This window comes from Amphiura filiformis, chromosome 1 (assembly GCF_039555335.1).
Source record: "Amphiura filiformis chromosome 1, Afil_fr2py, whole genome shotgun sequence".
Lineage (NCBI taxonomy): Eukaryota > Metazoa > Echinodermata > Ophiuroidea > Amphilepidida > Amphiuridae > Amphiura > Amphiura filiformis.
In genome coordinates, this window is record NC_092628.1 from 38,020,259 (window position 1) to 38,305,509 (window position 285,251).

General features: G+C 36.3%; 7 protein-coding genes, 4 non-coding genes and 1 pseudogene across 11 annotated transcripts; 6 read left to right on the plus strand and 6 right to left on the minus strand.

Moving 5' to 3' along the window:
• Positions 1 to 14,780: 14,780 nt before the first annotated feature.
• On the plus strand, positions 14,781 to 21,805 carry LOC140166141 (uncharacterized). Its single transcript, XM_072189534.1, has 4 exons — positions 14,781 to 15,011; positions 18,233 to 18,562; positions 18,733 to 18,891; positions 21,002 to 21,805. Exons 1-4 carry the CDS (start codon positions 14,997 to 14,999, stop codon positions 21,110 to 21,112), a joined length of 615 nt encoding a protein of 204 aa, XP_072045635.1. The 5' UTR covers positions 14,781 to 14,996; the 3' UTR covers positions 21,113 to 21,805.
• Positions 21,806 to 29,521: 7,716 nt separating this feature from the next.
• Positions 29,522 to 43,735, plus strand: LOC140158864 (uncharacterized). The gene is made up of 11 exons (XM_072182123.1): positions 29,522 to 30,013; positions 31,602 to 31,671; positions 32,090 to 32,257; positions 34,747 to 34,919; positions 35,296 to 35,473; positions 36,230 to 36,277; positions 37,183 to 37,370; positions 38,333 to 38,398; positions 41,526 to 41,619; positions 42,144 to 42,260; positions 43,557 to 43,735. Exons 1-11 carry the CDS (start codon positions 29,882 to 29,884, stop codon positions 43,733 to 43,735), a joined length of 1,413 nt encoding a protein of 470 aa, XP_072038224.1. The 5' UTR covers positions 29,522 to 29,881.
• Positions 43,736 to 44,624: 889 nt separating this feature from the next.
• On the plus strand, positions 44,625 to 51,082 carry LOC140146664 (uncharacterized). The gene is made up of 4 exons (XM_072168537.1): positions 44,625 to 44,752; positions 45,062 to 45,214; positions 45,578 to 45,742; positions 47,376 to 51,082. The coding sequence occupies exons 3-4, from the start codon at positions 45,589 to 45,591 to the stop codon at positions 47,837 to 47,839; spliced, it is 618 nt and encodes a 205-aa protein (XP_072024638.1). The 5' UTR covers positions 44,625 to 44,752; positions 45,062 to 45,214; positions 45,578 to 45,588; the 3' UTR covers positions 47,840 to 51,082.
• A 14-nt stretch (positions 51,083 to 51,096) lies between these two features.
• LOC140146676 (tubulin beta-4B chain-like) lies at positions 51,097 to 55,034 on the minus strand (annotated as a pseudogene).
• A 13,780-nt stretch (positions 55,035 to 68,814) lies between these two features.
• Positions 68,815 to 197,697, plus strand: LOC140146684 (synaptotagmin-17-like). The gene is made up of 5 exons (XM_072168559.1): positions 68,815 to 69,880; positions 136,799 to 137,698; positions 144,298 to 144,418; positions 195,336 to 195,560; positions 196,180 to 197,697. The coding sequence occupies exons 1-5, from the start codon at positions 69,860 to 69,862 to the stop codon at positions 196,308 to 196,310; spliced, it is 1,398 nt and encodes a 465-aa protein (XP_072024660.1). The 5' UTR covers positions 68,815 to 69,859; the 3' UTR covers positions 196,311 to 197,697.
• Positions 197,698 to 222,022: 24,325 nt separating this feature from the next.
• LOC140158890 (beta-1,3-galactosyltransferase 1-like) lies at positions 222,023 to 223,060 on the minus strand. The gene has a single exon (XM_072182161.1). It carries the CDS (start codon positions 223,058 to 223,060, stop codon positions 222,023 to 222,025), a length of 1,038 nt encoding a protein of 345 aa, XP_072038262.1.
• Positions 223,061 to 224,773: 1,713 nt separating this feature from the next.
• On the minus strand, positions 224,774 to 226,326 carry LOC140166151 (beta-1,3-galactosyltransferase 1-like). Its single transcript, XM_072189545.1, has one exon. It carries the CDS (start codon positions 226,316 to 226,318, stop codon positions 225,008 to 225,010), a length of 1,311 nt encoding a protein of 436 aa, XP_072045646.1. The 5' UTR covers positions 226,319 to 226,326; the 3' UTR covers positions 224,774 to 225,007.
• Positions 226,327 to 237,400: 11,074 nt separating this feature from the next.
• Positions 237,401 to 239,246, minus strand: LOC140158900 (beta-1,3-galactosyltransferase 1-like). The gene has a single exon (XM_072182172.1). The coding sequence runs from the start codon at positions 239,244 to 239,246 to the stop codon at positions 237,771 to 237,773; it is 1,476 nt and encodes a 491-aa protein (XP_072038273.1). The 3' UTR covers positions 237,401 to 237,770.
• Positions 239,247 to 241,372: 2,126 nt separating this feature from the next.
• Trnai-aau (transfer RNA isoleucine (anticodon AAU)) lies at positions 241,373 to 241,446 on the plus strand. The gene has a single exon. It is a non-coding gene; the product is annotated as a tRNA-Ile (tRNA).
• A 707-nt stretch (positions 241,447 to 242,153) lies between these two features.
• On the minus strand, positions 242,154 to 242,225 carry Trnad-guc (transfer RNA aspartic acid (anticodon GUC)). Its single transcript has one exon. It is a non-coding gene; the product is annotated as a tRNA-Asp (tRNA).
• A 2,473-nt stretch (positions 242,226 to 244,698) lies between these two features.
• Positions 244,699 to 244,772, plus strand: Trnai-aau (transfer RNA isoleucine (anticodon AAU)). Its single transcript has one exon. It is a non-coding gene; the product is annotated as a tRNA-Ile (tRNA).
• A 710-nt stretch (positions 244,773 to 245,482) lies between these two features.
• On the minus strand, positions 245,483 to 245,554 carry Trnad-guc (transfer RNA aspartic acid (anticodon GUC)). The gene has a single exon. It is a non-coding gene; the product is annotated as a tRNA-Asp (tRNA).
• Between the last annotated feature and the right edge of the window lie 39,697 nt (positions 245,555 to 285,251).

Below are 285,251 nucleotides of genomic sequence, written 5' to 3' on the forward strand. Positions count from 1 at the left end.
AAGTGCCCCCAATCGATTTGAAAATTTAGAAATTTCACAGGAAAAAAAATCATGTGACAAAATCGGGGAAAAAAAGAAAAAAAAAAGAAGAAAAAAAAAAAAGAAAAGAAAAGAAATTCAACCACACAGGGACTCGAACCCGTGTTTTCTCAAAAAGATTCATAGTACAGCGCCCTGACCGTTCTGCCGCGCAACAACTTCTAAAATAACTTGATCTCAAAGCGACTATATAATTAGATACAATAAGGTGATTACAATCACATCCGCATATTAGGCTTTTAGAATAAACAACCTTGTTGGCGGCCTAGAATTTAGGACGTAGGGCGTATCGATTTTTTGTGGGATAGCGAGTGGCAGAAAGTTGAGAAATAATTTAGTTAGATGTCTAAAATTTTTAAAGTTTGTGTCATGCAAGATTCGCCACAATACAAAAAAGGAAAAGACAATTACTTGTCGTGTTGTTATAGGAGATACATATTGAAACAAACTTCTTCCTTTTGAACCGTTTTTGACAAACCTAGGCTAAATATTGAATTGATATAAAAGGTTAATTTTTGATGGATCACAAATTGGTGTTTTATGTACTTTCATTGTAAATTATACGTCAGTCATTCATTACACTGCAGTTATTACGTTTTTGAGTTTTTAATACTTTTTTATTATGATGAATTAAATCCTCATGGCCCTCTATACTGTACGCAAAAACAATAAGTACCCTTAATACGTAATTTGTTCCGAATTTTGATGAGAATATTAAAAACACAATAAAAGCAACACCAAATACACAGCAAACCACGAGGTCACTGCCTTATCTCGTGCTTACTGTTTTCTATCTCATATCCGGTTAAATGCATCAACCTGCTCAAATGTATTGGTATAATATGTTTTTCTATACATTTAATACATTTTGGAAAAAAAAAGACATCTAACGCTTAACCGCAGCGTTTAGAAAAACTAAAAATCATTGGTGGCAATGAACTCCGGGTATAATGAAGTGTGCATAGTGAGGCGCGTGTGCTTCTACAAGGTTAACGGCTGTGATTATACTGAGTTATATTGTATGTGTGTTTTGTATGTAGGGGTGGGGGTGCGGGTGGGGGAGGAGTGAGTATGATAGGTGTAGTGTTGGGGTGGGTGAGTGTTGAAAATTTAGCCGTATGTGGTACTATGTTCTTACCAGATATAGCCCTACACGTTAATTTGGCATCCAAATAATTACTTTTTATTATTGCATTTGAAGAATTAAAGAAACCGGTAATGCAAATATAAATTGATGTTTTCGTTTAAGCATGTATTGGAAAGTTTTGGAAAATACCAGCACAATCAAAATTAATATCAAGTTTAGATTCATTGACAGAGTACATTACGTTTGGGTTTTGGAAAGAACCTTCTGTTAAATCATGCATGACTCAATTACAAATCTCTACATCCCTTTCTTCTTGTCTATTGATATTTTGAATAGTGTTTATCTTTCCTAATAGATAGCGCCCTGGTCGATTCTTCCTGCATATCAATATGCTTCATTTACATTACAGTACAGAGATCGGACACTAATCTCTGCAATAACAAACCATAAACAATGATCACCTATATTACAGGTGATATAACAGGTCTATCAATTAGTAGGTTTTTAGCGGGTTCGCCGTCGGACAAGTTTAGAACTGTCAAGCTTTCGTCAGGAGTAGCTCTGACTTCTTCAGGACAAAGTACCTAAGAATGAGACATGTAGACCGCCCTTGTCTACTGATGACTCTGAAAAGAGCCGTTTGCTGAAGACTGCCCCTTGTCAACAGAAACCTATATTTTCTTTAGAGCAGGGACAAATATTTCCCCTTTTATCCAATTTGACCGCTAAATAAGAATCTATATACTTCTTTTATTACTAATTTAATTCCGCGATTTGTTCCAATAAGCAATATCAAAGATTAATGTCAAGCATCTCACAACAGATATTTAGTTGGCTTAGTGGTTTTGCACAGTGCTTTTTTAACCGGGAGGTACCGAGATCGATTCCCACCTCTGCCTGCAATTTTTTTAAAGACTGGGAAATTTCGTACTGCAGAAGCGGAGTTATAACTTTTTAAAATTTGCTCCTTCCGTAAAAGGGTACATTATTTTGGCACTTTTTCTTTTTTTTTCCACATTGCTGGTATTAAATATCAAATGGTCATAATTGGCGGTCACTTCAAATCATCCCCAACTGAACGAGGTTCAGGAAAGTCCTCTCATTGTCAATTGTTGGTTAGCCCACCACTTGAACAGGATTTAGCCAAAGCAAACAAAGACTTAAGCTTTTTACTAATGCTATACATAAGTATAAACTTATTTTCCTCTTCAACAATAGGATTAAAGATTGGTGCTTGACTGGAATTACGTGCTAGTGTCATTGGTTATTGTTAAAAGGCAATAAGGTGTGTAATTGCAATATTTCCTCTGAATAGGAAAGACTCTCTTCATCGAACCATGGATGCTGAAGGTTCGCAATACTGTTATTAGCTGTTATTTAGGGGAAGGTATCTTCCAACCCCAATTTCAAATGAATATAGTTTTACCTGTGCCTTGGTTACCTTACAGAATAAACGAGCAGAATTTCAATTTGTTAATAATTGCGCTAAATGAATACCTTTGGACACATGATTTGTATTGGGGTGGAGTGTGTGTGGGAGGGGTGTCGTGAAGTATCAATATGTATCAATACATTACTTATTTTACAAAACTAGCATAAGTATACATTATACTTATTTTTATTTATTTATTTATTTATTTATTTATTTATTTATTTATTTATTTATTTATTTATTTATTTATTTATTTATTTGTTTATTTATTTATTTATTTATTAATTTATTGATTTATTTATTTATTTATATATTTATTTATTTATTTATTTATTTATTTAAAGAATGACTTCTTGATGCAGTGTACATAAGGATTCAACAACTCCATGCCGGTTTGTTTTTGCATAAGCGATTTCATTTAATCACTTCAAAACAAACCTGCTATTGTTGATTCCTTATATTAATTAACTAATTAATTAATTAATAGATTAATTATGGGTGCATTTATTTGCTTATTTATTCATTGATACATTTCAATTTTTAATTAATATTGATTAATTAATTGATTTTTATTTTGAAGCATTTTATGAATGTATGGGTATATTTATTTGCTTATTTATTCACTGACACACACCCCTAAATAAAGCACAATGTTCGCAATTTGATATTTCATCATAAGCATTTATAATTTCTGCGCGTTTATAACTATAAGTAAACAGGAAAAACTACAATACCATGGCAAAGAATCTATTTTGTGCTGGCTTTTACTAATAATTATATGCTTCTTGTGTTTAATGCCATCTTTTACAAGACACATACTCCTGCCACCCTTATAACAACATAGGACAGTTATATGCTAAATTACTGAAATATTGAAGTCGAGAGTACTCCAATGATACTGTGATCATACAGAAAACGTTTTCTTAAAATAAAATGCCGAAAGCAGTACCTGATTATTTTTGGTATTTGAGGCGAAACATCATTAAATTGACGCGCTCCTATTTAGCGCTAAAACTGACATGAAAGAGCCTCGGTTCACACTCATTAAGTGAGTGATGATATTAAGGTTTTGTTATTTTAAGAAATTATTTTCAGGCTGTTTTAAGATGATGGATGGATTGAAGATCAGTTTTTGAAACTAAATGGAGAAGCCGAGCAAATCCCAATTATCGCTTTGTTGAGTCGTTGAGCTGAGTGGAGCTCCTGCATACTGCAGGTATAGTATAGGTATGACAAAGGAATGCATGCTATACTGATCAACTTCATTGCTTTATTTAGAATCGTCAATCAAGTTCGACTTACATTGAGACACAAGACTAAAGTTAGAGCAAAAGCCAAAGTTAGACTATGCCTACGTGTTTAGACACATGTATTTGAGTTTTAAGTTAAAATACTTTCTCGCTTATTAGAAACAGTAATTTCAAGAGAAAGTTGATGACTTTTAAAGGATATCGGCACACTAGAATTAAAAAAACCGTCAAAACCGAATCATACCTAAAATTGGCTTGTTTCTACTGGAGCTAGCAGTGGAAGATACTTCTGGGAAGACTATAACAGGTGCAACTATAGAGAGGAGGAGAGGGACACAGCGTCAACGCCAGGTAAATAGTGATTTTAGTACAGGCTAGCTCAGGCGGGAAATTAACCAATAGAAATACGCCCTGTATCGAATCACGTGTATCTGCTATCACACCACTAATCGCCAGTTACAAAATAGAATAGCCCTTCCAATTCGCTCCTAATCAACAATAACTGATAATGTTAGTAACGATCAAACATAATAATGATGAGGGGGACAATAAAATAATAAGCAGTGTCTCACTGTCTCTATAGAATTACTGAACGATTAGACCACATGAATGCAATGAGTATGATGAGATGATTTGAAGTGACTGCTCGCGCTCTTGTCCTTTCCAGGTGGGCTAGAGCAATTGGGCTAGTTGAGTTGTTTTGATAGCCGAGCTATTTGATATTCGATGACAGATATTTGAATACAGGTGTAGAAAATGATGAATATCTCCCGTTATTTTTGGTTTCTATAAAAACCAATTGTAAGGCTTCCACTTGAATATATGTGTTGAAAGAACATGATAATCTTCAATATGCGTATTGAAAACCAAGCCTGCGTATTGAAATCAAAAACTGACAAAATTCGGATTTTATTTGCGCAGAACAAAAAACGACTCCTTCAAGCAGTGGAGAAGAAACGTAACAGGCTCATTGGCCTCTACAGAGGTTAGTGACTAGGCTGTTGTCAATAGCCTTAGTCGGAGTGTCCTCGGCCCATAGTCGCAAAACTATTAAATAGGTCGGAACAAAATGGTCATGCGTGGCTGTGGAAGAACTCGTTCGACCTACCATCATGGGGATTTCTGCCAAGAATTTATCGGGGCGATGACACTGTGAGGGAGGGCATTGGAAGTGAGAGGGCATGGGAGGTGCAGTGGCGGTAGCCAAGGGAGAGGGACAGCTCTCCAATGGGACATCTTGTCCTCTTGCTTGACCCTCTCCATGTGGGATGCTGGCTGTCAGTAGCGTAGCGACGGGGTGGGGGAGGGCACGTAGTTTTGTTAGAATATCTGTTTTGATCTCACCATTTTTCATTTGCAACTGCCAAAATGTCCAACTCAGTACTTCATTTCGAGTACATCCAGCAGAAACAGTCGATATTTCTATTGTTGCATGCCAATCATCCATCCATGGGTATATTCACGTGTTGAATTAAAAAAAAACCGGAAATTCTGTCAAAACCATGATATATATAGCCCGGTATGATGTGCTTTAAAAAGTTGGGGGAAATCTTTCATCATGTTCATAAGCGTACTATATTACTTTGAAAAGCTAAAAAGTTGACACAAACAAAAAGCTCACAGACGCGGTTAAGGGCTGGGGTATGAACGTTTGGACGGTATTTATTTTGGGACATTAGAGCACATCAGACATATCGAATTGCATTCTGAATACGAAGAATGTCATTCTGATATCAAATAATTTTGATTTTTGAAATTCGCAATTTAATACACATTTTATGGCAAATCATTAAAATTGATATTTTTGATATTTAACAGTACCTGAAGTGAGCTTTATAAATCTGATGATTTATACTTAAAGTGTATGTAGGTGGGATGAAAAGCCGACGATCAATTGAAAATTTTGACCTTTCGTATTGAAGATATGGATTTTTTCCCCAAAAACACCAAAAAAAATTAGGTCTTTTTGGGAAAAAATCCATATCTTCAACATGAAAGGTCAAAATTTTCAATTGACCGTCGGCTTTTTTTTTTTTTTACATACACTTTAAGAATATATCATTAGATTTATATAATTCACTTCGAGGACTGTTATATATCAAAATTTGAAGAATATCAAATTTTATAATTTGTCATAAAATTTGTATTAAATTGTGATTTTCAAAAAATGAAAATTATTTGATATCAGAAAGACATGCTTCGTATTCAGAATGCAATTCGATGGGTCTGAGGTGCTCTCATGTCGCACAAAAAATACTGACGAAACGCAATAAACGCTCATTTTAGATCCCTTAAGGCCTGTCAAAATCGAAAATATCACACTAGAAGGCTAAATTGCACGTCTAAGTTTATTGACTTAATTGACTTAACTGCACAGGACGTTGTGTCCCTTTGCTTCCTGCCGAGTAAGCCTCCTCCATTCAGTTCTGTCTGGTGCTTGTGTCTTAACTTCATGTGGGATCATTCCCAAGTCCCTCTGAATTTGGTCCTTCCATCTGGTTGGTGGACGACCTGGTGATCTTTTCTTGCTGAAGTCATTAATGTATAGTTGGCTTTTGCTATGAAAAAGGAGATTAATCCAGGTCCAATTAGTGATAATTACCCCCTTTGGTCAATTTCACTCCAGGCTGGACAAGCCCACCCCAATGATAAACCACAGCAGACAATCGAAAAGATAGAAAATTGTTATGTAATAATGTTATTATGAAAGCTGTGGCACACTTTTTGATAGTTCTATAATGGGAAATCAGCAGGAGCTAATTGGAGGGATTAGTGGTTTTAAAGAACCGTCGGAATAAAGAACCGTCGGACTATAGAGCTTCCACCTTTTTTTCGCGCTACGCGCGCACATCACCCCAATAACGCCCTTTTCGGGAAGCTCGAAGACATACAGTCTCTATGTATTGTATGATGCAACTGCAATTTTTTTCGTCTGTGCCCCCAAAATTTTATTTTGCCCCCCCTGTCCAAGAAAGCTGGCTACGCGCCTGCTCCTAATACCAACTGATTCTTCAGTAATTTTGTTTGTGGTGTCTCTGAACTTAGCCCACAGGTGTTCTACATCAGTATCCTCCAGTTGAAGCAGGGGTTCAAAAGTACCACCAATCTTGGCTCTGGACTCTTCTGCAATCAGGGGCTTGGTAAAAGCCTACTGACGTCATAGCTTTTTGGAGTTTGGTTCTGACTGGTGCTGACACCACTTTAGCGATCACTAGATTGTGATCTGAGCCCACATCAGCTGAGCAGTATGATCGGCAATTCTGGATGGTACTTAGGTTCTCCTGTTGAGTTATGACGAAGTCAATCATATTTTGTATTTCCCACAAGGTGAAGGAGTCAGGAGCCTTTCTTTTGGATCAATCTAGGCAAGAACCCATTCATTGTGGTGAAGTACAAACTCAAAGTGTGGAGATGTGTTCAATTCGATTGATATCAATATTCTATTATTGACGCAGATAAAGAAAGTGGCATAGTGTCTTGATATGTGCATTGTATTATAGACTTGTGATTTAATATTCTATACAGCACCTGGATCTGTGCTGAATGGGCTATGCGTGTTCCTTTAGCTTTCTTTTATATGATTACAATTCTCAAACAGTTAAATATATCACATTTTTAACGTACGATTTAAAAATCGTTATGGATAAAATGCAGTAAAATATATCCACAGCAAACAGCAATCGCCGCTAATTAGTGTATTGAATTTCCAGTTAGTGTATTGAAAACAAAACCTGGGTTTTACCTGACAACAAATCTAATTTTCTTGTAATGGCAATATCATATGGGGTACTGAGCATGCGCAAATCGTAAAAACGTGTAGAATAGAAATCTGTGGTATCTCATATCGTGTAAATGGTATGCTTAGCCTGAGTCGCTCGTCCTATCTCGAACAAAATCGCCATGCGTAGCTGTTGAAAAACGAGAGGATTCGCCGTACTATCACGGCAATTTTTGACACGAAGATATAGGGATGATGACACTGTGCCCCCTAAGATTTTTTATCCTTCATAAAAAACGCAGGCGTTTACGCCCAAACAACCTAAGCTAATCGTAGATACATTCTTTGCGCTCATTTTGGTGATAATATTTTTACCCCAGCACCTTACCCCAGACTTGTAGTGTGAGTACTTTTTCTGAGTACGAGTACGAGTACGAGTACTTGGCCATGAGTACGAGTACGAGTACAGCGAAATTATAACGCATGAGTACGAGTACGAGTACTTAGGCATGAGTACAAGTACGAGTACGAGTATTGATGCATGAGTACGAGTACGAGTATGAGTACTAAGGTATGAGTAGGAGCACGAGTACAAGCGGAATTATAAGACCAAGTAAAAATAGGCGCATATATAAATGTTTTTTGTCCAGGCCTTTACCCGGGGTAGGACCGGCTATCAAAGATGACTATAGAGGGGGTGAGGCTCCAATGATTTTCATTTTGCTCTTGTGAAATTATTTTAAGAGCTACTGACTTTTTACTCGCTAGTTAGGTGAAAATAGCCATTTCCCTTTTTTCCTTTTATCCTTTAGCAAAAAAATCGATGAAACTCGCATTTTTGTAGAATTTTCAGTATTTTGCCTATACCTTTGTACATAACCAGAATTTCCCACATTTCCATGGGCGCCCATAGCGACATTATGTGTGGAATGTTTGTACTTGTTATGGTATCACTGGATAGAGGAGACCCATAGCTATAAATTAGCACAATGTTAGCATAATGTTTATAACTGAAAATTAAGGGGCGTCGCAACAACCTCCTTCTTCGTAGTTCGTGTTACAAAATATGGCGCAGTAGTTCTAGGGTTAAATACCATAATAACATTTTCAAAAAGTTTTAAAACACATGACATCAACATTTTTTGAAATAATGCAATCAAAATGTTATTAACAATATTTTTAGTAAACATTTACACTTAGATAACATTATGTCTCACTGCAGCAAGATTTAAAAGAATATCTTTGAATGTTATCAAAACTAAAAAGGAAAAGCGTAAGGTACACCAACTTGACGTGGGGAAACAAGTAAAATATAGACTAGACGGTACACAGAGGGGGACAAAAAAAATGTAGGCATAGAAGTAGGTAAAGTTCGATAGACAAAAAATACCAATTCGAAAACCCACAGAAGCGTTAAACCTGCAAAATCAAAACGTTTTGTACCCTTAATGTGTCCTTTTTGTAACCCGACATTTAAACGTTCTGCATTTGAGGGGAACTTGAAGTGTAAGATATTTTCTCGTTGATAGCATATTTTCTCATCGATAGGATAGCATGAAACGCCCTCTGAAGTAAATAGCAGTGTTTTTCTTGGATGTCTTTCAAAAAGAAGGTGGCGTTGAACAGTTTTGGAAGTTTCGTTTTTAAACAAATATTGTGTTTGTATGTGTGTGGTGGGTGAATGTGTAGCGTATGTGTAAATATTTTGAATTCCTCCTCGCTGCCGAAAAGTGGTTTCAGAACTCGTTAGTAAATGATCTAAGTTTCGGTTATTCCTTCATGTAATTTTACACGAAATTAGGGTTAGGGTTAGGGTTAAGGTTAGGGTTAGTTTAGGGTTAGGATTAGGGTTAGGATTAGGGTTAGGATTAGGGTTAGGGTTAGGGTTATGATTATGATTAGGATTAGGATTAGGCTTAGGGTTAGGGTTAGGATTAGGGTTAGAGTTAGGATTAGATTACACGAAATAATTACATGAAAGATCGACCTAAGTTTCTGGCCCCTTGGCCCACTTTAGTATGAACAATAAATGTCTTTAAAAAAGGTGTAGTAGTAGGTTGTTTATCTATCCAACTGCTGTAGCTCAATTAACCCACCAGTCTGTGAATCCCAGCCTTGAATTCATGCATGCAGTTGAATAGAGCTCACGACAAAGCTTATAGATCACCGACATTTCAATCAAGCTTAGATCTAAAGACAATTTCATCTAACACATATTGCTAGAGAATTATTACCCCTAATATCTTCCTTCCAAAGTGGTTATATTTTATACTGTTTTACAGTTGAGTAGCAACCCAAGAGGGTGACATAAAGTTTAAAAAAAATGTACAGTTATTTTGGTTGCAAATTTTGCTCCCCTTGAAAACTTCCCGCATTGCTATCTGTCTGGTCAGCTCGGGGACTGCTCTATAATCCGAAGGTTCTATAATCCGAAAGTCCTTTAGTCCGAAGGTTCGCTAGTCCGAACACGTGTTCATAGCATTCGCTATTCCGAATTTTAAAAGAGGTTCTCTAGTCCGAAAAAAAATTGAAAAGAGGTTCTTTATTCCGACGATTCTTTATTTCGAAGGTTCTATAGTCCGAATTTTAAAAACGGTTCTCTAGTCCGAATATGAAAAAGTCGGAAATCGACCAGAATAATAGATATATATCATGATATAAAAGTGTAAAGGCCAATTTATTTGAAGGGAATTATAACAAAGTGCTGAAAACTTGAGAAAGTGTCGTTTTGGAAAAAGCAGATTGCAATTTGTGAACGCATAGGAAACAGTAGTAAGAGAAAAGGTGTTGAAAACTTCAAAAAGTGTGAATTTGAAAAAGCCAATATAATTAATTATTATAATTAATAAAAGTATCAAGGAAAGCGATTTATTGGTTTTCCTCTTTTTTGTAAGTGAATTTGATGTTACCGGTTTTGTCTATCTCGTTTATTTGAGATATGAGCTGTTGAACTATTTCTAACACATCGCCCACATATATTTTCCAAAATCTAGGTTGACAGATGACAGACCCGTGGTAATGGCTTCATTTTCGGGCCATTCGATGTAAAGATTAGCAACTATTGGGCTATAACCGAGGAGCCCATCGAGGTACCATTTTAGTTGGTACACCAAGCTGCGAAAGGAAAAGTATGAGATGGTGAGAGCGAAAGCGAGAACTATAGAGCGAACAAATCACCCGCACATCTATGACCAGCTCATTAAGGGATCTAAAATGAGCGTTTATTGCGTTTCGACAGTATTTTTTGTAGACATGAGAGCACCTCAGACCTATCGAATTGCATTCTGAATACGAAGCATGTCTTTCTGATATCAAATAATTTTCATTTTTGAAAATCAAAATATAATACAAATTTTATGACAAATTATAAAAATTTGATATTTTTCAAATTTTTGATATATAACAGTCCTCGAAGTAAATTATATAAATCTAATGATATATTCTTAAAGTGTATGTAGCAGGGAGGAAAAGCCGACGATCAATTGAAAATTTTGACCTTTCATATTGAAGATATGGATTTTTTCCCAAAAGACCTATTTTTTTTTTGGTGTTTTGAATAAAAAAATCCATATCTTCAATACGTAATGTCAAAATTTTCAATTGATCTTCGGCTTTTCATCCCACCTACATACACTTTAAGTATAAATCATCAGATTTATAAAGTTTACTTCAAGTACTGTTAAATATCAAAAATATCAATTTTAATGATTTGCCATAAAATGTGTATTAAATTGCGAATTTCAAAAATCAAAATTATTTGATATCAGAATGACATTCTTCGTATTCAGAATGCAATTCGATATGTCTGATGTGCTCTGATGTCCCAAAATAAATACTGTCCAAACGTTCATACCCCAGCCCTTAAGCCAAAACAGCACCACCGACGACATAATAAGGGAAGGGATGTCCGAGGGAAGATGTGCTCCCTCATCCCTAAAAGAAATCGAAAATGAAAGTGCAAATATATAGACATTTGGTGCATCATTTCGAGCATGATCAATATTATGGATTTCTAACCATAGATTAATTCCTGGATTCGGCAGCTTTAATTAGCATGAGGCCGCATAATCCCGCATTGATATGTAAATAGCGTATTGTTATTTAAATTTGTGCCCAGACGTATTGAGGGCGACAGTCATGTTATCCAGACGGAGAATGGTTGCATATGCCGGGCATGCCAAATTGCTGAGTGAAGGCTGATAAGCACCTTTCTGTATAGGTTATAAGCTAGTATATTTCGTGTAGCAGTTGGTTATAACAAAAAATTAGTATCATATTAGATATATTAAGTGTATAAACTTTGAAATTTACATGAATTTGAAGAGCAGAGCTTCGAAATCTAGCCAAGTCAGTTGGTGTGAAATTCTGCTGCGTGACCCCCTCTGCGTGGTAGAATTATATTCATAAAACATTGAATTTAACAGATATCATGGGCAGCCAACCACGATTTATCAGCATTCAAAATATATGTTAATTAACAAAGATAAATAATAAAGAGTACAAATGGCAATTAACTAGTAAACAAGCCTGAAATCTTAAAATGTTGCCACGTGATTTCCCGAACACATGATATGTCAATATGTGACCACTATTCAGATTTACCGTAAATATTTGGAGTATTGTTGCACGGCTTGCATAGTCGTATAGTCAACTATGCATTTCTTTACCTCCGTATAAAATCAATAATTCATGCTGGGAGCCAAGTAACATTTTGTCTGCTTAGTGCAGATTGGTATTTTATTTTACTTGAGAGCATAATAGAAATACATAAGTCGAATAAGGCGCCATGATGGAAGGTCAGGTCGGGTATCAAAGGTTATTGTAATTCAAATACTACTTGTATTTCACATCTTGCCTCTGTCACATATTTCCTTCATATTATTGACAGCAAGTCAAGTTATTTGCCAAAATCAATTAACATGATCCAAGGGTCGAAAATGAATTATACATAACGGATCGATAACTGGCCTCACTTTCTTGCTAGTAAACCAGCGGAATTTTTCATAGGTTTTGCGTTACTAATAGAACAACCGTGAATTTAGTGTCCCCCCCTTGTTTCTAACTAACATGCCCGACTACAAGAATTTTTCCACCCCCCCATGTCAAAAAGAAATCTATGCCACTGCCCTCAATTTGAACCCGAATATATCCAATTTACTTAAATAAATCGACTACAAGCGTATAAATTTCCTATTCAGAATGTCATGGCAGGTGTATTCAATATCTGCATGCAAAACAGATTCATCAAGCTATCCCGATGCCATAGTTTAGGGGAAAATGAGTCGTGCCGCATGTCACGCCACCCACGAGCTGCTCATTTATTCCCTGTATGATGATGCCACTGTTCTTAAAAAGAATCTGAGGGTGTCTGACAGGAGCGTACCTAAAAAGGTTGTTAAGCTAAAGAAAAAAAAGACACAAGTTTGTTTCTAGTACCCCTGCGCGTATTGTATTCTGGAGGCGTATTTTGCGCATTGCATTTTTTGTGCTCAAAAGTCATTATATTCAGAAAAAAGAAAGAAAGAAAAGAGACAAGCCAGAAATGGGGGCTTAATATAATTACATCACGATCAGCGAAGGCAACCAGGAAGCAATGGAAATGTTTATATTTAAAATTAAAATTAAAAACAACGCACTGCGCGTTGCTCTTTCAGACCTTCTACTAGAAACAAACGTTTATTTTTGGCCTTATAATTGTGTCCAGTGACGTAGCTAAAGGGGTGCATGGGCGTTCGGATATGTGCTAAACATAGCGAAATATGAAATGAAAATTTCCAACCGGATTATTACTTTGCTATTTTGGATAAATACTACAGACTTGACATTTAGTATGGAATATTTTTTCGCAGAATGCGAAGACTGGTCTGGAATGGGTCTGCATAAACCGCACGGGGTAAATATTAATTGGGATGTGTCGGGAGATGGTGTAAAGTAATAATTTGACAGAAAATGGGCTTTCCATTAGTTTACATTATGGCGCTCATAATGTAGTGAATTAGCCTAAAATGGCGGATTTAAGGAGACTGAATTTGATTTTTGTGGGGGTAAAACTTCTGAATTTGAGCAACATTATTCTGATATTATCAAAATTATTGAGGTTGAGGTGATTTTGCTGAACCTAAATACCAATAAGTGTTCGTCAGAACTGAAATGCACTTGAAATCTACCAGTTTTGAAAGTGGGAGGAGCTTTACAAAATATGGCTCTGAAAAGGGGTACGCACTCAGAGAGTTTGAATGGCCCCCTGGGGCCAAATGTTATAAACTTACTGTACACAAAGAAACAGCATGAGTTCATTGGACAACCAAGAATCCGCGCAGTTGCTTTGTACCGTAAGTTTATAACATTTGACATCAGGTGGACCATTAAAACTTTTTGAGTACGTACCACTTTTAAAAGCCATATTTTAAGCTCCTCCCATGTTCAAAATATTGATACATTGCAAGTGTATTTCAGATGTGATGAATGCCAATTGCTAACGACGTTTAGGAAATGTCACCTCAAACCCCTATAAATTTGATAATAACAGAATAATGTTGCATAAAGTCATAAATTGTGTCCCCCATATAGCTCAAATTCAGCCTCCCTTAATTCGCCATTTTAGGCAAATTCGTTAAATTGTGAGCACCATAATGTGAACTCATGAAAAGCACATTTTCTATCAAACAATTATTTTACATCATCACCCGACACACCCCAATTAATATTTAGCCCGTGCGGTTTATGCAGACCCCTTTCAGACCAATCTTGGAATTTTGCGAAAAAATATTCCATACTAAATGTCAAGTCTGTATTTGCAAAAACAATACGGCCGATAAACAATTACCGTATAAACCTGAACATCAACAAAATATTATCTGACCTACAAATGAGACGATTAATACCATTATTAGCTAAATTTATTATTATCAGAATGATGATAACAATAATGTCTCAAACGTTAAATTTAGATAGCTACCAAGCGGGGGATATATTTGTAAGAATGACTAAATGCTTGAAATGAACGTGGTTAAAATTGCAAAATGGAAAAATAAAAATGTACCTGTGTCAAGATAAATACTGCTGTCATGAATGATGTACTTCAATAGATAGAATCCACGATGTACAACAATTATACTAAATGGAACAGTATAGGGCCATATGACCTTAATTGAGCCATTTAGATGATATTTTAAGCATGATGGGGAAAACCCTCAAACACTTGTCGTTGAATTTAGATAGCCACCAAGCAAGTGGATATATTTGTAAGAATGACTAAACAATGCTTTAAATGCACGTGGTCAAAATTGCGAAATGGAAAACAATAACAAAATGTACCTGAATCAAGATGATGCTGCTGAATAAATTCTTTATTTATTAAAGAGAAGGGAGTGTCAGTCAGCAGAGGTAGAACACATCGGGAGAAAAATTGGTATTGAGAAGAATATTAAAATTTTGTTTAGCAAGTGGCAGAGAAAACAGGTGTATCCTATGGAATTATTTCAGGTGAGAAGTTTGCTTCTTCGTGTAACATTTAGAGCTTCATTGGTTATATAATTAATTCAAATGCAAATGAGGACGTTTGTACTTACTTACAGACTGCGATGGCAATTATCAATTTATTTTATTATTTGGAAAACCCATTCATAAGATTTAATAAATGCAATAATCCTGGGCAATAATGCAATTTTGATAGACTGAAAGTGGACATATATATATAGAGAAGGAATTGTATAATTATGGATAATGTTTGTTAATTACGTGTGTATAATAAATTATGTACAACTTGATTACACTCCGTTCTGGCAGCTACTTGACTTAAATGAAATTCATTTAAAACAGTTTTAACATGTTTTAAACAGTTTTGTGCAAGTCTCGAGATTCGTGAGGCCAGGCCCAATGAGGTTAATGCATATTGACACGTATTTCAAGCGGCTCAAGACCTCAGGTTCGGATAAAAGTACAAAATTTAAATTTCCTTTAAAATCTGGCAAATCTGTTCTGAAATTGTGATGTGTTTTTCTTATGTAGTTTAATGTTTTTACTTCATATTTTTGCCTTTGTCTCATTTCAAATTTGGCCCCATGGACCAGAACAGACATTTCTCACAAAACTGGAATTTAGAATTATGCATTTAATATGGTAACAGGAACTTATACACTTAAATGATATATGAATATACACAAACAACTTCCACCACCAATATGAAAAAGTTACTTCCGCTATGGCCGTGTAGTGGACAGTCGCACCTAATAATACTTTGATGAATTTTATTCATTTTATTCATTTTTAACCATGTAACAGGAACAACAAGGAACTTACCACTGAACCTCCCTCACATCGTCGGCTAGTTTATTAATACTATGATAATAATCGCTCTAATAGATGTTGTGAATTTAAGAGCGAGCAAGATATCAGAATTTCATGTTTTTTTAAATATTAAGTACAAATGTAAATATGTCTGTGTCCTTTGATGCACCAGTGAGAGCTGATATATTTTAATGGCATTGAGAAAGCATTTGATACAATTGAACAGGATAATATCTCAGTAGTCCCTGTTATACACTTCATGTGGGGTTTCATTTAAAGGAAGGGTCAAGTCTTGCTATTCATTCATGATTCAAGGGTACAAAGATTCACCCCCTTTATAATGATAAATAAATCATAAAAGTATAGAAATTGTTTGAAAATTTTTGAGGACTTTCATCTTACTTCACCCTACCGTTATAGATGAGTTCGTCTAGCAAACAATGCGGGATAGTGACCCGTGACCGACGTAATTTTAAAGTGGATTTCCCCGATTGCTTCCCCTATCGATTGTGATTTACAAAAAGTATTTTAAATTGGCGTAAATAAATGGCGCTACTCATTCATTTAAAGCCATAATGTATGATCTTATAATATGAAATTGGTTAATTTTTTTCAATCCTGGTTTTTTGGCATATTTGTAATGCTTGCACCGCGGAATCAGCCAAATTGGCCAGTTGTGTTTGTAAGTCAACAGAGCAAAGTTCGACATAAAGTCCTCCTATAAAAACGGCATGTTAAACGTCCAAAATAACCAGTAGGGTTTCTTTCCCTTTACCTTGTTATTTCAGCTCAAAATAGACAGAAACCCTTCCCGACAATTATTACTAGTATTATTTCAGCATTTTGAATATAGAATAATAAATTTAAAATTTGAAGGAAATTGTACATTATGGCTTTAATGTCATGTTCAGTGCAAATATATACAGCTACCTACGCTGTATATACAATCTCGATCATTGAGGAAGTGAAACCGTTATTATTCCAGTCTTATTATTGCAAATCCAACAAATCAGAACAATGTACATAATAAGGGCATATTTTTCGAGCCGTAGATCTATTCGATATTTTGCGGCGGAAATTACTCTTTAGTTTCAAATGGATTATTTAAAATTCAAATACTATAACGGTGTCTTGTGATTGGTAGTCTGATTCTCATGTACGGCATTCCCACTTATTGCAATACACCTGCACTCATAGAAATTGTTCGTTGGCATTACCCAGTAAGTTGATGTAAGTCGTTGCGTCAACTTTCCGAGTAATGCCAACGCGTACAATTTTGAGTAACGCTGACTCGATATCATTATGTTGGTCGCACTCATTTGCACTCAGTTACTTTATTGAGTTGTTACAACTCAGAAAATCAAACTAGGTTAGCATAATTTTCTAGAGGTGTGCTATAGTATACAAAATTCTGCACTGATTACAAAAATAAATATTTGAATACTGCTGTGCAGAAAATGATCCAATTACGTTAATTAAGTAACAAAGTACCAAATTGGAATAACTCAAAACAATAAGTACCAGTAACTTAATATGAACGAGTTACATCAACTTACATGTTGAGTTACAATAACTCAACTAATTGGTTCTTTGAACCTTGTTTATTTTTCTAAGTTCCCTGAACTTGAATTCAGAAGTTAGCATTACTTAAAAGTTGACGCAACGACTTACATCAACTTTTAAGTAATGCCAACAAAGTTGATTAGTTGACGGAACTTTTTGAGCTTTTTCAGCATTTCGGATAACTAAAATGAATTTTGTTTTGGCAACCTTTACACTATTTTTGAGTTGTCCAAACTTACTCATTTTGAATTGCGCCAACAAGGCGAACAAGTCATTTCTATGAGTGTGCTCACAAATAGAAATTTTTGAGCCAAAATTATATTTTGGTTATTATGCAAACAAGCAGTAAACTATTTGATATGTTAAGTATACCGTATCAACTTTTAAAACTTTTAAAAAAGCTGTATCAAAATGATTGGTAACCATCCGTTTTCATGTTTATTGACAAGCCAAATGCAGGGTTGGATCATAGTAAAATGGCCATAATTTGTAGTTTATAAACGTCCTCTATAGTAGTTCTATGGTGGTGTAGCGTCATAAGAACGGTTCTCCTATTTGTTTTAGAGTAAAATCAAATAACGCTAATTTAATGCATAGGTATAGGCTGAGGAAACCCGATCACCTTTTTGAAATAGCCGAGTGGGAAGGTTTCTAATGAAATAATTTTATGTGTAAAAATTCGAAACATCATATGTCTAAAAGATATAAGGCAGAGTATTTATTGAAATTTTATTATGCGCCATTTAAAAAAAACGATAGTGAAAATGAAGACTGAAACGTTCGGTAAATATATATTTAGAAATTCTTGAACGAATGTTATATTTTAAATGAAACAAAACGTGTTTTTTTTTTAGCTCTTTCGTACTACTTGTGTACCTCTACTGATTTGCATGAAGATCATGTACTGTTTGGCGTCGCCAATAACAACTTATGAACCCGCGACCACACCAATAACAACTCCTGAACCCGCAACCACACCAATAACAACTTCTGAACCCGCAACCACACCAATAACAACTTCTGAACCCGCAACCACACCAATAACAACTTCTGAACCCGCAACCGATGACATTTGTCAACCACATGACGATGTATTTGATGGTGCAGACCTTTATACACAGGGTACATTCGCTTTGTATCCATTCAACACCAGACGCGATCATTATGAAGAGCCTGGCAAAATGGTATGTATTTTATACAACTGGCTGTGAAATAGTATGAGATACTGGAAAAATAACAGGGCCTGAACATTATACATTTACTGATATTGAAAAGTAGTTGCTTATAACACATCTATCAGTCTATTTTTGGAATTCTAAAATATTTATGTTCTTTATTATAACATATTATGCAGTCATGCACTGAAGCTCACAAGCAGCCCAGCAATGTTGTAGCCAGTTGTCCGTGGGACTCCGTGTATGACTACAACGAGAATCGCATTCCTGCTTATATCAAGAAAGCACGGTGTCTCTGCGAAAATTGCATGGATCGTGAGGACAGAGGATGCCAAGAGGTATGCATGCAATATTGTATTAAGAGTAGATGTTTACGTCATGGGTTGATATGATATGAATGAGATGGGGATATAGCTATCAAATAGATCTATCTTGTTACTTGGATAGTGTGCTCAGAACGCACCCACATTACATGCCTAGTATACACACTCTCACCATGACCCACAGACACACCCATCCCACACACACCCTCAGAACCCAAGAATGCAAAACAAAATGAAGATTCAAAACACACAAATAGGTATACAATAACCTACAGGTAAGTCTTAGTGAAACTATAGTAGATCGAAGGGTGACGAAGTGAGAATTTGGGTAATTTTTACTTTGGACCGAATATTTTCCGGTTTTTACTTCAAAAAGTCCATGTCTCACCACAAAATGAATGAGTGATATGTGACCGTACACGACGAATGAGCCGTAAATTCCGCCCTCCGTCAATTTTGTTTTATTTCGTGTTTAGAAAATATATATCATAAGCTTTAAAATGGTGTATCATTTGACTTCAAACGATATCCAGAAGCGTGGTTATGGTTGGTTGAAGTTTGCTTCTTCAGCAAAATGGTATACCTTTTTCGATTCTACATGTGTCTCTTTTCCCACATTGCTGGTAATAAATATCAAACAGTCATAATTGGCGGTCATTTCAAATCCTCCCTAAGTCAACGAGGTTTAGGAATGTCCTCTCATTGTTAATTGTTGGTTATACATACCTAAACAAAATACAATGCTTTGAACAGGATTTAGCCAAAGCAAACAAAGACTAGAGATATTTAAGAATTCTATAGAGATAGGTAGAAGCTTATTATCCTCTTCAACAGTAGGATTATTGATTGCTTTAAAAGGTGTTTGACTAGCGCTGTCAAATTGAGATACATGTATAGCACTAACTTGAGGTACCTATAACACGACCTTCATGCACATTTTACACTGTAACTCAGAATACAATTTAGGACATTTACGGCTCTCATTCGTGGTGTATGGTCACATATGTTAGCGGGATGTTGCCCCTAACTTGTTTACATAATTGGTAAAAGTTGGATACTGTAAATGTAGTTTGCCATAGTTTTAGTCGCTACAAGTACCAGTTGTTATTCTAAAGACTCACTCGCTACATGTACACATCATGTATAAATGCATGTCATTGCATGTCATGTCTTATCAAGCTTTGTGTTAACATGAATTACCAGATGCATAGGTTCGAGCCCCTAGGAAACATCTCGGTTCATCTTTTTATTTATTTTAGATCCTTGTTTCTTGTTCCATGGGGAATGTGGTTATTTTGTTTTCGTTTGAATTTTTAGGTTTTTTTCCCCAAAAGAAAGTGTCCCTATAAATAATGTGCTAATATTGTATGTGATATTGTCTATACCCGCATTTAGATTCTACTAGTGGAAAGTTTTTTGTTTTCTTCGAAAACGTCAATTTCTTCAAACATCCGGATCTCACTTAAGAAAATGTGCATGTATATAGGTGGGCAAAATCTTCTCAAACATATATGTGACCGTACACCACGAATGAGCCGTAAATGTCCTCAATTGTATTCTGAGTTACAGTGTAAAATAGGCATGAAGGTCATATTCATAGGTATTTCAATTGGGTGCTACGTGTATCTCATTAAATGAGGTACACGTAGCACCAAATTGAGGTACCTATGAATACGACCTTCATGCCCATTTTACTGTAACTCAGAATACAATTGAGGACATTTACGGCTCATTCGTGGTGTACGGTCACATATTATGTTGTGCTGGAAAAGTTTAATATTGCTGTAAACGTACCTTTACTTGACTTGTGGCTGCAACATTTTAATATCATTTTGACCAATTTCAAATTAAAAACAGGAAAGAGCGTGCTTTTGTTCTACTCGTCTGAATTTTTTAAGTGTGTAAGTTAATTCTAAGATGAGAAAACAAGTATTTTGTAAAAAAAATTGATAATGCATCTTGTGTTGATCCTTCGCAAATTGAACGATGATCATTAATTGAAAGGTGTTCTGCTATATTGAATGGCGAGGTCGTGTCCATCGGCTCCGTTCTGCCTGTAAAAGACACTCTATTACCCTCGTAATTAATTATACATTTTGTCTGTCTTTTATTTTGACCAACACAGATCAAACATCCCATTAAAGTATGGACAAAGGATAATTGCACCGATGGTTACCAAATGTACCGAATGGAAACCATACAAGTACCAGTCGCTTGTATTTGTGTCAAGTTGTAAATTCCTACTGAGGAGGCGATGGCAGTGCATGAAGGCAGGAGAATGATACACCTTATCTATTTATATGGCGCTTAATTGGGCTATTCCTGAAAATAGATACACACCCCCTAGAGGAGTTTGGATTTCCGGACTTTTTGTCCAGTCGTGACTGTATGAAATCCAGACTTATAAAGCGTCCAAAGGCAAAAAATCCGGCAGAAAAATAGTTCAAAATCAGAAATCCTCAATTTGAGATTATATTTTGGACATTTTCGTGATTTTTCATTCATTTAAATGCATTTCCAAGCTTTTTCAAGTGACATTGGCAACTGGAATTCCAGTAGTTTTCAGAAAGCAGACAAATCTGGACATTTCTTTGATTTTAAAGTTACTCCTCTATCATGTCTAGGAGGTAGGCACTTATTTTCTGGAATAGCCCATTATGCCGCATTCTTTTTATTTATATTCACCGGAAATGTTGCAATTTTAAAATTCTATTCCAAAGAAAACAATAGTATTTTAATACATTACTCAGGTATATTATACGTGTAAGACTACGTAAAAGAATTGATAAAAAGATTCTATAATAATTACTTCAATTTAGGGAAATCTATCAACAATTAATTTCGTAATTTGTTGAAGCATTGTGGTTTCAATTGCAAAAACAAATTATTTAAGCGTGAAATTCATTGTTTAATATTATGAATATGTATGGTTTAGGGAAAATTTGAATTAAAAATACAAATATATCTACCCGCATGAATCATCTGTAATTTATAAGCATGATAAGAGGCTATTATATTTGTTTTTAAATTAAGGAAAATTTATCCTTACATAGGTTTATGACAACTGACTCGATATCATTATGTTGGTCGCACTCATTTGCACTTACTTTATTGAGTTGTTACAACTCAGAAAATAAAACTAGGTTAGCATAATTTTCTAGAGGTGTGCTATAGTATACAAAAATTTGCACTGATTACAAAAATAAATATTTGAATACTGCTAATTGTGCAGAAAAAGATCCAATTACGTGAATTAAGTAACAAAGTACCAAATTGGAATAACTCAAAACAATAAGTACCAGTAACTTAATATGAACGAGTTACATCAACTTACATGTTGAGTTACAATAACTCAACTAATTGGTTCTTTGAACCTTGTTTATTTTTCTAAGTTCCCTGAACTTGAATTCAGAAGTTGGCATTACTTAAAAAGTTGACGCAACGACTTACATCAACTTTTTAAGTAATGCCAACAAAGTTGACTAGTTGACGGAACTTTTTGAGCTTTTTCAGCATTTTTTAAGTTCGGCTAACTAAAATGAATTTTGTTTTGGCAACTTTTACACTATTTTTGAGTTGTCCAAACTTACTCCTTTTGAATTGCGCCAACAAGGCGAACAAGTCATTTCTATGAGTGTACAGTAGCTTGTAATGTTAGCAAAATAATGTTTTATATCTTATTATAACCATAATAGATGTTATGTATTTGTAAGAAAAGACCGTGACCATGGTTACGGTTTCAATTGAAGATCGAAATTGCAATTGGTGTCAGTATTTTAAGCAGTGTGTCACAATGGTATTCAACCAACGTTAATAGTTAATTTGGTTTTTTTTCATCGAAAGTTTTGAATACAAAAGTCTTTGCATTACGATCCCCGCGTTTGGTTTCGGTCGTTAATTTCAAACTTTTTGTTATTTTAGACCTCATTTCGGCAAGCAATTTAACTAGTTTCAGTAGGTCATATGATAATATAAATAATCGATTGTTTGCGCTCAAACGCCTTTTTGACAGTTAAATTTAAAACGTGGACAAAATACCGGGAAATATTAATATTGCCTGTATTTCGAAATCTTAAAATAACAAAGCATTGAACAGAATACCATTTTGACAGATAGCCTAAATTAATGACTCTTTTCTAGCTTCGATGCTTCGATATTAAATTTATATCGATATTTTGCACTCAATGAGCGCAGTAAAATATTTTAAAAACCCGTATATCCACATTTTAGTGGATTTTTTTCTAGTCAGTTTCGTTCTAGAAACGCCAATTTATATCGTTATTTTGCACTCAATGAGCGCACTACAGACAACATAATTATTTAATAACACCATACCCACATATTTGGTGGAATTTTAGTCAGTTTCATTCTAGAAACGTTTCGGTTCAATGTTACTTGTTAGGTGAAGCCGGGATATAATGAAGTCACGGAGTTGAAATATCCTACCGTAAAACTTTGTCTACAAGCAAATAGAGTGCTATTGCTGGAAAGATAAATTAATCCAGGGGCCATCCATCGACACAATGATAACATTATGGAGTTTGAGCAAATAAGTTACCAATACAAGCATTATACAAACAAGTACTATTGTAAGACCAATATAATTGTATTGGCATATTTACGGCTGCTTCGTATTAATTAAGCTTGCATCAAAACACTCTATATGCTTGTAGACGAGGTTTTACGGTATATTAAACAAATCTATCAAACAGTGCTAACCATTTAGATTTAGAAAAGATCATTTATTATATGGCTTGGTTAGCTTTGCTTACAAAAAATGCAAAATTTACTTACAAGAATTTGCTTAAATTGAACCATTAGGATATGCAATGCATATTATGCATATTGTGGTATTAACAATATATATAATATTATATATTTGTAAATTTCATATTAGGTGCAGGGATACCATGTAAATTTTAAAATATGAATGGGTCATTCTTAATTTTCTAAGATTGGATCTGTTTATCATAATGCACTTATACATATTGTAATAAAAACGAAATCGGGGCCTAAGATTGGAATTCCAGTTTCCTTTCTCACGAAGTAAGGGCTAAGAGTAAAATTGTACAATTGTGTTTGGGAATTCTCTCTCTGTTCTCTTTTTCCTAGCTATTTTCTTCCATTTCTTGCTTTGTTTATCAAAGCTATCTAGGCCAGCATGCATATATTAGCCTACACTGGCTATCCAGGCTTGTGCATTTGTATGAGCTTGGAACGGTCCATGGTTTTCCATGGATTAGCATGTGTTCCTCACGGACCAACCTGGGTAAACAAACAAACAAAGGTTAAGGTTATTTTTATATTGTAAAGGATGTTTTTCTTTCTTTATTTTACTGGATTAATTATATATTTTGAAAATTTATATTCTGAATGAACATGAAAGCATGAAAGCAATGTCTTAAATTAACAACAATTAGTCTCAACCAATGCTTAATTCCTATTTTACATCTTGACTTCTAAGGTTTGTTTTTATATATTGCCTATTAGTAATGATCACCACCCAGGTGCAATGGGAAGCTGTTAGGTGTTGTCACAGTCGTTGTACTGATGAACCCTGCGCCAATTGTAGGCTGCAAACGTGGTTCCGACATATTCTAATGACGGCGGAATAAATGTAAAGCGCTTTGAGGCTGTTTACGGCATAAAGCGCTATATAAATGTCTACATTTATTATTTTTTTATTATTGTTTTGAATAAAACTGTTCGGATATTACAGAGCAGGCTTTACGAACCACTTTATCTTTACAAAATGAGTCGTTTTGAAATACACCCCACCCACATCCCGTGTGCATGAAATAGTTGACGTTGAGTGACCATGAGCCATGTCCAAAAAGTAAGGTTAGACTTTGCATAACCTGGCAATAACTCAGCTATACTTTGATCGGCTGGTAATGTAATCAGCGGGACTAATTATTAAGCCCGAATCAGACTCCACAACGCGATGCGATGCTGCGATACTTTTAAAACATTGCAACATCGCGCGATGAAATTAAAATGTGCATTTCAATTACATCGCACGAAATGCATGTGGGGTCTGCATCTTCTTTTATGGTCATTCTGTCAACCTTGATTTTCCTGCAGCCAATCACAAGCGTGCACGGCTGCGATATCGCAGCGCGATGCGAAAAAGTTGAACAAAATCCAACTCCATCGCGGACCGAAATTTCCACCGCGCGATGAGAATTCGTAAAAACCTGGCTGAGATTTCAGTTTTAAAAGCCTCGCAGCCTCGCATCGCGCTGCGATGTGGAGTCTGAAAAACGGTCAAAGGTCAAATGTTGACATCTACAGGGGTCAACAACGTAAAAATACTCCGACTTTGACGAAATTTTGATAGAACAAATAAAATAAAGAATATGGTCGACCTTAAAATAAAGAATAGTTTGCCATATGTAGGATATTTCGTTACCTAGGTAACGCAGCAAAATAGATCAACATATTTTGTACTGGTAATTTGGTAAGGAAAGCATGTTGACATATTAACGATTTATCCTAGTGCAAATTATTCTTAATTGTTCTATCAAAACGAACATTTTGACACCTCTTGCGTCAAAATCGGAGTATTTTTACGTTGTTGACCCCTGTAGCGGACAACATTTGACCTTTAATCTTTTGGTAATAAACGGCGCACCCTAGATATGTCAAACTATACATTTTCTGAATCCTTGTGACTAAAGGAATACATTGGTATATTTTTAACATGATTAAAGTAAGTTTGTAGTTTGACCCCTGTACAAAGTTCATTGACCTTTAGGAGAGCTATTGCTTGGTTACGCAAAGTCTAACCGCACTTTTTGGTAAGGTCTCATTGTCTACTCAACAACTGTAAAGAGTAACTTAGTGGACATTTCATGCACACGGGGTCAGCACTGCAGGCTTTAATACATTCTGATGTGTAATCGATCAGCAAGAGCATTCAATTTATTTAGATGAAGCACCTGAAGTCAGGTGGGTGATAAAGAAACGTACATCGACAGCTAAAACTTACTTTATAGGTTGGAGACCCGCACAAACAAACCTTAGGGATACCTGAGAACAATGGTACCACTAATGACAAAACCAGTGTTTGCGCTTACGCATGACTTTCTATTCATCACTTATTGATAGTCACCTGTCAGGTAAAGTGTTAATATGCTGTCGAATCAGTTTCCAATTTAAACACTTTTGTTCGAAATAATATTGTGGTACCTGTCGGCAAATCAGTTTGGCCAAAAGGAACAGTGCGTTACGTAATCTATTTCAATCCAAGTTTATGTTTATTATATTGAACTCCTTGGGCAAACCTATTCTAAAAGGTGGTTTATGGACTTGTCATGGCACTTAGTAGGCCTATTTCAGACACATCAAATTGCATAAGTCTGAAAACGAGGAAAGTCCTTCTGATATCAAATAATTTTGCTTCTTTGAAATTCAGGATATATTACAAATTTAAAAGCAAATTATTAAAAATAGAGATCTCTTTATATTTTTCATATTTTTAAAACAGTCCTCGAAGTAAACTGTATAAATCTAATGACATGTAGCTGGGAGGAAAAGCCGCCCATCATTTGTAAAAATTAACCATTCGTATTGAAGATATGCACATTTTCCCCAAAAGACGTAACTTGAACATTTTAGGTCTTCTGGGGAAAAAGGAATATCTTCGATACGAAAGGTCCAAATTTTAAAATGATGGATAGCCTTTCCTCCCAGCTACATACATTTTAATTGCGTATCATTAGATTGATAAAGTTTACTTCGAGGACTGTTAAATTAAATGTCAAAAACATTAATTTCTAATAATTTGTCATAAAATTTGTATTATATCGCGAATTTAATCAAAATCAAAATTATTGGATATTAGAAGGACATTCCTCGTATTCAGCATGCAATTTGATTTGTCTGATGTGCTCTCATGTCCCACAACAAATATGTGCAAACGTTGCTATGCGATCCCTTAAAGGTATAATACTAAAATATGCCTGTCAAAAACAGAAACGATGTCGACAAAAACTGCAATATTCCCAGCAAACACAAAACGTTTTCGACATCATTCGCAAAAGGTTATAAAAGGTTGTCAGAAAACGTTTAAATGTCGGGTTATACACTCTCAGAACATTGGATAAAAAATGAATGGGCAGAAAACAGTTGGTTAAAAAATGCCCAACAGTGGTTAAGATTCTTGAAGTTGGGCAAAATACAGTTTAATACATGGTTGGTCAAACCTGTCAATATGGTATTTACACAATGTTGGTTAAAAGTTAACCAACCTTGGTAAAAAACATCCCTTTCCCGCCAATAAAGTTGGGCAAAGTATGGTTTTGCCCAACCATGGTCACATGGTGTTCCTTTGCGAACTGTGATTGGTCATTGTGTTGGGCAAAAATGCATTTCAGAAAACAAGATGGCCGATATGAGTGGCTTGCTGCAAAGCGGTGGATCGGGGTCTTCAAGATCGGTTGGAGACATTTGAAGGTATGAAATTATATTATAAAGTATATCGTTTTATCGGGTATAACACTTAGTTTAAGTGTGTGCGAGGCCGAGACTGTGAGCAAGACTTACGATGCTTTATCGACGACAACTACCACCACAACCGGTAAAGCTTAAGCTTAAGCTTACCGGTTGTGGTGGTGGTAGCTGTCGTCGATAAAGCATCGTAAGTCATGCTCACAGTCTGGCCTCGCACACACTTAAACAAGTGTTATACCCGATAAAATGTTTATAATATAATTTCCTGCCTTCAAATGTCTCCAATTGGTTAAAATATGAACAATGAAATGAACTTCCCATTCATAGTGTTTAACCAACTATTGGTTATATTTTGCCCAACATGCTTTTCCCAACTGGTTGGTTACCGTAATGTTAACCAGTAGTTGGTTAATGTTTTTAACCAACATGTGGTTATATTGTTAACCAACCCAGGTTGGTTAACAATATAACCAACTGTTGGGCTGTTCACCTGTAAATACATGGTTGGTTAAAATTTTAACCAAGTTGGTTAAAATTTTTAACCAATGTTCTGAGAGTGTATAAAGGGTATATTAAGAGCATAAAACGTTTTCATAACTTTAAAAAACATTTTTTTGATAATCTACTGCTCAGCAAACAAAATGTTTTACAGAAAACGTTTAAATGTCGGGTTATATAAAGGGTATAAAACGTTTTAATAACACTCCAAAACATTCTTGAAAACTTGATACAAAACATTCTAAACAGAATGTTATTTTGGGTTGAAAAATATTTTGCGAAAAATGTTTGCCCAAAATATTTTCAATAACGTTTTAAAAACGTTTTCATGACCTTTATATAACCCTACATTTAAATGTTATTAAAAGGTTTTGAAAAAAACATTTTAAGAACATTTCTGTGTTTGCTGGGTTCAAATATTTTAACATAATGTTATTAAAGTATTGACACAATATTTAACAAAAATGTTTGCAAAAATAGCTTACAATAACATTTTTTGAAAACATTTAAAAATATTGTTGTAGTGTGTTTTCATACAAAATGTTTTAAAACGTTATCATGACCTTTATATAACCCGACATTTTAATGTTATTAAAACGTTTTTACCAAAACCAAAAGCCAAAATATAACTTATTTAAAACGTTTTTAAAACGTTTTTGTGTTTGCTGGGTTGCTGGCAGCTTGAATTCCCGCAATTGTTTGGATTTTTACGGACCACTGTTTGAAAAACCTCTTTTATTTATTCCCCGTCCCGTTTTTAAAACAGCATATTCTGTGAAAAAAACCAGAACATTATGTAAGGGAGGAAATCAATATTCAACCGCCGGGTCCGTCCGGTTTCCATTGTTTAGAACAATAGAAAATGGACGGAACCGGCGGTCAACCGCCGGTCGAGTTTTGTTTTCATCCCGAAGGGAACAGAAAAGTTCTTGATATTTGGTAGATTTTCTTTTATGAAAACATCACACAATGTGATTAGGAAACTCATACAGGATGTATCAAAGTAATTGATGCCCATCCATTTCCAGCGATTATGTATAAAAAAGGATATTTTAAAACGCTATGTAGGAGCTTGTAGGCTATAGCAGGTATGCAGGTATACTTTTTCTAAATCCTCGAGATGAGAGAAATACTTTGGTGTGGGTTTTAAAACACAATTTGAGCAAGTTTGAAATTTGACCCCTGTGTTGACTTTTGATTGATCCTTGCGCACTCTTTGATCACTTTTTGGGAGCATGTCAGTCAAATCTGACACCCTTATAACAATATTAGAGGGGGTACCTTCCGACAACTATTCCGACCAGCGAGGTTTACCGTTACACACTACAAGTTAAATTCATTTCTATATGCACGTGTAGTTCACAATAATATTGATTGATTATTAAATTGTATATTTACGTTTTCACTGCAAAGGTTCTGAACAATATAAATATCGTATCCCGATCGTGATGAATTACTTTCACAATTACAATCATTTGACATATTATATGCCGGTTTTGTTCGATATTCACTTACTTTGTTCAGTTTGTCGGCCTGAGTGCGCAACAAGTTAATGCTAACAAACTTGACTGGAATCGTTTACAAACCGCATGACTGTACAATTTTAGAGCTAAATGAAAACTGAATATTTTTTATTATTACTTTTAATACTTCCTCGTACATATCACAAATTGTGATTTTGGACTTTTCTGAGAAGAAGAAGCCATATTTATTCCAAACATAGGATATTTTTGAGCGTTACATTTCCAAAGAAATATATATATATCTTCTTTCTTTATTTGTTTGCAAAATAAGTCGTGCAGGAATTTCGTTGGCAAGCAGGTGATGGCAGTCGGGTAATTTATATATATACAAACCAAAACCATTTACACATTATTTCTACACTGAGAGGTCGAAGGGGAAAACCCGGATAGGATTTGGTAATGATTGGTAAATGCAACGATATGGCGCGGCGATATGCGTGTACTTCTATTGAACTGGGTTAAGGCTTCACCATTTTGAAAAACAAAAAATTGAACAAAACAAGATACCTATAATAACGTTGCATTCAGCCATGGAGAAGCTTAATAGGGTATCGTTACAGTTGTTGCTGTGTATTGCTGTTTGTGGACCGATTGAAATATCTACAAGTGCAAACCTGGTGCTTCCATTCATTGATGATAATTCAACGGATTGTTCCTGGATGGTAAGACATTTTACATTGTTTTAAGTTTGTTTACATGTTAAGAAGCTTCTTGCATGCATGACCCATGGTTATTCGAATATCATTTTTTGGTAAATAGTCCAATGTCAGAGGCTGATCACGTATGCATATTAAAGGTCCCCTACAGACTACAAGTCAGGTACATCACCATGAGAAATGAAGCCAGAGTGGACTTTCGGTGTCGGGGTGGGGGTTGTAAAATATTTGTATGTGAATGTTGACTTTTTCTAAAGGTACTTTTTGCTGTTTTTGCAACCCATCAGTAAAATATGAAAGTAGGCGGAAATTAAAAACAAAAGAAAAAGAAAGTATGCACCTACTTGTGTGGTATACAATATATATCAACACAATCATTTCTCAATGGTAAAATGTAATGCATAATATAGGGTCCACAACTTATTAGTTTCCCCTAAGTATGTTTTAAAATAAATCGAAAAACATTTGACGAAATGCAAACTTGTAAAATGGTATGAGTAGCCTTATTTGTTTAACACATATGGAACAAATTATGTAAAGCAAGAGACCGTTTTAAACAGTGTTAAAAGAATAAAAGTTGCATCTGAGTCCATTGGAGTCAACTCTCAAGCAATATAGTAGGCCATGTCCATGCATGTGTTTGTTAAAGAAACCCTGCCTGCTATGGATCCAGGTGCAACTTTTAAAACGGCCTCTTTTCTTACACAATTAATCATTGTGACTGAACGCAATGATGTGTAACGGTATAAATTGGTCCACATGTGTAAAACTAATACCATTTTACATTTCGTAAAATATTTTTCGACCTACTTTAAAAAATATTAGGGGGAACTTTTAACTTGTGGACTCCATATTTCGAGGCATAACACGCGCGCCAGGAGACGTCTCTGAATGGTCATGGGTTTATAAACCGCATTATGTGTGGGCCTTTAAAGCTGTAACACCCTTGTAATAATGCAGGGAAAGACCACTTACTGGTGAGGAAAGTGTCATGACTGTTGAAGATTATGGAAGGACCGCGGTCTCCGAGCCTGTATAAAAGGAGGTCTCCGGCAATCAAAACATTAGACCTATGCCTTATATGTTAGAAAAATAATTATGAAGTACGAATCACGTGGTTTTATTTAAAACACACTCATATTGACCTTGAGAACAAATAAAAACAGGCGTCTCTCACCACGTGATATTTAAATTTCCCGGGCACCGAAATTGCCTGTGGCAATGACGTCCCAGTAATACAATGAAGGCTGAAGACAATTTAACACAAATAACCATGACGTCATTGCCCTAGACAATTTCGGCGCGGGAATTTTGAATATCGCGTGTTGAGTGCCGGCTGTTTTATTCGTTTTTTATGGTCAATATGAGTTTGTTTTAAATAAATTTGATTCGCGCTTTATTGTTTTTCTCACATATAAGGCATAATGTTGTGATCGCCGGATTGTTCCTTTAACAGCCTTCAATAGACGCGGGTCAGCAGTCCACTGCTCATCGTGTGCGTGAGGCAGGTGTGCTAAATTGAAACATATGTGGAAACACGACGTTTCGGGTTTACACCCTTTAACAATATTATGTATGTATATAATTTTTGCAGTTTTACGATGGATCGGAACAAAAGAAACAACCCTGCCATGTGTTGCCTTACGATGAAATCGGTTTTGTCGGTATGTAGGCTAGAAATTCATGCTAATGAAATATGCAGCAGCATTATTATTATTATTATTAGTAGTAGTAGTAGTATTATCGTCGTCGTTATTATTGTTATTGTTGTTTCTTCTTCTTCTTCTTCTTCTTCTTCTTCTTCTTCTTCTTCTTCTTCTTCTTCTTCTTCTTCTTCTTCTTCTTCTTCTTCTTCTTCTTCTTCTTCTTCTTCTTCTTCTTCTTCTTCTTCTTCTTCTTCTTCTTCTTCTTCTTCTTCTTCTTCTTATTATTATTATTATTATTATTATTATTATTATTATTATTATTATTATTATTATTATTATTATTATTATTATTATTATTATTATTATTATTATTATTATTATTATTATTATTATTATTATTATTATTATTATTATTATTATTATTATATTTATTTAGCTATATGTCCAAACCCGATACCCTACCCGAGTGCAGAAGAATACAGAGCAGTTGCAGTAAGCGATTTAAAGATAACAGAAATCACCAAATCACTCCAATATCCGACTGAGCCTCATCGCACCGGCAATTATACCTGTATACAAATCTCGTATATCATCAGAAGAGATAGTGAGTATGAATACATCTGTTAATGGTAACGGTGGAGAAAGAAAATGCATATCACATTCCATTGAATCTTGCACTGAAATCGACATGCTTCATAACTCGAATAAACCACCAACTGGCTTAAACTGGTTGTGAGACCACTTTTTTGCTTCTAGTGAAGCAAAATACCAACCCCTTACATCTTTACCCCATCAAACCTCAAAGATGAGAAAGGGTTGGTGGTGAAGCCCTTGGCTCTGTTCTCCAATATAAATATCTCAGGGTTATGGAGTGGAGTGCAAACATGATATTTTTTCGAAAATGTTCTTTTACATTTGGCAAATTGCGACGTACAAGTGGTGCTAGTTTTGGAATCACTGAATAGAGGAGACCGAGAACAACTCATTGGTAGACAACAAAATATCACAGAATGGAAAATCAATACTGCAACGTTCCTTCCTTAATACATGTGTTTCAAAAATTCCTTAGATAAAAATAAAAAAACCGACAATATATGTAATTATGGCGACTATTTGTTTGTTGGGGAGGGAGCTAAGTATGAAAAGTTTAACCCTTACGCCATTTTTCTTCCTAATTTGACCATCTTGGATACGTTTTTATAGCTCCCCCGTTTGCCTGGTAAAATCTTCCAATCCTTTTCTAGCGTTTCATAATTTATGATATAGATATTATTTAAAATACATGCCCAGGATTTTCACAGAAATATCTTATATATGGACTAGTCCAGGCGCGTAAGCAGCATCGGCTTTCCTAGGGGGCAAAAGACCGGTCACTTAGAATGTTATACGCTCAATTTGGGTGTACTGTCACATAGGGAGATATGGGAGCTCAGACAGAAACAGCCATATTTCCTAAGGTTGGCAGAAATCACGACAAAATCTGTTGAAACAGGCCGCTGAATTCTGCAAAATGGTGATAAATGAGCAGAAATGCTACTAAATATGTGTGATTTACCATTTTCCCCCATGTGAAAAATTGAAATCCTTCAAATTCTACATAAGAAGAACAGTTGGGCTATTCCATTTGAATTCCATACTCCCCACCCAGCAAGACATCTTCCACACAGGGAGTGTGAATATCAATGGGTGACTACATTTGATATCTACACTCCTGTGTGCAAGATTGGCATCTAGAGGGTGTAAGGATTTAAACTGGAACAGCCAATTGCATTTCACACATCGGCCAATATAATACAGGCTGCTAATTTACATTGTAAGCACATTGTGCACTGTGTAGCAATTTCGATTTAATTTCCCGCTTTTTTTTTAAATCTCGAAGTGCGAAAGTAATATGCGCGTTCTCGTTTTGAAACTTTAGTCCGGAATCAATTTAGAATTCCAGAAAAATGCATGTGAAGTTTTAATTTTACATTGAACCCTATGCAAAAGATACAAGTTGGAGCCCAAATTGAGCTATATTCTACACATTGACTGCCTTGAGATTCCAAAGGTTGAAAATGTGGGCGATTTCAAGCGTTTCGATTTTTCAATCCCCCCTCCGGATTTTCTTTTAAAGCGAGTGATTTCAAATGTAAAATCATGATCTGGAACAGGTCCTATGTCACATGGGGGGGGAAATGGGAGCTCACACAAAAACAGCCAGATTTCCTAAGGTCCGTAGAAATCACGAAACAATCTGTTGCAGGTTGACGTATTCTGCAAAATGGTGATAAATGAGCAGAAATGCTGCTAAATATGTGTGATTTACCATCCCCCATGTGGCATGGGGCCTACTGTAGCTTGGAGCAAGTATCATGAGTATCTACCATTCAAAGTTTGCCCACATTGGTGTCAGTAGCTTAATAAATGTAAAGATCATTTTTTACTATAAATAGGTTTTTTATGTCCCATGTTCGAAACAAATCATTTGAATTGCAATTATTTCAAGACCACAAACCCAAACTTGATGCTATGGTGGCTATTTTTAGAAAAAGATATGAGGTTGTTCAATATTCTGCTTGAATATCTCAGGCAGATATGATATGTTCTGTATATGTTTTTTTGTTTATAGATGAAATTGGCTGTAATCAAAGAAATTTGGCAAATGACTCAATTTCAGTCCAGATTGACATCTGACACATTCAAATTGGTTACATTTGACGACATTAGGATTTTTCTTTTGGATTGGCCCATTTTTCTTCTTATCAACAAAATAGCAATGAAATCATCCCACATGGTCAAAGTTCCATAACTATTAGTCCATACATCCATTGCTGCCAGGTGTTCAAGGGATGTACATACAACTGGAGAACGGCACAGCATGGGTGATGTTTGCTGTGAGAAGGGGTCCAATGTTGAAGGTCTGTGTATACAATGCTTCATATGGACCATGTGGGAAATCAAAAAGATCAAAGTTCTGCATGTTCTGTAAGGTTTTTTTTTCTGCTACTGTAAGTTCGACACGCCTGCACTTTGGAGCTTTTGTTCTTTAACAATCTGGCATGTAAACACTGAATAGTTCACTCAATCAAATCAATGTATTTTATCCGTCAGATGCCAGACTTACACACGCAGTCCAATTTTCTATACGAAGTATAGATGTTTACGTTGACGGCGACGATCATTTTTGTCAAGTTCATAAATACAGCGATGTCATGAGTGACCAAAGCAGTGGTCTTCATTACTGGTCGGTTATTAGTGATTATGATAACTGCGGGATTACAGAAGTAAGTTTCAATCTCAAGTATACATTGTAAGAATATAATTGCTTTTTATAACGAAGGAGCACAATCCAGCTTGTGACCGCCGGGTGTGACCGAGACTAGCAATATGTACGTACGTTTTAAACGCCGTATAGACGCACAGTCCACGTATGGAACATCGCAATCTCTCTGTTATCTAATTGAATACGGTACTTTATGTTATGGTATCAACATAAATAAAGGTCGCCGAAAATATCCAAACTTCTTTATGCCCCCTGAATAGGCATATTTTCTGGAAGCGCCCAATATGTAAGATTTAGTTTATCTTACTTAGGCTTATATGCTTTTTTTCTACCTCTGAAGCCAATATTATTGTTTTTATTATTAACCGTGTTTTCAGGAGCACTGTATTGATGCCAGAAAGGTTTTCATTCACGATAACTTTTGTGGTATTGTTCCTGGGGCGCAGTATGACGTGAGTGTAAGAGCGCTTCCAGTGGATTACAGTGATGATAACAAAGGTTACGATACCAAACAAACAAAGCGGTATCCCACCGATACTGAGAATGCCAGTACGAGTAAGTCATTACATTTTTAAAGATGGTTTCAAAAATATAGTTGTACACCCAAAATTATTTGCTAAAATCGGTTAAAGCCTCATCATAGCCCGGGGCATCATAGTATCACGAAACTAGACGTTATAGGCAATACTTCTTTTCACCGCTAAAAATCCTACCAGTATTCGGAATTTCTTGGAATTTTGCTTACTATTGGAAATGATTAGTTTTGTTGTTTTTTATCAAAAAGGGTAATTATTACTTATTCATTACATACTTGTACTGGATGGCTCACCACCCTGCAGCCTCAGACCGAATAGTATAGAGTATTATCTTAACATTTCAATTTTGTTTTTGTTAAAGTGACTACAAAGGGTGGTCCAACAATTTCACATAAGTTCTTCGTCGTTTCGTTTTAGCACAAGGTATAAAGGCAAACCCATCAATGGTAACCCCTTGAGTAAAATGAGTGTTGTTGGTTTAAGGGTAGTTTGATAATTACATAATAAGTTCAGGATATATCATGTTAATTTGAGTGTATAAGTGGTGGTTACTGCGTCAAATGGAGCATAATGTAAAGTTTCTTAAGCAATTCATTCATTACGTCATTCATTAAGTTTTGATTTGATCTTTATTGAGAAATTGACAAATAAAAACTCACCGCTTACATATTTTAGCACATTTTGGACTGCGAATTGAAGTCCTTTTGTTTTCATTAACATTGCTATTTTAATCTGCTACTGTAAATGTGTCATATTTGAATGCTATTTTGTCTAGGCTGTGATGACAAACCTGAAGACGTAAGATGCCGAAAAAGCAAACAAGGTAATAAGCAGATTTTACTTATTCCAATCCTAGACGACAAGCCGTGGTCCCTAAAACCCTACAAGAAGCAAATATTGGACTCTCAATATTAAATTTGCATATGCCATTAATGACTCATTTTTTTTTAAAAATAAGTAGAGCAATGTTAATAATGACGTTTGGCTCAATTGCTCATAGTCCTTCCTGTACGCTGAACATCGATTGTCATTGAATAAATTTTTTCGTTATTGTCAAATTGGAGAACATCTTGGACGCCATCTTAGTGTTGGAAGTGACAGAAGTAAAGCAAAACTTGACGGACCATATGTAACCAAATGTTTGTATGGTTGATAATTCGATGCAATTACATCCCATCTCCGCTCATTTTCCAAACGTATCTGGCATCTTGTGTTTCCTACCACAAACGGGATGATGAATAATATAATAACATATCCTCGCCAACAAAAATTCCGAGCATTTCCTTACCGCATGTAAAATACACTGTTACGAGAATACCACAATATTTTCTTTTGCTATGAAACTAAACAAGAAAATTTTTTTCCTGCAGATAGAGTTTAATAGTATGTTATCAAACATCATACTCACAGCGGCCAAAACTATTGTCCAGAATCTTTTAATTTAAAGCCTTTTTATTTTGTTGCGTGCATAAAGTGTAGGTTGCGTGCATAATTATACTTAATTTCGCGCCTTGAGCGCCATTGATTTGGTGGAGATGAGCGCATTAGAAATTCACATTTTTACATTATTATATTAAAAAAAGAATAGAAACCATTATATTTATATGCCTAAAATAACAATAAAAACCGCATCTTGCATACTGATGTTAGATATACTCCTTCATGAATCAACCATGTTATTTTTATTGTTATTTTTATATATACTTTTTCGTGTACATCTCATTTCAGCAAGTTGGACCACTAAATATATAAACGTACAGCAAGATAACTCAAGAAGGTCGAATGTTAAGGTTAATCTCACAATAACGTTTGACATAGCCCCTGCAGATTACGGATTCAACCAGTATAATGCGATATTATATAAGAATTGGGATGAGAATGTCGAGGATTATTATATAGGGAACGCCTTTAAATTAGTAAGTATCATTAACTACCCCCTTTGGGCACACACTTTTTTAAAGTGTAGGCTATACTAGTATAGCCTATACACACCATATACAAACTTTTTTGGCTTTGTGTGTGAACAACCCAGTCTCTCTATTAAAATAATCATATTAATCATTCTACAACTGGTCTTAAAATGATCATATCAATCATTTTAGTGGAGTGATAGCGTCATCTTTTGTTATTAAATTTCATGCCATATATTTCTTCAATGAGGTATGGGGAAGGTTGAAGCCGTAAAACACAAAAGCGTTCAAAAACAATATTGTTCAAGGTTGCCCCGAAGGGTTACAAAGAAACAATATTGCTCCAAACAATAGCGATCAAGCTTAAAATACATATTAGCCCCCGATAGAGGCCAGGGACTAAAGAATTACTGAAAATACTGTTTTACTGCGCATTCGCGTGTAACATCATTATATTGATATTTAAACACACACTGACACATTACGTTCCTGTGTTGTATTCGTATATATTACGCGGGCTTTGGATGTCGACATTTTCCCATTATGCACTGCGCATTTTGACCTCTCCCCCAACAAACGTTGGAGGTGCATCGTATTGTAAATCGACCGAATTACAATGGACAATCTGCAAATACATGTATAGGCCTATACTACGGCCAGTCGATCCCCAATTCAAATATTCTATACGTACCACTGTCAGTGTACGAACCTACGCCCATTCGGCTTCATATGTTTAGATTATTATGTAAATGAGCCAATGCATTGACTTTGTATTGTTTTCATTAGTGGTTGAGACAAACACAAAAAATATTTACTTCATAATCTCGGTACGTGATTGGATGGCTAATTAAAAATAGTCTCGTCTAAAGCGTGATAAATATACAGTGCTCAAAATAAATAAGGTCCCAGTTACTTTACAAGACTTTATTAGCATATTATAGACTAAACACCACTGTTTTCTTTTTCAGACACCAGGATTGCAAAATTTAACTTGGAAAGTCGAAGTGCATGTTTTTCATTGCTACAGAGTTAGAGTAGGTTATACAAGATTAACGTTTAATGTTTGCTTTGTTTCTTATTCATTTGTTTGTCTGTTCGCCTGTCTGCGTGTTGTTAATTGATTGATTACATGCCGCAAATATATATCTACCAAAAAAACGTTGACAACGTAAAGAAATCAAAAAAAAAAAAAAAACCCACCTCGGCTCACTTTTTGAAACTTGGTCCCATTTGTAAAAGGTACTGATTTAAACTTTATCATATTTACATCAATTTAAAACATTTCCAGAAGTGTTATGTATCTTTAATGTGCAGATGCGATATTAATTTGTAAGCTTTCTGGAACGACCTGAACGGTTATTATCTTGTTCTTGCATGATAAGCCAATATCTTTTTGTGTTTTGTTTTATAATATCATGATTAATGATTGAATTAAACGAATAACAAGTAGGCTTGTTTGTAATCTTGTTGGAAACGCTGTATTCTGTTGAAATAAAATAAAAACACTGATTTGCTGTTGGTGTTCAAATGGGACCAAGTTTCAAAAAGTGAGCCGAGGTGGGTTTTTTAAACTTGCTGATTTCTTTACGTTGTCAACGTTTTCTTGGTAGATTTCTTTTCTTTTTATGAATGTAGCCAAGCAGCTCCAAGCTTGGAAAGTCAGGTTATGAAGTGCACCATAAAACGAATAAAACGAAAAATGGATGTTAGAAGTTGCCATTCTTGATTCATGACAATAAATAATTAAACAAAACTTTATCAGTCGTTTATTTTTAAAACTTGCTCGACGCGCGTGACTGTAATGTTCAGAGGCGTACACAATGATCAATAAACATTTTAATATACTTAAATTATTCAAGGCTACGTAAATATGTAAATAAAATGTAAATATGAACAACACACACCCAATGTTGACAATGCCAGAGAGACACACATAGAGTAAATCCGATTTAGGCCTACTTCATGTCGGAACTGGTAAATGCGCATATATTTAAGCCTATACTACGGAAGCGTCTAAATGCCCCAGATAATCGTGTTTAATGTTGGTGGTTCTTTGTAGCCCTGTGGGGCAATCTACTTGGCTATCCGAATTTCGCGGTTTGTGGTTCTTTGTAGCCCTTCGGGGCAACCTAGTTGAATATTCCTATTAAGCGGCGGTTGTCGGCGATCTTTCGTGGTTTGTGGTTTTCATCAAGCCCTGCACTCTATCGGGAGCTAATTTATAGTTTAAGCTTGTTGAATATCCATATTTCGTGGTTTGTGGATCTTTGTAGCCCTGTGGGGCAATCTAGTTGCATATCCAAATTTCGCGGTTTGCGGTTCTTTATAGCCCTGCGGGGCCATCTAGTTGGTATCAATATTAAGCGGCAGTTGTTGTTGATCTTTCGCGGTTTGTGGTTCTTTATAATCGAATAATCGATAGGCCTGCGGGCAATCTAATTGGATATCCCAATTTCGGGGTTTGTGGCTCTTTGTAGCCCAGCGGGGCAATATAGTTGAATATCGTGGTTTGTGGTTTTAATTTCCCTCATCAAGCCCTGCCCTCTATCGGGAGCTAGTTTATAGTCTAAGCTGGTTGGATATCCGTATTTCGTGGTTTGTGATTCTTTATAATGGCGATCTTTCGCGGTTTGTGGTCTTAATTTGTTGGATATCCATATAATCGACATGCCTACGGGCAATCTGGTTGGATATCCAAATTTCGCGGTTTGTAGTTCTTTGTAGCCCTGCGTGGCAATCTAGTTGGATACCCCTATTAAGCGGCGGTTGTCGGCGATCTTTCGCGGTTTGTGATTTTAATTCCCCTAATTAAGTCCTGCCCTTTAGCCCTGTGGGGAAATCTAGTTGGATATCAATATTCAGCGGCAGTTGTTGGCGATCTTTCGCGGTTTGTGATTTTCTTTTGTTAATATTTATATCAAATATAATTTCAGTCTGAGCTGTGAACAGAGCCACTGATAAATAAATAATATTAAAAATAATAAATAAATTTCGGTGTTTTAAATGACGAAGATGCCATGATAGTCAGGCATGGTGATAGCATCTGGATGGTGAAAGTAGGCCCAAGGCCTAGGCCTAAATGTGAATAAAAAATAAAACAATGAAAAAAATAATAATATCACAATAGCAATGGATGTTCGAAATGGTGTTATTCTTGATTTACGACAATAAATTGATTAATAAAACATTTAAAAAAAGTGGTGGGAAGTTTCGAACTTGAGCAAAAATTCATAAATGGATTAGAAGTCCATGGCCTTAACCACTTCGCCACGAGGACGTCCCGTTATTACGATGTGTGAAAGTGGAGTATTTATTAACATGAATATATGCTGTGGTCCGGAAAGAATAAAAGAATTGTGAAAAACTTGATTGTTTGGCGAATGGGGTCCAGAATTTGTATATAGGGTATCCAGGAAAATGCCTGGGTATATTTGAAAGTGAATCTGAAACATTAGTGCGACAGTGACAGCCATGTATGGCTGTAGCAGTGTCGAAAGATTGTGGATATCAGTATGATTAGCTATGATTTGCCACTAATTTTGGCTATGAAATACCGCGTGAAATAAAGCAAGAATGTTTGTTTATTATCAAACAATCGGATTGACTGTAAGATTCGTGTAACTTTTTGAAATAAAGAGTTATTAAAATATGACACTTTGGACAGTAAATACGATTTAGCATGGTTTTAGATATATTTTGTACCCAGCGAAAAATATCATAGAACAATAGCGTTTTGTTCCGTGTAAATATAGTCTCACGGTGCATCTGTTTATTCTTCTTTATCAGTCGTTTTTTTTAAAACTTGCTGGTCAAGCTACCGCGTGACTCTAATATGTGAGACACCTATATCAACAAAAGTATTAAGTTGTGCTACCATCTAGGAAGGCCAACAAACACATTTTTCTGAGTTCACTTACGGAATGATCTGGAATGAGCGTTTGAGCGTTTCGACAGTATTTTTTGTGGGACATGAGAGCACATCAGACATATAGAAAAATATATTTTCCCGGAAGGCATAATGCAAGGATCGGGTGCTCACCTTATTCCGTACAGTTTCCGATGATTGTTTGCCAAGAACAGATAATTTTATGTATGGATCGGAAACAACTGCTCATTTTAACTATTTCTTCAACTTTTAACATAAATATTTTTCCTTCGCAGATAATACCACGTCCTGGGTCAGTGTGTACAATTGGACTTGACGAAAGAGATATAAACTGCAACTACATCTTAGGAGAAAGTTTTTGTCCAAAAGGTAATATAAAACAAAAATCCAACCGTATTTTAGTTGTTTCAAAGGTAATGTAAGTGAGTGTTATAAATAGCCAAATATTTGTAAAAACAAAATGTGTGTTAGTATCCACAAAAGACGAAATAGCTTGAAATGTCTAACATAGAGAATGTGCCTCTGATTTTACGGTATAATAAAAATGCACTATCCGACGCGCGTGAAAGCCACGACAATGTAATTTGACTACATATCTTAATTCCCGTTTTATCACTCGGAGAATATGCCAAGTCCTACCTTTTCGGATCGAAAAAAACGCTTACGAAAGGGAGTACGAACTTTTGTCTCTAAGGATGACAATGTCATGATAGGTTAAGATAACATGAAAAGGGTAAGATATGTCATACTGGGGATAGGTCAATACTTGTGTCAAGTTGCGACTGACCAATGAATAATTTTTATTAGTATCTCTCATGAATATGTATGAGGTGTAATAATAACTTTTATCATGTAATTCCATTATCATCGTTCCTTTCCTTTTATGTATTCAGTACATCCATGCACAAAGCATCCGTGTGGTAACCACGCAGAATGTCTAAGTCCAAATGGAGAGAATTACACATGCATTTGTGATTCTGGTTATGTACGCTACAACAACACGTGTTTGAGTGAGTAATAATGTGTTATCTTCAAGGTATATCAAAAGAGGAAGATAATGTTTGTTTAATTTGTGCAATTGTATTTCTAATCAGTATGTAATGAAAGTTGACCTTTGACCTCGTATATTAAATATTTTGATGGGATTTCTTTGTGATCACATACAGACTGAACCTAATCTTTCAAACTATAAATGATACCACATACTTGATTACGTAACAGCATTGTCATACAATCAATACACTGCCAAATCACGCAAAAAGATGGACCTTTAAATTGTAGAGAAGGCACGTGCATAACGTTAGAGAAAAGTGCTGGTGAATATGTCTAGTTTTGGGCAGGAATAAATATTAGTTCCCGGGTCTGCCTTTGGTAAAATATGAGAATTGCCATTAAACATGGGTTGAAATGGAACGTCCTCTTCAACAACTTAAGCACTTGAAGGGAAGCAACAGTATTCTGATGGTCTGGTCAAGTGTAAGAGTTGGTACTCAGTACGATGATAATTATTGATGCAACTCAATCTGCGCATGTGTAGGTGGGATGACCGACATGCTGGAAATGTACGACAATTGCGCAATTTCATGTAAATAGGGCTAAAAATATTACACAATGCTATGTAAATAGAAATTTAAGTGAGTTTTTATTGATGATCTCAACCTCTGAGTCAAATGAACGAAAAAAAATTGAATATAGATTTTTCATTCAAACGATGTCCTTTCTCTTTGTACCACTATAACAATAGTAGAATAACGGTTTTATTTCAATCACGGTTTAAGATATTTTTTAGGGAAACTTCCTTTTAAATCTTTGGGTTAGTCAATATCAAAATGTTTATTAGAACCGCCTTGTGTTTGCCAAAAATTACACGTATCTGACAACACACTATAAATAAACTAAATCCTTTCCATCTCGACAAATGTGGTTTCATGAGCTGGAAGTTTGTGTTCTATTACTGTTCCAAAAAGCAGCACTCTCCATACTTAATTCACGAGAAAATCTAAAATATATAACAATACCTCATTTCCCTTCATCAAACGCCTCATTTTCATCCAGTGACTGTAGACCATTGCTTTTATGCTAATTATGCTGTTATGTAATAATCAAGTGTGTGGTATCATTAGCACATGTATTGTTTGAAAGACAAAGGTATATAAAATGTTCATGTGATCATAGAGAAATGCCATGAAAATAATCGAAATATTGGGTCTCACGTCAACTTTCATTATAATTTATGCTGACCGACCCTCGTACAAATGACCATGGTATATCATTGCTCACAATTATTAATCCCGTTTATATATTAGGAAATCCTTGTTTGAATGACACTGGTGATGACATTGGTTTGTGTGGTCCATTCGGTACCTGCAAGTTTGAAATCTCACCAAATGGGGGTATCCAATCAAACTGTAGTTGCAAACAAGGCTATCAACTTCAGTCTGTTGGAATATGCGTAGGTAAGTATTATGATTATAGTGGTTGGTAACACTAACAGTTTTTTAAAGTATTTTTAATATTCATCCATCCATTAGTCTACCCATTTATCCCCCCGGGATTTATCCATTGCATTCCATTGCATCTCTTTAAAATTTAAAAGAGTCTACAGCATTGTATTATGGGGAACTCTTTTTTGACACAACGAATGAACTCTCTTTTTATGTTGATGATATTTGGCGTTCTTTAAAAAAATCATAACAGATAATGGATTTCGACATGTAATGTTGTTGTGTATGGGTCGCACAACAAGTTTGTGTACCTTTCCAAATAGGCTGATATCCATTTTACACTTGGGTGGAGAGGAGCAAATTATGGTTTAGTAACCTATTAAAAGACACAACACGTAATGTTGCGCTGAGGCTCGAACCCACAATTTGTTGTCCTTTTCTCTATCGCTAGACCACACTCACTATGCATATTTCAGACTAAGTACATTTTGTTGTGTGACAACACGCGGTGTTTAAGCGAAAAGAAGCTTTTCTTGTACTCTGTGGAAAATGTGTTTTATGTCTAAAGATTATTTATTTCAAGTTTTTTGCAGCCTTTGCTATTAATGGCATGTCAAAGGGTCGTTTTACTTTTTTGAAGTGCATAAAATACTTGCAGCTTCAGTTTCCAGATCTTCTATTGTTATTTACCATGTTTACCATATACCTTCTTTTGTGGACATCAGCCTAGGCGTATTCGTTTCTGTGTACTGAAGGCAATCTTTCTTTTGATTGGTTTGATGTGATGTCATCGACCACAGAACCCAAAATCAATATAGTATACAATTGAGATGCTCGGAGGGACATAGGATGGGAAAGATACAAAAATAAAGATAAACGGCACATTGCATAGTCAGTCATATAATATACTTCATTTTGATTGATTTTCTTTCTGTATTCAGTAAATCCATGCACAACACATCTATGTGGTAGCCATGGAAGCTGTCTGAGTCCAAATGGAGAGAAATACACATGCATTTGTGATTCTGGTTATATATTTCACAACAACACGTGTTTGAGTGAGTAATAATGTGCTATTCTCAAAGGTGTATCAAAAGTAAAGATCATGTATGTTAAAGTTGTGCATTTGCATTTTCTAGTCAAATTGGAACGGTTAGGTTGACCGATAATATTAATGTTAAGACAATCAAGCAAGACACATAAGGGTGTGACTGACTTGTCAAGTAAACTCCTCAACAAAAGTTTGGACATTTTAAAATAGGGAGCACGAGAATTGCCTTGCTAATGGGACGCTATTCAGACTTATAACCTACAAATGACGATGCTATTCCATTGTTCACAATTATTAATCCCGTTTATATTATTAGAAAATCCTTGTTTGAATGACACTGGTGATGACATTGGTTTGTGTGGACCATTCGGCTCCTGCAAGTTTGAAATCTCACCAAATGGCGGTATCCAATCGAACTATATTTGTAGTTGCAAACAAGGCTATCAACTGTCTGCTAGAATATGCGTCGGTAAGATATATGATTATAGTGGTTGGTAAAGGTATTTTTTGATATCAATCCATACATTAGTCCACCCATCTATCCATTCCAATCCATTACATTACATAACAGTTACAGAATGAATCTTTTGAGCACAATTAAAAAGTTCGGATTTGGCCACTAAAGAAATCAAAAATGTAAAAGAGTGGACAAGTTCGAGTGAGTCAGCTGTTTAATTGCACATCAATTACTATCACATTTTCTTTTACAATCTTTCTACTCGCAACTCACACCCACTTTACTATAAGACTACTGTCGAATTTCAAAAGATTCACGATATAAACGATGTTCAACAGATTCAATGAGTATGTACTTCTCTTTCTTCTCCTGCAGATCAAATTACGATGATACAAGGGTCAGTAGATATCAATACAAAATATAGTTATATTGCTGCTCTCGTCGGATCCATTGGCGCCATCTTCTTATTACTTACTTTAGTTGTAATTTCATATCGTTACAAACCGGTACGAAAGTGCTACAATTCTACAAAACCCAAAGGTATGTATTTGCTTGTCAATATCAATATGAGAATATTGAGGCTACTTTTAAATGAGTTGTGAATTTATTTTGGGAGCTATACATAGAGTAAAATAGTTTACTTTTCCCCTTATAAAGTTTTGTTACTGATTGCTGATGCCTTTCTTCTGGTAAAACGAGTACTTCTTATATGTTTTAACCAATTTGGGTCCGATTTAATTTGAACACAGATCCCAGGCGACTTAAGCACGAATTAAGGTATAAAAAGGGCGAAATATGATGCCTTCAGACATGCTGGAAGTATCTAACTGAGGCCATGCCCTATAAGCTCACACAATGAATCAGTCACTAGCGAGGAGAGCCATTTTGTGATCAAGATCAAATATATTGAATTATTTTTCCATAGAGTATTAAATAGTTCATTCCCAGCAAACACAAAACGTTTTCGACATCATTCGCAAAAGGTTATAAAAGGTTGTCAGAAAACGTTTAAATGTCGGGTTATATAAAGGGTATATTAAGAGTATAAAACGTTTTCATAACCTTAAAAACATTTTTGATAATCTACTGCTCAGCAAACAAAAATGTTTTACAGAAAACGTTTAAATGTCGGGTTATATAAAGGGTATAAAAACGTTTTAATAACATTCCAAAAACATTCTTGAAAACTTGATACAAAACATTCTAAACAGAATGTTATTTTGGGGTTGAAAAAATATTTTGCTAAAAATGTTTGCCCAAAATATTTGCAATAACGTTTTAAAAACGTTTTCATGACCTTTTATAACCCGACATTTAATGTTATTAAAATGTTTTGAAAAAACATTTTAAGAACATTTCTGTGTTTGCTGGGTTCAAATATTTTAACATAATGTTATTTAAGTATTGACACAATATTTGGCAAAATGTTTGCAAAAATAGTTTACAATAACATTTTTTGAAAACATTTAAAAATATTGTTGTAGTGTGTTTTCATACAAAACGTTTTAAAACGTTATCATGACCTTTATATAACCCGACATTTTAATGTTATTAAAATGTTTTTACCTAAACCAAAAGCCAAAATATACCTTATTTAAAACGTTTTTAAAACGTTTTTGTGTTTGCTGGGTTGGTTCTACTTCAAGGTTTGTCAAAAGCGACATAATTTCATCCTGAATCAAATTGGTCGCACAATGAACAAATAATAAGTAGCAAGGTTTTAACGGGTACAGTCGGATTGAAAGCATTTCGTCAGGTGTGACTTTGACTTCATGAGAAACGTTGTAGGACATGTAGGACCGTGGACTAGGAAGCATTTATGTATACTCTAGTTGCCATGCACTGTCGTCTTGTGATTGGCTCCTGAATCTGTGTTCTGGTTATAATTAAGTTACACCCTGGCTACCAGTGTCTCTATTCAGAGCCACCAAGCCTTCTATAGCTACCTGTTTTAAATGTTATTTCCACTAGCGGTTCTAGCGGAATCTGCAGCATACAAAGCTTCGTATTAGTCAATTGGGTCTCGGTAGCATTCGTTTTTCGAAAAGTTCTGGCGAAAAGATTTACCAAAGTAAGATCAAGATAAAATGTCGTATACAAGGAGAGAAGTGCATGCTATCCTTATAACTTGTTTACCCTCAATTTGTTTATTTTACAAAAATGACGTCAACAGACAAGCCCAGGGTGCCAGACTCGTTTTTCGATGGTAAAGATGGTGACGGTGATACCGTAAGTACGGGGAGCAGCTATTCACAAAACTTCGACGATCTCCAAACATCAGGATGTAGTGGCGAATTCAATCATTACGGTGTGGAACCATATGGAGCCATTTCATCTTCCATACAAACATCAACAGCCACTGGTGACTCATCGATGGCATTCATGGCTGAATGCAAAGGTTTATATAATGATTTAAATAGCATTATACCAACGACTCATCAAGGACATAATATGGCGAATATACCCACGCCCAATCATGTCAGACATGTTCCTGACGAACCTGTTACAATGCTTCATTCTCAGGATATGCATATCCATTCTACATGCTCTAACACTACGGGAAATGTGCTACTCACAGAGTTACCTAGCGACGTGCAGATCAACTATCAGAACATGCAGAATGTTAGTGAAGTGTGATTTGTACCAAAAACTAATCTGAACATGCTGAATCCCAGAGGAATATTATCATTCAAAAATCAAAACTCTCTGCTGTTGATGATTTGGAAATGTAATTCACTGGGAGAGTATGAATATCAAATGAAGAGAACACATTAGGCAGCTTCATTTGATTTTCGTACACGCTCTTCAAATTGAATCTACATAGGGTGTGAGTTTCAAATAAAGTTGGTTAATAATTATTATACTAATTCCATTTTAAATCCATACTCGCACTGTGGAAGACATTTCCTAAAAGGGACTCGGGGTTTGTAAATGGATTAGTCAATCTGGGCATTGCATTTTGTAAGACTTCTCATGTTGGTCACTTAGTCATAAAGGGTTAAAATATACCCCTTTAAAATTACAAAACATTTGCATATCAGTGGATAGCTTCTTTATTCCCCTTTACAATGACATCACATTTGACACAATCAGCCTTTTCACGCCTGTGTACATGCCTTGTGAATGTAGTAAGGTCCCAAACAGAATGTGCCAAATTGAGCATTCTATGCAGCAAGCTGCAATTCCATATCTTCACAATCTGGGACCTAATACAATCCTCTAAGATGACAACGCTTGCCCCACAGATCCAAGGTTGTCAACGACTACCTGCAGAATATGGGAGTATAGAGAATGGAATGGCCTGTCATCAGCCCAGGCCTCAAACCGATTGAACACTTGTGAGGCCATCTTGGTCGTGCTGTGTATGCCAGAGTAACCAATGCAACCACATTGAATGACCTGCGATGAATCCTGGTTGAAGAATAGCTAAGAATGGAATGCCATCCCACAGCAACGTGTGACCAAGGCTGGTGATATGGTGAGCAGCATGAGAAGGAGGTGTCTGGCTGTTGTGGCTGCGTATGTTTTTTTTCCACCCGCTATTGAAGTTAGTGTTGTTTGATTAATGGTTTGGTTAATTTGGCATATTATGTCTGAGACCTCATTACATTCACAAAACGTGTACTCAGCCGTGAAAAGGTGATTGATTCAAATGCGGTGTCATTGTAAAGGGGAATAAAGTAGCTATTCACTGATATCCAACACGATATGAACATGTCATGAATAATCTGAGATATAGATGCTTGAAAAAGATTTCAAAATTTTTGTTCAGGAATTTAAGTTATAGGCCAGCACAGATGGGGGTCAAAGGTCGTATAAGGGTTATGGGGGTAATTTTGTGAAAATCTTAAAAATGCTACTCCTCCTTTAAATAGCATGCTATGACCACCAGCTTTAGTCAGACGAACCGCTGGCTCAAGCTTAATATGAATTGTACCTCAGCTTGGCAGTCAACCCGAGGTCAAAGGTCAAAAGCGGTCACATGGTAACTTTGCCAGATTGGGCTTAAACTTGGTGCAAAGCATCCTTAATATGAGGGGAACATGAATGTCAACCTGAGATCAAAGGTCAAATGAGGTCACATATTAAAATTTGCCCCGGGCTTAAACTTGGTGCAAAGAATCCGGGGAACATGAAAAAGTCAACATGAGCTTAAAGGTCAAAATAATGAGGTCAGAAGTCACCACCATCGCTCTTGAGCCACATTAGCTCTAGTTTGCATTGTGCTACAAACCGATCAGAGAAATAATGTCGCCATTTATCAGAATATTTTGGCGAATTTTACATAACAATAAACCTGTTATTATCGATATCTTGATTGTGGAACGTTATTTTGAACATCCAACTATCAATACTATTTCTCAACTTTCAATTGCACTCCAAAATTGAAGATACTTGGCCCATTTCTTTCTTTCTTTCTTTTTTTCTTTCTTTCTTTCTTTCTTTCTTTCTTTCTTTCTTTCTTTCTTTCTTTCTTTCTTTCTTTCTTTCTTTCTTTCTTTCTTTCTTTCTTTCTTTCTTTCTTTCTTTCTTTCTTTCTTTCTTTCTTTCATTTTTGGAAACTGTGATGTTTTAAAACAACAAAACATCATTTTGAAAAGTGACAACTTTGGGTGGATAGCCAAATGTTTTACCATTTAACAGGTTTTTGAATTTGTCAATTTGTATGATTTTGGGGTATTTTTGTTTATCCTGTATAATTATTGACAGTAATATATTGACAGTAACGTATTTTTTTATTGTATGATGTCACGAACCGTGTCAATCATTTTGATACAGCATGTAGTAATGGTTGTTTCAACAAAATAGTCAGGAAATCGAGTAATAGAAACATGATAGGCCTGCAGATATAAAAAAACGTTGACATTTGTATCAGATAACATTCTGATAAAAAGTTAATTTAGTGTTGACAAAATATTTGAAATGTTTACCCAGAGATGTAGCAATCAGACCTACTTGTTTATTATCAAGTTAATACAATCAAGAATTAAAGGGGCTTTATCAACCGAATTAAATTAAAGATGGTAGGCCTATAATAGGCCCTATAAATGTTGTGTGTTATTTTATGATATTCTTACATAGTACCGGTATGTGCCGGTAACAAAATATCAAAGTATCAGCACAAAATGGACAACATTACTCTAGTCTATATAGGTGAACTCGCGACGTCAGGTATAAATGACCTATATCAGGCCCCATGTCACATGGGGGAAATTGGGAGCTCACACAAAAAACAGCCAGATTTCCTAAAATAACGACAAAATCTGTTGAAACAGGCTGCTGAATTCTGCAAAATTGTGATAAATGAGGAGAAGTGCTGCTAAATATGTGTGATTTACCATTATTTTCCCCCCATGTGACATGGGGCCTAAAATTGAAATCCTACAAAAAAAGAACTGTTGGGCTATTCCATTTGAATTCCATAGTCCCCACCCGGCAAGACATCTTCCACACAGGGAGTGTGAATATCAAATGGAGTTGCCTGATGATGGGTGATTACATTTGATATCTACACTCCTGTGTGCAAGATTGACATCATGACCTCCATCTAGAGGGTGTAAGGATTTAAACTGGAACAGCCCATTGCATTTCACACATCGGCCAATATACAGGTAGGCTGCTAATTTACATTGTAACCACATTGTGCACTCTGTAGCTGTGGAGCATTCCAGGTACTTACTGGTACTAAGGCTCGGGACCAGACTCAGTATACAGCCCGTTTATACAGACACAAATGTATATTGGATCTTGCAAATCGTTTGAAACAACCGATTCTTTGATTGGCGCCAAATTTGAACTATACATTGATACATACCTAAGTACTACATTTCCACGTGACGTCACTATGACGTCATCATTTGTGTGAAAAGATATACAGGAGTTATTATTATACAAAATTGTATCTCCATTATATTAAAATATTAATAGTTTCCTAAAAAGTGGGAAAAGTTGCATGGGCTTTATCAACCCCCACCATTACAAGATCAGATTGTTTACAGATGATATCATGGATGGATAAATGGATAAATTCAAATTGCATGCATTTCTAATTACGAGATCAGGCTTTTTCGGCTAAACAATTACACCTAAAAAGTGGTACATCCATGGGGTGGAGATGGTGCAATCCCATGTTATTATTGTTTAATGAGTCAAGTTTATTTTTGACTTTTGAAAGGAAACGCATTTTAAAATGTATACTTAATTTTAACTTAAAATCCAGTTTTTACTCTCGCTGCTTGGGAAATTTAAAGGAGTATATTTCGTGATCATATAGCATCCTCATGTTTCAGCTTAATTGGAGATATCCAGGACTAAACCATCTTTCCAAAATGTCAGTTGATTCACATTTTGCGATTCAAACATTACGTATAGCCAGATGTTTCCGGTGCATAAAATTTTTTTTAAAGTGGAGGATGAGGCTGTGATCATGAAATACCCCTTTAAGTGCTACAAATGTAAAATGGGTTATTACGAATCCTTCCATTTAGAGGTTGATCGATTACAATCAACCTTCCTCGATTTCTTCACCTTCTTCCTCGTCGAATTCACCCTCCTCTTCCGCTGTAGCATCCTGGTACTGTTGGTACTCCGATACTAAGTCATTCATGTTGCTCTCAGCCTCAGTGAACTCCATCTCATCCATACCTTCACCCGTGTACCAATGCAAGAAAGCCTTACGACGGAACATAGCGGTGAACTGTTCAGAGATGCGTTTAAACAGCTCTTGGATAGCTGTGCTGTTACCGATGAAGGTCGAAGACATCTTAAGCCCCGTGGTGGAATGTCGCAAACAGCCGTCTTCACGTTGTTGGGGATCCATTCCACAAAGTAGCTGCTGTTCTTATTCTGGACATTCAACATCTGCTCGTCGACTTCTTTCATAGACATTCTTCCACGGAAGATCGCTGCTACTGTCAAATAGCGCCCGTGACGTGGATCGCATGCAGCCATCATGTTCTTCGCATCGAACATCTGCTGAGTCAACTCTGGAACGGTGAGGGCGCGATATTGCTGGCTACCACGGCTCGTCAGAGGCGCAAATCCAGGCATGAAGAAATGAAGCCGGGGAAATGGGACCATATTGACTGCAAGCTTCCTTAAATCGGCGTTCAGTTGACCCGGAAATCTCAAGCAGGTGGTAACCCCACTGATACATGCTGATACCAGATGGTTCAGATCTCCATAGGTTGGTGTCGTCAGCTTCAACGTACGGAAGCAGATGTCATAGAGAGCTTCGTTATCAATGCAGAATGTCTCATCCGTGTTCTCCACTAACTGATGGACAGACAATGTAGCGTTGTAGGGTTCTACCACCGTGTCGGAGACTTTGGGTGATGGGACGACGCTGAAGGTATTCATGATGCGGTCGGGATATTCTTCACGGATCTTGCTGATGAGAAGGGTGCCCATTCCTGACCCGGTACCACCGCCTAGGGAATGCGTCAATTGGAACCCCTGTATAAACAACACGAAGAAAAGTTTGTCAACTTGTTAATGAAATTTTAACACCTTTGTTTTAAATTTTCCTTGTTATATTCCATAGCTTGCTCCTATAGAAATTTGCTACACATGTTTAGATACATATTGTATATGTGTATGGGAATGCAAAAATAACTGTGTCCAAAATCTCATGTCCTTTGTATGGTCACCGGCTTATGTAAAAGGTCGTAATGAAGAAAAATGTTAAAGTTGCTTCAATCATGCAGTAAGATAACTCAAACCCTTTCTCTCATCATAAGGAATAACAAAGTCAATTTTCATATTTTTGTAGGATGCATATAGTTCAGGGATTTTGACGTCAAATTGATCAAAGGTCAATGACCTTTTACATATTATTCTAATTTTGAAAAAAATAGATTTGCCACAACATTTGTACATCGTGAATTTCAAAAAATCAAAATTATTTGATATCAGAAGGATTTTCCTCGTATTCAGAATGCAATTTGATGTGTCTGGTGTGCTCTCATGTCCAACAAAAAAAATCCCTGAGCAAACGTTGCTATCCGATTCCTTAAGGGATCTGGAATGGGCGTTTTGAGCGTTTCGACAGTATTTTTTGTGACATATGAGAGCACATCAGACATATCGATTGCATTCTGAATACGAAGAATGTCTTTCTGATATCAAATAATTTTCATTTTTGAAATTCACGATATAGGCCCCTAATACAAATTTTATGACAAATTATTCAAATTTGATATTTTTCACATTTTTGATATATAACAGTCCTTGAATTAAATTTTATTAATTTAATGACATATTCTTAAAGTGTATGTAGTTGGGAGGAAAAGCCGACGATCAATTGAAAATTTTGACCTTTCAGATTGAAGATAGATATGGATTTTTTCCCCAAAAGACCTAATTTTCCATATCTTCAATATGAAAGGTCAAAATTTTCAATTGATCGTCGGCTTTTCATCCCACCTACATACACTTTAAGTATAAATCATCAGATTTATAAAGTTTACTTGGAGTAGGGCCTACTGTTAAATATCAAAAATGTCAATTTTAATCATTTGCCATAAAATGTGTATTACATTGCGAATTTCAAAAATCAAAATTATTTGATATCAGAAGGACATTCTTCGTATTCAGAATGCAATTCGATATGTCTGATGTGCTCTAATGTCCCATACCCCCTCCCTTAAATAATAATATGAAATTTATTTTTGTCCATCCCCGATATCCTACCTGTAAACAATCACAGCTCTCAGCTTCTTTCCTCACAACGTCCAGCACCGAATCGATCAACTCAGCACCTTCTGTGTAATGCCCTTTCGCCCAGTTATTTCCAGCCCCGCTTTGTCCAAAGACGAAGTTATCCGGCCGGAAAATTTGGCCAAATGGACCGGATCGGACAGAGTCCATGGTGCCTGGCTCGAGATCCAACAGCACAGACCGAGGGACGTACTTGCCTCCAGTTGCTTCATTGTAGTAGACGTTGATTCGTTCAAGTTGTAGGTCCGAATCCCCGTGGTAGGTTCCAGTCGGGTCGATGCCATGTTCATCAGAGATGACTTCCCAAAACTATCATGAAAAGTAAGATAAGTACAAAGTTATACTATGATTTATATTGTTACAATGAAAATAAACTGGTTTATAGCGTTTTTAAAACTATGTCATGTAGGTTTGTTCACTTGTATCGTTTTCCTAGTCTTGAGCGCATTTTGTTGTTGTTAAAAAAAATGGAAACACTCTTGGTCAGGCTCAAACAAAATGCATATGCTAAATTTCCAGCTAAATGCCTATAAAATTATAGCTGAAAGGACTAGAAGCCGGGTAAAGCCCAATAGTGCTCAGAGGCTACTAAAATAAAGGGATGCTTATCGAATATGATGGGACAAGGATATGGGAAGATGTCCGATTATAAAAAGAGAACTGAAGATAAAGGAAATGCTAGAAAAAATATCACTTACACCAATCAAGTCAACACTTTTACTGTCAGCCTTTTGGGTCAAGCGAAAAGGAAGCCGTGATCAAATTTAATGTTTCTGAGATATCCTAATCAAGCTCTATAAAAATTGAAACTTGGTGACCTGATGTATAAAAACAACAAGTACCCTCAAGGTCTTCACAAAACACAAAATTAACACAACATTCTACCAACCGACTACTTTCACCCTCATTGTTTCGGAATAAATAATAAACAAAATAAAGAAAATTTTAAAAAGTGCAGGCTTACCTTGGCCCCAATCTGATTCCCGCATTGTCCAGCTTGGATATGTACTATTTCACGCATCTTGAAATATTTCTTTTATTCCCAGCTAGAAAAGGAAAACACAAAATGGAGCTTTTGCTTGTACGACTTTCAGGTTGATAATGAGGATGAAATTGTCCTTGGTAACGAGTCATCAGACGGGGAGGAAACCCTCCATGGCAACGAGTCATTAGATACAAGATTTGTTTGGGAGAGCAGGTGGTATTATGTTTTGTGCTCCATGGCGACTATTGTGTGGCAAGAAGATGACCATTAATATTCATTCTTTGAGATACACATGATGCAGTTCAATTAGTCCAGTTAAAAAACACTCAACTAAAAGAAAAGAAAAAAAACCTATTAATAAACCATCATATTAGACGTTGGCACGAATAAACCACCTGGTATTAGTAATAATTATAATCAATGCTTACTTATAAAACTGCCTTTGCTGGATGCTTTTCTTTTGTTTATCGCTTGTATTTATATCTTTTCTCTCTTCTGTTTTGCTACAGAAACACAACTATTGCTTTTATATTTGAATCATTTTTTGCCAGAAGTCATATATTTATTTTGGTTTATGATGCTATAATTATTTGTATTGAGTTGTGATTTGGTGCGTATTCTCTGACTTTTTGCCTGTCCATATCTACATGTATTATTGATATTTATCTGCTATCAGTAGTAGACGCGGGCATTGATAAACTACGCGCTAACAGCAGCAGATAGGCATTGATCAGCGGTAGATATGTGGGTATTGATAAACTACCTGCTATCAGCAGTAAATCGAATCAGTAGTATTAACAGCAAATGTGTATTGATAAGTAATGATAACTATTTACTATCAAGAGTAGTTGTACAGAAAATGACAGTTAAAATGTTACATGTTTTTAGTAGTAACTGGCAGTTTCATGCTGCACACGTCCATATAGGATGGCAACAATCATCAGACTGATAAAACAAGTTCAAAAAAAAAAAAAAAACATTATTGATCAAGAGAATACATAAGAATACATAAAATCAATTATTGATTACAACAAATCAGTTCTGTGCTGGAGGTGTTGCCAGGTGAAAAGTTGCTAGGTGATGCTAAATTGTTCCAGTTTGTGCTTGTTTCTGTGCCTGCAATTGGAGATGAGTTCGGAGCGCTTGTTAAGAGTTAAGTTTCTTGGTGCTGTCATGATGTGGAATTTCTCTGCAAGACATAAGTTGCATTTCTTGGTGGACGGGTTGTATGGTGCTGCTTTTTGGATTATAGACCAGGTTATTTCATATGTGATTTTCTTTTCTTTCAGTTGCCAGATATACTTAGATAGCTCGGTGGCATTTGATTTTGATTCATTTTTTATTGCCTGTTTATGGTTGCTTAGTCTTTCTTTGAATGTTGTTGAGGTTAACCCGATGTAGTTCTTGGTTGGTTCATTTGTGGCGGAAACGCTTGCCTTGTAGATTATGTTTCTGCTGAGGCATTGACCTTGTAGTGGGCAGGTTGCTTTGGCCTTTCTTGGGCAACTGCATGGTCTGTCGGTACCTTCATTATGCGGGTTTAAGATTTTCTTGTTGTGTGAGTTAATGATGCTGGCAATGTTCTGCGTGCATGAGTAACTTAGTTTGACCGTGTTTTTGTTGAAGATTTTGCTGAGCGGTGAGTTTCTGGGAAAAATGAACTTGTTGTAAAATGAACTTGTTTTTATCAGTCTGATGATTGTTGCCATCCTATATGGACGTGTGCAGCATGAAACTGCCAGTTACTACTAAAAACATGTAACATTTTAACTGTCATTTTCTGTACAACTACTAGAACGCTCTTCAATAAAGAATTGAGCACTTTCTCCTGGCAGTTTTTCACTTACGCTGAATATATCGCTCCCAATCTTTTGCGGTTGAGCACTTTAAACTACTAAACCGGGAACAAAATGCAGCAAGTACAGTTCGACTACAGCACCAAGAACATTCCAATTCCACCGAGATCAGACTACATGAAGAAAATGATTGAAAAAACAGAGAGTTTCATCCACAGAATGCGCTGGAAGGCATTCTTTTTCTTAAACCCGGATAGCAAACCAATACAGAAGGATACTTTTGGATTTAAAACCAGCAAACCTACGCCATACATCGCCGAACTGCGACCATTTGAGGATGGATTATATGATATGATTTCAGAAATTAAAACAAAAACGGTACAGTCAGATTTCCAAACCAAACTTCAGGATGACATAAGCAAGATAAAGCAATCCAAAGAAATATTTGTGCCTGCGGACAAAACAAGGAACTACTACAAGGTAAATAAAGAACAGTACAGTAAACTGATTAACACAGCAACCACTAAATCATACAAGAAAGCACCGAAAAGCACATACGACAACATAAACAAGGAGGCCAAAGAAATAGCCACAGAACTGGGCCTTGATGATAGAATTGAATCTATGGCAGAGAGAAAGGCATTTATATCACTGAAAGACCATAAGGAAAACTTTGCCAACAACCCTGCCTGTAGGTTGATTAACCCTGCTAAATCAGAAATTGGACAAATTAGCAAACAGAAACTAGAAAACATTGTTACCAGTGTAAGGAGAGCAACACAGGTAAATCAGTGGAGATCCACCGGTGACGTCATAGACTGGTACAAAGCAATTGATAACAAGCGGAATTGCAGTTTCATGCAATTTGATATAGTTGACTACTATCCCTCAATAAGCGCAGAACTCCTAACAAAAGCAATCAACTTCGCCAGAAATTTCACTGCAATATCAGAACAAGATGAATCCATTATCATGCATTCCCGCAAGTCACTACTCTTTGCAGAGGAAAAGGTATGGATAAAAAGAAAAACCACTGGTAAGAACCCTTTGACGTCCCAATGGGGAGCTATGATGGCGCGGAAGTGTGTGAAATCGTAGGCTTGTACATCCTGAACAAAATATCTGATACCCTTGGAAAAGACAACATAGGACTTTACCGTGACGATGGTTTAGCAGTCATCCACGGCAAAAATCCAGCTGAAAAGGAAAGAATCAAAAAACGTCTTTGTGCAATGTTTTCCAAAGAATTCCAGCTGAAAATCACCGCTGATGCAAACCTCCATGTTGTAAATTTCCTGGACATCACATTGGATTTGCAGCAAAATGCAATTAAGCCATACAGAAAACCCGGGGACACACCCATCTACATCAACACGGAATCCAACCACCCTCCCCCTATTATCAAGGAAGTGCCAAAATCAATCAATAAACGCATCTCTTCCTTATCAGACTCTAAAGAAACATTCCAGCAAGCCATACCACCATACCAGAAAGCAATATCTGATGCAGGATTCTCATACACATGCCACTACCAAGAACGCCCTCGCGCCCCCCAGAATCCACACTCCGACAAGAAAAGACAGCAAAGAAAACGCAAAATCCTTTGGTACAACCCCCCGTACTCAAAAAATGTAACAACCGATGTGGGAAAAAGTTTCTTCAAACTTCTGGATCACCATTTTCCCAGAAACTCACCGCTCAGCAAAATCTTCAACAAAAACACGGTCAAACTAAGTTACTCATGCACGCAGAACATTGCCTACAATAGAAATATCGATTATTTCTACTGGTTGCTTTCGAAATACAAGTACTGGGTTGGACATTTCAGCAGTCTGAAGTGAAAAACGGTGAAATCAAAACAAAAATTCTGAAAAACTATAGACCCATACGATATGCTGTATAGATGTGGGGAAATTTTTTCTTTAGCAAACTATATTAGTTTAAAACTCGAAAATTAAAAAAAAAAAAAAAAAAACTTAAACAAAAAGACACAATTTCGTGCCATGCTTTAAAACCAGGATTTTGTTTAAATGTATATCAACTAGCACTATGGTTTTATCTGACATTAATACCGAAAAAATACAATAATTGTGTTTGTTTATTTTATTTTACCGCGAAAATTAAGTTTTAAAATAAAAAGGTGTATCTCATAATGTGCTAATTTCAAGATGTATCGGTCGACTTCCAGCACGACTATGTAAAGAGGGTGGTCAGACGCGTTCTGACTGTATAAATAAAGGACCTGCAGTTTTTCCAGAACCGGAAGAAAATTTGACTAACATTCAATTATCCGTATCGAGGGCGCTATTTCACTCAAATTTACCGAGCAGAGCAGAGTAGACTAGACACCCGCTTTTGGCCATTGATAAATTACCAGCAGTAGATAATATGCACCAATAAACATGATAAACTACCCGCTATCAGCAGTAGATGCGGAAAATTAATAAACTACCAGCTATCAGTAATAGACGTGGGGTTTTACAAACTAGGCCTACCTGCTACCAGCAGTAGATAAGAATTGATAACCTGAGATCAACAGGGCCTACTCGGACCACTGACATCAGATAGTTCTAGACGTGGTCATTGATAAACTACCTGATATCAGCAGTTGTGTGTGGGCATTGGTAAACTACCTGATATTATCAGTAAAATTAGTATTAGTTTAGTAAAACAGTATTTTTTTATGGGACATGAGAGCACATCAGACGTATCGAATTGCATTCTGAATATGAAGAATGTCTTTCTGATATCAAATAATTTTCATTTTTTGAAATTCACGGTATAATACAAATTTTATGACAAATTATAAAAAGTTTAGATTTTTCACATTTTTGATATATATATAACAGTCCTCGAAGTAAATTTTATAAATTTATTGATATTCTTAAAGTGCATGTAGCTGGGAGGAAATGCCGACGATCAATTGAAAATGTTGACCTTTCATATTGAAGATATAGATTTTTTTTCCAAAAAGACCTAATATTTTTTGGTGTTTTGGGAAAAATCCATATCTTCAATACGAAAGGTCAAAATTTTCAATTGATCGTCGGCTTTTCATCCCACCTACATACACTTTAAGTATAAATCATCAGATTTATAAAGTTTACTTCGAGTACTGTTAAATATCAAAAATATCAATTTTAATGATTTGCCATAAAATGTGTATTACATTGCGAATTTCAAAAATCAAAATTATTTGATATCAGAAGAACATTCTTCGTATTCAGAATGCAATTCGATATGTCTGATGTGCTCTAATGTCCCACAATAAATACTGTCCAAACGTTCATACCCCATCCGTTAATAAGCTATCTGCTATCAGTAGTAGATGTGGGCACTGAAAAATTATCTGCTATCAGCAGTAGAGTATAGGCATTGTTTAACTGCCTCTATTAGCGATATATGAATTGATAAACCTCCTGGTATCTTTCTTTCTTCAATTCCTATTTACTTTCTTTCTTCTTACCTTCTCCCCAGTTTCGTTTCTTCATTTTATTTCTGTAAACAAATAAACAAACCCGGGGAATATTATATTGTCCTGAAGCAGTTCCGAAACCGGAGGTAGTTGGACTAATATCCAATTAACAGTATCGGGGGCGCCATTTCACTCAAAATTACCGAGCAGAGCAGAGTAGACGCGTCCGCTTTTGTCATCCTAAATTATATTTTCATAAAACTACAGCATTAATTGTGTGGACTTATTACCTAGCTGGGGGGTTTTCAACCCCCCGAGCTAGGTACTGTTTTGCTATCCGATTCTTCTTTCTTTCTTCTTCTTCTTCTTCTTCTGGCAACAAACTTCAAAATGCTTCTCCTCCTACATGTTACACCCTACAATTACGTAACTTGCACATATGTATCGCCTATATCCAGTGCCCATATGGTGCAAACAGAATTGGGATCAAAGGTCATTAAAGGGGCATTTTCGGTATATAACCAAATATCTTCAAAATGCTTCTTCTGCCACATATTACATAGCACAATGACGTCACTTACACATGTGCACCGGCTTTACCCAGTGCCCATACCTTACACTCAGAATTGGGGTCAAAGGTCATTAAGGGGGTAAAATCTTACAATTGTATTATCTGGACATCTGTAAGGGGTATGGGGCTCCAACTCACTGACAACAAATATCATGACCAATGGAACATTTTGCAGTCAGGTCAAAGGTCATGCAGAGGTCAAATTTTAGAAATGCATTTTCGGGACATCTGTAAGGGGTACGGGGTTCAAACTCACTGACAACAAACTTAATGACCAGGGGAACATTTTGCAGGGGTCAGGTCAAAGGTTATCTGGGGTCAAATCTTATAATTTCATTTTCTGGAAATCTGTAAGGGGTATGGGGCTCAAACTCAGTGACAACAAATCTCATGAACAGGCGAACAGTTTGCAGGGGTCAGGTCAAAGGTCATGCAGAGGTCAAATTTTCGAAATGCATTTTCTGTACATCTGTAAGGGGTATGGTTCAAACTCTGTGACAACAAACTTACTGACCAGGGGAACACTTTGAAGCGCTGTGCAGGGGTCAGGTCAAAGGTTATCTGGGTCAAATCTTATTAATTTAATTTTCTAGGCATCTGTAAGAAGTATGGGACTCAAACTCGGTGACAACAAACCTCATGACCAGGGGAACATTTTTGGAATATTTTGCAGGGGTCAGATACCTCCAAAACACCAACATGCCCCAGCTAGGTTTGTGGTCTATGACCACCATTTGCCACTAGTTATAATTATTATCGTGTTTACCGCATAAACATAATAGTTTCAAGTCATAATCTTCTAATTTCGTTCAAGGAAAAACGAACGATAAATTGATATGCAACTAATGTGGATATTTATAAACGATACCCACAGTAGACGTGGCCATTGGTATTTAAAGTACCTGTTATCAGCAGTATTAGTGGGCATTGATAAACTACCTGCTATCAGCAGTAGATATATGTATTGATAAACTACCTGCTATCAGCAGTAGATGTATTGATAAACTACCTGGATCAGCAGTAGATATATGTATTGACAAACTACCTGCTATCAGGAGTAGATACAGAAATTAATAAACCACTTAGTATCAGCTCTAGATATGGGCATTGATAAACTCTACTTGATAGGCCCTATCAGCATTTAGATATGGGCATTGGTAAACTATACCTGTTTATATATTAGCAGTACGGGTATTGATATTTATCTGCTATCGGTAGCCTAGACGTGGACATCATCAGTAGATAGGAATTGATCAGCGGTAGATATGTGGCTGTATATTTTTTCATATACTAGTCCAAGTAAAACACACTTACGTGAAGACGTTTCGATAGCTACCAGCTATCTTTCTCAATTCTACTGTTGATGTGATGATAGTTGAACAGCTGTTGTTGATCGAGGCTTGGCAACAGAGTTGCCAGACGATTTTTCCATAAACAGGTCGTCAAAGATATGACTTAGATTGTACTGGCCCTCGTCTTGGTTCATTGGCCCTCAGCTCGGTTCACTGTGATCTTACATACATAGGTGAAACTGGTAGAAAATTCGGCAAGCGCTTAGACGAATACATAAATGAGGCTGAGAAAGTTGCTACCAATATCCGCACTAGAGCCAACAGGAAAGCATCGCAATCAACCATCCATGAATCAACGATAACTGGCCATGTTGTGGACAATAATCATACATCATACATACATATATCATCATTTTATTTTCATTCAAATCAACATACAAAATATATATCATGTCATCATTATTGGGAGGAGGCAGAGAATGTTGGTAAAGAGAGTGATAAATACACAAGATACACAAGGAGGCCATCATCATCAGGAAACAACGCACCACAATGAACCGAGACGAGGGCCAGTACAATCTAAGTCATATCTTTGACGACCTGTTGATGGAAAAATCCAAGCAGCGATCAACAACAGCTGTTCAACGATCATCACATCAACAGTAGAATTGAGTTTTATAGAACAGTCCTGATGAATTTATCCAAGAGGTAGATATGTGGGTATTGATAAAAATACCTGCTATCAGTAATAAAATCGAATCAGTAGTGTTAGCAGCAAATTTAGTATTACTAACTATTTACTAGGAATTGATAAACTACCTGCTATCAGCAGTAGATATAGGAATTGACAAACTACCTGCTATCAGCAGTAGATATAGGAATTGATAAACTACCTGCTATCAGCAGTAGATATAAGAATTGATCAACTATACCTGCTATCAGCAATATAGGAATTGATAAACTATCTGCTATCAGCAGTAGATATAGGAACTGATAAATTACCTGCTATCAGCAGTTAATATTATGAATTGATAAACTACCTGCTATCAGCAGTAGATAGGCCTATAGGAATTGATCAACTACCTGCTATCAGTAGTAGATATAGGAATTGATAAACTATACCTGCTATCAGCAGTAGATATAGGAATTGATCAACTACCTTACCTACTATCAGCAGAAGATATAGGAATTGATATACTACCAGCTATCAGCAGTAGATATAGGAACTGATAAACTACCTGATATCAGCAATATATATAGGAATTGATAAACTACCTGATATCAGCAGTAGATATAGGAATTGATAAACTACCTGATATCAGCAGTAGATATAGGAATTGATAAACTACCTGCACATCATCCACATAACGACGCCAATACCGTGGCTTACAAAAGCAAGGGTATGGTAGTGCTCCGCTGCTCCCTTATGTGAATGGAGTTTCTGAACGAGTTCAAAGAATTGTCAAAAAGCACAAAGTCGACACCGCTATGAAACCACATCAAACCCTCAAACAAATCCTGGTCCACCCCAAAGACAAAAGAGACACGCTAAAAACAGGCAATTGATTTACGAGATCGGCTGCCAAAACTGCGATCTCGGAAGTTAAGAAAGCCAACGAGAAAAAGTTCACCAGGTCTGAACGTAGGGCATCCGAGCAAGAACAACAAAGTCGGCCATATCTGATCATGTCGCAAGAGCAAATCATGTCGTCAATTGGGAGGACTCCAAGATACTTGGCAAGGAACATGTCAGAAAGTCTAGAGAAGTACGAGAAGCGACGGAGATCAGAAAGAGGAGGACGAAGACCATGAATGGAGAGGAATAAATATAGGAATTGATAAACACCTGATATCGCAGTAGATATAGGAATTGATCAACTATATACCTGCTATCAGCAATAGATATAGGAATTGATCAATTACCTGCTATCAGCAGTTGATATATGAATTGATAAGCTACCTGATATCAGCAGTAGATATAGGAATTGATAAACTACCTGCTATCAGTAGTAAATATAAGAATTGATAAACTATACCTGCTATCAGCAGTAGATATAAAATTACCTGCTATCAGCCGTTGATATTATGAATTGATAAACTACCTGCTATCAGCAGTAGATAGGCCTATAGGAATCGATATACTACCTGCTAGCAGCAGTAGATATAGGAATTGATCAATTACCTGCTATCAGCAGTAGATATAGGAATTGATCAACTACCGTATACCTGCTATCAGCAATAGTTGATATATGAATTGATAAGCTACCTGATATCAGCAGTAGATATAGGAATTGATAAACTACCTGCTATCAGCAGTAGATATAGGAATTGATAAATTACCTGCTATCAGCAGTTGATATTATGAATTGATAAACTACCTGCTATCAGCAGTAGATAGGCCTATAGGAATCGATATACTACCTGCTATCAGTAGTAGATATAGGAATTGATAAACTGCCTGCTATCAGCAGTAGATAGGCCTATATGAATCGATATACTACCTGCTATCAGTAGTAGATATAGGAATTGATAAACTACCTGCTATCAGTAGAGTAGTAGATATACGAATTGATAAACTATACCTGCTATCAGCAGTAGATATAGGAATTGATAAACTACCTGCTATCAGCAGTAGATATAGGAATTGATAAACTACCTGCTATCAGTAGAGTAGTAGATATAGGAATTGATAAACTACCTGCTATCAGCAGTAGATATAGGAATTGATAAACTATACCTGCTATCAGCAGTAGATATAGGAATTGATAAACTATACCTGCTATCAGCAGTAGATATAGGAATTGATAAACTACCTGCTATCAGTAGAGTAGTAGATATAGGAATTGATAAACTACCTGCTATCAGCAGTAGATATAGGAATTGATAAACTATACCTGCTATCAGCAGTAGATATAGGAATTGATAAACTATACCTGCTATCAGCAGTAGATATAGGAATTGATAAACTACCTGCTATCAGCAGTAGATATAGGAATTGATAAACTACCTGCTATCAGCAGTAGATATAGGAATTGATCAACTACCTGCTATCAGCAGTAGATATAGGAATTGATAAACTACCTGATATCAGCAGTAGATATAGGAATTGATAAACTACCTGATATCAGCAGTAGATATAGGAATTGATCAACTACCGTATACCTGCTATCAGCAATAGTTGATATTTGAATTGATAAGCTACCTGATATCAGCAGTAGATATAGGAATTGATAAATTACCTGCTATCAGCAGTAGATATAGGAATTGATAAACTACCTGCTATCAGCAGTAGATATAGGAATTGATCAATTACCTGCTATCAGCAGTTGATATATGAATTGATAAGCTACCTGCTATCAGCAGTAGATATAGGAATTGATAAACTACATGCTATCAGTAGTAGATATAAGAATTGATAAACTATACCTGCTATCAGCAGTAGATATAAAATTACCTGCTATCAGCAGTTGATATTATGAATTGATAAACTACCTGCTATCAGCAGTAGATAGGCCTATAGGAATCGATATACTACCTGCTATCAGTAGTAGATATAGGAATTGATAAACTACCTGCTGTCAGCAGTAGATAGGCCTATAGGAATCGATATACTACCTGCTATCAGTAGTAGATATAGGAATTGATAAACTACCTGCTATCAGCAGTAGATATAAAATTACCTGCTATCAGCAGTTGATATTATGAATTGATAAACTACCTGCTATCAGCAGTAGATATAGGAATTGATAAATTACCTGCTATCAGCAGTAGATAGAGGAATTGATCAACTACCGTATACCTGCTATCAGCAATAGTTGATATATGAATTGATAAGCTACCTGATATCAGCAGTAGATATAGGAATTGATAAACTACCTGCTATCAGCAGTAGATATAGGAATTGATAAACTACCTGCTATCAGCAGTAGATATAGGAATTGATCAATTACCTGCTATCAGCAGTTGATATATGAATTGATAAGCTACCTGATATCAGCAGTAGATATAGGAATTGATAAACTGCATGCTATCAGTAGTAGATATAAGAATTGATAAACTACATGCTATCAGTAGTAGATATAAGAATTGATAAACTATACCTGCTATCAGCAGTAGATATAAAATTACCTGGTATCAGCAGTTGATATTATGAATTGATAAACTACCTGCTATCAGCAGTAGATAGGCCTATAGGAATCGATATACTACCTGCTATCAGTAGTAGATATAGGAATTGATAAACTACCTGCTATCAGCAGTAGATAGGCCTATAGGAATCGATATACTACCTGCTATCAGTAGTAGATATAGGAATTGATAAGCTACCTGATATCAGCAGTAGATATAGGAATTGATAAACTACCTGCTATCAGTAGAGTAGTAGATATACGAATTGATAAACTATACCTGCTATCAGCAGTAGATATAGGAATTGATAAACTACCTGCTATCAGCAGTAGATATAGGAATTGATAAACTACCTGCTATCAGTAGTAGATATAGGAATTGATAAATTACCTGCTATCAGCAGTAGATAAAGGAATTGATCAACTACCGTATACCTGCTATCAGCAATAGTTGATATATGAATTGATAAGCTACCTGATATCAGCAGTAGATATAGGAATTGATAAACTACCTGCTATCAGTAGAGTAGTAGATATACGAATTGATAAACTATACCTGCTATCAGCAGTAGATATAGGAATTGATAAACTACCTGCTATCAGCAGTAGATATAGGAATTGATAAATTACCTGCTATCAGCAGTTGATATTATGAATTGATAAACTACCTGCTATCAGCAGTAGATAGGCCTATAGGAATTGATAAACTACCCGCTATCAGCAGTAGATATACGAATTGATAAACTATACCTGCTATCAGTAGTAGATATAGGAATTGGTAAACTACCTGCTCTCAGCAGTAGATATAGGAATTGATAAACTACCTGCTATCAGTAGTAGATATAAGAATTGATAAACTATACCTGCTATCAGCAGTAGATATAGGAATTGATAAACTACCTGTTATCAGCAGTTGATAAATGAATTGATAAACTACCTGCTATTAGCAGTAGATAGGCCTATAGGAATTGATAAACTACCCGCTATCAGGAGTAGATATAGGAATTGATAAACTACCTGCTATCAGCAGTAGATATAGGAATTGATAAACTACCTGCTATCAGCAGTAGATATAGGAATTGATAAACTACCTGCTATCAGCAGTAGATATAGGAATTGATAAATTACCGACTATCAGCAGTTGATATATGAATTGATAAACTACCTGCTATTAGCAGTAGATAGGCCTATAGGAATTGATAAACTACCTGATATCATCAGGAAATATAGGTATTGATAAACTATCTGCTATCAGAAGTAGATAGACAATAAACTAACCTCCTATAAGCAGCATATGTGAGCATTGACACTACCTGCTATAAGCAGCAGATGTGTACAATAAACTACCTGCTATCAGCAGTAAATATGCGCATTGATAAACTACCTGCTATCAGCAGACTATATACGCATTAATATAATAAACTATTATTGTTTGCTATCAACAGTAGATGTGAGCATTTATCAGCAGTAGATCCAGAAGAAACACAAATTTGGGAGACACGACCCTTAGGAAATGATGATAATATCAGTATAGTTTGACATTTTGCTATTTGTAACAAACAAGGACCACACGTCGTCAATTTTCCAGAAGTAGTGGTTAATATTGTTTGCGCCATCTATCATGTCTATATAGATAAGAGCAACCTTTCTTGAAGCGACTTGATCATACTAACTCCTCTCATACGGGTCACTAAGAATATATCATGTTTTTGTCTGTTAGTATAGACAGTCAGTAAAAAATAATAGACTATTTATGTCAAATGTCGAATGATAAGTTTTTAAAAAAGAGGATGAATAGTTAGTCTTAACCATACATTTTACCTCTGATATCTTGGTTGAACTCACCATCTCCAGCGAAGACTTGTTGTAACTGTCAGTGCGCAGTGTGATCACCAGTTGCTGCAGGCGAAAATCACTTCCTGGAAACTACCGACAACCTCCACAAGGTTATAGCTCGCGTAACTCATTTCTGGGCTGTGTGCTGCCCATGGACAAGTGGTCATGTGATCAATCCTACCTCGATCTGTGACAGACAGAAAAAAAATCCAATGAGAACTCCAAGTTGTCAAGAAGACGAGGCAATTTTCAAGTCGTAAACCAGTGTGAAAGGTGACATCATTATAATAGCATGATGACACATGGTCAGAAGGGACCGTTTAGATCTGATGAGCTATAGTTTTCAGCAGATTTCTTCAGCGGTCTCCCGATTTTGCGCTGTTTATGGCGTAAACACGCCGGAATTTGGGTGCTGATTGGCGGATCGAATCACGTCATCATCACATCGGCACCTCATTCCTCTGGTTAAGCTGCGTAGCATCGCGTGCTAGTTCTTTCGTGATAATCAGAAAGAGCTGACGAACACCGCTGAAGGAATTTGCTGAATACTTTTTTCATATATAGGCCTAATCAAAGTAATCTGAATAGCACAAGATAAGTAATAAATAGACAAACCATTATCATCTCAGCTCAATAAACAAGGGGTATGCAATAAAGAATAAGGATATGTTTATGTAATCTGCACTTCAGTTTAACAGATGATAAGAGCTTATATAATGGCGTATTACATTTACAAGCTAATGCAATGCAATGGTGTAATAACACAAACGCTTAGAACTCACGCGCTTTACATGAAAATGAAAAATATACTTAAAAACACCAAAACAATTATATTTAGGTCCAACCCTCCCACAGCAAGCTGAGGCAAACAATTGGACGAGCAAATATGAACCAAGGCACAAACCAAACGGCAAAAACAGAATAATGGCGTTCCAAAAAGTCCGTTTTGATATTCGGGAAGGGCGACTGCGACTGGAATTACGTTACGGTGGTGGTAAACCATCTCGTACACATACGCATGTGTGTAAGAGTTAACAGTCTGTGTCTATATGACAAGAAGACGTAAACAGACTCGACTTCTGACAGGCATCCTCGATCCTCAATGGACCACGCACTGATTATCGCCGGCCTGTAACAAATTCACGTAGCTCTGATTCTACACCACACATATACACTCTAGTAGACTTAGCCGAATGTAGCATGGATTACATTAAAAATACAACTAGCAAGTGTCACCGGGACGAAATTTAAATTTGCCCATATGTGTGTAAAACATGCATATGAATTGAATGGCGATATAGAATCGGGTAAAACAGCAACATTTGTGCAGTACTGTATAACATATGACACTGCAGCTCTGGGCTGTGCGTATAGTTGCACACCAAACTTGAAAAGATACCATATTGTACATTACTGAGATATGTATATTATATCATTGGCGTACTTATATTGCAATATCGTATTGACCACATTAAAAGGTAGCAATAGCATTGATCATTAAAGCCAGCAGCAGATTGCAACTACTAACCTGTTGGGCTATATTGTATAGTTCTTTTCTCAACACCCTCGGGAGTTATGCCCTCACCGTTGCGAGAATTACCAACCTTGACCGGCAAGCCGGTCAGACTGGGCGGACAACAAGACACGAGATTGTCTTTACAATGAGACAAAACAAGGCATAAATGACAATTGTTGATGATATCATATCATCTCCTTACAAAGCAGGTGCTCTATTGTTATCAACTTTTGAATGTGGGAGTTAACACGGAAATTTTACCTACAACGAACACACCAATTTTCTATATGCATGCGATATATCATTTTACGGCTAGCAACAGCAGCAGCTGCGGTAACATTGCAAATCCTGTGAATTGTATCATCACGTTAAGTGAGGAGGTGAGCTGAGGAGCTGGCCACATGGCATCCTCCTTTTTCTCGGTAAGTTCACATGTAACACGTTATTTGCTAATCATTAACGTAATATATCTAGTTCTCGTGATTGTAATGTCGACTTTCCGTAACCGGGATGTCCGTGAAAAAAAAATGAAACGTCATTTATGATTGTAACACATGCATAGAAATAATTGAACCAATATTGTACTATTATTACTATATTATTAAAAAATACGAACTCCATCTGGTTGAATGTTATTGTATAATAATTCAATTATTTTTATTTTCACGCTGTACCGGCCTTGTTTTATTATTAATTGCATTGTGTCAATGCTTGCCTGAAGCGTAGTAGCTATAAAACAAGTTTTTAGAACAATATGCGGAATACAACATATTTTGATGGTAAAATTATAAAAATTAAAATAATATAAATTTGTTATAGACATAAATTAGATACATTGATAGTGTTTTTGTTATAATATCAATACTGAGTACCTGACAACTGTAAATATTTGTACAATACGCAAACATATGGACATTGTAAGGATTTAAAATATACTATCGTAGTTTACTACGTCGCAGTGTTGTGTCCCGAAGATTTAAGGTGCTGCATATTATTCGTCTCACTTACAGGCGGGGGTTTCAATTGCGTGTTTAAGTTATGATAACATTTTATTGAATTGTCACTGGTGGTATAGAATAGACAAAATTTTCACCATACATATGCCTATGGATGTAATTCATTTATAATAATAATAATAATAATAATAATAATAATAATAATAATAATAATAATAATAATAATAATAATAATAATCAAATACTTTCATTCACAATAATCTACACGTTTATCTTAACGATTTTCCAGGATGTATACACACACCCACCCACCCCATCCCTACCCTCCACCTTCCACCCAACACATAACTCTACATCCATCCCGTCACCTGTAACCCCACCCCTACATATACCACACACAAATACCCCTTCCCAATCTACACACACCTCACACTCACACTGCATATACCCACAGAAGAAAATAAAACAATGCAAAATTTCAACATATTTAATATATACTACAAATTTGACGGTAAAGTGCGTTTTCCTTCTTCAGCATCTCCTCATATTGCCGGCTGTTGAGCAAATAGTTACATAAAATATAACGCACATTTTTATTACTCCCCTTAAGGCTTAGCTTAGTACATGTGAAATCTAATGTCCAGATCATACACACATAATGAACCTAAAAATGTATATTTATTCCAAAATAATACATTTCTCGGAGATTCAAATCACAGCTGCAGATATGGGCAAATTCAATTTTTTTGTTCCTCACGCATGAGTGAAATCCTAATTCTTCAAGCGTAATAGCAAATCACCATTCCTTGACGTTTGAGATTGAGTTATAAACAGCATCCTTGTGTTTCCATGCGTATTTTAATAACGCAATTTTATTACTCTTTTGAAGAGCAGAAGAACGGCTAACGAGTTGTGACATATTCGTGGCATTTAAAAGGACTACTTTCCGTATGCGTTAACAAAATGTGCACACTTAGAAACGCTCAAAGCTTTTGAAAACAATAACAGCATGCATGTTTTTACACAATAAGTTATTTGACCTATCTCAATGCAAAAAACCGCGTCTTTTCCTCAGAATAGCTCTACTTTATCATCATTTTCTTTATTCCTTCTCGTCGCCTTTATAATATTTACCTGTTTATCCTTACTCTCTTTGCACTCTCCCCACCCTTCTATTATGTCTCTCGTAGTTCATTCTCGATCTTTGCATCTCTTGTCACCTTTCATCTGATATAGCTTCTTTATTTCTGTTCTCCATCTCTTCTTCCTCGTTTCTCTTGCATATTTTACTGTTTGTTTCTATTTCCTTTATCTTGCTCCTCTCATTATATCGCCAGACATTGTAAGTCACTTTTCTCTTTATGTCTCCTCCCCCTCTTCCCACCCCTCCCCTCTCTCCCTCCATCATTCCCTCTCTCTCCCACTTCTCTCCCCCTTCCCCTCTCTCTCTCCCTCCCCACCCTCTCACAATAGAAAATTTCTTTGTGTACTGCTTATCCAGTTTGAATAAATAACAAGTACATGTAGCTCGAATACTTCAAATCTTGGATGTCACCCTCCCTGACGTTGACGTTAGCATATTTAATGATATTGATATAAACGTAAAAGCGTGTTGAAATTTTTGGAAAATTGTACCCCCCCACACATCCCACACTTTTATATTCTTGAGCGCACTGGGCCAAAAAAATATTGGTTCAACTTATTCACAACATCCGTCGGCAAAATTTACAAATTTACCCCCACTACCGAAAACCTGCCTACGCCACTGGGGATAATGGAAACTTTTGGGCCTTTTTACTCAACAACAACAAACAAATCCGCAATATTTAGTTTGAATTAAGTTTCAAAAACTAGGTAAAATAACAATTAGGATCTTGGGTCAAAAAACGGTGTTTTTTTTTTTTTTCATTTCATTTCATTTCATTTTATTTGCCAGATAAAAAAACATTAAACATACAGTAAAACACATACAATGATTGCACAATATTAAAAGTATATAACATTTTCAATTGACCAGCAATTAACATGAGTTATTTTCATATAGTTATTAAAAGGCAAGACTCCAGTCCATGATGAGGAATCCAAGACTCCCTCGGTGTGCAAAAACAGGAGAACAAGACACAGAGCCTCTGGCAGGGATAGCCAAGAGTAACAAAAGTCACTTTCAAAGTGGCTAAACCTAAAAACTCTGCAAAAACAACACATCAAAACAGAGATCACACCGAAGGAGACAGGATTTCTCCCCATGAACTAGAGTGGGGTAAATGAATAAACTAAACATATTACATAAGAAACACTCTATAAAAATCAATTCCAGCTGAGATTTTTGAAGTGCTCTTTGGAATTTGTTAAAACCCATTTAAACTGAAAAGAAGTTGATTACGGAGATCTTGAGGAAGTTGATCAAAAAAAGCAGGAAATCTGTTGAAAACAGTGAATTTAAAACCATCTGTGCGAGCATAGGTGTGACTAAATTTTAAATTCTCGTTGTGGCGGGGATTCACTGAGATAAACTTAAAGGGATTGATGTCATACCTCCCATACAAACATTTTGAAACAAAAGACAAAGCAAGGTAAATATATCTGTTACGCATTGAAGATAAACCAAGCACTTCTAATCTGAAATTGTAACTAAGCTCCCCCCGGGGAGCAGGAACACAAACACGAGCCAGAAGTTTTTGAGTTTTTTCAAGTGATTTTAAATGACCAATTTGGTAAGGGAGCCACCCTGGTATTCCGTATTCCAAGGTGGAAAATAATCTGACGAGAATATTTGGATCGTTACAACGGACCAGCCGCCTAATAAAACCAAAGAGTCTTGAAGCTCTTGAAGTAACATACTTGACATGATCACCCCATTTCATATTAGAGGAAATTAAAACACCAAGGTATTTATAACTTTGGACTACATCAATGGGCTTATTAAGAATGACATACGATGGGACCTGTCGACCAGCAACATTTCTCCTGGATAACCTCATGACCTTACATTTGTCTGGGTTTAAAGCCATCTTATTAATATTGCACCAGCTAACAATTTCATTTAAATCATTTTGAATGATATTGACGTCATCTTCCGAGTATAGAGGCCTATAAAGGAGCGTGTCATCTGCATATTGTGGAAGAGGAGACTGAACAAAAGATTAAACAAAAGAGGACCCAGCACAGACCCTTGTGGGACCCCTGATTTAACAGGGACCCACTCAGAGGATGCCCCTCTGAACTTAACACATTGGTAACGATTTAAAAGAAAGGAGGCGATCCAGTGCCAAAGCGGACCACAAATGCCATACAGATGAAGCTTCCTCAAGCTTCCTTGAATAGAATGACTGACCTTGTCAAAGGCCTTACTCCAGTCAAGAAAGATGACGTCAACATCAGGGGGAGATCGTTTATCAAGAATTTGGGACCAGTGATGGCAAACCGTAGTCAGGAGAGTGGTACAAGAGCGACCGGATATAAAACCGTGTTGTTGAGGAGAGATGAGCCCGCTCGTGTACATATACTCAACAACATTCCTTGTAACAACCCTTTCCAACAGCTTGCCAACCACGGAGCACAAAGATATCGGTCTATAGTTTTCAATGCTACTAATGTTACCAGATTTGTGTATTGGGACGACATTTGCTCTTTTCCAGTCATCAGGGATTTTACCCTCACAGAGGGAAATATTAAAAGCAATGAAAGAGGAAATGCAACCTGGGCTGCAGTATGCTTAAGCATGGTGGATGTTATACCATCAGGCCCAGGTGCTTTGCCATTTTTTAAAGACCGGATAAGTTTAAAAATCTCATGTGAATTAGTGGAAACATTGGTCAAAAAAGAAGAACCTTGATGACCCTCACACCAAGTATCCAAAAGGTCAGGGTCATCTGAAGTAGTGAAATTTGAGGCAAAAAAATCATTGAACGCATTTGCAATGACAGTAGCATCAGTAATACAAGAATCATTTACTTTAAAAGATGTCGCACTGGGTTTGGCCTTTGAGGCACGAACAAAAGACCAAAACTTTTTGCCATGACCAGAATTATCAGAAGCTATATCAACAACATAGGAGTGATACTCTTTTTTGAAGGAGAGTTTTCATACGATTTCTACACTTCTTATATTTGTTCCATTTTTCAATGTTGTCAGGAGATTTCCTACTGGCTTTATATAAGCGCTGTTTCCTTCTGGCAAGTTTTAAAATTTCATCTGTAACCCAGGGTTTCTTAACACGTCTTCTAGATTTTTTGCTGGGGATAAACTTATGAATTTTCTCCTAAACTGAGCATTTTACCTTAATTTTACGTCATAGATAACCTCTTTATGTGTTTGCCATTCTAACTTTTGTATACAATTTAGGCCTATCAGTTATAAGGCCTACAGGTTTCCATAATTCCAAGGTTAAGACCAACTATTAAACTTTACTGCGTTGTTAGATGAAGATTACGTTTTTAGAATGTACTATACAGTATATTTCATTAAACTTTGATCGCAGTAATGTCTTTCAGCACATGATGGTAATTCCTTGTCAACTTTGATGACTTAAGTGACGATCGAGGAACTTAATAAAGCTTTAGTTCTGGTCAGTTGCTTCAGAGCTATTGACATATCGTAAGTTAATTTAAGAAACGTGAGTTTAAAAATAGTAACGCATTTGTGTTACATGTACAGTGATGTACTGACCTGATCAAATAGTAGGAAACAACACGATAACAAAACAGAAAGTATTAGACGAGTGAAGATCAATTACGTTCATTTTGAGGCTGATCAACGTCATCTTACAAGAATGGTGCATGGAGATAAAACATTCAATAAATACAGCTAGAAATCTCACCATATTCAAGGCACACGCACCTCTTTCTATAAAGACATATACGTGACTTTATAAATCCCAGTATCCAATGGTGCGTAATTTCGAATAAATTTTTGTTATTTATTGCCCAAATACCACTAATGCTCAAGAATCTCCGATTCTCTATTTTTTAGACTACTACTATTGCTGATGCGATATATTTTAAGAAAGTAAGCGGAACCGAAAAAAATTGGTTGACATAGAGTTATGTGGCATTATATATGGTGATCATCAGATAAAATTACTGACTACTGAACTGTAACTCCTAAGGCGTGAAACTCTGAGTAATAAAATCATGCTATTATAACAAACTTACGCTGTTTTATGTATTTTATTATATACATTAAGGACAAAACCCACTAGACTATATAGGCTCATTCTATACAAGATGTGTTTGTGTCTGTTTACAAAAACAAGCTAATTTGAATCATTATACACATGGGAATATGGTCCATATCACGACAAATAAAAATGACATAGAATTAAGAATAATTAGATTTTGACTTCAGTTGCTGTGTATTATATTCAGCTATTGCAAGCCTGCCTCATGGCTATATTGTGATTATTCTTCAGTAGATATATCACACTTGCCTGATGGAAATACATTTGCTGTATGTCATGTCTTATACTGTAGATAGCACACCTACGCCATGGCTACATTGCTATGTGCTATCTTTAGTAGATAGCACACCTACGCCATGGCTACATTGCTATGTGTTATCTTCAGTAGATAGCACACTTACGCCATGTATATGCCTCGTGGCTACATTTGCTGGTTGCCATCGTCATGTAGTAAATATATAGAAAACCTGCCCATGGCTTTCTGTGTGTTATCTTCAGTAGATAGCAAACCCTCTCCGTGGTTTCATTTGCTGTGTGTTATCTTCAGTAGATAGCAAACCTTCTCCATGGCTTCACTTTCTGTGTGTTATCTTCAGTAGATAGCAAATCTTCCCCATGGCTTCATTTGCTGTGTGTTATATTCAGTAGATAGCAAACCTTTCCCATGGCTTCATTTTATATGTGTTATCTTCAGTAGATAGCGAACCTTCTCCATGGCTTCATTTTATATGTGTTATCTTCAGTAGATAGCAAACCTTCCCCGTGGCTTCATTTTATATGTGTTATCTTCAGTAGATAGCAAACCTTCCCCATGGCTTCATTTTATATGTGTTATCTTCAGTAGATAGCAAACCTTCCCCATGTCTTCATTTTATATGTGTTATCTTCAGTAGATAGCAAACCTTCCCCATGGCTTCATTTTATATGTGTTATCTTCAGTAGATAGCAAACCTTCCCCATGTCTTCATTTTATATGTGTTATCTTCAGTAGATATCAAACCTTTCCCATGGCTTAATTTTATGTGTGGTATCTTCAGTAGATAGCAAACCTTCTCCATGGCTTCATTTTCTGTGTATTATCATCAGTATAGCAAACCTTCCCCGTGGCTTCATTTTATATGTGTTACCTTCAGTAGATAGCAAACCTTCCCCCGTGTCTTCATTTTATGTGTGTTATCTTCAGTAGATAGCAAACCTTCCCCCGTGGCTTCATTTTATGTGTGTTATCTTCAGGAGATAGCAAACCTTCCCCGTGGCTTCATTTTATAATTATGTGTTATATTCAGGAGATAGCAAACCTTCCCCGTGGCTTCATGTTATGTCTGTTATCTTCAGTAGATAGCAAACCGGCTCCATGGCTTCATTTTATGTGTGTTATCTTCAGGAGATAGCAAACCTTCCCCGTGGCTTCATTTTATAATTATGTGTTATATTCAGGAGATGGCAAACCTTCCCCATGGCTTCATTTTATGTGTGTTATCTTCAGGATATAGCAAACCTTCTCCATGGCTTCATTTTATGTGTGTTATCTTCAGTAGATAGCAAACCGGCCCCATGGCTTCATTTTATGTGTGTTATCTTCAGGAGATAGCAAACCTTCCCCGTGGCTTCATTTTATAATTATGTGTTATATTCAGGAGATAGCAAACCTTCCCCATGGCTTCATTTTATGTGTGTAATCTTCAGTAGATAGCAAACCGGCCCCATGGCTTCATTTGATGTACGTTATCTTCAGAAAACTAATGGTATCAGGCAAATATCAAATGATATCAAATGATATTCTAGAATGGCATTAGATTGCTAATGTTATAAATACATTTCACTTACTACCTTTCCATTAACAAGCATTGTAGATGTGGTAGCGAGGTTGCTATCTTTTTGTTGATGTTAGCAATTAAAGATTTCTTATTATCACATGGGCGGATTTTCAAATGGTCTGTAGACGTCTTCTGCTGCTTTAACGGATTTGAATTTCGACATAATCAAGCATGTCAATGCAATATTAAAAAAAACCAGTTGTAGCAGATGTTTTCATATAGGTTAAGCATTTGATGTCTACATACGTTATTTATTATGCACTATACAAATCGGTTTTGTGTGGTATAGGGGAAAACCAGGTACCCAAGGACAGTGATAGACACGGGATTGAAAGCTTGCAGACGTGATGTATTTCTTATATTTGCCATTCAGTTTAAAATTGGAACAATCGGCGAGCGATTTTCACTGAAACTCATTCAATGATGCGTTTACTGTTATGATATATTTATAATTCAGTCGCTCGTGAAGAGCGACTGCCATTAAGCCAATAAACTTAATCGTAATTTTTGATCAAAATCAGATATGTCGCAGCGCATTGGTCATGTCAGTTGTTCGTTGCGTGCGTCTCGAGTATGAGTTTGGATTTCTAAGATTGATTGCATTTTGCGAGTAAGTAGGCATGGTCGACATTCACATTTACAGATATAGTTTGCGTTGCCATAGTAACTGAATGTCAAAATATTTGTGATGCAATTTGCAGTGTTGAAATGAGCTATTCCAGTTGAAATCCATACACCTTCTATATCGAAGATATGATCTTAAGGGGGTACTACACCCCTGGCCAATTTTGTGCATATTTTTGCATTTTTCTCAAAAATTATAGCGCATTGGTGACAAGTAAGATATGTATATTATAGGGACTACAACTACTGCACTGGAAATTTTTATTTCAGCACAGACAACAGTTGTGGAGTTACAGTCAAAAATGAGGGAAACCAATATTTAAACAATAAACTACTTGCCTTGAGTTGCTGAATTTTCAGTGGAGTAGTTGTAGTCTTTGCCCCTATATAATATACATCATATCTTACCTGTCACCAATGCGCTATACTTTTTTGAGAAAAATGCAAAAATATAGGCACAAAATTGGCCAGGGGTGTAGTACCCCCTTAATCTCCCAACACAGGGGGTGTCGATATCAAATGAAGCCACCCATTCAGGACCCCATTTGAAATTCACCCTGGAATATTAAGGTCATGTCTTCTACAGGGGGTGTATGGATTTCACCCGGAATAGCCCAATATAGAAAATATTTGACAATGTTAGCGTTCAAATGTTCAGTATCATCTCAATACACAGCGGAATGTTAAGTTCGCCTTACACAGAGATGCATTGAAGTGCTGCGTATGCACACCGTACATTTTAATTGACTTCTTTCTTTGTGGTAAATTCAACTTGTGTAAGTTTTAATTTCGGAAATTAAAAAGTTCTATGTGAATAGACGAAAGTACTCAAACAAGTCAACTTTGAATTTTCAATTTCATTGTCTTATTTTGATATCATTGCTATGAGCGGGAAATCAAATTGTAATTTTCTGATTCATTGCCCAAATGAAATCGATGCTAAACAATCTAGATAAAATAAAACGTGAATCCACACAATACAGCCGAAACAGTACTATCATGTTACTCACATAGCAAAGGTCGTATTACTTTATATCCACCTCTCACACTTTTGAGCATTAAATTGGTTATAATTAAATTTTGTAGAGTCGATAGATAGGAGCTTTGGTTTTAGGTACAGCCTTGACAAATGAAATGGAATATTTTTTCACAAAGAACTAAGACTAGCTTGAAAGGTGTCTGCATAAAGTGCACGGGTTAAATATTATTTGGAGTGTGTCGAGAGACGGTGTCAAACCATTTTGATAGAAAATTATGCTTTTTCGTGAGTTTATATTTACATTATGGTGTTCTTGTTGTGAATTTGCCTAAAATGACGGATTTAAGGAGGCTGAATGTGAGCTTTGTGGGAGGCAAAATTTTGGAATATATCCAATATTGTTCTGTTCTTATCAAATTTATTCGGGTTTGATTTGATATTTACAAAAAATCATCAGAGCTGAAATGCATTTATAATGGAAATGGGAGAAGCTTTCAAAGTGGTACGTGAGTCTACTTAGAAAGTTTGAATGTCCCTCTGGGCTCAATTGTTGTAAACTTACAGTACAATAAAAATCCCTTTAAAAAGGGATGTACCGGCAAAGGATGAATTATAATGAGTAACATCCTATTTCTTTTTATTTAAATATATGGTAAAAATAACCCATGTAGAAAGTAGAAATGATTGTAATGCCCAATGATGTACTAAAATACCATGTGAAAGACTAAGCCTAAAGAGCTTAAATAAGAGTAAAATTTGAGTTAGTAATAATTATACAAAACCGGAGATCCCCGATTTTATTCGCAAATTCCCCTGTAGAGCTCCACAGTTAAGTTAGCTGGTTTAAAATATGAAACGATTGTGGTTGCCACAATTCACCCAGTTTTTGTTAACACCATCTACACGAAATATACTTATGGGTGCCAGAAAAATAATTATGATAATTATGAGCTTTTTTCTGACAACAATCTCAGTTTTGAAATGAGGTTGTCGATCGGGCCACGCCCTTTTAAGCATATGGTTTTCACTATAACCATACTTTACTCAATATGTCAGGTAAAACACCGTTTTAATATTTGTGAATCAAAAAAATAAAATCATTATGTTGAGAAATATTTCCCAACACCAATCCAAATTGTTTTGAGGTAAAAGTAAAAAAATGATAATAATTTGATTAATTTGGTAAAAAACGACGAAACAAGTCAAGGTTTTTATGCTGAACATCAAGCTCAAAGACTTGTAACAAACACCAATTTCAGTATTTGCATTCTAATTTGTGTATTTTAGACGTGTAAGGTTAGGCGTATTATCTTTGGCGGCTTTAGAAGGTATCCGCCATCCATACATGAATATTGATGATTGGTTGTTTGTGATTTCTGACCCTGTGCTTCGTTGATTTTAAGTCTACCGCGAAATTCTTGGACGTCTAAGATTGCATATTGGATGTCCACGGTTAAGCGTATACGTCTAGGCGTCTTTAGATGCTATCGGCCGTCCACATGAATACTTCTATTTCGGATGGTTTTCCCCAAACCACAACTGCAACTCTCCATGCATGTCCTCCTTTCCTGCATCGCAGTTCCTAGGTCAGATGCTTCCAGTCCCATGTCCTGTTTGAGTACATCTACATAAATGTAAGGGATGGTCTACCAAGGTTTCTTACCCACATTGCTTATCAAAACACAAAAATATTTAAGAAATCGAAGATTATTTAATGAATATCTGCTTTCTGACTATAATGTTACTATTTGGTGTATATTTCAATATTTGGGATCATGCATTATTGCATTTCTCAATTATATTGACACTAATATCTCAAAAACCCTCGACTATATCCATAATAGATATGTGAATGAATAATTGTTTTTGAATTATATAACAAATATTGAATAGGCCTGTATCATTGCAGTGCAGATTATGTCTAAAACGTGCCCACCTGCGTATTATAAAATACAAAACGCGAGATTTTGACGAAAGCCCTTGTTTTCAATTAAGGATGTCAATGATATATCTATTCAAACAGTCAAGTTCAATTTATACTGCCAATCGCTTCTGTAAACGTCTCACTAATATCTCGTCGCTAATACAGCCCGTGATACAGTCACGTTCAAAGTCGAACTCATCGCACTGTAAAAGTAATCGATGCCTCCCAAATATCTGTGATTATCGATTTCACGCATTTACTTAATAATTTTAATATGTAATAATTCATTTGATATTTACCGAAGCAAAACTAGTTACAATGAGTAAATTAATACTGGAATATGGAATTTGCAATCATTTTGATCAAATTTGTACAGAACAGTTGTATGCAAAAATTTGTTGATGGAAAGTGCATCGACCTTTATGTTTAATCTATTGCTTATTACAAGCAACTAAACGACTGATCGCTTTGCAATAGCGACTGGAAGTATAAATCAGTTTCATGCTACTATTTGCTGACAGGAAACGTTGTATCAATATTTGGGGAGTTGTTGAAAATGCTCTCGGTTTGTCGATCCATCCCTGGTCGATCGTTGGCCAATCTATCTGTACTATACCATGATTACACAGTTGAGATGTTGTATGTTCGCAGGAGGCGACAAAGACTCAGGAAGGTCATTATTTTTACTGCTAGAAAATTTGTTGGATAAAATATTGTAGGGGGTACAAAACAAAACAAAAGAAAATCAAATTCCATTAGGAGTTTCAAATTGAAGAATGTAATTTGATTTACAATCGGAGAGGAAGTACGATAAAGCTTGTTTGTCAATCGTTCATTGTCATGAAAAATAAAATTCTTTTTGAAATGAGCTTGAATAATAACCACTCCTACGCTTGTAATTTATGCGAATTTTACACGGTACATAGTTTAAAATACCAATGCAGTATTTTAAAATTTAATACTTACAAGTACATAATTTGGCAGGAAAGAAGTTGCCACAATAATGGAAGGAATTTGCTATGAAAAGCACGCAATTACAAAAATTTAAAAAAAATCACACGCTATTAAAAGATCGCTTTAACAATGGCCATTATAGACGAGAAAACGGTAATGAATTAGAATTGAATTGTAAAGCGTATTTTCTTCTTTAATGATAATCTTTATAATGCTCTTAACATAATGAAATAATATTTTCCTAGTCACTGCGTAGAAACAGGGAAATTAGACAAAGCCAGGCTTATTATAGAAATAGGAGGTTTGACATTTTTACTGTTAATGGAAGACAGTTATTACAACTCAGTAATTTCCGCATGTTTCTTTCCCCATTGATTCGTCAAACGGTCTGATATTCGTTGATTTAATCCGTCAAACTTAAACAAAATATTACATGTCAATATATCCTTTTTACTATCTTTCTTACAAATTTGAGATTTGATAAAACACTTTAAAACCATCTCTTCAAACGCCTTGCGAATTTTGAAATAGTTTTTATCTGATGATTGACAGATATAGAACATATAGTCAGATAGACTGAACCATATACGGCTGGACTACATGTTTGTCACAATGTTCAAAACAAATAACCAATTTATTTCTTCAGGCCTATATCAAGGTTTTCAAGATAATTTTGATGTTTGATATTCATGGAATTACAATATCTCACAAAATACTTTTACATGAAGACTGGTGGACTTCGATAGGGTCCCAAGAATTTGTTATTCTTTTATCTTCCATGTTTGCTTTGTTTCTTTCATTCACCTTTTGAATCCCTCAAAACGCTTCAATTGGTATCCCGCTTCTATGATAAAAAGCAATATTGGATTATGATCTTTTTTTATTATTAGGGATGAAATCAAACCTCGACCGGCGATTGACCGCCGGTACCGTTCGGTTCCACCCGGTTTCTATTGTTCTTAACAATGGAAACCGGACGGAATCGGGCGGAACCGGCGGTCGCCGAGTTTTGATTTCATCCCTTATTAGTTATACTTCTCATAATTTTCTGCACCGGTACTGATTTCACAATTTTCACAATTTTCACTTTTAATAGATTGCAGAAATCACCTCAAAGAACGAACACTGTATATGAATATATCACTTTACACCACCAAATCACAATACTCATTTTCAAATAAGTAGATAATACCACTAATTATCGGATCATATGAATCCTAATAACCGGAAGCTGTATCAATGTCATCTAGATTTTGCGAGCATTAATCTGCGGATAGTTTTATGTTTCACCATTAAAATCTGTATATTTTAATAGGGCAATCAGCCACCTGCACCATATGTCGTATACACAAAATTAGACGAGAAATTTTTTCACGTCTCTTTCACGTGACGAGTCATTTCAGACCTAATCAATTAGTCGACGTGTCTCTACTTGAGATAATTAATATACAATTTGCCATTGGAAATTTCTAGTGAGGTCAATTAAAGATCAAACACTTTTGTGATCTATAGAGATTAATGTAGTAAGATAAAGGACATTGTAAAAACTGTGCTGTAATTTTACGGAAATTGCCGGCTGCATAGTTGGTGGAATTATTTGCATAAATGCGAAACTATGTAAATTATCCACCGTAAATATATTCTTATGGAAAGAACAGTTTCTATCGACAATTTATACAGTGTATGCAATTAAAATTACCAGGAGAAAAGAACCATAAAATTACAATGGAAACATGCATACAAAAAGACCGGACATACCAGCCTGTGCTGGGACTTGAACCCGAGACATAGCAAGTCTGATGAGCTGAGACCACTGAGCTACAAAGACTTCCCTGATCATTTCAAGCGTCAGAATTTTCTAATTAATTATAGTTGTTTAACAACAACAAAAAAACTAACCTGAAGAAGAAAACACATTTTAAGGAATTTCTTTGATAACATTGTGTGTAGGCCTAGTGTAGCAGTAGCAGCAGATGCTATAGTAGTGCTCGGTGCAGTCCAAATCGAATTATGAAGCAACGCAAGTCAAAACGTCAGGTTTATAATCTTACCTGCAACTAACAAATGACATTAACATGATTAATAAAGTTGATCCAAAATGTAGTTTTATTAAATGGTCAAGTGAACTTGAAAAAGTCGTCCAGCTTTGCCCCATGTTTTTGGGCCGGGAAAGTGAAGCTTGGAGAGGGGCATGCATCCCCTCCAGTGTGTCTTCAATGTCATCACCACTTAGGGCCTACCTCCTGGTACATCAGTGTACTATGGCCGGATATACATTTATATTGCATAGTTCTGAGTGGAGTCTGTTTCCGGCGTTTCGCTTTGCCCCGCCACTTTGGACTATTGTCCACATTGCCCCGGACTGAAGAAAAGAATTGATGCACATCTGTTTGTCTCATGCGAAACTTTTTGTGTTCCAATTTTTACTTGCAACTGGTGTCAAAACAGGCCACCTGACATTCATATTTTAAATCATATAATTAATCGGGTATTATTAAGGGCTGGGGTATGAACGTTTGGACAGTATTTATTTTGGGACATTAGAGCATATCAGACATATCGAATTGCATTCTGAATATGAAGAATGTCATTCTGATATCAAATAATTTTGATTTTTGAAATTCGCAATTTAATACACATTTTATGGCAAATCATTAAAAATTGATATTTGTGATATTTAACAGTACTTGAAGTAAACTTTATAAATCTGATGATTTATACTTAAAGTGTATGTAGGTGGGATGAAAAGCCGACGATCAATTGAAAATTTTGACCTTTCGTATTGAAGATATGGATTTTTTTCCCAAAACACCAAAAAAAAAATTAGGTCTTTTTGGGAAAAAATCCATATCTTCAATATGAAAGGTCAAAATTTTCAATTGACTGTCGGCTTTTCCTCCCTGCTACATACACTTTAAGAATATATCATTAGATTTATATAATTTACTTCGAGGACTGTTATATATCAAAAATTGAAAAATATCAAATTTTTATAATTTGTCATAAAATTTGTATTATATTGTGATTTAAAAAATAAAAATTATTTGATATCAGAAAGACATGCTTCGTATTCAGAATGCAATTCGATAGGTCTGAGGTGCTCTCATGTCCCACAAAAAATACTGTCGAAACGCAATAAACGCTCATTTTGGATCCCTTAAACACACAGCGACAAAGTAAAAGGCTCGTTCTCGGCCCATCGGCCGTCCCGCGAGACTAACTGCGCATGCGTGAATCCCACGCGATGCCATGACGCAATCATCATCAGTGCTATAAACATGGCTGGCCGTCGCACAATCAAACTTGCCAACCGAATTTCATCTATGCAAATGAGCAAAAGCACTACTACTAAATAACTAATGACTATCACATGCTCAAAACCAGCCAATCACGTGCGTGAGATTGGTCACTTTTTGGTAGAATTTCATGAGAAAACCATCATGAATATTGCTTGCGAACAAGGAAATGCACGACCGAGCAATGTAAACAAGAGCATGACTGCATGAAACAAACTTCCATTTACGCTAAACTAATTCCTTCTTTACCATAACAAATTTTTAAATCAAGTTACGAAAGGATGAAATTTAAGCTTCTATGACACTCACAAATTTTGTGTGTTTTCATGCTGGTAAAAAGTCATTTTTCAAACAGCTATAACTTCTGTTCGGTAGCATGTTTTCCCATTCTGAAAACTGTAGTGACAGCCCGCCATCTTTAATTTTCCGAAAATCATCAATCGGTACTTTCCGGATCTTCATAAAAGCTTGTTTTCATTCATAAATCCACCTCGGCTTTTTCCGATGGCTGCCGAATCTGGTCATGTGCTGGGCTCATGAATAATTAATTAGGTGGACTGGCTGGTTTCAATTGGGGTCGTGCAGTGGCGCCATTGCCGGTCCATGTAATTTGGTTCCCGGTAGCTTCTATTGCAAAATCCTGCAGTGGCAATGGGGCAAGTTTGATTGTGCGTCGGGCGAGCGAAACCCCCGTGGCTACCGATCGGTGATAGTCTGCTTGGCACCCGAGGGGTCTAAGGTTCGGATCCTGAGGTACCAAGTGACTTCTGTGTTCATCTTCTCACCCTTTTCGTTTCTTCTTTAACTTTCGATAGCAAAAAGCAGTGTTCAGTGTTAGGGTTTATACATAGCATAAATACAATTTGCTACGGCGAATGAATCTGCAAGAACATTTTGTACACACACATTATATAAGTAACTAGAGGTTTCCGTATAAAACTCTCAAGCTTTTTAGAAAATGGGGGGGTGAGGCTGTGAATCACGAAATGTTCCTTTAAACTACAAATTTTGCTATTTCAGCTGTATTGAGCATAAATACAATTGGCCACGGCGAATGAATCTGCAAGAACATTTTGTACACAAACATTTTTGTGTAAAACTCTCAAGCTTTTTAGCAAATTGGAGGGATGAGGCTGTGGATCACGAAATGCTCCTTTAAACTACAAATTTGGCTATTTCAGCTGTATTGTGAGGTTTCAATTCATGTGAAAAATTGCGTCCTTGGATAAAAATAGCCATAATATTTGATGCAGGAAGATATTAATCATATTAAATATTGTGTATTTCATAATTCACATTTTCAAGGACGCTCATTTGTCTCTGTTTTTACGAATGGTGTTTTGTAGCTTTGTGGAAATGATATTGTTCAAATACATTTCTCCGATTCAAGAAAGAATAAATCTATGAATTAATGTGTTTTTATCATGTTCATTCAAAAGGAACATTTTGGTAATAATATGTTTATGAATAACATCATGATAACGGGATTATTCAAATTAATACTATAATGTGCAATGGCTTAAATAAATAAATACGACTGTCGCAAGCTTACTTGATAATGTTTTATATACATGTTTTTTTTTTTTTAAACATCACCTATAATCTGCTGATGTCAATTGCATGAAACACCTATGTATTTCTATGTAATCTTTTGTGTAAATCGTGCGTAATCAGATGTTTTGGCAAATTAAAATGTGTAATATCCCATATGCTTCAGCAGCTTATATTATATTAAGTCTTTTAATTGGGACTTAATTGGGACTTAAAATTAAATCGTTAGAACTTATGAAAGCGTATACACGCACTGACTCTCAAACTTGTTACATATAGGGTTTCTCTTCCTTACATCGCACACCGACATCGCCTGGCTAATAATTATTTGGTGCAGCAGAGACATTAAAATGAATACACGGGATCCATACACGTGAATTGCTATGCACGATTTTGATATCAGACGAAAATCTTCGGATACTGGGTTACAAAATGATGAATATCTCCCGTAAATGAATTTTTCTCAAGAAACCAGATGTGGTCTCATACACTTGAAAATACGTGTTGAACAGATATTATAGTCGTTAGCGTGAGCTTTGAAAATTGGCCGTGCGCTTTGAAGTCAAAATTTGACCAAAACTCTCAATTTTATATTGCGTTGGTCCTATATGGACTACAGCGCGCAGCAGACTATAGCGGCACTCACTCAAGTGGAGAGAGTATAACCATTGACCGCAATGTCGTATACAAGCTTGCTCACAGAGCGAGAAATCAATTACCCTGTCTATACAGTAGCCTTAGTCAAGTCACTTCGCTAATAATATGCATCTCATAAGGTCCGAATAAAATGGTCATAGGTGGCTGTGGATTCAACCTACCATGGCGATTTCTACTATGAAGATATCGGGGCGATGTCACTGTGCATCGGTAACATGAAAGTAATATACCGTGTGCTTGCTTTAATTAACCTGTTTTTCCTAGTAATAAATCCGTGATACGGGAAATGTCTGTAACATTACTCTTTTTTACGATCAATAATGATAGAATAATATTCCATAGAAGTAAGCATATCAACTCAATTATCAACTCAATTTAACTGACATGCTTTCGAGAATCAATAACTCATTTTAGATATTAAAGCGGATTCTGTTAGAATAAGATACGGGCGCTGATCAATTAAGGAAATTTAAAAAAAAAATCAAATTATAGGTCTTGTAGATATAAATTACATCATTTTTAACAGGTTTATTAAATGTCATTGATCCATAGTGTGTATCGCATGAGGAGCGTTTTGTACGTAGGCGTCATAAAGGAGCAATAAAAAAGGGCTGGGTGAACTCCGTAATGTTTGGGTACAAATAACAGGGTTTTGGCTGACACCGGGTGTCCCAAAAAGGTAGACTTTTAAAACACGTTTATATAAGGCTATGTAGCTACATGTAGCTTATGTATAATGTATATAGATGGGAGGAAAGTCGTCTATGATTGGAAAATTAGAAATCCTTAACCAATCATTGTTTACGTGACCCTCTCTTCTAATAATTGGTTAAAAGCCTTAAACTTTGCCACTGTTAAACATCTTATACAATTATTGCTTAAACCTTAACCCAATAAATGCTTAAATGCTTTAAACAATTGCCCGTTTAAGACTTTAAACAACCAATTGTTTAAAGATTTTTATTTAAAAACGTTTATTGCTTAAAATACGCTCATCTTAAACAATAATTGCTTAAATATATGAATAGGTCAATATGATTGGGACTTTCTTTCTTTCTTTCTTTCTTTCTTTTTTTTATACTGAAACATAATTCATGATAGATTTGAAGTCATCAGATCTTGGTCAACTGTGAGATTCGTTCAAAAAAACAATTTCATGCATAAAGTTTTTTTTTTTTTTTAATCAGTTCAACCCGCTATGTAATGTATCCGGGCAATGTATCCGAGTAAAAAATTAAAATCTAGTAAGCCTTTCTCTCTCGCATTCATTACGATACAATGCTAAAATACAATGCATCAACCCTAATAAATTCACACATTCGATACGGTATCCAGCATACCGATCCTTCAATGCATCTCGTCTACATTGTAAGCTATTGTACGTATGCCCTATACTGAACATCGCGTTACACACATTGGTGATATACATGCACCGTGCACGTAGCACAGTACAGTACAGTATCGCTAGAATGTCAATCCCAATGATGTTGTTAAATCTAGCAAATAAACCCATAAATATCCATCCTTTATGTCTCAACGATGTCTATGCATAACTTATCAAAAGAATCTCGAGTTTGGTGCAACCTGATTGACTCAAACCTACCTATTTGAACGAAGTTTCAGGAGACCATAAGCAGCACGACCAGCATTCACTCGTGGTCGCCATTTGCCTTTGTCGTTTTAAACAATAATTGGTTAAAATTCCGCGGCGCGAGATGCATCGTTAAAGGGACATTCAGCATGTTCTGGTAAATTTTTAAGTTTCAATGTTTGCAAAAAGACTTGAATAATAACCGACCATTATAGTACAAACTAGACAAGTTAAATTATGAAGAAAAATATTTTGGCACGTGGTCAAGTGATCATGTCTGTTGCCCAGTGCGTTCCAAGGTCCTGCCTTGATCACATTAATTAATATTCCTTTATTAGGATTGCAGGCATTTGCCGCTATAAAATTTAGACTTACTTTATCTTGTATCAGAATACGCTTGCAACAAAACGATATATTCACACCCCCCCCACACACACACACACTCCCCCACCCACACACAAACATATAGTTTTGAGTATAGGCCTAGTGATGAGAAATTCATAACTTTCACAAATCATGCTGTTTTGTCAAAATAAATATTGTTGCAATTTTCATTTGTTATTTCAAGTTGATTGCGCCACATCATGAGATCAAAATATTAACATTTTAAAAAATTCCGTTGACCATGCCCACAAAATCTGTAAATGTCCCTTTAAATAACTAGGATTTTCCCGTAACTAACCCACTTGCTTAAAGGCTTTAACTTGTGAAAAGTTAACGGATCTTAAACTTTTCTGTTTAAACCTCTTAAACCAAATTGTTTAAAAAAAAATATGTGCCTTTGAACAGATATTGGTTAAAATCGTAAACAATGTTTCTTAAACAGCGCAATCTTAACTTCTCCGGTAAGAGTGTAGGTCACAAGGTTCGCTATGTCGAATTCGTTATAGGGTTAGATTTATTATGAAGCTAAATTGGGGAATTAGCCAAAGGAAAAATAGAGTGAAGGTACCGGATTTGGAGTCACAAGGGATGAGGGAAAATGAACGGGAAAGGAAATGACTAACACGAAATGAAACAAATGAAACATAAATAAGTTTAAGAATTTATTATGAATTTACATCATTAGACAAACGGATCAAAATAACATATGATTAATGTTGGTTTAATAAATCTTATCCGAGTCACATTGCTGAACAATAAGTGTAATTGAATATAATTCACGTGCAAAACATGACGACAATATATTCGCCATCATGTTGACCAATCTAAACTAATCATCAGGAGAGAGCCTGGATACGTCCGGGTTTGAGAGCCAACCAGAAGTGAATCATTATATCAAGGACAATACCAGAGAGTTGATATTCTTGAGAGGGCACTCTATTCACGTGGTTTCTTTTCCAACGCTAAAAGATCACGAATTTTGGTGGTTTGCAAATGAAAAGTGTCCGCACTATCGATTGATTACGTAACTGTTATGAATAATTTATTAGGTTTTCAATGCAATCGCCTCGACCCATTAATACACATTATCTGTATTATCAAAGTACTTGGAACAGCAATCCGGTGAGTTCACTGAACTACGCCCTAATACTGATGGAGTTTTAATGGCGTTAATCCTCTCCATACACAGATGAACAAATACAATAGATGAAGGTCAACATGAATGACCTCCTATGTGACATATTATATGTGATGTACAAAAACCTGAATATCATAAAGATCAGTATTCGTTTGTGCATATGAACTGCACATTTACGTTGCTAAATATTACTCATCATATATAAGGCCAAATAAAAAAATAAACATGTTTCACGTCCCCTCCCGCTTCCTTTTTTGAGATTTCTTCAATTTTATTTTTATTTTTTGAAATTCAGTTATAACTTTTCAAAAAATATGTCTAGGAAGTAGAGGTGCTTTCTATAACCTTGCTAATATACAAGAAACACTTTTATAAGGTTTTGTGGTAGTTAGAGGGGGCCTATCTCTCAGAACAACAAATAAAAAGAGGCCTCCTCCTTTTTCCAGGCATTATTGTATACGATAAAACAGCTCTAATTATGGATATTTACACCGAATTTGCGATAAAAAATAAAAAATAAAAAGTCCCCTCTTCCTCCTTTTTTTCAAAAACCCGGACGTGAAACATGTGTTTTATTTTACTTGGCCTAATGACAAATATTGGTATTATGACAATACGGTATATACATTGTATATAAAACGACTAATAGATCCTACTATCATGGCGTCAGGTCAATGTTCATCATATCCCGTATGTTTCTTAAAATTCATTCATATTTGAGACAAATTGCTGTGCCCATTTTATAGGTGCACAGGTAGATCCGTGTTTTTTAATTTTCATTTCCTTTTAATGAAAGAATTAAGGTTTTCCACTGCACGGGGCCACAAGGGTGATACTAATTTTAATGCTATATTTTCAAAACGAATACGTGTTCCCGATTGGCTCTATAGCGATTTCACAAAGGTATTTCTAGTACAATGCAGCGTCGGACTCTAGCTGAGAGCGTAGCCTAAGTCATTATAGACTCCAAAAAGGGCTCTCCATACACAAATGAACAAACACAAAGGAGGGTAGTCTCCTCCGTGACCAGCTTGATTTCGATGGAGCGAAACCAAATTGGCTGCAGAGGAGACGGGTAATTTTGCCATGCAAATGAGGTGAGTGTCATAGCCCTGACAATACATTAGCATCAATTATTCCATGACAATTCAGTATCGAAGTTACGTAATGTTACTATGTCAACGGGATCACGCGCTAGAGTAATGAACCACGATCGAAATGATCACCACATAAAGTATATGGCACTCGAAGGCATACCAAAGTAGCGTGATCCGGTAACCAAGAGAATTACGTAACCACTTCGATGCTGAATAGCTCGCTCCATGGTGTTCAATTGATGCGCGGGACGATACAATGTTCACTTGATGAACGGGTATCATGGCTTAAGACACAATGATCAATATTCAATTTTGCAAATAAATTATCGTCACAACAGATTCGACATAACGGATTTGATTTCATATTCAACATATCCTTTCGACATTGCGGGCTCTTGGATCTGTATTATTTTATTGTTTTAGATAATGATTTACAACTTGACAGATACATAACTGACATTATGCAATATTTATTTCTGAGAAGATATGAGATCTACTCGTATATATATTATCATACATGCTCCACAGTGTCATCGCCCCGATATCTTCATGGCAGAAAATGCCATGGTAGGTTGAATCCACAGCCACGCATGGCCATTTTGTTCCCACCTGTTTAATAGTTTTTAAACGCATAATAGGCTGAAGGACATCACTAAGGCTAATGACATTAGCTTGTGACTGACCTCTGTACGGTCAGCGAGCATACATACGCCATTATTATCTGCTTTAGACTGCCTCTACGATAGTCTCCTACACAGCCAGTTTGTGTCAGTCGGTCTGACACTCGTCGATCCTGTATGTTCGTGATAGCCACATACAGTCTGGCCCGAGACTACCTCCACGAGGGTCTACGCTGCGCTATTTAAAATCTGAATTTTGGTCACTTTTTCAGCTCAAGACGCACGCTAGTTTCTCAAGACGCTAGCTAACGACGATAATATCTGTTGAACATATATGTTCAAGTGCAAGGAACCAGATCTGGTTTCTTTATACGAAATCATTTACGGGAGATATTCATCATTTTCTACACCGGTATCCAAAGATTTATCGTCTGAATATCAATCGTGCATAGCACATTTACGTGTATCGATCCCGTGTTTTCATTTCAGTGTCTCTGGTTGTATAATGTAATTATTAACCGGGCGATGTCGGTGTGTGCTCGACTGCTTATACACAGAGCCACTTGTCTATGTAACCTCTTTCTGGGGGACACTCTGTATAGTCTCATCAGCATGTTCCTCTTGCGATGATTGCTTTGGCATATCATGGTGTAGGAGGCGAAAAAATGAGGATCCATACAAAATTTCACAGAGTGTTGATTTACAGGTTTCTTGAAGACTTCCTGAAGGGATGTTTAACATATTTCTTGTTAAATATTCCATTGATCAATAGACATGGCATCAGCATAGTATTTGGTGTACATGGTGTATGCGTCAGCACTTTTTTCACTTTATTATATCGGCCGTTATCCAGTGGGCTGGCGGGGGGATGCAAAAAATCATTTATTTTGCTGCCAAAGTGTGCAGAAGAAAAGTTTTAACCTACTTTTGTTGGTTTCTGTCATAGGCAAACATCGTCACTACCGGTGCAAACGTTAAAACTGATACACATGGCTTACATTTTGAGGTTTTACATATTCTTCACATATTTTGCTACTAAATTGAGATATATCCAATAAAAGGGATACATGTAGTCGAGAGGCACTTTCTAATCAAACATTCACATTTGTGTAGAAATGGAGCATTTCAAAAATAGTATATAGACGGTCAAACGCCTACACACTTTTTAAAGGATACAACACTTGTTTAAAAACCTGAATTAGCCCTATGTAATATAGTCTTGCCATACGCATACAACGTCATGTAAGTGCTTTTATCTAAAGTTTGCACTCTGTGCTTCAAAACAACACGAGACGTCCCAGGTGTAATGTGTTTTGTTTATTCGAGTTGGCGTAAATAGAAGAAGATGAAACATTCGTGAAATGGGGCAACTATATATATACGTGATGGGAACATGTTGAGAATTACATGAGCACGTATTACTGCATGTTTAGTAGCTAGTATCAATGGTCATTACTTACTCATTGCGATTGGTTGCTACTTATTACGTTAGATTTAGCATGATTGGGCACGACTATCCGTGCCAAAATCCAGACTTAGGTCTTTGTTTTTGACACCAATGACCAACTACTTCCTCGGGGATAGCTCAATTCATCGTATTCATTGAATGAGCTGAAGAAGTAAATAATGTGGTGTATTACGGGTTTCTGATGTTGTCTGCAGCAATGTTGGATGCTGAATAATACCAACGAGCTCAATAATAATACCAAGTAAAATATATTTAAACTTGTATGTTTGGAAGTAATTTGAGCCATTGAAGGTTTGGATGTAAGCCTATATAGTACACGAAGGTAGTAGGTCTACATGTTAGCGCATCCCATCCCACACCACTATTATGTACAACTTCAAAACCACAAAGCACGATGTCAATATTTCAATTTTTCATATTCAGCCACTCCTCTCAGATGATTTGATGTTAGCTATATCATGATATACAAATCAACACACCGTCTGTAAGAGCCCAATACGTCCACCAGGTCCACACATACCCAAGCACCCCACACAATACATACACACACACAGCAACCGCACAAACAACATGTAACTCACCTCCCCCACCCACCCCACACACCCTGTTATAAATTTGTTATCTCCCCCACCCACCCACCCCACACACCCTGTTATAAATTTGTTATAAAAATTATGAGGACAATGATACTGTGTTCCATATATGAAGAGCTTTGTTGCAAAACCCCTTACATCCACTTTTGACTTTTTGAGTAAAACAGCTTTTTTTAATTGTGCAAGTATTACTTGTTCGATTTGATTCAATTTGGGATTGGATAAAGTGTTGATGAATAGAAACTAAAAGAATAGGTTTGGGACAATTTTCAAGGCTTCCTATTTATTTTATTATTTCTTTTATATCGCACCTTTTGTGGATGTAAGGGGTTTTGCAACAAAATAAATTTACCCCTTTTCTAGAAACCACCTTTGCAATAAAATTTGAGCCCATTTGTTTGCACTACATTATGTAACTTGACTAATGCTTTGAAAATCAAAAAGAAAAATTGAAATATCTCATTTACTTTTTTAATTATGAATTTTAAATTAAATTCGGGAAAATGGCATTTTTGGGGTATTTCCGAAGATACACCTTTTGTTAATAAAAATGTTTTTTTCAAACATAGTGACCCAAAAACAGGTCCTTTTGGTTTTAATAGGTAAAGAACATTCCAGGCTACCATTATACATCAAAAAATTTAAAACAAAACAATTCTATATTCATTTTAAGTTCAGATTTCCGAAATTCCTAAGATTTCCCAAACGGGAAATATGCGATAACTCCGGAAGGGAAGGTAGTATGAAGGTCAAACAACCACCAAAATGTGTATTTTTACCCACACTATAATATTATGCCAATAACTCAATTTGGCCAAAAGTGGATGTAAGGGGTTTTGAAACAAAGCTCTTCATATATAGTTTAATAAAATAAACGTAAATAAACTGAAACTCCTTTATGAGAGTTTGTAGCAACAATATCTTTCCCCATTTCCCCATTTTTATCCTTGAATGACGCCCAGCTTAAATAATGTTAGCATTTGCCTCCCAATTTGTTGCTTTTGTTCAGAAATGGTTATATACGACGAGTTTGATATTCACCTAATTTATGACAAATGTACACATGCAACACAAAACGCTCATTTGCTGACGAAAATATATAGCTGGAGCTACTCGATTCTCCCAAGTAACAACGCCGTATCTGTTTCGATCATTATCAGCAGATCAGCAGATAATGTGTTTTACTTTAGGAAAGGGTGAACAAAGGCAGCATCTGCTACTGGTATGTAGGTAGGTTATACTTGTAAATACTATATTTCTATTTTAAGAACTTTTAATAATCCTCCGACGTAAAAAGACAGGATGTGCCCTTATTATTTATTTATAGAAACTGCGTTTCACATCCCATGCAGTAGTAGCATTTTCCTGTTCATTCTTCTCAAAGAAAATTACATCTGTTGCTTACGCTTATCTCCCAAAACGAGTAAAAGCAATATTGCTGGTTGCAATGATTGATGGATTTGGCCTCCTACTAAGGTGTCCAATGAACAAGGAGTTATTTTCAGCCATGTACACTAATATTTGAGCTATCTTGGAGTCGCCAAACGATTTCAGACTTGGATCTGTTTGCGTTTGGCAAATGCCAAAGTTCAGGGCAACATTGATGCTCAAGTATATATAAGCCTATCCATCATCTTCGTGATCTTCTTGACGGATTTTGTCATCTCTAAGACTGTATGTTAATAGAAACGTTTTTAAGCCATAATGTTGATGTATTTTCTTTCTCAACTGCTTTTGTCTCGATAATCAATTGACAATTTGTATGTTATACATTAAAGTAAGATATTTTCGCAAAGGTAATGTTGTTCTGTACAAATTATACCATAATAGCAATGAAAGTTTAATACTTATCAAAGCTAAAAATCATAGTTGGTAAAGGGCAAACAAATTTATCGTGTAGGTCGAAAGGGTCGGCTTTTGGTGTAGATTGTCAAAATCCACTTTGCTTGCTCATATATTACCCGTTGCCATACGTATTTTGTATTATGAATAAATGTAATTTAAATTTTCTACCCATGACCGCTTTTCCTTGAAATTGTTATACCCAATGACACCATTTGTTCATTTTGTTATACCTGGGCTTGATGTTTTTGTTGATACTGGGCCAGTATGAACAAAAGACATCAAGGCAGCAGGGCCGAGGCCAGTGACTCCCATACGACGATTAAACACTCCAAGTGGAACCCCAATATATGGGCCCAGCAAGAAAGCAAGAGTACTGAGCCTTAATGTAACATTGACCAACAGAGGGGGTAAATTCGACAAAAAGTAACCTTAATGTGACATTGACCAACAGTAACCTTAATGTACCATTGCACTAACAGATGGCGCTATTTATGCCTTATATTTAGTGATAGCGATATAGACTGAATATTAGAGAGACCTGGTTGAATTATACCATAGTATCTCTCAATAATTTAATACGATGCAACTCATATAAAGAAATGGATATCAACACGATAAAACGTAGGTGTGCCATGTTTACATAGCACATTAAACAAATTCAGGTAAAAATACTAAACAATGCTGAGAGAAACAAAAAACACGCCACCAAGTCAAACAGAGATTGTTTTATCTATTATTTTTAGGTTATAATTACACAATTGAATGGAATTTAAGATGGACAACATCAGAACAGCATACCTTCAATGAGCATCATGCTATAAACAACCCTTTCGAAAAGCCTTCTAAAGCGTTTTCAATAAAAAGTAATAAAAATGGAAATTTCATTCAAAACCTTGAATTATTGACGTCACAAGCAGTTTGAGGATAATGTAAAAGATTTGCTCAAGCGTTGACCGCGGACGACCTTCGATAGGATAAGGGTCTTCTAATAAGAAATGTATTAAGCCGAGTCGGAGCCTTCAGATCATATCTTTCTATATTTATTTCTACATTTTTTTCTGCAGAGTAATACATTGATATTATAGGATATATTTCCATATTGCAGTCATTGAATTATGACAAGTAATAGGTTAAAAACAACAGTTTTAGATATTTCCCCCTCGTAGTAAAGATCACGCACATGGGGGAAAATAAAACATACCTTGTCCTCTGAATATGGGCTTTATTTTCTCAATATTTGAGTACAAACACCGCTAGCTCAGATACCGCTCTGACCTGCCTTAAAGAGTAGGATGTATCAACCTGATATATTGGGGAAGCAAGATAAAACCAAACGATTCAGGCGATAAAACAAGTACATATACCGTAAAACCCCGTCTACAAGGATATACCTAAGAAACGCCCTCAATAAAATTGGTTGCTTGTTGTATTTGGAGTTTGAGCAAATATATACTGGCACTGGGTGGCTATGCATTCCATCTAAGTATGTTGTAACACCAATCAATTGTATTGACATAATAACGACTGTTTCGTATATCAGGATCGTATAGCTCAATTGATAGAGCGTCAGACTTTGGAACTGAAGACATGCTGAAGAGAGCATGGTCCGGGCACGGTTCCGTTTTTTCATTCTCGTTTAATTTTAACTTTTGACATGTTCTTTTATCTTTCTTCAAATCTACCTTTCTACTTTTAATTTTAGGTGCGTTTTTTTTTTTTTTTAATAGTTTTTTATAGTTTTTTTAGTAATTTTGTGGCTTTATAGAAACTAGTAAAAGCATTTATTCTAAATAATAGCGAAACCCACGGTTAGACAGATGTGTTGTAACTACTTGTCTGTCCTCGTCTTTGCAATAAAAACCTATGTTGCACCTTTGTGCCATCCCAATTCTTGAGGTAGGGTGCGTTTTTGGCTTAAGCACGATTTTGTTTCTACTTGAAATGAAATCAAAATAAATATTGTTCTGTTGCCACAATTGCAGTTTTTTCAATAAAAAAATAGATGAGGAATAATAATTATTCCATATTTGAATCTATTGTCCCATCAAGAATAGAGTGTCTTCAAAACTTCAATCAATTCATCTGACAAAGGAAACTATTCTGGTCATTCAATTTTGTTTCGCTTGCACCTGTTATATCACAGGCGTTGGTAGAGAAGGCACACTTCTCTTGTCTTCACCGAAGTAGTGATGTAAACACTAACATGATTAATTACCATAGCTAGCAATGGACATACACTATTTTTTTTTTTTTTGAACCCATACTATAGGCTATTCGCTGTCGATGTGTCGTAATTAATCGGATTAACTACCATGGCAATTGATGAATACAATTTCGAATATATAGCCCTGCACTTCATCGTTCACGTGGCACCTATGCATTAAACCATAGTTGTCAAAGAAATGCTAATCACTCGCCATGTAAGATTAGTATTTATGAAAAGAGTGGTATACAATCTATGTTTGGTGACATACGCGGGTGATTAGTGCAATCTGCTTGATGGTAGTTATTGCGATTATTACGTCACTTCGACAGCGAATTGTAGTATAGACGAATCCAACAAGCCAAGTGATGGTCAGAATTTATTCGGTTATTATACGCTGGTGAAGTTGCGTAATTAATCGGATTAATTACCATAGCAATAGGTGAAAACAATTTTGAACATATCGCGCTGCGCTACAAGCAGGTTACACTCATCACCTGTACTGTGTATGTCTGCAATCATAGATTGAATACAATACTGGTCTTTTCAAAGATCTTACAGGTGCAGCATGATATGGTTCAATGAAGAGGTACCGCCTGAACGTATCAGTGTATAACGCGGTATATTCAAAATTGTTTTCACCTATTGCTATGGTAGTTAATCCGATTATTACGTAACTTCGCCAGCGTATTGAATAAAACAGGAGGATGTGAGTTCATAAGGGCAATGTCGGGGATAGGTCACAATCGACCACATGCGCAGATCTGTCTCGTCAGGAAGATATTTAATATCCCGAATTTATAATAGGCCTATGCCTACCAGTTCCATCGTATAACCGATCTGCTAGAGAATATTTGTTACCATGTTTAATAAATTCGTATTTATCGTATAATAAAATGTAGCCAAATGTATATTATGTGTCACACGGTTTTCTGCTGAACCACTAGCAGGCTATGTTACCACATCTATGACAATGACAAAGGTGAATTTTGATGATTTTACGATCGTCCGGATGAGCAAATCACTGAATGGGTCTTTAGTTCCTCCTCTCCTTATCCTGCCAATATTATATGAATCAAAGAAAAATAAAGAAAAATAAAATTAAACAAGAAAAAAAGACAAAGAAAAGAAACAATAAAAGAAAAACAATAGAATAAATTAAACTAAATATGAAAAAAAAAATGATCACGAAAGGAGTCTTTAGAAAATGCAAGAAAATATAAATGAAAAGTTTGAACAATATTTTGTTTATAAAAGTTTGTGTGACCGTGATGAGGCTCGAACTCACCATCTTCCGATCTAAAGAACCAAAGTCTTATGCCTTGCCAAGTGAGCTATGCTCGTGAGATGCGAAATAAAGATAAAATAATACATTGTATACCTGCTTGTGTCGGTAAATGATTTGCTCAAATTCCATAATGATATAATATTGTGGAGGGCGCTAGCGTGAAATATGCTATCATCACAGTCGCTTCTATTCCTTATAGACGGGTTTCTACGGTATACTATATATAATTGAAGACCAAAATAAAAAAAGACTAGTTTGCGTATGACGTCCTGTCAACAGCATAATCAGGCCAACAATGCCGTACTGCGCAGGTCAGCAACCAATCACGCCGCGGCTTTGTCTTGCCGTCAGACGCAAACTAGTCTTTTAATTCGGTCTTCAATTATAAATGAGACAAGTACCGTAAAATGGGGTAACTTCGGTCAGCGGGGTAACTTTGGTCGGTCAAATATATTTTTTTAAATGGTCATATTTTCGTACAGCAATATTGTTTTTAGTCATATTTGGTGTCAACTTGTTAAGAAATATATTTGGAAGAAATAATAGTCGATCATGTCCAAATTCCTCAAAATTTATGAAAAAATCAGGATTTTTGACCAAAAATGAGCATTTTTTTACATTTTTTTCAGAAAAAATAAAAATCGATATTTGTGAGCAAGGATGTGTGCTTGATTAATTTTACAAGGGGTCAAATGTCACAAAAAACAACAACTTGCCCGTATACAGCGAAGATCAATTTTTTGGATTTTTTTTCCTTCATGGAATGTAATACTATGACCAAAGTTGCCCCAAATGCGGGGTAACTTTGGTCAGGCTATTTTTAACCCCTAGAGCACCCTTACAAAATTATTAAAAAATCTTTTTCAACTTCAAAGTGTAGTGGGGAACCCTAATGTCATAAAAAAGAGTTAATTAGAAATATAATTGGTTTTGTTTGGAAGCAGTGGTTTAAAAACTCTGAAAAGTGCCCAAAGTTACCCCATTTTACGGTAACACGTCCCACATGACAAATATAGCATGGGCAGGTTTGAATAGTCATGATACAGTACGACGGCAACTTCGTGACCTCTTTTGTTCGATAGAAAATTTTTACGGGTTGGTGAACACGGGTTACGTAACTAAATGTTGAAAATTTGGCCAGCAAACATGTTTTAGCGAAATAGCTCCAGAAATGGGAGACACGGGTCGATTTTTGCTTAAATTGTGTACCATTATCACGGATAAGATACCAAACATTTGTGCAAAGAACAAAAAACGAGTAAAAGTTGAATAATATTGAAAATAAAGAAGCTTGAACATGTCCAAAGTGGCCGGGAAAATGAGAAAAATTGCATGTCACGATCACCAAAATGGTTATATCTACAACTATGAGCAAACGCCGGTCTTATGCTTTTCTGTAATGATAGATATTAACTAACTTGAGCTTGTATTAAATTTTCAGCGAAAATGATTGGTGGAATAATCTAGTCGTAGGTTGGAAAGTTACTCTCAAAACGGCCCGTGTCTCAATCGTGCGTGTCCCGTTAGTGACAAGTGTCACTAGCAAAATAGCAGCCGGCCTTGTCATTATATCGAATAATAATCGTCAGAATCGTCCAGTTGACTCCAGTGATATTTCTTTATTCAAGTAAAATACTGCATTGACTTACAAAATATTGAAGTCAATATAAAAAGTAATATCACCTCATTTGACTGAACTTAAAGGCAGTTTTAAAAATATTATTGTTGATCGAGTCCCTGAATGAGAAATAAGATTGCATAAGATACGAGTATGTTACAGCAGGTTGTGATGGTCTAGTGGTTGACGCCGTGGTTTGAAGTGCGAGAGGTTGAATGTTCGAATCCTACAGCATTTCGATTTTTTTCTCTCTTGTTCTGTTAGGCCTATGGTGTAGGCCCGTCAGTATTATGATCAATTTAAAATATTTCTATGCAACACGTTTGCAATGTTTTTCTTTATGCGTAGGCCTACATATTATTAAAAATAAGATAGCGTCAGCCATAATTTACGAATTTCAAACCTGATATTTTGGCACAATATTATTTGTAATTTTACACCGTTCTTACACCATACCCAGACATACACATAATTGGAATCAGCGTTTCGTTGTCTAGAGTAACTTTAATTATCTTCAATAGAACACCACAAGCGGTCAAGATAAAAAAAATGCTTTCTTTCATTTTACCTCATTATTTCTGCTTCAAATGATCAGAAACCCTTCCTGAAAGTTGTTTACTAATATCATAAATATTTTCAAAAAAAAAAAAAACCGCTATGGTAGGGTTCGAACTTCCAACCTCACGCACTTCAGGCACGGACTTAGCCACTAGACCATCACAACCTGCTAACTTATTCTCGTACCTTTTGCAATGTTATTTCTAATTCAGTGTCTCGTTCAACAATAATCTTTTATAAACTGTTTGTAAGTTCAGTCAAATGGCTTGAAATTACGTTTTATATTGACTTCGATATTTTGTATGACAGGGCAGTATTTTGAATGAATAAATAAATATCATTGTAGTCAACTGGACGATCCTGACAATTATTAATCGATTATATGGACAAGGCCGGCTGTTAATTTTCCTGCTGACACTGGTCACTTATGGTCACGCACGATTGCGAGGGAAGCCGTTTTGAAAGCAACTTTCCAACCTACGACTCGATTGTTCCACCAATCATTTTCGCTGAAAATTTAATACAAGCTCAAGTTAGCTAATATCTATCATTACAGAAAAGCATACGACCGGCGTTGGCGCATAGTTGCAGATATAACCATTTTGGTGATCGTGACATGCATTTTTTCTCATTTTTAGGCTACTTCGCGCACAATAAACATTCATTTTCTCCACAATAATTGGACTTTTACACGTTACTCTTTTGCCTTATACTCATGTTTCATATCTTATCTATGGGCTCAATATGAAAATGAAGGAGAAACCACTCGTGTATTCCATTTTTTGATGTTTTCTGAAAAACTGTATTTGCCACCTGATTTACAACATTACGTTACGTAACAGCAAAGGTCACGCCGGTAAAAATTACCGGAAGTGAGCTAAGTTGCTGTCGTACTGGATAGTGGTCAGCAATGTTCATTTCTGCACCCCGAAAAATTTAACAACTAAACAAGAATACGATAATAATAATAACAATAAATAATAAAAAAAACAAGTATACAAGATAAACAGTACACTGGAACCAGGGATGAAAGTCAATGTACATTACCAAGGTTAAGTAAGTTATTGAATAAAACAATGACGTTTCGATTCGATCTAAATCTTTCCCCGAGGCAAAAACAAGACAATAGAAGCTAAAACCTGTCCGCGGAACCACACAAGGAAGGAACATAATGATTTACCCTGCAGCCGTACTTGAAAACACCTGTTCTCATCATCAGGTAAATTAGACTGGCAACCTTATTATATTTTCCGTGTTTGGTTCCGTGGACAATTTTGAACTTACGGATTGATGTAATTAACTTATGAGCCTTCGCAATCAGAAGAAAATAATCAATTGTAATTTTCAAATATACAATGGCTATTACAGGGCTGTCAACTCTCACGCATTGAGCGTGAGTCTCACGTATTAAGGCACTTTCTCACGTTCTCACGCTAAGGTAGCATAATCTCACGCCAAAATGTGTAAAAATAAATAGTTGTCCCTACCCCCCACCCCCACCCCTCACAGTTGTTAGATTATTGAGCGCTGTGGCTCAAATAATCATGGGTCAAAGTGAACATCGTAGTCGGCAAACAATAATTCCATCCCGTACGCCAAGCAATTCCAAAAGGTTGACAGCCCTCGTGGCTAATAAATACATGTCTATATGAAGACGCTTTGGGGATTTAAGCTCCTTGTGTATTATCAAAAATCAAACAATTTGTGATTATATGGACAATCCATACACCGTCAGCCTCCGAGATCCCAAAAAGTATATGTAATTCATGACACGCCCGTGTGAGATATATATCTGTGCCCACGGAACATATGATTTTTTTTTTTAATTTTAAGTTTTACAGTGAAATACAAGGAAAAAAAGACGATGTGTAACCGATATTGACAGCCTCATCCCTCCATTTACTATCCCATCAAAATAGAGATTTTTACATTTGAAAACAACTAATATTTTTCTTATAGCTTTTAATCAAAATTTAGGCCTGAGATACATGTACGTTTTCGGTAGATGGTATGAAGAGTTGTAGCCTCATCGCCCCTTGATGGCGTTTCAGCCGTACTGTTTTTGTTTATAATATCAAAACCGCTGGAGCAAATTTGCCTAATTATACTTAGAATTAGATTGTTCTGGCGATGGACCTCAATAAAAACACCTTTACGAATCTGATACCAACTAAGATCTCAAAACCGATTATACGGGCAACAAATAAAAAAATCTTAAAGGCCCATTCAGTGATTTGCTCATCTGGACGATCGTAAAAATTATAAAAATTCTGATTTTGGTACCTGTGTCATTGTCATAGATGTGGTAACATTGCCTGTTATAGTGGGTCAGCCGAAACCTGTGTATTTAAGACAAAATAAGGCATTTTACATGGATCTGTAATTTATATACTGACAGTATATAAATTAGTTACACGTATTTGAATGGGGTGTCAACTTCGTCAATACTGTTTTTCTTCATTTTTTCCAAATTTGTCATTTCAAATATATCAAATGACAATTTGAATAACTTATCCTTCACTTTTAAGCAATTCATAAACAATATTATTTTGAATTTTTAACACGCTGGGATCACTCAATGTGACTTTAATTGACGGCATCATATCTGATATTGATCGTCTCGGATGGTATAATGGACCATGGTCAGCAACATCGTGTCAGAAGACAAGTTAAGGGGCATTCAGTGATCCGTAATTGCCACTACATAATTGCCAACTACATCATCCCCCACGCACGTTAATTTTAGAATATTGACTACTTTATAGTAACCAATCCCTAATGCATTCGGTAGACTGTACAAAGAGACCAATCTTAATTATTTATGCCTGGGCATAAAGAATGCGGTATTCCATAGGCCTACATATCCAATAGGGAATGCGATCTCAAAGACGGATGTAACCGCCCAGTTTTCATATTTTGTCAATATTGAAAAGGAATAGTTTAAGGATATTTTCCTAATTAATTAACCATTTTAAAGCCAATTCAGCCCATTATAATGTCTTTCTCGACGGAGCTCTGAAAATCCCAGTAGCATAATAATTTAACTGTTGCGAGTGTTGCGTTGCAAGTTGCAGCATATCGCGGTCTTATTCCAGTAGGTATAACCAAAGAGCTTTTATAAACATAGAGTGGCAATAAATTACGCAATCCTTTGTTCCTTTGATGCCGATTTGATTTTTTCGGCAGGCTATTTATAAAAGTGGAACCATTGTTTCGATCTGCCATTAAATTGGTCACTGATACGACAGCATATTAACACTTTACACAACAGGCGAGAATCAATAAGTGACCACGTAACAGTCATGTGTAAGGGCAGTCATGTGTAAAGTGGTACTATTATTCTCACGTATCCCATTGTGTTTTATATGTCGATGTACACTTCTTTATCATCCACCTGACTTTAGGCGCTTCATTTTTAATTCATTTTTAATCGATCAATAAGACCATTCAATTTATTTTAAAATAAATTGAATGGTCTTGTTGATCGATTGCACATCAGAAGGTATTAAGGCTCCCAGGTCCACATGTTCTATAGTACTGTGCCAGGTCCACATGTCTATAGTTTTAGTACTGTATAATGGTAACGCTAAGTATAGGCCTATAAAGGTTTTGTCGCAAATTTCCATTTAATTTTGTTTTATGTTTTAAGAAGGAGATAAATTACTAATAGAATAAGTTTTTAAATTGTGTTTAGTCCCTATCTGGGTCATTTCATCTGATTTCATTGAGATATATGAATAAGTAAATAGGTAAACCTACACTGCTTGAAAAACTCAAGATTTAATAAATGTATAAAATCACTACAAAACATACAAAATATGAAGAAAACGCGCGATAGCTCTAGTTTCAGCACTTTAGAGATACGATCTCCATTGAGATAGAACTGGTGCAACTGAGATGCAGTTCTCAAGAGACGGGTCTTTGTAAAATGATTAGCCAGTACATGTATCGTCTCATCTAGCCTACTTCTGATACTGCTTGACTATTATACTGAACCATTTACACGAGAATTTCCAATTTAGTTTCATTTGGATCAACAAGGTTAATATACCAGACCAGAGATATAGTTCTGACTCCAGGTAGCAACAGGCCTAGCAATAGGACTCCATGTAGCCCTTGCGTAATGCTAGGCCTGTGGTATCAATTCGCCATTGGTTTGTTACGAATAGAGCCAAAACAGTGAAGCTTCGGTATTTAGCAGTTTTGTTAGCGTCAAAACCCCAAATCTAACGATTGACGATGCGTCTCTTAGCTTCGCTTAAGCAGAAGGGTTGCATTTGGCGCGCAAATGCGTAAATTTTGTTCTCAATGCGAATATACGCCTTGAAGGCCACTAAATTTAAATTAGTTGGTGAGCGATGAGCGACTTATTTTAACCAATGAGATATATAAATCACTTTCTGTTACTTTCGAAAAAAATGGGCGGGGAGCGATTGAGTGTAAATTCAGCTATAGACAAGATGACACCTATCTACATGTACATGATACAAATTTGAATCAAACTGGATTTAAAAGAGGCGAGTGGGTAGTAACTTTTATATTCTCAATGCTCGTTTTTAAGGAAACAATTATACGCCGAATTATCCAAATACCTGCTTTAGGTGAGGGTCTCAATTAAACATCTCAGGTAACATTAGACGTAATTGTGCTATAAATCCTCGCCATTTCAAGTAGAAGTTCACAAGGGTTAATGCTGTACAATAATTTCAATAATATGAGTATTGCTCTTTTATTTATTAAATAAAATACAAGGCGTATTTGAAGAACAATGAACCGACAAATTAAAAAAAAAAGTATTTCTAGTACTTAATTTTCTTGATTATTGATATTATAGAGATATATAGAAAATGTGAAATTTAAATAAATTTGTGAAACAAAATCTACCACCTGCCACCTGTACTTGCAGTATACATAGAGTGACATTTAAGTGATTCAGAAAGGTTTTGTATAGAGTATAAGATATATTAGGAAAATAAGGTCTCCCTGGGAAAGGTCTGATCAAATTTGCCATGATTTTAAAGGTCATACGTTATTCGGAAATTATCTGCATAATTTTCAATGCTCAACGATTAGTAGATCTAAATTACTAACATATTCTCCTCGAAATTCCTATTGAAAAGACAACTTTTTATATTATGTGCAAGAAAGTAATAAGTATTACCTTGATATCTATTAAGGTCCCAAGTTGTATATATCAAATAACTTAAAAGGAATTTTCTAATTAACAAAAAAAGAGCTCCATCAGTCCCGAGGCATGTTTATGTAGAGGTTCCAGCTAAAGGAGAGGAAATCATATATAGGTTAATGGATTCAAAATGATATCGGTATGAAAAGGAAATTTGTGATACCAAGTTTCAATCATAACTCTCTCACTTTTTAATGATAATGATCTAATTTCATTTCACTCCATCTCCACTTCTAATTAGAAGAAAATTATGCAAATAAGGATGTGATTTTTTTCTCAGCATCAAAAGTTCCTTCTCGCGTCTTTCTCAAACGTCAATTTTACTTTTATCACACGAGGACACGAATACAAAGGCAAACACGGCGCCATGCTGGAAGGTCACGGGAGATGTCAAAGGTGTCTATGACTTCAAATACTCACTTCAAATACTCCTATATCTGTCATGCATTTCCTTCGTATTAATGACATTACTATAGCAAAAAAAGACATTCCTTTATCAAATTAGAACACTTTCTTGGAAAAATAAACCATCATAGTAGTTGGCCGTCGTGACTGTGATATAGGGCGTTTTTACTCTCGTCAACAGGTTCGATTCGTTAAACTTACGACACCTTTATGTGTTGACCTCAATCACATGGGCTGAGTAAGAGTTGATGTGAATTATTCATAACCGATCGATACCTTGAATCGCTTTGTTAAGAGTAAGCCAACAAAATTCGTCATAGGTTTGCGTTGGTAATACAAAAACCGTAAATTCAGTGTCGGCTGCTCTTACCATGTGTCACGCTTAGTGTCACGCTTTATTGTAATTTAGAAACTTTAGTGGTGCATGTATATGTTTTTCGAAAATACTGGATGGTAGTGGACCGATCACTCAATGCGTATTTGATAATGTACCATGGGATCAAAAGTTGCATTTTGTTTTATGTAACACCCTTTCACACGTCCAATGAGAAATTAATTTTACAGACACGTACATATTAAGATTTTGAACAAACACGGATCTACAGTAAAAACACAAGACAGTCGTCACGTCTCATTTAAGATGTAATTGAACTTCCAACGTAAACCTACTTAGTAGATCTAAAGATACTAGTGCAAATATAGCGATTTCATGATTTAGCATACACATTATACGATTGCAAGAGTACTCTCTCAAGCTGAATTTCACTGATTTCACATGTTGTGTAGTGGTGATTAAAAGATCAGACAACGGTTATTTTAGGAACGATGTGAAGTTGAGGAGTAGTGCAGGTGTATTATTAAAGAAGAAGAAGACCATGACGAGAACGAAGAAAAAGGAGGAGGAAAAAGAAGACAGAAGAAGTAGAAGAAGACCTTCTTTTTGGATTTGGTGGGGTGGTCTTAGAGGTACTTGGCACATGTTCGCTCCAGCCATTCACTGGACTTTTAAAAAACAAATTTTAACTAGGATGAGAATAAGAATGAGAATAAGAAGGCGCGGATGACAACAAATGTTAACTAAACAGAAGAAGAAGAACACGAAGAAGAAGAACACGAAGAAAGAAAGAAAAAGAACTGCATTAGGAGAAGAAGAGAATGAAGAAGTCGATGATGCAGATGAAAATCAGCATTTTTACCTACGATCAATTTGATACACAGCAATAGCAATCCAATTAACTTCAGAATGATGTTTCACTACTTTTAGTAATAAAGCATCGACATAATATTGTTCAAGGATGATGTAGACATATGATGTGACAAAATCATAAAATGGCATGCATTGTAACAAAATTATGAATCTAAACACTGATGTTTGTATTAAATAACACAGGTATTTTATTAAACTTAATTGAGAATACGCACAATATTGAAATGAATGTATAAAACAAACATGATGCGTGAAATATTAGGAAAACAAACTCGAGCTATAGCTAGCTAAGATATTCTTGGGTAATTTAAAAATTGTGATGTATATTGCTTTGAAAATCAACTCCAAATCAAAATATGATTTCATGACAGCATAGCTAGCGCTAAACTTTCCGAATATAACTTGGGTACCGGTAGATGTGGCATTTAAGACATAAACATCACCATATGCTAATTAGGGTCGGGGGTTAGGGGTTAGAAGTTAGGGTTATGGGTCAGGGGTAGGGATAGGATTAGGGTTAGGGTTAGGGTCAGGGTTAGGGTTAGGGTTAGGGTTAGGGTCAGGGTTAGGATTAGGGGTTAGATTTAGAGGTCATTTGTCTTAAATACCACATTTATCATAACTTGTCTGTTTGCCGAGGTTAGACCAGCTACTGTGCTATAAGACTAGTCCTTCAAGGGTTCAAATTGCCTAATCTAAAATATTGAATGCTGAAGTGTGCAATGGTGAAAAATATGAGCACGATGTATGTCAAATTTTGACTTTTCCTTTTCACGAGGCAAAACCGAGTGAAATGGAATAGTTCAAATTTGACAGGGTGATATTTATACCATCTTACAAACATAAACAAGCAATAATATAACGACATGAAACATTTTTTCCAGCCGTTGAATAGTACATAATTATATTCAGCGGCTCACGTCAATGCCATCGTTATAAGCAACAACACTAGGCAGCCTTTCAATGATGCCGAAACCTTTATGCGTTACGTAATTAAAACACCCAGTCAGAGGTATTTCACACCTCATACTGCAGTTAGTTCTTTTTCCTATACAAAATTAACAGTGCTCTCACCATTGACGCGTGACCTCTACAAACAGTGTATGTTATAGGTATAGGGCATTGGCTAGTTAATGTCTCTGTGTGCAAAATAACCGGCCAATATTGTTTGTACTCTCTGAAATTTTAGAAAATATAGTTTTGTAACATGTCCTGCAAAAGTAGTGACTATCACTCACTTGTGGACCGCTTTCTTCCGAAGGGCATTAAAGCTAAACCACTTGACGGATATAATGTAGAACAATTTAAAACTTATTCACACGAGCAATAGTAAAATTTCACTTACGAGTGGAATTTTCGTGTCTCATCCGAGATCACTTCTTCAGCACTGAGTTGGCGTAGTACTGGGAGACGTGCCACTTGACGGATATTTTTGTACTTGCTGTCAATCAAGAATAATGTATATATTACATGTAGGCTAAAAATTGAGTAGGTGGGGCATCTGCAAATGTTCGTACCTCCCTGATATGTAAGTGACAAATAATAGCAAAAACAACTCCCATGTCTGTCCATAACTTTGGTCAATGGAGCAAGCCAGGGGATTTCAAGTGGGTGATTATTGATTGGCAAGTGCCATATTTGGGTGTAAGTGCAGTCCACCATTCAATGTGCAGTCCAGGAGTATTACATAATAATACCCTGCTATGACAATAGCTGCACAAGGAAGGACACAGTAAAAGCTTACACAATTTATATTCGCTTTAACTACTTTAGTTCTATGGTGTACAATTCAAGCTTTTTGTATGATTCACGATCATCTAAGCATGTCATCTCCAGCAGTGTCGTTTTCTTACAACTGTCATAACATCTTCGTTGTTTTTGTCTGTTTTTTTTTAAAATGCGTTAGAATAGATCTACACTTGGCACAATGCTCATTGGTTATACGAGCGTGAAACTAATGGTATTTGGCAGATTGTTTTCCCATTAAAGGTAGATTCTAAAGGCAGATTCTAATCGGAAAGACAAAAATAACCATATGTGACCCTTTTCACAAAACGTACACTGATTTGTCTTCTTCCTATTTAGAAGCAGTTATAGAGATGAAGTATTCCTTGGTTTACCATTACTCTATAAAAATATGGTGAATTTTCATCTTCTATATGTGTCAAAACTTATTTTTGACAAATTTCCACACATGATTTATATTTGTATTACAATAAAAGCTATATTTTTATTACAATAAAAGTTAGCAGTAAAACTCGTGTGTTTCAAAATGTTTGAAATTCGAGGTACACGATATGGACGATACTAAAAATAAAATTCCGTGACAAGCATTTAATGTATTAATGTCCAAGGTTACATAATCTATAACTTATATCCTTCAAATTCGACATGTATGCACAGCGTAGCAGCCGACAATCATACACGTGGTAGCTCCCATCAGATCGAGCGCTTTTTACACAGCCGTGCCGCGGCTGTGTCTTGTATCGTACGAAAACTTTCTGTCGACCTTTACATTTGCTCTAGCACTCACATGCTTGCACCGATTTTGACCCAACTTGGTCACAACCATCATTGACCATGCCCCTACATGTCACATGGAATTCGTGGGGTCAAAGGTCACGTAGGGGTCACAGGTCAAAAACATGATTTCAATTCAAAATGCTACTTCTCCCACAAATTTCGCAGAACAGTAACGCCACTTGCACACATGCATTGTTATTACCCAGTGTCTATAAATCATACACATATTTCAGGTCAAAGGTCATTAAGGGGACACTTCCGGTATAAAACCTAATTCCTTCAAAAAAATTTATAAGCTAAGAAAAACATAGGAGAGTGATGGTATGTTCACACGTGAATCGTGTTTACCCAATGTTTATGTGGTATTTTTTTATTTGGGGTCAAAGGTTATTAAGGGGTCACTTCCGGTATAAAACGAAATACCTTCAAAAATTTTTATCAGCCAAGAAAAACATAGCACACTGACGGTATATTCACACATGAAATAATGATACCTAGTGTACACGTGATATTTTTTTCGGGTGGGTCAAAGGTCATTAAGGGGTCACTTTCGATGTCTGACCGAATACCTTCAAAATGCTTCTTTTCTCAAATTACACGGCGCAGGGATATTGTGCTCGGTGCATATATATTGGCTATAGGCTATGAGGACGTTAGCAACATTTGTGTCCCAGAAGAAATAAAATGAGCTATTCCATTTAAAATCTACACACCATGTCATGGAATCGAAGATGACCTTAATCTCACACACAGGGAGTGTGAATTTCGAATGGAATTACCCATCAGGTATGGTGTATGAGCCCAATCACCAATGATGATTTGTGTCTTACTGTGCACTTGTGGAACAGAGTGTGTGAACTTGCAGTTAACAGCTGATGGTTTGTAGACAGGTGTTACTATTTACACTGCTCAGCTCTAGCTGCTGCTAGAACTTCGATGTTGATCATCTTCTGAGTTCTGACATAGATGTAGCTTCTGTAGCAGAGCTTCCTTTGATAAAGATAGCACTGCCATACTGGCGATGGGGTCACTCGGCGACGAGTACCAGGTATGGGCGATTGTTATCGCTCCCTTTATGGGTGTCCTGCAGGCGGAGGACGTCACATTGAAGGTTGCAGCAAAGATTAGCAAAGGTTTGGTCGTGGAGAGACCTTCGATGTTAGTAGTGATTGATTACTGCCAGGACAGGTCCCAGAAAGAGTTAGGCTGATCTCTTCTTCTATCACGTCTATAACGGTCTATTTCTTCTAGGCATGACGCTAGATGGTAAATCTTGTGTGTGGTGATGGTAGTATTAGTTTTGATCAGGCCCGCGACGTGGATGCTACTACCATGGCCCCGTTATCCATTCAAGTAACCCCATTTGAAATGTACACTCCCTGCGTGGAAGATTAAGATCATGTAAGGGATGTATACATTTAAAGTGGTCTGGCCCAGGCCCAATAAGGAGTTTCTAATGTAATATTAATTCATAATTCAGCCCCATCTAAATATTGAATACAAACTGACGGCAAAACATAAATTAAAGTGCAAACGAATTTTGTGTTCCCTATGTTTTTCCTATAAAAATGCAATGGAGCATGTCCTTTTAAGGACTCTTCTCTTGTTAGAAACACTATGAATTGGCCTACTATGGATTGTTCTCCTGGTAGTAATGTTTCTTGTCGATTTATTATTCTGCAGTCTGATAAACAAACATGTATAGAATGTTTTCTACGAGCAAATGGACGAAAGCATCGCAAATATATCATGAATAAGATTTAATATGGTGTGCACATGAAACTTATGATAGCGGCCATTATTTTACGAGTAAATATTATGCTAGACTAATATCTTCAGAAGAATTTTGTATTTTCGTTAAACTGCCCTATAGTTACTGCACTGCACAAATACTGCTATTACAACACTCAACATCTATCTTTAAATGCCAATGTGTTGGAATGGCATGTTAATCTTCCGTAAAAATGCGTGATTCTACTACCGGATGTGATCATAAGTTGTAATGAAGCATTTATAAATGACCGTGCATCGCATCATCACAACAACGATTTGCATTCAGCCTCTACATTTAGCTTCTTGAAGGCGAGAAAAAACATTCAATCCAGTAAAAGCGCAATCCTAAGGGGGAAAGATGTACGATAAAAAGAGTTAAATTCAAAACACTACCGCTAGGAATGGAGTTTGGATTTTGCTTGGGCCAAATAAAATAAAATGCGGTAAAAGGAGACTGAAAACCACAACTTGCAACTTACGTTCAGGAGATAAATCATCCTTAATCTGTAAATTTGCTGTTATTCTTGAAAAATTCTCTTGAAAAATAAGTCCCACGTATCAATAAATACGTGAGAGTAAGAGTAGGATATTTAGCTTTTTATATCATCTTTAGTTCCCTCAAAAATCACCATTTTGTTCTTTACGTTACAGCTGCCGTACAAAAGTTTTCATTTTCACGTCACAACTTTAATTGACGCGATTCCAAATACAGCGCGCCACCTACGATCACGCCTGGCTGATCAACTTCGCGCAGAGCATCATGGGTAAAAGTCGACATCCATGACGCGTCGACGATGAACCATCGACCCTGGAAACGTAACGAGTGTTGCTATCGATTACTCAAATTTGTTTATTTACGTTGATGATGATCAGCTGTTAATTCAACCCTCCGACGATTTTTTTCCAATTCTGCCTCCTTTTTAAAGTTAATTTCGACAGTCATGGTTTAGGCCTACCGGTATAGGCCTACCTCTGTGAATGTTCAGAGTGTTAGGCCTATTCCCACACAAGATAATGGGCATCAATTAAACCCTTATTTTCAAACTTTTCCGAACTTTCTGAGGTGTTGGGAAAATACTTTAGGCTCTCGTTTACAAGAAAAGAAAACACTTTCAGGTCTTTAAGCTTTGTTGTAAGCATGGTAAGAAGGCCAATAATAGACTTGATTAAAAAATATGATTGGGGATAGGCCCTAGGCCTACTTTAGACCCTCATGCATATCCTTAAAAAAACCCAATTTTTAAACCTTGTTTATTTTAAGTAAAGTAGGCCTAATATTCTCAATATTTAGAATAACGAAATATTCAATACATATTTTAACAGCATGGACAGCGTAAAGTAGGCCTATATATTTTTTTAATGTTTTTTTTTCTGCCTCCATTTTAAAGTTAATTTCGACAGTCATGGTTTAGGCCTACATCTGTGAATGTTCAGAGTGTTAGGCCTATTCCCACACAAAATAATGGGCATCAATTAAACCCTTATTTTCAAACTTTTCCGAACCCGATCCGAGGCGCTTGGGAAAATACTTTAGGCTCTCGTTTACAAGAAAAGAAAACACTGAAAAATCAGTGATTGGGGATAGGCCCCTAGGCCTACTTAGACCCTCATGAATATATCCTTAAAAAAAACAATTTTTAAACCTTGTTTGTTTTAAGTAAAGGAGGCCTAATTCTCAATTTTAGAATAACGAAATATTCAATACCGGTACATATTTTAACAGCATGGACAGCGTAAAGCATTTTTTTTAATACGATTAAAACGTTTTCGAATTTCAAATGTACTCTATTCCTATTCAACCATCGACGGTTAAAACTCGATGTCAAAAATGTTGATGTCTCTGATCGACCATCTAGGCCTATAAACCCGATGTCAAAATGTCAATTTTCGAGTTTGGGTAGGCCTATAATAGAAAATGCTTTTGATGCAAGACAATTTCAAACAGGAAATTTAATCTAAATCTTTTTTATTTCTTGTTTGGATAACTTTTCCCATAATTATACCATGGAGGTATATAAATAAATGGAGAATGATCGCCAGAATTCTAATCTCCTAAGTGGAGATTATCCCGTTACCTCTATTCAATGAGTAACCAAACTTGAATTGACCAGCCACTTCAGCCAAGCTATTGATCTCCACGATGGTTATGAGCCTCTACCATGGTTCATTGATTGTCACTCCCAAAATTTCCTCATAGGAATTGACCTACATTGACCCGTACCGGAAGCCTTGTAAAAGAGACTGTATAATGACGTCAGCTAGTCAATCAGATGTTCAAAGTCACCAGTTTTGATAGCTTATAGTTTCAATGTATGATCGTGCGAAAACCCGAAGAAATTTGGATGTTCTGTTCTCAAGTTATGAAACTCTTTTCTACACTAGTTGTGCCGTAACTTGACAAATATACTTAGTTTTCATGTTCATATATTAAGCTTTTAAGGGGGTCTGAGGGAGTTCAAATATAGTGCAAATGAAAGCAAAACGTTTTTACCTTCCGATTGTGAAAAGATTATGTTGGGCCAATTTGGGCCATTTGAGTTACGAGCGAGCAAAATTTACCGGAAGTACTTCGAATTCAAGCAAAAGTGATGATCAGACAATCTTTTCTAGAGAGAAATTGATATACGGAATGTATAGGCCCTACATACTTTGTTTAAACAGTTTCTCATAGTTTAGTGTATGATAACGGTGATTTGGGTTGAAGCTTCGGGTCAAATTGATTGAGTGCCATGACGGATATGTCATATTATTGCTTTTTAAACTTTTAAATCTGTATTGTCATGAAATCGTATAGGCCGCCTAAATCATCATCATTAAACTTCTCATTTTATAATAAATAATTATCAGTATTTAGGCCTAAATGATTATATTAATATTATTAGGGGGCTATAATTTTCTTTGGAGGAGGGGTTCCAAATATACGGGGGGGGTCATAACTTTTGGGAAAAAAAGTCATAATTCAAGGAAGACACAAGATGACAACAGATAAGGTGTTTCTTTTATCAAAAAGACTGATTTCTTGATGCAATTTAACTGAGACTAGTATACCTAAACCTAGGTATAGGCCTACTAGTCTCAGAATTTAAGCACTCAATTTTTGGCGAAAATGAGATTTTGATATCAAAATTTTATGAAACATGAGCACTTTCCAATAAGTATAAACTTCATTTTACCCCATTGAAATCAATGGCCAGTGAAACAGACTTCACAATGTAATCAGCTTAGCATAATCAATATAAACCTGAAAATGCCCATTCAACAATAATTGGTCATAACCAACGTAGTACAAAAGAGGCTTGGCTGGATCATTCTCCATTTATTTATATACCTCCATGATTATACCATGCGTGATACATGATTAAGACAAAAGCTTTTGGTTTTCATAAATGTTTTGAACGCTTGTCTTATTTTTATTTTTATCATTTTTTCCTAACCTAGGCCTATAGATGTTAAATTTAGAAGCCATTTCCTTCTATATAGCCTATAGCCATAAACAAAACACTTTGGCCCCAATGTATAATGTCGGGAGAAAATATATCAGATATACTTGCACTAAACAAATAAACCTGTTAATTTTTAAAATAAACTCTTGTGGTGCAATTCTGTCAACAAAATTACATAGGCTTATGAACCGGGGCTGGGGCTCAGCCCCTCAATAAATTTGGTGCAGGGGGCTCGAATAGGCCTACCCTTCTGTATGAATAGGCATGTTTTCATTTTCATTTAGGCCTATAATGGCCTCCAAACTATTGTTAAGTTATCTTGTTTTGTCCTTTATTGTACAGTATATTCTTCACCGTAAATTGGTGTGTGTGTGTGTGGGGGGGGGGTGTCCCGGTTCGCCCCTTCAGTCTCAAATGAAGCAGGCCTAAACAATGCGTTCACCCCTCCAATAAAGTCCATCCCCAGATTTGACCTCTTTACTTTGTAGGTTCAGTCCATGATCCATGGGCCTGATCCAGTAATATGCAAGAAATGTCGACCCTCCGAATTTAAACCTTTCCAATTTGGCCAAAGTCCACAATGCCGTAAAGGTTGGGCTACACTACAGTTCAGTTCTTTTCACAGTGTTGACTTATAATTTCATGAGAAAGAAAAAGAAAATGGGAAAGATTTTAATCTTTCCCATGTATAGGCCTAGGCGTTTAAAATTGCCCAATTGAATATTTAGTCGAAACAGTTTTGATTTTTCAATGTTGTGCCGACCGATATTATATGACTAAAAAGAAACTCATTCCAACCAACGTGTGCTATTTTATTTGGGAGTAGGCCTAGGCCTACATTAAGAGTAAATTTCCTTGGGTTATGAAAAGGGAAATATGAAATAAAGATGGTATGACATGCAAGAAAGCGGAAGTAAAAATAAAATATGAAAAAGAAACATGAATTAATATTAAAATCGGGCATGACAATTGTCAAATTTAAACCTTAATTGTGACACGATCTGGTTCATGGGGGCAAAAGAGGCATTTTTGAAAATTGTATTACTGTGAAAACACCAAAGGTCTAGCATACTTGGTTCTAAAGTTATGGAGTTTTTCATGCATATTTTCTTGATGGGCCTATGCCGTAAAATAATGATCTTTTAAATTCATGTAGGCCTACTCTTTTGCATGCAGTTTGAAACTTTCTTCATCTTTTTAATAATGCTAGAACTCTATGAGGTATTGTTGAACTTATGCATTAAAGTCTAAAATTGAAATATTAACAAAAAATAAATGTTATTTTTAGGGCCTATGCGGTAGGCTATGCCTACAAAGTGTTTTTATTGTGATCGTAATTTTTTTAATGTTTGATATCGATAGTACATGTAGTAATACAATTAAAAATACAAATTTAGGCTAAAAATATAATAAGGACAAATCAAACAATTACAATAATAACAAAAACGGCAAACCAATGTGATGCATGTTTATAAGTAATGACATTAAGAATCTTTTAAAAATTTACTTGAATTTCTTTGCGGTAGGCCTATCCCGCGCGGCGGGCCGCTATAAGCGCCTTCGTGCAAAAAAACCCATTTTTAGAAAATGTAGGCCGATTACAAAAATGCAACACCTATAGTATGGATGTTGGTGTTATATTATTATCGTATTGAACAAACAATAAATTCAGAAAGAATTAAAACAATTTATTCTAATAACCAAAATAAAACCTATGCGTTTTCCATTAAAAAAAGGACAGGCCTAGGCCTACTTCGCATTGACTAGGCTCGCGCGTATCGGGCTGAAAAGCATCGCAAAGTTTAAAAACAAAAAAGGGCGGTTTTAGAAAATGTATAACAAAAAGGAAACAGCTAGTATCAACGTCAAGTTTGCGGGATTTAGAAAAGGACATCTGTGAATATCAAACTGCAATATTTCACTTCAACACAGAAAATCTCAAAAAATTTAAAAAAGTACTATAAAACATTGTGTTTTTAGAGTAGGCCTAATAATCACAATGGTCAGCTATGGTTGATGAAAAACTGTCGACCCCAAGCCAATTTTCACTGCCGTCGTTGGTGGCGCGCTGTATTTGGAATCGCGAGAATTCCCCTGAGTTTCTCTATCTCTCAATGAGGTGACCAAATAAATAGGTTGTGATTATAATAGCCATGACACAGTACATGACACCAGATAGGTCTCATAACCTCCTAGCAAGTGATCTGAGGCATTTGGTTGTTGACTGTCTCACTACTTGGGATATGTTACAGGTACAATAAAAATGAGTTATTACTATAATCGATTTGACTTAAATATTACATATTCTTTGAGACATACAATGTAGAACACATAAAAATCTCAGGGATGATATCTGTCCTGACTTCATTGGAAACGTTAAATATATTGATCCAACTATAAATTTCTCTCGCTTTATCTTTGGGTGTGGGGGGTGTGTGTATGGGGGTGCGATTTTGGTCCCAGATCTACTCTGATAGAACAATAGGTAATATTGACTACTCGATTTGAAACCTTTCATATAATATCTATTCATAGAGAAGTGTCTCGTTGAAATCCAGTATTGGATTGTGGAATGTTATCTCTTCTATGGTGTCTCTTCATCACATACGACTTTAAGAGATTGTGGCCATGGTGGCTGGCTAAGAGACCGCTGCTTGCTAGTCTGGACACTCATCATATTTTATATTGTCCACTGCTACGGTCAATCAACCTGTCTTGGAAATTACTAATTTAAGGTCAAAGATCTTTAAAAAAAAATAATTTGGCTCAAAGTAAATACATATAATGATATGGGAAAACGTTGATTGGTTTTCACTTTAGGAGAGTCGCAGTAATTATGTGTATGTTCCTGGGTGCATCGGAGCGGAATGTGTCACACATTTTGAGGTATCTTTTTAATAATTTATCCTGAAAAGGTATAGAAAAACTCCTTGGAAAAACTGTAAGATATTGCGTAAATATAAACAAGTTTCAAAATATGGTGTTCTACATTAATTTTCATCATTCATAGAGCAACTGTGAATTTTGAAATCCTCGAACCACTCAACCTGGTGAGATGGGCCTTGTCGTATCATTGAGACTATTATTTTCGTACCACACGAAGGCCACTATACAGAGATCATTTTACACATACATTTTTTCTTCTCAAAACTTTGCGGTAGAATTTAAAATACTTTCTAATGCTTGAGTATCATATTACATACAAAATTTATGTTTTAAATAGTGCGGTTTTTAAAAAGTATTAGCTAAAAGAGTATGGTTAATGCAAAAGCATTTTGCATATTAAAGGCGAATTCATTAATACTATAAATTATCAATAACAAACAAGAATATTGTTCAGTCATTTACATGTATATTTCAATGAGTTTGATCAATATATCTAATGCTGCATTCAGTCAAATTGATGTAAAAATAAAATGAATATTTTAAACCACTCTAATGTTGTGTATTGTTGACATAGTAAACGAAAACAGAAATATGATTGACTTGCGTTTCTTATTTTATGATTGAAATGTTTCTTTTGCATTAAAAGTGGTGCTTTGGGAATGGTAAATCACATTATTGAACATGAAATACTTAATACGTCATTCTCATCAAAGCAAAAATCACAAAACCCCCTTCACAATGTAAGAAGTGAGGCCAAGGTCATACAAAGCGTCTTTTCTGGCATGGCCGTGCATGTTAACATTTAATGCAATTTAAAATAAAAATACAATATAAAGCTTACTGCAAAATACCAATCGGCAACAATGTTTTATTTCTTGAAGATTGCACTTAAAAGCTTTAGCAATGGGTGCTCTCTAATCGGTAAGAAGGCTTTATTCTTTCTTTCTTGTCTTATTATTTAAAAAAAAAATTTCATTCGTTTCGAATTAAAAGTCTTTATGCCTTTTTGGCTACAATTTGTGTGTCGTGAAAGGTAAGGAATTCCAAAGCTAAGTGTTGTAAAATTTAAATTTTGTATCAGATGTAACAAACGAAATCAGACAAGCGCATCGATTTCGTTCTGGTGACAAAGCCATGTAAGAGTCGAGACAAGTAAGGTATTATCAGTAATTTGCCGCACAACATGAACAAGAACTCATAAAAAGCATGGTTTAACACAGGACCACTATATTAGTCACATCCCTGGTTGGTGGCACCTGTGGTTGGAAGTATAATTTGTATCGATCATGTAGGCAGAAAGCTATATAGGTTATCTTAGTTGAGTATTGTATGTACTACTCAGCAGCATTGAGTGAGATAGCCAAAGCTTAATTCCCCTATTTTTTAACATTTTATTTCGGATGCCTGTAACCAGAGGTTGATTAAATGTAAGCCCAGAATACATTGCAGCCACTGACAGCATGTTTGAAAAACACATGGTTATTTTCAGAAAACATCATGCTGGGCTCCTGCTGTGCATGGTCAAGGTTGTTATACAACAAGATAAGCTATGCGTCTGCATGCATGCATGTGCAAGAAAACTTGGCTGGTTCCACCTTCTTTTCCCAAGCATATAAAATATCTATCATTGTTTTAAAAACACACGACTTTTTAACTTTCTTGGTAGCAATGTATCAACAAACATTACCCATACCCAATTATCAATTCAAAACATAAAAGTCGTGATGAATATTCCATCAAAACTGCTGGTTCTTATTTTGCACATAAATTTGAATGTGAAATGGTGTTGAAATGGCTCCTTTATTACATTGCACCTAATATCATACTGCATGCTGGGATTACATTGAATCAACCTCTGGCCTGTAACCATGGTAACAACATTCACTGGGCATCAAAAGCCTTGTAATGATGCAGGTTAAGTTTAAAAAATAACATAAACGTAACTCAGTTATTTTGGAAGTCATGTGAAGAGCTTCTAAAGAAAATTTGTTACAGAAAGAATGCTATAATATAAGAATGCTAAAATCAAAAATCATAATCATCCATTATCATGCATCTATTATTCTTATTTCTGGAACAAAACACTTATTTTATGTGGATATAATGCAAACCCCAGCCAATATTGTTGTTAAAAATAGCCGTGAAATCAAACGCTGTCTTACTTGGTCCAATAAACATGGAGTACTAGGACAACACAGGCAGAAGCTACGCAAACATTATTTGATATAGAATACATGCATTTGAAGCCGGTACTCATGGGAGAATTCAATCCTAAATATACTTTTGTTTTGCAACATGCACATACATCAATGCACATAGGGTTGCTGATTCGCATCACCACATGGAAACTACTAGTAACCCCATCACAGCTGACCCCCACACACCCCCACACCTACACAATGTGTCCGCACCCCACACTTCCGGAAATCACTCACAACTCCAACGCTTACTGGTCGTTATTCTGAAGGGTCAATAATCCGAAGGCTCGTTACTCCGAAGGGTCATTACTCCGAATTAATACGGTAAGCTTCCTTGTTATTCGAAAATTCGGAAACGGACAATTTACGTTATGTCAAGTATTACTTGCCCGTGACAAATCTTGTACCTCGCACAATCACCCCATCTCACATCCCCATCCCGCACGCATCTCCACCACACACATACCCCAGTAACTCCTTTGTGCATCTTTAACATAATGTTTAACCTGGACATAGAAAATGTCCTAGAATGTATAATTTTATGCATTTGGTCATAGTCTGTGATTTGGTACTACTTTTATATCAAGCCGGCTTGTCATCACAAATCATGGTCCGCCGTCGGCATCAGGCACAAGCTAATAAACAGGTATTTAGGTCTGCTTCAGGGGTAGAATGCTAGTTTGACGCACATGATAAGAGTTAAAGCTACTATATAGGCTACATGAGATGTGGTATATAGGAAGCTATAATTGTTTCTCAGATGACAAAAAGGGTAAAATACAGTCTACGACCATATCATATCATATCATATCATATCATATCATATCATATATCATATCATATCATATCATAGCATATGCCATCATACTTATACTTCTAACGTACATGTATTTTATTTTATTTTTTTATGTGCACCTATTTTTTTATTATATAAATATAATTTAAGTAGACATTGCTTCACGTTCCTATTTAAGGATTACGCTTTATGAAAATTGAAAAAAATATTTAATTTTGTAGCAAATACTGGCATAAAAGCATTTATTCCACTTTATTCTAGTTTAATTAGAGCTTACAATGTGACGTCATAAAATCACTATAGCAACGCTATGGTTGCGGACTACATTACTCAGTATATTACTTTCGCTTCCCCTTGAGAAGTGTTTTAGAATGAAATTATGGGATTTGATTTGAAATAATGTATAAAATCGAATGCAAATCATACTTTAATCAATTTCTTCAGAATATATATTATAGTGTTAATAAATTAACAGAATTATCTGTTTTCTAAATTATCCGCTTTTTTCTTCAGGTACAATGGATAAGGTCGTCCGATGCTTACTGAAAAACTAATTAAATACACGAACACAGAACGTCGTCAATCGTGAAAGACCTAATTCGATTGAAAGCTAATGACCTACATATAAATTAAGAAAATATCTTAAAGTGCTTTTTTGTGAATGCAAGTATTCAATTTAACAGCTTTTTAATGTAGTTTTATTGTAGACACACTTAAAACAAGTTCACATGGCATTAAATCGTCTCTAGCGTTGTTTGCACGCTTAAGGCGAGATTGGCCCGAATTTATTATAAATTAAAAAACATTTTTGTATTATCTATTGACAATACAAATCATATTCACTATCAACTGCAAATATAATGGTATACTTAAACATTGGTTCCAACTATTACAATTACTTAAAAGTTTAGCAACTATTTCAAACTGTTGCGATTTGGTAGTTCACACATCTTGCGAATGGTAGTGAGCTTTGGCAAAAATTGCATTGATCATTTCATAGCGAGTGTGTTGAAGAAGAGTGTGTAGAAGAAATTTGTGGGAAATGTGGGTCGCAAGCACATCTTCCGGGGATCGCAGATCTTGACTAAAAATTTGAAGAAAAAATAAATAAATAAAAGGAGGACAATGTATAATTTAAAAAGAAAGAACAGGTTCAACTTCTTAGAGAGGAATTTACTTAGGTTCCCTACAGCTTTGTCATTACAATGCATTAAAGTGTAGGGTATCATCGTACTGGTTTTGGCCAAATTTGCAATTTTGTAACCTCCCCTGAAAATGTGCTCGGTGCCCCACTAATTAGTTTTGGTACAAGTAACAATTTTTGTATTATGCTCTCAGCTCTGGTTCGCGCCATATTTTTCTAATGAAATATGGGTCACGAAAAAAAAAGGGAAGCACCGGCTGTGAATGTAGTTATTATAAAAACACATGCAGAATGAGTGTTAACTCTCTTTTTATAAGCTTGATTGAATGTGAAATTGTAACTTTTAATTTCTAAAGGATTTGGATACCTTGGATTAAGCTGTTTCACCCGGGATCCTGGTTTCACATGGCAAATTGGAATAATTAAATTGGAATTTATTAATAAACAAGTTCTGTATTATTTTGTAGTAGGGTATGCTTGGATTACTTCTGTCAGCCTTTAACGATAGAAAAGTATATTTAATGTGAATTTGTAGACAGAAAGTTGACGAAACACACATACTTAAACTGGATCTCTAAAGATGCACTCCCGTGAAATATATAACATAAAATAAAACGAACGAAGACGGGAAACAGTTGTACATAAGCAGCAAATTTTCGGTACTAAGCGTACCTTCTTCAGGCTTTATTAATGTGATATGCAGAAAAGTGAAGCCTAAGACAGGTGGTCTAGGCGTATCCATTCACGACTTGTTTTTCACTTGCTTGTAAAACGTTTCCTTGAATAGCTACAACTGGTAATAAAACTGTAATGTGATACAGATAATCACGTATTGTCACGTGAAAGACTAATAATACTACTGATGTAATAAGAATTTATACGTACCAGTTAAATCAGGCACTGCAACATCACATGTAACTGTTGCAGAATATAAAAGTAGAAAAGAGTATATTTCCCTAACGAAATTGATATTAATTTCCCGTTAATTTTAAGTCTTGTTTGTTTCCACATCTAAAAACTGTTAAAACTTGCATTTTACTAGACACAATTGCAAATTTATGCATAATAACGCTCTACTGAGTAGCAACAACTATAAACTTAATCCTTAGAAATTTGTCATTACATTAAGGGAAGGGGTATGAACGTTTGGACAGTATTTATTGTGGGACATTAGAGCACATCAGACATATCGAATTGCATTTTGAATACGAAGAATGTCCTTCTGATATCAAATAATTTTGATTTTTTGAAATTCGCAATGTAATACACAATTTATGGCAAATCATTAAAAATTGATATTTTTGATATTTAACAGTACTTGAAGTAAACTTTATAAATCTGATGATTTATACTTTAAGTGTATGTAGGTGGGATGAAAAGCCGACGATCAATTGAAAAATTTGACTTTTCGTATTGAAGATATGGATTTTTTTCCCAAAACACCAAAAAAAATAGGTCTTTTTGGGAAAAAAATCCATATCTTCAATATAAAAGGTCAAAATTTTCAATTGATCCTCGGCTTTTCCTCACAGATACATACACTTTAAGAATATATCATTAGATTTATAAAATTTATTTCGAGGGCTGTTATATATCAAAAATTTGATAAAGATCAAATTTTAATAATTTGTCATAATATTTGGATTATTTCGTGGATTTCAAAAATGAAAATTATTTGGTATCAGAAAGACATGCTTCGTATTCAGAATGCAATTCGATACGTCTGAGGTGCTCTCATGTCCCACAAAAATACTGTCGAAACGCCATAAACGCTCATTCTAGATCCCTTAATGTATTATTCTAACCTTTTAAGAAAGGACAACGTGATGTGGGATCTGCCCATCAAATTTGAGTAGCGTGACGTTCAATCAATGCTCAATGAGATTGACATCCCTACCTCGTCGTAAAATGCAGCTTATATGAACAAGTGATTATTAAAATACTTAGAAGAACAATCTACGCATACTATTCGCTATAACTATCATACAAATAGATGAATACAATTTTTGAATAGATCGCCCTGTACTACAAGCAGGTTGCACTCATCACCTGTGTATGTATGCAATCATATATTGAATACAATGCCGCTCTTTTCAAAGATACTAATCTTACAGGTGCGAGTGATCAGCATTTCTTTGACATCTATGGTTCAATGCATAGGTACCGCGTGAACGTTGTAGTGCATGGCGATATAGTAAACAATGGTATTCATCTATTGCTATGGTAGCCTTACGGCACTTCTACAGCGAATAGTTAGGATCCAACGAACAATATCGTAGAAGTCCCGCATGAGCATCAACAAAATGGGTGCAAAGTGTAGGATATTAAGATTCCTCAAAAATCATCCTTTGTTCGTTACATTTGCCTTACAAACGTTTTCATTTTCACATCACAACTTTAGTTCCCCTGAGTTTCTCTATCTCTCACTGAGGTGACCTCATAAATAGTGATCATGTAGCCAATTGGAGATAATGCTGACCAAACTTGTCCAGGCACAAGTGACCATAAGTGAGTCACCGTATAGCTGGTCGGGCATTTTTACAGGACAGAGACGTGTATCCATCAGAACCGACTGTAACGAGGTCTTTTTATTATATGGGTCATCTGCCCAGTAACGCTTTATAGTCAAAAAATACCTGTGCCATGTCCCACGTAGGAACTCTTACAATATTTAACGTGGCTCATTTGGAAAAGGCGATTTAGGCAACAACTAAAATACTAGTATACATATTCTGTTAGACAGTCGGGGTAGCAACCATAACTTATGTCTTTCTTTCTTTATATCCTAAGAGTTTGATTTCATTCTTCTATCCATTTACTTATAATGTGGATGCTAAAGCAGTAGCTGAGAGCATTGTTAGAACTGTCAGATTGCTCGGGCGGTGTCACATTTCATTACAGGACCTATACTTTACTTTGATCTGCGAGTAAGTGGAGAATATTAGCAATTTGCAAGAATCATAATTAATAAACATATTTCCTGCTCCCTTTGTTTTTCCCATCTTTTACAATTTCCCCTGATTTCTTGTTTCTATTTTATAATTCATTTCTTTTCACATCTTGTAAAATACACATTCGCTTGTAAAAGGTTTTGTCTCCATCATGCTCACAAACCAAGAGACGATTCATACAGTGCAGAACACAGTAACATCCCACGGATGACATGGGTGTAACCTGCTTGTAGTGCACGGCGATATATTCGAAAATTGTATTCAATGGAAACGTACGTTTCACGTATTATTACAACTAAATTCCTTCCACGATATTATTCCACGATTTAATCTTTTTTTCTACAATTTTGGTCCCAGAAGATCTACTCCGATAGACCGATAGGTAATTTTAAACACTCGATTTGAAACCTTTCATATATATCTATTCATAGAGAAGTGTCTCGTTGAAATTCAGTATTGGATTGTGGAATGTTTTCTTTTCTATGATGTCTCTTCATCACACACGATTTTAAGAGATTGTGGCTGGCCAAGAGAGCGCTGCTCGCTAGTCTGGACACTCATCATATTTTATATTGTCCACTTCTACGGTCAATCAACCTGTCTTGGAGAGCCATAATTTAAGGCCACGTGTATCCATGACAGACCTTCTTAAAAGCTTTTTTTGCACAAAATAAATAAATAGATGGTAAGGGTAAAAAGCTGATTGGGTCACTTTAGGAAAGTCCAGCAATTACGTGTATTCCCTTGGGGGTATATACGGGAAGCATTTTAATGCAAGCCAAAGATTTGGCCAAGATTATGTTAACGGCTTGAAAGCGATAGTCGGTTTGTGGCACATATTTTGCGGTACCTTTTCAATATATGTAAGAATAAATACAGACCGCATAAGAATTAAGGTACCAGTTAATATTAGCCCTGTGTACACACTGATATGTCATAATTAGAACCATCAGCCAATAGCTGCACCATTTAACTCGGATTTAAGACCCCATTTCTTGAAATCGGTAAATTTATAGACACATGATAATCCAAAATCCCAAAGGAAGATCCATCATTTATTGATTTGTACACGAACAAGAGAACGGGGGTCGTGCTTTCCATTGATCATTAAAGTGCAACTTTTGATTACGTTCCTTGCAATTCTCAACCTATTTCAACAAATGAGGGCTGAAAGGTGCAGGTATTGGCTGCTGGTTTTAGTGATATTTGTCTTGTTTACGATAAACAGGGGTGAAAATAACTGGTACCTTAATTCTTTTGCGGTCAGTATGATGTTCTGAATTTCACAAAGCTACTATAACTTTTGAAGTCCTCGAACTTCAAAACCTGAAGAGGTAGCCCTTCACGTATCCTTAAGATTATTATTTTTGTACTTGCAAAGACTAATATTCAAATATCATTCTACGCATACACTTTTAATGGAATACATCTTTTCAAGACTTTGCGGTAGACTTTAAAAACATTATGTAAAATACTTTTCTTATGCTTGAGTGTCCTATTACATGCAAAATTGATGCTTTTAAAAAGTGTGGTTTTTAAAAAGTATTAGCTTTGAATAGAGTACGATGGCTGACAATGTTTTAGAATCTGCCAACTGAGAGCGTGGTCAATGCAAAAGCATATTTAATGATCAATGTATTGGAATGAGTTTTTTTTTGTATCCAATCAAATATCTGTGCAAATTTTGCGTATTGTTGACATAGTAAACGAAAACAGAAATATTAGATTACGTTTTTAATATTATGATTGACATATGTATCTTTTGGATTAAAAGAAATAAATGGTGATTTGGGCATGGTTAATCGGATCATTGAACATCGCAAATGGAATGGAAATCTTGCCAATACAAATAAAGCTTACTGCAAAATTCACTTAATCTCGATCAAATCTGCAACAATGTTTTCTTTCTTAAAGCCTGCACTTAAAAGCTCTAGCCAATATCTCGCAAAGGACATTCTCTAATCAATCGGTAATTGGCCTTTATTCTTTTTTCTTTGCTTAATTTCATTCGTTTGGAACTAAAAGTTGTATGCCTTTTTAGTAAGCTTTCACGAGATACACATTTAAAAATGTGTATCTTGTGAAAGGTACGGGATACCGAGGCTAAGTGTTGCAAAATTAACATTTTGTATCATATCTTACAAACAAAATCAGACCGTGGACAAGCGCTTCAATTTCCTTCTAGTGAAAGCCCAATTATATGATGACTATAAAATTAAGAAAGTTGAACAGCTATTTATTAGTCTCAACGAGGTAGCGTCGTCATAAACTTCAGGGGATTATTTATCAAATGTTAAAGCAATCTGATGAAGATATTTCGTCCTTCTCATTGGAGGACTTCATGAGGTATGACTAATATGGACATCTGATTTACTTACCCGGGAAAACTGGTTTCGGGTATTCCTTAGTCTTTCTCCGCATTTACAGACTGGTGGAGAGACTAAGGAATACCAGAATCCATTTTCCCGGGAAAGTGCATCAGATGACCATATCAGCCATACCTGATGTGAAGGACGAAATAGTGAGTAAAAAATTCACTTGTTTTTGTCAAGGGAATATACAAAATTGTTAATTTAATCAATAAACCTGATTCCCCGATGTCAACATAATAGAGGTGGGCTTTGTGCATGTATTGGAATCCAGTGCACTAGTTTTAGATGCAGATTCAGTGTTGTTGTCTAAAGCAGCCATCTGAACTCTTTCGCCAATTTGGGGTTGACTGTCCATGCCTCGCACCCATGAAGCAGTACGGATGCTACTGTTGATAAGCATAAGCGTTGTTTGAGTGTGGCTGGGAGCGATGACTTCCACATCTTCGCCATTCTATTACATGCGCTCCAGGCTGCTGCCTTTACATCATTTTCTGAGTTCTGCATCCACGCCCCTAAGAATTTAAAATCAGTGATATCTTCAAGCTGTGTTGCATTCTTTATCTTGACGGTTAGATCTTTGTTGTGGCCATGTCATGAAATTAATTTTACCGCCATTTATTCTCAGTCCGACTTTTCAGACTGATGTTTCCACTTTACTTAGTAGCTCCTAAGTCATGACAGTAATGCAATATCATCGGTAAAATCAAAGTCGGTGACAGCTTAAGATCACTACAAATAAATATATACTGCGCCAAGAAAGTATCCTTACACTTGGAAAAATAATCACAATTTCAAAACTGAACCATATTGGGATAAATTTGTTTTTGTAATAGATGCACTATCTAATCCTGCACATTATGACACCACATTGAATCCAATGTGACCTCAAGAAGTAAAGTTACAAGCAATTGAATAGACGACGGTCCAGTTTTAAATGTGACAAATTGGCCTATACAAGGCGCAAAAAGATTCCAACAAGCGCAACAAAGAGACTACACAGTTTCTTCAATGAAACCTTATTTAAAGTAGTATTTATTTCAGTTTTTCAGTTTTACTTCTCTGTACTTTTTATAACTTGCATTTTATTTGCCAGCTCTTTTGTTTCAGTTTTATTTTGTTCCTTTTGTTTTAAATTAAAGGCACGCACAAATTAGCCTTTTACCACTAGACCAGATGTCTAGTCCGTGGAGTTTTGAATAGGCCAGTGTGTCACTTTTAAAACTGGACCTTCGTCTAATCAAATGCTTGTAACTTTGCTTCTTAAAGTCACATTAGATTCAATCGGGTGTCAAAATGTGCCGGATTAGATAGTGCATCTATTAAAAAGAGCAGTATATATCACAGTATATCATTATATTATCATTATAATCAAATCACATCATATCATAATCAATCAATACCAAATCATATCATACTACATGTATATCACATCATGTTCTTAAAAATATACTTATATATATCAGTTTTATATCACTGCATATTTATAATAATCAATGCATAATCACTGATATATGCATCAACACTTATATTTTTCAAATGCAAATAACATATGAAAAAAATAAAAGTTTCACTTCGCTTAACATTCCAATTTAAGGATCACGTTGTGTGAAAATTGAAAGGTTTTTTACTTTGTTGCTAGAACTGGCATAAAAGCATTTATTCAACTTTATTCTAGTTAGAAATTGACGTCATATGTCGCCATAGCAACGCTATGATTGTGGAATGAAGGTATGAAATTTGATTTGAATAATGTAAAAAATTATAGAATGGAATGTGGATTATACTTTTTCATCTGACGTTCTAACAATTCCATTAAGATATATTCATAAGATGAATCTCAGTAGTGTTAATAAATTAACAGAATCATCTCGATTCTAAATCATCTGTTTTCTACTTTCGGTACAATGGATAAGGTCGGCCGACCCTTACGGATGAAGTAATTGAATACACGAACACAAAATGTCGTCAAACGTGAAAGACCTAATTCGATTGAAAGCTAATGATCTACATATAAATTAAGAAAACATCTTTAAGTGATTTTTTCTGAATGAAAGGATTAAATTTAGCAGCTTTTTGTAATGTAGTTTTATTGTAGACACACTTAAAACAACACACTTAAAACTAGTTTATATGGTATTAGACGGGCTCTAGTTGTTTGCACGCTTAAGGCAACATTTGCCCGAATTTATTATCAATTGAATATCAGTTATTGTAGCTGTTGATGATGAAAATCATATTCTCTATAATGGTATGCATATAAAAATGTGGTTCCTTGTTGACTTTATTTCTATTACCTAATACTAACACTAATTTTGAAGCAATTTAATTTTGATGTGCTTTTTAGTTTAATTTGCTTTAGTTTTATAATGGCCCTACCAAAATATGTATTTTAGGGTCTTTCTACATGGTAGAACAATCAGCTCCAAAGATACACCGACTTAATATACAAAGACTAATATTAGTCGTGCATTCTGATTTTTTATCGAAATGGATTTTATATTCTACTTTATAACTAATTATTAAAATAAAAACAAAAGAGTGCATATTTCTAGCATATATACCTGTTATTTGAATGCTTAAAATTTGTGCCAAGTATATGAATTTAGTGGCTGTTATTATAATTATAAGAACAGACGAAAATGTTTTTAATTTTCTGAAGAATTGTATTGAGCTATGTTTTATAATGGCAAAGCAAACTAATAATTTTCAATAAAAAAACAAGTTCTATTTATGTAGGTAGGCTATGTCATTCGTTTGTTTTTATTAAAACGGCAGTAAGTATGCCTTTGCTAGGGTTACGCTTCCTCTTCATGTCAGGCTATAATGGTAGACAGGTATAAATTATAATGTGATATGAAGACAGGTGTAGCCTAAGACAAGTGGTCTAGGCGTATCATATCCCGACTTGTTTTTCACTAGCTTGTAAAGCGTTTAAATCTTGAATAGCTACGACTAGTAATAAAACTGTAACGTGATACAGATAAAGGCGTACGGACAGGTGAAAGGCTTATAGTGCTACTGCTGTAATAAGTATGGATACGTACCAGTTAAATCAGGCACCGCAACAGGTTACATGTAACAGTTGTAAAATCTTTGACAAAGTGATTAAGGTGTATATTTGAATTGCAATTGTATGTGATATACTTAGGAGCTGTGCAATAATTATGAGCCGGGGGGTAAAATTTCCGAACAGCCAGCCACAAAATGCTTGCCCCCCTCCCCTCGGGCCAGCCAAAATTCGCTTCCCCCCTTTACACATGCCAAATTTTTAGGATCTCAATTTGCAAATCTTAAATGGTCTAGATATATGTTGCGAGCGCAGCGAGCTGGAAAATGTGCATATTAAACATGTTAAAGCGTTTCCGTACTGTTTTCCTAAGCCTTTTTAGAGCATTTTATTTATAAGGCGACCCATGAATGCGTACCAAAAATCGCTTGCCCTCCCCTCCCATTTTACCCTCCCCCAAGGCTCATAATTACTGCACAGCCCCTTATAGATCGTATCTTGTTAGCATATTCGTACATATGCTAAAATACTAGCATACGCATGTATATTGAGTAGCCTGTGTAAATTCTGACGTATCATGGCAAATTACTATTGCTTTTATACTATAACGAAACAATCATAAACTTATACGATAGAAAGCACGACTGAGAATGTAAGCAACACTATTATAAATTTGTGATTAATGTGCAGGTCTATTGCAAAAACAAGTTTATCTCTATTCGAAGAGAATAATTATTACATTACAAGTTGACACTTGATGCAATTTTTTTATGCGTATTTCTCCTGAAAAAGGAGAAATTGTGTGGGTAAAGTTCAGCCTCGTACGTGTTCTTCCCCCCGTTTGAAGCGTACGCGTTCTCCCCCCGTTTGGCTGATGGCGTAGGTAAATGAAGCGGCCACTATATCATGCTCTCATCATACAATCACAATCACTTTGACAAGTTTGTCATTAGCAACAATGAGTTGTACTATCATTTACCATAACAATGCTGCATAACAATATGCAGACTATTATTCTCATTTCGGAAACAAAACTCACACAGTATTGTTACTATACATTTGCTTTGTAATATTTCATCCAACTGAAACTATAATAACTACATGAGTTTGTGGACTTAACACGGTTTATATGCTAGTCTCAGATGAAATTCTAAGCTCAAATTATGTATTTATTTTTTAGGCCTAATATTTCTCATGATATTGATATACATATGAATGGTAATATCACAATTTACTAATATATAAAAAAAGAAGCGGCTGATTTTATCCATATGTTTAAAAACCATTAAATTTGTAATACTTAATCTGGATTTTTTTTCTGTGAACAACAACAGTATACGTTCTATCCATTGAGTGCGTTTATAGTCCCTTTTCTCAAAGCGGGCACATCTCATTTCATGACGTCGCCTTTTTCTAGGCCAAATCTGTCTCGTTCGAAAGAACTCACCGCTAAAGTTGGTTTTTGCGGAATATCAATTTTAAACGTCTTATTTTCTCAAAAAAGGAGTCATTTTCATTGTCTTCATAATATTAGCTTGCCAATGATATGATGTTGTTTTTGCAATAGACCTGCCCTTTAACATATGTGTATTTTCCAAGCCTTTCTTGCCAAGAAAGGAAGGCGTGATAATGTGATATGCCCATCGTCAAATGTGAAGGAAGGATTTATAATTATGATATCGTACTAGACTCTAAAAATATGAAAGGTTGTTTAGGTTCCTTTTCTTTTCTTTTTTTTTTTGGTTATCAGTCATGTCACTGCGAGGTCGCCACAATCAATCTTATTAATAAAGCGATGTCACTGTAGCCCGTTGAATAATTTGTTACAGCTTGGAAAGCAATTAACAAGAATGTATCATGTAATACATCAGATTTGTTTTGAGTAGCGTGACGTTCGTTCAAAGCGCGATGAGATTGAAATCCCGAATTCACGAAAATGCAGCTAATATGAACCATTGGTTATTAAAATAAATTTACTTATGAGGGGATGGGAGACAGGGAGAGGATAGGAATAGGATTCTGCGCGTGGTATAAATAGGATCCAACAGATATCGTCGATAAAGGTATGGGGCCTGTTGGCAAAATGAAATGAAAGACGTATAGACAAGCCTGAAATGTTACGGATTCTATATTTAAATTGTATCGAGAATTGGCCATGAAATATGATGTTAAATTGGGATTGATGAGAAGACAACAAGTTCAAATACAGCGGGCAAGCTGATAAAAAACTAAGCATGAACCTTGAGTTTGTACTACTCAAGTTCGATAATAAAAAATTAAGCATGAACCCCGAGTTAGTACTACTTTCGATGCAAAAAAAAAAAAGAAACATCTCAATCCTAGTCGTTTACTTAGACCTATTTGAGTATGGAATCAAAATCCACATGCAGTTAATATTTAAAATATCGGCAGCAAAAGTATGCATTTTAGTGTGTTTGTGTTTTTGTTGGTCAGAACAATCAACTCCAAAGACTAATAAGTCTGATTTCAAGCAAAAGATACTTCTTATTCTCATTTGTTACTAATTCCTAAAATATAATGAGGTATATTCATACTTAGCGGTAATATAAATAGAAAGCAAAACTAAACTTCTACGCTACTCAAATTTGGTACACTCACCGGAGCGCTTTCACCGGCTCAACCAGCGTCTTCAGCGGTTGTAATTGCTGTGAAAATTTGTTGTCGCTACTCGCTAGTCATGTTGAGATACTTCCGATGAAAAACAAACAGATAAAGTATTGCTGCTCTACTGGCGTCTACCCCACACACCGCACTGTACTTGGTATCGCTATGTGGATGACACATTCTGCGGAATTAAATGTAGAGGAGTTCATCAATCACGTGAACAGTCAGGACCCCAGTATGAAATTCACGCGCGAGGATTAGAGACCAATCCCCTTTCCTAATACGCTTATCTCTCGGAAACAGAACGGATCGGTTAATATCCAAATGTACCGCAAGCCTACTCACACCGAACAGTACTTGAATTTCAGCTCATACCATCCGCTTGTCTCCCAAAAGGACAAAACTGAACAAGAAAAGCAATCTGTGTACAGCATCCCTTGCAAAGACTGTAAGTCCCTGTACATTGGCGAATATGCACGTAAGCTCAAAGAGAGACCAACGGAACAGCAGTCAGTTCAAAGTCAGCAATTACGGAGCACATGGACAGGAGCAAATGATACCATATTAATTGGGAAAACGTAAAGGGGTTAGAGAGGGAGTCATAGGACTTAAACGTAGGATCTTGGAAGCAATTCATATTAGATCTAAAGGCCCAGACTAAACCGTGACAAAGGGTTATACTTTGACACTGGGACAACCTCCTGATCCCCCGGAATCAAGGGGCGCCGCAATATGTTCTTGATTGACATCATTTACACCTGTGATGTCATCGGAGGTGTCTCAACATCACTAGCAACAACAAATCTTCAGAGCAATAACAAAATTAAACGCTGTTTAATAGTATTACTGTTGTATAGACAGGTAGCAACACCAAAAATTAAACTGAGTGCTTAACATTGTGGTTGAAAGCTGGACATAATTATGTTTAGACACATTGAATAGGTGTATATGAATGCAAAAACACCTGTGTCCAAAATGTCATGTCCTTTGTATGGTCACCAGCTTAGATCAAAGGTCATAATGATGTAACGTGTTAAAGTTGCTCTGCTCATGCTGTGTGATACCTCAAACTCTTCCTCTCATCATAAGTAACAAAAAAGTCAATTGTCATATTTCTGCAGGAGCAAGGTCGCCACAATCTATCTGATTGAAAAAGCAATCACTGTCAGATAGCTGCTTCTTGAATAATTTGTTTTAAAGCTGGGAGACTAATTAACAAGATGATATCATACAATACAGTAGCGTGACATTCGATCAAATCGCGATGACATTGAAATCCCTAGCTCACCATAAAATGCAGCTAATATGTACAAATGATTATTAAAATGCTTGGGAGAAGAATCGGCGCGTGCTATACTTACGATCCAACCAGGACAAATAACGTCGATGAAAGGAGCCTGAGAAAGGCTAAAAAAAGAAGAAAACGTATAACAAATGTTAAATGCTCCAAGGCAATAGCCATGAAATATAATGTGACAAATGGCTTTTTACGAAAACCCAAACCTTCACGGAACAAAAAGCAAGGTAAACACAAATAGTCAATACATCTCAAAAATGACAATCTCTTGAACACAGTTCGTAGTCCCGATATGCTTGCACGCTCAAAACATAACCTTTGGATGTGTTGGGTACAAAAACTCATGTTCTACAACTTAAGGTTCAAATATGAGCTTTGTTTGTTTAATGGAGGTCATTGAGCTGTGCTATTGGGGATGAGATGATTATGGCTCATACAAAGTATCATCACAAAGAACGTATTGAGTGAGTGTGCAATAAGCTGCTGTACCGGCTAATTTTACTATCCAATAATTCATGAATTAGAGCGCAGGCTCAGGGCACAATCTTTTTAGTGAACGTGAAAGATCGGGGAATAGGCTGTGGGGTATCATTCACATAAATATGTTGCTTTTGTTCTCTTTTTAGGACGAAAAAAGTCATTTGTTGAAAAAAAAAGTGGTAGCGGGCGCGGCGGGATATTCTCAACTATTTTAGTTCCAAATGTGTATGTTTTGTCTAAACACGCTTTTCTATGGAAACTCATTCGGAATAAAAACATTTCGGACATGACAAAATAATCCTTCGGAACAAAATTCTTCCGGGTTTGTAAACTAAAACTTCCATAGAAAAGTGTATAACACTTTCTGCACCCGCTATATGTCGATTTCCGGGCAATATCTATAAATTATAAAGCAAAGGTGATTGTTTCTAGTCCGACGAGTAGGACCTGGTTTTCTTTTTTGCCACAGACCATTTATAATATTGCTCAATAAAGATGAACTGCGAAATTACACCAACCGCAAAAGCCCTGGGCGCAAAAGTCCACCAACCGCGGGTCCTCAAGTTTCGCGTGTGGTCAAAATGATCGTAAATAATCGTAATGATTTTTGCAAACTGACGAACATTTGTAATTATCTTTGGTTTGGCAGTATGCGAAACCCACAAAGCTATAGTTTTCCTTACCAAATCTCTCTCTTGTCTATTACAGTTCACAGGTGACCTTCTATGGAAGCTGTCAGTAGCCTGTTGTGGAGAAAGATGTCAGAAATGCTGCGATTGTTGTTTTCGTCGGCGATCGCCCTCCCTAGAAGACCTTCAAAACCATTTTGCTACCTCAGAGGAAGATCTATCTAGTGGAGTAACGGTGCCAGATACACCTACGAGTACGACACATTCAACGAGGCTTCCGTCAAGCAGTTCACGTAGGTCTTCCCATGCATCGTGTTCTGATTCACGTCGTGGTTCCACGCCAGTATCAGACTATACTCGACGTAGTAGTACACCTGTGCCAATTATCGATATGAAACCTATCGAATTCTGGCCTCCAAGTACCAATCAGGAGGCTATTCAACCAAGACAATTACAAAGAAGATACACCAATGATTTTGGTGTATTTTCTGAAGAAGATCTTAAGATTGAGCCGAAACTTTATGAAGTAACTGAGAATGAAGAGGACTTAACAGACGAAGAGAAAGTTGCTCGATATAAACTGGGGAAAATACACTTTGGGATTAAGTATGATGTTGGTAATGAGCAACTAAACATAAGGATAATACAAGCACGAGAGTTGCCGCCGCCTGTATTCTATGATACAACGAAACAAGACTTAGCTCATTCTAATCCATATGTCAAAATATGTCTTCTTCCTGATCAGAAGGAATCAAGACAAACATCTGTGAAAAAGAAAACACAAGAGCCTGACTTTGAAGAGAATTTCGCCTTCGATATTGCTTTTCAAGAAGCTCAGAGACGGTGGTTGCATTTGTCAGTACTGGATTTTGATAAGTTTTCACGGCATTGTGTTATTGGTCAACATACCTTGCCGTTAGATGGTGTAAATTTACTAAAGGGGAATCATTATTGGAAACCTCTGCAACCCCCTAATCAGGTAAGAAGCTAAGTTTAAAAAAAAATAATTTGTTGATCAGATCCATTTTTCTTGATAACCATCTTACCAGTCACCATAGGCCATTTAATAAAAGGCACTAAATTAAAAATAAAATAACCATGTTTTAAATGTTTTTTATTTATTTCGTTGTCCCGGGGATGGGAATTATGAAGTAGATGGAAGAAACAAATTTGAATGTTATTTTTCGTACAAAAGAAAGAATGTTTTCATTTGATGCAATATGAATTGTTCCATTCAAAGCCTCGTTTAAAGTTTAAAAGTTTATATTTTACCTCATGAAAACATTCTTACTATTGTGCTCATAAACGTTCCATATTTATATACTAATCCACTTTATAGAGAAACTGGTTTATGGTTGTTATTATAATCTCTTTTCCCGCCAAGTTTCCAATCTTAAATATAATCATCGCATACGTGACGCAGCAAATAATTGCACTCTCTGTATTCAAGTATTAAGTTCGGCTGATATCTAATGAAACCCTTCAATGAGATGGACGAAATATCATAGTACATACATTTTAAATTGGTTTAACAAGCACAAGTTTATTTCAAACTGTTAATATATAATTTAATTAAAGCCATATTATAACATTTTCATACAAAATATATTAGCATTTCTTTGCCATAAAATGTTAGCTTTTACTGTCAGATATATCCCTTTATATTTTTAACCCGAACAACTAAGGAATTTTAAGTGCAATATAATGGTGTAAAAAAGAATTTTGAAAAATATTGAGGGCGTCCTCCTCAGTAAATGTTATAATATGGCTTTAATTGTTTAAATCCTGTATTGATTGCAGGAAGCGTGTTGTTAATTTTGAGACAAATTCTGTTGCTATTTATACATTCCATCCACATGTAATGATGTATGTTATTAAATAATTTGACTTTCAGAAGCTGCGGTTTGTCGTGTTTGTAGACAGACGAAAAACAATTGGGCAGACTTTATTGCTATAAATATTTATTCACAACTATTACACCGACGTGCCTTGTTTTCTTATCATTCAATAGAATGCTGGATGTTGATGTACATCCAGAGTGAAATATTACTGTTGGCAAAAAGACCCGCCTAAGAAAAACATAATTGGCATGTGTGATGTTCTCCTTATGCTATTACATTGTCACAAATGAAGGAATGTCGGATTTTATGCCACACTGGTCATTCTCCTCTATTGTTATTAACTGCGGGTGGCTTTTGTACGCTTCTAATCCAAGCATTTGTTTTCCTGTCTCACCTAGTAATATCCAGAATGCATATTCCCTGTTGGTGGTTTTATCTTTTTTCGTATTACATAACCGTATGCTTCGACTATATTTATAAATACGTATTTATAAATACACACGTGACCCATAGGCACTACATACCAAGACCAGCAAGCGTGGTCAAATCCTCATGCCATTCAAAAAGATAGGAACTTTTTAGATAACTATCATCAAATTTAAGAATTAATTGAATAGCACATTTATTACACATGGAGGGATTCCGAAATTATAATAATACGACATTTTGAAAGTATTTGCCGGCGGAAAAAAAAAACATTTATCGACGGAAACGTTTAGAATATAAACACAAAGTTGAAAAAAATAGACAATTGTGTTGCACAGTAGTCTCGTGTTGTTTACCGCCTTTGCATTCAAATGTATCTATAAATATAGTCGAAAGATACTGCATAACAATACCCCAACAATACTTACAGTTTCAGTGTTCTGATCTCATGTCGTTACTTCCCATGTTGAGTTGGCAAGTCTTATTGACAATAGGCCGAATCTCAAGAATGTGCGTGAGACTACAGCACTTTTGTGTAGATCAGCCTAGACTTATCCGTGTCTGCGTTCTGAAGACAACTTCTTTCTTCTGATTGGTTAGATGTGACGTAATTAACTGCTGAAATCAAAATCAATAAGGTATACAATTGATATGCTCGCTAGTACAAGCGATGCCAATGACGTGAGATACGAAAAAGATAAAACGACCATTGTGCTACTTTATAGTTTTTGCTTCGGTGCCATGGACCAGATCTCTGCACCATAGGTGATAGATAATTTGAGATTGTAGCATATTGCTCTGCATCACCTCACTCATTTCACTCATTTTCCCAAAAGCACTCCTGCTCTAATTCTCCTATTGACTTGACTATTGACATCAAAATGGTTGCCGTTCATTTTAACCAAACCAATATATGGCATAAATGATTAAACTATAATATGCTATATTTTTCTAGCTACAATATTTTAACGGTAACATAAAGGCAATAAAATCATGAGTGACAATAATGGAAATATTTTGTTCGTATATAGATTAAGAGCAAAGAGCAATTTAATCGGGTAATGTAAATAGTAAGTCGAACTTCAACATAAGTCTGACTGCAACAAGATAGCTTAGCAAACTAAGATCAAAGAGCCTGTTTTATTAACGTCGTACATGATTTGTACAACAGATATGTCAGGCTCAGTCTCTGTACCAAAATACTTGTATATGTTCATTATAAATATTGATAGTTCCTGTATTGAAATTAAAGAGAATATCAAATTAATTGACCAAAAATTAAAAATAATGTTTAGATATATTATTTTGACAGATCTTCTAGGTTTCCATAGCGCATACATTTATAAACTCTATGCACATATCTCAAAAATCCGTGCATTATGGTTTGACTATTTCACAAACTATTTGAACCTAATTGCATACAAAAACATTAATAAAAAATACTACAATAGTTTCGATTGCTAAGTGTAAAAAGCAATAATTAACATAACTAAACTCCATATGGATTTTCAGTTGTATCCGTTTTGTTCGAGACAATATGATTTCAAAGCATGTTCATCTATTAGTACACGGTTCTTCAACAACAATAAACCTCTGCATACATAATTATAATAACTTTTGAGTGTATTGGTTACAAAAACCCATACTCCACAACTAGGGGTCAAGCTTTTTGAATAGGGTTAAATGAACTACCGTAAACGTTCGCCTAATGGCGCACAGTGTCATCGCCCCGATATCTTCATGGTAGAAATCGCCATGGTAGGTTGAATCCACAGCCACGCATGGCCATTTTATTTCGACCTTATGAGACGCATTAAATTAGCCAAGTGACCTGACTAGGGCTACTGACAATAGCCGGGGTAATTGATTTCTCGCTGTGTGAGTAAGCTTGTATACGACATTGCGGTCAATGGTCATACTGCCTCCACTGGAGTAGTGAGTGCAGCTATAGCCTGTGCGCTGTAGTCCATACAGGACCAACGCAATATAAAATTAGAATTTTGGTCAGATTTTGAGTTCAAGATTCACGGCCTTTTCTCAAGACGCAAGCTAACGACTATCATATCTGTTCAACACGTATGTTCAAGTGTATGAGCCCATATCTGGTTTCTTGAGACGGGAGATATTCATCATTTTCTATCCCGGTATCCGAAGATTTTCGTCTGATATCAAAATCGTACATGGCAATTCACGTGTATCGATCCCGGGTATTTATTTTAGTATATCTGCTGCACCAAATAATTATTAGCCAGGCGATGTCTGTGTGTGGCGCACCTGGGCTCCTTTGCCTTGAGGTAAATTGAAGACCTGAGCGCAAGAAGACCGTAAGTCCACTTGGCCCCTCAACATGTATGCACTAAAGTTGCGTATAGTTTCTCAGGGTTTTATAATGTTTAATCCATGTTCCAGGGTGAAAACATCATGAAAGGTTGTGAAAGATTTGTTTTGGCCCTGAACATGTATAAAACATTACCAAATATACGAAACTATAACTTGAGTCTATACATGTTGAGGGGCCAAGTGGACTTACGGTCTTCTTGCGCTAGAAGATAGAGAGAGCTTTTCCTCCTCTAAAAATCCCAACAAGAATTAAGGGTATGTGCCCTTTTGCTGGTGGGATTTTTATGGGAGGGCACATTTAGTTTGTGTCTACAATTCCAGTTATGTCAAGGGAGCCATTAGGCGAACGTTTACGGTATGCCACTGGCAATTGGCACGATTTGGTCATAGAGCGATTATTACCAAGGGCTGATGTAATTGTGGGGACATCCTTTACAGTAATTTTAACAACACAAACTGTGATACCACCCTACCTGGGTGTAGTGTATGCTGGCGAAGTCCGAGGGGTGGGCTGGTAACCTAACAATTATTTTGGAAATAATAGGAAGTGGTAACACCCTCACCCGTTGGTAAATTATAGTAATTCGGTGAAGGTTATAAGGGGCTATTCCACCCCCTATAGAGGAGCAACTTTGAAATAAAAGATTTCCAAGTTTGCTTTCTGAAAACAACTGGAATTCCAGTTCCCAAATGTTACTGAAAAAAAACTTGGAAATGCAATTAAATGACTGAAAAAATACAGATTATCCAAACTGAGCCTCTCAAATTGAGGATTCGTGATTTTCATCTATTTTTTGCTGGAATTTGTTGCCTGGAAGAGCCCCAGATTAAAATATATATATATAAACAATTTCGCAAATTATTCGCTGCCAACGAAATTTAATTAAAAAAATAATCATAAAATTGATTGGTAACTGGTAAGGTTTTCTTTTTGAATAAACCACCTACGTCTTTTAGATATACTGTTTAAGATCGTTATCCAGGTATGAAGATTTCCAGTGGCAAGGATTTTACTGCTTTCTTTGCAATTTAGACAGGATTAGGTTTAAAGAAAACACCATTAAAGTATATGACGTGTTTAAATTAAATGACGATATTTACAGTTCAATTGAAAATCCTATATTAATATAAAATGAGAAGAAACATAAGATAAGGCCGCTCACTTAATCTACTTTGACTGACATTGATACTATCTTTGCACTTGCACTTATATTACACTTATTGCTTTCTTCTTTTGGGATCCGTTTATATGCTAGACGCTAGCAGCCGTTTCACCAAGTGTCTCTCCTTCCTCCCTGTCTTCTTTGTCGTTTGGGTGTCTACATCTGCGCGTTTCGTCTCCGCCTGAGGCGATTGGTTGACAAATGTTGACAGTATCACTGCAGGGGGCAGTCTCACTGCATGGGATATGCCAACAGTCTCACTGCATGGGACAGTCTCAGTGCAAGGGATATGCCAACAGTCTCACTGCAAGCCAGTGGGACAGTCTCACTGCTGGCATGGGATATGCTAATAGTCTCACTGTATAGGACAGTCTCACTACATAGGATATGCTAACAGTCTCACTGCATGGGACAGTTCCAATTTATGGGATATGCTAAACAATCTCACTACATGGGATATGCTAATAGTCTCACTGTATAGGACAGTCTCACTACATAAGATATGCTAACAGTCTCACTGCATGGGACAGTTCCAATTTATGGGATATGCTAAACAATCTCACTGCATGGGATATGCTAATAGTCTCACTGCATAGGACAGTTTCAATATATGGGATATGCTAAACAGTCTCAATGCATGGGACAGTTATGGGATATGCCAACATGCAGTCTCACTGCATGGGCAGTATCATCCAATTAGGCGTTCCTCTCAACTTGAGACGTGACAATATGCACTATAAATCGTTATTTCCATTTATTCTTGCCTTATTGGTGGATTGCCTAATGATGTCGTCCCAGCAAACACAAAACGTTTTCGACATCATTCGCAAAAGGTTATAAAAGGTTGTCAGAAAACGTTTAAATGTCGGGTTATATAAACGGTATATTAAGAGTATAAAACGTTTTCATAACCTTAAAAAACATTTTTTGACAATCTACTGCTCAGAAAACGTTTAAATGTCGGGTTATATAAAGGGTATAAAAACATTTTAATAACATTCCAAAAACATTCTTGAAAACTTGATACAAAACATTCTAAACAGAATGTTATTTTGGGAGTTGAAAAATATTTTGCGAAAAATGTTTGCCCAAAATATTTTCAATAACGTTTTAAAAACGTTTTCATGACCTTTGTATAACCCGACATTTAAATGTTATTAAAAGGTTTTGAAAAAAACATTTTAAGAACATTTCTGTGTTTGTTTGGTTCAAATATTTTAACATAATGTTATTTAAATATTGGCACAATATTTGGCAAAATTGTTTGCAAAAATAGTTTACAATAACATTTTTTGAAAACATTTAAAAATATTGTTGTAGTGTGTTTTCATTCAAAACGTTTTAAAACGTTATCATGACCTTTATATAACCCGACATTTTAATGTTATTAAAACGTTTTTACCTAAACCAAAAGCCAAAATATAACCTTTTTAAAACGTTTTTAAAACGTTTTTGTGTTTGCTGGGGTTGTTGGTGGCGACGGCGGTAACCTAATGACTTGGGTGCGGGAGCGGTACGTGAACGTGTGACGTCAATTTGAACTACCGTATCCAATCAGCACCCATCAAGTCAAATTGATATCTCGCTGTAACCAATCAGCACCCATCAAGTCAAATTGACATCTCGCTGTAACCAATCAGCACCCCACATACCGCATCAACGTGACAAATTTCTAATCCTATCTGTGTGGCGGTGACTGGAAGAGGAAGTGGGACAGGGGTAGTGGCTTTAGAATGTTTAGTAAGTGCACGTAAGAAACAATAACAATCTCGTTTATAATTCCATACGATTTTTTTCACCTATGTTAGAATAATCCTGGGCATGGTGAGATTCTTCTATCCCTCAACTATCTACCTAGTGCCGGGAGACTAAACATTGACGTGATCAAGGCCAAACAACTCCTCCAGAGAGATATAGGACGGGGTTCAGGTAAGTCTCAAATTCAAGTCATAACGATGAGAGATTCATCAAACAAACACCAATGAGCCGGCTTGTATGATTGTATCTCGAAGTACGCTCGAACTGATTGGCTAAATGATAATCGCTTTTCCTCAGCTGCGTATTAGAATTAATACATGCCATTCCTATGAGCTACCAATTTATTTGTTCTATTCCTGACTCGTGTAAAACAATATTTCACGAAATCCACACTACTACGAGCACAATTAGAAGGACATACAGAAGTAGGGCATATCGTGGGCACAGGATTTGTGATCTAATCGCCCATATTATGCGCGCTAGTTCTAATGTAACATATAAGCGTAATGGGATGAAAGGGGTAGAAGGATATCTCTTTTTGTGAGATCGATAAAAAGATTTTATCACCCCAATTAGTATTATATTTTGATATTGACCAAACTTGAAGACAGGAGTATACTAGCTTTAATAAGGTCAAGTAAAGGTAAAGCTCGTGTCGGAACATGCAATACTCACAGGCAAAAGTGCCCATCTCATTTTCCTTGGATTTTTAGATTCTAACATGGTTGCAGAAGCGTACCGACCGAGGGCATGAGTCGATATACCGGGACAAAATTGACCGAAAATGCATCTTCCCTGGATCCGGATTTATGCCGCGATATTTACCCATTTTAGCGCTAAAATTGCAACTTTTTGCGCGTATTTGTCCCGGTAAAGTCAAAATGTCAGGGGATTTGGAAATTTTGCCCATCCCCCGGCTTGGTGAACCAGGCCCGCCCCTGAAGGGTTGTTTTGTCTCGAGGCACCCGAGAGAAAAACAAAATGGCTAGGACACTTGATAAAATGAGTAGATGATTTTATACTCCTTATTTGCAATATTTTTCAAATCGGGCTCCCCAGGAAGACCGCCCTAGGTGCTCAGAGTTCTAAGATCTATGACACTGATGCTCGTACTTGTAGCTCTATCAGAACAATCAATGAACGATCATAATTGGAAATCGAACAACATCGGGAACAATGGCCCTTCAGGGCGGCGCAGGTGGAATTCCAAATTTAAGCACACTTATTGGAATAGTAATATCGTAACGCACCCGTCATTTAGGTCGCGGAAAAACACCTGTGTAAGATAATGTCGAAATGTAATTAATTTCAAAATTTCCCAGCTGCAGTTGTGATCAGGCACTAAACGAGGAATATTGTTATGAATTTTCTTCATTGTGTGTTCGCCATTGTTTTATCAAAACAACACATGCAGAGCATTCCGAATTCAGATGTAACAATATTCCAAACTGCATGGCGTGTGGAACCGCGAGGACAACAAAATGGCTTCAGAGAGCATAGAAAAATCAATATTTATATTCCCACTGTCATTGAATGTTGCGAATCACAATGGTTGCGAATTGCGGATAGTAAGACATTACAACATAAACAATATGGCCACCTCCAAAATAATTGTCAAATGTAAAGAAAAAAATCAATCCAAAGAAAAGAGAAGACGTTTGAATGACAACATTTTCTTGTTTTTAATTGTTATCTACTTTTTCATTTGACAGAATTTCGGGAAAAGTGATGAACAAACGTACGAGGGGAAAATTTGTTTTTCTTTCTACATTCTATTACGCTATTCGGGACAGTACAAGCAAATTTAGCTAAAGTTCGAGCATTATTCAAGATAAATGCTCCATACCAAAAATGCACACGAAATATATAACGCTTCCCCCCTACATACGCTCGTACGTCATGCTTTTGTTCGTACATCGATTCAAAAAAATTCTTTGAGTATACTAGTAATTGAAATTTCAACACTACTTGTCTATTTCGCTGGTTACCGGGAGTGCGTTCGCGGAATTTCCTCATCGTCAACGGATGTTGGTAGCTCTGATGATTTACTCGGAAGCGGCTAGAGACTAACCTGATCAGATGACGTCACACTAGATGACGAGGAAGTTCCTCGAAAGCGCTCCCGATAAGCAACATGTTCTCATTTTATTACCACTACGTACATTCATTCATTCATTTATTCATTCATTCATTCATTCATTCATTCATTCATTCATTCATTCATTCATTCATTCATTCAATCTGCAATTCTATATAAAACGCGAATTTGTCAGTGCTTGCCTTCGGTTTGTTAGAAGATTTGCGTAAACATCGCACAAACTTCCTTGGTTCGAAAGCAATTTACGTTTCAACCTGACGTGTTTCAATAATCGTGTCACATCAAAATGCCTCTGTCTGTAGACATTTTCCCCCCATATTCACTTTTTTGTCCTTTTGGATATGTTGTTCAGGTGGGTGTTTAGAGTCACCAGTAAGCAAAAACATTAGTGTTCCAATTTTGTCTAGGTGCACCTATTATTTTACTTAAATTGACCCGTCTATATCTTGATACTAGGCTAACTCTGTGTGGGTTACATGAAAATAATACATTGATATCTCAGTTGGCTACAGATGGCTAGATATCCGAGGGTCCAAGGTTCGGATGACCATTTCTCATTGTTTATTTACTCGAGTAGAGGCCCAGCAAACACAGAACGTTTTACAGAAAAAGTTCATTGTCGGTTATATAAAGGGTATAAAACATTTGTAATAACGCTCCACAAACATTTTTGAAAACTTAATGCAAAACATTTTAACAAACTGTTATTTAAGAGTTGATAAATAATTTGCCAAAATGTTTACCAAAAATATTTTACAATAACAATTTGACAAATATTGTTGTAGTGTTGTTATTTTTCATGACATAATAAATTGCGAAGTTGCGATAACACCATTATCAAAATTATTGAATTGCCTAATTCTGTCGTTAACGTCATTATCACGTGACATCAATCACCTGTCACCAAGGTAAACACTAGTACGGCGGTTGAAATGAGAGTCCCTAAAGTACCTAAACCAAATACAAATGGATTCAAATCCCAGTGTAGATATTCAAATTGTTGCTATTCGAAGTGATTTGAACAAACCCGGTAATGCGATGTCTCAGCAACAGTGTTGGGTGTTTGTCCCACGTCAACGGTCTTGTTTGTACTTTTCCCAGTCTTGGTTAAATGCATTGAGGTGAATTTGAATCATTCGGTTCATTTGACTCGAAGCTAAAAATAGGAATTGTCCAGAAAACTTGATAAATAAAATGGCATTCGTCACTGAAATTGACAAAAAGAGTAAGTAGAGTGCTCGTCAGGGGTTTGCCAACAGCAAAGTTTCATCTAATTTGCGACGTCAGCAGTGCTTGTGACTTTTTTCTTCAAGATACTGTGAGTTGTTTTGTGGTTGAAAAGGAAAAGAAAATAACAGAGCATAGGTATTTTGTCAAAGCGGTTTTACTTATTTTGAAAAAACATTTTAGGCATTTTACTTCTTTATTATTACAGGTGCGATATAGGTAGTAACGTATCGTAATTATAATTTTTTGAGCAGGCGAAATAATGGCAATATATCTCAATAAGACCTAGCCCTCTGTCTATAGCGGGGAGGCCTCAGTAATATATTAGAGTCCATGAAAATAGTGGTAACTGCCTTAAGCATAATGGAAAAAAATGCGCTAGTGATATAGTCTTCAAACTGAATGGTAATTTGATTTGTTTCTCATTTTTACAGCGAAAGGCGGTGAAATGAAATGTTTGCACGATTTGAATCTAAATGTCAATTTCGGTCTTTGCTATATAGGTCGAAGTTTTCGCAGTTTATAAAGAATGCAGTCAGATTATGACATCCCAGTGACGTCATATTAGGATTATTGATACTTTCTGCTCGCTCGGTATCAATTAAGCCCGGGCAGTTTTTGCACTCAAGTAATTATTAAGATCAGATCCCAAGGTTTGATATAGGGTGTGTCATTTGATTTTCTCGGGAGGGACCCGTAAGAGCTTTAGAGATATAAATGTGATTATTGGCTACCTTTACTCACTTTCTATAAGATCAATGTGTTAATATTAAGAATCAATAAGTTTTTAGTTAAATGGCTGAAACTGGACAAATAAATTCCTGCCATCCCACTCACCTTATGGTAAAACATAACAATGCATTGGTAAGAACAACGCATTGCGCTTTTGCCTAGACTTTACAGGAAGTAAAATATATTCCAAAATACATAGGTAAGACCAGAGTTAATGTCTTTTTTAAACATTCTCTATATATATTTTTGCTGAACCATGAAATGGTCTCAGCCTATAGTAGTCTTTGTTACTTCCCAGCAAACACAAAAACGTTTTAAAAACATTTTAAATAAGTTATATTTTGGCTTTTGGTTTAGGTAAAACGTTTTAATAACATTAAAATGTCGGGTTATATAAAGGTCATGATAACGTTTTAAAACGTTTTGTATGAAAACACACTACAACAATATTTTTAAATGTTTTCAAAAATGTTATTGTAAACTATTTTTGCAAACATTTTTGCCAAATATTGTGTCAATACGTAAATAACATTATGTTAAAATATTTGAACCCAGCAAACACAGAATTGTTCTTAAAATGTTTTTTTTCAAAACCTTTTAGTAACATTTAAATGTCGGGTTATATAAAGGTCATGAAAACGTTTTTAAAACGTTATTGAAAATATTTTGGGCAAACTTTTTTCGCAAAATATTTTTTCAACCTCAGAATAACATTCTGTTTAGAATGTTTTGTATAAAGTTTTCAAGAATGTTGTTTGAATGTTATTAAAACGTTTTTATACCGTTTATATAACCCGACATTTAAACGTTTTCTGTAAAACATTTTTGTTTGCTGAGCAATATATTATCAAAAAATGCTTTTTAAGGTTATGAAAACGTTTTATACTCTTAATATACCCTTTATATAACCCGACATTTAAACGTTTTCTGACAATCTTTTATAACCTTTTGCGAATGATGTCGAAAACGTCAGAGGTCATCCAGGGGTCACAGGGGTCAAAAGATCCTTATGACATTCTAAACATTTAAAAAATATTTTAAAATTCATTTAAGGTCATTAAGGGGTCATAAAGGGGTCAAAGGTCAAATTTGTCAAAATGCTCCAATTGAGCTGAAATTTATATGCAATGATCCTTATGACATTCTAAACATTTTAAAAACATTTTAAGATTCATTTAAGGTCATTAAGGGGTCATAAAGGGGTCAAAGGTCAAGTTTTTCAAAATGCTCCGATTGAGCTGAAATTTAAACGCAATGATCATTATGACATTATAAACATGTTGAAAAAATTTAAAATTCATTTAAGGTCATTAAGGGGCAATAAAGGGGTCAAATGTCAAGTTTTCAAAATGCTTCAATTGAGCTTAAATTTAAATGCAATGATGACAGGGGTATAGGACTACCACATTATACTGCCGAAGCCACATGGTTCAGCTATGGTGCGGTTATCGCTCTAGTTTAAATTTCTAATTTAAAAGGTATCAAATTAACCAAAATTAAAGTTTGATTTCTATCATACATCCGTACAACTCTCTCTGGAAAGATAAAGTGTGTAACGAAAGTTAAAACATATTGGATTGAGAGAAATGCCGATTTTGGTATCAGGTGAAAGCTCATATTTTTCTCATTAACATATTGAAATTAGGCGGTCCAAATCAGTATGTCCGAAGAAATCATCCAAAAAACTGTTGAATTAGTTTTAATTGTGGTCCCGGATTGTGGTACCACGTTTGATACTAATTCGACAGTGTTTTGATGATATCTTCGAAATGCGGCTGATTTGGAACTCCTAATTTCAATATGTTATTGAGGAAAATAGGATCTCTCATTTGATATCAATTTATTACACGAATATCATTAATAGAAACACTGTAGCTATATTACAGACTTGACATTTAATATGGAATATTTTTTCGCAAAATTCCAAGACTGGACTGGAAGGGGTTTGCATAAACCGCACGGGCTAAATTTAATTGGCATGTGTCGGGAGACGGTGTAAAATAATTGTTTGATAGAAAATGTGCTTTCCATGAGTTTACATTATGGTGCTCATAATGTAGCGAATTTGCCTAAAATGGCGGATTTAGAGAGGCTGAATTTCAGCTTTGTGGGGGACACAATTTCGGACTTTATGCAACACTGTTCTGTTATTATCAAATTTATAGGGGTTTGAAGTGGAATTTCGTAAACTTCGTCAGCAATTGGCATTCATCACAGCTGAAATATATTTGCAATGTACCAATTTTTTGAACATGGGAGGAGCTTAAAATATGGCTCATAAAAGTTTTACGTACTCAAAAAGTTTGAATGGCCCCCTTGGGGTCAAATGTTATAAAATGAAAGTACAAAACAACTGCGCGGATTCTTGGTTGTCCAATGAACTCACGCTGTTTCTTTGTGTACAGTAAGTTTATAACATTTGGCCCAAGGTGGCCAGTTCAAAATTTCTGAGTGCGTAACACTTTTCAGAGCCATATTTTAAAAAGCTCCTCCCACTTTCAAAACTGGTAGATTACAAGTGCATTTCAGTTCTAACGAACACAAATATCAAATTCAGTATCCTTAAATCCGCCATTTTAGGCTAATTCAGTACATAATGAGCGCCATTATGTAAACTAATGGAAAGCACATTTTCTGTCAAACAATTAATTTACACCATCTCCCGAAACACCCCAATTAATATTTACCCCGTGCGATTTATGGAGACCCCTTCCAGACCAGTCTTTGAATTTTGCGAACAAATATTCCATATTAAATGTCAAGTCTGTATCATGAATATCACGCTGTATAAATGTCAGTAATTCCATAAGGATTTACGTGTTCTTTTTGCATGAATGCTTGAAAGGGACTACATTTTATGTTATACGTCAATTTTAAAGAATTCCATTTTCTAAATATATCAGGTCGCCTTCCTTTAATTTGCAAAATTATTGCAGCGATTCACGCTAAAATGTTGCCGTTTTCCTTGCTCAGATGTCATGGTGTCAATACGAAAGTTGTATACTATAGTGTTAATGTAACGTTTTAGGGCGTTTTGAATTCAACACAAACAAAGGATAATGTTATTCGCAGGGGTTTTGTGTTGCGTGCAAGGTATAGCTAAGAAAGACATGAATTGATTTTTGATTTGAATTAACAAAATTCTGAAGTTACTTTTATAAAGAAAGGTAATCGATGCGGGTTCGAAAAGGTTTAAATGCGGGTTCGAACAATGCCGGTAGTTTAGTACGCTCTCGTAAAATTGAGTTAGCTTGAAATTCCCGGAACTTATTGCTAATTGTCTCGTTCATACTGCAGTTACTGTTAATTTTCCTATACATAATACACAGTACTCTCACCATTGACGCGTGACCTCTATAAACAGTGTATGTTATAGGTATAGTTAACGTCACTGGCCTAGTTAACGTCACTGTGTGAAAAATAACCGGCCAATATTTAAAGTACTCTCTGAAATTCTAGAGAATATAGTTTTGTAACATGTCCTAAATTTTTAGCTAATTTAGGTGTTTGGAAATATTCGCACTTTGGTGTTTTAGAAAGGAAGGGCACGGCGCGGTCTGCAAAATTGTCCGTGTAAATCGAATGCATCTTTTACTGACTATCACTCACTTGTGTACCGCTCTCTTTCGAAGGGCATTAAAGCTAAACCACTTGCCGGATATTTTTTGTACTTGATGTCAATCAAGAATAATGAATTCATTACATGTAGGCTAAAACCTGAGTAGGTTGGGCATCTGCAAATGGTCGTACTTCCCTGATATGTAAATGACAGATAACACCAAAAAAAAAAAGAAGAAATTATTTCCAAACCGTGTTAAGTCTACAAAGGCCAACACAGTATTGTTACCTTGCGTTTGCTTTATAATCGTTCACCCAACTGAAACTATAATACCAGCTCATTGCAATATCGCACAGGTAAAACAGAAACATGTGTAGTGTGGATTTAACCAGAGAAGATCTGATTTAAAATAGTTGAGCTGTTTTCAATTAGTGTTATCTTGGTTTAATAGCCTTTAATGGGGTTTAAGTCCTGCAAAGGTCGTGGTGAATTCTACTGTAGACATATTAACTGCATCATGTGTAACCCGTACGAAAGTCTTGGAACTGATCCTGGCTGTGAAAGTTGTTATACGCTGAGCTCGTGTTTCTTTTCATAATTTGAAAGCCCAGTGTTTTATTACAGCAATCAACATGATATTTCAGCCACAAGTGTTCACAATAATATCAGTATTGTTAAAGTATACATATGTTTTCCAGAACTTGGATGTTAATGGTATCATCTACGTGATGATTTGGTAATAGAGGTAACGTTTTCCAGTGTGAATAATGTGACCAATGAGCTCTGCTTCATTGTTCATAAGTCAATCGCTCGTCACTCAGCGATGAAGTATGAATTGAGCTTTAAGGCAACGAGATAGCCATCGTGAAGTTGTTTAATTCAGTGAGATGCGTTCAATTATTCCCAGTTCTCCATAAATATCTAAACACAACTGAAATGATATATTAAGATCCAAAATATGAAGCACACAAAACCGTAAATAAAGCACATTAATGCAATAGGAATATTTTGGCGGTTAGGTAATTCAAGTAAGTAATGTTCCAAGTATGATTAATCAGCAAATCATTTAAAGCAATAATGCACTGTATAATACACCAATCCGAGAAGCGTTTACTGTATTTGGCTCTCTATTGACGGAACCACAGATGTATATACCAGAGCGGGAGATTTAATTCGTAATTCAATACTCATGATTGTGTATTGAATATCACTGTGTATATAATTCCCGGGTACAATTCTGTATAGCACACAATAAATAATGGCAGAACCCCCGACCTCGGGACACTGCAGTTTTACGTCGGAGAAACCGCAGTAATGCGCAGTAATGGCGAAGTCGGATAGGTGTATTCCTAAATTTGTACTTAATACCAATTTCATCATATGAACATAGTATAAGTTTTCGAGCTCATTATAGTATATATTAATGTACCAATGCCCTATCTCCACTTAATTTTACTTTTCTTATAAGATTCGGTTACAAGTCTTCAGTTTATGATTATATTGTTTGAATAAGGTTCTTTTCGTTTAGTAATTGGCATAAATATCGAATACTATGAACATGATGCATACGGTCGAATCCAACCAAAAGTGTCCACGGGCCAAAAATAAAAGTCCGAAATAAAAATGTCTCCACAATTTTTTCCTTTTGCCCATTGATTGATGACATATTGGCCTTATAGGAACCAAAAGTGCCATTACTAATCTTGAAAAATAAATCCAGGACGTGTGATAGTAAATGTGATGTCAAAACCCGATGTTACCTACGAATACCACTAGGATGCTTTCACTATCGCAATACTAATCAACCTAAAGCAAATGGAATATTGTCATTAACACTTTTTTCGTGTAATGTAGACCACATGGTGTCAGGAAAATGCTAGCTCAACCAGAAAATATTTATTTTTATTTTTATAACGCGATCAATATGATCTTAAGTTCAAGTTCAAGTTCAAGTTCAAGTTCAAGTTCAAGTTTATTTGTTTTCATCTCAATTCACAATAAAATTATACAAATGGAAATTAAAGATAAGGAAAACATAATGAGATAACTTATAGAAACACAATAAGAACATGAAAAGTGAAGAGATGTGGATGCCGCAAAACGCAGAGCGTGAAACTTGTGGCACCCAATCTGAACAAGATGGAAATTTAACTTACGCTACAAAATTAATATGTACAACGAATGTATCATGTGGCCTAAATAAGAATAAATGAAAATTAATTGAACGGAATCAATAAATCAGATAATAATACTTGAAAGTACAACAATAAAAAAATATAATAAATAACATATTTTGACACAAGGCTGAATGAAACGAGAAGCGTATGATTCCCTCACTTGAAAGATAATTAGGATAAGATCGGAATCAAACATATTGTGCCAAATAAATTAATGGGGTATGGACAGGCTGAACAGTACAAGACAAGACAGAACAGGACAGAACAGACCCAAGTAGGACAGGCAGTTTGAAAATACCCTTAAAACGGAAGTTTAATCAGTTGTGGTATAAGAATCGATTAAATAATCTTTAAGTCTATGTTTGAAAATAGCCAATGTTGGAGACTGTTTCAATGATTGATCAAGGGAGTTCCAGAGCAGGGTACCCTGGATCCGAAGGATGTTTTCAGCCAGCTTGGTATTGGTAAGGGTTACGTGAAGGTCATTCGAGAAACGGGTGTCATGGGTGTGGATGTCTTTGTTGGTTATAAAATAGTCTGGGTCAGTAGTATGAGATGGTAGTAGGTCATGAAGGTAGTTGAACATAAATTGGGCAGTTTGGAAAATGTAAAGGTCATGGATCTTAGTCAATTTATGCTAGTGTATTTTTTTAAATGAAGTTTAGGTCAGTTTCTGTATTTTATTTATCAAATGAGTATGAATCAATTTACACATTGTATAAGAACGAGTAGGATATATGTTTCAAGAATATTAAGAATTATACGCATACACCTAACACTTTATACAATGAAAAGGTGAAGAAACCCGGGTATTCGTAGGTAACATGAGCGATTTAACAATATCTATATTGAGTTTAGAGGTTTACATTTTGCTATTATGGTAATGAATTAATAAAATGGTCGTTTTTAGATCTCTTTCAGATGGTACGTCCAAATGAATAAATGCTATTACCTTAGATCAAAAATTGTGATGCTTTTAGCAAGATTTTGACCACTTCATTTTGATATAAAAGTAGTTAATCAGCAATTTTACATAATAATAATTGTTGAATGAATCCGTACATGGGTAATAATAGTGTCCTGGGGTACCGCTTAAAGTTTTTGACCATTAATTTCCATTGGTAGGGACACTTCATTACACATGTCATGTATTATGCTGTATTCGTAAGTAACATTTCAGTATTTGTAGGTAAGAATTAGACTTTTGGTGGATATCGCAATCAAAACTTCATTTTATAAAGCACTTTGAATGTATTATTTTCTTTATGTGCGTTAATTGATACTTTAGACCCTATCATGTATTAATAATGTCGGTTCACAGCGGTTGAAAGAGGATTGAAGTAAGAAACAAAGGCACTAAAGTGACTTTAATTTGCTTAATTGCACACAAATCGCTTAAAACCGTTATTGCAGACTTGTGAAGTCCAGCTTGGAGTCAGTTACGTCTTGTGGCCTTTCGTTTGAGGGCAACTACAATTAGCTATATACCTGGGTCCATCACTGTGTTGTCTAGATCATGAGACAATGAGAACAGTCGTTTTTTCCATGGTATTCGTAGGTAACCTTAGCGAAAACGTCAAAAGTTACCTTCGAATAAATCAATTTGGACACAAATTACTCAGAAACCAGAAGGTCGGTAAACATTTAAAATGAAGCACACATGACAGTTGACAAATCCAAGTATTTATCCCTTCTAATCTTCTTTGAATCTGATTTTTCTTTCAAATGAGCAGACCGTCGTCTATTTCAGTACATATTTTCAACAATTAAGCCGTATTCAGTTTTGCATGGTGGGCATGTATGTGAATTCGCAACTTTCATTGACATATGATTTGATAGCAAACATACAGGCCTTCGTTATGTACCAATATGGGCATTGAAACTTGGTAGAAATAAAGCGTGTATTACCCTGCACCTATTGCTGAACTATTGTTTACTATTCTCTCACTTAGTGGAAATGACACAGCTTTTAACATGTATTCGGAGGTAATGCATATTTTTTACCAAACCTACCTTTGTGCCATTTAGAATTTCTGGCAGCTAAACACAATAATAAAGATGTCCAAATGCAATGCATTTCAGTATTGGACATATCAAAGCTTGTATCAATTGCGCATTTATTAGTGATTTCCATTTTTAAAGATATATCTAGTGCTATGAAAAATTGTATTCGTAGGTAATGTAAAAAATACCACTCAAAAAATTATCACAAAAATTCATAATTATGTACAAATATGTGAAAAATTGAACAGGCTTTCTTTGAATACACACCTTTCAGGAAATCAATTTAGATTCAAGCCAATGACTTCTTTTCATAACTGATTTAGATGTTTTTAAAAATACTTTAAGAAATATTTTGAAAAAATTGGTAAAAATAGCATGTTTTGGGGTCTCTGTATCTAAGTTTTTCACAGAAGGGGGTCTTATTATATATGGCGCGAAGCGTATGATCAAGGGGAATAAACACAATACAAAAACGAATGCCAATTGATTAATACTTTTAAGATATGGCCCTGAACATGCCGTGTACACTTTTCGTTGGATTCGACCATACACTTATCACTCTGGATATTTTACAGAAAGATTACCTTTCATGCAGCAATCTTTTGAATAGAGTCACTTAATCGAGGCCATTGTCGACAAGATATTACGTCCCTAGTCACTGAGCTGAGGCTGGGATATCAGATTGAAAATGCATTGGATAGAAATGGAATATAATATAATAGTTCGGGGAATATGAAGAAAGCCTCAAAGCTATATCAAACTGGATACATACTTCAATCGCTGCCAATTGATCGATGATCAATAGGTGATGGTTACCTCTTGCTCCGAAATGTACGATCAAGCTCATTGGTTAAATAACATTCCCCGAATCTCTCGCGAATTAACTATGAGTTTAAGGTCTGTTACCATATAAATTGGAAATTAAGACAAAATATAAGAGATATTTGTGCCATGATGTAAATCTACAAAATACTAAACAAAGCATTTACTGCTGTTGACGCCCTGCTGCTATATGGTGGAGCATATAGGCCGCCTCCTTTCTTCGTTAACTTTGTATTGTTTGAGTGTGGTGATCAAAGCATATTATGAGCCGCTCGCTTGAAGTTATATCGCATGAGTATTTTCGCTCATGATTTATTCATGGATGTTCCGATAACAATTTGAGAAGTACGTGTGTATGAAACTGTATTTCAATCAATTTTACGCATTCTTCAACAGTCGCTTTTGACATATATTTGGTGATCGACGGTACTGATCTGTGGATTTGTTCAGAGTGATTTTATTTTCTTGCTGGATAATTATCAAGCTTCCCTTAGCGTTGAAGAAGCATTTTTCAGCAATTTAGGGTCATATGCTAAGCTTAAGGGAGGTGTAATGAGCGTGAACCTGGTTTGGATGCAGAGGGAGTGTGCCTGTAACAGACACAGCCACCAGAAAAGGACCAGCTCAGATCGCGCGCCAAATAAGTTTGCAGTCCAGAAATTTCATTTTTTCTCAGCCTTGCAAAAAATAGGCAGAGGTGGGAATCGAACCCGGGACCTCGGTGTTGTAAAACCTACTGCGTTACCACTGAGCCAACTTACAATCAGCTATGAGAAGTTTGATAGTAATCCTTGATATTGCTGAATAGAATAAATCAATACTGATAGGTCTATTTATCTAATGTACGATGTTATTCAAATTGGCCTATAAACTAGGAATATAATGTGAAATGACTATCAATCGATCAATCAATCAAGTTGTCAAGTTATCAACAATCAATAATAAACCGACGTAGGCCTATCATGGAACATTACTAACTAGGCCTACTAACTAATATACCAAATAAATAAAATAAATAAATAAGTCAGTAAATAAATAAATAGGCATAGGCCTAAATAAATAAATAAATACATAATGCAGAATGCAGATTTAGTATTTTAGTTGCAAAATTCCAAACATTCTATTCACACATTCTATTATAATTTTCTGCTATACACGCAAAGGACCTGTGCCTTTAATATGTCCGCGCCTAATCAATAATGATAGCTCACACACCATGTTAAACTATTGTATCCCTGCAAGTATAGTACTGACCAAGTCCTAACACCTCAATGAAATGGATGCTATAACGTACCCAATCAAGCGAACATATCAAGGTCATATCAGGGCGTTATACAAAGAATGGTCAAAGGTCAACGTTTCCAAAGAAGTATAGTAATAGATGTAGCAGGCGGCTGACACTGAAAAATTTGCATGGAAAAATGACCCGTCTCCTCCGCAGCCAATTTGGTTCCGCTCCATCGAAATCAAGCTGGTCACGGAGGAGACTACCCTCCTTGTGTTTGTTCATTTGTGTATGGAGAGCCCTTTTTGGAGTCCGGAATGACTTAGGCTACGCTCTCAGCTAGAGTCCGACGCTGCATTGCACTAGAAATACCTTTTCTGTGAAATCGCTCATAGAGCCAACCGGGAGCACGTATTCGTTTTGAAAATATAGCATTAAAATTAGTATCACCCTTGTGGCCCCCGTGCAGTGGAAAACCTTAGTTCTTTCATTAAAAGGAAATGAAAATTAAAAAAAACACGCATCTACTGTGCACCAATAAAATTGGCACAGCAATTTGTCTCAAATATGAATGAATTTTAAGAAACATACGGGGTATGATGAACATTGACCTGACGCCATGATAGTAGGATCTATTAGTCGTTTTATATACAATGTATATACCGTATTGTCATAATACCAATATTTGTCATTATATATAATGAGTAATATTTAGCAACGTAAATGCGCAGTGGCATATGCACAAACGAATACTGATCTTTATGATATTCAGGTTTTTGTACATCACATATAACATGTCACATAGGAGGTCATACGTGTTGACCTTCATCTATTGTATTTGTTCATCTGTGTATGGAGAGGATTAGCGCCATTAAACGCCATTAAAACTCCATCAGTATTAGGGCGTAGTTCAGTGAACTCACCGGATTGCTATTCCAAGTACTTTGATAATACAGATAATATGTATTAATGGGTCGAGGCGATTGCATTGAAAAACCTAATAAATTATTCATAACAGTTACGTAATCAATCGATAGTGCGGACACTTTTCATTTGCAAACCACCAAGCTTCGTGATCTTTTAGCGTCGGAAAAGAAACCACGTGAATAGAGTGCCCTCTCAAGAATATCAACTCTCTGGATGTAGACACAAGCTTTCGTGCGGGAAACATAAACACATAGCAAGGATGATCTCCTGGATGGGGCAGCTTTAATTAGCATGAGGCCGCATTGATATGTAAATAGCGTATTGTTATTTAAATTTGCGCCCAGACGTATTGAGGGCGACAGTCATGTTATCCAGACGGAGAATGGCTGCATATATGCCGGGCATGTCAATTTGCTGAGTGAAGGCTGATAATCAACTTTCTGTATAGGTAATAAGCTAGTATATTTCGTGTACCAGTTGGTTATAACAAAAAATTAGTATCTTATTAAATATATTAAATGTATAAACTTTGAAAGTTACATGAATTTGAAGAGCAGAGCTTCGAAATCTAGCTAAGTCAGGTGATGTGAAATTCTGCTGCGTGACCCCTCTGCGTGGTAGAATTATATTCATAAAACATTGAATTTAACAGATATCATGGGCAGCCAACCATGATTTATCAGCATTTAAAATATATGTTAATTAACAAAGATAAATAATAAAGAGTACAAATGGCAATTAACTAGTAAACAAGCCTGAAATCTTAAAATGTTGCCACGTGTTTTCCCGAACACATGATATGTCACCATGTGACCACTATTCAGATTTACCGTAAATATTTGGAGTATGCTTGCACATCATGCACATACACTGTGCATTTCTTTACATCCGTATAAAATCAATAATTCATGCTGGGAGCCAAGTAACATTGTCTGCTCAGCGCAAATTGGTATTTTATTTGACTTGAGAGCATAATAGAAATACATAAAACGAATCATGGCGCCATGATGGAAGGTCAGGTCCGGTATCAAAGGTTATTATAACTTAAATACTACTTGTATTTCCCACCTTGCCTCTGTCACATATTTCCTTCATATTATTGACAGCAAGTCCTAATTTTGACTTTGCTACTGCAAAATGTCATTTCATATCAAATTAGTAGACCTCCTTTGAAAAAACATATCACTGGTGCCTGATGGGAATACCCGTCCGCCATTTCATTAAACTGGATCGTTTTCGCCTGGTTTGCGCCCAGATGTATTGGGGGCGTGCTATACTCTCATTGAACAGGCAAAGTTCGCAAAACTAACAACGTTGTTATTTGCCAAACTCAATTAACATGATCCAAGGGGTCGAACATGAATTATTCATAACGAGCTATAACGGATCGATAACTGGCCTCACTTTCTAGCTAGTAAACCAGCTGAATTTTTCATAGATTTTGCGTTGCTAATAGAACAACCGTGAATTTAGTGTCACCCCTTGCACATAGTCGTCAGTCGTGTGGTTTTTATGAGATTTGATACGGCGCTGAAGTCTATTGGCTGTCCCAAAATCAGTACCAGACCCGGTTTCCAGACGGCAATGTGTGTGTTGTTACAAGGAATGCAAACTCATTTTATCAATGAGTGAACCACATAGAGGAATACGACATCTATCGTGAGCCAATCTGCATTCTGTTGCCTGCAAAAGCCGACGATCAGGTAAAATTTCTAAAAGCAGCGTGACTAGATATTTGCGTTAATTTCATGATACGTGTAAAACGCATTGAAAACGCCAAATTGCAGTCATAAAATATATAATATTAGTAAATCACCCAATCGAATGTTAACGTAGGTATGTGGAAAAGAACTGCAATAACAATAACAAACTATGTGCCCAAAGAGTTGTCTTTGGCATGTCGCTTTTTTGAAATATGACCAAAAATATCAAATTTTGGAAAAACGCCCCAAAATTTAAAACAAACACGAACCTTCCAAAATAAATATATATTAGCACTCGGCGGCCCAGTCACTACCTGCCGCTGTGATTTGGCGTAACTCATTGCTTCCCCTCTCCAGATACCGGAACTTCAAGGTCGCTCATACCCCAGCCCTTAAAGGGCTCAATAAATTAAAATATTTAATTGACAGGGCATATTACTTGTGATAAGCAAAGTGACTAGGTTATAAATCAAACTAATGTAGCTTCAACTGATAGAACACAAGTGATGCAAGGGTTAATGCAAATTGAAATTTAAGGGACGGTCACAGATAATGTTGTTAAACTGTTCAAAGTAATATAGGTCAGGTTGATCATATTTATAAAACACTCGTTAATATTTAAATACCATTATATTCGTACTTTTGTGGACTTCAAAAAAGCCTTCGACTCCATCAACAGGTCCGTCATGTTTTCAGTGCTGCGGCATTATGGAATACCAAAGGTTGTGGTCAGTGCCATCCAGGTGCTCTACAAAGACTCCAATAGTTCCCTTATGGTAGATGGCAGTATCTCAGAGCCTTTCAAAGTAACAACTGGAGTGCTTCAGGGTGATGTGTTGGCACCATTCCTGTTCATTATCCTGGTAGACTACCTTCTGATGAAATCAACTTCTGGAATTGACGCTGGAATTGTTACCTACCCACGTCGGTCAAGCAGGTATTCTGCCAAGATGCTGAATGACCTGGACTTTGCTGATGATATTGCCCTGCTGGAATCTTCCATAGCCCGAGCCTAGTCACAGCTTACTAGGACTGCAACTGCAGCAGCAGATCTAGGCCTTGTTATCAGCGCACCTAAGACAGAATATATGACTGCAAACTGTAACGCCCAACCAGCACTTGAAGTCTATGGTAGAACCATCAACCATGTCACAGACTTCAAGTATTTGGGTTCCAAGATGTGCTCTAGTGTTGGAGACCTAAAAAGAAGAAAAGCGCTAGCCTGGGCAGCTTTCTGGAAACTGGAACGCCTTTGGAGAAGCCCGTCCCTGCCAATCGAAACAAAAATCAAGCTGTTTCAGACAACGTGTGTTACTGTCTTTCTGTACGGGTGCGAGTCATGGGTAATTACCAAGGACATGGAAAACAAGATCAATGCATTTGCAACATCTTGCTACAGAGTCATGTTAAACATCAAGCGTGTGGATCAGATTCCAAATGAAACCATCTACAACCTGACCAACACCACTCCACTGGTTGCCAGAGTCAAGATTCATCAACTCAAATTTCTCGGCCATATACTGCGTCTTGAAGATGGCGAGCCTGTGAAAGAATATGCGCTTTATATTCCACCACATGGGAAGAGGAAACCGGGACGGCCGCGCACACTGTACTTACAGTATGTCCAGCACCTCCTGTGAGATACTGAAGGGATTACCCAAGATCGCATTAGTTGGAGAAAGCTTGTAGTCGCCTGCTCCGCAGCCGACTGATGATGATGATGATGATGATATTCGTACCGAAAATCTCTCACGTTTGTACGTTAACCATGATTTGCCGAATTCGACAGCTTAACTTGGTCTAGAATTAAAGTACATATACATATTTTACTTTCATTTTGAATGTCCGGTTTTTGCCGAACTGGCTTACCAATGAGGCCTAGAGCCCAACAAACATGCTACTTCATCAGAAATGAAGGAGAAAAATGACTACACGGTCCTAGGAAATGATTAGAGCCAGCTTTATCTGAACTTTAATATACCCGGACCTTAATATCGAATTTTAATTGAGATGTTTAGTGTATGGCTTGCAGGTTCACTGAAATGTTAATTTTATTACTTGTAGATTTTATATGATAAAATTTGATTTACATCATTTGAAAATCAAAATATATTCGATATGCGTTAGTCTCAAACATCAGCGTTGTTATAATATTTATATTCTACGTATACGATTGCGCAGACGGCGCAGTGGTTTAAGCACTAGACTCCGTCCCAGTGATTCGGAACTGGATTTTATGCTAATACTGTTACGTAATACGTAATCAAGTGTGTGGTATCATTTGTACATGTGTTGTTTGAAAGACAAAGGTACACTCCCTCATTTCAAATATATAGTTTTGGTTTCTCTTTTGTTCAGAAACCAAAAATCAAGGGATTAAAATGTGGATATGAACTGGTATGCAATCATAACACTATTGTGCTGGGAGGACACAAGAGGGTATATATAATCAAAAGTATAATGGCCTATAACCATACGTATATAATAGCCTATTGTGCTAACATTTTCATTATCGATATCTATCAACGCGGACGACTTTTGATGCTCTCTGCATTACACCCGAGTTCCGAGATTCGTTTGATAAGTTATGCATAGACATCATGTGCATATATTGAGGGGTGGGGGTCACAGGGGGTGTTTTGTTTATTTGTCTGAAATATAAACGATGCATGATGATGTACATGATTTGATTATGAATTAGATTATTCCCCGGAAAGCACAACCCATACCTCTTACCTATGTTCCCTCCGCCACCTATATATAACCTCCTCCCTTCCCCTCCCCACACTCGATATCGACTCTTCCCTATTATTCCACTCCACTCTTGAGCCCCCCTCTCCCTTCCCACTTCCAATGCTCTCTCCCTCTGTTTCTCTTTCTCCTTACCCTTACCCCTCCCCTCACACACACATACCCTCTTTCCCTGGCGATCTCTTCTATCTCTCTCTCTATATTCTCCAATAAATAAATTGAATAAAAGTTAGTTTAAACCAGCTTTCTATGATATTGATCTTTCGTCATGCGACATGCACATAAATAGAGTTGTGCATAATAGTGTTTATAACACTGAAGTCATAATCTGTCAAGTGCCTATTGTAATGTCTGTGGAAATATTTCGATGGTCTATATATTTTCACAGTGAAATCAACTTAGGCTAATTCGTAGTCTCAAGTCAATGCTTTCAAACTAAATCAATGCTTTCAAATGTAGACTGCTTTGTTCGACTTCTCTGCTCGTGAATATTGCACTGCGAAATTTAAACATTTCTTTTGTATACTTAGAGTAGGTAACTTCAAATCAAATAATTTTACGATCCACCACTTATAATATAAGAAACTGCCTCATTTCAACTATATAGTTTTAGTCTTGGTTTTGGTTTTGGTCACGTGGTTTCATATTGTCCTGCCTAACCACTTGAATCACAAGATATCGATCTCTTTGTTTCTACCTTTTGTTTAAAACTAAACATTTGTGACAGGTAGTTTCGGTTTTGGTTTCAGTTTTATAAGTGGTGTGACGAATAAAATTACAGGATTTTCGAGTTACCTGATCTAAGTATACAAAAGAAATGTTTAAATTTCGCAGTGCAATATTCACGAGCAGAGAAGTCGAACAAAACAGTCTACATTTGAAAGCATTGATTTAGTTTGAAAGCATTGGCTTGAGACTACGAAATAGCCTAAGCTGATTTCACTGTGAAAATATATAGACCATCGAAATATTTGCATTCGACATTACAAAGGGGTCACTACTGTAATTGTATAGGTGCTATAAACAAAATCGATTCATGTCCTTAATCCCATGTACCAGAATCGATGGAAGGCCATTATATGACCTCTAATAACCTAATGACTTTTACTGGAGCAATTTTACTGCAAAATGTAGAAGATAGAGGGGAGAAGATTGGGGTGTGTGTGTGTGTGTGTTTGTGGGGGGGGGGGTTGAAGGGCAAGGGGGATATGGGCCGGGAGAGAGAGAGCATTGGAAGGGAAAGAGAAGGGGGAGGAGAGCGCGAGATGAAGATATCGAATGTAGGGGAGGAGGAGGGGGAAAGGGGTAATTTAGGAAAGAGGTGGTTATATAGGGAGGGGAGCCCCTCTTAAAGAGGTATGGGTTGTGCTTCCGGGGATAATAAACTAATTCATAATCAAATCATCTCCATGCATCGTTTATGTTTCATACAAACAAACAAATTCCCCACCCCACCCCATCCTTCAGTATACGCGCATGTATATGATTTCTAGGCCTAGAACTCGTGAGTGTAATATGCCACCTACCTTCGACAGAGAGCATCGACTGTCGTCCGCGGGATAGATTTCCGATATCAATCATGATAATAATTATGTTAGCACAATAGGCTATTGTATACTTCTGGTTATATACCCTATACTGTGTCCTCCCAGCATAATAGTGTTATGATTGCAGATCAGATCAGCTCTACTTTTTAATCCCTTGATTTTTGGTTTCTGAACAAAAGAGAAACCAAAACTATATATTTGAAATGAGGGACTGTTTATGTGTTCAAAGAAAAATACCATGACAATAATATAGAGTCACACGTCAACTTTCATTACATACTGACCGATCCTCGTGACGTAAGTTTGCTTTCACGATCGGAATTTGAACGGTAGTCTACGCACATCTATACGCTTGAAGATGTATTGAATTGTTCTTGTGATTTATTTGTTTCTTTGTGATTTTGGGGAGTAGGTTGCCTGCTCGCATGTTGTTTTTCAGTACACAGCATGAAGTTAACTTTAACTGACAATTTATTGAGTTGTAGACATTTATTCAAACATTTATGGAAACATAATTGAATGTGAATCGTTCATAATTAAATTAAGTTGTGTTTGTACAAATCAAGAATGAACGTAGCGTAGTGGAGTGTGGTTTAAGCCATCGCTTCTGGTGCATTGCAAGATATTTCGGTTCAGTACCATACCCACGGGTCTATAAAAATAAAATGCCTTTCACAAATGTCAATACTGCTCTGTATTCTCATTGATCAAGATGGTATTTTCTATGCGTGTTTACAAAAATGTAGTTTGTCTTGTAGTTTCATATGACTTTCGAATGCGTTAATGCATATTTAGAGTATTTTACACTAAAAAATGAATCTCTCTTATCTTTATCAAGAAGCATTATTCTTCTAACGTTGATTTGGTAAAATTTCAATAGCGAAAAAAATAATTTAATATCGCTCTTTCAGTGTTGTTTTATATAATACTTCATTGTTGTCATCGGTGCTATTTATAACTTTTCATTGGATACTGGATACCTTGCTATATTGAGTTATTATCGCTAACGACTGAAAGACTCTTCTCATTTTTCAGGTATTATCTTACGAGTGTCATTGCACTTATAGATACACCACACATTAATGGAAGAGTAGAAACGAGCCAAACCAGATCACAATCGACGTGTTGGTCATCATCATCATCATCATCATCATCATCATCATCATCATCATCATCATCATCATCATCATCATCGTCATCGTCATCGTTATTATTATTATTATTAGTAGTAGTAGTAGTAGTAGTAGTAGTAGTAGTAGTAGTAGTAGTAGTAATAGTGATGCAAAACATTTTAACAAAATGTTATTTATCGGTTGAGGAAATATTTTGCAAAGATGTTTGCCCAAGATATTTTAAAATAACATTTTAAAAACGTATTCATGACCTTATATAACCCGACATTTAAATGTTTTCAAATTTTCATCTAAATTTCATACTTGGGCTCACAAGAGGTTTATTATAGCCCTAGCCTGTCAGACATGATCAGACCCAGTGTCTCTTTCTCTCCGAACATGCGGAAGGTACGCCGCAAATACACTACAATGCGTCGAGATAAAATATCTAAGGATAAAAGTCAATCTCAAACAGATTAATTGACTAAGGGATGAAATCAAAACACGACCGGCGGTTCCGGGTGGTTTTGTCCGGTTGGAGCCGGTTTCTATTGTTCTAAGCAATGAAACGCGGTTCAACCGCCGGTGTCCACCGGTCAACCAGTGGTCGAGTTTTGATTTCATCTTTAATAGGGATACTTTTTTAATTAAGAAATTTCTTAATCAAGACAAATACGAAATTGTCAATGCTCCATGCACAATTTCCAATTGACATTTTGAATGACCTTTGTTACCCGTGCGTCAACTGAAACCTCGAACTATCTTAATTAAATAAACAAACCTGTTAGCCAATGTTGTTAAGAAATCAAAACCATGAAGCCATCCATTGTCATGATCGCGTAGAGTCACAAATCTACATTTCCCGTGTGGGGAATACTATCTTATTTTTAACTACTAGAATTACGTCTCTGCGTAATCTTCTACACTGAAATAATCATTATTATCTAAAACTCCAGTTTTTAGCTCACAAATTCGGGAGGATGCAATTTTCGGCAAAGTTTAATTTTGACCTTATTATAGAAATTTAAGAACCTCAATATATCCTCCATATAATTATCTAAGCTATAAAACCTTACGTTATTCAAATCTCCAAGGCTCAATGTCATGATTTAATAATGCAATGGTCTCTTTACAACGGTCACGTGATGCTGCTGTAGCCAATCAGCACACTTGAATAGCAGCGAGCGAATTGACATGAGATTACGTGTTCATGTACCGCGTTCGTTCCTTCACCTATTAGCTCCTATTCTTTGGTTCGCCTCAACTTCGGTAATGACGTCAATACCTTTTCGTGGTTGCGCTGCAAACCACCATTATATGCATGCGTGTACGCTCTGCGCAATTAACATTACGCATGCGATTCGATACTCGTCCAGCTAAATACGTCACTATAGTACAGAACTTAAAGTCCCATAGACCTTTTCATATCGAAGTTTTCCGAAGTGATGACCAAGTTTTCATACGCAGTTCTTGGGCGCGCACTTACGCCAGTTGTGCGTTGCGTCAATGCACACAGTTGAGGAGCGTTTATGTGTATTTGCACGGGCGTGTAAAGACGCTTGAGTCCATGTGATTATTTTGCGAACATTTCCGATGCCAGTTCACACGATATGAAAAGGTCTATGCAGTGATCCCAGTGTGTAAAAAAAGTGTTTATAAATTGCTTAAAAGTGAAGGATTAAGTCATTCAAATTGTCATTTGTTATTTTTGAAATCAAAAATTTGGCAAAAAGCGAAGAAAACAGCAATATTGACGAAATTGAAGCGCCATTCAAATACATGTAGGTAATTTATACTGTCAGTATATAATTCACAGATTCAGGTAAAATGCCATAGTTTGTCTTAAATACGTGGCTTTCGGCTGAATCACTAGCAGGCTATGTTACCTATACAATGACAAAGGTACCAAAATCTGAATTGTGATGATTTTTAGTTTTACAATCGTCCGGATGAGTAAATCACTGAATGGGTCTTTAAGGCAAACTATTGTTTAGTGCTGCTGTCTATTCAGACTAGGGCTCGGTCATCCACCTTTGCATATTATTTTTATGGGACCTGAGAGCACAACAAACTGGTTTATGTGTGAAAGGAGAACAACAAATTTGAAGATAAAAGTCGAGCAAAATAAGGCCACTTTTAACAAATCAATTGAACAATTTTGCTGTCAGCTTAATTACTTTCATACTTTCAATATTCTCATATTCAAGAGATGCTTTGTTCTATGAGGCATATTGCAGCCTTCTCGGTTTGGAGACTATCTAGGACTATGTTGTGACTGTTGGTTTATCTATTCGTAAGACAGTAAGATATAGATATCTCAATTCTAGAAACACTTTTTTTCAAAATTTCTCGTGTTTACAGAGTCGCTATCCCATAATAATATTAGTCTCTTTCTATTCTGATGCAGGTTCCCGAGTTTTGAGACACATTATTTGGGATATAAAAAAATATTATCAAAAACGCTACAGAAATAAATTTAAATGCATTTTCAACGTACAAATTAACATAAAAGAATAGAACTATGAGTTTCTGCAATGTCACAAAAGAATCAACCATAAGAAAAGAGAAAACTTGATTTGACACTCCTTTTCCAAGATGAAATGTTTTGTACCAGAATACTGTATCATTTGACAGCATACAACTGGGAAAAGCAATGAACAAACAAGAGAAAATATTGTTTTCTTTCGTTATTGGAACAGATCAAGCTAAAATAGTTTAATTTCGAGGTTGCATGCTCTATGGAACAATATAATTGTCATTGTTCCCAGTATCTGAACACTTTCAAGATAAATGCTCCATATCAAACTACACAAGAAATATAAAAAGCAATCATCCTACACACGTCATGCTTTTGTTCACAATCTGAACATCTATTCAAATAGAGAGTGTATTGTTTTCCTATTATGTTTTGTCATTCCATAATGCATATCATTATTATCCCAGGTGAATCAACACTATTAATCCTCTGTTGTAACTTTTGTTCATTGTATTCCATTGTTTTATGCTATATTATCCAGATACCCTAGACACATGCTAGAGGAGAGACAATAACAAAAAAAATAGAAGTAAGCTACTCTAAATAGAAAAAAAAATGAAAAAGAAAATTACTCTGATATGTAATCATTCAGATGCATAAATGTAAGGTGTAGGTGTAGACAAAAGCAACAATTTGTGTTCGTTTCTAGTCTTACGTTTATCCTTGTTTCTTCACAATTCAGCTTCCACCAGCCGCTAAAAACTTTTACTTGTACACAAAGTCGTCCAACGACGAAGGTTCACATTTACAACAATTTTACAAGCACATGAACTTTTCACGCCTTTTTAATCTAAGGCGATTAAAATGAAAGTCCCTAAACCAGATTTAAATGGATTCAAATAGATATCCCAATTGTTGCTATTCGAAGTGATTTGCACAAACCCGGTAATGCGATGTCTCAGCAACAGTATGGGTTGTTTGTCTCACGTCAATGGTCTTGTTCGTACTTTTCCCAGTATTGGTTAAATGCATTGAGGTGCATTTGCCTCATTCCGTTGATTTGACTCGAAGCTAAAAATAGGAATTGTCCAGAAAACTTGATTAATAAAAAGACATTTGTCACTAGAACTCAGAAAAAGAAAGTAGAGTGCTCTACGGGGGTTTGCCAACAGCAAAGTTTCATCTAATTTACGACGTCAGTAGTACTTGTGACTTTTTTCTGTAAGATACTGCTAGTTGTTTTATGATCGAAAAGGAAAATAACAGAGAATAAGTTGTTTGTCAAAGCAGTTTTTGCACAATTCTTGTGAATAAGCACTGTGCTACAAGTAGTTTATGACTATTACAGGTGCGATGTAGGTGATAACGGCTCGTACAAACAAATTGCAAATACATCTCAATAAGATCTTACCCTCTGTCTATTATAGAGGGAAAGCCCACTATGTTTAAGTCCATACCATAAAAATGGTGGTAACTGCCTTAAATTGGAAGTCCCACTTATAGTTCAAGTCCCTTTGGGAATTAGTCAAGGATGGAATTAATCCATGTAAATTCTGTTCTGTTTGTCATCAAACTAACAGGTACGTGTAAAGCGCGCTTCAGACTCCGAGTATTGTACGTACAATATTGTATGTACAATATGTACGTTATTTAATCTATTGCCATTCTATTTCCAGTAATGTTTAAGTTCTAACGAATGTTTGATGACGAAAAATCGATAATATGTTACATACAATATCTAGCAGAAATATATTATCGATTTTACGTCATCAAACATTCGTTAGAACTTAAACAGTACTGGAAATAGAATGGCAATAGATTAAATAACGTACATATTGTACATACAATATTGTACGTACAATAAAAAGTCTGTATACTGCTTTAGTCAGTTCTTCTGTGGCGAACTGGCTAAATTGGGCTTCCTGTTTAAGCTTATATGAACAAAAGCGTCCGTAATTATGGTCTTCAAACTTAATTGATTTGTTTATCATTTTAGCGAATGGAGGTGAATTGGAATGTTTGCACGATTTGAATATATTTGTGAGTTTTGGTCTCTGTTAACATGTAAGATTTTTATGGAGAATGTAGTCAGTGACGTAATATAAGGATTATTGATATTACATGCTAGTTCGGCATTAATTAAAGCCGATCGGAGGGGAGCATTACCTAGCGGCGTTTGCACTTAAATATTGAGACAAATTAACCTGACACATAAAAAGGAAAGTATGGGTTCTATAGTAATGCAATGGTGAGAACGCTTTTGCCTAGACTTGACAGCAGGTAAAATAAATTATATTACCAAAATACACGGGTAAGAAAATAGTTTTACTCTTAACATTCTATATTTGTATATTTTCCAACACTTCTTCTAATATCAAAGGTATCAAATAAACCTAGATTGAAATTCGAGTGCAATCAGTTTGATCTCTATCCAAATATACCTACACGCAACTTTTTTTGAAGAGATAGAGTGTGCAAAGAAAGTTCAAACATAATTGATTGAAAGAAGAGTGTTAAATTGCAGAACTAGTGCAGCGATTCACACTGCATATGTTGCTACTTTCCTTGCCCAGAAGTCATTTTTGTAAGTGCGAAAGTTTTTTACTAGTGTTAATGTAACGTTTTAGGGAGCTTTGAATTCAACACAGGAAAAGGATAATGTTATCCGCGGGGATTTTGGTTACGTGCTAGGTATTGTCAAGAAATACACGTTGTTACTATTTTTAAAGTGACTTTAGAATGTTGTTAAAACAACATTCTAAAGTCACTTTTACGTGAATGTTAACGGTAAAAAAAGATATTTCTGCTTTTAAAGTAAAATGTATTGCTTTCAGAACATTGAGGATTCACGTTTATAGCTCACTCAAATCAAGGACCATTATATTTAGAACAAATGTATAGGGTGCTATACTTAATAGTTACATTTACAGAAAGCATGCTATTTTTGACTTGCACGTTTTTACTAAACGAAGATATTTCTACTTTTCATGTAGTGATGGTGGACTGATTTTAATTTCCCTGATTAGAAATCAATTCTATCAACGTTGTTATCTTTTTATGTAGGGCTATCGATTTAGTCTGTCCTCTTATACCAGGGATATGCTTATACTCATCAATCCCAGAGTTGCTATTTCTACCCCGGAAAATCAGCAGTTCCCGGTGGTTCTTGTCACGTTTTCATGCTCCACGGTGTCGTTGGTCGTTACTGTCGTAGACAATAATAATCAGAGCCACCAAAACTTACAAAATCAGCAGATAGGCGAGATCTGCTAGTTTCTGTTGACAAGGGGCAGTCTTCAGCAAACGGCTCTTTTCAGAGTCATCAGTAGACAAGGGGCGGTCTACATGTCTCATTCTTAGGTACTTTGTCCTGAAGAAGTCAGAGCTACTCCTGACGAAAGCTTGACAGTTCTAAACTTGTCCGACGGCGAACCCGCTAAAAACCTACTAATTAGTATTTTAGATCATGATTTCCTAACAATTTGAGAGGTGTGTAGTGTTTTTGTGTAAAACTTCAATTTCAATTACGCTTTTACTCATTCTTGAACAATCTCGTTTAAAATATATATATTTGGTGATCGACAGGCTTGATATGTGAAATTGATCAGATTGATTGCCTCTTGCTGGACTTTGGCCTACACTATTTCGTTGTGCGTGTAAAGCATCTCTTAGTTCACAGTATTTTCACCAATTTCGGGTCATATGCTTAGATTAACTTAAAGGCTTCATTAGATCAAAGTGGGCAATTCTACTTATAGAATAATATATCTACGATTAGCTTAGGTCGTTTGGGCGCAAACGTGTGCGTTTTTAAGACGGCTAAAAATCTTAGGGGGTGGTACAGCCCCCCTCTTAAAAGGATTTGATAACCCGACATTTAAACCTTTTCTCTAAAACATTGTACATTTGCTGGGTATCAAGTATTAAGTATTGCTCTTGTGATTTATTTGTTTGTTTGTTTGTTTCTGTGATTTGGGGAGCCTGCTTGCATGTTGTTTTCCAGTACACATCATCAAATTAACTTTAACTGACATGTTATTGGCTTGTACACATTTGCTCAATCATTTCTGTCATAGAAACATAATTGAATGTGAGTCGTTCATGATTAAATAAAGTGGTTTTTGTACAAATCAAAAAAATTACGTGGGACAGTTGAGGGTGGTTTAAGCTTCTGGTGCAACTGGTTGGTATTTTCAAGTTTCTCATCTTTGGAGGCTCACTTAGAAATAATGATATAAGTCTCCCTGTTCTGGTGCAGTTTTTATTTACTCATATTTTGGCTAGGTGTCTTGGTTCTGGAGATTCGCGGTTCTGGAGACGGTATTTGTGACTAGCATGATGCAGTCATGGTCCATGGCAAAGGCGATTCGACCTTTGTGGCATTAAACCCAGTTAACAGGAAATTAATCCAGTAAATCGATTCAGTAAAGCAAATAAGCTCATGCATTCGATCACTAAAGCGCGCTTCAGACTCCATATTGTACGTACAATATTGTATGTACAATACTTTTCGTGACGTCAAAAAGTATTACACGTGCAATAAATAGTATGTACCGGGAAAATATATATTTTGCTACAATCATTGGTTGCTTAATTGATACGGAGTTGCCAAATTTCTAAGAGTTCTAAATTTAGTGAATGCACGGAATGATGAACATCTTTTAATGTCTTCTTGTATTCAACCATGGTAGGTATCATAATACCTACCATGATTCAAATGTACTTGAATTATTATATAATCAATGGGCACCTTTTTAAAGTTAATAATACGTCGTATTAATACTAATATTAATAATATTAAAATTGTAATAATAATATAAATGGCACATTCAGATCTTATTTATTTATTTATAGATTTATCTATTTAGGCCTATTTATTTATTTATTTATTTATTTATTTATTTATTTATTTATTTATTTATTTATTTATTTATTTATTTATTTATTTATTTATTTATTTATTGATTGATTGATTGATTGATTGATAACTGATTGATTAATTGATTTAGAGATTCATTTATACTGATATTTAGTCATATATTGATTTAGAAAGTTTAAAAGTATTATTTGTAGGCCTTTGTATTTATTCTGGTTCTGATTTTATTGATACTGATATTTTTGTTAATTTTTAAAGTTTTGGCATAGCATTCGTTATATTATAACACGCTGTGTTATGAATTTGCAACACCTTTTTACATATTGATATCGTTGAGGCATGTTATGATAGGCCTACTTATGATCATCACAATACATCCGTAAACGTGTTAATGCAGTAACCGTAGCGTTAGGGGCACGGAAGCCCCCCCATTGATCTGAAATATTAGAAAATCCCATAGGAAAACTGCCGAAAACGGCTTGTGCCCCCCCCTCATCACAACCGGATGCAACGCCTTCTATACTTTTTCATTCATTAATTATAGGCGTATTAATAGTAATGCGTTGAGTTTTTTAAAAAGTAATATCCGCCTTTTTTTTCTTTCTTTTTGAAATGACATACGGTACTTGTTACAAAACAAATCAGCATGGAAAACATTTTTTTTTTTTCAGAGGCAGATATTTGGCCTATTCAGTGTCATAAAGCTACAAAATAGACGATCTTTTAAAATCATTTTTAAATGGCTATTTATTTTTCAACCATATTGTTTGTATTTGTAATGTTCACAAATCTGAATATGTGCTTGTAGGACAACGATTTTGAATTAAACATAATTGTGATCTTTTAATTCCCTAGAACACCACAGTTAAGCGTCCAAAATTGTAAGTGGGTTTTCTTTTATATAACCTCATTATTTCGCTAAAATTACTCGAAAACCCTCCTAAGAGTTGTTGTTACTAATAAACATTTCATATTTTTGGGCAAAGGATAGCCAAATAGTTGACCGAAATCGTATATTTGCACCAATATTTGACTGAAATCGTATATTAACATTACCGCCCCTTCGTGGCTTTATTACAAGCCAAAGTGTGAAACGAGATTACTTGAAATATATATTTCAGAGTTGAAAGAGTTTCAGCCCTACGAATATATTTCTGAAATATGTCTCTCTGATTGGTTGATGGTCAAGAGGATTACGGCATCCTCAAAGCCTCTTGCTGTAATTCTCGAATCGATATCTATTATAGGACCGATCTTCTGAAATCCATACAACCGTGTCAAATGAAATAGTCTCGAATCATAATTTGTGCACGACACAACGTTGATACGTCAGATTTCGGAATTTTATTAAAAATAGGCATAAATCACATTGAACAGGTTGAATGCTGGCAAAAGTAGATAAAATAACTATGGGTCGAATTTACATTAATCAGTGTCCTGGGGCCAGGATAACATTTAGGACTCCTTCGAATTCTAAAACAATACTTCGCCAAATGTCCTTGCTTTCATTTTCTCATTTAATTTGTTTTAATTTTAATTAATTTCTTTATCCACTGGCTCTCCGGTAAATCCGGTATTGCCAAATATTTCTTGTCCATTACCCGTGTTAATCTATTTATTTATTAAAATGAACCATCTATTAAATTCCTATAATACAATGTATAGGCCTAGTGTATTTGATAACAAATTTGTTTTTATTTTTGATTGGAATTTGGGTTCCATTACACGATTTCATAATAAGATATGTTTGGGCATGGCGGAATTAGTATATGATTAAAAATAGACATACTCTTAGGCCACCTTTTTTAATGTTTGTAGGCCTACATTATTGATATCAATATTTATGTACAAAATGCAAAAGAATGTATATATATTTGATTGTTTTGTAAACATTAAATTTGATGTTTACTCATAATTATGTCTGGAAAGTCAGGAAAAACTAAGGAGTATCGGTATTTAGTTTCCTGGGAAAGTGGATCAGATGAGCAGTGAGTAAAAACATTTGCCCTAAATCTTTATTTGATTTTTATTGTTTTATGAATTTATTAGGGCTACTGGTAAAGTGCAGAAAAAACCTCCAAACGCACTCTAGGATTTTTCATCATCAGCAGTAGAAATTTCTCTTGCATAGATTTTCTGGTGACCTCGCTTGGATTTAGCAAACAATGAACCGTAAGGGTTATAGCGCGTTATTTAATCTGATTCAACTCGTCGTGGCACGTATATTTATTGCACGTGTAATACTTTTTGACGTCACGAAAAGTATTGTACATACAATATTGTACGTACAATACGGAGTCTGAAGCTAGCCTAACGGCAACCAGCTTCGGTCGATTACCCCAGCTGCAGCGTGTGTAAACTCTAATTTGCATAGAGGCTGTACGTGAAATTATTGATTGGCTCCAAACAAAGGATTTGAACCGGTGCACGTAATCATGGCGCAGTGCAGTCCATTCAATCAAATGTTGTCATCAACCTATTTGATCGCAGTGCATTGTTATGTGTGTGAGACGAACTGTCGCGGTTGATTGCAATCAAACAAACGATGTCTTATGTATTACTTTGTTCCGTGATGAAAATCGTGATGTTTTATTTAATCACTCTCGAAAAATGTATTTCTTTTGTAGGCCTATTACTTTGTTTTGTGATGAAAATCGTGATGTTTTATTTCATCACGCTTTAAAACAAACGATTTCTCATGTATTACTTTGTTTCGTGATGACAATTTTGATGTTTTATTTCATCACTCACGAACAATTGATTTCTTATGTATTACTTTTTTGTTTCGGGATGAAAATCGTGATGTTTTATTTCATCATCACGCTCTAAAACAAACGATTTCTTATGCATTATATTTGTTTTGTGATGAAAATCGTGATGTTTTATTTCATCACGCTCTAAACAATAATTATAGTTACATGCATTTCAAGAAAAAAATCTTATTAAAACGGTAGGCCCTATGTTGTTTAGAAAAATGTAGAAAGTGATGATGATGATGATGTCGATGATGATGATGATGATGATGATGATGATGATGATGATGATGATGATGATGATGATGTCTCCAAAAGTGTCCCGGTTTGTTTTTCTTGCCCTAAATCGTGCGTATCTATTAATAAGGCACTTCAATAATCAATAATCAGTCCCGTGACGGCCTCCACTAACTAGCTACTAACTTGGGTTTATGGGCGCTGATATTTCATGTTCACTGTCACTTATTTATCAGAAAAGTGCGAGCCTTGGTCAATCACCTACAGTACCCAATTTCGGCATACTATATAAGAAACTCATCATGATGATTGCCAGAGAATAGTTAAAATGTAGCTTGTACCGTTTTTTTGTGGCATCTTTCAGAAGTGAGCGGTCCGATACCAATATTTTCGGTCAAATCTCCATTCAATTAACACGGGGAGTTGGCTAGCTATGCCTTGCCCTCACTCATATTTTACAAAAGTTCGACTATTTCTGAACATCTAACCTAGCTGTAATTTTAGGTCATGTTAGAGAAATATATTTGCTAGAAGTTTGGAGAATAGCTAACATATTGGCTGGTTATTTTTTACACAGTGATGTTAACTAGGCAAGTGCTCATTCTTCCAACGTACATCATTTGTAGGGGTCACGCGTCAATGGTGAGAGCACTGTGTATTGTGTATAGGAAAACGGACAGTAACTGTAGTATGGATAATTCACCTAAAGTGATGTTTTTTGTATATAGTATGATGTTTTTTGGTAGTTAACTAGTAAATACGATCAACAAACGAGTTGTATTGTTCATTTTATACCAATTTGGATCCTATGAACAGATAAACAATTTCCGAGTCCCACATTGTATAATATTACAACCAATTCCCTTTCTATGCCTCTTTTCTTTTACGATTCGATTCCATATAGCATTAATCTTCAATTAAGGTTAAAGCTATGTAGATTTAGATTCCTTGACTATAAAGTTATTTTCGTTTAGTAATTGGCACAAATTCTCTTTTTTACATTTTAGAGAACAGTTCATTTTTATACAGCAACCTTTTGAATAGAGTCACATAAGGGTTGACGCGGTATTATTGGTCGAAGCAGCCAAAATATCGAATTTCATTATCCAAATCAATATATTATTGAAAAATAACACTTTGATGTTTTGCAAAAGTTCATTCCACAAATCATATACTTTGAAAACTTGCTTGATTTATTGTTGTTAATGAGTTATGTACGTATTACAAAAGTGTTGTTGTTTCAGCCCTCTTTACAACATAACTCAAGAACCACATGACCTACAAAGGTATATCTGTGATAATCTTCTACACACTCGCTATGAAATGATCAATGCAATATTTGCCAAAGCTCACTACCATTCACACGATGCTGTGAACTACCAAATCACAACAGTTTAAAATAGTTGCTAACCTTAATGGAGATCATAATACTTCGTCGACATGGATGAATTATATGTCCCTAGATATCAGATTGATAATGCATCGGATAAAAATGGACTATAATAGTTTGTGGAATGAGTAAAGCCTCAATGCTGCATCAAAAGTAATAAAGTGATTGGTTACCCTTTGCTCGGAAATGTACGATTACGCTCGTTGGATAAAGGCCATTCCCCTTGCGATTTAAGTATGAAGAGTTGTTCTATATAAATTAAAAATTCAAACACAAAATATAAGGGATGTTTGTGCCGTGATGTAAATCTGCAAAATACTATTTAAGGTTAGCAACTATTTTACACTGTTGCAATTTGGTAGTTCACAGCATCTTGCGAATGGTAGTGAGCTTTGGCAAAAATTGCATTTATAATTTCATGGCGAGTGTGTAGAAGAATGTAAATATCACAGATATAATCTTGTAGGGCCTGTGGTTCTTGAGTTATGTTGTAAATAGGGCTGAAACAACAACACTTTTGTAAAACGTACATAACTTATTCACAACAATAAATCAAGCAAGTTTTCAAAGTATATGATCTGTAGAATGAACTTTTGCAAAACATCAAAGTGTTATTTTTCAATAATATATTGATTTTGATAATTAAAATCGATTTTTTTTTTGGCTGCTTCGACCAACAATAGACCGTGTAGCCTTAAAGGGGGCATTTACTGCTGTTGAATATTCTATTCTGTTTACTTTTTGTTTTGGGCTTGCTCCATTTATTTCCTCGCATATGTCAATTACCTTATTGCGTCTCGCATTGTCTTACGCCCTGCTATAGGGTGAAGCATATCGACCGCCTCCTTTCTTCGTTACTTTACATTATTTAGTGAACAAAACGATAAGAGCCGCTCGCTTGAAGTTTTATCGCATAAGTATTTTAGCTCATGATTTATTCATACATGTTCCTATTGAGAAGTGGGTAGTAGTTTTGTATGAAATTGTATTTTAATGAATCTTTTACGCAGTCTTCAACAATCGCTTTTGCAAATATATTTGGTGATCGACGTTACTTATCTGTGAAATTGTTCGGTCTGATTGATTATGCACCTTTAGCATTTAAGAAGTTGAAGAATCTGCTGTAGATAATGTAGTTCACAGTGTTTTCGTCAATTAATGGTCATAGCTTAGATTAAAGGCTTCATTAGAATACAAGTGTTTAATTCTACTTTTAAAGTTACACAGAAACTTCTCTGAAGCACTAAGTCATCTTCAATATTACATTTATCATAGCGTTATATAATAAGCTTAGAGATGTTATACTAACTTTAACACTTTGACAGGACACAGACATGAGGCTTGATATATACTTTGATAAGCAAAGTGACTAGGTGATTAATCAAATTAACGTAGCTTCAACACTGACAAAAAACAAGTAGTGCATATTAAAATATTAAAGGGGCAATCACAGATAATGTTTATCTGCCCCACCAACGATGATATATAGGTCAGGTTGATCATGTAACTCATATTTTTTTTACAAAACTCTCGTTAATATGAAACTACCATGGCTATATCCGCATCGTCAACCACTATCTTTATATGTTAGCATGCTTGCCGAATCCGGCAACTTAACATATTCGAGAATTAAAGTATTTATGTATTGTTATCCTACTTTCGTGTTGAATGTCAGTGGTTTTTTTTTTAAATATAAATTTGCTTTCACGATTGGAATTTGCACAGTCTGTTAGCACATCTACGCTTGTTCTAAAACCCCAACATATAAATTTTGACGAATTTACATAAATGCTACATGTGTAAATCGGCCTTTTCCGATCAAAATTAGCATATTTAGCTTCTGTTGAGTATTTTATTTGTTTGCTTAATTTTTTGGAGAATATGATACCTGCTCACATTTTCTTTTCCAGTTCATAACATTAAGGTAACCTTTACTGAAATTTTATTGGTTTGTACAAATTTGTACTAACATATTGAATGCGAGTCGTTCACGATTAAAATATTTTACATTTAAGTTCAAAATAAACGAATCAAGAATGGATATAGCGTAGTGGAGGGTGGTGTAAGCCCTCGCTTCTGATGTATTGAAAGATATTTCGGTTTAGTACCTTAGCCACGGGTTCATAAAAACAATATGTCTTCTGTAGTGATATTAACCAAATGTCACAACTGCTTTTGATATTTTAAATACCAAGACAGTAGTTTATATGTGCGTTTCCGTTTGTCCTGTACATTTAGTATGATTTTCCAATAGGTTAATGTACTTATCTTAATTCTTCTGACGTTGATTTGGTAAAATTACAATATAATAATAATTGATTTAATATCGCTCTTTCAGTGTTGTTTTATATAATACTTCATTGCTGTCATCGGTGCTATTTATAACTTTTCATTGGATACTGGATACCTTGCTATATTGAGTTATTATCGCTAACGACTGAAAGACACTTCTCATTATTTCAGGTATTATCTTACGAGTGTCATTGCACTTAGATGCACCACACATTTATGGAAGAATAGAATCATCATCATCATCATCATCATCGTCGTCCTTATCGTTTTCATCTCCGCCACACCATCATCATAATCGTTATAATCATCAACAACATATTTGTCTTTGTAGTCACCAATATTAAACGAATTGCTGTTCTTTTAGTATTTTCATAATTATGCTAAATAACATTGCCTGTTTGACAAATATAATCGTCGTTTTATAAGGAAATCACTAAACATTTTCCGCATTTTTAACACGTACCCATTACATGACGTCATATACAAATGCAGCCATTGTGAGCTTGCGTTTGGAGCGCTCTAAGCTCTAACATCTAAGCTATATTATGCTTAAACTCTACGTCTTTAATTTGGTTTTCTCGAAGGAAAAAAATCAATGATCCTTAAATAACACGGGAATTCACTCAATGCCATGTTTCCATGGCAACTCAGGGAAAGTCCGTCGTTTTTTTTCAGCTAATTTCGCAGACTGATTCAAGCAACCCCTGGGTATCTGTAATTTATATATAAATATCCTGACTTGCATGTACTTCATGCGTCATCACTTTAATACAATCTGTTCAAAAGTATGTAAATCCTAACAATCTACACACTATTTTCTTCTAAATTTCATACTTGAGCTCACAAGTGGTTTATATACAGCCTGTCTCAAAAAAAATTGTGCAAGTGAAAAGCGCCCTCTATGGCAATTAGACAATACTGTTGTGACATAATGCTTACATCGACGTTAAGGGCATAGTCTTAGCTCTCAAATGCCGTTTAGTCTGTTCAATTTGCTTGTTTTAATCTCGAGATATGCTTACTTAACAACGAAAGGGTAAAATCACAATTGTACCACTTAACTAGGGAAGGGGGCTGTACATGTAAAACAATGATAGCATCAAGTTTATCAAGAGTCCCTTCGTGAAATTAAACGAATGCATCAATTACACAATAATACAAAATTGTTTTTAGTGTTTTATCATGATAAAGGTATAATGATTCTCTTTTTCCACTTACGACAAATTAAACGATAAATAAACATTTCACATTCTGCCTGTATAATCAAATACATGTGCATGTCAATGATTTTACCATGGTAAATACTGTTCTCTTTGTCATTCAAGACATGTTAAAAGACAAAAAAATATTGCACACTTATAGGTTATGAACTTTGACAAGTTCATGAGATTTGACAAATTAATGAAATTAGATAAAATAATGCACGCACGCTGGTGCTGATGCGTCTAATGCACGAGCCCCGAAGGGGGAGTTCATTAGACGCATCAACATCGGCTATCATTTACATGTACAGCCCTATTCCCTAGTAAAAGTGGCACAATTGTGATTTTACCATTTCGTTGTTAACTAAACATATCTCGAGATTAAAAAGAGCAAATTGAACAGAACAAACGGTATTTGAGAGTTGAGAATGTGCCCTTGACGGTGATGTAAGTATCATGTCACAACGGTATTTTCTAATTGCCAAAGAGGGCGCTTTTCACTTGCACAATTTTTTTTGAGACAGGCTGTATAGCCGCAGCCTATCGGTGTCTCTTTCTCTCCGAACATGCTGAAAGTACGCTGCGAATTCACTATAATGCGTCGAGATAAAATATCTATGGACAAAAGTCAATTAGAAATTGATTAATTGGCTAAAAGCGATACTTTTTAATTAAGAAAAAGCTAACTTGAACTTCTTTATCAAGACAAATACAAAATTGTCAATGCTCCATGTACACTTTTCAATTGACATTTTGAATGGCGTTCGTTACCCGTGTGTCAACTGAAACTTCGAACTATTTTTTATTAAATAAACAAACCTGTTAGCCAATGTTGTGAAGAAATCAAAACCCTGAAGCCATCCATTGTCATGATCGTGTAGAGTCACAAGTCTTCATTTCCCGAGTGGGAAATACTATCTTGTTTTTAACTGCTAGAATTACGTCTTTGAGTAATCTTCTACACTGAAATAATCATTATTATCTAATCTGAAGCTTAGTGTTTTTAGCTCACAAGTAATTCTATACCTTTTCGGAAGGATGCATTTTTGGCCATTTAGATTTTTTACTATGAATTTTTAAGAATCTCACAATATCGTTAATAAACTAATGTACTGAACGCTTACGTTATTCTAATTAGCAGCAACCCATGGGTCTGAAGGTCAGAGTTCAATCAGGGTCTATGGTCCATATACTATTGGAAAGTGGTTATAAGCAAAGAGCTTTTAATAGAAATAGAGTCGCAATAGATTATATAATCTTTTGTTCTTTTGATGCCGATTAGAAGTTGCGACAGGCTATTCATAAAAGTGGTACCATTGTTTCGAAGAAAGGGGTTCCGCCATTAAATTGGTCACTGATCCGGCATCATATTAACGCTCTACACAACAGGCGGGTATCAATAAGTGACCACACTACAGTCATGTGTAAGGGCAGTCATGTGTAAAGTGGTACCATTGTACTCATGTATCACAAATGTGTGCTTGTGTGGGTCTGAAGACTATAAGGAGGCTTTAGCTGTCGATGCAATCATCTTTACCACCCACCTGACGATAGGCGTTTCATTTAAATAAATTGAATGCTCTTGGTGATCGATTACACATTAGAATGTATGAAGGCTGCCATGTCCAGTCCATATATCTATTACACTATAATGGTAATCGCTATACGTATACATGTAAATATAAGTATAGGCCTATAAAGGTTGTTTTTAAGAAATTTCCATTTTAATTTAATGCAATTTAATTTTATTTTATTTTAAGAAGGAGATTGGTATAGAAATAGTGGCGTGCCCAAAGAGGGGAGGGGTTGGGGAGGGGCAGATTCACCTCTGTAAGAAGTCTTGGGAGGGGAGGAGGGAGGAAGAAGGAGGAGGGGATATGGAGAATGGGAGAGGGCTGGAGGAAGGCAGAAATAAAAAGATATAATAAAGACGGGTAGATAAAAGAAATATAAGAAAAATGATGGGAAAGAGAAAGGGAGAGGAGAGAGGGGACAATGAGAGCGAGGGAGTGATAAAGACAGTGTAGGTCTAGGAAAGAATAAGTACAGAGAAGGAAAAAGAAAGGAATGATGAATACATTTAATAATAATTATTAGGCCTATATAATAACTAAACGCATAACAGCACTGGGCAGCCATTCGACGATGTCAATGCCTTTATTCGTTACGTAATTAAAACGCCCAGTCAGCTGTATTTCACACCTACCAAACACAACTCACCCAATTTCGCAAACTGGACGTCGAATGTACACTCTCATGAATATTGATTGGCAACATTTTCCAATATGTCAGCGTTCTAATAGGAAACAATAGAACAATAGACCCTGCAGAGCGTTGGTTATAAGGGTAGACGAGGTATTGATGGTCGAAGCAGCCAAAAAAATCAAATCATATACAATGAAAACTTGCTTGATTTATTGTTGTTAATGAGTTATGTACGTTTTACAAAGTGTTGTTGTTTCAGTCCTCTTTGCCACATAACTCAAGAACCACAAGACCTGCAAAACTATATCTGTGATATTTGAATTCTTCTTCACACTCGCTATGAATTGATCAACGCAATATTTGCCAAAGCTCACTACCAAATAAAAAGATGCTGTGACCTAACAAATCGCAACAGTTTAAAATAGTTGATAACCTTAAAGTGAACTACTGCGTAATTAAGGTTAGCAACTATTTTAAACTGTTGCGATTTGGCAGTTCACAGCATCTTGTGAATGGTAGTGAGCTTTGGCAAACATTGCATTGATCATTTTATAGCGAGTGTATAGAAGAATTCAAATATCACGGATACACTTTTGTAGGTCCTGTGATTCTTGAGTTATGATGTAATGAGGTCTGAAACACCACTTTTGTAACTCACTCGCTGATGAAAATTCCGAGGTAGGAATTAATTCTTTGTGTTTGGATCAAAAGTTTAAATCATGAACGAACACTTTTGTAAGACATACATAACTCATTAACAACAATAAATCAAGCACGTTTTCAAAGTTTTTGATTTGAAGAAAAGCAAAGCATCAAAGTGTTTTTTTTTCAATAATATATTGATTTAGATAATAAAAATCGATTTTTTGGTTGCTTCGACCAACAATACCTAGTCTACCCTTAAGAAGGCATAATGTTCTCCAGTACATGGCGTGTAATCAACTTTGTTAAATGAATAATTTACTTTAAAAATAGAGTCTTATTTTTTGCCTAAATATTGTATGTTAGTTTCGCTATCAGATCATGTCCTCTTTTAATTTTAACAAAATAATGAGGTAAAATATTTCATTCTAGAGCCAATATTGTCCAATGTTTGTATCAATGCCATGATGTCGATCAGGTGAACATCTTGCAGCTTCACGCATGGGCGTGTAGTATAGTATTCGCTGTCGAAGTGACGTAATAATCGGATTAACTACCATGCATAGCAATTCGTCGTAGAGGATTAACTACCATAGCAATAGATGAATACAATTTTGAATAGATCGCCCAGCACTACATCGTTCACGCGCAAGGCAGTTAAGCGAATCCCCTGGTGCCGTGTGTCATTACCGCTCATGCACTGATCAACCACACGATAAAAAGACTCGGGAAGCACCGTAAGAAAACTTGGCAAGTGGTGGCAAGAAAGTTTCGCACCACGTACGTCGAAGTTCACTTTTCAAAGGGCGAACTGTTGTTACGAAAATCAAAACGACTGGTAAACAGGTTTACTAAATGACCTCAAAGGTCAAATCTTCTCATTTCGTCTGTGAAAAATAAAATGACGAAATTGCAACAGTGACTGTCACCCTTACGACTGAAAATACAGCTTATTTAGCCAGTGTCAACATAGGTTCATCGGTTTGAATATTTTCCTAACATATTGTACAAACTCCACAGCTATATGGGTTTTCACAATATAACAGTAATGGAAAGAAAACTGAAATTGTTCGTCATTTTTCGGCACAAAAATTTTTGGGAAAAAATGACGTCACGGACATAAACAACAATCTCCTAATTAGCATAATGGTCGCCATTCCTCCAGCTAGCTCGTCCTGTGATTGGTCATTTAGTCATCTAGTTTTTATTCTATATCGCTGTTCACGCGGTACCTATGCATTGAACCATAGAACACCTCCTGGAAGCGGCAACCTTAATTAGCATGAGGCGCATTGATATGTAAATAGCGTATTGTTATTCAAATTTGCGCCCTGACTTATAGAGGGCGGTAGTGATGTTATGCAGACAGAGAATGGCTCGATGCGCCAAGCATGTCAAATTGCTGAGTGAGTGTGTATAAATCCCCTTTCTGTGTAGGTAATATGCTCATTATTCAGATTTACCGTAAATATTTTGGAGTATTGGTGCACGGCTTGCACACAGTCGTAGTCAACTGTGCAATTCTTTACCTCCGTATAAAATCAATAATTCATGGTGGGAGCCAAGTAACATTCTGTCTAATTAGTGCAGATTGGTGTTTTATTTTACTTGAGAGCATAAATAGAAATACAGAAGACGAATAAGGCGCCATGATGGAAGGTCAGGTCGGGTGTCAAAGGTTATTGTAGGGTGTCAAAGGTTATTGTAACTTCAAATACTACTTTCATACCTTGTCTCTGTCACGTATTTCCATCATATTATTGACAGCAAGTCCTAATTTTGACATTGCTATTGCAAAATGTCATTCATTTCATATCAAATTAGTAGACTTTCTTTGAAAAAACATATCACTGGTGCCTGATGGGAAATACCGTCCGCCATTTCATAAACTGGGTCGATTTCGCCTGGTTTGTGCCCAGATGTATTGGGGCGCGCTATGCTCTCATTGAACAGGCAAAGTTCGCAAAACTAACAACGTTGTTATTTGCCAATCTCAATTAATCTCGATAACTGGCCTCATTTTCTAGCTAGTAAACCAGCGAAATGTTTCATAGGTTTTGCGTTGCTAATAGAACAACCGTGAATTTAGTGTCACCCCCTTGATTGATCCATAGATGTCAAAGAAAGGCTGACCAGTCGCACCTGTAAGATTAGTATCTTTGATAAGTGCAATCTGCCTGTAGTGCAGGGCGATCTATTCAAAAATTGTATTCATCTATTGCTATGGTAGTTAACCCGTTAAATATAGTTAAATATATCGCGCTGCACTAGTTCACGCAGTACATCTGCAATGACAGCGTGTTTATAGTGAGAGCGGATGTGCGGTACATTGCGGTATAATTTCTATCCGGTCAGAAATTATCCGGATACTTGCCCAGTATAAACACTAGCAGTATATGTATGGGCGGTACATGTGCACTGTAAACACACCAGTATAAATTGTGTACCGTATTACCGGAAGTAGGAGCTTCTTCATGATGCGTAGAATGCGCGCAGGACATTCGAAACGATTCTCACCCCCAAGAAACAGAAGCTACATGTTCGCCGTCGTGATCATACTGTTGAATTGGCTGTTTATAGCTCGTGCCACAATATTTACACATTCCCCGTGTGACCTCGGGGTAATTGCAAATGTACGATAATGTTAGTCGGTATATAATTTGTGGGGTAACTGTGTCTCACTATAAACAGCAAGAGTATCGGTACATATATATACAAAATGCGGTATATTCACTAATAAACACGCTGTATGATTGCAGACATACACAGGTGATGAGTGCAATCTGCTTGTAGTGCAGCGCGATATACTGTTTGAACCTATTGCTATGGTAGTTAATGCGATTATTACATCACTTCGACAGTGACTTGTATGCATTTATAGTCTATCAGCGTGTTTATAGTGGGAGTAGTTATGCGGTATATTGCGATATAATATCTATCCGGTCAGACATTATCCGGATACTTGTCTACTATAGACGAATCCCACGAGCCAAGTCATGGTCAGGACAAGGGGGTGACACTAAATTCACGGTTGTTCTATTCCCAACGCAAACCTATGACAAACCCCGCTGGTTTGCTCGTTAGAAAATGAGGCCAGTTATCGATCGGTTATGAATAATTAATTTCGATCCCTTGATCATGTTTAATTAGGGTTGGCAAATAACGACGCCGTTAGTTTTGCGAACTCTGCCTGTTCAATGCGAGTAGCAAGCTGGAAAGAGCGCCAGCTAGCAGAGCAGGGAGCAATCCGGTGATGGCGCACTAGTATTTCCCATCAGGCACCAGTGATTTGTTTTTTCCAGAAAGTCTACTAGTTTGAGTCGGGAATGACTTTTTACAAAAGTAATGTTGAAATAAGGACTTGCTGTCAATAATGCGATGAAAACGCGTGTCAGATGCAAGGTATGAAATACAAGTAGTATTTCAAGTCAATAAAACCTTTGACATGACATCTGACCTTTCAACATGGCGATATATTAGCTTGTACGGGGGTATTGTATGTGTGTTTGTATTCCTTTCCTATTCTCATTAAAAAAATTATCAATCTGCAATAATCAGACATATTGGTGCTTGCGGCTATGGGCGTGAAGTAATGTTTTTACAAGTATGTAAAGAAATTTACATCATATTGCCATTTTAGTTATGTATATCAGCACCAATGGACCAAAAATCTGATTGGTCACAGTCTGCTTTAGGGCATAGGTGAGCAGATAGGTCGTATCGCCTTCAGCTACATTTGTACAGACCCCAGAAAAAAAGAGGATCTACTAACTGTGTCATTGCACACCTTGATGCATGTACGCCAACTATCTACTGGTCAGTTCAGACTGTTGACAAATCTATCTGTGATTGATTCTATTCCGATCGGGAGAAACGCGTGTGATCATGATCATGGGAAATAAAAACAAAATTTTAAAAGGAAGCAAGTATAGGCTAGGGGCCTACCCACAAACAAATCTCGGCCTAAATACCCGAGTCTAAATATCAGAATCACCGATTCATTGTGTAATATAAAGCATATGCCTACCCAAGGCTCATTCTCATGAACATGAGCTAACACTAACAGGGATGTAAGTTTGTAGGTTTAATCCTTAATGTGCCAGTGATGGCGCGGCGTTGTTCAGTAGCGGATCATAAATGAAGAGTACTTTATCCCTTATTCATAGGTCTATCATCAAACGCGTGCTGTGGAAATTACGTAACCCATGTCCTTGAACTTTTGAAGATCTATAGCTGCTTTAACATGATTGAATGACATCGTGATGCTCGATTATATATCTTTAGGAATTAACATTTCTTTTAAATGCAGGCCAATTGTGATTGCTTCAAATTTATCGGATATAATTCAATATTATTGGAATTGAATTCTACATGCAGCCAGGGACGGACACGTTGCATACATCGCCTAGCTTAAGTCGCCAGAGCTCTGCATTTCAGACAATAACAAGGCTACTATATGTCAAATGTCATACACTTCAATACATTGAATATTACATTCTGTTTTATATAACCAAGGTGCACGAAATATACTAGCTTATACATAACACAGAAAGGTGATATTACGCATCAATTTAACATGCCTGCACACTTCCATTTAGTTCGGACAGGCTCCGCCTGCATGCTATGAATAGCGCCGACTATAAGACCAGGGAGCAAATTTGAATAATAATACGTTATTTACATAACAGTGCGGCTCATGCAAATGAGCTATTGCCGTTTCCAGGATATTGTTCCATGGTCAGGATTTGGTCGGCCATTATTGGGTCCCCGGCGCACCAAGCTGGTGTTGTGGCTGTCCAATTGGGTGGATTAAAGCCGCTTAAAAAATCGATGTTATATTGTATAGAGGCCTTGCATGTGACGTTTCATCCCGTAAATATGGCGGACTACTCAAATGCATTCAACAAAAGCATGATTGCAATCTACCGTGACAGTTCGTCTCACACACATAATCATGCACTACGATCAAATAGGTTGATGACAACATTTGATTGAATGGACTGCACTCCGCCACAACTACGGTGAAGGACACCGGCTCAAATCCTTTGTTTGGAGCCAATCGATAATTGCATGCAGGGCCTCTATTGTGTTGTAAACTTTCATCATATCTCACTATAAACAGAGTATCGGTACATATACTAGTACAAGGATTATCGTATACGGTATACTTAAAATGCGGTATATTCACTATAAACACGCTGAATGAATTTTGTTCGACTGAGTTCGATACTCTCGTATTCCAATTTCCGATGTTTACACTCAGTACGCTATTCACCATCCTCTATTGTTATGCATAGTCGTGCTATAAGTCGATCGATACTTGTTGAAATCATCACAATTCAGAGATACACCTTTTTTTGCTTTGAAATTATTTTCTTGGTCAAATAAAAGCAATAATTTCATTTTTTCAGTAATGTCGGATAAAAACATGGCGCTTGGATATACCTTTAAAAATAGCTATGAAATTGTGTCTTTTAGTGTAAGATTTTTGATTTTTATAGGCCTCAACTTCGCCCGTGAGCTTTTTTTGGAATTAACTTTTTAGCGTTTCAAACTATTTTAATAGTTCGCTAAAGAAAGAAAGATTTTCCCCACCTACATCGTGTGGGTATATATTATAGTTTTGTCAAAATATCCGTTTTGATTTTCACCTTTTTTCACTTGCGACTTAGTACTTCATTTCTAATTATAACCAGCAGAAATAATCGATATTTCTATTGTGGGTTGCATAGATGTCACGTGATTCCGATATAACCAATCAGCACTCTTGAATGGCACAATATTGATGTGAGATCACGTGATTACGTTCATTCACCTATAGTGTGGTTTACAATATATACTTTTAAGGGGCTGTGTAGGCCCCTACTCCCAGATATTCAGTTAGAAGTAAGAAAAGGAATTTAAAATTTTTAAAAAAACATAGTCTTGCCTCGTTCTCTTTTGTGACAACCAAAAAATTACTCATTCAAAACTTGGTTCTCTTATTTTTAGTATTTGGCTGTTACGTTTTAGTTTTTTATCTTAATGTTAAGATTCCATTCTAGGTTTTTAAATTGGTATTGACATTGGCCTTACTTATTTAGATTTGTGTAGATTTCTCGTCTTTAGAGACTCGCTAAAACATAACAATTTAAATTTTATGTTCTGGTGCAGTTTTTAGTTACTTATTATTTGGTTAGGTGTCTTGCTTCTAGAGACTTGGCAGTTCTGAAGATTTGGAATAAATATGGTTCATTACCATTGCGTACTCACCAGTGTCGACTACTGTAACTTTAAACACAGCTGTATTGTCTAATGGAAAATAAACATATTCTGATCCACATATCTACTGTAAGTAACCCGCGAGTGAAGCTAGAAACAAAATTGTGTCTGAATATATATTGACTTATTGACTTATATCTTAGTTTGACCACGGGGATAGTTTGTCAAAAGAGTGGGATATGTATCTAGTTCTAATCTCAGTGAATCTCATGATTAATTCTTCTCTTCACCGTGTGAAAACTAACATTTGTGATTAGTATTCGAAATTAGTTTGGCCCAGAGCGCTAGCTGTGTATGCATCATCAGAGACTGACATCATATAAAGCGTCCCAAGAAAAAGTAAAGCAGATCTTAAATGTTGCCCTTCACATTTGAATTAGGCAATTACCAGAAGGCATCTGTCTAATTTGATCTGGTACAAAATATTACAGGTTGAATGCCTAATGGGCATATATGGAGCCAGGGTTTGGACAGTCAAATATAAATTTTGATTTAAACTATTGTATTAAATTTATTCCAGTGCTTCATTATGTTATTATTGTTATCATTAGTATTATTATTATTATTATTATTATTATTATTATTATTATTATTATTATTATTATTATTATACCCGCTACAAAAGCTGGCATACATTAATGTATTCGTGTCAACATTATATGGTTGAATCCAACCAAAAGTGTCCACGGGCCAAAAAATGTCTCCATAATTTTTTCCTTTTGCCCATTGATTGATGGCATGTTGGCCTTATAGGAACCAAAAGTGCCATCACTAATCTTGAAAAATAGATCCAGGACGTGTGATAGTAAATGTGATATCAAAACCCAATGTTACCTACGAATACCACTAGGATGCTTTCACTATCGCAATACTAATCAACCTAAAACAAATGGAATATTCCCATTAACACTTTTTTCGTGTAATGTAGACCACGGGGTGTCAGTAAAATGCTAGCTCAACCAGAAAATATTTCTTTTTATTTTTATAACGCGATCAATATGATCTTAGTCAATTTATGCTAGTTTATTTTTGAAAATGAAGTTTAGGTCAGTTTCTGTATTTTATTTATCAAATGATTATGAATAAATTAACATATTGTATAAGAACGAGTGGGATATCTGTTTTCAGGAATATTAGGAATTATACGCATACACCTAATGCTTTATAAAATGATAGGTGAAGAAACCCGGGTATTCGTAGGTAACATGAGCGATTTAACAATTTCTATATTGAGTTTAGAGGTTCAAATTTGGCTATTATGATAATGAATGAATAAAATGGTAGTTTTTAGATCTCTTCAGATGGTACGTCCAAATGAATAAGTGCTTTTACCTTAGACCAAAATTGTTTTGATGCTTTTAGCAAGATTTTAAACACTTCATTTTGATATACAAGTAGTTAAACAGCAAATTTACATAATAAATAATTGTTGAATGAATCCGTATATGGGTAATAATATTGTCCGGGGGTACCGCTTAAAGTTTTTGACAATTAATTTCCATTGGTAGGGACACTTCATTACACATGTCATGTATTATGGTGTATTCGTAAGTAACATTCCAGTATTTGTAGGTAAGAATTAGACTTTTGGTGGATATCGCAATCAAATCTTCATTTTATAAAGCACTTTGAATGTATTATTTTCTTTATGTGCGTTTATTGATACTTGAGACCCTACCATGTATATTTAATGTCAGTTCACAGTGGTTGAAAGAGGATTGAAGTAAGAAACAAAGGCACTAAAGTGACTTTAATTTGCTTAATTGCACACAAATCGCTTAAAACCGTTATTGCAGACTTGTGAAGTCCATCTTGGAGTCAGTTGCGTCCTGTGGCCTTTCGTTTGAGGGCAACTATAATTAGCTTTATACTAGGGTCCACCACTGTGTTGTCTAGATCATGAGACAATGAGAAAAGTCGTTTTTGTCCATGGTATTCGCAGGTAAACTTAGCGAAAACGTCAAAAGTTACCTTCGAATAAACAAATTTGGACACAAATTACTCAGAAACCAGAAGGTCGGTAAACGTTTAAAATGAAACACACATGACAGCTGACAAATCCAAGTATTTGTCCCCTTCTAATCTTCTTCAAATCTGATTTTTCTTTCAAATGAGCCGACCGTCGTCTATTTCAGTACATATTTTTCAACAATTAAGCCGTATTCAGTTTTGCATGGTGGGCATGTATGTGAATTCGCAACTTTCATTGACATACGATTTGATAGCAAACATACAGGCCTTCGTTAAAGTTGTATTCGTAGGTAACATTCGGCTACCGAAATTTACCTACGAATACTTGCTTTTATTGTTGACATCTCAGAAATATTTAAACACAGGCTATTGAAACTTGGTAGAAATAAAGATTGAATGGCGCGGCACCTATTTGTTAACTATTGTTTACTATTCTCTCAGTTTGTGGAAATGACACAGCTTTTAACATGTATTCGGAGGTAATGCATATATTTTACCAAACCTACCTTTGTGCCATTTAGAATTTCTGGCAGCTAAACACAATAATAAAGATGTCCGAATGCAATGCATTTCAGTATTGGACATATCAAAGCTTGTATCAATTGCACATTTATTAGTGATTTCCATTTTTAAAGATATATCTAGTGCTATGAAAAATTGTATTCGTAGGTAATGTAAAAAATACCACTCAAAAAATTATCACAAAAAAATATGTACAAATATGTTAAAAATTGAACAGGCAATCTTTGAATACAAACCTTTAAGGAAATCAATTTAGATTCAATCCAATGACTTCTTTTCATAACTGATTTAGATGTTTTTAAAAATACCATAAGAAATATTTTGAAAAAATGGGTAAAAATAGCATGTTTTGGGGTCTCTGTGTCTAAGTTTTTCACAGAAGGGGTCTTATTATATATGGCACGAAGCGTATGATCAATGCGAATAAACACAATACAAAAACGAATGCCAATTGATTAACACTTTTAAGTTATGGCCCTGAACATGTCGTGTACACTTTTCGTTGGATTCGACCATATATTGCCTACCTTTAAGTAAAGTTGGATTTCGCAAACCCATCCTTTGGTAACCAATTAACGTATGCAACTTATGCAACATTGCGCTTTCTGCTCATGTATTTTTAAATTCAGAAGCCCAAATACAGCCCAATGACAAAGACTTCCATGTCGATTCTAAAAATGACAATTTGACGATAATATTATCTGTTCACCCTGCCCTGATTGTATGGTGACTATGTCTCAAGAATTAATTAATAGAAATAAATATATATAACTAAACGTTTTATTGAACGAAAAGCAGTTTTGAAATAACATGCAATAGGTTTTTTTTCTTCATCATGTGTACAGTACCTTTAAACCTGTTGACACACAGATTTATTACCTCTAGCCAGCAGGAATTGCCAGACTTATTAAACGCGGCTGCATTATAATCCTGTAAAAATAACGAAGTCCAACAACCCAAGGTGTTTCATCTGTCCATATGGTGTATTGTTAACATGTTTTCTGGCTAGACAAAAACTAGGACATGGTAGGATAAAGGGTATATAATTACTGCACAAAAAGATATAAAATTTCAACTGTTTTCTCTCTTCAGTCAATCAACGTCCGCAAGAAAAACAAATTCTTGTAAGTAATCCGTGATAGGCCAGGCCGATGGCACACACACAAAACTCTCGCTCGAGATGGCTCAACAGCGTTGTCACGTGTCTGTACTTAAAATATTGCAAATATTTTTTATGGAAGTCGGTTATATGACTGGGAGGTATATGATTTAATATAATCATATTGTTTGCTATATATGTCTAAAGTGCTAACTACATCACTTTTACCAAGACATTAATACTCAGCTATACGCAGTAAGTTAGGCAAATGTATTTCCAACACTATGATATGCACACCTTGCATTCATTAGAGTTGTTGGTTATCATACAGCAGTAATCATACTGAGATACAAAGAACACGGCATGTCCTTGGTCGCCCCTACAAAGTAAACGGGGGGGGGGGGGAGCTTCGAAATATTTTGTACGGGGTGTGCCACGCAGACTTTCGGATGCTGACTTTCTCTATACCTACTTTTTGCTGTTTTTGCTACTCATCAGTATACCAATTTTCAAGAAAAAGCACCCACATTTGCCCAAATTGAACGCTTTAAGGGCACTTTTGACAAAATGCGTCTAATTGGGCGCATTGGTCTCCACTGAAAACCCTCCCATCGATATACCAAAATCTCTGAAGGTACCGGTATACCTTCAGCCAGGAAGAACCCCCTCAGGGGGGAGCAACCATAATTTCCTCACCGTTCTGAAGTCACCAGTATAGTTAATATGCAGAAAAGATATGGCCGCTGGACGTGGTTACCTCTCCTTCAATGGTTAACGTAAATCAAGCATGAAACAGAAAAGACATGTGCAGGAATTATAGATTTAAAACAAGATTAACTTCAAACAATATATTTAAAAAGGTAGGAGATCTATACAGTCAGATACGATTTGCCGTAATCAGCTATTCACGTAATAAAAGTATTCAAGTTCAGGGTTTGTGACTTCACCTCCAGAAAAGTCCTTGGCTAACATGGCGAGGATTAGGACCTTTATCTGGGTTAAAATGGTGTATGTTGAGACGTTTGTCCAGATATCTAGCATATTCACCGATGTGCGTGATTCTATACTCACTGATATTATGTATAAAACATCTACCTACGTTACATTCGATTTTCAAAAAACGTACCATCGACATAGCGAAACCATGCAGTGGTAGATGACAATGGTTAATAATTGTTCAAAATAATCCACTTATAAAGTGTACTATGATGGGGAAAGGGGGATCACATTGAAGATGATCTTTATTATAATATGTTCGATATTTCTTCCCATTATTAGATCCCTTTGTGAAACTTCAGCTGGTGTCAGGACAAAAAGTAGTCAAATCGAGAAAGAGCTCCACAAAGAGGAATACTCTCGACCCCGTATTCAACGAGACCTTCAACTTTAATGTATCTCCGGCTGTGTTGGCGGATGTTTGCCTTCTGGTGACTGTATATGACTACAACTGTAAGAGTCGTGATGACTTCACTGGTCAAATCATAATGGGAAAGCATTCATCAGGTAATTTATAATGAAAGAGTACAATTTTTTTAGACAGGCTGTACATATATATCCCTAGAACTACTGAGTCATATTTTGTTGTACCCCCCCCCCTTAATTTTCAGTTTTGGTACAAATGTATAGCTATGGGTCTCCTCAATCCAGTGATACTAAATTAAATACAAACAGTCCCCACATAATGTCGCTATGACGTCATAATCTGAGGGCGCCCATGCACATTTGAGAAGTTCCGGTTATGTACAAAAGTATAGGCAAAATTGATTTTCGACTAAAAATTCTACAAAAATGCGAATTTTCTCTTCTTTTCTATTTCAACCTAGCTAAAAAGTAAAATGTCAGTAGCTCTTGGAACAATTTTAAAAGAACAAAATGAAAACCATTGATTTTACAGTAGAAACCAATGGTGTGCCCCCTCTATAGTCATCTTTGATGGCCGGTCCTACCCCTGGGTAAGGTGCTGTGGTGACAATTTTATCACTAAAATAAGCGCAAAGGATGGATCTACGATTAGCTTAGCTCGTTTAGGCGTAAACGCGTGCTTTATATCCTTTCAGAATATTTAAAGTATTGGAAACCTTTCGTGATTTCATTATTTTTAAAAACTTTTAATTTCCCGTAGGTCAAGGTGAGACTACACATTGGCAGCGAATGATGGATTCCAAGCGATCACCAGTAGCACAATGGCACACATTACGAACAAGAGAAGAATGTGAGGGCGTCCTGCCATTCAACATGAATTTCATCTCTTGACGAAAAAACGAAAACACCCACGCAGACGACACTAGTCTCTCGTACCAGTCACCTTGTGTTATTGCTAATCAAATGCCAAAGGAACCAAAATTACCAGTATATTAACACGAGTAATACTGCGCCAGCAGAAATGGTGCTTTGTTGCACGTGTTGTAGATTTAGAAATTGTACCTTTGTATTGTTTCTGGATTAGAAAGTGTGACAAGTTTGTAGACACACACACATACAACAGTATCATCAGAACGCACAGAAGCACCACATGATTGGCACCACCTTTCTTAGTATCTGTTGAATTTGACAAACTGAACATCAATAATATTATTTCAAAAGTATTAACCAGACTCCACATGCATCTCTAATTTGTCCTACATACGTTTGCTGACATGGTAGACTCACCTCCATTTTAGCAGGCTTAAAATCTGACCAAAGTTCGATGAAGTTGCTGCCATCACCGTCCCTAACTGCATGGATATCGTTAACGTGGTTAATGTAAATGCAACATTTCTGTACCACGTACGTAGGTATCACACTTAAGAACTGCCGCGAATGATCTTCAATCTAATTTCATGTACAACTTATATGCGTAAAGGTCACTATTATAGTCCAACGTCTTGCGGGCGTTTTGACGTTGCGACAGACGCCGCCAGCGTTTGCCGCAGCGGCTAAGATTTTAGCAGCGTCTTCCACTGCAGAAGACGTCCGATGCACAAGATTCATGGCCACATATTAGCGTAATCTACTAGACTAAAAGTTTAACAAGAAGGGGACCATTGGCGTCGAAGCAGAGCGAAACTGGAGATTCTAATAGTCGAATAGAACTTCAGAATAACAGGAAAAGAAGGTAATACAGGGGTCAAAATAGAAAATACTTCAATCTAATAAAATAAGAATACCAAATCCCTTGTCTGATAAAGATTCTAAAACTTTATAGTTTGTACTATCTATGACTTGTTTGTATAGTTGCAGAGATATCATGAGCCAAGACGTCAAAAGGCCAACGAACTATCATAAGGCGAAATATTTCTCTGAAACAGGTTTCTGACCTACATCGCTGTCTTGAAATCTGCTGCCTCCAGGTTGGTGTCCTCCTTGGGGACGTCAATGTAGGTGAGGGCGGTTCTTCCAGGTTTCCGTCACCCAGTTTTCACAAGGATGTCATGGTTCGGTATCCATTTGACAATGTTCTACGAATCTGTTTTTTCTCTCCCTGATCTTAAGACTTAAGTTTTGGAAGATCGGCTTCCAGTTTACAATGACGGTAATCCTCATCAAGAGGCGAAAATTACAAAACGCTTTTATTTCTTTAAAAATGGGTCAAACTATTTCGATTGCTCGGTGCCAGAAGCGGGTAAGCACAATAGCTCCCCTGTGAACATTTGGCAATTTACACACAAATTGTACTCATCTACACAAGGCAGCTACACATGGTAGCTATTGCACTGACCCACTTCTAGCACTTAGCAGTCGATTTGCATTATCACAATGATTGAAACAATTAAGAGTTTGTAAGAGTTTATTGACTGTTAACTTCTTACAATAGTTCGTTGACCTTTGACACAATTTGGCTAATATCTCTAACACTAGTAGATAGTACAAGTGCAAACTATATCCTCTAGGATTCATCATAACCAGACAAAGAGTTTGGTATGCTTATTTCATTAATCAGAGCATTTTCAATGTTTGACCCCTGTATAACCTTATGACATCAATACACATAAGTTAGAAGAATTTAACTTCAACACTACTTAAATTTGATCGCTTACCGGGAGCGCTTTCACAGTGCTAACTACGTTTTCAGCCGAATGTTATGGCTCTGATGATTTATGGCTTGACAGCCTTGGATGACGTCACACTGTGACATCAAAAGGTGTTTACCTCGTCCCCCTGGTGGTCTTGGGTACGAGAAGCAGTTAATACTGTGAGAGCGCTTCCGGTAAGCGATCAAATTTAAGTAGTGTTGAAGTTAAAATATCTTCTAATTTAGTATATACCACTACGTATGAATATTCAATTTTATGACAATGTAAGCCGACATGACATAAGAAAAACGATGAAGGATACCATTTTGGAAAATGCCATCCGTCATAATCACGATCACATTTTCAGTCAACAATTCCATAAGGTCACAATTTCGCGGTTGATATAGCATGATTTTGAATATGATATAGTCGTTGAAAACGACTGCTCACATATTGCTGGTCACTTTTATAGTTTCGACGAAGTGACCATATTATTTGATCATCACACAGATCGTGTGTTAACTTGAATCTTTGCACTGGTACAAAGAAATATGTTTCGTTAGAAAAAATTGAAGTGTGTTATGTCATAGAGTATAATTAATATTATATTTTATAAGATGGATAAAAATATAACCATAATATTATATAATGAAATATTAAGAGTCTTAGAGAAGTCATGATGTTGGCCAAATGTATCTCTGTTTAGACTGTGCATAGATACATTACCGCAGTATAATACCTCTACCGTAAGATATAAAATGTATTTCATGTTTAACCCCATTGAGCACTACCTGCCGATCTAACATTGCATCTGATTGGTCAGTTACATGATATCTTCATTTTAATCACCAATCAGAATTGAGTTTTGCAAATAATTCATCCTAATTTTCTTGTGTGATGAAATTATTATAACAATGTTGCTGATTGGTCCAATTGAATACCTGAGTGGAAGAAGGGCCCAACTCCATCAAAACTGTTTTAGAGATATTAAGAAAAAACTTAATATTTGGAAAAGTTTTATAGGCAGAATGTTTTCATCTTCAGGGGACCTTTAATACATGAACATACAATATTATATACATTCGAAATTATATATGATGTTACCATGGCAATGGTACAGGTCTTAATACGAGCTGGAGTTGGGCCCTTCTTCCACTAATATACTGCAAGCGCCAGTTCCGTGTTATAAATACTTTGTAGCTACAGAAATTAGGTAATCACCATTAATTGCCCAAGTAGAACTCATGTAATATGTTAGCAAGAAAGTTTATTGTAGTGAAAAGCAGATTTCATGGATGAACAAAATTCCTCTTTAACCCTATATTTGTGGAAGAAGGGCCCAACTCCATGCAGTTGGGCCTTTCTTCCATGAAAACCATGATTAAGTGTACGTGGAAGACTATTTAGAGAGTGAATTGTGGCTCATCTTTCACACACAAGGAAGAGCAATCTGCTGGCAATAAAATGCTGGTTCTAACTCATTTTTGTAAAAAAATGGAGTTGGGCCCTTCTTCCACTCAGGTATTCAATTGAAAATAAAAACTTCTTTTTGACCAATAGGCACGTAGTTCTCATGGGGTGAACAAATTATTGTAAATATATAATCAGATGTCATATAATGTATAATTGGACAATATATGTTTGATACGACTATGTTCAGATAGATGATAATATGGTAAATATGTAGGCCTTGTATTCAAGTTTTATACGATAAGAGGCTAAAGACAGCTAGCAATCAGATGGCATAATCAATGTGCGTTGCGCATAGACCTAATGTTTACTTTAAATGGATAGTAGAGTTGGTACTCCAGCTATATCGAAGGTCCGTAATGTTGAAGGTTTGCTATGCCCACAGGTCACTATGTCGATAGTTCACTTTGTCAAACTATGGTATTTCGCTATTTGAAATAAAGCTTCACTATGTCAAAAAATAATGTTCGTTATGTCGAATATGCAATCCGGTTCGATAGGTCGAAGGCTCGCAATGTCGAATATAAAATAAGTTCGCTATGTCGATGACTCGCTAAGTCAAATATATGTAGTGAACCTTACTTTGACATAGCGAACCTTATTTCATATTCGACGTATCGAACATTAGGCATAGCGAACTTACATGTACGACATAGTAAACCTACGACTTGACAAATCTTAGTCACAGCGAAACTAAGACTTAGTGAACCTTAAACATAGCAAACCTACTACGAACCTTAATTTCGACATATCAAATTCTACATAAGAAACCTTCGACATACCCACAACAGGGTTTATTTGAATGTAAACCCTACTGCGGGTATGTCGAAGGTTTCTTATGTAAAATTTGATATGTCGAAAATTAAGGTTCGCTATAATCCAGTTTGCCATGTCGAAGGCTCGTCAACTATGTCAAATATAATGTATTATAATAGACATAGCGAGCCTTATTTCATATTAGACGTAGCGAACCTTCAAAATAGCGAACCTACGTGTACGACATGGCGAGCCTATGACATGGGAAACCTTAGACATAGCGAACCGCATAGTTTACATTCAAATAAAGCCTCCTTGCGGGTAGTTAACTAAACATTTTTCACCTGATGTGGCACGTGACGTCAGTGCGTATTTCATTAGGCGCTGGTTCAAATCGCTAGCGTTCGTAAAGCGCTGGAGTATACACGCATGCATTTTAAGGCGCCGCATAGATACGCGAGAAAAACAGCTGCCTCAGCACGCTGACGTCACTGCCACATCAGAGTGAAAAATGGTGTATATCCACCTTTATAGTTTATTCGGTAATATTGTTTGTCTTGTTTGCCACTGCATTATCAAGAAGATGTCCCAATTTCTTGTTTTGATATTGACGTGGAACCAATTTCCGCACCACTTTTATATTTTGGTTTGTTTTTTGCTTTTACTTTGGGAATATATTTGTGTCCACATTTGAATATACTGCATTGACATGCGCATATTGACGAATCCTATAGTATAATAACCCGTTCTTTTTGTATTATATTGGTCCCAGAGGGCGACGTATGACACTTTATGAGCTGTATAGATAATATGATATGTGTTTACATTTCGGCATGCTCTATGTTGGATATAAAACCTGCAGGTTATTATAGTGCGGTCAATAACTACTTATTTTAAGCACGGTCGTGCACTTCTGGAAGATATTTCGATGTTGGCTCAATAAGGAGTTATTGGCCAAAATGTTGAAAAATTGACCATAACTTAAGAACAGCCGTAAGCTACTAAATTATTTATGTCACGTTATCATATTATCCTGTTAATATAATGCTCTTACCGTTTTGACAAGAATATTGTAGGAGAAAGAAATTGGGTCGTGAAACGCCGCGACGTGACTCCATAATTTTTTATTTGCTTTCTCAAAATTCACAATATTCTTGCATAAATTATTAGAGCACATTTACATGATAAGACATGATATGACTTGTCGAAATTTCAAATAATGGTGATCCATGACACAAAAATTTAACAACACGATTAATTTTGAAGTATAGATTTTCCCTGCATCCCATGATGCACTATTCCAGGGGATATGACGCAGGACATCAACCTCGTGTGCACTGATGGTCAATATGTTGTTACGACTATGTTGTTATGGGCACAGTGATTACATAATGTGAATCATCGTTGATGCATGGCCAACTTATAATTCGATGGAATTTCGATTAATTGAATTGTTTTGACCAATAACTTTTTACCATCAATACAGACAGCAAAGACTTAAGGTATCAGCTGTTTTCACCCCTGTGTATCCTATAGGGATGAAATTTTAAAATCTACCGCCGTTTGATCGGCGTTTACCGGCGGTTGAATCGTGTTCCATTGCTTAGAACAATAGTCATCGGCTCCAACAGCACGGAACCGGCGGTCGTGTTTAGATGTCATCTCTGAACAAAGACAGATATGTCACAATTAGAACCAGTAGCCAATAGCTCCATCTTCGCTCGGATTTAAGACATCATTCCGTTGAAATCGGTGGTGATCCCAAATTCCAAGGAAGATGCAAATTCAGAAGTTACATATTGCTCCATTGGATATAATGCATTTATACACAAAGCGTTCTCAATCGCCGCATTGATTAGAACATTAAAATAGAACTTTTGATTTTGTTCCTTCCTTGGGTTTTCGATCACCGTTTTTTAATTTTCAACCAATTTCAAACAATGAAGTCTTAATTTTAATCTATATATTTGTCTTAGGATATACAAGGGTGAACATAACTGGTATCTAAATTCTCATGCTGTCTGTAGTTCATTATTAGCAAGTATCGAAGTAGCATTTGGCTGCGATGCCTTAGAAATCTGTAATTATTGAAAGCATGGGTGATATGCTATTGAGTGTTGTAAAACATATGCATTAGAGATTGTTGTTTACGATTCATTTGACTTTTTCCCAAGCAATGATATGGCAGTGATACATCGCCAGTTTTGCACCTTCAGATTTATGAAACGGATAAAAGGTTAGTTTAAAGCAATAGAATATTTTGATTTGCCGACTATCCCATGTCAATAATGCCTAGAAAAGTTGTTTTTCCTCGTAAATGTATTGGTTGTCGTCTACCATTTGTGATGTGTCATGTCAAAAGGAGACACGTTTGGGCAAGATCGTAAATGGAGAAATAGCCAAAAACCTGCCCGGGGTGATTTTTTCTCAATTTGGGTTTGTGGCGAATTTGTGATGTTATTAGTGTTTTAAATATTGTCTGATAGTTTCAGACCGGAATATAACTGGCATCTTGTATTTTTGAGACATTTGTCAAGGTAATTCCTACTCTCAACATTGTCCACATTAGTTTTAAAGGCCGATATCTCAATTTCCAATTATATAATACCATAACTTACGAACTCAATAATAGCTTAGGGATATCCGATTTCATTGGGGAAAACGGCGTTGTTGGAGATTGGTAACCTGACTAAAAGTGTCTCCTTTTAACATGACACGTTACATTTGACAAACTACATCTCGCAGATCCTTTTTTTGTGATGAAGACACCAGCCGTACACCAATATCATACTAGACAAGTAACTCCAAGTACCGCCCTAGAATATATTGTACACGATAGGATGGACGCATATGTGAGGGGCAACAAAAATGTGATTGTGGACATAGGTTTGTGTATGTATGTTGGGGTGCTTGTGAATGTGTACAAGGTAGAGTAGAAATTTTATTTGAATGAACACAGCTGCCAATAGCGTCACGATTTTACGCGTACACTGTGTAATGAACGACCGAGTGTATGTATAAACGCTGAAGTGATTCCAACCATGCCAACTCACTCGTGATTGGTTAGTAGTTTCATTATTGTATCCAGGACATACGATCCAGGTCGGATTGCGTGCAGCCGTTGCCAGCTGTGTTCATTCAAATTTGAATTGTGTTCATTCAAAGTTCATTCAAACATACAAGTATGTGCGCTAATTATTATGAGTGTGTGGAGTGGAGGGAGTGAGGTTTTGCATATATGCGATCACGAAGTGTGTGGGTGGGCACTTGCGCTTGGTGTTTGGGTGTAAATGTGTTGGATGTGCGTGATGTGAGTGTGTGTGGTGTATGGGGTGTGCTGGGGTGTGTTGGTGTGGGGTACCTGCTTGGTTGGAGTGTGCGTGTCGGTATTTATGTGTGAGTAAAACCGGGGTGTAAAATATATGCGAAAATGTATAGCAGCCTCATCTCTCATACTTGGCAGATGATACGGAATTTCTGACTGTTAAGGTTTAAAGCTGAATTTATACTCGATCGCTTTCGCACAGTAAGCATGTGTGTGTTCGCTTTTCTGCCAAAGCAATCGAGTATAAATTCAGATAAACAAAAAGTGGTCTTTATCATGTTTATACTCATACTAAAGAGATTATACCCAAAGAGAACCAACTCAAAATCGCCCAAAATCATAACACAGTGCGTGCATGGCGTGCGGGACGCTGATCAACATATCAAAGGACCGTACCATAACACGACCGAAGGAGTGATGCGTATTGGCGACATCGGCGCTGGTAATAAATTCCAATTTTCTTTGCTTTTCCTTTACGGCTCAAAATTAAAAGGGGATATATCTGACAGTAAAAGCTAACATTTTATGACAAAGAAATGCTAATCTATGTTGTATGAAAATGTTATAATTTAAGTCAAAGTTTGCGGGTATTTTGGTTCTTCCTCATTGGCTAATACACATTACGTCTGATGCCAACATGAACCGGTTGGGAGTGGAATTCATTGTCATTCAACCAAGGTGAACAGCAGGTGATGAAATTAGAACAGTATCTTGGGTATCTTTTCAGTAGAAAATAAATGCGTAATGTATAATCTTGGTAATAGTTTATAATCCCAAACCAATAATTTTATATATTCATTGAGTGTTATATTAATAATAATTGTAAATGCAACAGAATGTCACATTTGATGTATATTGATGTTTTTATATCAATGTTAATATGTAAAGGAAACAAGTATATTATTATGCAGAATAAAACGTTAAAGTAAACTTACATACAACAAATGAGAGTCTGGTATTCTTATGAAAAAAAGGTGAATAGTGCCTTTGTGACCGTCATGCTCAAAGTATAAAAAACGAGGCATCTTCTCTCTATCACTACTAGACCAATTAGGCCCCGGTGCTCAATCTCGCCGAATAACTCTGCTTCGTCTCGAGCATTTCGACAGCTCTCCTGCGGCTTGAAGTTTCAAACCGCAGTACGCCGACGAATTAATATAGTATAGCCATATCCCTGGTTGCGAAATCGTGAGCAGTTATGGGCATCGAGTTCGCAACATCTTGCGATCTTCTTGTTCTGCGGTTTGTCATTCATTACTCGAAACCTTTATATTAATGTTTATTGTAGTACCTACTTGTGTTTACTCACCGTGAGCAATTTGCGGATCAGGAGTTGGGCCGATCAAGGCGATGAACGGGTGACTGAACATGGCTTTTCATCGAACAGACACACATTTTGTTAGTGCATATCGCAACAGTATTTTATTTCTCAGCATATGTGCATCGGCGTGGGTCTGCGGCTTAGGTTCCGGGCACGCCGAAGAGTTAATCGGCGAGATTGAGCACCCAGGCCTTATGTCAGTATTTCAAATGATGAGCCTCATACCACAATTTTTCAATTTTCGATTTAAAATTCGAAAGCAAAATGTATATCAAAGCTACAACTATAAACAAAATGACCAATATCAATGATATTCATATCTAAAACAAATGCAACTTGCCCGGTACAGATTCATCCTGGGACACCCTGTATAGTGCGATACCCACAAACCACAGCTAGTCTGTGCTACAGACCACGTATCTACATTATCCGTAGGGAGAGAAACTACTGGGTACCACGCGTGTAGGTATCACACAGAAACAGCCGCCTTTCGGCTCGATGTCGCGGCTTCACCGCTCCGTTCGCCCGCGTTGCGGCTTTGTCGCTCCTACCCCGTCGATCACAAGTAGCTTATGACAAAGACTAACCTCAGCACACTTTACAAAAATTCGCTGACTTCTGTGACCTAAGACACATAAACCGTTTTGCAGCTAATAATACCCTATTAAACCATCTCGACCAGGATCAGCATAAGGAGTTTATCATTCACAACCACTGCGAGATATTTCAGATACTATTCGGTAAATCACATCACATACCTATTGAAAGCTATTGGAGAATAGAATAGCGCCATCCCTTTTGGACTATATTGCACTTGGAATAATCATAGTCATGACACTAGCCCTCTATCAGAATTGAAAGTGATTGAAACTTATATCATAACAGTCCTGCAGGAACCCGCAACTGGCGGCGCGCGCGCCACTTGTGGCGCAGTGCAAAGGAGAGCTATAATACTAGACAAATCCAATGTGTCAAGTGATAAACAGAATTCACACTATTGGATTAAAGCCGCTTAAAAATCTGCGTTATATTATAGGCTTAGGAATCGGGGGCTTGGGAGCCCCCTCAATAATTTTGGTGTGGGGCTGGAACACAATGGCCCTGCACTACAAGCACATTGCACTAATCACGTGGGTATGTCAGCAAACATGGATTGAATACAATACCGCTCTTTTCAAAGATACTTACCTTACAGGTGCGAGTGATCAGCCTTTCTTTGACATCTATGGTTCAATGCATCGGTACCGCGTGAACGTTGTAGTGCAGGGCGGTATAGTCAAAATTGTATTCATCTATTGCTATGGTAGTTAATCCGAAAAACTACGTCACTTCTACGGCGCATTGGATGGATTAAAGCCAGGTTTATTTTGTAAAAAATCAATATGGAATTGCAAAGCATCTCTGAGATTCTCAATTAAATTCCTTAAAGTGCCACTCTGAATGATTCTAAAGCACCACTGAGAGGGCTTTTGAGCCTCTGGTGGGGTCCATGGGTAACTCCCCATAATGGTCCGAGGCAGCGCCCCGGAAGCGCTTGGATTTAAGCCTTTTTATATGGCATGATATATAGACGAATCCAATTTCACCTATTTCTACACCTCAATGTCAGCCATAGCTGGGTACCCCTCGGGTCCATCCAACCTGAAATGTGAAATGATGCAGCCTTGGCTGGATTTTAAACTGCATTCCATCACCCGTGTCATGATGAAATGTTACAACACAACATGATACTGTTTATCAACAACAGCAAAGGAAATGGTTATTGACTTTAGAACCTCTAAAAGTCGTTCTCCAGGTCCCGTTGTCTTAAAGGGAGGTATAATAGAGCGTGTGTCATCATACAAGTACCTTGACATCATGATAGATGACAAACTGAACTGGCATATACATGTTGATCATATGGTTAAAAAACTCAACTCTCGTATGTATTGTTTCAGGAAACTGAAATGTTTTCATGTCAATTCTCGTATCCTCGCTTTGTTTTATGAAAAAGGAAGGTTTTTATTTCAAACTCTAATCGTGACCCGCAGGTCAAATTGCTAGAATTGTACATTAAACACACCTAAACAGACACAATGCAATTTGCAGGCAGCAGCTTAATCAGCGCCAATATTGCAACATTGAAACAAACAACTATACAAACATCCAATCCATCCCAACCACATCCCCCCAAGTAGGCAATGAGGATAAAGTGCCTTGCCCAAGGACACAACACGTTGGCACGAGCGGGGCTCGAACTCCCAACCTATGTATTATGATTCTACGACTCGCTGCTAAACCAATCAAGAACCTGTGGGAATGAGACTACCAAGTCCCATGGCGAGAAGTGCAGTGAGCCTGGACATCTGTGATCAAGATGACATAACCGGTCATCGAAAGCTCAAAAAGTGAGTACTATTTTACTGGATTTGCCTACCAAAAATTCACCAATTGTATGAAACAATCCTACAATTTACAAATGAAGCTCTTTAAAATAAAAAGTAATAAGAAACAATAGAAAACGAAGATGTCTTTTGTTCAATTTTCGTTGTACGATATTTTGATAATAAGTCACTCTTGATACCCATGGCATCTTGAGCTTACAAGTTCAGTTGCTTTTGTTACGAGTCACTCTTGACTCAAGGCCAAAATCACCTTTTTCCCGAACTCACACGAATGCACAACACAAATACACTGTTTGTTTAAGCTAACAAAATCTAAGTCTTTAATTGAAAACAGAGTATGATTGGTACATATAATAACAATATCGCATATACAATAAAATCACACAGTGACAGTTTTACTATATCAGTACTTAACCAGCTGTCTTCTTGTTGGTGATCCTAGAGTTCTTGCAATGTTCTGGACGACTGATGTAATATATCCTTATTCACTTGTTCTGCGAAAATCAGCGAAGTCCATCGTACACTTGCATTTATAAATCCTTGCACATAAAATCCTCATACGAAAATGATGATGCTTTCTCCAATCTCCTTTGCGCTGCTATCTCCACTAATATATCTCCTTGCACTGCTTTCTCCACAAATATATCTCCTTGCGCTGCTTTCTCCAAAAATGGTGTTTCTTTCACCAACCACTCTTTTTCCAGGGAACAGGTTTCTTTAACACAGCTACGCTGTTTTTGACAGATGCGTGGCCTTCACAAACCCAGCAAACTCCAGCAATTTGACAGAAGAACTTTTAATCCTTTGATGAGGAAGAGCACCTTTGTGTGCTCGCTGTCTTCTTCGTTGCTGTATTAAAATTAGCTCAATTATTGGCTATATAAACTGGTTAAAATGTACTTCTTTTTTTTTTTAAGCACGAAGACCATCACACACATGTGGCGTTTTCAATCTCCCATGACGTTCTGTAAAGTCCCAACAAAAGCCTTCAGCTTTTTATATCAGTACTCATGCAAAAACCCATCATCTATTAATAAACCATTACTTCAATCACATTTTCACAACATTGCTGCAATCTTGGGATTTCCCAAGATTAATTATACACATTCACCTTTCACATTACATCACTTCCTGGGGGGTTTTCCTGACTATGGTGCAATATACTGAACTGGGAATTTCCAAGTTCCAAACATAGATTTGACTTTGTTTACAATAATTTGGGGAATTCCAAAATACAAGGGGTTTCCCATCTCATGAAATACTTTCAGCTTGTAAACAAAGTTAAATAATTAAATTAAATCAAATTACTCAGGGCACATCACACCCTCCCCCTTAAAAGAAGAAAGTTCGAATGTAATGAAAACTTTCTTAAATGCTTTCTTCTTTTACATCAACTTCAACATATTATCAACTTTGAGTATTTCTCATCATACACAGTGACTACTTGTTACACAAGTTCCCTTTTAAAAGGAACTTTTGTTTATCAAGTTTTTTATGCAAATCTGGACAGGGCATCAGCCATTACATTGTCTTTTCCCTTAATATGTTTGATGTCCAGATTGTACTCTTGCAAGGTCAAACTCCACCAGTCTTTGGTTTTTGTTCTTCATCCTGTTGATGAAGGTGAGGGGATTGTGATCTGTGAAAACAAGCACAGGGTATACTGTGGTACCCAAATACACATCAAAATGTAGCAATGCTAATAGCAATGCTAGACACTCCTTCTCAATTGTGGAGTAATTTCTCTGGTGCTTGTTGAATTTCCTTGAAAAGTAACAAATGGTGTGATCTATTTGATCTTCACCCTCTTGCATCACAACACCTCCACAGCCTATGTCACTGGCATCAACAGTCAACTTGAACTGCTTCTGAAAATCAGGTGCAGTAAGTACTGGTGAACTCATGAGTATCGATTTGACTTTGTGAAAAGCATTTTCACACTGTTTTGACCAAATGAATTTTGCATCTTTCTTCAACAAATCAGTCAAAGGACTTGCTATCTCTGAAAAGTTTGGACAGAACTTTCTATAATAGCCAACCATTCCTAGAAATCTCATGAGTGCCTTCTTGTTTACAGGTGTGGGGTATTGCTCAATTGCTTCAACTTTGGCTTTGATAGGTTTCACCTGACCTTGACCTACAACATATCCTAAGTATGTGACTGTGGCATGGCAAAACTCACTTTTCACCAGATTGACTGTCAACTGTACTTCAGACAGCTTCTCAAACAATTGATGGAGTTGTTCCATGTGTTGTTCCCAAGTTTGACTGTAAACAATCAAATCATCTACATACGCTTCACATCCCTCTATGTCTGCCACAATTTGGTTCACCATTCTCTGAAATGTCGCTGGGGCATTTTTCAACCCGAATGGCATAACTTTGTGTTGGTAAAGACCAAATGGTGTACAAAAAGCAGAAATCTCTTTGGCACGGTCTGTGAGTGGAACCTGCCAGTACCCTTTCAAAAGATCAAATTTGCTAACAAATTTTGCATTCCCAATTTTGTCTATGCAATCATCAATTCTTGGAATTGGGTACGAGTCTGTCTTTGAATGAACATTTGCAGCTCTCATGTCTGCGACCAATCGGTATGAACCATCAGGCTTGGGAACAAGTATACACGGTGAACTCCATTCACTACTTCTTGGTTCTATCATATCATTGTCTAGCATATAATTGATCTCATTTTTGAGATGTTCCATTTTCAATGGATTGACTCTGTAAGGATGCTGCTTGATTGGTTTTGTATCACCAACATCTACATCATGAAATGCAGCATTTGTTCTACTTGGCGTATCAGGAAATATATTGTCAAATTTGTGAATCAAATTTGCAATTTGGCTTTGTTGATCTTGAGAAAGATGACCTAACTTTGAGTCCAAATTAGTGAGCACAACAGAATTGTTCAATTTTACATTATACTCTTTGTGCTCCAGCTCTTTATCCTGGTCAAATGTGACATCAGAATTGTTATCTTTACTCTTGTCTACATTGGCGATTTTGTCTACATCGGCATGTTTGTCTACATTATCAGCATGTTTTACTGTACACACAGGTTTTGGAATACCACTGTCACTTCTTTCAACATACTCTTTGAGCATATTTATGTGGCATAACTGCCTGCTCTTGCGTCTACCAGGAGTCTTGATAATATAATCTACTTCACCCACTTTTGACTCTACCTCACATGGGCCATGATATCTGGCTTGTAATGGGTGTCCTGGAATTGGAAACAGTACTAGAACTTTGTCACCTGGTTTGAACACTCTCTCTTTGGCATGTTTATCGTACCATTGTTTCATTTTGGCCTGACCCTGTTTCAAGTTTTCTTTGGCAATATCAGTTACTCTGTTAAGCCTATGCTTAAAATTGGAGACATAATCCAATAAATTGATATCTGATTTCTCATTGAGCCACTTTTCTTTCAACAACTTTAAGGGCCCGCGCACTGTGTGTCCAAACACTAACTCAAAAGGACTAAATCCTAAAGTTTCCTGAACAGCTTCCCTAGCAGCAAACAACAACAAGTGTACTCCCTCATCCCAGTCCCTCTGAAATTCCAAACAGTATGTTCTGATCATGTTTTTCAATGTTTGGTGGAACCTTTCTAGGGCACCTTGTGATTCTGGATGGTAAGCACTTGAGGTATACTGTTCTATACCTAATTGATACATGACCTGCTGAAATACTCCAGAAGTAAAGTTTGATCCTTGGTCTGACTGTATGGACTTGGGGAGCCCCACAAATGTGAAAAACTTGGTTAAAGCTTTCACTATTGTCACTGCTTTAATATTTCTCAAGGGTATGGCTTCAGGAAAGCGTGTTGACGCGCACATAATTGTCAGAAGGTACTGATTACCTGACTTGGTCTTTGGTAGGGGGCCAACACAATCAATAATAACCCTACTAAATGGTTCATCAAAGGCTGGAATTGGCTTCAATGGAGCAGGAGGTATTTTCTGATTTGGCTTCCCTACTACTTGGCATATGTGACATGTTTTGCAATATTCAGAAACATCTTTTCTGAGAGTGCGCCACCAGAAATGTCTCAGAATTCTTTCATGAGTTTTCTTAACACCCAAATGCCCTGCCATTGGACTGTCATGTGCTATGTTAATTACTTCAGTGTGGTATACTTTTGGTACCACAATTTGGTGCACTACCTTCCACTCTTCATCGGCAGGTACATCAAGGGGGCGCCATTTTCTCATTAGCACACCATCTTGTTTATAAAAACAGACAGAATTTTGTTCTGCTTCTTCTAAGGTCAATGCCCTTTGATTGATCTCTTTGAGTTCTGGGTCATTTTGTTGCTCCAGAATCAGCTTGTCATGACTTAATGGGTCTTTCAATGTATCCCCAATTTGTTCATGCTCAGAGGCTGTGTCATTTTTAGGGGTATTTTTTTATCCCCAGGAGAAGGAAGTTTATCTTCTTTCTCATTCAACTGTGACACAATGTGTCTTCCAAATTGTAGCCTAAGTCATCAATTTGGTTGTCCTCAATTGTTTCTAATGAGGCTCTATTACTCATTGCCCGTGTCACTGCACATGCAGGAAATATCTCCTCTTCCTCACTATTATCATCCTGTATACAGGGCTTATCTGTGACTATTGGGTCAGGAAAAACCTTCCCCCCTGCCAGATCATTTCCTAGCAACATGGACACTCCCTTGACTGGCAATTCATGTCTAACTCCTATGGTTACAGGACCAGAAACCAAGTCAGATGTCAAGAACTCACACGAATGCACAACACAAATACACTGTTTGTTTAAGCTAACAAAATCTAAGTCTTTAATTGAAAACAGAGTATGATTGGTACATATAATAACAATATCGCATATACAATAAAATCACACAGTGACAGTTTTACTATATCAGTACTTAACCAGCTGTCTTCTTGTTGGTGATCCTAGAGTTCTTGCAATGTTCTGGACGACTGATGTAATATATCCTTATTCACTTGTTCTGCGAAAATCAGCGAAGTCCATCGTACACTTGCATTTATAAATCCTTGCACATAAAATCCTCATACGAAAATGATGATGCTTCCTCCAATCTCCTTTGCGCTGCTATCTCCACTAATATATCTCCTTGCACTGCTTTCTCCACAAATATATCTCCTTGCGCTGCTTTCTCCACAAATATATCTCCTTGCGCTGCTTTCTCCAAAAATGGTGTTTCTTTCACCAACCACTCTTTTTTCCAGGGAACAGGTTTCTTTAACACAGCTCCGCTGTTTTTTGACAGATGCGTAGCCTTCACAAACCCAGCAAACTCCAGCAATTTGACAGAAGAACTTTTAATCATTTGATGAGGAAGAGCACTTTTGTGTGCTCGCTGTCTTCTTCGTTGCTGTATTAAAATTAGCTCAATTATTGGCTATATAAACTGGTTAAAATGTACTTTTTTTTTTTGAAGCACGAAGACCATCACACACATGTGGAGTTTTCAATCTCCCATGACGTTCTGTAAAGTCCCAACAAAAGCCTTCAGCTTTTTATATCAGTACTCATGCAAAAACCCATCATCTATTAATAAACCATTACTTCAATCACATTTTCACAACATTGCTGCAATCTTGGGATTTCCCAAGATTAATTATACACATTCACCTTTCACATTACATAACTTCCTGGGGGGTTTTCCTGACTATGGTGCAATATACTGAACTGGGAATTTCCAAGTTCCAAACATAGATCTGACTTTGTTTACAATAATTTGGGGAATTCCAAAATACAAGGGGTTTCCCATCTCATGAAATACTTTCAGCTTGTAAACAAAGTTAAATAATTAAATTAAATCAAATTACTCAGGGCACATCACACTTTTAAGATTCGGAGTTGAAATTTAGCAGACAAGTTAAGTATATACAAGAAGGATGAATAAATAATACCTGGAAAATGACAGTGTTTTGTTGTACCATCGCAAAATGTAGTTCATTTTCTACATGTAACCTTTTATGGTACACCTTGTACATTGCATCCCGAACTGAGAACTACCCAGAAAACGTTTCCGACATACTTCGAAAAAAGTTAGAAAAGGTTGGCAGGAAACGTTTAAATGTCGGGTTATATAAAGGGTATATAAATGGCATAAAACGTTTTCATAACATTCAAAAACATTATACATGTATTAAGCAATTACAGCAAAATATTCTAACATAACGTTATTCAAGTGTGGTCGAAATATTTGACAAAACATGTTTGCCGTTCAACATTTTAACAATGATGTTGTGGTGTGTTTTCATACAAAACATTTTAAAAACGTTTTCATAACCTTAATATAACTCGATATTTAATGTTATCAAAACGTTTTTACCAAAACCCAATCCCAAAATATAACTCGTCTAAAACGTTTTAAAAATGTTTATGTGTTTGCTGGGCAGCCATATGACGACGTTTACAAATCAATTAATTAAAAGCCAGCCTTAAATCGATATTATCAACATCTGTTGATTTGTGTGAGTTGTTTTTATGTTTTCAGTAAGTCAACAAAACGCAATCATGGGTAAAAACGACTTGCCACTGCAAAACCCGATCAATAACATCACCCTCTAAAGTTTTCTATTGTTCATCAGTATATACACAAATCACGAGTATCTTTATCTCTAGCAATATCTAAGGTGCAATAATGAAAGAAAAAATAATAGATTATCAACAATAACAAACTTTATCAACGTGAATTTTGTGTAGTTATTTATAAAGATATCTTATACAAATTCGTATACAGTGCTGTTGCTGGAAAATTCTCGATTTTAAGAATCGATCACCATGATCACATTCAATAAAAAAAACAGGACAGATCGAGTAAAAATTGGATTTAGTGAAATATCAGTGCATTCGTCGACTTACATAACACAGGTTATTGGAAAATTATTAATAGTATGGTAAATATTGAGTGATGTTTCCACATTCGTTTGCATCGAATTTATCCCACAGTGTCCAAAATGTGTGCATCAGTATTATAGGATTCAATTCAAAGACTGTAAATGCTTTAGAAAAAGTACAAAGCGCGTTAAATGTTGTGTTTTCAGATATCAAAAACATTCGGTGCTTTGTGTAGCGGTGATCATATGTTGGTATTGCGCCAATTGTCTTCAGCAACATTCCCTCGTAGACGTCTTCAATCGGGATATACGGAATATGCTCCGATACGGACACAATAGGGTTAACCAGGTTGCCAGATACCAAATACGACGGACCATTTACATACGGTGGATATGTAGAATGGGGGTATACACTCTTCGGTATATACCATTTCTTGGCCAAAAAGTATCATTTTTTCTTTCCGGCTTTATTCCATTCATCAAATATCCTTCAAAAGTTGTTTTGTTAATTTGTTTTTCTAGATGTTGTACTAAGTTCAAAATATTGGGTATGGTATCGCTATCAATCTTTAAAACAAATTTGGTGTGATTACAAAATGAATTGACCCATCGAAATCCCATGAGTGTCTTCAACGTTAAGTTCTGATAACTATCAACGAAATCCTCTTTACATATATCCCCAAACTGTTCACTTTCTCTAGCGATTACTTTGTTCAACTTTTCAGAACTGTTAGCTAGAAGAAAGATAGTTGCTACACGCCTTCCCAATACATGCGTGACATTTGCCCAAGTCTTGCGAATTATTGCGCGTCGTAAAGTTTCGTTAGGTGCTGTCAAACACATTATCAGCAAAAATATACTGTCTTTGGAAGAATTGTTTCTGGTACATACATCTGAATTCTTATGCACGTAGTTATACGGATGCTGACCATACATTGACTTATTAAAGAATATTCCATCTTTCACATCATGAAACGGAGACGTATCTTTCGCAACAGAGGCGTTCTGCATCTTGTAACGCTTCGGCAAATCCTGTGTAGGTGGTGGTTTCAATACAGCAGGGTGAACTGTCATGAACCCTTTTGGTTCCTGTGCTTCAACGTTTGCAATAATATCATCGGTTTCATTAAAATGATTAAGCAGGAGTGAACGGTTTTGTGCATCTGACGACAGTTTCAATGAAGCAGAAATCGTCCTGGTGTCATTTTGTAGTGTATGACGAGTGGTGTGATCTCCAATAACGCAATACAGCTGCACACATATGTGACGTGTCATGTCAAAAGGAGACACTTTTGGGCAGGATCGTAAATGGAGAAATAGCCAAAAATTAGCTTGGGGTGATTTTTTTCACAATTTGGGTTTGTTGCCAATTTGTGATGTTATTAATGTTAAAAATATTGTCTGATAGTTTCAGACCAAAATATAACTGGCATCTTGTATTTTTGAGACATTTTTCAAGGTAATTCCTACTCTCAACATTGTCAATAATATTTTTAAAGGCCGATATCTCAATTTCCAATTTTATAATACCATAACTTACGAACTCAATATCTTCGCTTAGGAATGTCCGATTCCATTGGGGAAAACGGCCTTGTGGAGCAAAATATCTCTATATTTAAGATATGTAAAAACCTCAAAATTGATAACCTGCCCAAAAGTGTCTCCTTTTGACATGACACGTCACATATGACCTTCTATATACTTGAGAACCCATAGTGTGAAGGAAAACAATCATCCACATAATCATGCAAGAAGCACATATCATCACAAAGGTTACACGAATCAGGCGAAATACGCTTACCATTTTTGACTTTTTGAGATGACTTTATTTAAAAGGAAACCAGTCTGACCGGTGGATTAAATAAAACTGGTTGCTTACGACGCATTTTTATTTTAATATATCACAAAGCAGGGTGTGCTTAAATTCACCAGCTGATATATTCCATACAGATGACATTGAATAAACAGGACATTATTATCTTTGACTTTTGATTATGGCATCTGTTTATTACTCTGTACTTTAATCTCTATACCGGAAAATTGATCATACGCATCAATATTTCATCACTTTTATTTTTCATCATTGTAAATTTTACGGTATTGCTTATAAGGCGCCACGTCCAAAGTATTCAGCAACATATTGCTGAAGTCCTCAGTTACTTCCTCAAAAATGGTTTATCACTACTCCATACATATAGTTGAGGCATCCTCAACCATTAATTTCTCGCGAGACATACAGAATACTTTGTTAACACATCATAAATTACGATGATTTAAGTTGTGTATCGATTGAGTGAGTTGAAGAATAAATTGAATCATGGTATTGACTTCTTTAACTAAAATTAGAATTACAACATTTTGATTATCGTAGTAACCAATTATTATTTTACATATAGACATAGTGTGATTGTAGATAAAAAAAAAAGTATTATATTATCTGAATACTAATGTTTATTATGAACTTCAAATTAAGGCCTATGGCGTGTCCTTTTTTTACCACGGCCTTTAATCGAATGCCTTTTTAATGATTTTATTACGATATTTAAATACGGTACCCAAATTCGCTGGTTTAGTAGATTTTTATGTTTAATTTCATGGGAAATGGTCACTAAAACTAGGTAACTAGTTGTAAAATAACGATAAGGGGGCCTAAATTTATATGGCAATCAGTATGCTAAGAAAATCAGTATGCTAAGTACTGATATTAAACATGTTAAAATAAAAGATCGAGGAAGGTGATGAAGAAGGATAAATGGGCAATACGAAGGCATATAAATACAGACTTGACATTTAATATGGAATATTTTTTCGCAAACTTCCAAGACTGGTCTGGAAGGGATCTGCATAAACTGCATGGGCTAAATATTAATTGGTGTGTGTCGGAAGATGGTGTAAAATATTGTTTGACAGAAAATGTGCTTTCCATTAGTTTATATTTAATGGGGCTCATAATGTAGTGAGTTAGCCTAAAATGGCGGATTTAGGGAGACTGGATTTGATTTTTGTGGGGATCAAATTTATGAATTTGAGCAACATTATTCTGATATTATCAAATTTATTGAGGTTAGAGGCGATTACTGAACGTAAATACCAATAAGTGTTCGATAGAACTGAAATGCACTTGTAATCTACCAGTATTGAAAGTGGGAGGAGCTTTATAAATATGGCTCTTAAAAGTGGGTCGCACTCAGATAGTTTGAATGGTCCCCTGGGGCCAGGTGTTATAAACTTAATGTACACAAAGGAACAGCGTGAGTTCATTGGACAACCAGGAATCCTTGTAGTTGTTTTTGTACCGCAAGTTCATAACATTTGACCCCAGGGGCCCAAACTTTCTAAGTATGTACCACTCTTAAGAGCCCTATTTTTAAGCTCCTCCGGTGTTCAAAAAATTGGTACATTACAAGCGTATTTCAGCTGTGATGAATGCCAATTGCTGACAAAGTTTAAGAAATATCACCTCAAACCACTATAAATTTGATAATAACAGCACGATGTTGCATAAAGTCCGAAATTGTGTCCCCCACAAAGCTCAAATTCAGCCCCCCTAAATCAGCCATTTTAGGTAAATTCGCTACATTGAGAGCACTATAATGTAAACTTATGAAAAGCACGTTTTCTATCCAACAACTTTTTGACACCATCTCCCGACACACCCCAATTAATATTTAGCCCGTGCGGTTTACCCCTACTCCGTCCAGACCAGTCTTGGAATTTTGCGAAAAAATATTCCATATTAAATGTCAAGTCTGTACTATTAACGCTCGGCGTACGTTAACTACCTTCAAACTAATGAACTTATTAATATTACTTCTTTGTACCTGTCTTTCTTTCTTCTTTTTACGTGGTAAAAAGTCAAAAAGTCTTTAAAACAAGTTTTGCCATTTATTTTTATTCTAACAGGATCTGTGGTTTGAAATTAAATTGAATCACACACAAAACCCCGTCTATTGTCTATTGTTTATCATTATGGCAAAAATGCACTAATTTTAAGGACCACTTCAAAATAATATTTTGTTTTTGATGTCAGTGGGCCCGTGAAACAGAACACATGGTTCAAATGACAATCTATGGACAAGCTTCTCGTGGCGTTCGCAGTTTATACACTGTAAATAAAAGTGTTTAGGTTTTAAACACATTATTTAAGCATATTAAACATGTCATAGTATTTACTTTGTAATAGTTTTCAATCACTGCAGTGTGTTTATGTTCAACACATTGTTCAAAGAATACCCTTTATATGAACACTGCGCGCTAACGTAATAAACACTATGATTGGCAATGTAAACATAAACACTTCCATGTGTTTATGGTTTTGTAACACTTTTCAAACACTGCAATGTATTTACTGAAGGATATTTTAAACAAAATGTTTAGCAAATTTAAACACTTATACACTTCTATATGCACTTAAAACACTCAAAACACTTTTATTTACAGTGTATTAATGCACAATTATGAGACGCACTCTGGCAAAAATTGAAAAATGGACCTAAATAGAATTTTATTATGATTAGGCCTAAAAAAGCTGTTGATTGCCCTTTCCCGACCAACCCAAACTGTTTAACTTTTTAATATTCAATCATATTAATAATTTGACACTTCTCAAGTACTCAGACTATTAGTTTAAGTGGTTAAAATAGTCACACCCATATATTTAGCTCTTATTTATAGTATTTACATTGAAACATGATCCAGAAAAATTAATTTAAAAAAAAAAAAAAAAATACCAACCTACCGAACCAAAAACGTTTGGAGCTGAAAGGGCAATCAAACTTCTTATTTTTTTCTTGGCCTTATTTAGTTAAGGGAGGGGTTATGGGGCAGGAACCTGGTTTGGATTCCAGAGGGAGTGTGCCTGCAAGAGAAACAGCCATCAGAAAAGGAATAGCTCAGATCGCGGGCCAAATAAGTTAGCAGTTCAGAAATTGATATTTTTCCCAGCCTTGAAAAAAAATAGGCAGAGCTGGGAATCGAACACGGGACCTCGTGGTTCTGAAACTCAATGCATTACCACTAAGACAACTAGCTATTTGCTGTGAGAGGTTTGATAGTAGTCCTTGATATTGCTGAATAGAATAAATCAATACTGATATTTATCTAATGTACGATGTTATTCAAATGTCAGTAAATAAACAAATAAATAAATAGAAATAGGACCCGTAAATAAATAAATAAATAAATAAATAATGCAGAATGCAGTTAGTATTTTAGTTACTTAATTCCAAACATTCTATTATTTATAATTTTCTGCTATACACGCAAAGGAGCTGTGCATTTTTAAATATTAAAATATCCGCGCCTAATCAATAATGAGTATTTCACTACGCCTGGTCGGTGATAATTTGGTCCCGATTAGAGGGAATATAGTGTCTCGAAAGGGATGATTTAACATATATTTTCAGGTTTCAGTCCCGATTATACCTGCAAATATTTGTCCGAGGCCACACCCATCGCTGGTTACGCCTGTAAAATGCGCAGTCATAAAAGTAGAACGTGTCCTTTTCCTTCAAATATAAGGTTACAATCACTAAACTATTTCATTCAAACAAAATCCCTCTAAAATTACACACAACATAGTGCAGTTTTGTCCACGGCAAATTCACCGTGACCTTTTCAGACATAAACCCGCTTAGTGAAGATTAAACCGAAATATGCAGTACTAAACCATTATAGTAATCGATTGTCCAATGCACATTTCTTACCACGTGATAATATTAATCCAATGAGCGATCGAATTGTCCGCTACGGTCGACTAATCCAATCGATAATGACGCTATTGACATGCACGGGCGGAGCTCCACTGACTGAGTTTTGGGGATTTTTCACTGGTTTGCTATCATTTACTCATCAAGGCGCTCCACCGTTATTATAAGGACTATGCTAATAATGTAAAGATTGACATATAGAAAATAAACCATACTTGATTGACAGAAAGTACTAAATTTGTACCTATTACGGTTTGGTAGTACCCCTCTCCCAAACGCGACCAAGTCAGGGCGGCCCGGTGAAGCAAAATGTGCATTGGATTAACACGGGAGTTTGGATAAGATGGTAGATTTCCTATCTCATACAAATGCATGCTCCCCCGTTATTAAAGCTTGTACCGGATTACAAATTCAGATATTTTGAAAAGAATAAGTAATTGAAACATAGAGCAAGTACTAAAATCAGAGCTTTTATACTTTTTGGTATATGACACTAACTAGTTCATCTCCTATAACCACAGCACAGCGCTACCAGTACGGGTCAATTACCTATGTGAGTGCCCCTGTGTTGTGTGCATACATGTAGTTAACAATAACTGCATGATGTTGAAATCACTCTAAAATTACATACAAGGGAACTATATATGAATGTATGGTGATGGGCTATGGTTTGACCGGTTCAGGAATAAAAGTATAGCCCGGTGTTGCGATTTTTAATCTCAATGGGCCTGAAACAAGGCCCGTAGCCTGCTTTCACCCTCGATTCTAAGTATTTTTTAAATCGTACATACAAATAATAATTAAACCTGATTTGAAATAAAGTAAAACGACCTGTAACTCCATTTTGCATTGATTGTAAAATTCAGCACCACTCCAAAACACAAGGATTTTGACCAGTTACATGTCATGAATACACACAAATTGTGTGTATTATGCTTGAAGGAATGTGTGTTAAAGTTTTCGTTTTTGAAAACAATTTTGAATTTAGACTGACAAAATAGCATGTTAAGTTCATGTTGAATTGTCTGCATTGGCGAGATTCAACAAGGAATATATTACCCTCAGACGTTTGAAATAACTACCATAATTATTTCTTTGGGGCTTTTCACACACAAAGGCACAATTATAAGAAAATCGGTCCAAGTGAAATGCACGAAATTACGTCTGCAAAAAAGGGCCTGAGCTGAAATACTACATTAAATATGCAAGCCTACTTGAAAAATTTCCTATGAGCTTATGCTGGTTTCATACTTTCCTGCCGCTGCCGCTTTGCCGCTCTGAAGATGATTTTGCTTCACTGCGCAGTCGCACCAAAAACGCTAGCGGTGACCAGCGGCAAGCCGATATATCGATCACCCATCGCTTTGCCCAAGCGGTAGCATCGCTGGGAGTTGAATTCTAGTCAACTCGGAGCGGTGCCGCTCTGACGTTTTAGAACAAAATACTATTTTGGAGCGTTGCTGAGCGGCAAGAGTGGCTTTCAGAGTCATGCCGCTGCCACTCAGCGGTGTGCCGCTCGGCTTGCAGAAAAGTGCAAGCGGCATGATGAAGCATCACGTCGCTCAGCGGCAAGCGGCAGAAAGTATGAAACCAGCATTACAAAAGAGATCAGGCTCGTATTAACATTCTCTTTCATAATATTATGATACATAACTTTTGTACCTGCGATAAATATTTCTAGGCAAAAACTCATAGTAAACGTGGCAGATGCGTCATATTTTGCTTAAATTTTCGCAAAATTGACCAATCCTGTTTTCTATGGGGATATTTTAAAGTCATAATTATTAAGAATTCAATTCAAACTTGCTCTGTTGTCCTATTAAACATCGAATGTGGCTGAATCCAATTAGGTGTAGGTTAGGACATGTGTAAACATTACAAATTATGACCAAAAAATCAGGTTGGAAAAGAAATGGACCAAATTCAGTTTACAAATCCTTCAATATGGCTTTAAGTGATATATATCATTCAGTGGGCGTTGAAGGGAAAATCACCAAGGCACAATTATTGGACCCTTATTAATTCTTTTGTAAATCAAACATTTGTTATTAATTAAATGCCAACAGGAAGATACTCGCGGATGATTCTGTGTATTATCTCATCAGCAGTTCTGCTGGCCAGTTAGTTTATCGTGGTTAGAATTCGCTGTATGACGCGCTCTTTCACGCTTTCATTATCAATGGTATGGTAATGATTTATTTTCACACTCATTCGCGTCGAAATGTTTCAATAACTTCCAAAAATCGTGCACCTTTTCCACAGGATTGAATATAAATACTGTAAATGCTTTAGAAAAAGTACAAAGCGCGTCCAATGTTGTACTTTTAGACTTCAAAGACATCCTGTGCTGTGTGTAGCGGTGATTATATGTTGGTCTTACGCCAATTGTCTTCATTAACATTCCCACGTAGACGTCTTCAATCGGTATATAAGGAATGTGCTCCGATACGGACACTATAGGGTTAACCAGGTTACTGGATACCAAATACGACGGACCATTTACATACGGTGGATAGGTAGGATGAGGATATACACTCTCTGATACGTACCATTTAGATATTTTCATGTTCGAAGCATCATATTTTCTTACCGGATTTTTTCCTTTCATCACATAACCTTCAAAAGTAGTTGTGTTCATTCGTTTTTCTATTAGATGTCGTACTATGTTAGGTAGGTTGGGTATAGTATCGCTATCAATCTTCAAAACAAATTTGGTTTGATTGCAGAATGAGTTGACCCATCGAAATCCCATCATTGTCTTCAACGTTAAGTTCTGGTAACTGTCGATGAAATCTTCTTTACAGATATCTCCAAACATTTCGCTTTCTCTAGCAATTATTTCATTCAACGTATGCATCTTCCCAACTTCTTTAGCTAAAAGAAAGATAGTTGCTACACGCCTTCCCAATACATGCGTGACCTTTGCCCAAGTCTTGCGAATTGCGGTGCGTCGGTTCATTTCTGCTGGTGCTGTCAAACACATGATTAACAAAAATACAGTGTCGTTGTGAGCATTGTTTCTGGTACATAAATCTGAATTCTTATGCACGTAATTGTATTGATGTTGACTATGCATTGACTTATTGTTAAAGAATATTCCATCTTTCACGCAGAATGAAGTAGTATTCCTGGTATAATTCTGTGTTGTATGACGAGTGATCTGATCCTCGGTACACTTGTACCAATGTGACCTTTTGTATACCTTAGACTCCATGGTGTAAAAGAAAACTTTCATCCATATAAGTATACAAGAAACATTTACCATTATAAATGCCACCTTGAGCATGCGAAGTAGTCTCACCATTTTTCAATATTTTGTGGGCGATTTGTAGCAAAAGACATGAAATCAGTGTCTAGTCGGTTTGTTACTAAAAATGGTGGCTTTTTGTATATGCATTGCGATGAAATACCACAAAAGGTATTATGGATGCAGCTGACGCTGAATAGAAAAATTGCATTATATATTCTCTTTTGTATTTTGGGCATCATCTGTTCGTCGGAGTCATTTGTATTGGGATATTGTTTTATTCACCTCGATAAATATCAGCGTATCTCCCCTCCCTCTTTAACAATAATAATATTAAAAGATACTTTTTGTTTTTCATCTTAAGTTATTTCAACAGGAAAGATTGTTGGTGTCGTCTGCTATAGATTTCTATGTTTAGTGGTGAGAATTAATACCATTAAGGCGCGTAGGCAACATTCTGAGTGGCTATAGCCCCTTAAACCTTTTTGTGTACGATGGCCATCGTGCAATGTTAACAGGTTAATAGCGGAAAATGAATGCTAAACCTTGCCTCACTCAAATATTAATGAAGCCTGAATTAAATTTGCTTTTAGTATGTTTAGTGATTGTGAAACACAATTTTGTCTATATTTTACTACAAATTACATAAAAGGGAACAGTATTATTATTTTGCGGAAATATTCTCTAAATTTTTAAGTTTAAGTGTTCTTACTATTCTTACAACCATGACAACTATTAAACTATTACCAAGTTCTATTTATAAGTTCGTTAATGGCTCATGGACATCATTGGAGAATGAATTTGGAGAAAACCTTCTGATAATTACAAACACTCGCTGAGCAGCAAGACCTTCCCTCTAAGCTTTTAATCCGATAAGCTGATTATCTATTTCTTTTCATGAATTGGAAGACATTCTTTGATGTACTACTGAGCTCAATTATCTGAAATTACTGGAGCGTGAGCCACCCAGGCTGGTGGCTCAGCATAGTATTTTATTAACAGAAGGTTTTCGCCAAATTCGTTTCCTAATGATAACCATTACAAAATAACCGAGTGGCAAAGGCCTCGATAATTCATACTTAATGTACACACGAATGGGGTTTGTATACAATTTCTTGACAATTTACATCAATCGCCTACCGTAAATTCTGAAAGAAATTATTTGGAAGTTGGATGAAAAAGAAATACAAATCATGCTGTTCGGCCTTCTTTTAGTTTATAAGCTAAAAGAAGTAAACATATTTGTTCCATAAAACCATTATTAAAATAATGGTTTTATCATGTTTATGGAACAAATATGTCTACGAATGCGTCAAAACAGTTCATGGCCGTTGTATGAAGCGAGTTCGAACAATGTTGGTACCCCGGGTTGGTACAAGTTTGCACAATTAGGAAACTTCCTAACATTGTGACCCGCTCTGACGTAACCAGGAACAATTGTAATTTATGGCATTTTAAGATTTAAATGAAGAAGGAGATATTTAAAAATTCTTTTCAAACAAAAGTACCACAACCGTGGCATCGTATTCATCCTTATTGATACTTTATAGGATAATAAAGGCAATTTTGCAAATGGCATTATAAAACTTACGTCGTCCTCTCTTTTGTGAAAAAGAGACCAATTAGGATTCTACAGGATTCAGTAGTTATAAACATAATTTAATTCTTAATAATCTTCATTTCAGGAATATTCTAACTTTTCATTATCATATTTTGGTTATTTAGTGAGGAACTAACTTTTCAAATACCTGAAAGTTCATTTATCAAACTAAATTTTTGAATTATTGCAGATTTATTGCAAGCATTAGCTTACATGTTTCTTTAAAGACTATCCTTTACTCATTTCTGGCAATCAAAACTTTCATATGTTCAAACATTGCCTATGAACTGAGTTACATCAACAAGCTCATTATATCAATAGTATGGTAACATTTTGAAAATATTTGAACACTCATTCCTGTCGAAATGATTCCAAAACATCCAAAATTCATGCACCTTTTTCACAGGATTCAATGTAAACACTGTAAATGCTTTGGAGAAAGTACAAAGCGCGTCCAATGTTGTGTTTTCAGACTTCAAAGACATCCTGTGCTGTGTATAGCGGTGATTATATGTTGGTCTTACGCCAATTGTCTTCATTAACATTCCCACGTAGACGTCTTCAATCGGGATATAAGGAATATGCTCCGATATGGACACTAAATGATTAACCAGGTTACTGGATACCAAATACGACGGACCATTTACATACGGTGGATACGTAGGATGAGGGTATACACTCTTTGGTACGTACCATTTCTTGATCCAAGTATCATTTTTTCTTACCGGATTTTTTCCTTTCATTACATAACCTTCAAAAGTAGTTGTGTTCATTCGTTTTTCTAGTAGATGCCGTACTATGTTATGTAGGTTGGGTATAGTATCGCTATCAATCTTCAAAACAAATTTGGTTTCATTGCAGAATGAGTTGACCCATCGAAATCCCATCATTGTCTTCAACGTTAAGTTCTGATAACTGTCGATGAAATCTTCTTTACAGATATCTCCAAACATTTCGCTTTCGTGGGCAATTACTTCGTTCAAATTTTCAGAACTGTTAGCTAACAGAAAGATAGTTGCTACACGCCTTCCCAATACATGCGTGACGTTTGCCCAAGTCTTGCGAATTGCTGCTCGTCGGTAAGTTTCTGCTGGTGATGTCAAACACATGATTAATAAAAATACAGTGTCATTGTGAGATTTGTTCCAGGCGCATAAATCTGAATTCTTATGCACATAGTTATATTGATGTTGACCATGCATTGACTTATTAAAGAATATTCCATCTTTAACGAATATGTCAGCATGAGAATTGGATTTATCTTCGGTAATGGAAGCATTTTGAATCTTGCTACTCTTAGACAAATTCTCTGCAGGTGGTGAATGTCTTAACACAACAGGGCGAATCTTCAGTACCTGTTTTGGTTGCAGAATTGGCGCATTTCGTTTTGATACGTCATTAGTTTTATTCAGCGGAGACGAATGGTGTTGTGTATCTGACGAAAGCGTTGATGAAGCGGTATCCTTCCTGATGCAATTCTGTGTTGTATGACGAGTGGTCTGATCGTCAATACACTTGCACCAATATGACCTTTGATATACCTTAGACTCCATGGTGTGAAAGAACACCCCTATCCATATAAGTATGCAAGAAGCAGTTAACATCAAAAACGTTGCACGGATCATGCGAAATATTCTAGCCATTTTGCACTAATTTGGTGGCCCCGCATCGATGTGTATAAAAAATATGATGTCAGTTGATTTGATCAAAATTGCAACCCTTGTATGCTACACAATTATTTTTAATTGATGTCACAAAAGGCATTTTTTATACAGATACAGCTGACGTCGTTGAATGAACAAATTACAATACATATTGATTTTTTTTTCTTTTTTGACATCTGTTCGTTTAAGCACTTGACTTATTTGTTAGGATATTTTGTGTGTGTCATACATGGTTCTTTCTCTCAAATCCCACCCACTCCATTGCTCTTTCTTCGGCTTTTATAGTTCCATATCGGGGCACGGGATACCAATTTGGAGTTTATTAAAGAGCAAATTGTTGTCTTGATTTTTGGGAGTGGACTTCTTTGCTTCTATTTCGAGATATTTTAATTGTAATGGCCCAGCATGATTTTCTTAGGCTAAAGCTAGCCTGCTTTACGCATAATGCATAGGTCTGGACCATGGACAAACGTGACCAAATTCTCATGCCTTGACCACTCTACAGAAAGGGATAGGAACTCTGTAGATAAATATCATCAAATTTAAGTATTAATTGAATTGCAAAATTATTACATATTTTGTAATTCCGAATTTGTAATATGTTATCAAAAACAACATTTTGGAAGTATTTGACGATGGAAAAAAATAGCTAGTTGACAGAAGAATATAATATATAATCCTTTAGTGGAAGAGGTGCGCACTTTGATGATGTATTCTAGATCTTCTCCGATATTACTGGATAGTAGTACATTGACTACATAAGATATGTCTGGTTCGTAATTTCCTTTCTTTGAAGGCATATGGACCGTAAGCATACTAACTAGCCCACATCCTATTATATTAATAGCCAATTACTACTTTCACAATATACATGATATATGATGTAATCTGGAAATTCCCAAGAATAATTATAAACATTAACCTTTTACATTACATCACTTTCTGGGGGAATTCCAATATGATGTCATGTCCATTTCACTTTTTTCAGGGATTTTCCTAATGGTGCACAACAATGAACATTCTAGAGAACAGGGGATTTCCATCAATCTAAAATTAGATATGATTCAATTTGTTTTGATCAACTTGATGCATGAGAGGGTTTCCCAAAATATAATTCCCCACCAATTCTTGCAAAGGGGGCTTCCCATCTCTCATGGAAGTAACTCTAATTATTCTAAACAAAGATGAACCATAGGGTCTATGGATGAACAATTAAATTAAATTACTCTGGGAACACCATATAATATATATATTTCCCAGATCAAGATATCCTTTGAACCAGGCCTGATTGTTGGTTGGGTTCATCAATGAAGTGTTACTAGTTTTTACTAAATTTGACTACAATTATGAGAATTTCAAGAATAACTGCCTCTTACCATATCCACTGCGTTCATGTTTATTCAACTCACACTGTGGACAATGGGAAGTCTTTTGTTTGTTTATTAGGGAAAGTCGGGGAAAGTCAATGGGCCAATACTCTGGCCAAGATCAATATTTATGAGTCACATGCCTGACTGACTTTGTCTACCTGCTTGTATATATAAGGTGTTTTTAATTTTAAATTACATTAAATTATAAACATTATAACCTTTTATATCCTCCTTATAATTTATAACCTGCCATTTACTGGTCAGGCATTTGATCCATAATATTACAACGATATTCAACATTTGGAATGCATTACAAATTATCTAAAGTGTAATGATGCTGTTATCACAGCCGATTATGCGACCTTTATGACCATACAATTATGAAAAGATCACCCCATAGACACTGGCTGATGTCAATGCATGTATACATGTGCATTCGTGCAAGTTGATATTTTGCTCTGTGTAATGTTTATGTTGTGTGTTATATTTTGCTATGTTAGAGAAAGAACATTTTGATTTTGGTCTCAACTCGGAAACGACCCTTTCATGACCTTTGACCTCAAATCCGTAAGCACCCCATATAAACTGGCTATTGTCAATGCATATGTACAACCTACGTAATTTGTTGGAAAAGATACATTTTGAGCTGAAATTCATATTTTGACCCCATGACCTGTGTGACATTGACCCATTTATGTGAACATGAGATAAAGTGATGAAAATCAGTGGCATCAGTGAGCTATATTTAATGTAGGCTACTTGTGGGAGAATTGGAATTTTCTATTAATTTTGCTTCATACCTGAAATGGCCTCTTAATGACCTTTGACCTAGGTAACGAAACAGCCAAAATTGTGCAATCCTATCTTTATTTGAATTGTTAGATCAGTACGAACACTTTGACACCTCTTTTGTCAAAATGGAAGCATTTATGTATTTTGAGTCAAAATTATTTATAACTCAAAGCGGTATCCTAGATAGGAAAAACTATATATTTTCTGAGTCCGTATGACTAGAGGAATACATTGGTATACTTTTTAATTTGACCAAGTTTGAAATTTGACCAAGATTGAAGTTCGATGACTTTTTACTAAAAAGACCCGAGATTTGGGACTGGATGCATTATTCACGTATAGCAGTCAGAATTAATAGGTAAATTTTCACGGGAAAATTTTCTGGACATGTGACACCCATGGGCGCAGACATATTAGCATTATGGAATGTGACCTCGAGCAATGTATTTGAATAGGAAGAATTCCTTCTTTGATCCAAAATAAGTTACTTGTCGCAAGTTAATACTATTATGGTAAGAGTTTCCGTAGATAAATATTTTTTTCCGTAGATAGATATTTTTGAAATTACGTTTTGATGATATTGTGAAGAAATTAAGATAACATAATATTTAATAAATTTGCAATGCACAATTTTCTATCAAAATTGCGGTCAAAAATACTATTCCAATTCAAAATTACTAAGACTTGAATAGCGAGGTCACCGCCGGGGGTCAGAGATCAGGCTCGAGGTTACACTCACATTGATACGCATTGGTCACGTGTCCAGAAAATTTTCCCGTGAAAATTTACCTATTAATCTTGACTGTATAGGGAGAAACTACACTTTTGGTCATAACTTTTTCCGATATGGATGTGAAATTTGTTAAATTTAAGACTGGGGAAGTGAAACCGCAGTCCATGATATCAAAATAGATGGATTGGACACCATGTTGTCTTGGGTGCAGAATTCAACATACTCCGTGGTTTGATATAGCCTACATTGCACGATGTTCTTAAGCTTATACTAAATTTAGATAAAATAAAAAGTTCTGTTCAAAAACTGTCACCCAATACAATCATACCTGTATTGTGAAGCCCAGAAATAGAACACACTGTACAATTCTTTGTACAACAGTATATTTTATCCTTTGAATCAGAGGAACTCATTCCTTGACTGTATAGCAATTTGGCTCCAAGCCGATATGGCAGTTATTCTAATTAGTCATGTGACATGGATTGGCGCCAGCTGAAAGCGGGTACTATTCCGATACTATATAGTATCAGATACTAGTATCGGGATAGTATCGGAATAGTACCACTATACCGATACTAGTATCCAACTAGTATCTGCTAGCAGATACTTTCGGATAGCTCCAGAATACCTACCGGATACTATCCCGTATAGTAGCCGGAACTATACCGATACCTTTTCTTTTTGCTATGGGATTTCAATGTTTGAGTAAATTTTTTACTGACCTTGGGGTGCACCCATTTTGAAAGTTGTGGTGCAATTTCACGTGATGCAGCGCGATTTGAAGTGTAGTCTCAGAACAATCAAAATAATTTACAATTTTGTAGGACACTTACGTTCAACATGTGCCTAAATATTTTGCACAGAGTTATGAGTTACCCAATATCAGACAAACCCTCTCGACCCAGGGTCTGAGCAGGGTTTATAATTAATTATTGCACAGTCCCTTAGTTGAATAAATGTAGGCCTTCAAGGTATCCAAATGCTTAGTCTTACCAGACTTGCACCTGCATTGCTGAAAAGTCACCCAATTCTTTTCTTAACCATCTGTTCCTATGGGACAGGAAATTGTCAAAGGTCTCAGGGAAAATCTTCAAAAGTCACCCATTTGGCAACCCTGATTAATTTGTTCTTCAACACAAAAGCAGCAAACACTTGAACTAATTCAATAAACAAACACTGACTGTTGACAATATGTTCTCCATAAAATTAAATTAATTTGACCCTCTTAAGGTTATACGAGGTATTGTTGGTCGAAGCAGCCAAAAGGTCTCGATTTTCATTATCTGAATCAATATATTATTGAAAAATAACACTTTGGTGTTTTGCAAAAGTTCATTCTACAAATCATATACTTTGAAAACCTGCTTAATTTATTGTTGTTAATGAGTTATGTACGTTTTACAAAAGTGTTGTTGTTTCAGCCCTGTTTACAACATAACTCAAGAACCACAGGACCTACAAAAGTATATCTGTAATATTTGAATTCTTCTACACGCTCGCTATGAATTGAGCAATGCAATTTTTGCTAAAGCTCACTACCATTCGCAAGATGCTGTGAACTACCTTTTTTGTTGCTGCTTCGACCAACAATACATAGTATACCCTTAAGGCGTGGGGTATGAGCGACTTTGAAGTACAGGTATCTGGAGAAGGGAAGCAACGACAGGTAGTGACCTAGCCGCCGAGTGTTAATATATATTTATTTAGGAAGGTTCGTGTTTGTTTTAAATTTTGGGGCGTTTTTCCAAAATTTGATATTTTTGGTGATATTTCAAACAAGCGACATGCCAAAGAGAAATCTTTTTGCACATACTTTGTTATTGCTTATACAACTCTTTTCTGCATATACCTACGTTACTATTCGTTATGGTGATTTAGTAATATTATAAATTTTGTGACTGCATGTTGGAGTTTTCGATGCGATTTTAGGCTTACCGTGATTTAACGTTGATATCTGGTCTTGCTCCTTTTATAATTTCACTTTGATCGTCGGCTTTTGTAAATAACAGAATGTAGATTGGCTCTGAATATAAAGTCTCGTAGTCCTCTTGGTGGGTTTTTCATGATATATTTAGTTTGTATTTGCATGTAACAACCCAAAACCGACCTCTGATTTCAGGGTTGAAGGCTGTTTTCGGAATTTCCGTGGACTCAAACAAGTGCACGAGTGGCGACTATGGTTTTATACTTCCCGCATTGATGATTGCGTCTACGCTTTTTGTTTTTTGTTTTTGGTTGATTTGTATGGCGCTTTCAACTACCGAGGTTATTTGCGCCAGTACTCACTCCTTTGTCAAGTTGCACCTGTATAACTCCATTCAGTCACAATACGTAATTATCTGCTTCACAGCATCTTAGTTATTTCTATCTTCTTTATGCCTCGCTCGGTGTATTTCTTCTGCTGTATATGCTCGTACACTAAAATCCAGATTGTTCCTCTGTCTGTGTGGTAAAAACCAAACGGTGTCTCTTCAGAGCCACACCAGGCTGAGTCAGCCGAGGAAGGGCTAAAACGTGGTCAAATTACTTTGCATGATCCTACGCTAGCTTGACTTCCTCGCATCCAAGCCTGTTCCCCAGAGCCCAAGTTAGCGTTATCCATCCGACACCACGTGGAGGTTTGGGTTGAGTTGCCCGCGAGCAATTACTTTGCCAGCTCTACGGACCTTGCCGGACTTGCGTCTACGCCTAACGATATACTTCTTTTATGGTGACTGTAGCTGGATATACACTGGTATACAAAGAATTGGTTACATGTCAATGACCATTAACTTCAGGGATAGACCCTTAGATTAATTATGCGCCTTTCTACCATGCAGTATCTTTACCCGCAGACTTGTGCCCGTGTCATGTGCCAATATTGCGTAACGTTAAAGGTTAATACATTTCTTTGACTTCGAAGAAACTGTGTGATTCTATGGCCTAGCGGTCTGAGACAGGTGGTTTCTAAGTTGCTGTTCTGGGCGTCGCTTGTTCGAAACCGTGCGTCTGTCACTTTTCTTATGCTGCTTTATTTTTCCAACGTTAGGGCCTAGAAAAACTAATTTATAATTTCTTTTTGTATTATTTATTTATTTATTTATTTATATATTTATTTATTTATTTGTTTATTTGTTTATTTATTTATTTATTTATTTATTTATTTATTTATTTATTTATTTATTTATTTATTTATTTATTTATTTATTTATTTAATGACGTTTTGGGGCTCGAGAGAACGGACACATTTATTTATTTATTTATTTATTTTTCGATTGATTATTTGATGAGTGAGTGAGCAGATTTATCGATTGCTACTTTAGTTGTGGGATTTCTATTTGATTTTGAATGACATCGGGTCCTTTCATCTTTTCTGTTTCGGTTTCGGTTTCCGGTTTCGGTTTCGGATCTCATTGTTATTTTGAAGTGTTAGCATGGTACGTGTGAACAATCCTTTTATTCCAGTCTTTTGTTGACTACAGAAAAGTTGAACGAAGATAACTTCTGTTTCGGTTTCGGGAGTTATGTTAATTTCTGACATGAAAAACGTGAGATGAGAGGGTTGCATTACGTTTGGGTTTTGGAAAGAACCTTCTGTTAAATCATGCATGACTCAATTACAAATCTCTAAATCCCTTTCTTCTTATCTATTGATATTTTGAATAGTGTTTATCTTTCCCTAATAGATTATGATACTAAATGAGCAATCAGCTTGGACAGTTCGCACTAGGCCCTACATCTCCTACAAATCCTCAAATCCCGAAGCTCAACTCCTTACATATGGGTCCTTACTTTCCTGACAATCCTTAGATATGGGTACCTATTTTCGGTAAAATCGTGACCCTTAAAAATGGTTATGGGTTTGGAAGCTCGGGCCGCACATCTCCGTCGAAAAATAATCCAAGTACCCCCCCCCCCAGTTAATCCTAAGCCTATTAAAGTGTTTTAAGGCCAAAATCGCACCCTTCTCACCCCAATTTTACCCTTCCTCAGGACTCATAATTATTGCCTGATAATCTCCAAAATCTCACCAATTCTTCAAACTCAGTAATTTATTATAGATGCCGAGACACACACCAAAACCCATCCATATACAACCCTCCTCCAAACCAAAATAAAAGGAAGTTTAATTCACAAAATGAATGCTAAAACCGGATGTTAAAAACGATAGTTACTGTTACCGGGGGCGCCATGATCTTCCAGTTGTTTACAACAAGATTTTGTCACTTGACCAAAACCAATCAATATCTGGTAGTCAAGAGGCAAGTCAAGTGGAATAATCTCTTCAGTGGCTAAAGAAGACCTGTAGATGCAGGTCGCAAGCTACCACAGCTCTGCAAATAGTAAGTCTTGTGACTGTTGTTTTAAATCAACTACTGTACGATAGTTACTGTGTTTAAAAATATGGATAAAATCAGTCAGTTACACTTGTTTTACGGATTTTGTACTTCTTCTGTATCTAGTTCTTTTATATATTCTCACTGTCAAAAATTAGGAATTAAAACAAATCAACATTGTGACACCACAGATATTGGAACACACTTTCCCTCTGTCAAAAATTATGAATTCAAAACATTCCGGAATTGAGAAAATATTGTCACTGTTAATATTTAGGAATTTTGAAATTTGAAACACTGTAATAAAAAAGAAATAAGTTAATTATTATTTATAACTTAACTTATTAAACAAATAATAAATAAATAAATGCCGCTTCAAAGTTGTTATTATTACTTTATTTTTTTTTGAAATTATAACTTGGAAAAAAAAAAAGATATCAAAGAAGCTGATATAATATACAAGATCATTTACAGAGGGTGCATTACTGCATACCTACCAGAGGAATAAAAAAAGCCTACTCCTCTTTTCAGGCATTATTTTTTATTTTTCATTATTATTATACTCGGCCTAATATGTATTTATATAAAACAAAGAAATTAAAAAATGAATAAGAATTGCAAACATGTTGGAATTTTGAAAATAAAAACTGTACAATTCTTGAAATAACTTCTACAACAAAGTAGGAACGTACTAGACATTTCTGTCAGCTTCTGCGAGATTTTGCCCCTAAATTGTGCTTCAGGAGCAGCTGCTCCAAGAATAATCTGGAATAATATTCTAAGTCTAACATGCTCCAGGATCATGTTTTGAATGCACAATGCTCAAAGAGCATGTCCAACATGCTCCAGGAGCATGTTTTGAATGCACAATGCTCCAGGAGCATATAACAAATATGCTCCTGGAGCATAGTGTGCATTCAAAACATGCTCCTGGAGCATGTTGGACTTAGAATGCTCCTGGAGCAGCTGCTCATGGAGCATAACTTCGGGCTAAAATCTCACAGAAGCCTTCTGTCACAACCACCAGCTGGCTGTGGCTGGGAAGTAAGATATTATTATTATGCATGTGTGAGGGATTTTAATACACTTTACGCTATGGGTGATATCGATAAACAGATTTAAAGGGACATTCTACATGGTCACTAAAGCATCAGAAGCATTGAGGTCTTTGTAAATATCCCTTTTGGATGTTTTGGGCAATTCATGGTCAGTTGTCTGAGGGAGTACTTTCCGGTGGGCATCGTTCGTTATGATAATTTTCCAATTTTACAATATTTGGTGGGGGAAGGAAATTTTCTTGGGGTTGGTTTTAGGGTACTGAAATTTTCTTTGTGGTGTTGAGTTAGCAACCAAATCACAAAGACTTGAAAGCTTTGTGAAACTAATTACGTTAATGTTTTCAACATACGTTCAAAATAATTTCAAACAAAGAGGATGAAATCGTTTCTTATTTTATTATTTTTCATTCATGCTTTTATTCAAGTTCATTCATTTGTCAATATTAAAATATTATTACATTAACAACATACCGTATAAAAAGCAATTTCTTGAATGAGCTGGCCTAAATTTCAGTTTAAAAATTATCATACATTCCCACACCCACCCCTCCTCCATACCCCTTCTCACAGGGCACGGTGTAGGTGGTAGTCAAAGTTCACTTTCATACCACTGTTTAAATTTGTTCAGGGCGGCATGTGGTTTAGAAGCCCCACCCCACCCTTCTGCTACCCCTAGTTGCTTACTGCCAGGACAAGTGTGTATATTGAACGGAACTAACCCGATTATGCAACAGAATACCACTTGAATAAGGAAATAACACGAACCCGAAGTGATCAAAATAGTGCTACTTTTTGACAAACGGTCGCAATTCCGGAATTGCGTCAGTTCCTAAAATTTGACGCACCAACACTCTTTTTTCTAACCAATATTCTGATTACCTGTTATATATAAAATGTATGTCGTGTCTTTATATCTCAATAACTTAACAATTATATTCTCATCACAGAATAGAGCTTCTTCCTAATTTCAGAATAATAAAACTTTCCAACCGCATGTTAAAACACGTCTGATATTTTATAGCAATCCACTACACATACATTATAAATAAACAAACACACACATATATCTATGGCATAGTTCGCCCTCTCTTTTCTTAGCAATTACAAAATGTGGTGTCTCCCTCTTAGTGTGTCTCGTCTCAAGTTGAGAGCAGTTACCAAGCATTTCCAAAACCGTATTAACCGGGTTTTTTAGAATGACGTCATAAATCCATGCAGAACAATGCCAGTTTAGTCAACCATGCAGTCGCTGACACGGCTGTATTTGCCGACCAGAGCTACTCTTCTAGTCACAAAACAAACAAACTCTTACAAAATATTTGAGAGGAGCCCTTAAGCAAGCAAAATGTTGGAAATTTATTGCCGAAATAAAATTGCTATTTCAATGGTAAAAATCTTAACTTGAAGATTTAAGTTTTCTTAACTTGAAGATTTAAGTTTCAAGCTCTGCATGTTAAGAAAAAAGTACCGACAGAATTTCAAAATCGGTCGAATGGGAAGCATAAACATTAGCCCTTTTCCAAAAGTATTCATTCAAATTTGTGTTCTAGTGAATACATTTTACTCAGACTCTTTGAAGCTTTACCATTCAAGTGTATGGACCATTGCGATATTCCAGAAATGAAAGGAACTCTCCCTGAGAAGACATGTGATTCAAATTTCACCTATTTTTGCTCTGGGAATTCCCCCCCCAACAAAAAAGATGGTCATTTTGGAACAGTTTGTCTGTCTTCTTTATTGATTTTTAGATCATTATTATTTTTTGATCATTATTTGGGAATTCCCAAAATTGATGGTAAAAATTTACACGTCTTCTTTATTTTTTCTGGCAGCGGGACTTCTAAAAAAGGGCAGCATTATGACACCTTAAAGAAAACATAGGAATTCCCAAGAACAAATATCCCTTTTTAATGCATGGGAATTCCTGAAAATTTTGGCGAACATTTCCCTGTGTTCTTTTAGGACACTGTGAATTCCTAAGCATTTTTTTTTTCAAAACGGGAATTCCTAAATTTTGGCCTTTGAATTCCCACAAATTTATGATAAAAATTTACATGTCTTCTTTATGGGGGAGGTATTAATTTCTGGTATAGCCTGTGTGACCAATGCCTGAGAACGAAAAGGAAATTTAGAAAAATATACCAAAACAATTATTTTGGCATTAATGTTTCCCTAAATCAATTACCCTTGCTTCTATTTATTTATTTATTTCAGATGTGTTATCAGCACGCTCAGCACGAGTAGAAATACCTTCATTATGCAGCACAAAGTAAAATGAGGTAAATCTTCAATATACATACAATTATGTAACCCTCAAACACACGGAACGTCGTGAACACAATCACAGTTGAATTAAACATATTCTAAAGCGGTTCGAAAATTTAAAAAAAAATACTCACTACTCATCCTAGTAATAACACTATAACCCTAAACTGGTGCGTCCTAACCCTTTAATTGAAAAAAAAAAAAAGGATCATTATTCATTTATTTCGGTTATCATTTACTGTCTATCACTCAGCAACCAAGCAAACACAAAACGTTTTTAACAAGTTATATTTTGGATTTGTTGTCTTGGAAATACGTTTTAACAACCTTAAATGTCGGGTTATATAAAGGTCATGAAAACGTATTAAAACGTTTTGTTTGAAAACACACTGCAAACATATTTTTCAAATGTTTTAAAAATATGATATTGTAATATATTGTTTGCAAACAATTTTTTGTCAAATATTTTGTCAACACTTTTATAACATTATATTTTAGAATATTTGCCTTATTAATTAACAAACGTTGTTGAATGTTATGAAAACGTTTTATACCATTTATATAACCAGACAATTAGACATTATTTGGCAACCTTTTCTAACCTTTTGCGAATAATGCTTTGTGTTTGCTGGGTAAATGATCAGTTTACCCAAGGAGGCTAGACCCAAAGAGTAACGACTCAATTAAAATTACCGCATGTATTTAAACGCTATGGTATCCGCCATATTCGTGGCTGTGATGGCAAATGGTGTAGGCCTATATCTGGGCAGAAGTCCGGAATCAAACGAAATTTGCGTCTCTAAGCTTGAGCGTTAGAAATATGGCGGATCGGAGTCAGTACTCTTTGGTTCTACCTCGTTGGCTTAACCACACATTTCATCATTGATATGATACTTGTGACGTAATACCAGAGCAATTGCGACTATCAAAATAGTTCCACTTAGACCAAAATGTATACAACGATTCAGGTGGATCAAAACTATATACAGTAAATACATTAGAGAATAAACAGAAGGATTCGTATTCCAAAGTTGCATTTGGGTGATCTAAGAACATATAACGTTGCGTGAAGCGTTGATTGGAAATTGGGTTTATTCCAATGGTCTTCATGAGCATTCCAACGTACACATCTTCAATAGGGATATAAGGTATGTGTATTGATACAGATAATAACGGTCTAATGAGAAATCTCGAGAGCAAATAGCTGGGACCATTTAGATACGGAGGATACGTCGGAAACGGGTACAGCGTTTCTGGGACGTACCATTTTTTAGTCAAATCGTCCGAAGTATCTCTAACCGGTATCTTGTCCTGAAATAACTTGCCTTCAAAGAAGAAGTTTTCATTCCGCGAAGTCTTTAAATATTCTACAATATTGCGTAAGTTCGGCACAGTATCACTGTCTATTTTTAGCACATATTTACTCTCCTGGCAAAACGAATCGACCCACGTGAATCCCGTTATTGTCTTTAAAGTTAGATTTTGATATCTGTCGACAAAATCCTTCCAGCAAATATCACGGAACAGTTCGTTTTCTTTAGCCACTATTTTGTCATTTGAATCATCAATACTGTTTCCTAGTAGAAATATTGTTTCAACTCGTTTTCCTGCTACATACGTAACATTGGCCCATGTTTTACGAATAGAGATTCGTCGTCTTATTTCATTTGGTGCTGATAATATCAAAAGTAGAAGAAATACGTCGTCTTTGAGATTTCTTCTTTTACACAAATCGGCATTCGACTTAATATACTTAAATGAATTGTCGTTTGTCACAGATTCATTGATGAAAATGTTGTTGTGAACAAACCTTTCGTTATATGCTACTTTCCTTTGCGTTTCAGCAAGTCTCTCAAAATCAGGACTTCGTTTTGGTATAACTTTGCCCGATAACAGTTTCGTTTCGTTTGCATCAGGTACAGCAGGTACCGCAGGTACAGGTGGTGGTTTCTTTTCCATATTGTCATTCTGTATCATTCTTGGAGCAATAACTTTATCTCCACGAACATCATATCCTACGTCCCGTTGCGTACCTTTATCAGCGTCCACAAAGTTTGAATCACGAACACCTTTTAACTCAAGCATTTTCGGTTCATCACCAGGATCAGAAAGTGCTTCATTACGTCTATATTCCCGTTTATTCTTGAAATTGAACTCATTCTTCTCAACATACTCAATGACGTTAGATGATATTAATGTTCTCTCCTCCTCCTTGGTGAGTAACGCCGGATTATCACAACTGTAGCCACACATTAATTTAGTTAAAGACTCGGCGTATAGAACAAAAAGTACAGTCCAAATCAATCCACAATATGCAGATATCCCAAAGAAGATAAGACGAACTTTAGCAGCCATTTTGTTTTCTGTTCAACTTTGCTTAGCTTCGTCTGTTATGTGAACTAGCTTTGTGGAATATGGTACACAATGCTTAATACTGTGGCAAAATTTGAAGAACTACTCGATGTGGCGCTGGTTAAAATATTGTTTCTTCAATGTGGTAAAACAAACATCATGAAGTACATCTTCGTGAAATCAACATAAATGATTTTTCATGGTAAAATATTATAGCAACAATACTATTAATTGTATTATACTACTCGCCTCGTATGTACCTCACAACATACCCATGAGCAACAGCAAACAATTCACTTTCTCTTAGCATGCAATCAGCGGGTCTGTTTGCTTTTTGCTATACTCCGCATTTCGTGTTTCTTTGTTTGCTGTAACTTAGATTCTGTTTGCTTTAATTTACTGGGTTGTACTTTGTTTAACTTTTCACATTCATAAGCATTATTTTATCGACCAAGTCTTTACGTAGGTTTTAGGAAGTATAGGACCCTTATCTTGTGAGTGCAAATTTTGCTCTTTGTTGGCAGGGCCGAGAGAGATGAAGGTTAAGAGTTAGCTGAAGGCTCAGATCTTGGAGTGCTCCCCAGCCAATACATGTTTTTAAAACGTTTTAAACATGTTATATTTTGGGTTTGGGTTTAGATAAAAACGTTTTACTCACATTAAATGTCGAGTTATACAAAGGTAATGGAAACGTTTTAAAACATTTTGCATGAAAACAAACTACAACAATATTTTAAAAATATTTTTTAAATGTTATTGTAAACTATTTTTGCAAACATTTTATGCTAAATAACATTATATCATTAACAAAATAAGTTTTAAAATATTTTTTTTTAATTTAACAAAATAACTTTATGTTAGAATATTTCCAGTAGGTTATCAACAGATGTTTTTGAATGTTATGAACACGTTTTATACCATTTATATGTCCTTTTGAAACCCCACATTAAACGTTTTCTGGCAACCTTTTCTAACCTTTTGCGAATGGTGTCGAAAACGTTTTGTGTTTGATATGTTTGACGGGGCATTAGCATGATTTGAACTTGATAGTTATACATGATTTGAACATAGTTATGTTCCATATTTCGGGCAATGGTCGAGTCCATGCAATGTCCATTAAACTTATTTAAACCATAATGGATTAAACCGTTTAAACTGTTACGGAATAAAACTATTAACTCGTGCTACTGTTTAAGGGTAAAACTATTGTGGTTTAAAGCTTATCCGTTTTGAGTTGAAGGGTTAAACAACTATTGCTTAACCCTTTAAACAGTGGCCAAGGTTTAAGCTTTTAAACTTATATTAGAAGGAAGCCATGTAAGCAACGCACAATTAAGACAATTTAAGATTGTTTAAAGATTCTATATTCAGCGAATTAATAGAGTATACTTGTCAAAAAGCTCGTCCCACAGGTAAAAGCATTAAGTTAACTTAGGAAGGGCTTTGAGACAAACGGGTTTTTTTTAATACGGTTTATTACTAGTACGGTTTATTTTTCGCGTGTGGTAAAAACACGGCCAACTCATCATGCTCATGCAGAAAAATCGCACAAATAAGCAACGCACAATAAATATTAAGAAAATTTAAGATTGTTTAAAGATTCTTTATTCAGCGAATTAATAGAGTATACTTGTCAAAAAGCTCGTCCCACAGGTAAAAGCATTAAGTTAACTTACGGAAGGGCTTTGAGACAAACGGTTTTAAAAAAAATATATTAATATGGCCTAATACGGTTTATTTTTCGCGTGTGGTAAAAACACGGCCAACTCATCATGCTCATGCAGAAAAATCGCACACATGGGCCGTGCAAAGTATTTCTGTTACGTGTAATTGTTAGAAGTCACACATGAGTGAAATGGATAACCTCTATTTCGGGTGTTTGTTTTTTTTGCTGACAAAAGAGAAAATGTGGACTTTCTCTTTTAAATTGTGTCAATATTTATATTTTAACCAAACACCTGAAATTGACCCTTCATGTCCATTTTGGTAACAGATTAACATTTTTAAGGCAGTTTTAAAATCTGGACACATCCTTTTATCATTTTCCTTGGGGAAAAGGGGAAGTTTTGATTTAACAAAGGTTCTTTTATAGGTTATGGTACACTAATTGCATCAATGAGCTATCACATGGCCGGTTAGCTCAGTTGGTTAGAGCGTCGTGCTAATAACGCGAATGTCGTGGGTTCGATCCCCATACTGGCCAGATGGTAAATTAAAATTTTGTGTATTTTTATTTTCATTTTATCTTGTCTTTTTCTGTTTGTTTATATGTGACGTGTCATGTCAAAAGGAGACACTTTTGGGCGGGTTATCAATTTGGAGGTTCTTACATATCTTAAATATAGAGACATTTTGCTCCACAACGCTGTTTTCCCCAATGAAATTGGACATTCCTAAGCGATGATATGAGTTTGCAAGTTACAGTGTTATAAAATTGAAAATTGAGATATTGGCCTTTAACTCTCTTCACGCGGGTGTCGACTGCAGACGACAAGTTAAAAAAAATTCAAAAATTCAAAAATGTCAGAAATGTAAATTTTCATGATCATATTTGGAATCAGCATGAAAAATGCATTAAAATGAGTACAAACAAGCCTAGTATTGATTCAATAGTTCTTAAGATAGTTCTTGATATTTTGAAAAATATTTCAAAACTTGAACTTTTTCCATTGAAGCGCATGGCTAGCATGCAGAGCATTAAAAATATTATTGACAATGTTGAGAGTAGGAATTACCTTGAAAAATGTCTCAAAAATACACGATGCCAGTTATATTCCGGTCTGAAACTCTCAGACAATATTTTAAACTTTCATAACATCACAAATTCGCAACAAACCCAAATTGTGAAAAAATCACCCGGACATATTTTTGGCTATTTCTCCATTTACGATTCTGCCCAAAAGTAATCGCCTCCCCGACGGGGAATTGAACCCCGGTCTCCCGCGTGACAGGCGGGGATACTCACCACTATACTATCGAGGATTGACGTGATGAAACTTTCCTACAAAACTAGTGATATAACTAGTATTGTAATAGACAAGTTAATCTTTTTTGCTTCTTTGATTTTTGTTTTATTTTCTCTTTTGTTGACAAAAGAGAAAATACTGACTTTCTGTTTAAATTGTGTGAATATTTTAGGGGCTGTGCAATAATAATTATGAACCCTGGGGGAGTGTAAAATTGGGGAGGCATGACATTTTTGGCGAGCTGAAAGGGGGGGAGCAAGCAATTTTTTTGACCAAGTCTTTACGTAGGTTTTAGGAAATATAGGACCCCTATCTTGTGAGTGCAAATTTTGCTCTTTGTTGGCAGGGGACAGATGAAGGTTAAGAGTTCTTGGAGTGCTCCCCCGCAAACACATATAGTGTTTTAAAACGTTTTAAACATGTTATATTTTGGGTTTGGGTTTAGATAAAAAAGTTTTATTAAAATTAAATGTCGAGTTATACAAAGGCAATGGAAACGTTTTAAAACGTTTTGCATGAAAACAAACTACAATAAAGTTTTTTAAATGTTTTTAAAATGTTATTGTAAACTATTTTTGCAAACATTTTATGCTTAAAATTTTGTTTATACTACTCGCCTCGTATGTACCTCACAACATACCCATGAGCAACAGCAAACAATTCACTTTCTCTTAGCATGCAATCAGCGGGTCTGTTTGCTTTTTGCTATACTCCGCATTTCGTGTTTCTTTGTTTGCTGTAACTTAGATTCTGTTTGCTTTAATTTACTGGGTTGTACTTTGTTTAACTTTTCACATTCATAAGCATTATTTTATCGACCAAGTCTTTACGTAGGTTTTAGGAAGTATAGGACCCTTATCTTGTGAGTGCAAATTTTGCTCTTTGTTGGCAGGGCCGAGAGAGATGAAGGTTAAGAGTTAGCTGAAGGCTCAGATCTTGGAGTGCTCCCCAGCCAATACATGTTTTTAAAACGTTTTAAACATGTTATATTTTGGGTTTGGGTTTAGATAAAAACGTTTTAATAACATTAAATGTCGAGTTATACAAAGGTAATGGAAACGTTTTAAAACATTTTGCATGAAAACAAACTACAACAATATTTTAAAAATATTTTTTAAATGTTATTGTAAACTATTTTTGCAAACATTTTATGCTAAATAACATTATATCATTAACAAAATAAGTTTTAAAATATTTTTTTAATTTAACAAAATAACTTTATGTTAGAATATTTCCAGTAGGTTATCAACAGATGTTTTTGAATGTTATGAACACGTTTTATACCATTTATATGTCCTTTTGAAACCCCACATTAAACGTTTTCTGGCAACCTTTTCTAACCTTTTGCGAATGGTGTCGAAAACGTTTTGTGTTTGATATGTTTGCTGGGGCATTAGCATGATTTGAACTTGATAGTTATACATGATTTGAACATAGTTATGTTCCATATTTCGGGCAATGGTCGAGTCCATGCAATGTCCATTAAACTTATTTAAACCATAATGGATTAAACCGTTTAAACTGTTACGGAATAAAACTATTAACTCGTGCTACTGTTTAAGGGTAAAACTATTGTGGTTTAAAGCTTATCCGTTTTGAGTTGAAGGGTTAAACAACTATTGCTTAACCCTTTAAACAGTGGCCAAGGTTTAAGCTTTTAAACTTATATTAGAAGGAAGCCATGTAAGCAACGCACAATTAAGACAATTTAAGATTGTTTAAAGATTCTATATTCAGCGAATTAATAGAGTATACTTGTCAAAAGCTCGTCCCACAGGTAAAAGCATTAAGTTAACTTAGGAAGGGCTTTGAGACAAACGGGTTTTTTTTAATACGGTTTATTACTAGTACGGTTTATTTTTCGCGTGTGGTAAAAACACGGCCAACTCATCATGCTCATGCAGAAAAATCGCACAAATAAGCAACGCACAATAAATATTAAGAAAATTTAAGATTGTTTAAAGATTCTTTATTCAGCGAATTAATAGAGTATACTTGTCAAAAGCTCGTCCCACAGGTAAAAGCATTAAGTTAACTTACGGAAGGGCTTTGAGACAAACGGTTTTAAAAAATATATTAATATGGCCTAATACGGTTTATTTTTCGCGTGTGGTAAAAACACGGCCAACTCATCATGCTCATGCAGAAAAATCGCACACATGGGCCGTGCAAAGTATTTCTGTTACGTGTAATTGTTAGAAGTCACACATGAGTGAAATGGATAACCTCTATTTCGGGTGTTTGTTTTTTGCTGACAAAAGAGAAAATGTGGACTTTCTCTTTTAAATTGTGTCAATATTTATATTTTAACCAAACACCTGAAATTGACCCTTCATGTCCATTTTGGTAACAGATTAACATTTTTAAGGCAGTTTTAAAATCTGGACACATCCTTTTATCATTTTCCTTGGGGAAAAGGGGAAGTTTTGATTTAACAAAGGTTCTTTTATAGGTTATGGTACACTAATTGCATCAATGAGCTATCACATGGCCGGTTAGCTCAGTTGGTTAGAGCGTCGTGCTAATAACGCGAATGTCGTGGGTTCGATCCCCATACTGGCCAGATGGTAAATTAAAATTTTGTGTATTTTTATTTTTCATTTTATCTTGTCTTTTTCTGTTTGTTTATATGTGACGTGTCATGTCAAAAGGAGACACTTTTGGGCGGGTTATCAATTTGGAGGTTCTTACATATCTTAAATATAGAGACATTTTGCTCCACAACGCTGTTTTCCCCAATGAAATTGGACATTCCTAAGCGATGATATGAGTTTGCAAGTTACAGTGTTATAAAATTGAAAATTGAGATATTGGCCTTTAACTCTCTTCACGCGGGTGTCGACTGCAGACGACAAGTTAAAAAAAATTCAAAAATTCAAAAATGTCAGAAATGTAAATTTTCATGATCATATTTGGAATCAGCATGAAAAATGCATTAAAATGAGTACAAACAAGCCTAGTATTGATTCAATAGTTCTTAAGATAGTTCTTGATATTTTGAAAAAATATTTCAAAACTTGAACTTTTTCCATTGAAGCGCATGGCTAGCATGCAGAGCATTAAAAATATTATTGACAATGTTGAGAGTAGGAATTACCTTGAAAAATGTCTCAAAAAATACACGATGCCAGTTATATTCCGGTCTGAAACTCTCAGACAATATTTTAAACTTTCATAACATCACAAATTCGCAACAAACCCAAATTGTGAAAAAATCACCCGGACATATTTTTGGCTATTTCTCCATTTACGATTCTGCCCAAAAGTAATCGCCTCCCCGACGGGGAATTGAACCCCGGTCTCCCGCGTGACAGGCGGGGATACTCACCACTATACTATCGAGGATTGACGTGATGAAACTTTCCTACAAAACTAGTGATATAACTAGTATTGTAATAGACAAGTTAATCTTTTTTGCTTCTTTGATTTTTGTTTTATTTTCTCTTTTGTTGACAAAAGAGAAAATACTGACTTTCTGTTTAAATTGTGTGAATATTTTAGGGGCTGTGCAATAATAATTATGAACCCTGGGGGAGTGTAAAATTGGGGAGGCATGACATTTTTGGCGAGCTGAAAGGGGGGGAGCAAGCAATTTTTTTGACCAAGTCTTTACGTAGGTTTTAGGAAATATAGGACCCCTATCTTGTGAGTGCAAATTTTGCTCTTTGTTGGCAGGGGACAGATGAAGGTTAAGAGTTCTTGGAGTGCTCCCCCGCAAACACATATATGTTTTTAAAACGTTTTAAACATGTTATATTTTGGGTTTGGGTTTAGATAAAAAAGTTTTATTAAAATTAAATGTCGAGTTATACAAAGGCAATGGAAACGTTTTAAAACGTTTTGCATGAAAACAAACTACAATAAAGTTTTTTAAATGTTTTTAAAATGTTATTGTAAACTATTTTTGCAAACATTTTATGCTTAAAATTTTGTTTAACAAAATAACATTTTAACATTGACAAAATAATGTTTAAAAAAACCTTTAAAAATCTAAGTGTAAATTTTTTTTTTTAATTTAACAAAATAACTTTATGTTAGAATATTTCCAGTAGGTTATCAACAGATGTTTTTGAATGTTATGAAAACGTTTTATACCATTTATATGTCCTTATTATAACCCGACATTTAAACGTTTTCTGGCAACCTTTTCTAACCTTTTGCGAATGGTGTCGAAAACGTTTTGTGTTTGCTATGTTTGCTGGGGCATTAGCATGATTTGAACTATAGTTATACATAAATATTATGTTCCATATTTCGGGCAATGGTCGAGTCCATGCAATGTCCATTAAACTTATTTAAACCATAATGGATTAAACCGTTTAAACTGTTACGGAATAAAACTATTAACTCGTGCTACTGTTTAAGGGTAAAACTATTGTGGTTTAAAGCTTATCCGTTTTGAGTTGAAGGGTTAAACAACTATTGCTTAACCCTTTAAACAGTGGCCAAGGTTTAAGCTTTTAAACTTATATTAGAAGGGAACCATGTAAGCAACGCACAATTAAGAAAATTTAAGATTCTTTAAAGATTCTTTATTCAGCGAATTAATAGAGTGTATACTTGTCAAAAAGCTCGTCCCACGGGTAAAATCATTAAGTTAACTTAGGAAGGGCTTTGAGACAAACGGTTTTTTTTTTAATATTAATATGGCCTAGTACGGTTTATTTTTCGCGTGGTAAAAACACGGCCAACTCATCATGCTCATGCAGAAAAATCGCACACATGGGCCGTGCAAAGTATTTCTGTTACGTGTAATTACAATTACAGGTCTTTTGGTTTTGGAGTTACAAACATGATTAAGGCCAAAACCGTTATATTTGAAGCTATTTTAAAACAGGCAAAAATAAATGCTACTACATCCGGTGCACAGTGAACGTCGTGCTCCACATTTTCTGCCGAAAATTGTTGTTTTCTTTGAAACCTGATCATTATTTTGCGGCATCTTTGTTACTTGGTCATCGTTGTAACTTTCAAGATTGTACTGGATCTGTTTTTGACTCAAATCTGAGTGGAATTTAAGGATTTTTCGTGCCTTGTTTTTGTTGAGTGGACCACACACTGAAGGTGAGTCTGTTCCAAGATGGCGACCTCCATCATCAGCCAGTGACATCGCCGATGGAGAGATGTAAACAAGACTCTCTGAATCCCTCATTTGGTTTTATGGCAAATATTAGTGATCCAGAATGCTATTTATATAGATGTTGTCTGCTATCATAGATTGTGAATGCAAGATAAGAATATTTTCTTCATAAACAAACATTGTTATGACAGTAAATTATTTTCAAAATGGCGACCGCTGCAGCTGTGTGGCGCGAAATCCAGTCTCAGTTGTAAACAAACCCCACCCACATTGGATTTAGAACAATATGCCAATTGTAGTGCGTGGAACCTTGTTATGATATTGTGTCTCAGTCCAAATACAGCCTACTACAGATCGCCATGTTTTACTTGTGGCTTAAGCTTACCAGACTTATAGCATTTGTTGCTATTTTCTTGCTCAAACATTCAAGTTGTGAGTTGCAAGTCAGAGATGGGACCATGAGCATAGATTATGTAAGGGATCAAATCAAAACTCGACCGCCGGTTGCCCGCCGGTTCCGGGCGGTTCCGTCCGGTTGGCAGAGGTCATTTGTATATGAATATTCAAGAATGCATGAGTAGCAACCGCCGGTTGGTTTAAGCACATAACCGGAGAGATTAACAAAATGTCGATATGTTTATTTCGCGATCACAATGCTCGAATAAATAAATTAAAAATTTAAAAAATAGCGCATACTTGAATTTCACGGTCACAATAGCCCATACTTGAAAATATTACACGATGATCGATTTTTCTTAGTCTTGTGTCTATTGGCTTGTCACCAAAGCAAATTAATTTTGGAAATGATTTCTTGTTTATGGTTAAAATTGCTTGAATATATCACCATTGTTTAGATCAGTTAATTTCAGTACAGAACAGTGTTTCAATGATTTCTATAGGTTAAGTAATTTTGTGAATTTATTATTTTATGAATCACATAGGCCTGTATTGGTGATGGACATATTTATATACGTCATTAGTTCAAATCTGCCTTCAGAAGGCTCTCATTTTTGATATTCGTGTTCAAGTTTGAGATTTAAGAAAAGGAATTTTCAAGGGGACTTCTCGCAGATCTACTCATAGAATGACATTACCGAGATAGAAGCGTCGGCGTCAATAAAATTACGATTCCATCTATTTCGGCAACAACAATTTTATGATCCCACCACCGACGCACCCCTAAACAGGCTAAAATGTATTGAATCTATTTGAAGAAAACAAACACTACCTGTGGTCATCTTATGACTCCCTACATTTTGGTCATCAAAGTTTTTATGACCCCCCCCCCCCCATTTTTCTTTGCAAACATTTATGACCCCTCTCCTCCCGGTATACTTGGGACACCTACCCTCCCCTCCGAAAAATGATAGCCCAAAATGGGGTTGACTTTGGGTCTAAAACCGAAAGAAAGATTTTGTCATTACATTTCTGACGACTGAGTATGGGAGGGAATGACTTGTCACCCTGCCCCTGGCTAATCTCCATTGGTGTTGATGAAGGGCTCGGTGCTGAGAGGTTATGGGATTCGCATATATTTTGTCGATCTTGCAAAATCATTAGTTCTTCTGGCACATCACCTCAACGAGCCTGGCCAACATCATTGTAGGCCAAATATACCGGCCTAATATGGCCTATATTACGAACTTAGTTTTTTACCCCCCCCCCCCCTCTCTCTCTCTCGCCCCTTTTCCACCTCTCCCCATCCTCCCTCTCCGTCTTCCTCTCACCCTCTCGCTTCCCCTTCTTTGGTCATCTTATGACTCTCTACGCTTTCTTTCTTTCTTTCTTTGATTCATTTTTGCTTTCTTTCTTTCGATTATAAACACAGTTTATGAAAAATTTATTACCCTTGCGTTTTAAAACATGCAGAATTGCGTGATTGCGATTATCCCCTCGGAAATGAAACTTTAAAATAGGTTTTGTCTAATTTGTCACGCATTACTCGTTGACTGCCGATAAAACGCCCAATAAAGACTTAGTCACCGGACCGCGCCGGCCAGTTAAAGTACATGCCCTATCACACCACTCCACACCATACATAAATTCTCCCAGTCACATTTCCCAAATATGAAATTAAAAAAGTCAAATTTTAATTTACTTCTTTTAAAGTTTGGCAGAGGCGGGGTTCGAACTCACGGCGCAACGCTTAGTACTCTATGAGCCTAGCGCCTTAGACCACTAGGCCACTTGTCTTCTTGTTATTCAGCATCGAAGTGGTTACGTAATTCTCTTGGTTACCGGATCACGCTACTTTGGTATGCCTTCGAGTGCCATATACTTTATGTGGTGATCATTTTGATCGTGGTTCATTACTCTAGCGCGTGATCCCGTTGACATAGTAACATTACGTAACTTCGATACTGAATTCAGCTGAAACTTATTTAAAAATATTATCGCAACTTCAACATAGGCCTACCACGTGACAAGCAAAGGCAGAAAACGTATTATATTTTGGAATTTTATCTGCTTAAAACATTAATGTGTATTATAATAGAGCTAAAATTATTTATATTGTTGAATTCTCAAGCGCATAGAGACAATTAATACGAGCGTCCTATGATACATACACAATACATAAAATCGATTTTGATCTTCGGCATTACTCGGTGACCTCCGATAAAACGCCCAATAACGCCGGTCAGTTAAAAAAATGCTTAAGTACATGCCCTATTGAGATAAGCAATCCTTTTGTGATATGTCCATTCATCCATATAATAATAGCAATCAGATTTTTGGATGGATGTTTTACACAGTGATTGGAGAAGAAGCTATGTAAATACTCAAAAGTACATGTCTACAAATTGACAAGGACAACTCCTTTTGTCAAAATTGTTTTCACCTATTGCTCAGTATGTTAATTAATCCGATTAATTACGTAATTTCGCCAGCGTATGATATATCAGTACTAATATGTAGGCCCAAGGAGGTTAGATATAGAAAGAAGAGGAAATAGATTACGTATCGCATATTGGTCATTTGTGCCTATTAGAGTTTCCGCCAAGGGGAGGAAGAAAAAAAGGAAGGAGGGGGGGGGGAAGGAGAGAGAGGGAGAGGGAGACCGATGGAGTCACAGGGCTATAAATTACATAGGCGTAGATGGGGGGGGGGATAAATGCCACAATATTTTGCCAGGGGGATGGTCAATATAATCACCCCCCAATATTGACGCCTGTGTATTGGTTTGTGTCGAAATTAACCTCATATTTGGCCATTTTATAGCCACAGAATGCCATTTTTAGCGCTTTGCGCGAATTTATTCCACTTTTGTCCCATATTTCACCAGTTTAGTTTCAATAGGCCTATGCGAAAATTTTCGCGCGCATTTGTACCATAAGGTTCACTGTACTGGGTACTTTAAAAAATCCTAACCTAACCTAAAACATAACTTTAACCCTTAGATTGGAGCTCTACTAGAAGTAAAAATATAGATAGTGAACGAATTTAGTATTTCTATATCTATGTGAGAATGATACAATAGAGGCCCTGCATGAAATTATTGATTGGCTCCAAACAAAGGTTTTCAACCGGTGTCCAGGTGGTGTATGACGTGCAGGCCCTATTTATTCAGTAAATTTTCATCGTCAACCGTGTAATTGAATGGGATTATTTTGAAATTTTAAAACGCTTGAAATATCACAAACAAATAGGCCTATGTTGATAAATAATATAAATACAAGTTAAAACCGTTGGGGTTCGATAATGAACCCCACAAAACTAACCGAGTATATGGAAAATGCCATACGGCCGGGCGGTTTCACGAGTTGCCGGCGCGATCATGTCATCCGCCGCCTGCCGGTGTCCTTGTTATGGCGGAGTGCAGTCCATTCAATCAAATGTTGTCATCAACCTATTTGATCGTAGTGCAGGATTATGTGTGTGAGACGAACTGTCACGGTAGATTGCAATCATGCTTTAAATGTTGACTGTACCTACCAAGTTTCATGCCCATATATGAGCTTTTACTAATTTGACCTCAGATGACCCGTGGTGACCTTGGATGACCCCAAAATGACCTTCAAAAATGCTGCTTTAAATGTTGACTGTACCTACCAAGTTTCATGCCCATACGACACTTTTTAGTAATTTGACCTTAGATGACCCCTGGGAGGGGACCCCGTGGTCGGATGACTTAACGAACATAGACATCTTCTTGCCAGGACAGAACTACACCCACCCACCGAGTTTGAGCCCCGTAGGACCTAGTTTCATGCCCATATGACATTTTTTAGTCATTTGACCTCAAATGACCCCTGGGAGGGAGCCCCGGGGTCGGACGACTTAACAAACATAAACATCTTCTTGCCAGGACAGAACTACACCCACCCACCGAGTTTGAGTCCCGTACGACCTAGTTTCATGCCCATATGACAGTTTGTAGTCATTTGACCTCAAATGACCCCTGGGAGGGGCCCCTGGGTCGGATGACTTAACGAACATAAACATCTTCTTGCCAGGACAGAACGTCACCCACCCACCGAGTTTGAGTCCCGTACGACCTAGTTTCATGCCCATATGACAGTTTTTAGTCATTTGACCTCAAATGACCCCTGGGAGGGGGCCCCGGGGTCGGATGACTTAACGAACATAAACTTCTTCTTGCCAGGAGAGCTACACCCACCCACCGAGTTTGAGCCCCGTACGACCTACGACGGCCTCACATTAGCAGTCACAGACAAAACCTAAATCTACAGAATATATCCATTACTCGTCGATACTCGAAAGAGCTCAAAATAAATAACTTAGAAAATTTTCTTGATGTCCTTTAACATGTTTTCATAGTTAATCATCGTTAGCCATGGATATCTATCATGAGAACTGACCGGTGACTAAGTCCGATTTATTGGGACATTTATCGGCAGTCAACGAGTAATGATGTAAAATAATTAGAAATAAATAGACCAAGTCTCTGCTTATATTTCATCAAAACAAAATGCTTAAAGTAGCTACATTGATTGAGAAGAACTCCGAGAAGGAAAATCGATTATTTCTATTCCCGTTCCTATTGTACACAATTTGAAAAGAAACCACTTGAAATCACTCCACTTATTCACTCGATGATACCAACCGGCCATATGAACCAGGGTGTGACGACTGACCTCATTACTGTGTATAATTTAGAACCGAACGGAACCGCCCGGAACCGCCCGGAACCGGCGGGCAACCGGCGGTCGAGTTTTGATTTGACCCCTTACCAATGTACAATCCGATTGTTGAATTGGCAAAGGCATGTAAATAGCCATAGAGGATATTAAATATCATACTGCTCTGAAGATTCCAGAGGTCGGGAAGACACAGAGACAGACCCTTCGTACCCACCGTAACAGCTGGAATAAAGAAAGGAGTACACGGAATTTATATGAGTGAAACTGATATCATATCGACGGATTTGCAGGGTGTCTTTGAGATTTTATAGCATTTCCCCGGACGCAGTTCATTGAAACATAAAATAAATTTGATCTGAAATACCATTTGCAAGTTATTGGCTATATGGCTTTCAATATCAAAATTGATTTGCTCTGCACCATGCACACCCTTGGTCAGGGGTACCCGCTCTAATTTCGACCCCCGGCAACCTGACCCAAAGTTACGCCACTGTATAGGCCTACATACGTATATTCTTTTTATTAATCCAATTTCTATTTTACCTACTTGCCACCTAATACGTACCTATAGAACTACCAAAAAGAGTGATCGCCCAATAACCGGAAACAAGCACAGACGACCAACAAAATGGCGGTCCTAATCCATAAATTATGACGAGCATACCAGACGATTCTAGTATCTCTCTCATAAAATCTATCAGGTAGAGAAGACCCAACCTCCATCTGCGAAGATTAGTGTTCGTTTTAAATAAACATATCAGATCATTCTTGACTCCAACCATCATGCTTAATTTTGATTCGTCATTTCGCTTTTTGGTGCGATTTTCATTTCTGTCAACAGTTTCGATCAAACACGAAGGGAAGAAAATGTATAGCAGTGCCATACTATACGAAATGCATACCACCCATATTGGAGGCCCAAATCCAAAGTCTCTAATGATAAAGCCGACAGCCACATTACTCAATCCCATCATCTTTATACGTAGTGACTGAAGAAGTACAATACGCAGCAAGCGGTTTTCATTACTCGTGATGTCAGCGAGGTATGCGAAGGCCTGGGCGTGTAATAACCCACTGTCACCGAGTAGACCTGTCAAATTAAAAAACAAAATGAAAAATCAAATCATATCAATTCATGTTGATTGAATTCGCTTGACCCCTCTCTCGACCTGCCAACGATTAGTAAGAATTGAATTTGAATATGAATCGAGTTTAAATGCTGTGAATTGATATTGAAATTCGTTAGTAGTTAATTTCAATACATTGAATTTGAATTGAATCCAAATTATTTTACATAATAATAATTGAAATGATTTCATTGCTGTCATGTTGGCAGTTGGTCTAGCATTAATTCAAGAGAAAATACCATATTTCCATCAAAATGTAAACAATTTGATTATGTTTGGTATCAATCTGAACTGAAAGTGAGTCCTTCACCAGATTTCGAAGATTACAGCAAAATGCATCCACAAATAAAAATATACAGCGCACATATCATATCTGCCTAGATTCTTCTAAGTAGAATAAAGAACTTCATCTCTGATTTTGAAAGCCATCTTAAAAGCCATCACAAGAAGCAATGAATAGGCATTTAATGCAAAATAAAGGAAATTTCTATTGCCAACTTGGTAACATGTGCACTCATGTTCACATCATAGCACCAGTTTGCGTTCGTGGTCTTGAAATATTGAAATTAAAAACATTTCTTTAAGAAAAACCCCAATTCTAGTAGGAACAATCTTTAGCTATACCGATCAGGGCGTATTTTCCATGCCAAAGATTAGACACAAGATAAAGTGCACCCAATTTAAGTGTTATAACGCTATGGTGGAAAAATGACCTGGTATAGTTAAACATCAAAAGCATGTGACCTATAACCCACATAACTTTATTTATCAATAATAATAATAATAATAATAATAATAATAATAATAATAATAATAATAATAATAATAATAATAATAATAATAATAATAATAATAATAATAATAATAAAGTGAAAGAAGGATAAATAGATTCATCTGCGTTAGCAGTGATTACCTTGGATAGAAGTACCCACAGTGAGTACCCATATTTGGAGCATAAGGTGATACGTTAGCAGATAGGTTATGCCATTCGCGACGATGCCAAATATATTCATTCCAAAGATAATTTTACGGCCTATTACATCGCTCCAAGCACCGAGAAGTGGGGAGGCGAAAAAAAGCTGGAAGCGCTCCACACAAAGAGAATACCATTTGCCAAAAGGCGACATCCGATTGGACTTCCTGAAGACGCACGTAATATGGATTGCTTCTATTTCGACTGACACACGTACCATTAATCCCCCCGTCCGAATCACGCAATGTCACATTTTGTTCCATCGCTACTCTGTACCGTAAATACTGAGGAGTCATCGATATCATCGTTCCCCAGCCTATCGATATCAATATGAGTATGGGTTCCACTGTAAGGTATCGAGAAGCTGCCCTCTGTAGATTGGGTGATGCGTCTGGAGGAGCAGGATGGAGGTATTTAATGCTCTTTCGAGATGATTTAGTCTCAACTTCCCCATTTGTCGCCATGATTGGTCTGATATGAGAATAAAAATGACACAAGTTCAGATTTATCATGTTTATATTAAAATCTTTTTTTTACATTCCGCATAATATATTTAAATTAATGCGAAATTAGTTGGGCAATTCCGTAAATTATGAAACTAAATGGCAACAGATTAAGAAAATGGAAGTCGTTTTAAAACATGATGTGTCATTACATTAGTCATAGCGAAGTTCGCATGTTTACTGACACCCAAGTGCTGCCCCTTGCTATACTTATCCGACTGTGGCTCTCAATAATTGTGACGTGTCATGTTAAAAGGAGACACTTTTGGGCATGATCGTAAATGGAGAAATAGCCAAAAATCTGCCCGGGGAGATTTTTTCACAATTTGGGTTTTTTACGAATTTGTGATGTTATTAATGTTTAAAATATTGTCTGATAGTTTCAGACCGGAATATAACTGGCATCTTGTATTTTTTGAGACATTTTTCTAGGTAATTCCTCAGGGGTGCAGCAAGAGCATCAGGGACCAGGAGCAGTACGGGCCCTTTTAACCAGGGCGGGATTTACCTTATGGGGCCCTGGGCCAGGCCAAAATTTGGAGGCTCCGAACTCACGTGCCGAGGAAGGCACGTGCACTCAAGTCAGTGGCCAAGTTTTGGTTTACATATAATATAGAGGTGACTAACGTATTTTGTTCCGATGTTACTAGGACATTTGCTCGCAAAGCACGCGAAAAAATTAAATTTCAGACTATTTTAGCCCCAGATCAACATGAATTTTGCTATTTGAAAGCGTGCGAAGCGCGGAAAATTTGGCCCTATTTTGGCCAAAACATGCTGTTATTGGGGTTAAAAGATGCATATGGGGAATTTTGGGACCATGGACCCGGGCTCGTCTGGCCCAATCCGGCCCTGCTCTCCACTATCAGCCCTTACCTAATTTTAGCTTTTAGCCCCTGAACCCTCGGGGCCCATGGACTTCGTCCCCCTGCCCCCCCGCTTGCTACGCCCCCTCTAATTCCTACTCTCAACATTGTCAATAATATTTTTAAAAGCCGATATCTCAATTTCCAATTTTATAATACCATAACTAACGAACTCAATATCTTCGCTTAGGAATGTCCGATTTCATTAGGGAAAACAGCATTGTGTAGTGAAATATCTCTATATTTAAGATATGTAAAAACCTCATAATTGATAACCTGCCCAAAAGTGTCTCCTTTTGACATGACACGTCACAATTGTACTAGATGCCCTTTCCTATGAAAGATTTGGTGCCCTGACAAGCATGTAAAGAGGCGTGAAAGGGAACTACCCATTGTCCACTTAAAGATTGGTGGCCCTGAAAAGAGACGCTTATTTACGTCAATTAACTGGCATAATATTAAATAGCCTTTAAGTTAAGTTACTTACAGGTTGGAAACTCTGTGAAGATTCCGTACAGATAGATCCCCGCTGGCCTACTGAAGATTCGAAGGCTCTGAAAAAAAACTGTTAAAAGTGAAATAAGAAGTAGTCGACTACTTGTCTGTAATCAGGCAAGGATCAATCAAAGGTCAACACAAGGGTCACACATGAATTGTGGTTACCCAGTTTATATGTGGTATTATTTTATTTGGGGTCAAAGATCATTAAGGGGTCACTTCCGGTATAAAACGAAATACCTTTAAAATGCTTCTTCTTCCACAAATTACATAGGACAGTGACGCCACTTGCACACATGCATTGTTATAACTCAGTGTCTATATGGTGTACACACGTTTGGGGTCAAAGGTCAGTAAGGGTCACTTCCGGTATAAAACGATATACCTTCAAAATACCCTTCTGCAACAAAAAGCATAGCAAAGTGATGCCACGTGGACACGTGCATTGACATTAGCCAATGTCTACGGGGTTTTCATATATTTTGGGGTCAAAGGTGATTAAGGGGTCACAACACGGCTGTGTTCGTGGTCTTAGACCACAGCTAAGTCTAGTTCTTTTTGATTTTGAAACTTAGTCAAGTTACATAAAGTAGTGCAAAAATGGGCTCAAATTTGAGTGCAAAGGTGGTAAATTTATTTAGTTGTAAAATGCCTTACATCCACACAAAAAGGGGGGAAAAGCGCAGTGATTTATAGTGCGCTACGCACAGGCACAACGCCTAGACGTTGATCCACAAGCCTCAGCACACTTTACAGGTTGTCGCTGACCACTACGGCCCCACATCATTCCATAAACCATTTAACAACTATTCGGGGACTTTGCTGCTTCAAGACCCTAGACATTCCACAAATAGCCATCGCAACCAGGATCAGCTCCCCGAGTTTCGTACGGTCACAACGAGGCAATATTTGCTTAATATTCCCCCGGCAAATGAATAAACCCAATCGCTATTGTAACTTCCGTTTTTGGGGGGACACTTTGACCTCTGACATATCGTTCGTTCGTTCGTTCGTTTGGTTCGCTCTCGTAGGAGCAGGGTCATTGCTAAAAAGCTTGTCCCTCTGGTTGCAAAAGTCTGTTCAAAGAACAGGAACTGGGTAACTTTTGGTCGCTGTATAAGCCGACCCACTCTGGTTGGTCAATCTGAAGAGACTTCTCTGAAGACTTGTGTTTCAACGTAGTCGCCTGTGGCAGCCATGTAAGGCGCGTATCGGTTTTATACTAGCTCGCACTAGTCCGAGTCGTCGGGACCCTTATAGCAAACTGCCAAGCCTTGTGGATAGTAAATTATTCCCCCAGTCCGTTAACCGGTCAAGCCAGTACAACGAACCATAATGGGATAATGTTACTATGTGGTATAACTTTGGTTCGACCTTATGCTGCTGGAAAGCTCGGGATAGCTTGGGTGCTTCGACACAACAGGTAGGCTCATGTGCAGTGACACGGCGGTGTGCACATTCAAACGTCTAGCTGTCGCCGCCCTCGTCACTATCCTTAACCTTCTTAGCGCAATAGGTCTTGCCTCTATTGTACCTTCGCGTGCTCGTACCGTCACTTCCCGACCGCCACTCACGACGAGTCGGTGATTGATTCTGATTGCTCTGACATATCGGGGAAATTGCTATAATTATTATTGTAGATGTAGATGTAGATATTTATTTAGCAATATTTATTTATTATTATCATAATATTATCTTGATGATACTGCACAGGTTTATTGGATGATGCATCTGAATTTGAAGAAATTTCATCAGATGCATCATCAAATAAACCTGTACAGTATCATCAGCATACATGTGAACTTGTAATCCATGCTTGCGGGTGATGTTAGCTATTGGAGACGAGTAAATGGTAAAGAATTGAGGGTCCAGTACAGATAATGGAGGAACGCCGAAAAGGAGTGGAATGAGTGATGACAAACAACCATTGATGTTGACAGCCTGCAATCGTTCAGTCAAATAAGAACAAATCCATTCGAGCACACACCCCTCTAACACCAAAAGAGGAGAGACGCGACAAAAACACACCGTGGCCTATCAAAGGCAGCAGATTGATTAAGTAATTAAGTTTTTTTTATCCAAATTACATTAAATGTCATTCTGAAATCAATAATAATAATAATGTGGTTTCAGTTCCATGGTGTTTTCTATAAGCTGATTGGAAGTGCTCGTTTGAAGCAAGATACCGGTCGGTAATTTTTCAAGATTTCAGACTCAGGCGATGCTGCTTTTAAGAAGACAGTTTTGAAACAAGATGGGAAAACTGCTGATTCCAATGAAAGGATGGCATGATCAGAAAAGACTTTCTATTTTTTGGTTGAATTTAGGTCATTTACATATCTTGTCTTGTAGTTATGGATGTCAGAACGTTTAGTAAAATAATTATCAAAGGGACAGGACAGCTCATTTATGGAGTGGCTGTACATGTATGTACCTAATTTCAGTGTGTGCATACCCAGCAAACACAAAACGTTTTTAAAACGTTTTTAACAGGTTATATTTTGGATTTTTGGTAAAAACGTTTTAATAACATACTACAAATATATTTTTAACATGTGTTCAAAATGTTATTGTAAAACATTTTTATTTGCTACTTGCAGGTCTTCCATTTGCCTGTGTATAGAGGCAAGTTCGTCAGCCCTATATGACTCGTTGAGCTGGGTGTTGAGCTTCTCCACACTTCTTTGGCATGACAAGTTCTAACAAGTAGATATGTCTTTTTGGCCGCATCTCTATCTGATCTCAACTTGAGGGTCTTGTCTGTCACCCAGCTTGGCATTCCACAAAGGTTACATTTTCCAACAAGCAAACTAGTGATAGCCTAACCTATTTTACTAGCCCTATTCATCGTCTCTTGCATATAAAGTTTACCAGATATCTCCCGGGGTTATCTAATCATTTTACTAACCCTATTCATCGTCTCTTGCATATCACTGATATAGTCTACCCGGGCTTATCAAATCATTTTAAATCAAAATTACAGCGTCTTACCTTTCCTGGAAGGATCGAAATCGAATAAAAGTGCAGACAATAAATCTGCAATCGCCACAAGGATTTTGGTCGACAGCGCGGTGCTGTGCGAGGATCTAGTTGCTAAGATAAAGGAGAAGTTCTTCACGTTTGCCGTGACAAAGTCGTGGTATACTATGATATCATGGTAGTGGTGCTTATAATCAACGCTCTGCAGGGTCTATTGTTCTATTGTTTCCGATTAGAGCGCTGACATATTGGAAAATGTTGCCAATCAATATTCATGAGAGTGTACATTCAACGTCCAGTTTTCGAAATTGGGTGACTTGTGTTTGGTAGGTGTGAAATACATCTGACTGGGCGTTTTAATTACGTAACGAATAAAGGCATTGACATCATCGAATGGCTGCCCAGTGCTGCTATGTGTTTAGTTATTATATATGATTATATTATTAAATGTATTCATCATTCCTTTCTTTTCCCTTCTCTGTACTTATTCTTTCCTAGGCCTACACTTTATCACTCCCTCTCACCCTCCCTCTCTCATTCCCATCATTTTCCTTATATTTCTATTTATCTACTTGTCTTTATTATATCTTTTTATTTCTCCCTTCCTCCAGCCCTCTCTCATTCTCCATATCCCCTCCTCCCCTCTTTCTCCCTCCTCCCCTCCCAAGACTTCTCACAGAGATGAATCTGCCCCTCCCCAACCCCCTCCCCTCCTCTCCTTCCGAAATAAAATTAAATGGAAATTTCTTAAAACAACCTTGATAGGCCTATACTTCTCCTTACACATGTATACGAGCTTATACGTATAGCGATTACCATTATAATGTAATATAGATGTATGGACTGGACATGGCAGCCTTCATACATTCGATCAGCAAGAGCATTCAATTTATTTAAATGAAACGCCTAACGTCAGGTGGGTGGTAAAGATGATTGCATGGACAGCTAAAGCCTCCTTTATAGAATTCAGACCCACACAAGCACACATTTGGGATACATGAGTACAATGGTACCACTTTACACATGACTGCCCTTACACATGACTGTAGTGTGGTCACTTATTGATACTCGCCTGTTGTGTAGAGCGTTAATATGATGCCGGATCAGTGACCAATTTAATGGCGGAACCCCTTTGTTTGAAACAATGGTACCACTTTTATGAATAGCCTGTCGCAACTTCTAATCGGCATCAAACGAACAAAAGATTATATAACCTATTGCGACTCTATTTCTATTGAAAGCTCTTTGCTTATAATACACTGGATGTGATTGAGGTTCATTTGCATTTGCTGTTTTTGTATTTGCATAATGTTGTATAATTTAGTAGACGAAGAGCGGTAATGTTCCGTGACCAAATAATTAAGGTTCGAAAGTGATTTTGACTTGCCTGCAGTATACAGAACAACTTGGCTTGGGCTGCTCTCTTCAACATGTTCAAAGTTCACATTTTGGTAGTGGGCATTTAAGGGATCTAAAATGAGCGTTTATTGCGTTTCGACAGTATTTTTTGTAGGACATGAGAGCACCTCAGACCTATCGAATTGCATTCTGAATACGAAGCATGTCTTTCTGATATCAATAATTTTCATTTTTGAAAATCACAATATAATAAAATTTTATGACAAATTATAAAAATTGATATTTTCAAATTTTTGATATATAGCAGTCCTCGAAGTAAATTTTATAAATCTAATGATGTATTCTTAAAGTGTATGTAGCTGGGAGGAAAAGCCGACGATCAATTGAAAATTTTGACCTTTTATATTGAAGATATGGATTTTTTCCCCCAAAAGACCTATTTTTTTTTGGCGCTTTGGGAAAAAAATCCATATCTTCAATACGAAAGGTCAAAATTTTCAATTGATCGTCGGCTTTTCATCCCACCTACATACACTTTAAGTATAAATTATCAGATTTATAAAGTTTACTTCAAGTACTGTTAAATATCAAAAATATCAATTTTTAATGATTTGCCATAAAATGTGGGTATTAAATTGCGAATTTCAAAAATGAAAATTATTTGATATCAGAATGACATTCTTCGTATTCAGAATGCAATTCGATATGTCTGATGTGCTCTGATGTCCCAAAATAAATACTGTCCAAACGTTCATACCCCAGCCCTTAAGGTTAAACAGGGGGTCAAAATTGAATAATGTCTCAATATTGTTAAAAGTATGTTAAATTATTCGTCTGGCCGTAAACAAAATGCATATAATTATATTGGTTCGCCTTAATGTTTGGTAGTAAGCTAGGTGCGTATCTCGCGACCATAACGCCAATCGCGTAGAGCGTACATGCATGTAAACCCATACCCGTTCTCATCTTTTTAATATGGACATCGATATGAGAATTCCACGACTTATGTCCGTATTAAGAAGAACGCTTGGAGAACGGGTGTGGGTTCTCATACTAATGCACACATACAATGGTGGTTTGTCGGCACGCTTGCAGCGCAGTCGCGATAAAGCACTGGTGTCAATACCGAACTTGAGGTGAACCAAAGAATAGTTTGCTCTATCTGCAAAGTTTAGTTACGACGTTATGGGCAGAAATGTGTCAAACATTAACACAATTTTGGCTGTAGCCAACCTACTACAGTACAATTAAGATTGTCCAATTTTTTTCGGAGATGCAACAAACTATACATTTTTAGTTTCCTTGTGACCCGACAAATATTTGTATATACATTTCAACAGAATTGGGATAGTTTTTGACTTTTGACCCCTGTTTGACATTAATTGACCCTTACCTACAATAATTGCCAGAACTTTGAAGACCGCAGCCCAAACCAATTTTTCAGTAACTTTCAGGCAAGTCAAAAACACTTTCAAACCTTTCATAACGATCTGGTCAAAGAACATTAGGGGCTGTGCAATAATTATGAGCCCCCCGGGGGTAAAATTTCCAAACGGCTCGCCAAAAATCGCTTGCCCCCCCCTCTCGGCCTGCCAAAAATCGCTTGCCCCCCCCCTTGCGCGCATGCCAAATTTTTGGGATCCCAATTTACAAACCTTAAATGGTCTATATACCTGTTGCGAGCGCAGCGAGCAGGAAAATTTGCATATTTAAGCGTTTCCGTACTGTTTTCCTAAGCCTTTTTAGAGCGTTTTATTAAAAGGCGCCCCATGAATGTGTGCCAAAATCGCTTGCCCCCCCTCTCAGCTTGCCAAAATTGCTTGCCCCCCCAATTTTACCCTCCCCAGGGCTCATAATTATTGCACAGCCCCTTAGAACATATGACGTTTTGCAGTGAATTGGTCATACGAGAGCGGCAATTGTTGTACCCCTGAATAACATCGGCAACACCGCACCATGCAATTTGTCATGTCGTAGAAGTGACGAATATTTTAGATTATATTGACAAATGCACTTGACAATCAGTATTTTGCTGATTTGTCATATCACCTGAATTCGTCATGTTCATGAAGTAATTTGTTAATAGAAGATTTAAGGCCCATTCGGTGATTTGCTCATCCGGACGATCGTAAAAATCATCAAAATTCAGATTTTGGTACCTATGTCATTGTCATAAATAATGTTAACATAGCCTGCTAGTGGTTCAGCCGAAAGTCGTGTATTTAAGACAAAAATAAGGGATTTACATGAATCTGTAATTTAGATACTGACACAGAACATCTAATCATTTTTCTGGCTGAAACCAGTATAGAATTTAGGGCCTGCTTGGAAAGCAGTGCTTGTCACTGACGTTGTTACCCTCAATAAAGAAAGAATAAACTAAACTAACTAAACTAGAAATATATTAAGCACGGATGTTTAATTCTCACTGCACGGATTTTTATTCTCACTGCACGAACGTGCCAGGAGGAACGTTGAAATAGCTCCTGCTTTATAAAAAAGGTACAGGCTCCCAAAGATAAAATGTATTTAAAGGGCAGATTTTGGGTCCAAATTTAGACCCCCTACTCCAACTTTAAATATAAAGCAAATCTGAGGGTGTCAGGTGGATATGGAGTGACCCATAATACCTCATCAATCACCGCCATATCCCATCGATTTACTACAGAATATATTGTATGTTCAACATATAATTTAAAATTGTATTACGACACGTGAAGCAAAATCGAATTAAAGTGGCCGCTAATGGCCGCCTATTGTCTAGACCTAGGACACAGCATCCCGAATCGTCACGTGATTTCAGTCGCTTATTCCATATAGAATGCTTGCTGCAGTATTACCGTCGAGCACAGCACTTGCGAAATTTCATTAATATTTCTTATATGAAAATAAGTTGACTTGCACACATTTCTGATGCGGTCGTAATGTTGTCAAATATAATTCCCAGATTGCCAGTATTATAAATATTTGCAGTAGGTTATCAAAAAATGTTTTAAGGTTACACGAAGAAACGTATAAAAAACGTATAAAAGACGTATAAAGTTGTTCTCTAAAACCGCGTTTTCTCAGCAATCAAATATCGCAGTGAGTCAAATGTTGGTGCATGGATGTATATTTACATTATTTTTGTGTGTTTATACAAATTTTTAGAATCCGTTTGAAAATCCTTCGTTTAAATCATTTTTACGCACCATGTTCACAAGATCAAAAACACGTTCCATGCAGTTTTTTTCAAATGTTCTCTCCGTATAAAACCACGCCGAGTGATAATTTTCTCCTTTTTTGTATTGTACTACAAATCGACCAAAGAAATAATGTTGCCATGGGGAAGAACCAAATACAGTACCGATTAAATTTTATTAGCCCGTTTTTGGGAACAATTTTCGAGAATCTTGTACCACAAAACACTGTTATGTTACATTATCGATATCTGGATCGTGGAACGTTAATTTTGATTTTTTACTGCCTACATTATTTCTCAAATGTCTGTCGCTTACTTTACCATTTGAATTTCACTCCAAATTTAAGCTACTTTTGCAAAAAACGAGGTTTTTCGCCATCGATACCTCCGACATTTACAGCGGTGATGAGCTTGTTTATCATAAGAAGTAAGAGCCTGTTATGAACTATTCCATAATAGTCAGTTTGAGATCAATCAATTTCATGTGTCCCTCAGTGGCGCAATCGGTTAACGCGCCGGACCCACGTTCTACTATATAATACTATAATTTTGAGCTGGAAAACTTTGGTACGTGTTCGAGTCCCTATGAGGTCCATTCCATTTATTTTATTTTATTTTTCTCTCACTTTTTTTTTTTTTCTTGTTCGTTTCTTTCTTTCTGACTGCAGCGATTGATTGTTTTTGCCCTTTTTTTCATTATATAATTCAGGAATTTTTAGGCTATAGGCCTACTAGTCTAATAGGCGCGGCCTATGAATATATTTTTACAAATTAGATTAACAAAATATTGGTTGTTGGTTTTGTTATTGTTGTTGTAGTTATTGTTGTAGGCCTATATATTGCATAATATAAATAGGCCTACTAATAGGCCTATTATAGCCTATAGAAGCATTGATTTATTTCACGACAGATATCATCCAGGATACTTTTAAAAATTGAAAATTTAGAAAATCCAAAGGAAAATTGCCGAAAACGGCTGCCCACAATCAACCCCCCCCCCATCAGCCCATATGGTCCTATCATGGTCGCCCCCTCCCTATCATGCCCTGCAACATATAGGATGACTCACGAGCCGCGGTTTTCCGTGGCCCTAGTTCAGATTGATACACTATTGTACGCGTGAGTTCATTCTTTTCTGCATGGCTGTTTCCATTATTAACTTACGCCCCTCTGGAATCAAGCCTTGAAAATCAATTGCATTTAACCTTAATGCTATGAAAACGTTTTATACCATTTACGCGTATATACCATTTTTATAACCCGACATTTTAACGTTTTCTGACAACTTTTTTAACTTTTTGTGAATGATGTCGAAAACGTTTTGTGTTTGTTGGGAGTACAGATAATTTGGGGACACCGAAAAGTATGTTGACAGCCTGCAATCGTTCAGCCAAATAAGAATGAATCCATTCGAGTGCACCCCCTCTGACACCAAAAGAGGTGATAAGCGACAGAAGGACACCCTGGCCTATGGTGTCGAAGGCAGCAGATAGATCTACATGTAGTAGTTAAGTAGGTTTTTTATCCAAATTACATCCATAATAATGTGGTTTCAGTTGCATGGTGTTTTCTATAAGCGAAGTGCTCGTTTGAAGCAAGATGATCAGCTATCCCAGATGAAACAACTTGTTCAATTTTTTTTTTTTAAATCAACGCCAAGTTTGATACCGGTCGGTAATTTTACAAGATTTCAGACACAAGCGATGGCTGCTTTTAGGGGTGGCGCAATAATTATGTGTACCCCCGGGGTGGTGAATTCTCAAAATGGTCCACCAAAAATCGCTTGCCCCCCCCCCCTCCCTTTGGCCGTGCCAAAAATCTTTGCCCCCCTTTCGACGTGCCAAAAACCTTTGCCCCCTTTTGACGTGCCAAAAATCTTTGCACCCCTCTCTACACATGCAAGATTTTGGGGAACCCGAATTTAAAACCTTAAATTGTCTTATCATATAATGCGAGTGCAGCGAGCAGGAAATTTTGCAGGACATTTGCATATTTGAACGTGTTCCTAACGTTTTCCTACGCCTTTTTAGGCCTGAAAGTTAGCTTTTCTCTAAAATCAAAAGAAAATAACAAAACAAAGCAACTTTACAAAACATATTACCAAACAACAAGGCAAGTGTAGCGGAAAAGTGCTCGCAGAAAAGATTAATTAGAGCTAAGTTTTATTTTAATTGACTGTGGAAATGTTTAGCAGATTTTGAAGCTGTCAGATATTTATCTAAAGAATTCCGAAGAATGGCGTGATCAGAAAAGACTTTCTGATTTTTGGTTAAATTTAGGTCATTTACATATCTTGTCTTGTAGTCATGGATGTCAGAACGTTCAGTAAAATAATTATCAAATGAACAGAGCAGCTCAAGTATGGAGTGCCTGTACATGAATGTACCTATTCCAGTGTGTACATATCTCCAAATTTTGATACGTAATAATTATTAGCAAACTATGGCGCTGTGTGATCTCTATAGTCATAGTGACCGTTTGCCACCGTTCTTATATATTGCGCCCAAAAAGTATCCTTACATTTGGAAGAAAAATCCTAATTTTAAAACTAAACCATATTTTGGTAAATTTATTTTTTAAAGATGCATTACCTAATCCGGCACATTATGACACCCCATTGAATCCAATGTGACTTCAAGAAGCAAAGTTACAAGCATTTGATTAGATGAAGGACATCTGGTTTGAGAGTGGTGAATGGCTAATTTATGCGTGCCTTTATAAAAGGAACAAAAGAAAACTGAAACAAAAGAACTGACAAATAAAATGAGAGTTATGAAAAGTACATAGAAGTAAAATATGAAATTAAACTACTTTAAATAAACTTCATCGTTGCGCCTGTTGGAATCTTTTTGCGCCTGGTCACGGCCCTGCACTTCTTATATCGCCTTGATAAGAGTTCGAAGCCCTGTCGTCAACAGAGGGCAGTAAACTCGTGGTAAAGAATATCCCATATCGCGCTAATGCGCTGGGCAGTAACCGTAGAAAAAGCTCGTTTCTGGCGAAAATTGACAAGTAACTTGCACAAATTTCTAGATACAGTTACTATAAGGTCGTGCGATGTATTCAAACCATTTGTTAACAATTTCTTTTTTAGGGAGCAATAATTATTTATCATGAATATTATTGTCATGTTGATGACATCATAGTTACTCGCATTTTGTCCATTTTTAAATTTTGAAACATTTAACGCTCAAAAGTCACACAAAATCAATCACATATCTTTTTCTTTATTTCACCAGAGTGTCCTTGCCAAGATTCTAGCATCAGACCATGCGCTTTCTCAAGATACAGCCTTCATAAGTGTTAGGTCACTTCTGTACAATTCTTATAATTTGTTTCATGCATACAAATAATGATGCACGTTTTGTTGTGTTTTTGATAGGTTTTCATGTCCGATTTTAACGATAAAACATTATTTCCAAAAGAAAAACAATATGGCAAAAGATACAACAGTTTGTAACATTCTCCATGAACTTAACCATCTATGTTTGGATTGTGATGTAATTAACGTGTGTAATGAGATTTTCTCTTTCTGAATCTGACTTGTAAAATATTATTTTTCATCACAATTTCTCATCAAATTCATACATTTCTGGGTCAAAAGTCAGTAAAACACTTTGTGGTTTTGAAATTTGGTTAAGAAATAACGCTAATAAAATCATTTGGGTTGATCAAGCAGTTGCTTTTTATGATTTTCAAGGCAATATGCATAAATGATGAATCTGCTCGTCTTTTGACCAACGTTCATTATTGATCAGGGGTTATATTGTATGCGATTGACATCAAAGAACCACATGTGTATGAGCTTGTGCATTGAATTGAATAATACACAATGGTTATTCAGGTTATTGATCGCTAGATGGAAGCGAACATGATACATATTACGTAGGATTCCATGCCTGTGCGGGGATTTGAACCCTAGCGACCAGAACTATGAACACTTTGAAGTGTTAGCACCTTGCAGGGCCGTGTGGTATAGGCGAGTTTGTCACTTTTAAAACTGGACCTTCGTCTATTCAATTGCTTGTAACTTTACTTGTTGAGGCCACATTGGATTCAACGTGGTGTCATAATGTGCAGGACCTGATAGTACATCTACTAGAAAAATATGGTTCAGTTTTGAAATTGTAATTATTTTTTTATGTGCAAGGATACTTTTTGGCGCAGTATAGTTTCAGATAGGGCCTACACAATATGTTACATTTCCAAGTGAGGCAAGTAATGCTGATGTACTCGTTCTAAAGTCATGTGATCTAGTGTGATTTGCAGGTCTTGATAAAACCACCTTCCTCTTCATACGCACACACAAACCTTATCAAAAGTATAGTGCAACTCAATTAATCTACTTATTTCATAAAGTACATTACAATCGTGTACAAAACAGAATTGAAAAAATATTGAGGGCGTCCTCCTCAGCAAATGTTACAGTATGGCTTTAATAACGGTATGGTTTCCATTACCAGTCGTTTTCCACGAATCCGAGGGAGAGTCTACTGATATCCAAAATAGTTCAATCGATAATACGCTAGTAGTACACTCTGACAGGTACGTCCATCCTTTTTCGGGAGAGGGAAGTTGTGGAATGATTGTTGTAAAGTCCCTCTAGTAATTGTTTTACAGTATTTGTTTTCATTCAAAACATTTTAATGTTTCGTCAAACAAAGCTAATTGTCACAACTTAAATACAGGGGTCAAAATAAGTAAATAACGTCTGTGACGTTGCACAATCTAGTTGTTTTTACTCCGTCATTGTACCCATGTCCACCATATTGACCATTCCTTTGTCCTCTATCCCTTCCTTTTCAGTAGATTCCCTTCTCTGTTGTTCCACCCATTTAGTATATCGGTTTAAGACTTGAAGAACACTATAAAAGATAATAATAATACGAATATTAACCAATGATACAACCACACAATATAGAACAGCATCCAGCTATCTGTTTAAAATGAAGGGGAAATGAGTGTGAGAGTGTCCTGTCTCTTGTATACAGTGTGCTATAGAGGCCTTGCATGTGACACACCATCCCGTAAATATGGCGGACTACTCAAATGCATTCAACAAAAGCATGATTGCAATCTACCGTGACAGTTCGTCTCACACACATAACCATGCACTACGATCAAATAGGTTGATGACAACATTTGATTGAATGGACTGCACTCCGCCATAACTACGGTGAAGGACACCGACTCAAATCCTTTGTTTGGAGCCAATCGATAATTTCATGCAGGGCCTCTATTGTAAGCAGCCAGCAGGGGTTTCCTGGGTCAGACACATGAACCCTCAACTTATGGTAACCCTTGTTTCATGTCCCTAGCCAAACCCAGCATGCTATTAAAATGCAGGAATAAAATGACATCCAGGAATGACCATGCATAGGCCATAGATCCCGGGGGATGGGGGATAAATCCCACCCAATATAGGGGGATGGTCCATACAATCATCCCCCAATGTTGACGTCTGTATATGGGTTTTTAATATCGGAAGTATATCAATCAAATATACTTGAATAGAGCAGGACATTTGCACGCGGGATCATCGATCATTTTTTTTACGCTTCGCGCGAAATTAATACACTTATACACCATATTTGACCAGTTTAGCTTCAAAATGGCAATTTTTTTTACAACATTTGGTTAATTTTGTCCCAGTATTTTGATGCTTTTATGCTTTTTCCAGGCATCAGAGGAGCTGCCCTAGCACTCATAATTTAAGATTTCCATAATAGAAAAGTTAGAGATAAAAAAATGGAATTATCAAGAGGACGTATCGCCGATCTACTCACAGAATGGTTTTACCAAGATGAATGCGAACGAAGCGCGCCGCAATTTGGCATTTTAATACTAAATGTTCCAAAATGGAGTTAATTTTGGGTCTAAAATAGACCAAAAGGAAGATGCAAATCGAAAATGTTGTCACAATAATTCTTGTCAACTGAGCAGGGGCGGACACTGGCCAGTGGCGTAACTTTCTTTTTGACATGGGGGAGAGGGTGATGGGATTGGAAACGATTTCTTAAGTAAATCCTTCGTCGACAAAATAAGTATATGTTACAAATGCGCGCAAAGCGCGATACAAATTGTACCATATTGAAGCTAAACTTGTGAAATGTGGTACAAAGGATGAATAAATTCGCGCGAAAAGTACTCAAAAACTGGCACTTTTAGGTTTCAATAGCCAAATATGAGGTTAATTTGGACAGCAAACCACATACAGGCATCATCATGGGGAGATGCTTGTATAACGGACCATCCCTCCTATCAATATTATCCCCCATTTTCCGAGATATTTGCCTATGCCATGCCTAATCTATATTGGTGCTTATGAAGGGCGCTGTGCGGAGGGATGATGGGATGCGCACATATTTTGTCAATCATTAGTATTTTGTACACATCAAACTTTCTCCCTTCCCATCTCCCTTTCTCTCTGTTTTCCCTCGTAATGTACACGAACGTAAGGAAATCTAATATCAACTTATATTTTGTCGCCCTGGATTTTCCTTTCTTATTTCATTTTATTCCCTGTCATTAATTCACGGTACTTGCGACCGAGTGTCTTATTATAAAACTTACACGGTGAGTATTAATGGTATAAAACTCATTGTTCCTAACACTATGAAGACCATGTTGGGTTGAATTTGAACCGTTTTCCTGTAGATTGAGTTGAGAAGCACAGGTGAAATGAGAGATCCTAGGTTCTGTATACTTGCTTCAAACGCAAAAACCACTCCTGAAAAAAGACACATTATCATTAATAATGTTTTATGTACTTTTTAAAATCAAGTTTGACATATATATTAATTCTTAATGTCTTCAATGCTTAATAAAAAAATGCATCACAGGTCCATGAGTAGGGGAGACCAGAGACAATTGTAAAACGTTGCACGTTGTAACGTATGGATGGCAGATACCTTCAAAATACGCCTAAGATAATACGCCTAACATTAGACGTCTATGACGCCTAAGATGCAATCTTAGACGATTAAAGATGCAAACTTAGACGTCCAAGAATTTCGCGGTAGACAGGACCACAGGGCAGGATCACAGGACCAGAAATCTCAAACAACCAATCATCTTAGGCGTATTCAATTATTGACCAATGAAATCTTAGACGCCTAAGATTTTACACGCCTGAGATTTTTCTTACACGTCCAAGATTGACCATTTACCGTGACTAGTGATGGACGGTATCACAAATTCAATCAAAACGTACGACGGACGCTGTTTAGGCCGGTGTACTGCAGACAGTCCACGATTTGAGGTTGACATGCGAGGTATTTTTGTTGACGTTGTCATTTCTTGATGCATTGGTTTTGTCAACAAAGATTGGACAATAAAGATCTACTACCACTTCTACTGGGCATTGCCTCTGGGCTGGTAAATACAAGGGAATATCCTTGAAGATACCGGACTGGCTGCTGGGCTGGGGCCGGGTATCTTTGGTCAGACACGCTGCTTGGATTCCTCGTCTTTCCAGAGGAGTAAGCTGGTCGTTCATGAGTGCTGTCAGGAGACAAATCACAAATGACAACAGCAATACTTCCGTGTCTAAGAAAATCCCAACAGAAAGAAACTACTTGGAAAATAACAGATTTTCCGTACGGTGGACAAACATACACATGTACTAGTATAGTAAAATAATGCCCGTGAGGTAAGCTTCCATTGCATTACAGAAGGCCTACGATGAAATCAAATAGTCCGCAATCTCTCGCACTATGGTACGAGAGATTGCGGGTTCGAACCCTGGCAGTGCCTAGTACGTTATACCCCTGGACAAGGAACTTACTGCTAATTGTCTCGTTGTAACCCGTACGAAACTCGGGGAGCTGATCCTGGTAGCGAATGCTATTTGTGGAATGTCTAGGGTGTGCGCTCTTGCAGCAGCAAAGTCCCTGAATTGTTGTTAAATGGTTTATGGAATGATGTGGGGCCGTAGTGGTCAGCGACAACCTGTAAGTGTGCTGAGGCTTGTGGATCAACGTCTAGTGCTTGTGCGTATCGCACTATAAATCACTGCGCTTTATTATGGATAAATCTAATGGTAAAGTGTATGTAGCTGGGTGAAAAGCCGTCCTTTTCTGAAAATTAAGTTGATATCGGAAGGACATTCCTCGTATCGTATTCAGAATGCAGCTCTTAGGTCCAACAAAAAATACTGTCCAAACGTTCATAATCATACCCCACCCCTTAACTTCTTCATTGATCTGTATACAAATTATACTGTACAAACGTTGCGATCCGATTCCTTAAGCATGTGAATTAAATTATTATTGAACAACCCCTGAAAGCATTCAACTTTCTGGATGATGAGGCATCGCGAACTTTCACCTACATTTTGTAACGACGAACTTTCACCTACATAATGATATTATGATATCTTGTTAGGGACGCACCATTAGATATTATCGAGGGAGGGGCTAGGGAGTTTTTGAAAAAAACAACTTCGCCGACTAGTGAGATGAAAAAAAAATTACCTCACTGATGAGTAAAATGTTTTTCCCTACCCAACTCTGTATAAAGGTATACATTAAAATTGGAAAAAGCACAACTTCGCCAAAAAAAATTGCTCCCAAACAGGCAGCAAAAAAAAGGTGGGTATACCGAAACGATATGAGGACCATTTGATATCTTGTCATGCACCTGTCACCACATGGCCATATATGACCATTAATACCCAGGTCAATATTCCTTTTCTATATATTATAAAATATGTCGGAAAAAGTGGGACCCCCAGGTGGAGTAACATGAAAGAAAAAAGTCCAAAACGTGTGGCAGTGGTCTACTCACAATATACTACCGAAGCCCCATGGTTCAGCTATGGTGCGATAACCACTCTAGTTATATTCATATCAAACATAATACAAGTACATTTTGAGGTATAAAGTTGTAATATTTCTGTGTTGAATACAAAAATACATGAGCGTGTAAATCGTGACAATGAGCAAGATCAATGGTGCACGACGCATATGACGGGATCGCAAGTTCAAGTCTTGTCACCTACATGTTCATATATAAATGACCTTGAACACCCCGCATGAACAAGTTGAATTCGATTTAATTTGTTTATTACTAGTAATATCAAACATATTGTAGAAACAATATAAAGTTAATATGTCTGAGTGGAATCATCGTGGGCGTATCCGTAATCAATCGTGATAATGAGCCAGTTCAATGGCACGATGAACGCAATGGTAAAAGCCTACTGACGTTATATGGGGACGAGTTCACGTCTTGTCACCTACATGTTGGACCATAAACAAGTTGAGTTAAATTAAACAAGTTAAATGCAGGTGATAGTAATAAGGTGACTATATCATTGGCTTACGAAGATTTTCAACATGCGGGGGGCTTAAAGTTTAAAAATTGGTGGGTCACCCTGGGTGCTCGAGGGGGTTACCCCTCCCAGTCAGAATATTTTAGTCCACAAACACTAATTTTCCCTCTATTTTATCACAATTTTTTAACTTCACCTGGGATTATTGGGAGGCTGAAAGGTATTCCAGCCCCAGCACCAAAATGAAGCCCCTAGGATTAGGGTTAGAGTGGTATTTATTTAACTTTATAACAGAGACGCCAGAATATTTTTTTAGTCTGTCAAGTTCTATAATGATAATTAACATGATTAAGTTCAACATTTTACAGAAAAATATAGGATATTTGGCAGTCGTTGAAGACGTCATTTAATAATCATGATAATGGTTGAATAAAGACAGGATTATATCATATATCTGTATTTTGCATTACATTTAATAAGTTAAGACTAAAGATTTTGGGGTGGTGCAGTAATTATGTGTACCCCGGTACGGGTGGTGAATTATAGTGGATGGGGTATTTTTGGCACGTCAAAAGGAATGGGGTGGGGGCAAATGGTTTTTGGCACGTAGAAAGGGGGATTTGCAGACCATGTTGAGAATGTGCTATTACCAATCGGTTAGTTGACCAATTGGCGAGTAGACTAAATGGCTTGTTAGACCAAATGGTTTGTAGACCAAATGGCTATTAGACCAAATGGCTATTAGACTTATTGGTTATAGACTAAATGAGTATTAGACTCAATGGTTGTTACCACAAATGGTTTTAGACTTATTGGTTATTAGACCAAATGGTTATCGGACTAAATGATAATCGGACCAAATGGTTATAGGACCAAATGATTATTGGACGTACTGGATATAGATAAATGGGTTTAAATTAAACGGATATAAACAATATGGATATTAGACAAAATGGTAATAGACCAAATGGCAAGTCCCCGTATAGAAGATATACATTTTTACCCCAACACCTAAGAATTGTACCATGTAAGTCTTACCATGTTCATGTTCTGAAACCATCTTGGCCATCATGGCAGGAATCAGAGCCTGGCTGATGTTGCGAAAACATCCAACAAATCCAGCTATATGTGTTAAAAATATACAATTATTTGGTGTAAATCAATAATTGTCATTTGTTGTTCTTTGTGAATGATTGAAATTACGGGAACAAGTTACAACATTCATGTATCTCCCTCAGAAATTAGAGCTCAACTCCATTCATTGTGAATTAACATTTAGTTTTCTACGACTAAACAGTTATATAAGTCACAGCGCAAATGCTGAGTTGAAGTGAACATGAAGGTAAAGGTGACGAAAAAAGAAGACCATGTTCTACGGGCTCCACCGACCGATTTTACCAAAATTGGAAAACAATTTTTTTTCTGACAATTTCAGGATTTTGTTCTTTTGTATTTCCCAAAATTGCAAAATATTTAAAGATATTAGTGATTTTGGGGGGTCATTTGCCGACCGACCAACCCTGCTTGAAAGGTCCGCCTGCCCGTAGAACAGGGTTATTATTTTGCCACTTTTACAACAGGGATAACTGGTGCAGGGGTGTTAACATGAAAAATCAACCTGGTACAAGTTGACTCAAGATGCAAGTTGACTCAAGGGGCACGGTGGCTCAAGGGGCAAGGGTACAAGTTGACTCAAGGGGCACGGTGGCTCAGTGGATACGGCCTTGGACTCATAATCTGAGAGCTTGCTCGACGTGCGTGGGTTCGAGTCCCCGTCCCGCCACCGTGTTGTGCCCTTGGGCAAGGCGCTTTGCCTCGCTTGCCTCACCCCACCCAGGTGCAATGGGAAGCTGTTTAGGGGTGGTCACAGTCGTTGTACTGATGAACCCTGCGCCATTTGTAGGCTGCAAACGTGGTTCCGATTATTCTAATGACGGCGGAATAAATGTAAAGCGCTTTGAGGCTGTTTACGGCATAAAGCGCTGTATAAATATCTACATTTTATCTACATTTATTTATTTACCAATGTACAATCCAGTTGTTGAATTGGCAAAGGCATGTAAATAGCCATAGAGAATATTAAATACCATACTGCTCTGAAGATTCCAGAGGTCGGGAAGACACAGAGATAGACCCTTCGTACCCACTGTAACAGCTGGAATAAAGAAAGGAGTACAAGGAATTTATATGAGTGAAACTGATATCATATCCCAGGCATTGCCGTCTAGATTTTAAAGGCGAGTCATTAATTACTCGCTAGCATGGCGCTAGGCGAGTAGGTATTTGCACAAATACAACTAATTTGACTGTTCGCACGTCATGTATGATCAATATAATCAAATATGTCAATCAATCATTGCTCGTGATTTTCTCGATAGGTTCATACAATCATCCCCTCCCCAATGTTGACGCCTGTATGTGGGTTTCTGACTAAATTAACCTAAATCAAATTTGGTGGGAATCGGATCATGAGGGCCCGAGATATGGCCGCATGAATACCTTATTAGCCCCATTGAAATCAGTGTAAATTGGCCTGGTTCCAAAAAGTTATGAACATTTTAAATCAATCAGTAACATTCGCAGAGTTTTAGAAAAGAGTAATAATAGGCATATTGTCAGTATAAAACAATGGTTTAAGTCAGAGAATACACGAGAAAGTGTTGATTCGTAGATCCCAAACCACTCGTGGATTCGGATCTACGAATCAACACTTTCCCGTGTATTCCCCTTACTGGAAGGTCACTGCCTTGCAAGTTTATTCATAAATATTTAAAGGAAGTGCCTCAGCTAGAGTCTTTTTGTCTTAAATTGTGACCAATAACTCACTTGACCAAACAAAAGGAATTGTTATTTGAAAGACCGTTTTAAGACCAAAATTCAACTTGATAAATACAACCAAATTAGTGGTATTTATGCACATTTTTGTGCGCTCCTTGCACAGTTATTTTATGAAGAGGAGATTTTATAGCATTGCCCCCGGCGCAGTTCATTGAAACATAAAATAAATTTGATCTACCATTTGTAAGTTATTGGGTATATGGCTTTCAATATCAAAATTGATTTGCTCTGCACCTTGGTCAGGGGTACCCGCTCTACTTTCGACTCGGGCAACCTGACCCAGGATTACGCCACTGTATAGGCCTACATTCGTATATTCTTTTTATTAATCCAATCTCTATTTTATCTACTTGCAACCTATTAAATACCTACCTATGGCACTACCAAAAAGAATAATCGACCAATAACCGGAAACAAGCACAGACGACCAACAAAATGGCGGTCCTAATCCATAAATTATGACGAGTCCAGCAGACGATTCCAGTATCTCTCTCATAAAATCTATCAGGTAAAGTAGACCCAACCGCCATCTGCGAAGATTGGTGTTCGTTTTAAATAAACATATCAGATCATTCTTGACTCCAGCCATCATGCTTATTTTTGATTCGTCATTTCGCTTTTTGGTGCGATTTTCATTTCTGTCAACAGTTTCGATCAAACAGGAAGGGAAGAAAATGTATAGAAATGCCGTACTATACGATATGCACGCCACCCATATTGGAGGCCCAAATCCAAAGTCTCTAATGATAAAGCCAACAGCCACATTACTCAATCCGAGCGTCATTATACGTACTGACTGAAGAAGTGCCATACGCAGCAAGCGGTTTTCATTATCCGTGATGTCAGCCAGGTATGCAAATGCCTGGGCGTTTAATAGCCCACCGCCACCGAGTAGACCTGTCAAATTAAAAAAAAATGTTAAAACAAATCATATCAATTCATGTTGAATCAATGGGACTGTGCAATAATTATCAGCCGGGTAAATTTCAAAAATTTTCTCCCCCTCTCGGCTTGTAAAATGCCAATAATTCTTACAACTCAGTGTTAGTAGTAAGAAATAGAATAGTAAGAATTGAATTTGAATATGAATCGAATTTAAATGCTGTGAATTGGAATTGAAATTGGTTAGTAGTTCATTTCAATACACTGAATTTGAATTAAATCTAAATTATTTTACAAAATAATAATTGAAATGATTTCATTGCTGTCTTGTTGATACTGATAGGAAGTTGGTCCAGGATTAATTCAAGAGAAAATGTCACATTTCCATCAAAATGTAACCAGATTTCGGTGATTACAGCAAAATTCATCCGCAAATAAAAAAAAACATGTTCTGCATATTTCATATCTGCCTAAATACCTCTAGTAGAATAAAGAACCTCATCTCTGTTTTTGAAACTAGCCACACCTTGAAAGCCGTTACAAGAAGTAATGAATAGGCATTTAATGCAAAATGAAGGAAATTCCTATTGCCATCTTGGTAACATGTGCACTCAGAGTCACATTATAGCATCCAGTTTGGGTTCTTGGTCTTAAAATATTGAAATTAAAAACATTTCTTTTAGACCCCCGAAACCCCCAATTCTAGTAGAAACAATCTTTACATTTATAATGCTATACCGATGAGGGCGAAGATGCCAAAGATTAGACACAAGATACAGTGCACCCTATTTAAGTGCAAATTCCGTGTTATACCGCGGAAAATGGCGGGAAAATAACCTGGTATGGTTAAACATCAAAACAAATGTGACCTATATAACCCACATAACTTACATGCAACTTGCTTTATTTATTAAAACATGAATAATAATAATAATAATAATAATAATAATAATAATAATAATAATAATAATAAAAATTAAAGATAAATAGATTCATCTGCATTGGCAGTATTTACCTTGGATAGAAGCACCCACAGTGAGTACCCATATTGGGAGCATAAGGTGATACGTTAGCAGGTAGATTATGCTATTCGCGACGAAGCCAAATGTATTCAATCCAAATATAATTTTACGGCCTATCACATCGCTCCAAGCACCTAGAAGTGGGGAGACGAAAAGAGCTGGAAGCGTTCCACACAAAGATAATAACATTCGCCAATAGGCGACATCTGCTTGGACTTCCTGAAGACGCACGTAATACGGATTACTTCTATTTCGCTCGACACACGTACCATTAAGCCCCCCGTCCGAATCAGGCAATGTCACATTTTGTTCCATGGCTACTCTGTAACGTAAATACTGTGGACCCAACGATATCATCATTCCCCCGGCTATCGATATAAACATGAGTATGGGTTCCACTGTAAAGTATCGAGAAGATGCTTTCTGTAGATTGGGTGGTGCGTCTGGTGGAGCCGGATGGAGGAATTTCATGCTCTTTCGAGATGATTTAGTCTTAACTTCCTCATTTGTCGCCATGATTGGTCTGATTAGAGAATAAAAATGACACAAGATCATATCAATCATGTTTATATTAAAGTCACTTTATATCATAAAACAGTCCGCATTATAAATTTAAATTAACGAGGTATTAGTTGAGCGATTCCGTAAATTATGAAACCAAACGACAAGTGGTTCCAAAAAAATTGGAAATCGTTAGAACATGATGTGGAAGGTGTCATATCGAAGTTCTGCAAGATTATTGACACCCAAGTGCTGCCCCTTGTTATACTTAACTAACTTAAATAACTAAAATGATATTAAATATATTTAACAGCCTTCAATTTAAGTCACTGACAGGTCGTAACAAAGAGGTCCCCGCTAGCCTACTGGCCCGTTGAAGTGAAATGAGAAGCAAACTACTAATATTCTGTAATCAGGCAAGGATCAATCAATGGTCAACACAAGGATCAAAACTCTTATTTGGTAAAGGGGAACTACCATTGATTTTCTTTTCTCTTAGGAAAATGAGATTTTGATTTCCGGAGAAAGTGTGAATTCTAAGCTTTCATTTACTGCAAATTTGATTAAAATCGGACATTCCTTTCTAAAGTTATTAATATTTTCACTGGCAATTTCGTATATATTTCGTATATATTTCTTTATTTTTGAAATGCCGATATCTCAAAATGAGGTTTTGAAACCCCCCGCCAAAATTTCATCACACTCCAAACAATGTCCGATGAGCATTTGTTACAAAGCAAGTATTTGAAAAGTTCTAGGACCTATGGAGCCATGTTTTTGATAAGTGGTATACTTTTTGATTTATGGGTGCTACAAGTGCTCACCAGCAGCAAAATTCAATATATTTATCTACATGGTTGCCATGGCAACACGGAGCGACAGAGAAACAAACCCTCTCATAGGATCACAGATCTTTACCAACGGTACAAACTTGTAATGTGAAACTTTCAATATACTTCATTCAATAGGTCATTTTGGGGGGGGGGGGTTCATATTTTGCATTTACCAAAAAGTTTATTGATCTTTGACCTTGGCTAATTTGCATATACAAGTTGTATATAAGTTCGTATACACATTTTTGAAAACTTTACATTGTTAGAATTATTTTGATATGTAACTTGCTATACATGCATGTAAGTGCGTGATATTATATGTACATCCATAATATTTGGTGAAATCAATGGTAGTTCCCCCTTAAACAGCATCTGTTGATCGATTGTGTCCGATTTGAGCGCTGACATATTGGAGAATGTTGTCAATCAATATTCATGAGAGTGTGCATAGAAAAACTAAACACGCTACATTGCAACACACCAATTAGAAAATACTAACCTTGTTCAAGATCCTTAAAACATTCACTGAAATGACGCAAAACAAATGAAATCCGTAATCATTATCTTCTGTACGTTTTTGTTCAGGCCTAATTATTATTATAACATTATTATGTTTATACAGAACAAGATATATGATTACAGTTCTTATCACTTGTTATCAGTCTACTATCAGAAGGAGCACGTATAGACCACTTGGCATCTGACGTCATTGCCCGGCAGTATGCGCGCGCATTATGGCAATTTCAATTGTTCTTTGCCCTGCAGTGTGCGTACGCATCGTAGTCTGCTAAGGGCACGTGCATTTTAAATCGCCCGCCACATTTCATATAGTACAGGAAAGCCATTGAACAGTGTAGCGGCTCGTTCGAGCATATCGATAGACGATTCCCTCGCCTTTGTTGATAAACAGTGATGTCAAGTGGTCTATACATACCGGGATACATACCCGAGATCAGACCACAAAATATTGACACTTCTAAGGTCAGCGGCCTTAAAGAACAAAGATTTTGGATATAGTACTTAGATTCAAGCGTTTGTTCTAGTTTTCAGTTAGTTTTCGTTTGGTTTTTGTAATTTGTAATTCCATCGAATACCTAATTAACTATTTTGGGTCTCATATTCAGAATTACAAAACATTTTGACGACACTTTCGTAAATGTCCTTCATGTTGTCGATTAGCTAATTTAGTCATCAAATTGTAAGAAAACACGTGGGTTTTAATAATCATGGCGAGACAATAGATTACAAAACGCAATATTCCATTTCTTGGGTACCGCCATTAAATTTGCATATCAATTTGTAAGCGCTCTTTAGCAAAGTCATAGTTCATTGAATTTACAACCGTATGACAAAACAGGCAAAATAGTAACTTTTTGCACAAGATTTGCAATTTAAAGAGAACTGGCCATTGCTCATTCTAGTGACGCTAGTACATGGACAATATAAGTGTGCTTTTTCATTTAATAACATAAGATTTGAAAAATATTGTAAGGAACACTTGAGGTTTTGACTTTTAAAACCTATATTTTGGTCAAAAATGTGCTTGGATAGGTAGTTTTCAACAGATTTACCACATTCGCCTTGCTCTAACATTGAATTGCGTTAACTGTTGACCTAGTGACGAAAACTGTTTTTAAGGGGAATTAATGTTAGCTTTCGTTTGATATAAAAAATATTCTGATTGGATGAAGGTAACACTTGAGGTTTCGACAAAAACCAAGCAAAGAGGCCCATTTTTCAGCTAGAAGCTCCACAGCTCTTACGATACTATGCACTCAACCATGTAGTGTAATTAAAGACTGTGTGGAGACAATTCACTGCTTGCTTGAGACGAAAAAGTGTGCTCAGGTGTATCGAGGTGGAAACTGTGCGTATGATGGTTTATAAGAGAATCGTTTTTGTATAGAAACTGACTAGTACATGGCGCTAAGGGGTGATTATTGGTTTGGGATCTTTTTCCCACATTAGTGGAACCAACGCACTGAAGGGTCTATTGTTCTATTGTGTCCGATTTGAGCGCTGACATATTGGAAAATGTTGCCAATCAATATTCATGCGAGTGTACATTCAACGTCCAGTTATCGAAATTGGGTGATATGTGTTTGGCATATCTGACTGGGTGTTCTAATTACGTAACGCATCAAGGTTTGGGCATCATTGAATGGCTGCCTAGTGCTGTTATATGCTTAGATTCTATAATAATAATTATTATTTTCTTTATTCATTCATTTATTTTCCTTTCTCTGCACTTATTCTTTCTGAAACTTATGGTACAAATACGTGCGAAATTTTAGCTTAGGCCTATTGAAACTAAAGTGGTGAATAATGGGACAAAAGTGGAATAAATTCGCGCGAAAATATGAAGTTAATTTCGACAGAAACCAATACACAGACGTCAATATTGGGGGGGGGGTGATTACATCGACCACCCCCCCCCCCCCCATCTACGCCTATGTAATTTAGAGCCCTGTGACTCCATCACTCTCTTTCTCCCCCTCTTCCTTTCTTTTTTGTCTTCCTCCCCTCCCCTAAAATCTCGATCACCCATCCGCTTCTCCTCTTGACCCCTCCTTCACTACCGCAATTGGCCCTGGCTTTTAAAAATTGATATTTCGTGATATTAAGAAATCCATTTGATTTTATTGAACAGGCCTATATCCATGATATCAACATAGAAAGTGACACAGGTAGACCAAATATACCTGGCAGCAATGAAACGTTGTTACGGACAATCGATCAGCAACTCTATTGAATTTATTTAAATGAGGCGCCTAAATTAAGATAGGTGGTAAATAGTTCTATATCGACGGTAAAGTGTGCTTTCGTGTTTATGCGACAACTCAAGCACACCCTTGGGTGTTATTATAACAAAAGGTACCTCTCGTCCGTGTAGGCGCTTTCACGTGACTTTCATTTGATCACTTATTGACAGTAGCCTGCCTATTATAGCGTTAATGCGCTGTCAGGTCAGTAACCGATTTGATGGTACCTCTCGATGAATAGCTTGGCGCAAACTCTAATTGGCACAAAGGAACAATATGCGTTACGTAATCTATTTCCTGTCCTTTCTATATCTAACCTCCTTGAGTGGAACCAATGTATATGTTTGAGAGATCGTATGTTAAGGGAGGAAATTTAGACCAGCTTCGATGAAATTGGACCATTTTTAATTTGATTTGTGTATGAAACTGTTCGACGGGTGTATTACATAGTGACGGATGTTAAACTTCGCCAGAAAAGAAGTGTTTGAGTTAGACGCGATCAAAGAGTACGCCGATTTGTGATCAACCATGGCATAACACTGTCAAGTAAAATCCTCCAAAAGTTGCTGTATTTAAAAAAAAAACTAGTATCTAAAGTATCTTGAAAGATCTATCACATGAAGAATTATTCGCTATTAAATCAGTAAAATGATTACAAAGTTATACGTCAGTATGTAAAAACGTGAAAACGTTGCACCCTAACATCCGTCAATATCGCGCACGCTAATCTGGTCTCTCGTGTTGATCTATGAACATCCGTCACACATCCGTCACTATGTCTTGCGCATAAAAGTCGGATCAAGGAAGGACTTCGAAGCATCCGTCGGTTCTTTACGCTTATTATTAAACGCTTTTTTCATGATAAAACCGACTCGTCACGAGTACCCACGACATACATGGCATATTGTATTTGAGTATTTACTCCTGACAAAACGCCAATGATTGTATTCAGTTTTTACCAATTTACACTGTATTATCTGTAAATTTGGAACCACCTCTAAACGCCTCTGAACATATTTTGATCATCTTTCAATAACCTACTCATTAAAAACGATCATATTTTCATTTTTTATTACTTAATCGTCCCTTTTATATTGTAAAGCTTTGAAATAATGTCTCTAAATAATTGTCGAATCAACTCGAACCATTAAAAATTTATTAAAAGTGATATTTTACTAAAATAATGATCCATTGAATATCTGCTCTACGTATAAGTGTTTGGTTTATACCCAGTTATCAACATCCGTCAAGAAATCATGTAGGTTTCAATGAACAATATTGAATTACGTACGTTCAAATTGAAAAATAATGTTTTTAAATAGTGAAGGATGTGACAGATACGCCATACAATTTAGTTGTTTTTCCGAGTAAACGGCGTTTTACATAGTGACGGATGTTTAGATACGCCACTGTGTAAAACGTCGGGTAATGTAATATATCAACATCCGTCCTTTGCATAATTAATTAACTAATTAATTATGCAATCTTGAGCTTCAAATCTTGGTAATATTATACTACTCACTATTTAAAATACATTGACCAATTTTCATAAAAATGACAAAAATCAACATACGTCACTATGTAATACACCCGATGTGTTGACATTTGACCTATTCGACCTTATAACTCCTGAACTAAGCACCGTAGAAAAATATGACAATTGACTTTTTTATTACGTGTGATAAGAGAAACAATTTGAGATACAACATGATGGGACTATGTTTAAGTTTTGCCCCCACTGTGACCTTCGACCCCTCGTATTACAACCACCGGAGTAACATGCATTGGCGCTGGTAGTAAATTCCAATTTTCTTTGCTTTGCCGCACTTGTTCGGCTCAAAATTAGAAGGGGACATATCTGAAAGCTAACATTTTATGGAAAAGAAATAATAATTAATTTTTTAATAGAAATGTCACAATATGGCTTTAAATAAATTGAATAGAGTTGCTGATCGATTACCCATAGCAACGTCGTATGGCCAGGTATAGTATAGGTCCATGTCTACATTATCTGTGTCGCTTTCTATCAATTTTATATTTTGCAGTATATTTTGTGATAAGCCTATTCAATAAAGTCAAATAATGTCAATTAGACCCCGCCAAAGATTACTGTTTCGTTTTTATGGTAATTTAATCTTTTATTTCCTGAAATAAATGTTGGGGTCCAATGTGGATTTTTTGTACAAATGATAAAAACATCGACGTGTATACAAGAAAAATGGTCGGCTCCATATAGTGACATGTATTATAAGAATAGCGCACGTGCAGCCCGGCGAGTCAAAATCGATATAATGTATTGTGCATGTATAGAAGCTCATTTATTGTCGGATTTCTGTATGTAGAACATGCAGTAATCAACAATTGAGCGCTATTAATACACATTAATGATTTTAAGCAAATAAAATTCCAAAATATGGTACGTTTTCTGTCTTTGCTTGTCACGTGGTAAGTTGAAGTTGCGATTACATGATCAAATAAGTTTCAAGATGGATACCAACCGGTCTAAGGCGCTAGGCTCATCAGAATCCATGATAGCGGTGCGGCGTGAGTTCGTTTACTTTTTAATTTACTATTTAACAATTTTACAATTACGATTATTTATAGGTAAATGTGGCTGGGAGAATGTACCACATACGATAGTGTAGCATTGACGGCTAAATTAGGATATGCGGAATATCGGCTCAGAGGGTCCCAATGGATACCCTTGGTATTCAGAGATATCCAGGGTCAAAGTTTATACAGGGTCCAAATTAAATATGATTCTAATTCGGTTAAAGCTTACTCTAAATATTCCTCTGGTCATAATGATTGAAAAATATATATACTTTGACCTATCTACGATTTATCAATCTTCATTTATCAGGTCAACATTTGGGATCTACATGGGTCAAAACAGAAAATAACGTCCGATTTGGTATCAAATTGTCTTGTTACAACAATAAAAAACAGAACGGTTTGCCCTCTGTAGGACATTTTGTTACCCAGGTAACACAGCGAAATGGGTCAGTTCAATTGTGGAAACGTACTTACGCTTTAGGCTTAATATTTCATATGTATTTAATCTATTTACAATTCCTTTTGTTAAAGTCCGAATTTGATTGACAGCTCTCTTGCGAACATGAACATGGATTCGCTTGATAATCCTTTTGTGGAAACCGGAATAAATTACGAATATCTTTGTTATTTAATGACGCAAATTACCAAAAGTCTGGAACCTGACCATTGTATCATGTTTTATGGGATGTATATTGAATACAATACT

Bases quoted from the DNA above. Each gene is read 5' to 3' on its own strand.
- LOC140166141 (XM_072189534.1), top strand. The intron at 18,563-18,732 runs GTATGTATTTTA...CATATTATGCAG, and splicing joins ATGAAGAGCCTGGCAAAATG to TCATGCACTGAAGCTCACAA. The intron at 18,892-21,001 runs GTATGCATGCAA...TGACCAACACAG, and splicing joins AGGACAGAGGATGCCAAGAG to ATCAAACATCCCATTAAAGT.
- LOC140158864 (XM_072182123.1), top strand. From the start codon at position 29,882: ATGGAGAAGCTTAATAGGGTATCGTTACAGTTGTTGCTGTGTATTGCT. The intron at 36,278-37,182 runs GTAATAAGCAGA...ATCTCATTTCAG, and splicing joins ATGCCGAAAAAGCAAACAAG to CAAGTTGGACCACTAAATAT. The intron at 42,261-43,556 runs GTGAGTAATAAT...TTTATATATTAG, and splicing joins CTACAACAACACGTGTTTGA to GAAATCCTTGTTTGAATGAC.
- LOC140146664 (XM_072168537.1), top strand. From the start codon at position 45,589: ATGATACAAGGGTCAGTAGATATCAATACAAAATATAGTTATATTGCT. The intron at 45,743-47,375 runs GTATGTATTTGC...TGACGTCAACAG, and splicing joins CAATTCTACAAAACCCAAAG to ACAAGCCCAGGGTGCCAGAC.
- LOC140146684 (XM_072168559.1), top strand. From the start codon at position 69,860: ATGGCATCCTCCTTTTTCTCG. The intron at 137,699-144,297 runs GTAAGAAGCTAA...CACCTATGTTAG, and splicing joins CTCTGCAACCCCCTAATCAG to AATAATCCTGGGCATGGTGA. The intron at 144,419-195,335 runs GTAAGTCTCAAA...TCCCATTATTAG, and splicing joins AGATATAGGACGGGGTTCAG to ATCCCTTTGTGAAACTTCAG.
- LOC140158890 (XM_072182161.1), bottom strand. From the start codon at position 223,060: ATGGAGTCTAAGGTATACAAAAGGTCACATTGGTACAAGTGTACCGAG.
- LOC140166151 (XM_072189545.1), bottom strand. From the start codon at position 226,318: ATGATCCGTGCAACGTTTTTGATGTTAACTGCTTCTTGCATACTTATA.
- LOC140158900 (XM_072182172.1), bottom strand. From the start codon at position 239,246: ATGGCTGCTAAAGTTCGTCTTATCTTCTTTGGGATATCTGCATATTGT.